Source organism: Glycine max, chromosome 5 (assembly GCF_000004515.6).
Source record: "Glycine max cultivar Williams 82 chromosome 5, Glycine_max_v4.0, whole genome shotgun sequence".
Lineage (NCBI taxonomy): Eukaryota > Viridiplantae > Streptophyta > Magnoliopsida > Fabales > Fabaceae > Glycine > Glycine max.
The window spans coordinates 37,634,562-37,886,578 of record NC_038241.2 but is presented as its reverse complement, the minus strand read 5'-3'; the positions used below and the strand labels follow the sequence as shown (position 1 = coordinate 37,886,578).

Genomic DNA, 252,017 nt, shown 5'->3' with positions numbered 1-252,017 from the left:
ATGCTTTTGGGCCAGAGGGCCAGAGTGGGGACGCAAAGACTGTGATGTTTAGAGCGGAGAGCATACACTGCTCTATTGTGGGATAAGATTGAAAATTTTGAGAAATATGCCATAGATTAATTGAAAATAAGGAAGTGTCTAGTGATGTTCTCTTTAAGAATTCAAGTTACAGTATATGGGTGGAGGATTTAAGAGAACTGAAACAACTGAAAGCAAAGGTGCAAAGGTTTCCTCATCAGTTTACTGGTTTTCTAGATGGGGAAGTAGTTCCTTAGTTTGTAATTTGGAACCAATAAGCTTAACTCATTGTAAGTGTAGTATGCATAAGAACTGCTTCCTTCTGCAAAATATCTCGTTTTGCTTAGTTATGACTTTTTGTCACGTCAGAGTTTCACTTGAATACATATACGAGAGCAGGGCCAAAGTGAATCATTAAAATATTAATAACAATCACATAATATATCAAATTCTCTTACTGTGGTAACACAATGTATATAAGTGAAATTAAAAGAAAGAATATTGTGACTGGACACTAGTGGTGCATTCAAATGAAATAGGTATTTTAATATCAAGAAGTGCTTGAGATAGTCAAGCAAACATCACGTAATTACAACAAGGGATATTAGCAAACACCAGTGTCGTGTCCAAAAGAAGTGCATCAGTGAGTGTGACTCACTATATCAATCATACAAACATCACTATTTCAATCACACAAACAATAGAGTATCACTGAGCAACACATTACCCATCAAACCTACGCCATTGCAATGTTACCTCAAGACGTGCCCTCGCATTATCTAATTGTTGATGGCATCCTCGTTCTTAGCCATATCTACCGTGCGTGCATTACGGAACCCCTGGAATGAATTAATATGGAGGTCCAACTGAAGAACTGCTTCTTGGTGCTTGAGTCCATTATCTTTCAGAATTGGCGTTCCTCCCAATTATACTTCATGCCACGTAGAATTTCATTTTTCATGGTTAGAAGCATTCCATCATTTGAAAATTCATGGATTGCCCGGTCAATCTTAGCCAGAAATTCTACAACGCTATCATCAATTATTCTAAGTATGGTCTTGGTCTGAACAGCATGGATAATCTTTGCAAGATTTATGTATGCAGCTCTTTTTCCTTTAACTGGCAAAGTGTTGAGAACAACCCTGCTCTAAGTGTGTTCCTGACGATATACTCAGCAAGATATGCAATCTAATCTTGAGGTACCTCTATACCTCGCAGCATGTCCTCAACAACAGTGACATTTTGAAATGACGACATTGTCTGCAAATCAAAGAGAAGCCATACATATATAGATTATGAATATATCTGAGTGTGTGCAGAGGTGATCATGAGTTGCTCAAAACTTGAAATAATATAGATTTTAAAACAAACTTCACCTCTAAACACTCAATGTGCTTTTATAGGAGCTCAAGTTTGACCATCACCACATATAAGACTAGATCGCGTTTTGCACTTCACCTTAATTTCTTGAAACCTCCCTCTCCCTCTCTCTCTATCTGCAAGTTATTTTCTTGCAATTCATAGTATGCATTTTATTTCCATTTCATCTACAGAAGATCATAGCAGACTCTGCAAGTCTGCAAAATTAATCCACAAAGGAAGTTGTAACCTTTACATTTGAGATTAACGCAACACACATAGTATCACATAAGGCAACCACCACCAAACTAAATTTTCAACTATTTTTTATTAATCTGTTAATCGAATGCATGAAACAGAATCAATTAATAATACGTAAAAGAATGCACTGAAACAAAAAGAATAGCTTAAATCTTGAAATCACATAGATTAGATTAGAGTAAGCATACATTGATCGGTTAAAAGAAATGTGTATTGAAGAAAGAATCAGTCAGCGTAAATCGATCTAAACTTAGAATCAATCAATCAACCATTGGAACATTAGAACAAGTTTCCTAATCGAATTGGTGCGAGCAACTTTACCACTATAATACGGTTTTGGGTGCAACAGATTACAGTTTTAAGAGGTAATTAGAAGGAAAGAGACGATGAAAGAGATAAATTATTTTTTAGAAATTAAAAAAAATAAAATTAATTTTTATAATTAAGACAAAATGTTATTGAGTATTTGAATCAATTAATATGAAACTCTTCCAGCTAAGTGATTTTAAATTCGAGTTTTAGCGTACAATTATGTTAAATAATTGAAGAAAAATTTGTGATCTATAATAATTTTACCGAGACTTGAAAATAATTCTAATCTATACAAAATAATAAATTAATGAGTGAATAAATATTGGTATACAAATATTTAAATTAAAAAAAGTTGAAATGAGACGACAGTCAAGTCAAAAGGTAATAATTAAGTAAAATCGTTTCGCAACTGCTTGACTTCAAAATTTGAATATCTGACTCTCTATAAGAAAAAAAGTGCTTAAAGTACAGTCACTTCTATCAGAACTTGAAACAAATCACGGTGGGTTAAAAATAAAAATAGTGAATCTACCTAAATTTAATTATAGAAAAATTGTTCTGTAAATAAAATTATAGAAAAATAGAAATCCTTTTTTTGTTAAGAAAAAGGAATGAATTTCTTTCTTTTCCTTCGTAAATGTTTTTTTTTTCAATCGATAATTTAATTTCTTCATTTTTTACATTTAATGTTTTCCAACTTTACAATTTGCATTAGACCACTCAACTTATCTTACGGGTCCAATGATGTGTATAGCAACGCCATAAAGGATCATATATTATACATGATATCATTTCGCTTGCTTGCTTGATTATTTTTTTCCAAAGGAAAGATCAAGGTGGGATATGAAAATCGATGAAAGCAAGCAAAAGATGAGAAAGGAATAATTTACCACAAGTGTTAAATCCAATGGAAGGAAAAGGTTTGTGGGAAAGTGAGTATTAGTAGTTAGTACTTCGTGGACAGGCCATTTGAAGATAAGAAACAACACTATCATGCTCTCTTCACATTCTCCTTTATATATATATATATTTTCATTAGGGAAAATTCATGAATTTTCAATTAAAACTTTTAGTCAAAAGGTTCAATGTATGCATCCGTGTATATATGGAAGTATATTTATTAAAAGTTACCGGAAAAAATATTTATTAAAAGTGATCATCTCCTTAAATAAATCTCAAAATATCAAAAAGTTAATTTTCAATTTTACGTTAAGGATAAAATTATTATATTTGCAAGAATCTCAAACATATTTAAGTTTAATTTTAAATTTTAATTAATTTAAAAAGCGAGGGACATTTTGAATTTGATATTGTGTATTAAAATTCAAAATTTAAATTGATAGTCAGACCGAAATTAAGTAATAGTATTAGAAAGAAAAAGTGGAACCTATGAAGTTTAGTAATTTTCAATAAAGTGTAGTTAATAGGAAAATATGTTTAAAAGAATGTGTTATTAATATTTCTCAAGGCACAAATTCAAGAATCAAAACAAACCAAAATGCTATCACGGTTAAAAAAAATTAAGGAGCGAAAAAATATATTTTGCCTTCATTTGTTATTATGTGAAGGTTTTAGATGGGTGGTGACAAAAAGTGTCTACATGCGACAGTGTCTGGTTATGTGCTATTAAGTTCATGATATGTATCCTGTCTGGTGCACTAGGGCAACTATCATGCAATTGATATCAAATGTAGATTAAACCTTCATTAGGATGATCTTTTATGTATATTAGTTTCTAATATTTGTGTAACAAGCAAGTGCGTATACAACTATAGCAGAGAAGCAAATACTACTTTACTACAAAAAAAAAAGTTCATATTACTTTATATAAGACACGGACTCTCTCCTTCTTTGATCTTAAAAAGGCAGTAACATGAAACCAACAGCAAGAAGTGAATTCTGTGTGACAACCTACAGCAATGCAACTCCAGCAATAAGCAACAGCCGCCAAGAAGTTTATGATCCTCTTGTTAAACTGTTATAATAGGAAATAGGGCACAAAATCCATGCAGTGCCAAACCCAAAAATATACCAATATTGTCTTTACCTGTCAAAAGAAACATCAATCCAGGCTTATAAATTATAATTCCCCATTTGGCAAGTAACTAGCAACTAATGTCAATCTCCCATAGGTATTAATACATACAATTCAAATCTACTACCATTATATATTTCAGAAAGAAAAGCAATGCAACAGGGAATTTTAAAAAGAAAAAAAGTGTATTAAGTAGTCATATCATATCTAAATAAAGGTTACACTATATTTCATAACACTAATTTACAGAACAGTCCATTGGTTTTTCTGGATATATAAACATATTTCCATCTCTTCCAATTTTTAGTATCCTGTTTATCAAGTTTTTCTGCACAGACTCATTTGTTTTTACTTTTTAGGGGATCACAAGAATTTCCATTTCTTTACCAGACACTAATTATAGAAAAGGAGAAGCTTATGTCTATTGCAGTGACCACACAGAATCATGAATAAACTTTGTTTTCTCTTTAGTTCCATAATCATACTAACTCTCAATATATTAACCATAAAAAAGGTTCTGTAACTAGTTTTTTTCTGTTGCCAAATTGGATACTGACACTTATTGGAGAGACAAAACAAGAGTGATTTTATGTAAGTCCTTCAAATAACAAGACCAAAATGTCCCAAATCCAACCTAATAGGAATTATTTGTCACCAGTTCCTACATCATCATAACAAAAACTTGTGTGCAAACTACTTCTTCACAGTCAAATACATTGTTGCTATACTAAAATTGTTGAGAGTAATCATAAAAAACAGGTGTGATATCTATTAAGCTACCTAACACAATAAATATCTCCATCACTATCTTAGTTATTGCAAATCATCAAGCAAGGAGGACATGCCATAATTGAGTGGAAATTTTAAAATATAAAAGATGCTGACATGTCAGGGTTAAGTCAAACCTTGGTGAAGGCAAGCAAGTGGAAGCACCAGGAAAGCCTGTAAATACATTTGAGTAGGACTTGGTCAAATATGAAAAATTGTTGATGGGAGGCAGAGAAGGTACTCTTTCTCCTTTCTTCAAAATATCTTGCAGGTCAAGTCTCTGCAAAGTCAAGACAGCCCTAGTGTCCTTCCAAACAAAGGCAAGGATGCCATTTTGAAATACAAAGAGGGTACCGGGCTTTGATCCAGGGTATCTGAACCCATAACCATTTGAAATACCCTCTCCTGTAAAAGAATGTGTGATATCCACTGAGAAGGAGTCTTTATTGGTGTCCCAGGGAAAGGGATCAGATGAAGGCTGATTGACATCCACTATAAACATTGCTGAACCATTAGGATGCAAGACATAGTGAGTGCCTTCCAATATTTTTGTTGCAATAAGAAGCTTTTGTTCCTGAGACTCCTCATAAGAGAGCAGAAGAAAGAATAGAGCCTTTCCAGGCTTGTCTTCAGAAGGTATTCCAGGAGGCCAACCAAAAGTTCCTCCCCACAAACCCACATAAATTTGATCCGCTGAGGGAACTCGCAAAGGCATCTTGTAAAGTGCAAACCAAGTATCAGGCATATTCGGCCATGCTCGATAAGAAGATAATTTTACAGTTGAGGCCTTTAATGATAGCCCTATTGCATCGCTTGATCTAAGAAAGTCTTCAAGCCGTGCATGCTTTATCTCACGTCTTGCAGTAAGCTTCCTGAAAATTGTATGACTCTCATTAATTGAACTAGATCTTCCAACAATCTGTTTAAAGCTACCCCAGAGATATCCACCAAGACATTTTTTCTTGGTGCATTGTATGTGACCATCCTCCTTGTTCAGAAGATCAGAGATATCCTTCCACCAGTAACAACTCTTTCTTATGTCATCCAGCTCTAATTGCATTGGACCAACTGCCCCTTGAGAAACTTCCTCATTGTCAATCTGACCACTACCAAGGTTGTTCATTTCACAAAAGATTGCTCTTCTTTCCTTCAAGAGCACCAAATCTTTCTGAAAGTTGTCACAATCATCTCTCAACCTAGGAAACAATGGCCCGGCTGCTACACTAGAAACCTCTTGTCGAAGTAGGCCGATAGTGACCTCAAGCAACTTTCTTCTATCACTAAAAGATAACTTGCTGAAGGGAGCCATTGCCTCATCATTTCCACCCATCTTTTGAAACCTAGAAAGCTCACTGTTTGACCTACAAACCTTTCCTGATATCGTCCCACCCGAGTCATCCAAGCTCCTACTCTGCAACAAATTACTACCATTATCTTGTTCCCTAGGTTGAACCTCAAGCAACAGCACGTTGCAAGATTCATCTATATACTTGACAGAGCCACGATAAACATAGTCCATTCCCTCTTCCCTTCCATGGAGAAAAAATGTAGCCGAACCATCAAAATCACCAATAACTTCAAACACAGATGACCATTGGATAGGACCATCTTGAATCCCCAATGGACCAAGCTCCTGAGGAATTATCCGGCAGCCTACAACCGAAACAAAACCAGGCATGACATAGACAAGGTTACCAAGCTCAGGGTTCTGATTAACCCATATCCCAAGCAATGGTTTAACACTCAGAAGGAAACGGCAAAGTGACTTGTAAGATGAGACACCCTCCCTCCACTCAACAAGGTCTTTCTGGGGCACCACTCCCACCATATCACACTGAGTGAACCACACTTTTTCAGAGGATCCAAGAGCATAGAGACTCTTGCAGCATAGACTGAGATTGCAAACATCTCTGGGCAAGAGGAACCGTGACACCAAGCCAAACACATCATCGGGTAGACACAGAAGAAAGCTCAGATCACAGGGTTCAGGTGACAACATAATGGAATGGTGAAGAATTGAATTGAACTAGAACTGTAAGTGTGAGCAACCCACAGAACACATAAATGGTATTGGTGAATCTGCCAAGTGATGTTCAATTATTGAGTCTAAGTCTAAGAAATGTTAAATGACAGAGGCGCATACCTACCTTAAATGAATTGGGTTGTTACGATGTGCGAAATTCTCTTGATTGTAAAACGCGTTTGTGGTGGAAAAGAAAACGCAGAATTCCGTGCGAGAAGGCACAGCACGAACGAAGATAAAATGAAGAGGTAAGTCGACTCAACCCACTTTAACTCAAACTGCTTCCATCTGTTCACTTTCTGTGTCGTGTCATCAGAACAGGAACATATCAAGTTTTTTTTCCTCTCCTTTTTTTGCTTACTTTTTATACTTATTTTTACATTATTTAATCACATCTTGTTTTTTACTTCTTTTTTTAATCTTTACTCTATCCATGGGTTTTGGTTTGATATCCCTTGTCTGATATATTTTCTATATTCTTATTTATAAATCTTGGATTAACTGTTGGCGAGTCATATTTAATAATACTTAAGGCTGCTCATTATTTCGCAAGAGTATATTCTATGAAAATTGAACCTATGTTTTTTTTTTATAAATTTAATATATGTTCTCAATTGAACTATTACTCGTTGGATTCTCAAATTCTTTTTAAGCTATAAGAATCAATTTTAAAAAAATTCATATTAATTAATCTTAAATATATTTTTACTCCTTTAAATTTAAATAATTTTTTCTTAAAAAATATGTTTTTATTAGTCTTTAAAATACAAAAAATTACTTTTGTCCTGTTTACCATTAGAAATATTTTTTAATTTAATTTTTTAAAAATAATTCATTACCATTTAAAACCACCAAAAGTAGAAAATCATCACAAATCCACATTTATGTTTTATTTTTCTTCTTTAAAATCACAAAAATATCTAAGAAATTACCAAACAATACAAGTCAAATACTTTCATGATTTAAAATTGACAAAAATTATTTTTTAAAGTAAATTAAAAAATAAATGTTAGCCAATAAAATCACCACAAATTATAAAACCATGAACAAAGGACTAAAAGTAATTTTTTGAAAAAAAATAAGAGATTAAAAAAAATAATTATTCAAATTTAAATGATTAAAAACATATTTAAATCCATTAATTATTCATTGCATGTAATCTTTTGTTGCTGTCAGTCATTTTAAATTTATAAAAAATAAAAATTATACATACAAAATATTTAAAAACCACAATTAAATTGAGCAAAGTTAGTTAAAAATGTTTAAAATTATACATATTTATTTTGAAATCTATTTTTTTAAAATTACTTAATGTTTGTAATTCATTTAACACATACGTCAATAGATGTTATATTTGAGTACATTCCACTGTTTTCTTCGATCAAAATCTTACTCATTCGCAGTCACCTTACGAAATAAGCTTCGCGGTATTGGTAAGAGTAACACTTTCAAATTGGAAGCATCAACAATTAGGTTCCTTTGAGCAAACCTACGGGGACAATATTTCTGATAATTTTATATTTTCTATGGATAATCTATCTATACATTGAACACCCGTTGAAATTCATCCAAATCAACCACATTTCTTTCTTCCCTCTTCAGTTCAACTCCGCAAGCCGTTTCTTTAGTTTCTCGCCCTTGCCAGGAATTTAGAAGCCCAGGCCTGAAAAGGTTAAACGGATATACTTAAATCAGTTCACTATATATTGATTTCAGTATGAGGAATGCGACACCACTATTCTATTTCTATGGTTGGTTCTTGACTTAATATTCCATTTCCCACTCCATATCTGCCAGACATTGGACGGCATAAAACGTAGTGGTATAGAAGGAGGAATTAAATTAGTATAGCGTGACAAAGAATGATTTTTTTTTTTTATAAACCACAAGTATCCTATGTAAGACATTCTTATTCGAACCGGATAGGGTTATTATTTATAATCACAAAGAATAATATTCAGATACCATTTAAGAGAAAAGCATACCATATTTGAGAGTGTTTGAGAGATACTCTTAATTTTATCCTTGATTTCTGACTCGGTCAATTTACCAGCACTGCTAGGAGAAGAACCTTTTTTGCTTAACCCAACATCCTTAGGATTAAATGCAAACTCCGGGCTGGTTTAAAGCAAAAAAATGGAGAAAAAACATCAATCAGAACCAAAAGCATCCTTTAATTTCTAAAAAGTATTGAAATGAGCATCATACCCATAAGCAACATGCTCATTTGAAGATGATCTCGAAGTTCCAACATATTTCACCCTATGATTCCTGCAACCATTGTATAAATGGTAAACATATAATTAAATAGTAATTAGTTAATTAAAAACTTCCAAACAATAAGAATATTTCAAATTTCAGCATATTTCTCATAAACTAGTGAAGCACATCCCAAACAACAAACTGTATGGAGCTTTTTCATATTTAAAAAAATTCAATAGTTCAGCTTTCAGTTAGAGACATCAAACGCTTCAGGAAAAATTCAGCAATATATTTGGGATAAAACAACAATAACACAAAGGAAACAAAAATGGCAATAATTTACAAATTATTAATAATTAACAATATGGGCATGCAACTAAACAGAGGTAATGGCTTTGATCCACGAGATTGACCCGTAAATGGCCATAAAATTACGGACCTGAGCCTAAAAATAAGTTTCTTTTTGAATTTAGGCATATACGAGTTGATCCATGTAACCCATGAGCACAAGGACTAACCCATTAACCCACAAAAGGTTTAAAAATTAATTTGTAATATTTTCTAATTATTTTAGAGTGAAAAAAAAAAACATGTTAAATAAAATTACAAGTGAAAATTATAAATAAAATGCATACGGGCAGGCCAGTGAACCGACCTATCACCTAAAGTATGACCAGAAAGCATTATTACCTTGTAACTTCATCATCCTCATGATCAGCTCGAACTGGCTCTGCCTTGGAAAAGAGTAAACTGTGGTGACTAACTCCAGCTATGCCCTGACTTTTCAAAAACTTTATATGTGCTTTGAAAGAGTCATCACTGCACAAAATACAAATACTCCTTCAGATAAAATCAGCATATTGAGTTCAATTTATGAGTTAATGTTTGTTTGCCTCAAACTTATTTTAATGAAATAATTACTTTTTACCAGAATCCGTAAAGTTTTATTTAAATATATAAAAAAAATATTTTTCCGAAAAAGAAAAGCAGTTCCTATATACACTATATTACGTCACATTCTTAAAATTTCAATGTATATCACCGTTATATTAATTTAAGTAAACTGAACAAGATAGTACAAAGAACCGATGTAGATCACCCTAAGTAAGAAAAGCTAAAGCACGAGTTAAGGTTAAAAAAGTAAATTACACCAAAACACAATTTCAAAGTTTAGACTCATTACACTGTATGTTGACGATCGTGCTCCTCATTCAATTGCCTTTGGGTAACAGATACATCAAATCCTTCTTTTGGAAGGCTAAAAAGCCCCCTGAGATCCTGCAAAAGATGAATGGAAGATTACACCAAATCACAACTTTTTTGAAGATGTAAGCGTATTTCTCAATCAATAATACATCCCACACCAAACTTGTACCTGCTGGCTAAAGTACCGAATTTGTTCTTTATGTTCAGTAGCAATTTTGAATAATCCTCCCTTGTATACCTATAAAACATGCAATTTGAGTGTTAAAAAAGCCAATCAATGTCTAAAGCGCATATTTTTTGCCCTTGTAGTTCTATCAAAACTATAACATACATACCCACACCACACATACGTACATATGCACTTAGTTACGCGTTTCTGCATATTTGTGTGTGTGTACGTTGCATTGGTGTATGTATGTACAAAACCAATGGAAAAGGAAAAAATTACCTGCTTCCTGTAGATCTTTTCTTCAACAGTTCCGCATGTCATCAGTCTATATACCAGAACATCTTTCTTTTGACCAATTCGATATGCCCGGTCAACACTTTGATTATCCGTACTGGTAGAACAAAAAATTGTAGTGCTTAACAAGTAAACATAAGCAGATACCTCCCTCAATGAATGACTCAAATTGCAAATTATAAGAAAGAAACACAATAGATTTGGGCAATCAACACTAACTTAATCTAGGGCCAGATGCATAATAGCTTAATCTCAATCATATGACTAATATACAAAAGATCAAATGTAAAACAAGAAACAGAATTATCATATCATAGGACATAAAAAGAACAGCAACAGAAGATCTAAAGAGAGGAAGTAAGTTATACTTATAGTATTTAGATTTATATCCACTTTCACTCTCCTGAGGAACAAAATGACATAATTTATAAATTACCATTCAAGAACAATGAACAATATTCGCAAATCTCACTTAAAAAAAGATTAAATAAAAGATCTACTTTCATCATTTTACATTACACTGTTTCAAAACAATCTTGTCAAACATAATAAGACTAGTAAAACTAGAAAAATGGTAAAAAAGAAATGTTTTAGCAACAATTCAGCACCTTGACAGTTAACGATGTATATAGTCAAGGGAAACGAATACTTCAAGATGTACCTTGGGTTCCAAGAAGGATCAACTACAATCACACGATCTGCTCTTGTAAGTGTTAGTCCTAAACCACCAACCTGAGATGTCAAGAGAAATATAGGAGCTCCAAAACCTTCTTGAAAATCCTGAAATCAGAACAGCAGGTGTCATAAGACAGAAAAGCATTCAGAGAATTGCAAAGGCTACTAAGTTAACTGTGCAAAGCACTTACATTAACAATCTTTAGTCTGTCACTGGCTTTTGTTGTGCCATCAATTCGTAAAAAATCATAACCTTCAGATACTAGGCATTCCTATAATCAAGCAGTAGAAAATCCTTAAATCAACTTTCATAGAAAAGCATACGACAAGAAAATGATGAGGCAAGGAATTAAGAGGAAAACTTTAAACATTCCTACAAATACCTAGCAATCATTAAAACTTTTAAAAGTTTATAAAATTACTTTCTATGCATTTCCATTCCAGTTACGACAATGCACTGACATCATGGAACAGTTGAGCAAATGTTTGACTATTCCATGGTTCACATACAAAATAATTGAAAAACATTAAGAAATAGTTTCTGAACCAACCTCAATAAGATTAAGCATCTTGCGAGTCTGAGAAAATATAAGCACACAATGCCCTTCTGGGATCAAATTATCCTACAGCATAGAATATGAACTGTGATATTATGCAAAGAAGTAAAAACCAGTATATAAACTCCATGATCGGCACTTACCAATAATGACATAATGAAGGAAATTTTGCATGACACATCTTGCTTGTCTTTAAACTTATCTTTGCCTGCAACATCTGCTATGTGCATTGCCAATTTTTCTGCAACATTAGCCTCTTCTGGCTTTAGCATTGAGTCTATCCCTTCCAACACACCCTCAGCAGCCCGCTTTGTCAACAGATGTGGATGATCACATATTTTCTTCAAAATCTGATATGTAAAGATTTTCAAAAGATGAAGGCATACGAACCAAGCACGGGAACGAGAACAACCTAGCTTCGAGGGCTAGGAACCTCCATAGAAGAAGGAGAGAGAGAGACTAAGGGAGAACTTGCTTTGATATTTTCTGATATTGGAAGCGCACAATCCATCCACATATATAGTTGCTGTCAAGGGAACAAGGCCCCACAAGCAAAACAGAAAAGATAACAAAATGGAATATCCTAACAATCATATTCCCTTATTCTACTACCTACATATCTTCTAGAAAGCAGGATGCTAGTGTTGTGCACTACCTTCACGTACTATGCCAGCTGCATGGGGTCTCTGTTATTCGTAACATTCTCATGCCCTTCAAAAACACCTTGTCCTCAAGGTGTTTCCAGTCTGCCGAGGTCCTCCAAGATCCCAAGGTCTGTACCGGTGAGGGTCCTTTGGGTCAGCCACCGTCCCTAATGCAAAAGCAGCTGGTTGGCGCTCGCGTGCTGCCAGGGTCGGTCCGTAGGGCGCAATGCTCTTCTCCAACAGTGCCATGTCTCTATGTTCCAAAAGCTTGTCATGCAGAGCCGCCTCAGACCATAATGAACAACAATACGTGAGATGTTGTTGAGGGAAGCCACGGCACGGGTGTGGCCAAGCTGGTTGAAGATGGAGGACAACGCGTGGGTCACTTGGTGCTTGCTGTGGGCGGCAAGGTGAAGAACCGGCATGGAAAATGGAACTGGTAAGGGTGCGGCGTGGTTCGGCCTGAGTGCAGGGGGTGGTGGTGTTGGCTTGAGCGGCGGAGGCAACGGTGGAGGTGGCGGAGGCGGTGGCGGAGTCAGCAGCGGAGGCGGTGGCGGAGTCAGCGGTGGTGGCGCCGGAAATGGCGGAGGCGGCAGCGGAGTCCGCGACAGAGGTGGGGATGGTGCCGGACTTGGTTGTATGGGTGCGGAGCATGGAGACTGCGGAGGGTAGTGGTGGCCGGGTCGTTGAGGCAGTTGAAGGAGAAGGGCGTCCAGTGGGGAGTCGAGGCGGCGTGTAGCGGCATCAAGTTTGGCCAAGACGGCCTCAAGGAGGTCCTCGACAGCCATTGAAGCTTCGTTTGGCGACGAGTAGTGTGGGTGGTGGTAGTGGAAGGTGGGAGCTCGGTACGGCGAGTGGTAGCCATGGAAGCTCTGTATGGCGAGTGGCAGCCATGCAAGCTTCGTTTGGTGGTTGCTGCAATGAAGGAAGGGTTCCCTCGGGATCGAACATGCTTAGCAAACGTTTGGGGGTACTCTCAAAATCAATCCCAAGGGATTGAGCTGGATGTACAAAGGGATGAGGGGTGTGCGGCAACGAAGGTGTGTGGAAATGGGTATGGCAGCCATGGAAGGCGGCCATGAGCTCTCAATGAAAGTACCAAATGTTACGAACCAAGCACGGGAACGAGAACAACCTATCTTCGAGGGCTAGGAACCTCCATAGAAGAAGAGGGAGAGAGAGACTAAGGGAGAACTTGCTTTGATATGTTCTGATATTGGAAGTGCACAATCCATCCACATATATAGTTGCTGTCAAGGGAACAAGGGCCCCACAAGCAAAACAGAAAGACTGTAGCATAAATAACATGGCAAAAATTACCGTAATGGCAGCCAGTGGTGAGCCATCAATTGCTGAGAGAACAATCTTACTATTCAAAAATGCTTCATAAAGATGCCGCTACATGAAATAGAAATAAAACAAAGTTATCAGATTAAAAGTAACCTCATAAAATAAAATGAAAAACAACAAAGAATTGCATATTTAACCTGAACGCTGGTCAGTCGGAGCCACACAATGATCTCCTGTTTCTGAGAAAGTTTTGTAGTTGTTTTCTCATCATCTTGATTGAAAATCTCACTCTTCAAACGTCTCAAAAAGTAAGGATGAATACAATCTCTTAGTTCCTAGTGAAAAAGGAGCAGTTATAACACTTAAGTCAAAGCGAAATTTGCTATTAATTGATGATCAGAATAGAGAGATCACTGCATAGGTACATATTACAACGAAATGCATTATATAATGTTTAATCAAGGAACGGCTTTAAGTGGAAGAATAGAAAGCATATCTAATCACATTCATATACTTTAATTAATTGTATGCATTATTATGTGAGCTCAAGATCAAAACCAATGCTCTTAGCCTTCCAATGCCAAAGGCCAAGTCACACAAACTAGATTTTGGAACACAAAAAATCCTTACCTTTGCTACAGATGAACCAACACGCTTCTCCCTGTAAGAAGCATGTTTGTCATTTCCACGAAGTATGGGATTTTCAAATCTTTCTTTGAACCTGAGAGATAATAATCTTTTAAGTAATGATAACCTTAACTAAATTAAGAATGTAGCCTGAAAATTATTATTACCATTCGTGGTCACCAAGCAACTCTGGGCAACAGAAATTGAACAATGCCCACAACTCCTGTTAGGAAGTTTTAAGAATGAAAACCATTAAACAAGGTACAATAATCTAAATTTCAATTATTATTAAAAAAAAAAGCAAAGCAGAAACACCATGTTAAAAAAACATTAATTGATGATTATAAACAAGACAGTTTACATCAAAAATACCTTCAGATTATTTTGCAAAGGTGTGCCGCTAATGATAATGCAATGAGCACTTGGTATTTCAAGCAAACTTTTAGCCCTTTGTGTGCTAGGGTTCTTTATAAGGTGTCCCTAAAGTTAAGAACATTTTGAAAACAAGAAAAAATTAAAGCCTTTTACAATATATTTAATATAAGTGTTTAAACTCATTGTTATATAATTGAAATTTCAGCACACTACTGAGTGAACAACATCATCAGATACTCTTAAGCAGTCCCATAACTATTCCTACTTGTTAAATATGCAGAAAGAAATTTATAAGGTAATCTTATTACATAAGCATAGCAAATAATACTACACAAGTCAAATTTCACACTGAATTTTTGGACCCCGTTATTAATGACATAGTTTTCTGTATGTCTAGATATTATAAACAATACAGCACATCATGCAGCCTTGTACAAGTACAACATATGTATACATTTGTTGTTTCTGACATAATGATTTCCAAGAAATTTCAACATATAAGAGAGTGTGTGGCTAGCATTTCTCTTCAACCAAGTGTATACACTTTTCTGAAGTAATTTGCTTCATTGATCGTCTGAGAAATACAAGATCCAAAAACTACTAAGGAAAAGGTAAATGGAGTGCAAGTAGTAGACACACCAAGTACCCAATATTAAATAGGTTTTAAATAAAACAAACTGATCCTTACCTCATCAAGTATCATGTAGTCCCATGTTACACCTTCTTCATTATCCTCATCATCAAAATAATTATTCCCCTGTAAGGACTTAGAATTGTTGCGGACAATATCATATGTTGTGAGAAGAACTCCTTTGTCCTAGAAGGAGACATGAGAATAGAGTTGAGGATTGATTGACAGAAACAAAGAACTCAGAAACATCCAAATACCATCAATTCTCCAGCAATCAATTAAACGTCAACTAAAGGACCAAATTTAAAGGAGTATTTTTCAAAATAAATTGAGGCAGCCAGAACCACCACAAAATAGTTTCCCTTCTAGTTCCTAAGCTCAGTTTTGAGTTACATATAAAAACATTAAGATATTTCTTTATCCTGACAGTCATGAAGCATGAGCTTGAATTTAACTTTAAGGTAATTCCAATTTAATTCAAAAATTAAAGAAAGCAAGAAACATCTAGAACCTGAAGTATGTACTGAAGTTCATATTCTCTGAGTTTTGTAGAGGTTCCAAAATATCTGCAGAAAAAGGACAAATTGACTGTTGCTGTTCTTAAAGCAGAAAATTTTAAACTTTGCATGTTATAGATAAACCACTCAGATGAATAAAGTCCGGCAGCCTCACTCTCTTGTCTTCTCGGATAGACCCACAGCTGACAACTCTTTGATCCAATGGGGCAATAAGGTTTTGGGTGCTACAATCAATGCTCTTCTAATTAAACGAGAATGAAACAGTCCAGCTAGAAAGCCACACATCTGCAAGAACCACCCAGCATTGGCAATCATGTACCAGCTATTGCAAAATACAATTTCTCAAGGTTCTATTCATTTATTTCCCTACCTGCATTGTTTTCCCCAAACCCATGTCATCCCCCAAGATTCCACCTTTTCCCAGACAATGCAAAGACCAGAGCCACTTCAACCCCTCCCGCTGATGCGGATACAACATATTCGCAATTCTAGCCTGCAACTTATAAGTCGATCTGGGGCCAGTCAAAGTTATAGAACCATCATTCTCAGGTTCAAAATGATCCAACTCTTGAACAGAATCATCTGCATCATACTCAATACCATCCCCATCACCATTTTTAGTACCCTCTGACAAGCTCTCCTGTTGTGGAGAAAACGAAGAACCTGCACTCCCAAACTCTGAACCATCATCATCACAACTTTTTTTCCCTCCAGCCAGACCCTCAACATGCTTCGGCCTCGGCTTCCTCTCTACCGACAGCAGCTCAAACTTAGAGTTCACCAAACTTGGACTCGTCAACCGCCACACTTCTGCCTGCATCTTCATGCACAACCTTGCAGAGGCGATGCCGCCCCTGTACTTTTTGCCCTGATGATAATAGTAATAATCGAGTGAGGCAGGTTTTAACGACGGTGCTGACTGCAGATTGAAGTGAAGCAGAGAATATATAACACTTACTAGGAGTAAAGTTAAGCGAAAATTGGGGAACATCATCGGATGGAGCTTGTTGTTGCTGTTTCTCGTCCGAGTTTAACTCTAATAAGAAGAAGAAGAAGAATGGATTGTGAAAAGGGAGAATAAGAGTGAGGAGTAAAAAAATTGAGAGAATGAGTTGTAATACTGAATGGAGAATCGAAGTCGGTGATGGCGGAAAAGTGGGGGATGTTTTGGCGTTGTTGTTTTCGGGCGGATTAGAGAAAAATGTAGTAATAGTAAAGACTAAAGAGTGAGGTTACCAAAGTGACTGTCGTTGAGGCTCTTCGGTTTCTTACAAACAAAACATGAAGCTTTTATTCGCTGCGACTCCTCACCTTCCCGCTTGGTTATGATATTTGAATTTCAAGCTTAAGGAGTAAGGACACATGCTCTTGCTGTTTAATGTTAATGGTGCACTCTCAATCTGCCTCTTTTGAATATTTTTATTATTAGTTTATGTTTGTTAAAATTTGTAAGTTTGTGTAAATCTCAATCTTTGGTTAATAAGTTTTAATTATAATTCTTTTAATAGGTAAAAATTATATATTAAATATTTGCATGTGTTGAAAATACACTGAACCACGTTGAAAAAATCATGGTATGCTGGTAGCTTTAAAGCTACTCTTTATGGCATGTTTGGGATGGTGGTGGGTTGCCTACATTCATTTTTTGTTTTTTCGCAGTGTCTTCGAAGTAGCGCCTGCATCCATGTATAGGACATGCATGCATCCCTCGATCGCGTATTCCAACATTGCCTATATATTCTCATGAGGTGCAGATGCATGCATGGTGAGGATTAGAGATTGTTTCAGATCAAGCATTTCGGGTGGTAGAGCCATCATGAACATGATAGATGTATATCATATGGCAACCCAAAAGAGAACATGAACAAAATGCTACATGAAAAGGTAAAGGCCATCAAGACTAAGAACATGAAAATCATGTTGCCATAGATTTTGCAAATGTCATTTCACTTTCGTGTGAAGCAACAGATGATGCCCTATTTAACAGATTGTCACCTTTTGCATGAGATGCAACTGCAACCTCCACGTCTGCATTTGCAGTAGGAACCCAATTTCCTCCACCAACACTAACTCTACATCCAAAAATCCTTGAGAAGATTCTGTATAGGAAAGTGAGCAACCAAAACAGCCATGGTAGGCAAAGCAATCCCACGGTACCCCAATCTCGGGTATCCAAAGATGATGATGTTTCTGATTCAGGAAGCCCCTCCTGCGGCTACAGAGATGAACAAAAGACCAGCTATGATCCATATGAACATTCGCCCAGAACTAGGATCAGACACAGGCATTTGTGTGTAGAAATAATGATGATCAAATATTCGGGATTTCCTCTTTATCTTCCTCTTTATCCATTTTAGTCATCATTATAATAAATTATTTTAAATTAATTATTTTAAAATTTAAATGTTAACATAAGATTAATATTTAAAATGAATAATAAATAAATAATTAATAAGATTGTCTATTTGTTGATTTAATTTTCAAAGTAATAAAATGAGTGAAGGTTTTTATTATCATTTTAGTTCTCTTGGAAATATTTACGTTAACGTATTTTGAATTTTGAACTTAAACGAGGGATAAATTGTTTTTTGAAATTTTTTTTATTATTTTATTATTTTCAAGGAATAAATTGATAATGTTTTTTTTTTTTACGAAATTGATTATTTACTCTAAAAAAATTGTCATTAACAAGTCTACGGACAGACATTGGATCATTTATTACATCACTCCCACTAAAGTATATTCATATAGATGAAAAAAAATCTTTAAGTGTAGTTAGTTTTTTTTTATCAAGGATAACTTTCATACTTGAATCAAAGAGAAGATATTTCAAAATTTTATTGAAGAGTTAGATATTTTAATTATGTTAGTTAAAAAAATAAGATTAATGTTAACATAAGATTAATATTTCAAGCAAAAAATAAGTAAATAATTAATAAATGTAATTTAAAAATATAAAAGATTAAAATTAAACTTTTACAATTTAATTTATTCAAATAAAACAATTAATTACAATGATCAAAAACTCCCACAAGGCATTTCTGTTGAGTGTAGGCATTGATTCTCCATGACCATTCAAACCACGACTTCATTTGCAATGACCATTAACAAGTCTACGGGAAAGACCTTGACGCATGTACAATTGTATTACATCACTCTCACTAAAGCATATTCATATAAATTTATCACTCTTTAGATTAGTACTATTTTATAAAGTAACAATGTCCCGCATGAGATTTTTAAATGTTTACTACTCTTATTTATATATGCAATCAATTCATTCATTTTTGTTCACCATGCAACCTCTCATTCACTATAATAATCAGTTACTAACGATCTACAAATGGATGAGATTAATTTCAAATTCATATTTTATTTAATGTATTTTTTTCTGTCAATATTTAAACATTATTATTATTTAAATAAACAAAATTATTTAAGTATGTATATGTAGTAATAATTTATATTTATGAAATTTCAAATATTAGTATGAGCATGGTACGGACGACTCTCTAGTATACATAATATGACACACTAAATACCAAAATTGATAGAATAGTCGGGCATCAAAGTGACATGGAAGCTTCATCCAGAGCTGACTTTCTCAGTCAAAGAAACTTCAGGCACCTCATCTTGGGAATTTGCTCGAATGGCATTCATCATTTTGTACCTCCTTAGTTCTTGAGCTTTCCTCCGTCTGGCTTCGATCACGATGAGTAGAGCAGTGATATCAGCGGGGCTCACCCCCCCTACTCTGCTTGCCTGACCAATGGTTTGAGGCCTAACCTGAAATCATTGAAATAACATATTTCATAACACCATTATATATATATATATATATATATAAATATATATATATATATATATATATATATATATATATATATATATGTAGATGAACAATCAAATTACCGTAATTTTGAGGATTATTATATTATTTTTATAACTTAATAGACAATGTGATTTTTATTTATTCAACCATTGAATTATATCTATATATATTACTAAGATCATTTATGTTAAATTTTATTAAAATTAAATAACAAAAAAATAATCAAATGATCCATATTCTAATATATTTTGAAGTGTTTATATTACATTGATTTTAGTCTATATAAATGAGGTAACAAATGATTTTGGATTAATATAAAATTTTGTATATATAATTTATGCGAAAGAAACTTTCAATCCAACTATGAGTTTTAAAAAAATATTATAAAATGACATAATAATTGTTAAAGTTACACCTCTATATTTTAACAGGATCAAATTACACTAATATAACTTAAACAATTGTTACATCATTCAATAACTTGATATAAAATGTGATTTTTATTCATCTAACATTTGTATTCTATCTACATATTACCAAAATTGTTTGTGTCAAACCTGATTAAAAATTAAAATTGAATACCAATAAATATGTAATCAAATGATCCATATTTTAGTATATTTAAAAAAAATTATATTATGTCGATTTTAATCTATACAAATAAGATAGCAAGTAATTTTAGATTAATATGAAATTTTATATATATAATTTATGTGAAACGAGTTTTCAATCCAACAATAAATTTTAAAAAATATTATCCAATTAAAAATTATTAAATGATATAATAATTTATCAAAATTATCTTGGTGTAATTTAATCCTCTATATATATATATATATATATATATATATATATAAGTATTAAAATTGAATAAAGTGTACCAAATTTTCTTTTCTTTGATGTAACAAAAGACAAGTTACTCCTTAATCAGTATCCTCATCAGGACATGTTAGCAACACCCTAACTTTAGTTTGACGGTGCAATATTATTGAATCTTATTGGTCACTCTGGCATAGATTCTGTTCTGGTGGAAGACGGGTCATTTTATGAATTCAACATAGTAGTAATATTTTGATTGATAAGAGTTGATTCACACAAATATTTTATTCCCGTAATATCTCATTATCTTTTGCCCATTATTTCTAAATTTGTACATTGAACTTGTGACGAATGTAGTGTACCATCTTAAAATTTTAATATAATTATTATAAGTTTTAATATAAAAATTATTAGTATCAAAATTTTTTTGAATTAAAATAATTAATGATAATATATATATATATATATATATATATATTTAAAATGTTTGTATTATGATATATTAAATTTCATTTAAATAATTTAATTAAAAAAATATGTATGTCTCATAAACAAAGATTGAGAAGAAAAAAAATAAAGAAAATCTTGTTAATCCACTAAATAGAGAACATGAATAATAAACAAATAATACATGAATTATTATGCTTCAAGAGGCAGTAAAAAAACCTTTTTTTAAATCCTCTATGGTATGTTTTTGATAGATATGATTTTTGGGTCTTGGATAAAGAAGAGTTTGTGGTTAGTGAAATTAATTGAACAACTCGTGATTGCTCACATGTACTAAGTGTAATTTCTAGTTGGATGGAATTGTTTGTATATAGGCATTATAATAGGTGTTGCTATTTCATGTATATAATATTGGTTTATGTTAGTAATTGATTTACCTCTATCTAGATGGAAAAGAAATTCTGAATACCTTCATCTATGATAGGTCATCTATGATAGGGAAGATAGTGAAACACCATTACATGAATATAAACTCATTGATTTTTTGAAGAATTTGAAATCCACACCAATTCTAAGAACCAAAAAATTGAACCTAGTGATTATAAGAATCATTGAGTTGTGTATATGATATTCATTTGTTCAAGAATTAAATATAGCGAAATGTTGGTGTTTATTTACTGAAAGTATTTTTTTTGTTGTGTGAATAATTTGTGATTGTTTTATAAGTATGTATACATTATTTTTAATTTCATTATGCGAATACCATGATTGGATTTTTTTGGTTACCACGCTGATTAAGAATAACACTATTTACAAACTCTTTTAGAACTTGATTTATTCACTAGGATTATTATTTGGTTAAAAGTGTTGTTTTCAAAGTTCGAGAAAAAAACTTTTGAAATGAAAGAGAATTAAAGACTTAGTTCATTATTAATTAAACTTTATATATGTCTATATTTGAGAATGAAGTTGTTTATTTATTTAAGGACTCATTTATTATAATATTTGAAGTATTTTGAACCATTAAAATTTATAAATTCTTATTTTACGGATGTTAACCAAATATCTATTTAATAAACTTATAACTTACAAACCTTGGAAAGTTTTTCGCGAGCTTCAAGAGACAATGTTGTCATTGCATAGTAATCTAAGTCTTCAGGAAGTGGTCTATGTTGTTGAGCAACCACCTATAGGTAAATCCATCACAACAATGAGATTTCAAGTTAAATACCAAGCTGAAATTCTAAAATGTGTAAAAATTAAAATGATTTAGGGTTGTGATGTTGACACAGCAAAAAAACATTCACTTTTCCTCATTGACAAGTGTAACAAATACCTGTTGAAGTTGGCTTTGCTGACGCAAGATGAAACCTTCATACTTTATATCAATCTCGACACATTCTTTCTCCATTCTTGATAAGCTTTTGTCGCCGAAACCATGCTTGTCAAGAATTTCATATTGTATGTGTGGTTTCTTAAGAAGACTTTCTAATGTTGAAAAGTCCTTCACTGGCTGACGAGAAAGATTAGTGACTTCAGCAGCCAAATCCCCTCCTGATGAGAAAATTGAGGAGAGTAGCAATAATTGATAATTAGTCAAATAAAATTTCTACATAATCTACAGCAGAATATATATTTGAAGGGAAGAGTACAACGTTTGAAGATCAGTATAAATATAATACTGAACTCCAATATATATATATATATATATATATATATATATATATATATGAAAAAAAAAACATTTTTGCCAAGAGAATGGATAATAGTAATCACAAATAGTTTATAATTTTATTTAACACTAGCGTGAATTATCTACCAGACTATATTAAACAGTAGTTTACATTGTAATCCTTATGTAACATTTTGTGACCATATAAAGTGCAGAAGACTGAAGATTCAAAGCTCCCAATTTTACAACACCCACTATATTATTCTATGATTTCTATCATGGGTATTACTTTAGTGAGCTAAAGATTATAAGGAAAACGAAGGGGGTGGAGGGAAGTGAGGATAAGTTTATATTACAGGCAACCATCCTCATGTCAATTGTTTAAAAATATTTTATAATAATTGAATTTAACAACAAAAGCAAGGGCAACAATTTTATTTGACTTGAGAAGCATCAAATACTTTGTTATTATGTGCAGTTATTGCCATCCTGTTTTCCCCAAAAGGATAAACTTTCTTTCAGTCCTTTTTAAAGAAACAGCTCCCAAGAATAAGTTGCTACACGAGCATAGTAGACAAACAAACCTGAAATCCTGACACTTTTCAATCGCTTCTTTTCCTCAGAAATCCGAGCTTGCTTATCCTGGTACAGTTTCCAGCGCCTATCATCGATCAACCCAATTTCACGACCTAAAGGTGTGAGACGGCTATCAGCATTGTCAGATCTCAAAAGTAACCGATGCTCTGAGCGGCTAACATGAGGAAGACAAATTTCAATTTAAATATCAATAAAGGAAAAAGGAGTGTCAGGATGAAGCAGCATATATGCATCTATGAGCAGAAAGCAGAAATGCTGTTATCTTGGTTAGCTTACCTGGTTAACATGCGGTAAGGCTCTCGCAGGTCCTTAGTTACTAGATCATCAATTAATGTTCCTATATAACTGCTCTCCCTCTCAAGAACAATAACTGGCTTACTGTCTGCATGTCTAGCAGCATTGATACCAGAAATGATACCCTAAAGGAATAGTAAACAGGGGAAGAAAGCTTGCTAGATTAGCAGGAAGCCCAAATAGCCATGAGGAGTCAACTACCCATGATACAACTCACAAGTCACAACACCAAAAAAACAACAAAGTATTAGAATTAATAGTACAGATGAACTTTAAAATAATACCTGTGCTGCAGCTTCTTCATAGCCTGTAGTTCCATTTATCTGACCGGAGAAGAACAATCCTTGTATTTTCTTTGTCATTAGAGACCTACCGCATTGATGAGCAGGTAAATAATCATATTCCACAGCATATGCAGGCCTTAACATTGAACAGTTCTCAAGCCCAGGTAAAGTTCTCAGCAAAGGTAATTGTAGTCTCTCTGGCAAACCTGTTGAGAACCCCTGTAAGATAGAATGCGTTAACCATATGCATTCCAATCTTTTTCTTTTGTAAGGGGAATTTTATGGTTCAGCTCACTACTAACTTTCTGAAACAAATGTATCAGATTGTTAATTTATTTTATGAATCTTCATCAAATCATTGTATTCAAACACCCACAAACCCAACCCCCTCCCCCTTGGCTTGCAAAAGAAATGTCAAGTTTCATTCAGATTACAGAAAAGGGGGGATAAAGAATATATAAGTATATATAACTCACCTGCACATAGAGCTCAGGCACACTTCGACCCTCAGGTTCAAGAAATATTTGATGAGACTCTTTATCTTGGAATCTTACAATCTAAAAAAGTGAACAATATATCACATCAGAAAATAATAAAAACGATTCCAATATAGTTGATCTGATGTTTCAAAACCAAGGTAGCTTTTTTGAAACACACCTTATCTTCTATTGAAGGACAGTATCTAGGTCCTTTGGCTTCAACCCATCCCCCATAAGTGGGAGTCTCATGTAAGTTCTCTCGTATTATCTGATGAGTTGTACTTGTAGTACGAGTTAGGTAGCAGCACATCTGCTCTCTTTCAATATGGACCTCAGGATCAAAACTAAACCAGCCAACCTGCCAATTATGAAGATACACTAGGGAAACACTATCTTTTTGTTAGAGTAAATGCTTTTAATTACAGATTACAACTTACAAGCAGTTAGCAACTCAGCATTATCATTATCATTCAGCACTGGAGGGAAAAGTAAAATTCTATTTTTATTTATGATGTCGTAAATTGTTTGAACTATCAGGACTAAAAGTATTGCATAGCTATCTATGCTAAATATTATTATCGACCAAGCCAATCAGAGAATTAACATAAAAAACATCTTGGACCTGGCCCAACTGATGGCTGGTAGACATAATTCTCCAAGTAGCAAACTACTAAGGCCTTTAAGTTGTATCAAGATTACTAACATAATCAGAAGTGACACTTGGAATGAGTCCAGACAACCATTTGCAAACTACAAACCAAAAGCCTGATTTGAACCAAAATTGAATCTAATGAACCTACTTATAGGTTTAGATGGACAAACCTCTTCATCTCCATGCTGTGGTTCTAATCCTGAGAAATTTACAGTGCGAATGTCCACTCGGGCAGGGGTTCCAGTTTTCAACCGATCAGTTTCAAAACCAAGTCGTTGTAAGTTTTCTGTTAATCCAAGTGAAGCAGACTCGCCAGCTCTTCCTGCAGGCATAGAAGTTCTACCGACCCAAATTTTACCACTCATAAAAGTCCCTGTGGTGAGAATAACAGACGGAGCATAGAATTTCATTCCAAAGAATGTACAAACACCTTCCACGTTATCATTCTTCCCTAGTAAAATATCTGTGACCATAGCCTCTCGAATAGAAAGGTTTGGAGTGCTGCAAAAAATAAAGTTGCAAAAAAAACATGATGGGAAGTAACAAACATGACAAATGCATATAACATGTGAAAAAAGATCACATAGGACCAAAATAGATTTGCAGAGATCAGGGACCTGGAGTTCAAATTGCTACCCTCCCCCACCAGCATTATTACTTGTTACAAACTTTTAAATTAAAAGGTTATCTCTTATATGTTAAGATATTAGGTTATTAGTCCTTTATTTGGGGGCTTGGGCTAGTACCAGTATAGAACCAATCTAAAATATCTCTCGGGCCTATAATTGTGGTGTTTTTGACATTGCTCTTAAAATTATGAGAATTGGCAAGACTACGAGAAATAATATTACTACAAAATAATCATTTGGTTGTCGCGTGCGATGGAGGTGCTTAAGTATAGGAAAAATAGATAATGCAAATAAGAAAAGGAAAAATATTATGTGTGGATATGAACTTGCCTTTCTACTACACTTTTCATTTGAATGGCATAGTCCCTTTTATCGGTCTGAGCACGTAATGCACGAACTGCAGGACCTCTTGAGACATTGAGTACACGCTTCTGTAAGTAACATCTATCAGCAATCTTCCCTATTTGACCACCAAGTGCATCCACTTCATGAACAAGTTGGGACTTTGCGGGCCCACCAACAGCTGGATTGCAAGGCTGCCACGCAATTCGGTCAATGTTGAGAGTAAGAAGAAGAGTCCTTGCTCCCAAACGTGCAGAGGCAAGAGCGGCTTCGCACCCTGCGTGCCCTCCTCCAACTACAATCACATCATACTTCTCATCCACTCCTCCTCCAAAGCCCAATTCATATTCCACTTCTCGGGAGGTGGAGCCGGCGGAGAAGCGCCGGGACAAAGAGATTCGGCGGCGGAACTTGCCTCGGAAAGTGACGTGAGGAGAGCTCCCAAGAGCGGCGGGGGAGGGAGTAAGAAAGAGCGTTTTGCATAAGCTTCGGCCAAGGCAACAGAGATGGAGAGTTAACGGCGCCGTTGCCATTGTGGCATTTGGTTAACGGCTCTGTCTGAGTAAAAGGTGTTGTTTCAATGGCGTTTGATTCTCATCCTCATCCTCATTCAGTGTTTTGCAGCTTCCTTGTGTCTGTCTTCTCTGCCATAGCAATATATCCAATAATTATGTTGTGCCAAGTGAACTGGCTGGCCTGGCCCAACCTCTGAACTTAGCTTAGGGTTGCTATTGGCCCCAATCATTTGCTATTGGCCCCTATCAACATTTAAAATTCCAAAAACATCCTTTCCCATAATGCACAATGAAATTATGATTTTGTTGCACTAGTAAAGATGCAAAAAACATTATGCAATGAAATCCTGATTCCATTGTACATTTTTTCACATCCCGCCAGTGTAGCAGAGGTGTGTTTTTGTTGTGTAACTGGATTTGTGAAAAAAGTGCAAAACGAAATTACAATTTTATTATGCAAGTGGGTGTCAATAAAGAATGTACAATGAAAATGTGATTTTGTTGCACAATGTACAACAAAATCATATGTATGTTGTACATTGTTTTTTAGGAAATAAAATGTAAAACAAAAGTATTCTAGTATCATTAAGTTCAACTCCATATAAAAAGTTGAATTAGTAAAAGAAATATTGGCTTTCATCATCTATATTTCCTCATTTATTTAGCATTGTAATCTCATCATATGTGAAAGTATTTCTATTCATTGGCCTACAATCAATAAAAAAAAACTAATTATTTAAACAAAATTATTTGCTGCATAATTTGCAGTCCAACAAAATCATAATTTCATTTTCTGCGAATTTTCAATACAACGAAATTGTAATTTTGTTGTTTAATAAAAATTACAACTAAATAAAATCATGATTGTGTTGGATTGGTTGAAAACAAACAAAAAAATTGAATTATGATTCTACTGTACAAATTACACAACGAAATAAAACGATTTCGTTGAGCTGCTAGAAGCGGGGAAAAACTGAAAAAAGGGAGGTATTCGTGAGGGAAGAGAGAGAAAGAGGAAAGGAGGGAAGGAAGAAAGGATAAAGTGGAAGATTAGCGGTCAATATTGGAAGAAATGATACAAATGGAATTCTGGTGTGTGCATTGATAATAAGAGTCAAGAGCAATTCCCACTTAGCGTGCATAGGTATGTAAATTTTGCATACTTTCGGACTTTAAGAAAAAATTCAAGTATTATTTTTTCTTTCTTTTTTAATAGTCCTTTACTTCTTCTTTGTTGTATAATAGCGATAACAAAGTTAGATAATTTGATTAGTAACATAATTTATTTAGTGTTAATAGATTTTTACTTTTTAGAACATAACTAATAGGATATTTTAAATAAAATTATAGTTAATGTAGATATTCATGTTTATTATATTATAAATAAATTTATGAATGTGGAATTGGTTATTAACATTTATAATTTTAGATTTTTTTAACATATTAGTAGTTATATATTTTTTATAATAATTGATCCCTCCTATCATCCTCTGATCCCAAAGTGTTTGCTTAAGTATATGAAAAGCACAATGAGAGCCTTCGTTAGCAAAAAAATGGGAAAAAGAAAGATACGGTGAGGGTAAAATGGAAGTTGAAGATTTCAGAGTCGCTAAAGATGATGACAGTGGAGGAAAGGGAAAAAACCAACACACCATCTCTAACAACAACAAATGATGATCGGAGAAGGAAGGGGTGGGATATCTGATTCAGTGATTATTTGAGGAGAGAAAGAAGTGAAGGTACAACGGCAGTGAAAATGTGTCGGCTCAAGGAGGCACACCCGTGGAAGCTGCGGAAAATCCGAAGCGATTTGGGAGATCGACGACCAAATGAACGATCTTATACACATTAAGAACATTATTTTCGTTTTGCACTCTCAAAGTTGTTAGTTGATTGGAATGTGGCCTCGTTTTATGTTTCATGAAATTGGTACTGTTTTATTCTCCCTCGTTTTTTCACTTTCTTTCTTGATTTCGGGCTTTTATGAAAAAAATTAAACGGCGTGAGAGCAGAGGCTACAGAGATTAGAGAAAAGGAAAGGAAGAAAAAATATTTCAAATTTTTACGAGTTGTCTTTGCTTGTTACTTGTTAGTGAAGATGATAGGAATAGTATGGGAATAGAGAGGTTCAATTAGGTAACTAAAAAGACTATCCTTTTAATATTATTTGATTTAATTTTTTAGAAATATTAAATAATATCACTTGTGATTGGTATTTTCTTATATTAGGTTTTCAATTTTTTTAAATTACCTTGAACACCCCAAGAGGGAAGATTGGTGTGACAGTTTTACGCCTAGGAGGGAGAGTCAGTATAACAATTTACTAAAAAAAAATAGTGTAATAAAGATAAACATATCAAAAAAAGATTATAAGTCCATTTGATTTGTTAAAATTATAGCACCGTACATAACAAAATAAAAATACAAGTTATAGGACAATTTTCTTATCTTTTATATCATTTAATAAATAATAAACAACACACATATAATAAATTTACTAAAATACCTAATTAATTATCTTATTAAATTGATATCAAATTTAATGAGTTTATCATAATAAAAAAATACAGAAAGATTAGAATAAAAATTTGATGTTTTTTTTAAATAATTATGTTGGTTAGTTATTATTTTTTTTGTTATTAAAAATATGTGTCTTGTTAATATTTTATAGCTAAAACAAAAAATTGTCCCATAATTTTTTTAATAACAAAAATTAGAGATTTTATTTTATTTTCATATCTTAAAATATATCTAATAACATCATAAGAAATATCTCTACTTTCAATAATATTCTATGACAATGTTACATCTTATTTTTAATCTGAAGAATTGGGAAATTTAACAGGTAGTCATTACATTCCTTCTCAACAGGCAATAACAGCAATATAAACTATAAATCTTAAGTTAGCAGACGAGAAATCCCCAACCCAACTCAAGTGTAAAGTCTCAGGCGAGTTGTAATTTCCTGCCGGCACATAGGGCATGAAGATAATGTCACACCACACTCCTTGCAAGTCTGTATCAAAAACAAAATGCAAATAAACAAGACACATTTTTACATGTTCGTTTTCATCACTAGCACACAAGTAAAACTTTTTCAAACGTGAGAATTATAACTTAAAATTCCATTTAACATAAGCATTAAACATGAATTAAACTTCAAACCTACACATTAACATTGGCATTAGCATAAAGCCATAAAGTAAAGATTTATGATTATCATTCACATAAACAGTTAAATCCCCCTCCGGCACATAAACATAATCATTGAATAAGTTCATTAAACAAACTTACTGTATGACCACATCCAAAAGCCATGTCCTTCGGATTTGTTAAGCAAATAGGGCATACCTAAAGCAAGAGAAAGACATTTATTTAGTAAGCATAATTTGATCTTAAAATGAGCCTAATGCAGGAGAAAGACCTCCGTGTGGGGGTACAGGAGTAACATACTGATTCTACTGCAGCTGGAGCTGATGGCTCAACTGATTCAAAATTTGGCACGTGTGGAACAGCTAGGACTGCATTGTCACGATCTATTACTTCCTTAGGCGGAGGAAGAGGCCTTTTACGTTGATGACTTGTTGGATTTTCACTACATCAGAATAATATTAGATTCAGTTATCCTTGATTATAATTTAGAATTGTCATACCTTTATTTCATTACTTACTTGGCGATTTGTAGATTTTGGGTTATCCGGTACTGAATTGGAATTTCCATAAGGGCAGCAAGTGCAAATGCTGCTTCCTTCTTTGATGCATCTTTGTTCTCAGACGTAATCTTTGTGAAATTCACAAACTGAAGGGGCAAGAAGGAAACATATAGTAGCTAATATATCATTATTATATTATTAATAAGGCTCAAATATATTTTTCATCTCTAATAAATATTAGATTTTTGTATGTATTTTTTAATAAAACAACAATTTTATTATTGGTCCTTAATATTTATTTTTAATCCATAATAAATTAGCAAATTTTGTGTTTACTCTCTTATAAAAAAAATCATTTATTATTAGTTGGAATTAAAATAAAATTTGCTAATTTATTAAGGAACAAATACAAAATTAACTATCAGTGACTAAAACAAAATATCAAATATAAAAATAAAATTATTGTTTTATTAGAGACTTGACCCAAAATAAAAATTTATTAGAAAACAAACACAAAAATCAAAGATTTATTAAAAATCAAAAACATATTTAAACCTACTAATAATAAAACTCATGACATCATAAATGGTTCAGTATTAAAAGGTGGTAATTTAAAATATGAATTCCACAAATATTGTTTCTGAAGCCCATTACACGCCCTCATGTAGTCAAGTATGTTTTTGTGACTTTCTTTGATAGACAAATTTGTTTGTTTTAGCATCATCTTGAGGGGAAGAGTTAGATCATTAACGTATCCCATGTAAAAGAGTATTATTGTTTTTAGGCTGTTACTTCAATGCAACTTTAAAATAAGCTGCTCGAGTGTGTTATGTATTGTCTAATCATATAATATCACATAATTTATTTTATCACATCAGATAATTTAATTTAATTTTTTATTTTTTGCAATTAAAACCTATTGATCTTTTTGTAAATTTGATATTTTTATTCTTTGTACTTTTAATTTATTTTATTTTAAAAAAACACTTTAATCTCTAATTAATTCCTAATCTTCCCTAGGTTCTTAATCTTCCTAATTCTAAAAAACTACTCTAATAGAGCTTGTGATTCGTTGAGGGACAGTCAACACGTACTCGTCACCGCAACGTCTGTTTGAGACAAAATAACTTTTTCAGCGGTGACGATTATGAGTACTTTTTTTTAAAGGCAAAACAATGAATATTATTCAATACCAGTTTCAAGCACAAGCTGTGTAATAACTGATTTTCACAAGAGTACAATATTATGCTGATGATTTCAAGACAACGCAACAATAGGGGAAAAGCCTAATGATTTCAAGCCCCCTAACATTCTCATCCAACATCTAATAACCACGGCTCTGATGATTATGATTACTCCCAGAAAGTTCAACAAACCAAAGGGTGGGAAAGATGGATAGAACGCAGCAAAGGATTGGGTTTAGAATGAGGAAGATTAAGAATTGATTAGGGAATAAAGTATCTTTTTAAAATACATTAAATTAAAAATAAGATAAAAATCAAATTTGCAAAAAGATCCTTAGACTTTAATTGCAAAAAACAAAAAATTAAACTTAATCATCTGATGTAACAAAATAAGCCATGTGATATATGATTGGACAATGCATAACACATATTATGTGTGACTTATTTTAAAGTCAAGTTGAAGTAACAACCTTGTTGTCATTGTGTCAGTACATAGTGTTGTCTGGCAGGGCATTTTTATTAGTTGTATAATTTGTATTTGACCTAGACTATTGGCACAGATAGGGGTATGCGATCAGTGTTATATACAACAGTTATCAAGATTTCAGAGTCTAATTATAACTTATAAGTATTTCTTTTCCCTTTGCCGTCTAATCCCGAACATTTAAACAATACTAAACACTAGTTACAAGCTCACACAAACTTGAACACATACTTGATCATACATCAGTCAAGTACCTGAAAGTTATCAAATAAGCGTTGAGTAATGTTATCATCAAAGTGCTGCATTTCATCCCATGGTCCATCTCCAACTCCAACCAAAATAATTGAGAGGGGATAGTGGCTGATAATCAGAAGAGCTCCACATTAAAGACAGATACCAATAATAGTAGCAAAAGAATACAAAAGAAATTGTTTTACCTTGCAGCAATGATAGAATTAATAGTTGCTTGTTCTTGTGGACTAAACTTTCCATGTGGTGTATCTGAATTTCTAGTGACCTATATATAAAAAAAAAAAAGATATTCCAGAAACACAAGAAAATTAATGAAAGATAATTAAATAATGTCAAGAAAACATAATAATGGAATAGCTTATAACATAAATAGCTAAAACCTGTCCATCAGCAATAATGACAAGAACATGATATTGACCATTACTTCTTTCCACAATGCCAACTGCTGCGTCAATTACAGGGGCAAATGATGTTGGACCTATGGATAAGCAGACAACTGTCATAATTATATTTTCATATCATTGCTTGGATACCCAAGTCATCTCTCTCCTTGGATTTTTTACCTTTTTAGACTAAGGAAGAATTCATTAAGGGAAAAATGGAAATATAATGCAAGATTATCCTTAAAAATGAGATAAAACAGCAAAAAAAAAGGAAAACAAAGTAGATACATCAGCTTAAAAGGGAAATTTAGTACACATTTATGTACAATTTATTTTAGAGAAATAATCAGTTTGTTTTTCAAAAACTCTTTTAGGAAGCTGCAAAAAAGAGCTTTAATGACCGTAAATAGGATTCTCAACAGAAATTCTTCAATTAATGGAAGCAGCATGAATATATCATATCCAATTGTCATACTCTGACTAGAAAGGAAGAAAGGAGCTGCTTTTCATATTTTCTGTCGGTGCCTGTAGATCTTCCACAGAACATGCCTCAATCTCTAGTCCAGCTTACTCCATAAATGGTACGGTAGATGATATTCTCTACATTTTCTACTTTTGGACTGAGGTAATTCTAATTTCGTATCTAAACCTTGGTATATTGATTCTAGAGCTTCAAATCACAAGACCAATGCCATTGTTCCTCACACCAATGTAAAAAGATATGATAGTCATCAGAAAATTCATACACTGGATGAAGATTCTCTGCCTATCAGGGCCATTGGTGATATTTCTAAATTTTTTACTGATATTTTTGTCTCCTAGTCTTTCGACAAATCTTATTTTTGTTACACAATTGTTTGATTAGATTTGTGATGTCAATTTTTCTCGTGATGGTTGTGTTGTGAAGGATCAAGTGTCCAAGTAAATAATAGAGTGGGGGCCTAAAGTGAGACAACTCTTTCTTCTATTCAATTCTACTTCCACAAGTTGTCTATCCTTTGCTTTGCTTTTTCTTGCATGTACTAATGTTAGACATGAAAACGAAGTGGGGCATAACCATTTAGGCCACCCAAACTCACATGTATTTAGCACTTTGCTAAAATCTTGTTTGTTGGGCAATAAAAATTGTGATTCTCTTTATTTCTCTTCTAATTGTACCCCATGTAAACTTGCCCCGTCAAGACTTGTTATTAGGGAGTATAAACTGCATATGAAGCCCTAGGCTTTCACAATTTTTGCAGGTGATTGGATCAGCACATCAATTATCATGTCTTCAACAAGTATTTATTTGTGTTCCAATTATAAGCATTATATAATTTTGCTACAATTGAACCTTGCAATCATCATCATACAAATATTTCTAGACAATCACTACAGTGGGGTTGTCGTAAAAATATATTTCGTATATAAACTTGTAACAAAATTGCAAAACTTAGCCAGCAAGGATGATAATATTAAACCTGCCAATTTTAAGTGTGGCACTATCTCTCGGTAGCGTGCAAGTACTTGCTCAAAACCATGACAATAGCACTCATCAGGATAAAAGCTGAACACATTCTGATCATGTGTAGATGCTACAGAAGTATATGAATGAAATCAATAGAAGAGAAAATAAATAACATTTCTTTGAAAAGTAAATCAGAAACAGCTTCTCACCATCACCAAATCCAAAACATGGTATCAGATTGTCTTCATCAAATGAAGAGAGAGTACGGCCAATTATAGAGATTGCTTGCTCATACGGATTAGGAGTGTTTCCAGTAAAATGAAGGCTTTTGTGGTTGAAGGAGTGCTTGCCTACAAATATCAAAGTGTGACTTTTCTGCATTCTCCATACTTATATGTATGTACAATATTAATTTTATATTCAAAAGAAATAACCTGTCCACTCATTGCTCTTGGTGAAGTCAATGCCAATTATTAAATTTGAAGATTCCAGACCAGCTTCTCTTAAAGCAGAAACAACCTGAAATATAATGTGCTAAAGCTAAGTATTTTTAAGAATCCACACAGAACCGTGAATCCAGTTCAGTAAGGGGAGGTACATTGTTTCTGCTATGAGAAATGTTGGTCCCCATAAACATTTTTCAAAATTAATATAATTGTTTTCAACCCCTAGCTCAACCACTGAGTTCACCAATAGTTAGTTAATTAGTTTTTTTCTTATCAAATTGACCTAAAAGCAATACAATTAGCTTTTATAAGTGTGAACGCAGGCCATGCCAACTTTTTCATATAGAACCGTGTTCCTTCAAAGTTCATATTTCTTCTGAAACTAAAGCAGGTATAAATAAATTTATATTTGTAAGATGTGTAACATATTCAATGACTATTAGTATGGCCATAAATAGATAATCTAGACTTGACTTAAAAAACCTTCAAGAAAATTCCTAATACACAGTGGCGTTGAACTAATCAACAAATATCTTACACAAACTGTAGTGTCATGAAATCATATAATCAAACAAACTTAAATTTTTCTACAGGTCTGATTGAGGAAGTTTTCCTTGTAATGCTAAGATTAATAATGACTATTTTCCCTAAATCAATGAGCAAAAGTAGCAGCAAAAACCTGATCCAATGAACTGAAACTGTCAGCTATATATGTGGGTCGCTGCTTATATTGATGTCTGGTATTCACCGAACTCCCAGCATATGATGAGGGTTGATGATATTGATGGCTAGTATTCGCTGAACTTCCATCATAGGAAGGGGGTTGATGATATTGATGGCTAGTATTCGGTGAACTTCCATCATGGGAACGGGGTTGCCGGAAAAAATCATCATGAGAATCATGTGTTGATTCTTCATTTCCCATACTTAAAGTCTTTCTTTCACCTATATCAAAATTAAAAGTAAATAACAATGTAGAATTGGAGTTAAGGAAGATAATACTGAAATTAATTTGAAATAAAATGAGAACCACAACAGAAGAAGTGATAGCATTCACATTTGTAAAATATCACAGTTCAAGAGAAAATAAGAAGAAACAAATATTCGGTTAAAACCATAAGTGCATTTAGTTCACGGTAACCTAGGATATTCCTTAGTTGAAAACTAATCCCTTGAGGTATTGTAACTGTACTAGGATACTCCTCAGCTTTGATACCGGTTTGTTGTGACAAATTTTCTTTGACGTAGAAATTTAATTATATAAACTATAACGGTAACAAAGAAGAATCTTTACTGCAAAAAAAAAATGTCATGGGGGTAAACAGCAAGAGATCTACACCAATGAGTATACCAATGAGCCGGAAGTGAACCTAACACCACATCTAATCTAAAATCTTAAGACTCAATTTTTTACTTTCTACTAAGTGTGGGAAGTGTGGGACCTCACTTCACCTTGTACTCCAACAATTCCTTCCTTAAGTGTGAGTCTTTTCTACATGATAGCTCGGCTCGAGCAATCCACGAGTATCCAATTTTTCTCAGCTAACAAAACTCTCATAAAGCTAGAACATATAGAGAGGAAAAGCAGAAAAACCATCAAACTTCACAGTAGTCCATACTCCATAAACCGGACACATGCTTTGCTGACAAACATTACTTTCCAAAAAACTAAAAGATGCTCGGTGTCTAAGTCTAACACTAGATTTTTTAACAGCGTAAAAATAAATTTCAATTTGTTAAAGAACCGTAAATAGCATCAGAGAATTGTGCAATCGCATCACATATTCAAAACAGAAACGCCGAATAATTTGCTTGAATCTAGAATCATATATATATATATATATATATATATATATATATATATATATATATATATATATATATATATATATATATATATATATATATATATAGAGAGAGAGAGAGAGAGAGAGAGAGGAGAGGAGAGAGAGAGAGAGAGAATTAAGTGACCTGAAAGAAATAAGAGATTCAAAACGAATCTGAGTTCGAAGTGAATGAAGAGCTTCAGCTGCTGCTTTTTCTATATGCTATTAGTCTATTACCATGTTGACCATTTTATAAAACAGAAACTATTAGTATTAATTAAAAATATTAAGTATTTCTTAAGTTTTTTATTTTATTTAGTTTTAATTTAAGTTAACACGAATTTTTTTAACTTATCCATTAAATAATAATTTTGAAATTCATAAATATAGGTTTAAAATGTTAATTTGTCACCTATTTTGAATCTTATTAGTATTTTTAATTGGACCTATAATCGAAAAAAAGTTCAAAGATTTTTTATTAGAAAAGGATAAAATTTCCGACAAAGCATACTTTAACATTATTAACTTTTTCCTGTATTGGTAGGACTTGGTAACCTTTTTGATGCGTGCACTCGAACTTTTCTCTGTTGTCAAATGTGTTTTCTACTGTTGTTTGAAAACGATCGTCTTGACAAAAGGTGCATTATCTATCTGAATCATAATGGGTAAATTAATTTATTGATCATTTCCTTTATTTTTTAAATTTAATTTAATATTTTAATTTTTAAAATTGATTCATTTTGATCATGTCAATTATATTGAACAAACGATGTTAAAAAATCTCATGCTTAAAACATTCGGTATCGATTTTACACCATCATAAAAACACATATTTAGACAATAACATCAAATATAGATGAGAGTATCACTCAAATTAATGTAAACAACACAACCAAGTTGAACATATTTTAAAAGTTAGAAAATTAAATTAAACTCAAAAAATTAAAAGACTAAATTCAATCAATTTTAAAAATTAGAAAATCAAATTATACCAAAGAAAAATATAAGATCCAATTAAACATTAAAAATAAATTAGAAGAAAATAAACTAAATTAATCCATCATAATTGAATCAAAGCTTTTATGCCCTTTGAATTTGTTTACCTACCTTTCCAGCATTTTCAAACTCAATACTACTAATAATTAACTTTTTTAATTTAAAAATCTTTTTTTATCTTTATTATTCTTTCAAATACTAGTTGAATAGGTAAAAAAATGTGTAAATTGTTGAAGATATCCTATACACGGTTAAAAAAATTAAAAGTAACAAGTAATTATTCCACGCAAACATATTGAACCGAAAACGCACTTCTTCCAGCACCACATGTTCAACAACGAATGAGGTGACCACGACAAGTGCTCACTGACGGACCTATGTCACAGCTAGGGGGTGCAAGTGCACCCCATCATTTTCTAAAATTCACAAATAAAGGTACTTTTAACAAAAAAATTATAAATAAAGTCTTACAATTTTTTTTACTTTTTGAAACTACTGATTTTAATTTTTATTGACTGCCTCCACTGACTCAAGGTCCTGCATATGCTCCATACACACCGACACTTTTCTCACCTTCTATATCAATATTCACACAAGGTGTGGAAGACATGGACAAACGTTATCACAACCATGGAGTTGTTGATGTCAAGAATCAAGTTTATCAAATTCGAAAATTTATATAAATTCGTAAGAATTTTATATACTCGATTCGTAGACTTAACTCGTAAAAATTCACTTTATATAAAAATAATAATAAAATATCTATAAATAACATATCAATTAAACATTTCAATAATATAATAAAATAAAATAATAAATCATAAATTTTACAATACTTAAATAACCAAGTCTAGTAATACATCAATGCTAGCTAATAATTTGAAGATATTATAATACATTATGCCTTACATTTTGGTATTAAAGGTGAGAATTTGATGTTATTAGAGAGTTTGACGTTATTAGATAACAAGGATTTGATGTTATTAAAGATGATAATTTTCTTATTTGAAAATAACACGTTAAATGAAAGTATGTTGAGCACTAAACAAACAAAAAATAACTCAAAATGACTTACATTTTGATATAATTTTTTTAACTTGTTAATTCATTGACTCGGTGGTAAATTCGAATTTACTTAAAATTTATAGAGTCTACTCAAAGTCTACTGAAAAAGAGTTTACACATGAATCAACTCGCATATGCTAAGTGGACTCAAAAACTCGTAAGAGTTAATGAGTTAACTCGAGAATTTAATAACCATGTCATGAATGCCATGAATTGAGAAGGGCAACCTTTGAAGTTGCCATTGCCAACAAGGAAAAATTGGGTAAGAGTGTATATGAACTATGCTATTAAGTTCAATTTCTTCAACTTTATTTCTTTCACAAGCCTAGGCTTAACTTGATCATACAGTCATGTTCAAAGCTTAACACTAGAATCTTGTAAATAATGTAATATGATCATAAAATTACATTATTATTATGTATAATTTCATATTTTCCTAACAAGTTAAGAACTTACTTCATATAGACTTGATTAAATAAATAAATCAAACTTAGGCACCATATTTTTTGAAGGTAAAATTGAGCCTAAAGAACTCGGCTCATTTTGACATATTTACACGGTTACACCCCCTATAAATCTTTGACTAGATCATCAATGAGTTAAAAACAAGATGGAGGAGGTTCAGATTTAGCAATAACCTTTTAAGTCAAGAAAAGCACGAGGGATTTCGTAGTGACATAACAACGATGACAGAACAATCCGTTTATCATATCATCGCTTTAACATATTTAAAACATATTAATTTGATGAGTTGAAGGCATGCACCATTAGGTAAAACGAGAGAGACATGATAGGTAAAACGAGAGAGACATGATATGAGAATCACAGAATTCAAAAGGACCACATTAACAAGCAGAAATCCATGCAAAAAGGTTCAAAAGCACCAATAGGCTCAAAGTTTGTAATTTACTTTTTACAATACATAATAATAAGTTGTTCAGCTTTCATTTCTCTTTCTCTTAACTGCAAAAGCAGAGCATGCATTGTGAATTAGGATTGCTTGAGTTGATGCTTCTAAAGTTTTTGCCACATTTGAAATCATAGTATCCTTAAACAGCATCCTTCGTTTTACCCAATACATCTACCAAAACACGAATCTCTTTTTCGTACTACAATGTAGAGTCATCAAGGATAATCTGAGATACATCAAGTTAACTAAAAGCTCAATTAATTAACAAATACGGTTTAATTAATTTCAAGGTACCTTCTAAGGTGATACTCTTGATACTCATATAAAGTTCAGATACAAAACTACATACAGGACAAAAAAACTCATAGTATTGTGGTCACAACCACAAGAACCATTTTATGAAATTATCCATCTTAAGTAAGGTTCTTGATCCAAAACTAGAAGCAACAGTTAATGAAAGAAATGCAGAAAATAACCGCTCATGGAAAATGACATTTCTTCAAATCAACGAATATCATATATACTTTTTTTTCCCTTAAAGATGTTATTAACAATATGATAACCCATGACAAGGAAAAACAAAAAATTTGCAAGAGATTATGATATTAAATAAAAAGGCCTTATGCCATAATAAGAATCAAAAGGACTATAATAACAATCTAGAAACATACCACTTCAATTTTCGCCAAGAGCATTTTCCAGCTTTCCATTTAGTCTTTGATTTTCACTTGCTAAAGCTTTAATCTGCATATATATGTGAGGCAATAAACAACATTAAAAAAAAAAAGATGAATATCATACCCAAAAACAAAGAGGATAAAGCTTAAAAGATGCATTAGAAAATTAAATTGGAAAAAAACTAAAATAAAACCTTCTTTTGTGAGTCAATATACATGCTCCTAAATGGGGCTTCACAAAAGGCAATATTCTCGTCCACCTGTTATGTGTTCAGCATGTTAATCAAATCAATGAAACAAGCCGAAAATCACAGGAAAAATAGCATCCACACATTGTCTAGAATACAGACTTATAAAATAGCTTGGATTTCAACAATTCTACTGCCTTATTAAGAGCATCTATTCTTTGCAAGGCACAGTTAATTTTTTGTTCCAAACTCTTCTTTTCACCTAAATTATCTGCCAGCTCCGACTCGTGCTCCAGTTGAGTATCTGCTTCATCTTTCTCACCATCGCTGAGAGTTATATACTCAATGACTTCAATGTCACAATTGGTGTTAGGGTGACTAACAACTAAACTTTTACTTTTAATGCGTTCAGATCGCCTCACATTGGAAGGCTGTGGTTTTACAACAGTAGGCTTCAAAAAAAAAAAAAAATCAAAGGGTCAGTGGTGACTGGTGAGCAAATAACATAAGTATAAAATACCATCAAACACTTGTTTTGACACACATGCACCGATGCCCGTCTAGAGAAGCTTAAAGAACACCGTGAAGTTGAAAACAATTCTTCGGAAACACCCTAACAAATTTCATCAATTAAATTATAAAATCAGCTACATGACATGTGAAGATTGACCAGAACCATGAACCCATGGTGATACTAGACCCTAAAATATTTATTCTCGAAAAGGTAAAGAGAAAAAAAAAAGTGCAAAAAAGTGATAAGTTGGCATATCACACCCACAAATGCAATCAAGAGCACTAACAGCAAGCTTTCATTTTTCCTCCTAATCAGATGCAGCCAACACCAAAAGGCAATAAAATAAAAAGATTCCATAACTAGAGGGATAATAGGAAGACGGTGAAAGTGAAACCAAGCAAACAAGCATGATAGATACTTTGGAAACGTTACAGCAAAACGAAAACAGATAATGTATGATGATTAGAGAAAAAACATTAAGCATAAAAGCGTACCAACACTAGAGCCCTGTGGGTGTTTTTGGAAGCACGTTTTCGACCCATTTTGGTAACGCAGAGAGAGTCACTAACTAGTGTTTCAGGTAAAGGGATCATAGGGACCTATTGTGTACTGTTCTGGCTAAGCTCTGAGTAAGAGTAACACACAGAAAGTTTGAATTTGAAGTGTGTTTGTGCCTTTGTGCCTCTTAGCAAAGCAACTAGCCACGAGGACCTGCTTTCTGCTTTCTGCTTTCTGTGTGCACAGCGCCCAGGGAATAATACTACAGCTTGCGATATCTTAAATATAAAAATAAAAAAAAATACTTTTCGTTTAATTAAAATTTACAATGATATTTTTTTATTTTTTACATCAAATGCAGAATAAGTTGAAAAAGAAATTTTTCAAATGAGATTAATGTAATTGAATGTTATTAATTAATTTTATCACTTTTTTTCTTTGAGATCGGAAGGAGTAATTATTATCGTTATAAAATTAGAAATATTTAAATTTTTATTTTATTTTCTTCTTGTAAAATTGAAATGTTTCAAAACAAAATTAGATTTGGTTACATATAAACCTATATTTTACAGTGTGTGGTCATTAGATTTCTAGAGTTTAAAAATCATAAATTAAAAAAAAAAACTCCCACGGATTATAACAAAATCATCACAAATTACAGTTTTTTTCCTTGAAATTTATAGCAAATCTTTTGCAATTTGCGAAAGTTTTATCTTAACTTAGTTCCAAACAAAAAATTAACACATCTTAAGTTTATGATGGCTAAAAATGTATTAGAAATTTTACAGAGAAAAAATTCAAATATTTATAATTTTGAATGATGCGGCAACCAATTGCATTAATTTTTTGTTCTCTTAAAAAAAAGTTAGTCAATTTTAAGCTTGTAGCTAGAAAGATCTACTAGAGTTTTGCAACGCTAGCCTCCGTGAAATTTAATTTTTAGTATTCCCTGGTCTGTCCCTAACGACCGAATCTTAAGGCATTTTTAACTCTCACTCAGAATGTCAACATCAATACTACCTACTATTTTATAAAATTATTGTCAACAAAACTTCAGATTTCCTATGTTCAGCACATTTAATTAAGGCTTTTTTGGAATGGAAATTGTTGTATATAATTTAATTTTATCACAATTATCAATTGTTGATGTTCTAATTCATGATTGCAAATGTAATTTATCTTTTAAAGTTTATTTCTTCCACTCCAGGAACCAAATTCTATGGGGAAGCAACAATACACGTTTTCTAACACAAATTTTATTATTGATTAAAATTTATTAGAAATTATAAAATCATGAAAGAAATTTCTTAGATAGGATTGATTTTGATAAAATTATTTTTTTAGTATGATACGTTAAAAGTAAATTGAGAAAAAAAATTATCTTGTTTAGTTGGCAAAACAAACTTGCTTTAAAATGCACAGATTATATAATTTGTGAGTCTCATTATCTCATATAGAATCATTTTTATCTAAGAGGAAAGTTTTAAAAAAAATTACTTCTCTAAATAATCAATTATAGTAGAATTGACCTTTTGGCCTCAAACAAAGTTTTGCTTTTCCCCATAAACAAACATGGACTTCTGTAAACGACTATGCATCTTATTATAAGTACAAAAATAGTGCGCATAATTTTGTATTGCTAGAATGTATGGATAATAAGCACCATGCAGTCTGCAGAGAAGTTTGTCTTGAGAGAATTGAGGTCTCTCAAATCTTTCAATTTTGCGTCCCTTGAAATGTGTTCAATTGCAATTTAAAATAAATAGCCAAAAAACGAAAGAGGATGAAATGAAAGCAATCATACAAGCAGGTGAAAGGCAGAATATGCTTTATGCCAGCCTCAATGTTTTCAAATATCAAACCTAATTCCACACTTTTATTGTAGTATTTCTATTCTCAATTCTCAATATGTATTTCATTATTTATATGGTTCGATTGATGGAATAAAATGCATAAATTATTATAAATCTTCTTATATTATTTTTTATTTTTACTAATAAAAAATGAACCTTAATTTCTAACATCTTCATTATAAGTAGAAGTACTGGAGTGACTAATGTTTAATTAGTTTATCTTGCACCCTTATCCATTTCTATAATATAAAAAATCTCTCTTTTTTTTCAGACAGCTGTACATATAATCTTTGTTACATGATATCAATCTTATGAATTTTTATTTGTATTAAACCAAAATTTAGGAGTTATAAGATTAACTAATAATTAAAAATAGAAGAAAAAAAATAAGAGGTCACACTTAACAACTAATATTAATCGATAAAAAAAAAAAAAAACCTATTAAACCAATGGATGCCACATGGAACTCATGACCATATTCAGGAAACAATCAGCCAGAGTTTTATTTTCTGTAAGTAGGAGAAATGCAAATAGCCAACAACGAATAGCATAAAGATGATCGGGAGTGTTGAGTCCAAGAAAAAGGGTCGCCCCTACTTTAAAATATTGAATTCTATTAAGGATCAGCTAAATGTGCTGCTTTTTTTAAGAAAAAGTTAAATAAGGAAAAGTTCATAAAAAAAAAATTGACGTGTATACACTGATTTTAAGTAAAAAGTTTAATTATTTGCTTGTCTATTTCTTAATTATAAGTGTTTACTGAAAAAGTTTATTCAAATTGTCTATGAGACATTTATAAATCACTTTAGAACAACATTCTATTATTTAAACTAATAATTTTTTTAAGCATAAAAAGTTCAACATGTTTTTTTTTCTTTCTTCGGTAATATATTTTTAGAGTAAAGCATTTCAAAAGTTTAATTATATAATTAATTGGATTTATAAAATGAATAATTTTATATTTATAAGTTATGAGAACAATAATAAAAAGAAAAATATTAACCAATATTCATAATGAATTACTTAAAGAACTAAAAGAAGAAAATTTTATATTAAGATGCGTAAAATTATAATACTTGTGATTTTTTTATGTTCTTGTATAGTTTTTATAATAAATATTTTTTTCTTTTACTTATTTAATAAATATTATAATACCGCGAGCCCTGGTGTAGCGGTAAAGTTGTGTCTTGGTGACTTGTTGGTCATGGGTTCGAATCCGGAAACAGCCTCTTTGCATATGCAAAGGTAAGGCTGCGTACAATATCCCTCCCCCATACCTTCGCATAGCGAAGAGCATCTGGGAAATGGGGTACGAAGTTTTTATTTAATTAATATTTTTAAAATACTAGTTAGCAAGACCCTCATAAAAAAAAGTATATGGAATATGGATACATGTATATAAAAGAAATCAGGTCATCCATTATTTATATTAGTTTGTGTACGCTAGTCTTATTTATATAAATAATTATGCATATAATTTGATTACCTAGTCTTATTTATACAAATAATTAGGCATATAATTTGATTGAATTTGGGTTGGCCGCTAAGAAAAGAAACACATCTTTCCAAAATTGTCCTAGATAACTCATAACCCTCATGCTCCTTTGCAACAAGCATAATTGATTAGATAATCGATCACTAGAATTGAACATTTTGATCTCGAGATATCTATATAATCAGTCATCTTATCCACATAATCAGCTATGTAAATAACTGAAATTTGTGGATTGTCAATATATTTGATTATGCTTATATCATAATTAATTAGGAGCCAGTTTGTTTAAATCTATTTATTGAAATAAGTGTTTATTTTAATAAAATAAGCAAATTTTTTTTGTTTTTTAGTGTATTTGTCTAAATTATTTTTGTTTAAATAAATCAGTTTTTTTATTTATTTTAAAGTTGTTATTTTTTAAGTTTAAACAAACTCATCTTATATATCGACTGTTAAAAAATTAGATAAAGTTAGTGTCAGGTTTACAACATAATCAATTGTGTTTATAATATAATGATTATGTGACTAGATAAAGTTGCATAATTAATCATAAAATTTTCATAATTGACTATGAGCATAATTCTTAAAAAAAATTATCACATAACAGGTTAGAAAACCTGTGTGGATATTGAGATAAAAGAGACTTTTACTTTATTTTTATTATTTTAACTTTTTCTTTTATTATTTACCTATTATTTTAATTTAAATCTTTATTTATTTTTACACTCTTTTTCATCTCAATCAAATAATTTCACTTTCTATTCTTTTTCATCTCTTTTCATTCATTTTCATTTCTCACACTTTCATTTATTTTTATCTCTATTTACCAAAGAGTACCTAAGACATTAACCAACACACAGTATTGGCAACTCTTGTATAACCCATTCGACAAAGCCTAGGAATAAGATACCCAACCAAACACATCGTACATTAATTATGACTCTTATATTTGAATTTAATTCAAACTCAATCTTACAGTCACGGTATTGTAAGACAAGAGTATAGTCCTTGTATATGAGTTGAATCACACTCTAAGTGATACTTTATTGTTTGTTAAATACAAAATTTGTAAGGTATTTTATAATAAAAAGTAATAAATTTATACTATAAGACAATAAGATAATTTGTGATTTGTGATTTTTGATTAAACGATAATGTAAAAAAAAAAATTGACATTACATGTATTATTTATTTATAATATAATTAAACTTTTGAAATAATTAATTTATCACATGGTACAAAATTAATTTTTGAAATAATTTATTTGTTGAAATAATTTTTGAAATTCATTTTGAATATATGAGAAAAGGTGAAGGAGAGGCAGAAAATCTGAGTTCATAATATTGCAACTAGTACACACTTATGACGTCTACCGTAGATACATTCATGTTAGGAGGAACACATTAGCATAACCCAAAAATGCTTAAATTGTTGTAAGAACGTTAACGATGTATAACTGACTCAGTTATATAACCGTACGTGGAATTATGTCCCCAACAAACCATATATGTAACTGTTGTATCTAAATGATTTACACCAAGAAGAAACAGGAAAATTCTAACCTCAAATTATTATTATGAAAAATGAAACTCTAAACATCACATTATAGTCTTTATACGCATAATTATGATGTATATAGAAAAATTGGTCTTATTCGTACCAGTGCCCCACAGAATCAATCTGGTCTTGCTGTCGTAGCTGACTCTGAATAGAGTTTGGGGAGAAGGTTAGAGAAAACTTCTGATCAGTGGGCACATAAGGAGGCTGAGAAATGAGATTTGATGAGGCATATGCACCATTGAATGGTTGATTATTTTGGTCATGATAATTATTATGGTGTTGTTGTAGCCTTTGTTCAGAACGCATTTGCTTTGGAATGCTAAGTTTTTCTCCTTCTATCTCTTTATATTTCTGGAGGTAAGTTTTCAAGGGTTCCACGTAATCCTCAAAGCCTAGGGTTGTGATGGCCCATATGACATCGTCTCCATTGATGGTCTTTCTCTTTTCCCTTTGGCATTTGTCAGAAGCTTCCCCGGTCACGAAACTAATGAACTCCGAAACGCATTCTTGAACTGTCTCTTTTGCGTCCTTTGAGATTTTGCCGTTGGGGGGAATCACTTTTTTCATGATTCTTCCCACGTTGGCTATAGGGAGAAATCGGTCCTGTTCTTTGTTGTGTTGTGTGGTGGTGGTGCTTGTCTTTAAGAAAGGACTTTCGGGGCTTCCTGTGTTGAATCCATTTGGCAAAGTGTTATTATGGCTCTCATCTTCCATCACAATATTATTTGTTGGAGAGGGAATGATCGAGCATTTAGGATATTTATTAAATTAAACTGAAAGAGAGGCATGAAAATAGGCAAGTAATTAGAAGGGTTAGGACAAGGAACAAAATATGGGTGTGGTGGATTTTCACCAATGAAATCCCCCGGACTCGCTCTAGACGTTAGATAACACTATTTATTGACATTTCACAAATCTCTTATAATATTTTTTTATTAATTCTTTTATTGAATAAAATGAATAACATAAAAAAAAGAATAACTATTTCTATTAAATATATTCATGTTTCGCAATTATAAATAATAGTTCCATTTATTTACTCTCTTTCTCTCACACACATGTACATATATTTGCCTAAAAGGTATAGTACTTACCATAATTTCTTATAGGTTGATAATATACAAGTTTTTACATTAAAATAGCTATTTAGCAATTTTATGTCTTAAGAATTTTTGTACGTATTGAACAAGTTTTTAAAGTGGATCGGTCCATTTTTAAAATAAATATTAATTAAAAAATAAAATTATAATTAAGTGTTTTACTGAAATCACTGATTGTACATAATTTATATATGATGAAATTAATTTTCGTCCACCGATAATATTTACACTGTTAATTACTTAAAAACAATACAAATATAATTTTGAAATAATTATTATAAAATTTAATAAACTTATTATACATATCCATATTTTCTGATTAGATGACATTATAAAAAGAAATTATGTGCATTCTAATTAAATTCTTTTACACAAAAAATTCCGTACTCGTCAGCATTTTCAATAACCGTTACTATTATATTCTTGTATCCTTTTATCAGTTTCTGATGTCTCTGACTCTATAATCTAATGATTTTGAATCATAGTAGCATGAATGTTTTTCGGTTTTGTTAAGGTTTTTATCGTAGCTTTATTTTTGCCAAGGACTAAAAAGCATGCAAACATTGTCCTCTTATAAAGAACTCGTTACAAAGTTACATGTTTAAAAAAAGAGTCCTGATTTTGTTAGACCCACAAATATAAACCCAACCCCTGGTTGACAGAAAATTTAAGGCTGTTATATCGCAGACAATAATAAAATTAGAGGGGGGAAAAGCGTAAGTTGAACAAATTGAGTTTTGTTTTATAAGAAAGAAAAGGATCATATTGTAAATTTTTGTGAACAAATAAAACTGTTGATAATAGAATAAGTAGAAGTTTTTTTTTTTTGGTACCTTAAACTTGAGTTTTTTTAGTCTGACATCTGAGTTTAAGTATCGAAACATATCTAATCTTTCTAGTGATAGTGATTAATGTATGGGATTCGGCAATTTAGTTCAAAGAATAAATGAACCCTTCCCCTCTCTTTTTGTTATAAAAAAAAAACACCAATTCCAAAACGACTTTTTTTTTCTCTCAAATTTGTAAGACACAATTAGTAGAAAGCTAACAACTTCCATTATTTGATAATGTGAATCAATAATATATTGCTCCTGTCCATGTATGCAATGACATAATTACCACCGACTTTTGGTGAACATCTGACCATAACTTTTCCAGAATCTCAACTACTATTAATTACCAAAAGCCTCTACATTTGAAAGAATGTGATCAAATTTCCTTAACTATGGCAGCATGTTACACAAAGACACCAACCCGTAAACAGAGATAAAAAATAATTACCAAAGAAAAAAGACGAACACATAATTACCTAACTACAATTATATATGATAATGGCGGACGTACAGATACAAAGAATTTTGAGCAGCCAAAACCCAAAAAATCACCTATAACAATAATCTTGCTGGCGTCTTAACCAATAGCATACTCGAGTGTCTCCAATTCTTTAGGCCGCCACATGGACTTCTGGACACATAAAAATCCCACCTTATCCTTAGAGTAAGTCATGCGAACCTCCCACTTCATGGACTTCACCATACTTTCAATCTCGCTAATGATTTCAACAGTGTCCCGGACAATAAGCTTTCCCTCAGGCCTAAGAATCCGATCAATCTCAGCCACTACAGCTTTTAAATTACACCTGCACGACCCGTTGACATTAGCGAACCAAGAAATTATACAGATCTTTCTAAAATCTGATAATAAAGATTTTACTTGTGATGAATGAGAAATGAAATAGTTGTTTGCACCTGTTCTTAATATTTGAAAATAGATTATCTGCATGAAGTAGATCATAGGACCTCGGATAGGTACTAAATGATTCACACCAATCATGATACATGCCAAAGAGACCTCGCTCATAAATAATAGGAAGTGTGTCCGCGGAATTTACTGAAACCACATTCATGACCCAAATATTCAAATCCTTCAAGGCAGCAGCAAACCTGTAACCCAAAAAACAAGATGTATGTCAAAATGGCCGGTTAATATAATTCAGAGTAACATGGGAAACAACAAATTTCACTCACCCTCCATAGACTGATCTCATATCCATGACATTCCGCACATTAGACCAATTAATTCCTATCCCATTAAGATAAGATTTGGACACTATACGTTTCCAGTGTTCATAATCAGCAGTAAAATCTTCAGGGGCAGGCTTTCCGTAAACTCCAACTTGAGAATTTGTCAACCAGTAAGGTGTGTTGGTCAGTCTTGCCGGCCACTTCTCTGGCCATTGTGACCCACGTTCTGTTGAACTCACAGGCACTTTGTGCATGCAAGCTTGCAATGGAATGTTCCTGCATGCCATCAGAGAGATTAGACATCAGCCACATATATTACACCTTTTTTGTGTGTATAATGTAAAGCAATAAGAAACAGGTAGTGTGAGAATGCCAGTGTCCTATCCTATAAAATTAATACTACAGGTTTGTTGAAACTTTACATACTTTGGAAAGAAACATTGTTCATTTGTAGCAGAATCCAATTGTTAAAAAAGGACAGTACAAGGTTTGGTTTGTAGTCGTTTATATGTTTCAGACATATGTTCCTTGATGAAAAATTGAATAAAAATATTCTGCCATGTTTTATGACAGTCAAAGATGAATATCAACAACTTTAACTAGTTCAAAACTCCTTTGTTTTTTGTTTTGATTTTTAATTAAAAAATTACTAATGTCTGAATTAACGATGAAATACCATGCTGCATTAGGATCGTCAGAGTCTGGACATATAGGAGGCTGATTCTGAGAACGTTTCTCATAACACTCATTAGAAGTTGGCTTCTTATACACAGCTATACCAACTCCATTAAGTTTATCCTTGCTGATAGACACAACTTCCCAGCACATTGCTTTTGTTAGTGCCTTCATTTCTACAAATTAATTCAGAAAATGTCAGAACTAATGCAGCAACATTAAACTGCTTAATAGAGGCAGACAATAGTATATTATTATCTACCATTCCATATTTCAACATCTTCAGGAAGCTTCTGATAAATTGGAGTAGCAGACCATACAAAGAAACCACCAGGTCGCAAAACTCTATTCAGCTCCAAAAGAAGTTTGCCACCTACACATATACTAGCAGTAAGTCCAAAATAAAATCCAGTTGGATTTATATGAATTTTACATCAAGTACTTACAATCTATATAGTATAAGGAAGTTCGTCTTAAAATCTAAATGCACAAGCAGGGGAAGTACTAAAATGCTACATAAAAATTTCAAGCTTGTATGAACCAGAATTCATCTAATCACCAAAATAAATGTTAGGTCATTGAATACCTTCTATATGCCATGGAACTCTACACCGTGCACAATGGACTACATCAAATACTCTCCCAGGGTAGGGAAGCCTCTTTGTGCCCATCACAGCAGATATAGCAGGAATCCCTCTTTCAAGTGCAAACTGTACCTGAGCTTCATGTTCATCTTTTGGTGCCAATGACATTGTAAGTACATCTCTTTCAAAGAGAAAGCCACCAAAGCTGGCAACACCACATCCAACATCTAAAATCACACGTGAGCGATTGCCCCAAGCAATATCTGGTACAGACTGCAGCATCAAAGTTCCTTATATTAAGTGAAAATTTCAACAACCTGAAGAAAGCATATCACATATCCATATATAGAGCATAAAATTTTCTTACACATTACCATGTCAAACTTCTTTTATTGCTAAAGAAATTTATTTTGTAGAAGTTCAAATAATGCTGATATCTCTATTTGATAGTTGTCTCCTAGTGCAGCATATATACATAGTGCATACCTACCTGATTTTTCCCTAGTTAGACATAACAAAAACGTAGAACCTCAAATCCCATCATAGTAGTACTGCCAGTGCCACTTCTCTATCTCAACTCTCATTTGCTATTTGTTAGTCTACTAACATCATCTTGTCTACAGTTCCTATCTATTAAAAAAACATTACAATCACTTATTTTATGTCAAGATAGTATCAAAACTTTTCTTTGCTCTGGATGTCATTACTGTAAAATGTTGGACAATTTAATCTCATACCAGTTACCCAAGAAATGTCAATGTTAGATCAACAAGAAGCATGCCCACTACAAGATGGAATTGGCATCAAAGTTTTGTTTTTTGGGTTTTGCTATGTGTCTTTAATATAAAATTTTAAATAAAAAGAACAAACATTTAATATCTTGAAAACGTAATACTTTTTGTATCTTAAGGTAAAATAGCACATACAATATGGCTTTACTAAACATGCAGCAAAAGGTGATCCGGATTTGTATATAAAGACTTGACACTACAAGCAACTAATAGTCAACCCTGACAATAATAGAGTATATATTTCACCTGTTGTATGGTGTCAATGTAATGAAGTGCACCGTGTTTGAATTGGGTTCCACCACCTGGAAAAGTAAGGTACTCGCCTGTAACTTTCACCCAATTCTGGTGCCCCTTATATTCAGCAAGCTTAGTGTGTGGAACATTAGAATACCATATCTGCAGGGAAACAGTTTATTAATTTATGAAAGTATAAAATTTTAAACAAGGAATGATAATTGAAAAGCATTTGTGTGGATGCCTACCTTCTCTCTGCTTTTGGGCCATTCAATTGGGCGTTTGTATCCTTCAGGAAGAGGGACAAGGCAGGTAGGAGGTTCTTCAGGACATTGCCTTTCTCTGTGTTCATAGTGTTTGGTACTTGGAAGACTCCTAATTGCTTTCAAGTTGTCGAGGCATGGGATGTAATCAGGGCCAGCAGTGACATTACACAGTTTCCAAATAGTAGATTGCTTGGAGGATACTTGAGACTCCTTTTCATTCTTTGACTCTGCCGCCTGAGTTGTAAAAGAACCATTTTGAGTGGTACTTTCATTCAGAAGCTCTGACTGAGCCACGGAAGGGTAAACCTCATTTGAACCCTGACTGTTGGCATTGTCATCTGTTTTCTTCTCATTGGAGTTTTCATCAGACTCTTGGTTACCACTTTGTTCCACTTTTTCTTCAGTCTTATCTGTTGTTTCACTTGCATCACCAGACTTCTTTTCATTTTCATCTGAATCAGATTTATTCTCCCTTTCATCTGAGTCAAATTGCTTGTTATCATTTGATTCAGAACTCTTTTCAGTCTCATCAGAATCAGATTTCTTCTCACTCTCATCAGAATCAGATTTCTTCTCACTCTCAGCAGAATCAGATTTCTTCTCGCTCTCATCAGAATCAGATTTCTGCTGGCTCTCATCAGAATCAGATTTCTGCTGGCTCTCATCAGAATCAGATCTCTTCTCGCTCACACTTGTATCTTGATTTTCTGTTTTTGTATCTTCAGAAGGTTTTTCTTGAGACTTTTCGTCCGATTTCTCCTCCTGTTTTTCTTTCACGTCAGAGTTTTTATCAGGGGTGACACTACCATCCCCTTTGGTTGCATCCTCGGACAGATCACCCCGATTATCTTCAAACTGCTGAGAATTGTTATTAGAGGGGTCAGTTGCCTGTTCCTTCACCTCACTATTATTCTCCTGAGACACATCTACATTTTGCACGGGTGTAACAGATGACGATGTCATCATCCAAATCCCAAACAAGCAAAGAGCTACAAACACGACAATAGTCACTGTTGAACAGTAACTTGACGGTCGCTTGTTATTGTCTATTCTAGTATATTTGGCTTGAGCCATGTTGTCAGAGGGTGCAGCGGTTCACGGATAGTTTAAACCTGGACATGAACCAAACAACAATTAAACATCATCCCTATTGTTGGACATGGATCAGCAGTGGCAACACTCAATTAACAATATCTATGCAGTTAGATGGCAAAATACATGACATGAACTAACAAGACACGAAAATCAAATACCAATAATTTATAACATTGTCCAATCAGATGAAATTAGGAGGATTTGGCATAAATATAAGACGTTTGAAAATACATGACATTGCCAAGTTATAACATATGAGAGGGGTCAAAAAAATTGATTCCGTTAAAAACAGTCGAAGGCTTGCAAACTTCAAGGTGAAACACACACATTCAAATGTATCTTTCTCTCTCATAACCCGAGAACATCGTTTATTAAGGAAAACGACCAGATCTAACAAATTCAACAAATACGAATGAGCTAGAAAATTAAAATAACCAGAAAAAACGGATCAGAAAGACTCCATTACCAAGAATTGCGGAACAACAACAAATTCTAAAGATTCAGCGGATTGAAAACAGAAGAAAAGACGCGTTCAACGGGAAAACAACGACACTCACATAGATCTACACTGCCAGAAAGTCAGAAACAAAACTGCACCAATCGCAATAAACGTTAAGTAAAGACAACCAACCAAGTTTGCATGCTAAGAGAAAAAGAAAGCGGAAAAGAAAAAGGGAAAAGGAAAACGTTCAATTCATAGAAGCAAAAGAGCAAAAATGTGAAGATTAAACGGAAAAGAGAGCGATTCCGGTGAAGATGTGGTAGATCTGAATAGCTTGAAAAGAAAGGTTAATTGGACAAACCTATGACTACTGGGGAAAAAAAGCGAAGAATCTGAGAAGGAAGAGATTATTCCTGCATTGTGATGCGCATGGCAAAGGTAGAAAGAGAAGAGAAGTATGCGGAAAGAATTGGAATGCAATGAGGAAGTGTTGGACATAGATATAATAGTAATACGGGGGCGTGCGTTTCTCGATTTGGGGGGAAACTGTTGTTTAATTCAGCGGCGTTTGTTATTGTTGGGATTATTTTAATGTTTTTATAGCTTTTATGAAAATTACTTTTTTCTTCCACAATTAAAAAAAAAAAGTCATGTTTTTTAGTTAGTTATCATAAAAATTAATACTTGCTTATTTGTAATTGGATAATATAAAATTTCTCTCTACAAAAAAAATAAAGAAATAATCAGAAAAGAAAGAGGGCAGGATGGGCAAAGGTCAAAGGACGGTAACGAAAAAAGTGAGACTATGAGAAAGTGACGTCCGCATGAAAGCCGTGAAACCGGCGGGGATTAGCATTCAGCATGTTCAGGTTTGGCGTTTGCATTTACATGAAGAATAATGATATATAAATATTTTATTATTTTAAATACTCTTTTAATATTTTTTATTTTTTATCTCTTTCTTATTATTATATTATAATTTTTATTATGTTTGTATTTTTTTCCTTTAGGTGTCAAATAAAATAATATATTAGATGTCCATTTAACATTTTTCATATCTATAATATGTTAACAAAATTAAAAGAAAAGACAAAAAAATTATATATGAACAATATAAAAAAATTTACACAATCATTTAATCACCATTTATTATATATAATAAGTTTATTGATTTTTAAAACAAGTATTTTAAAAATCTTATCAATGATAAATTATGTGATTGTATGATTATATAAAAATTTGACACTAACAATTATCTCATTTGGTATATACATTTTTTACACCGTTTGCTATCTAACTAATATTGAAAACTAGCTCTAAACATGATGGTTATTACATCTTTTAACCATTCTTTATTTTTAATTAAAAACTAAAAAATGAAAATATATTGAACTAGTAATAATAATAACAATAATAATGAGAGAGATAATTGATCAAATTTTCAAAAGAACTTGCTCCATTAATTAAAAAATGACAATATCTAACTTGATAAAAGAAATAGGTACATATTTTATACATATTTATCAAATTTGTTCATGATCATTTGATAACTCTTGTACTAAGTCATAAAAAATAACAATAAATTTCTTAATAATTTAACATTATGTAATAATAAAATATAGAGTATAGATGGATTATATTTTGTTAATTATATTACATATTTTTAATTTTTTAATATATACCTATATCAGGTCAACCGATCAATAAATAATTCATCGATTTGAGATTTAAATTATTAATTTAATTTTTCAATTGGATTGATGACCTTATCCATCTCATAACACTAGTTTGTAATATGTTTTTTTTCAATTTTTTGTCTTTTTCATGTCTCTCTTACTAATAAACACTTACTTCCTTGATGATTTTTAAAAAATTATCAATCCAAGAGAATATTTTCTGGCCTCATGTGCTAAGAAAAATAAAGTGAAACATATGATAATATGTTAAAGTACATTTTCATGAGTATAAACTAACTCAATTGATAAAAAAATGTGTGTCATGCATAAATTATTCTAAATCTTAAGGTATTATCTCTATTTTTATCCTTTTATTTAGTGAAATGATTAAAGAGAAGATTTTCTTTTTCTTAATTTCGTTTTTATTTTCAAAATTTCCTAAAACAAATAACTGATATACTTTTTCTTTCTTTTGTATATTTTTCTTTCTTTTTACAATCCAAACAAAGACTTAATGTTTAAGTTATGCTGGGTAGGAGGCAGGTACTACCCCCATTAAGCATGAAAATTCTATACTTGGATCGCACTCAACTTATGGCCTTCTTAATTGGATCCATAAATGAACAAAATTCATGCATGTAATGGTCCTAATTGTCATCAATGCTACTTATGAGAATAAAAAAAAAATGCTCCTTATGTTATGAGTGCAAGTTGGTGATCCCCAAAATTTCCGAATTAACGGGGATTAGCGAGGACTGCGTGTTACGGAAGTAGTGTATACACAGAGAATCCTTTCTTTGAAGGTTTAAATAATTTTGGTTGATTACAATTTAGCTTGTTTTTTTACTTTTCGATTTTGTAAAGTTTTTATTTTTTAAAATTATATTTATTTTATTTTCAGTCTAAAGTTTCATAAAGGAAAAATAAAACAAACATAGTTTACAAAAATTTAAAAAATTATAATTTTACAAGGATTATAAAAACACTAAATTACAATGACTAAAAAGATATTTAAGTATTTTTTTAAAATTTTAAGATAAGAAAATTTGTAAACTGATAAATAAATATTTTAATTTAAAGTAGATTAAGATGGGAGATTAGTCATTGTTTTGATGACGGTTATTTCATAGAAATATCATAATAAAAAATATTATAAAAACACATTAATCAAATTTAATTATAAAGAAATTATTGTTTTTCTTTTTGTAACAAGGAAACCCAAACTAAAAGGAATTAAAGTTTGTAATTCTAACTTCCTTTGTGTATTTAAATTGTTGTTTTCTTACTTTACAAATTTCCATATTTAAAAAAAATCCTGTTAATGTAAATTTTATGCTTATCAAATAAGGTTTGACAAATGACTGGTTAAAAAATCATTTGATATATCTTATTAAATATTTTTAATTACTTAAAAATAATTAATTTTATACTTTAATCTTCTTACTCTATCCCACAAATAAGGAGAATGTTAGTAATCAGAAATGGAAAAAGTTTTCATTAAAAAATAATTGTTTTATAAAAATTAAAATACTTGCAAAAAATTTCACAAATAGAAAACGAAGACGTTAAATAAATAAATTCAATGATAATATTCATTAAAAAATAGAAAAGTAAATCTCAATTATATAATTATATATGAATATGTAAATTATTTTAAATTTTAACTATTAACGTTAATTTAAACGATGGATATTTATTGAAATAGACTCATCCCCTTAGCTCAAGTATTCATGATACAATTCATGTGTCTTTTTATTAATCGAATTTGTCATACTTAAGCATTGAATGTCTTTTTAACTATTAACTATTAACTTTAATTATGAACATTCCTTGTGGGGTCGACATGTGTCTCCCTCTCGAACCTTCACAAACAAATGCCATCTCTGTTAATAATTGTTGAAAAAGAGGTGTGATATTGGCTAGTTGCCTCCAACTTAAGGGACACTGAGTGAAACGTGCAACCAATAAAGCTTGATCCGAATGCAATGAAAATCTCAACTCTTTTCCAAAATATTTATAGTTTTACCAACTAATGTCCTTATGTCAATTGCATGGTAAGAATAATTAAGAAACTAATATTATTGAGAAGTGAAAAATTATACAATCTATTATCTATTTTGTTCTTGTTTACATAATAAACATTTTTTTATTCTTTAACTAATATTTTAAAAGTACTGGTTAGTAAAATCTATAATCATACAAAAGAACTTATTCTAGGAAAGAAAAACTATTTTATAAGAAAAAAATGCAAATAAAAAACTTAGAGGAAACAAAAAAAAAATAAAAAAGACAATGAAATAAGAAAATTTATAATTAAATAAAAAATAAAAACAGGAGGAAAAAAGTATGTTAAAAAAAATATATGACAATATAAAATTATCATCCACTCATACATATATACTATATAAATATAAATATTATTTAATAAAAAATATATTGAATATATATTTTTGAATCAATAAATTAATATATTTATCATATCTATTAATTTAAGATTGAAAGATAAATTATAAATAAAATTTGTAATTATTAATTAATTTGAATCAAACAAGTATATATATATATATTATATTGAATCAATCAAGTATATATATAGATATATATTATCATATAAATATTAATTAATTTAAAATTAATAGAATGATTAAATTAATTTAATAGAATAAATATAAAATATGTATTAATTAATTGAATTATTTAAAAATAAATAAATATGAGATTCTCACATAATATCATTCTTTAGAATCAAACATTTTTTAAAAATAAATATAAATGTAGTAGATAGATTTTACATGTTTAAGGTAAACAAAATTGTAAACATAATGTTTATTAAAATAAATATTCCTCCTAAAGTGTTTGTATTTGTACATGTGTCCTTGGTTGTTTGCAGATCTAAAACGTGGAACCCACCACCAGTGGAGATGTTTGAGGTCGGTGGATTCTTTTATCTTTAATTTAATTCGTACGCACGTAAAATAAATTTGAAAGGATTCGTAACGTTGCATCTCACGGATGGGTTACTTCAGGACTTAGGAATCTATAAAAATGAGATATTATTTTTGGTAATCACTTTTTTTAAAATCATTTTATTTTTAAAAACACATTTAATAATTTTATCATGATTAAACCAAAATAAAACAAGTCATATACAAATGAGTAATACAAATTTTTTAACAAATTTTGATTTACAAGTTCATTTTCTTATTTTATGCTCTCAACTAAAACTACAACCCTTAATGTTGTAATTACTCACTAACTAAGTTTCATTTATACAAATATATTAATAAATAATATCTAAAATTGAAATCAATTTTTTTTCTAAAATATAATTTTGTTTGTATTGTTTTTTTAAATTTATTTTCGTACTCTTAGATTTATATGTATTAATTACTAATTATTATGCATATTTTAATGGTTGTAATTTTTTTATATTTGTTAAAATTTCTGTTTGACTCATTCTTTATTCTTTATTGTAAACAACTGTTACTTAAATATTATTATTTCATTTTATTTTTTAAATCTCAAACTATCTCACTATTTCTTTTAATTTTATTTTTATTTTAAAAAACTTGAAGTGTGTTTTTTATAAAAGAAATAATAATTATTTTTTCGATAATAAAATAAATATACGATAATATTTATATATTTTAAAAAAATTATATATAATATAATACAATAGAAATATAGACACATAAACTTTTTCTGCTAGTAAGAATAAAAAGTACGCGGAAGGAAAGGGAAATGTAATGAGTAAGAATGGGTTGGAGACAAACTGTCATACGAACGATGTTCAAGATAGTCAGGAGTTGGTTTTCCATATCTTGCAATGCATATGACTAACGAGTGTATCTCGAATGGATTCATCGAGAAAGCATTTGACTTTAAAATACATGATTATTTATTCGGATTTATTTGTTTTTAAAAATTCTGCTATGCTTTTTCGTGGTCGAATCAATGGTTTGTTTTATGCATATTATTATGGGTGCGTGTCGAATTGGATTAACTCGATGATATCTGTAATTCAAACTAAATAAGAGTGACTTAGATGTTTCTTTTAGTACAACTATTTTGATTTTCAATCCACTAATAATATTAGGATAATCGTATCCAAAGTATTCTCCGTGCTCAATTACCCGTTATAACTTTATCCTTACAAAATATCTTACGGAATAGAAGTAAAAAGGTATTTAAACTTGATCTTGACGCTAAACGTTATGAGATTTCTGACATATCATAACAGTTTTAATTGATTTAGTTTTTTTTTTTTTTTTACTTCAAATAACAACTAAATCGATTATAATTGGTTTAGTTATCAGATTTATCTTTTTTTTTTTCTATAACCGAAACCAATTCGATAATTCAATCAACTATTTTGTTTTACCTTTTAAATTAATGTTTTAGTCTTTAGATTTTTTTACTTTTTTTAATTCATTCTAATTTTTTTATATGATCTTATCTAATGTTATCAAGTGTCTTATAAAATAGTAATGTTGAATATGTAACTTTTTATTATTATATTTTGGTTAAGAAAATTAAATGCTACTTAATTTTGCTATACTAGTCATCTTAATAATTTTTTATGATGGGTATCAAAAGGGAATGTTTGTTTCATGAAATGTTCTTATATTTTTAGAATGTTATTATCAGGTATATGGGAATATCATTCCCGAGTATTTGTAAAAAAAAAAATAGTTACATTTTAATAGTTTTAGGAGTAATTTTTAAAATTCAAAAAAATTTAAATAAAAAAGTTACATGTCTATTGGACATTTTTTTTACATTCTCGTGAAAATGTCACTTTTTCACTCCCTCTTCATGGGAATATAGATGCAATAAATTATCGTAAAAAAAAATAAAATTATGACATTTTTAGGAATTAATAATACCCAATATTTATAAAAAAAAATTATAACAAACATGAGAATATATATTTTTGTCTTTGTATTTTTAAGAATCATTCTATAAACAAGCATCTTCTAAAGTGATATAATTAACAAGAAATATTGTTAGCTTAGTGGTAATGATCAATCACTCATTTTAATAACAACGTTGATATAAAATAACGACTTGTGTTCCCTAGTTAAATAATTAAGGGTTCAAATATTTGGATATGAAATAAAATAGTGTTTGAAGGGAAATATATTGAAAAATAAACATTAAATAAAATAAATAATTACTCATTAAAGAATAAGAAATGTTACCTTTCATTAATATAAAATTAAATATTTGAATAAACTAGAAGATAAGTGGAAATAAAAATATCAATAAGGTATGATATGATTCACAAATAATTATGTGTTAACATGATTAAGAGAATTTAATGCTACATTATATGATGCTCTCTTAATTCATTTAAATTTGCAAAAGTAACCTTCTCTCTCTATTTTGACCTATTTATCTTTATATTTTTTAAAGTAATAAAGAAAAGATAGGCTAAACAAAAATTAAACATAAATACAGTACATTGAATATTATTAGTAGTATTAGAGTAGTGGTGATATTTGTTTAGACCATCTACAATAGATGATCTTGAAGATGAATCTTAGGCTGAAAATCTACTCTTTCAAAATTTAGTTACAGGAGATTCTCTTAAAATCTCTATGTTGAAGGTTTGATTCTTGTAAAATAATCATGAAAATCTATATTTTTTATTAATTTTTTTATAGTATTTTTCTCGTAAGTTGTAACTAATTATTGCAGAAAAAAGAAGAAAAATAGATGACACCAACAACAGACCACAATACAATGTAATAACATAGCAATATAATTTTAAAACAAATAATAAAGAGTAAACTAATTACAAAAAAGAACTAAGGGTGGGTGGGGAAGGAAAGAGAGAAAAGAAGAAAGAAAGAAAAAAAAAAAAGAAAGGAAGAAGAACAACTAAAGGCGTGGAAGAGTGTGGGTGAAAAAGGATAGAGAAAAAAAAATAAAAGAAAGAAAGAAAAAATATATAATTATTTTTTTAATTACTTTAAACTAAATTATAAATAAATATTAAAAGATATGTTTTTTTAAATCTAAAAAAATATTTAAGATTAGATTTATTATTAGAATAAAAAATTTAAAATACTTAGGATAATTGGATTAAGATTTCAAAGGATTTTAAAAGACTTTTTTATGATTAAAAAGTCTTGTGGTATTCAATCAAGACTTTTATAAAATATAAACAAATCTTGTGGTATTCAATTAAGACAATAAAGATTTTTTTTTTAGGGCAACAAAATCTGTTGGTATTCAATTGAGATTTCTTACCACTTTTAAAATGTCTTTTGGTATTCAAAAGTAAATAGATTTTGATGGATTCTTTTGTGGAATGGATTTTGAGAGACTTCTTAGTTAGAAATACACATAAAATACTCCTCCAACAATCTCACCCAAACCCTTGAGACTTTTCATAATCTTCCAAAGACTTTTTCTTCTCCTGCCGAACAAGACACAAACCACTACCAGGTTCATTCTCTTACAACTTTTCAATCAATTTTACCTATTTTTTTAATGGCAATCGATAGTCAATATTGTTTATACTATATGTATATTACGCAAATCAAAAGAAAAGAGTGCTGTATATGCTTCAAGATTTCGTATTCATATTGTTTTCAACGTCCAGGCAATGAATATGCATCAAAAGAATGGCAATTGATATGCATCAAGATTTCATATTGCTTTTTTTTTAGTACTGTATATGCAAATCAAAATAAAAAACTCTTTTTTTTTCTGTTTCTTCAACTTGTTTTTTTACAACGTCCATTATTATTATTATTATTTTCTTGTGTTATTATTAAAATGTTAATTATTAATGTGTTATTATTATTTTTTTGACAGCGTGTTATTATTATTATTATTGTGTTAATAATTTTTTAATTGTTATTGTGTTATTATTATTGTTATTTTGTTAATAGTTTTTTTAAAATGATTTTATGATATATGAGTATTATTTTTATGGAAAATGCTAACATGTGCCCTTAAGACACTTGTTAGTGTATTATGTATAGAAATTTTGTATTGAAAGTTGTGCAATTTACTTTTTTAAAAGTCAAAAATTGTTGTTTTTAAGACATAGTTACTATTGGAAATATCCTTAACATGTGCCCTAAGTGCGCATGTTAGCATGACCCTTATTTTATTATTAGGTAGTTTTTTATTGGTTTTTCTATTGAATTGTATATTATTCGGGATATAGTCACTATACTTTTGACAATTAGGAAACAATAACTATTTTTGTCAAATAACTAGTTTCTTATATATATATTAGCGATCAAATGAGGGATTCACAAGAAAATAACAAAGGAAAGAGTAGAGACAAAGATAATTATGTATCTTGGACTATGGAGGATACCAATGAGTTGTTGCACCTCTTGGTGGATGCTATGAATAGGGGATTGCGTGATGCCAATGGGTCACTTAGCAAACAAAATGTAGAACGAATAATACTTCCTCAACTCAATGCAAAAACTAAATTCCCTAAAACTTATAGTCATTATTTGAGTCGGATGAAGTGGTTTCGAAACCAGTATAACATGATGTCAACCCTTATGCGCAACAACTCTGGCTTTGGATGGGACCCAATTGGAAAAACTTTCACTGCTCATGAGGATGTATGGAAAGATTACTTAAAGGTGAGCTAAGTTCATAATCTTTTAAATATATTAATAGTTATAAATTTAGTAAATTATAATATTTGTAGTATATTAACAATGATTTTTTTTTTAGTCCCACCCAAGTCACAGCAAACTTCGAGGAAAAAGTATGGTTGATTATGAGTATTTGAAGATCGTTGTTGGGGGTGGAGTTTCTAGCGGGAATAATTCTATATCAGTCGATCCAGATGATACTGATGCAACAACTTTTGAGCCAGAAAATAGAACTGTTGGGATAGAAGAATTTTCATATGATCCTAATAGTGATACATTCATAACACCAAATAACTATGAACCAACATATCAGCCTCCATCACCAAACCAACCAAGTCCACCATCCCACCCCCCTTTAGATTCAGAGGTTCCCATAGAAAAACAAAACTGTCACAAGCGAAGGAGATCCGAATATGGAGGGAGTTCAAGCGTTGTTGGGATCAACAATCAAGGCAACGTTCTGGAAAATCTTTCTGTTGGCATTGGGACTATTGCTGTGAATTTTGAAAAAATATCCAACATGATGGAGAAAAGAGAAAAAGATAGAGATAGAGATAGAGAGCTCGAGGGTATTATTTGGGATGTTATAAAAGAAATTCCAAATTTGGATGACATAACGCGTTTCAAGACAGCTGAATTGTTAAATACTAAAGCAAAAAAGGATTTTTTCTTGAAGATGTCACCGGAAGAACGCTCATGATTAGGCGAACATGAAGTGAGAATCACTTTGTTATTATTTTTTTAGGCAATAATGACTTTGTTATTAAAAGGTTTAAAATTTCTATCGTTTTTATTTTCTTTATTCAAACATTATAATTTATTTATCATCTTTTTTGTTTAAAAATCCATAAAGTACTTTGAAATCTTAAAAATCTGTGTTAGAAATCCATTAAAATCTTGGGTTAAAAATCCTGATTGTAAAAAGTCTTTTAAAAAAAAATCTTTTAAAATCCCACAAAATCAATACAATCCCACATAAGCTTTTAAAATCTTCAAGATTATTTTTGTCAAAATATTCTCTCAAAATCCTAATCCAATACACCCCCTAATATTGCATATCCATTCAAAATGTAATTAAGATGTCAAAATATTCTTTTTGATTCTTGAACATGCTGCTCCGCGTTTGTGTTCACGCCACCGAATCTCAGGTGAAAACTAATCATCATACGAAATCACGATTCACATAATACCCTCCTTAATTTTCTAAATGACACAAATATCCCTCATCGACCAAACACGGCATCTTTTAATTGGATCCGTGGCGGTGTCGTGAATAATGAATGAGACAGAACCAGTAAAACAATAGCATCATCACCACCACGACCATCTTCTTCTTCTTCTTCAAGTGCAGGGCTAACTTCGTCTTTTCCACCTACAACGCAGTGGATCTGCAATTGTGAAACACCCGACACTTCCCTATCGAGTCGCACGAGCAACTAACACAGGTTCTTATGTCATTGCCTTTATTTTAATTATCATACACTCTGTGCCTCATTTCTATAGCTTCAATTTCGCTTATAAATTAAGAGTAGAACATTTGCATTGGAAGGTCTGTGATGCAATTGTGTGTATATTGGCCTCTCGTTGAGTTGTGATAATTAGAAGGCAGAAACGGCTTATATGGCAATATAGATTGTGTGGATATTTTGGATATGCATACATCAATGGGCATTTATTTTGGATGATTCGAGATCTTGTTGAAAATTGAAATATTGATTGATGGAGTTATTGTTTGATTTTTTTCCCCCCCATGATTTGTGCCTGGCCTCTGTTAATATATCCACACTTTGATTCTGGATTGATGAAAATAAAATCCAGTTTTGGTGTGATTATACAATTATGTTCTAAAGGAAAGCTTGGGCCCACCTCAATGGCAGCTGTTATCGGTTGAGTGTGCATGACAGTGGTGTGTGGCGTTTGATTACGAAGGAAAATATGTGTTAGTGTAATAACGCATTTTTTGTTTTGGGGGGAATGAGGCTGGACTTGGTACCTAGTGGGGATTTTGGTTTGTACTTCACAGTGACATGGTTTTGCATGTAAACATCGTCAAGGAAACATAAAGGGTGTGCTTGATTTATGAAAGGGAAGGAAGTAAAAGGAGTGGAAAGTGAGATAATTTTTTAGGTTTTTTGGTTGGAAAGAAAGATAAAATGAGCAGACATATAGACTTCTTTGCCAGGATACTGGAATGGAGTCCAGCTCCATGCATTTTTATTTTTCATGTCTTTATTTGTCTTTCTGATTCATTCATTCTCACACTTACACAGATAAGCCTCTGAAACAACAAGAATATCTGGAGAAATTGTGAGATGGATATTTCCTGAATGTGTAGACAGAGTCAAAGATCTGTATTTGGAGAAGCGTGTAAGCACAGATGAAAGGGAGAAATAGTTATAGCTTTAGAGGGAGGCATATTTCCTTGGCTCTGGTTACTCTTGTTATTTTTACCACGTTACTGTGGACATGGGAGAGAAATCCGATAATTGCCATGACTTTAAGATCAGCTCATGAATGGTACCGCTTACCTTCAGGTTTGTATTCCAGTCAATAATGACATTGATTAGTTCTGTTTCTCTCTCGTACCTTGGTGCAAACTGCTTTCAAGTTTGAAAACAATTTATGCTGTATTTCAACAAAATCTATAATGGAAGCTGCTTCAAGAGTAGTTAAACTTGTTTGATAGACACGGAAGATCTTTCTAGGAGGAATGTTTATATCTGTATTCTTTTAGCATGTCCAGATATTGATATCAATACCTTAAATCTTGGAATATGATATGGCCATCTTGTCGATGTGCTTCTTGAACTTATTAGACTAATTGATACGGAGCTTGATATCCCCATATGATGAAGCATAACTTACAAAATAATTATTTCTTTTGGCCTTAATAAAATTTCTGTGGTAAAATATAATCACTGTTAATTGCATGTGTATACAACCATATATTAATTTCCCTAATAAAATGGTGAAAAAGTTTGACATTTGCAATTCTTTTACCTCTTATAGGATCTGTTTCTCATTGTTCCATTGACTAATAATTTGCTTACTTGTTGGATTTGTTACCATTTTCTGTTTGTGTTTTGTAATTAGCATGTCCTTAACCAGCTATTTTGTGTTATTAACTGTACACTGAGGATTTTTTCTGTAATACATGTGTAGAATTTCCTGTGGAAGCCCCGACTGAATCAGTGGGAACTCCAACACTGGAAAAGGGTGTGGAAAAATCCATATCCCCCATCAGAGAAAATGGAACAAAACTTCAACTTGATACTCAGGGGGTGGCAGCTGTAGATTCTACACCTGCAGAATCTCTAGAAACTCAATACTATCAAAATGTCACGCCTTCTTCCAGACGTAAAGGAACACCAACACTTGAAAAGGGTGTGGAAAAATCCACAACCCCCATCACAGAAAATGGAACAAAACTTCAACTTGATACTAAGGATGTGGCAGCTGTAGATTCTATACCTGCAGAATCTCCAGAAACTCAATACAATCAAAATGTCATGTCTTCTTCCAGAAGTAAAGGTAGATTCTTTTTGTTCTGTTCTTAAATTCATTAACAATTAATTTTTGCTGCTACTCTATGAAGGCATTCTCTATTATCATCATTGTTATGCTATACCTGTTTTTTATTGGACAATTATCTTTATAAAGTTGTTTTAGAGAATGTGGTTGAACAGCTCATTTGGCCCACAAGTTTCTGCTGCTAGCCTGCTGCACTGTACCCACAAAGAAAAGACAGAATTTTGCTATTTAATGGTTGTTGTTAATAAGACAAAGTGATGGGGCCCCTCATCCACCCTACAGTTAGTAAGCAATTAAGCATGCTAATGGATTCTGGTTCCCCTGCTTTCAAACTGATAAGCACTCAAGCACTTGGGGAGCCCTCCCTTTAAAGCTAGCCATCAAGGGGGGAGATCCAAGCCACTTAAATACTCTACTCAACTGAGCATCCCGTACTACATGGTGTGGGACTTAGACACCCCATAATACCCAAATCTCTATCATACTAGAAGGGTGATCTTGGTTTCTTAGTCTGGGGAGTACCATCGTCTTTGTAGCTACATGTTTATTAGTACAATCTAGACTTACTAACTGGTGACCTTGACATGGACATTGGCCTTATTACTCCAATTAATGCCCCAGAAAATTAACAAATAGTCTGCAGATTATGCCTTTTCCTGGTTCAATATTCTTAAAACTTATATCTTTATTCTTCAACGAAGTTCACTGGTTGGAATTAGTACTGATTGGATTTCTCCTGTGCAGTTTGTAATTATGCCAAGGGTAAGTGGGTTGCAGACAGCAGGAGACCGTTGTATTCTGGATTCAGCTGTAAGCAGTGGTTGTCCACAATGTGGTCATGTAGAATGACACAACGACCAGATTTCTCATTTGAGGGATATCGCTGGCAGCCAGAAAATTGTGATATGCAAGAGTTTGACCGGTCTGCATTCTTGAGAAAGTAGGTATAATCCTTTATTTTCTTTGATCTAGTTGTTAATAACGCATACATCTCTGAATAAGATTATTATCTAGCTGCTATGTTTATTAAATGTTTTGTCTGTGAAGGAGCTTAAAGTTTTCCTATTTTATGTCAAAATAAGTTACTTTGCATCATTTTAATTTGCATGTTTGATTTTTATTCAATTGGTACTTTTGTATTTTGTTAAATCAGAACTTCTAATCTTTTTTGTCTTTATTTCTTCTGTTCTCCTTTTGGTTATATAATATTAACAGAAGTACACAAATTTTAATTTAGATAGTGTTTAGTCAGTGGTGTTTAATACTAATGTGGAATGTAGGATGCAGGACAAAACAATTGCATTCATAGGGGATTCGTTAGGACGGCAACAATTTCAATCTCTGATGTGTATGGCCACTGGTGGAGAAGAGAGCCCAGAGGTTCAAAATGTGGGATGGGAATATGGTCTGGTAAAACCACGTGGAGCTATTCGTCCAGATGGCTGGGCTTACAGATTTCCCAAGACTAATACCACTATCTTATATTATTGGTCGGCTAGCTTATGTGATCTGCAGCCTTTTAACATCACAGACAAACAGACCAATGTTTCCATGCATTTAGATCGCCCCCCGGCTTTCATGAGACGGTTCCTCCATCGCTTTGATGTTTTGGTTCTTAATACAGGACACCACTGGAACCGGGGGAAGCTTAATGCGAACAGGTGGGTAATGCATGTTAATGGAAAGCCAAATGAAGACAAAAAGATTGCAGAAATTGCAAATGCCAAAAATTTGACAATCTACAGTGTAGCCAGATGGCTTGATTTGCAACTTGTGTCACATCCTCGGCTCAAAGCTTTCTTCAGGACTATATCACCTAGACATTTCTTCAATGGGGATTGGAACACTGGTGGAAGCTGTGATAACACTATCCCATTAACCAATGGGAGTGAGATAATGCAGGAAGGATCTAGTGATCCAACTATTGAGGATGCACTAAAGGGTACAAAGATTAAGATACTGGATATAACCGCTCTTTCACAACTGAGGGATGAGGCTCACATGTCACGCTACACTGTCAGAGGCACTCTTAATTCAAGTGACTGTTTACATTGGTGCCTTCCTGGAATTCCAGATACGTGGAACGAACTCCTTGTTGCTCAGATATAGGCTCTGTCATAGTTTAGTCACCTCTTGCTTACAAATGCATTTCAGAAAGCTTTAGTAAGATGTCTAGGGAATCAGAATCTGTCTATTATTTACGGTCTAGGAAGACCAATTATTATTTTCTGTTCAATGTATTTCATTTATTGCTTATTCGCTAAATAGGAAGTGGGAGATCGTAGAGTTCCATTTCACTCAAGAACAAGGTGAAATTTATATATGTTTTGAACAAAGTCGAGGATGAACATAACCATACGAGGCATGAGCTAAATACCATAGGCATGGCCAGAGTTGACATAGCCTTTATTGAACTATTTGAAATGATTTTGTAGTTTGTATCGATGTATTTGTAATATAATTGGTTTCAATAAGAACTGAGTGAAAGATTAATTGTTGAGACTTGGAATACAATGCTTGTATCTGTAAAACAACATTTATCTTCTTTCCCAGTGGAGTAAGTTTTTATGTTTTTTTATCATGGGCTTATCTAACTGGCTACAAGCTAATCTGAATATCGGATGGAACCTGATCTTTGGGATGATGGGATCACTCTTTGGTTCATTTGGAATATCAGTAATGACTTCGTTTTCAACTCAAAGAACCATTCAGTTCTTGAAGTCGTTCATCGTATCGCCAGGCATGCAACATAAACTCTTTTTTCATGCACCAAAAAAAGAAGGTCGATTATGCACGTTGGTTAGAGAAAAGGTTGGATACCAAGCTAAATTTAATAATGTGTGTGTGGATTCTTGCTTGGTACAAAAGGTTATTTTTTTAACTAAATTTTCTTAATTTTTTAGCGTATAATATATATCTTATTTATCAGAAGGTTTTGATAATTATGAACTCAAGGATGCCATTTTTTTAAATAAAAAATCATGTGTTGCCTCCAATCTACTGGGTTATGATGTAATCTCATTTGCACCAAGTAATTGCGTTGGTTCAAAACATATTGTATAAAAAATAATAATTCAAAATACATGTTTTTTTATACGTGAATATAAGAAAATCTTACATCACTCTCTATCTTATAGGTTATTTAAGTATGTCATATTATATAGACATATGACATCTTAAAAAAAAAAGTAAGAACACCAAAGTCATGTGGCAGGCTTGATAAATATCACAATAAATATGAGTTGTTAAATTTAAATTCAAATAGGAGAATAAGAAAAATAGATTGAATTGGTGTTATCAAAATTCTAAGAACTCAATTAAAAATATGCTAAATAAACTATTTGATGTCTTATCTAGTTTTTTAGTTTAATTTAGTCTTTTACCTATTAAAAAGTTTATTTTAGCTATTTATCTCATTTACCTATTAAAATTAATTTCGTTGATCTTTTAAAAGTGATTGTTTTATTATAAATGAAGTGAGGGAAGGGAAAAATACTAAAAACAACGCTATCAATCTTAAATGAACTCAAAGACCAACCAGATTGAATAACAAAATAAGATAAAAATCAAAATAATTTTCTTAAAAGATAAATATTTTTTTCTAAATATTAAAATTACCTATCAAACTCCGTTGTCACCTGATTATTTTTTTCTTAAAAGATAATATTCTGTTGGTCTTATTTTCTAAAGATATATCAAAATGATCTTTTAATTTGATGTTTTATCTTTTTCTGTTGGTCTTATTTTGATTTTTAAGAAAATTACCTATCAAACTCAAAGATAATATTCTGTTGGTCCAATCCAAATATTAAAATTACCTATCAAACTCCGTTGTCACCTCATTATTTTTTTCTAATGTGAACTTATCCCTTCATTAACCAAAACACGTTGTTTCAATTATTCTATTCGCACACTCCCTGAGGAGTGAAGAGAATCTCTCTCCTTTTTATAAACCCATAAATTTAGGGCGCGCTTTTTCCCGGCCTCCCCTCGCCACCGCATCTCCATCCATCTCCGCCACGTCGCCTCCTCTCTCTCTCGCTTTTCGTAGTTATACTTCTTCTCTCGTTCCTAGAAATGAGCTTCTCAACATGCGCAGAGCTGTCGCGTTGTTTCGCCGCAGCATCGGCGAAACCTAATTCCGGTCAGTCAAACGGCACTTCCACAACAAGCCTCAGTTTTCTCACTCCAATCGGTCGTTACGGCGCCGTTTCATCAGTATCGAGGTCGAATAAGACCAACAGAATAGTCGCGGAAGCTACTCAAGGTCTTACTTACAGGGACGCCGGCGTGGACATCGACGCCGGCTCCGAACTCGTGCGCAGGATAGCGAAGATGGCGCCAGGGATTGGAGGCTTCGGTGGTTTATTCCCTCTCGGTACCGTTTGACTTCTTTTTTTTTCCCCTCTTTCTTTTCGGTTACTTATAATTGGAATTTGATTGAACTTGTTTTCTGAGTAGGTGACTCGTACCTCGTTGCTGGTACCGATGGCGTGGGAACGAAGGTGATGCTTGCCTTCGAAACTGGAATCCACGATACTATTGGGATTGACCTGGTAAAAGTTTTGTGGAAAGTGGTTTTTGACTTTGCGTTTGTGTTGGCTTTGGAGTTTTGATTGTTGTTTGTGCTGTTTAGGTTGCGATGAGTGTGAATGACATTGTTACTTCGGGGGCGAAGCCTTTGTTTTTCCTTGATTACTTTGCCACTGGGCACCTTGACGTGGACGTTGCTGAAAAGGTAATGGATGTGTTTGTGTGCCTTCGATTGAACTTTGAGCAAATTGTGAAAGCTTATTCATGTTTCGCTCACAACTCGTTTACTGTTCTCTTTTTCAGGTTATAAAAGGCATTGTTGATGGTTGTAAGCAATCTGATTGTGTTCTTTTAGGAGGAGAGGTAATTGATATGTTTTGTGGTTTGTTTTATCACTGTATCACATTGAATGCGCGTTGGTCTTGCCATGTCATGTTGTCATGAATTCAGGTTTTAAAACTTATTGTGAGTCTCTGATGTTGAGGGTACTTAGGTGACGATTGGATATATACAAGAAAAGATAAGATTGGGAACAAATGTTTGGGGAGAGAAATGTTGGAGCAGCGATTATTGTAGGGTAGCTGGGTATTGTGAGAAGAGTAATAAAATAAAGGCTTCATTGAGAAAAAATTGAAATGTATAGAGGATGACCTAAGGAAATGTTAGGAAGACCTTGTTCTGAATGGTTTTACTGCAAATTTGGCTTGCCTAATAGCAATTATTCTTCAGTTTCTTTGGTTTTGTTGTTTTATTGCATGTCTACAATACTACTGTACTAGTCATCATTTGCTGGTTTAAATGGTGCATGGATTTTTGGATCTTGATTTATTCATATTCAATCTGTTTTAGATTTTTGCGATCTTACATTATTGTCAAGATGATTAAGTACACGAATATATTGCTACCAATCTCTCCGCTGTAATAAATAAATACACTTTCTTACACATGTTCAGCTGCATGCAAATATAGATACGATACAGAATCAGTATGATTTTTTTAAATTTCTCCTTTTGCACTTATAGTTGATTTTATTTGCTTCTCAGACTGCAGAGATGCCTGGTCTCTATAAAGAAGGTGAGTATGATCTTAGTGGCTGTGCAGTTGGCATTGTGAAGAAAGATTCTGTAATCAATGGGTCAAACATTGTTGCTGGTGATGTTATTATTGGTCTTCCATCTAGTGGAGTTCACTCTAATGGTTTCTCTCTTGTAAGAAGGTTGGTTTTCAGTATAGAATGTATAAGATTTTATTAAATTATTAGTTACTCAGTGAGATTTACTAATATATCTTAACAGAGTGCTTGCTCAAAGTGGTCTGTCACTGAAAGATCAACTTCCTGGCAGTGATGTTACAATTGCAGAGGCATTGATGGCCCCAACTGTTATCTATGTTAAACAGGTCATTCGTCATTCTTTATGACATACTTAAAAAAGTCTCTTTTTTTATATTTTAAATTCTTTCCCTTGACATACTCTTGTCTTTTCTAAATAGGTACTTGACTTAGTTAGTAAGGGAGGGGTGAAAGGAATTGCCCACATCACCGGTGGTGGTTTCACAGATAACATACCCCGAGTTTTTCCAGAAGGCCTTGGAGCTGTAATATACGACGGTTCATGGGAAGTGCCTGCAGTGTTTAAGTGGCTTCAGGAGGTAATACATCTTTCTTTAGCGTTCCCTGAATAAATATACTTTAGCAGGAAATAAATTATTTTTAATTTCTTATCAACAATTATATATTTTAATTTGGTCTTCAAAATTTTAATGTGTAAACGGAAGTATATAACACTATATTGATAACCTCTCACGTTAGGCTGGGAAGATAGAAGACTCTGAGATGAGACGGACTTTTAATATGGGCATAGGGATGATCCTGGTAGTTAGTCCGGAGGCAGCTAATAGAATACTCGAGAACAGAGGCGAAACAGAGAAATTCTATCGCATTGGTGAAATTATAAGCGGCAAGGGAGTGACCTTTAGCTAATTTTAATTGAGTTTAATCATGTAGTACCCTTTTAATACTTTCATGGAAAATTTCTGGGAATATGAGATTTGAATGGTCAGTTTATTTGGAGCCTAATAATTTTCCATACATAAATGATGAAATTTGCAACAATTTTGAGGATGCGCATGAGTCAAGTTGCTAGTGAAAATTGTTTACTTTATTTTGATCTTGCTTTTTAGTGAAAATCATTGAGGTTTAGTCATCCTTTTATGTATTTGCAAAGCCATTTATAGGGGCATGAAATTTGATGTAAACCAAAAAAGTGGGGTTTGTTTTACCCTTTGCATTCATGCTCAATTGATATGTTTTTATGAATCACTAAAAGCTTACCTTGTTTTTGTTTTGTTTTATTGTTTTTAAGAATTTGAAACCTCAGTTCCATTTCAATTACTTATTTGTTCCTGATGGAAGCTATGATAATGTATTTCATATTGATATCCGTCATCCGCTTAATTATAAGTTAGGTTTTAGTGATTTGCAGCAAGATTAGTAAAAGCCTAAAAAGATATAATATTTGCTCAAATGATAAATTTCCATTCGAAAAGAAAATATTTGTTATCTGCGAAATGTTAAAAGCAGTAAATTAAAAGTACTTTATATAATCAAATGTTTGTATAGCTCATTAATAAGATACGTTTAATTAATTTAATTATAGATAATTGTGTTTTAATTACCAAAAAGGAATAATGATGTGTCACTTATTTAAAGCTTACTAACACTAGAAAATAATTTCTACCGGGTATATGAAGTAAATATTTGATTCACCACTTGGTCTATTCAGTGTTTTATTTTACATCACCATTAGGCACGTAGAATTTTTAATAGGATTCATTTTGCTTGGCTTAATTGACGGTTGTGAAAAATAGACGAGTTTGAAGATATGATTGTTATTACAACTTCTTGTTTAGTCCGAAATAGAACTCGTACACCTCTGAATAATAGTTATACGATGAGATTGAGAATAATAGCCATCTACCTTTTTTGGGTTACCAGTCATCTACCTTTGAATACATACAACAGAGACTGTATTTGAGTAAATCGCCATAATTATGCTCCCACAGGAGGGGGTTACTATGAGGAACACTTAGAGAAATCTTAATATGGTTAATTATTTCATGTATGGGTTGTCAACTTTTTATTTGGAAGATATTATTATTTTTCTTGACCATAATAATTACGATTGTAATTATTGACTTCGTGATAGAATTTCAAGATATTGTAAATTTTGATCTGTTGGACTAACTATAGGGTTAATTTTCAATGCGAGATTGAATCCCAATTAAAGTTCATCTCTTAAATTTTTTTGAAACGTGTATCTCAAACATTAGCAATTAATGGTTCAATTTTTTTCTCTTATAATTAACTTATTGACTTAATAATGATTTTTTGGTTACAAAATAATGATTAATAAAAAATAAATATTTATATTTTTAATTTTTTGAAGAAATTTAAATTTTTTATTCGTATATTGAGGGGTAATATATTTGTAAAATTTATATTTTGTTCCTCACTATGAAGCATTCACCTTCTTCCTCCTTTATAATATTATCTTTTGACATGAAATAAAATATATTTATTTTCATTTTGATACTCTATTTTAATTATTTGTATAGTAAAATCATACTACAAAATTTGCATTATACAGTATTACTATAATTAGCCTACAATTTATTAATATATTATAAGTCCGATTGAAACATATCATAGTAAAATCTCTGTAATTATATTCTATTTGAAAAAATTATAAATATAAAAATTAAAATTTATCTATAGTACTCAATTAAAACAAAATGAATCATCACATAGAAAATAAATCGACATTTTAAAAAATGTTAAATATTAACTATTTTAATTTGAATATGAAATGTGTTTACATGTGTGAAAATATTATATTTAGCAGGAGAATCTTTGATGAAATTTTTTTATTTTTTTCATTGAGACTATCAAGGAATGAAGACGTTATCCCCTCCCTAAATACATTGAATACGGTTAATTACTTTTGACTTCTGAAAATCGTAATTCCACGAAATTGTGCATCTGCTTGAACATCCACATTCCACGTTCACGTATTTCATTTTAGTATAAGAATAAATATTTAAAAATTTGTTATTAAAATATATATTTGATAAACATGTGCTTAGGAAACAGTCAACACGACTAATTCATTGTATTCCTGTCTCCTTTTGTCACCGTCTCTTGTGTAGTAGTAGTCTATCGAAGTAGCAGCACCTTTTATTGATCGATTCTTAAGCATAATAGTATTTTTTTTAAAAAAAAAAAATTGTGTGATTAGAATAAAGATGTTCAAATATTTTTTTATTATCGATTCGAAACTTGATTTCCACAATGGAAGACATGATTTGTTCTCTCACACCCTAACCTTTGCTCGGTTATTACTTATTAGGCACCTCTTATTGTTAGCATATGTCAAAGGGACATCATATCCTTAATTCTTTCTTCAATGATTATTTTTAATTTTCTATAATGATTGTTATTTCCTTCCCTTTTATTTTGTCTTACTTTCCTTTGAACAACAAAAAAATTATTAAAATAATTGTCATGATCAATGTTTATCTTACTTTATATTTACATAATTTTTTATCAGAATAATAATGATATATCAAACACTTAATTAACACTTATTGTTCTTTTCTATATCTTTTCTCTATCGCATATATCATATTTACATTTCCTACTTTTGTTATATGACCACATTTAGGCTCATTTTTTTTATGTGTATTAGCCGTACGGTGATGTGTATCGGCCTTGGGAGATGCATTTGTAGATGACTTATCAATTTTCATAATAGTCTAACTTTGAACGCACATTAGGGTCAAGATAACAACACAAGTAGTCCTGCTTAAATGAACACTTCTGTAGCAACTATTGCATGTGCTGAAAAATATCTCACCCGACTTGGAATTATTAGCCACTATATATATGCCAATTAGAAACAACATTGTTGATAGTCACAAATTTCTCTGAATAAATATTGTATATAAGAATCTAGGGTGCAGAAAATAGAGAAAATGAAGAACAAAAAGTGTGGTGGCAGATGTCAGGTGAGAAGAGGCCGCATCAAGCGCCAAGTTTTTTCTGATATCATCCAAAAAATTCTCTATTTCTTCACATGTCGCACACCAATAGTCAATGCAAATGCAAATTAATAAGACTAACTTGTGCACCTAGAATAGAAAAATCACTCCAAATATATAGCTATGTTCAGATCTTGCATGCATGCCTTCTTACGTGTCCCAACTCTTTCCATTGCTACTTTATTGTGTAATCACATGCATTTGCATTTATAATAAATAGTGCTTTCTTAACCATTGTAGTTTGCTAGCTGTTTAACTTTCTGATACTTATTTATGGTAATTTCATGTACAACTGTACGTGTGTGTGTATAAATGTATAATATACGTTGTGTACGTGTATATTTCTAGTTTTTAGATACATTCACTACTATAAAACATTTAATTTACGTGTATATTTCTAGTTTTTAGATACATTAATCACTACTATTTTTACACTTTCTAATGTTCAGATGGGAGTGCGTGAATTCTTTTATGGATTTATATGTAATTAGGAACTTATACAAGGTTTTTGTAACAAACAAAAAAACTTATGCAAGTTTTTTTTAATAATAATTCACAACCACACCCGGCCCATAACCTTTAATAACATTTTTTTCCTAACTGTTAAACATTTTGACAACATTTAAAAAAATGTCATTAAATATGAATAAATATTGTTAATATGTTTTTACGATATTTTATCAAATATTATTTATAGCTCATGTTGTTCCTAATAATAATTAGTTATAGATGCACTTTCCCCCCCTTTAATTAGCTCCTTGCTTTCTTGTTTTTGTGTTTGGATTTTGTTTGAACGTGAATATCTTAATATTCTCGGACGTGAGTGATTGTGAGGTTGCGTTTCTTCTTGTTTGTGCTTGTGTTTTTTAATTTTTAAATATTAAAGCGACGGTTAAAAATTGTTTATGATGATATTAAAAAAATATATATTTTGTAATGACTATTAACCGTTAATATTTTAAAATTATTAATAACATTAAATATATATATCAATGAAAAAGTTATTTTGAATTACTTTAGAAACGCGTAGAACTAAATTAAAGTTCTTAAAAAATGAGACACTAAACTATACAAAATAGGTTAAAACTTAAATTACATATTTGGCCTTTTATATTTTAATTTTTGTTCAATTTAATCATTTATATTTTAAAAGCTTCATTTTAGTTTCTAACATTTACAAACAAAATCATTTTAGTCCTTCATTTAACGATTAAGTTGGCCATTAAAAATACATTGAGTTGGCCATTAAAAAAGGACTAAGTTGAAGATTTAAAAAAAATAAAATACTATTTAAAACTTTTTTTGATAAAATATTCTCTTAAATTTTTTTTTAAAAATATGAATGATCATTTTGAATAAAATTAAAAGCATGTTAACTGATCCGTCTGTAGCAACTTTAACTCAATTGATGTGAGGAGCGTGATAATGTCCACATGTTTTTATTTTTTATTTTATTTTTACTCTAATAATAGAATTTTCATTTGTTATTATTTGTTTTAAAAGATAAATAACAATTAATTTTTTTTATCCGAGAACAAATACAAAATATGCTAATTTATCAAAAATTAAAAAAAAATTAAAAAAAATGTCGAAGACCAAAAATTGGCTAATATATAAACTTTAACAATTTTGACAACATTTGAGGGTAACAACTAACAAGAATTATACATTAATCGTGTGGTTATGTGAGTTTAGAATAATTCAGGGAGTAATTAATCAACTAATTGAGTTAGATCTGGTTGATATGTAAATAGAAAAATTGATTTATAAATAATGTTTTTAAAATTCGCATAACACGTGAGAATAGAGAAAAAAAACTGATATATATATATATATATATATATATATATATATATATATATATATATATATATATATATATATATATCAGCAACATTTATCATTATCTAAATTTTAGAGGAAACTATTTTAATTATTTTTTCATTAAGAGTAACACAAGATGAAGAACACCAGATTAACTGTCTTAAGCGTTTTTTCTGTTTAAAATTAATTTTCTTTTATTTTTGAATGAGTAAAAAAGAAGAAAAAATATAAATGAACATGTAATGAGAGTAAAATAAAAGTGAAATAAGTATAAGTTTTATAAATAATGTGATTTGACATATAAAAAGATAAAGAAAAATAAAAAAAATATGGATATCCATGTATGATTCCTAAGAAACAACTTATGGGATAATATCTAAAAGGAAGCTTTCCACGAATGGGAAATTCAATCTTATGAAGCAAGCAAGCCTTGAACGTGACTTAGCATGGAAGAAGAGAAGCAAGCCACCACATGCAATATCAACACATTTTTTTGGGAAAAATTTAAATTATATTAAACCCAAAATGATACAATAATAAACGGAACATACGCCGCAGTTAAAGAGTCAGTACTGCGCTGTAAAGAAGGAAAAAAACCAAATCACGGATGTGACCCCAAACTTGAAGAGATTTCCTGCAAGAAAAGAACAAATGAACATTTTACTCAGTTTCATTTGAACATAAAGGATAAACTTGTTCAAAAAAGCAACTTTATGAAGAGTAAGAAGCCGCTTCCTTTTAACAACTTGTATTCATAGACTTTGCCAACAAACAATTATTTATTGATACGCCAAGATTGAATCTTTTTTTGACCTCTTTCTACTTAGCTCTTTAAAGATGCAATATTAATACATTTAATATAGTGATTCAAATGGCTGCAGCAGCAAAATTATCATGATTTCAGAGGGTTATTTAATATAGTGACTTTTTTGCATCTCCTTTTCTTCTTCATCTTTATCTATGAACCTAAAAGAAATTAAGTTTAAGTACATTTCTCCACCTATGGTGACATTGAAATGGTTAAAAAAGATACGAAAAGAGTCTATTCAAAGATAAAACATTAGATTGAATTGATTATAGAAACAACATTATACACAAAGTAAAGAAAAAAATAAGTCGAACATTATGAGTCTAAAATAAACTGTGGGAAGGTTTGGAGCTTATGGATGATCTTAATTATCATACTAAATAAAATTTTATTTATGCCGTAGACTATCATCCACATTGACATAAAATAAATTATAAAAATTAAAAAATATATACATATTTGAACAAATGTAAAATAGTGTATATATCATAAAAATTCTAAAAATGATCTGATTAAAATATCTTGAAAATTAGAAAACCTAATAGGAACGTTTAGAAATTTAGTACTTAAATAATTTAGAGATAAAAAATCTGGAATGTGGTTTAGGTCATGAGAGGCAGGGAATATTGGATTGGTTCAATCTTGAGTTGGAATGGCGTTTGAAGACTTTGATCCTATCTTCAGTAAACCCAAAGTGAAGTGGGATTCTGAAAGTTGTTCTTCCTCGTGTCCCTTTTTCCTTCATGCCTATGCCCCTGATTCTTCTCACCTTGTAATTCATGTCACCAATATCTACGATGCCTGGGAAACTCGTCTTTCGCTCTCCATGCTTGAGGACATTGTCAGCATTATTATTATTCTCTGTTCAAGAACATTAATTTTATGATTTTTGTTTATAATAATATCTGTTTCCCTTTTTTGCAGAGGGATATTGTTGGTATAGGGGGCTCTTGGTCAGACTTTGCCGATTATTTTCTAACATCCCTCAAGTCACAAGATCTTAAGCTGGTTCTAGAGCCAGATTCAAATTCTGATGGTACTTACTTCTACTCTTTGCTTCCTTCCTTTCAAAATTTTAAAATAGAAAATATCATACGCTATACGCTGGATTACTATAAAGTTTACTGCCTAAGTTGAAATAATTGAGTGACTTGATACAATTTTCTTGGTTTTGATATCTTTTAATCCCGGTATCTCCAGATTCATTTTGTTTTCCTGCTAATGCCGTTGTTTATGAGAGCACAGAGCCCTCAAAGGTGTTTGAGAAGATAGTAACTGATTGATGATGATAGTAGCAGCATGTTGAAATGGGGTTGTTGTCTTTCTATTGCGATTTTTTGTTGTCCTGTTTCAGTAACCAGTTACTATTTTTTAATCTTTCTTTTCCAATTTAGATATTGACAAATATTTAAAGAGTTACATTTTAGTACTTCTAAGATTACATTTATATACTATCTTTTTATGTTTTAATTTAGAAGTTCTCTTATGCACGTAATAAAGAATGCCATGCCATTATTTTTCTTAGGAGTCATTTTAGGGAAGCATACTGATTTGTCAGTGCTCTCTGTTTTCAGGTGTTAGTCATGTGAAATTAGTAGCTCAGAAATCAAAAGGGATGCCTTTGATCACCATTCCTCTCACCAAACTTATGGACTCCGCTGCTATGGAGGTTAAGTTAAATTTTTGTTCGAGCCTCTTTGAGGCATTTGAAATCAAAAGCACAGAGTGTTCTCTTGAAAAAGGTGTGGCCATCCCTTTCATTTTGCATCAATCTTTTGAATCTTGGGTCTTACTTTTGTTTGGTTCTTTCTAATAATGTATATAAATGATAAATAGATTATGCTGAATTTTTGCATTGAAAGTTGTAAAAAAAAATGACATTTTAGTTGCATTAGTTGTCATTCTGAAATTTACTCTTGATCACTGGACCAACTATTGTTGTAATTTGTTAGATGAACACAGGTTATCTTTCCTTGTTTCCTGGTTGTATCATGCAACTTATCCTTGTAATTCATTTTTTTTATTTGGTAAAAAGATTGGATTATTTAGTGGTAATTGGAAGATACAAGTTGCTTTGACTTTTAAAAAAGTAGTCAATGTTTTTAAAAAAGCTTGCCATTGCCCTTAATCTCTGATAAATTAGTAGGACTATGTCACTTCTCCGGTATTGATAATTTGATTGGCCATGCTCATGATGGGAATGGTTTGAATTTTCTGTAGCATGCAAATGCACACACATTCGTCTGTATCATAGCTATCGGCTATCAGATAGTGTAACTCATGTATCTAGATTTGCTTTCCAAAGATGTTGGGAACTTGTATGTAAACTTAGACTGGACCTATATAACCCTTACTCTGGAATTCATTGTTACTTTTGTTGTGCTTTCAGAGCGAGAGCACTCTGCTCGGACAAACATGTTAGCAGCTGAAAAGGTACAATAGTCAAATTGAGTTGAACTAATACCGCATAGGCTATATATTAAAATTTTTCTGGTTGATTTCTCTGATTATGTTTTTTGGTTGGCATTGCTAGGAATTGATTTTGCGTTCCTACTTTATGCAGTGTCAAAGTTATATCAGATACTTCTGAATGTCATTAATAATGGCTGAATATTATAGGGTTTTCATTCTTAGTGGGGGATTCATCAATATATTCTTAAGGTCTTCCAAATTATGCAGTATATTAGTATAATAGGAACTGGTCAAGAGATGAAGAAAAAGAAGAAAATTGATGTCTTTTTTATTGAAATTAAACGAAAGAAAAAAAAAAAGGTATTCAAGAGGCCTGAACTCTCCTCTTCTCAAAATTGCCTACTGCCTAGTCAGCCTTTTAATGCTCTTCCTTCCCTTTTTATGCTCCTTAACTCTACTTCTAATTCTAACTAGCTGTAGTTAGTTAGCAATTGACAACTATTGCAGTTACACAGGGGTCTAATCCTCTGTTTGACTGTTTCTTATTTCTCCTATTATGCACCCTACCCTCCTAGTAGGAGATTGCAGCTCCCTATCACTGCACATGATTCCTTTCTTGTTTTCATAGGCTATCGTGGTTTTTTCCTTGTTCAAAATGCAATTATGCCTGAATGATTTATATGGATAACTTTGGCTATATTTCACCTTCTATTTAACATCAAAAATTGATTATAATTAGATAAATTTGTTATTCTTAGGTGTCCGGGATGAAAGTCTTAACTTCCATCCATTTGCTGCTAGTAATAAGTTAATATAATTAGGTTCTCGCTCTTTATCATTGTAAGCTAATATGAACACTCTTTCTATACCTATCAGGAAAGAAATGAAGCCATACAACTGGAACAGCGACAAAAGTTTCAAAAGATTAGCAACTCAGAGAATGGCGTTTCTACTGATGGATTGCAAAACTCTCCAGGTGTGTTATGTACTCTGTCATTCTGAAGGGTCGGTCTTTTGCTGATAAAGTAGTTCCAAAATTATCTCGGTTGAAGGTTTTACCAACTTCTCTGTGGTACTATGGTATACATGGTGAGCTTGTGAGTAAAATGTCTCAAGGCTGACTAAGTAATTTTTTTGAATTATCAGGTCTGTCCATTTTTCAGTAGTTATTTAACTATTTCTCCTGCTAGGAAAACGGTAACAGTCTTCTTGGATCTATTTTCTTTAAGAGAAGAAATGCAACTTCTAGCCCCACTTTGAATATTCTGGAATATGTTTGGAAGCTTCTGGTTATATTTTACTGTTGCTTGCATTGCAAAGTGCTTTTTGGCTTGTTTTAACTTAAAACAAGACTTTTAACCATCTCTTGGATTTTATTCCTTCAAGCGTTAATGAAATTTTTGTTTTTCACCTTCCTGATGCCATGCAGATAAGCAAGCAGCTCGGGATACAGGTGCTACAAAAGTCAAGAATCGTAAGGTGCCAGCTTATCGCAGGCAAGTTTTCTTACTAGCTTATTAACCTTGGTTCTGGTATTACTGCATACTGTTATCATCATAGTATACTTCATTCACCCTTTTTTCCACAGGACTAGAATAAGAGGGGCCCTCTTACATGATAGTGATGAATGAGTTATGTAATTCAGTTCTCATTCAAACCAGTTGCTCAGTAGAAAGCGAAAGGATAAGTAACGAAAGTAGCATTCCATTGAATTTCAGAAATTTTTGCTGGGCTTGGTAGATGGGGGAAATGTGATGGGAGGAAAAAGACTGGGCCATAGGGATCGTGTCAGTGTATGTTTTCAACTTTTCATGGTGAAAAGTGAAAGACACCATCGAAAGAAGAAAATGCATTTACTTGTGAGAGTGTTCACAGACAAGATAAGATTGTTAGTTATGTGCCACTTGATGATCACGACCACTTAATCTAGACTAATCTTACATTACAGTGGATGTGCTTGTACATATTGCAACTATTAATACATGCATAATCTTTTTGGTTTGTGCTTTTAGATATCTGTCCTGTGAATTTTTTTTTTCTCCTTAAAATTTGGGTAAAGGCCAGAAATTCATGATAAGTAGTCCACCAAACTTGTGGTTTAGAAGTAGTGTACTTTGCTCAGCTTAGCTGCGGAACCTGGAATGAAATCTTCTGATGGTTAAACACGTGATCCATTGTTATTGATAATAGGTCAAAACAGCTTAAGTGCTACTTTACAGAACGGATGCATCTTCTGTATTAGGCATTAGCATTCGTGAATTTTACAAAACAGGAATACTGGGACAAGTGAATAGAGAATATTTCACGCAGTGTTTGCCAGTTGCTTATACGCCATACTGTTGTAAATGGTCAATAATTTAGCATAAAACTCAGTTCATTCATTCCCAATAGAGTGTAATGGAAATTAAGCCTGCTAAGCAACCTTTAATTTTGGCTGAGGGCCTGCTAAGCAAACTTGCCGTGGCTGTTTAGTTATTGCATAATCCCATTTTCATTGTTCTTATTTTAGGACTAAGCCAGTTGCATTGGCCAAGCCATAGATGATATAAAATGTGGGAAGAAGGAATCTAGATGAGAAGAGAAAGACAATGTTGTGAATTAAGTAATCATGTAAAGCAAAAACCAACATAATATCGTGTTAGTACAATTTGTTGGCACTCACCGAACCTATAATTCTTTATGCTATTTTTTGTTGAGAATATCTTCATTGGTTGCTATCAGAAACATCCAAGACACGTGAATCAGAGAGAGAGAGAGAGAGGGAGAGTCACCATAGACATTTAGTTGGTGACAACCCTGCCAAATCCCCTCTGGGAACATCTGTATCTAAGAATAACATAAGAAATGAACCTGTAAACCAAGATGAAGCACACAGTGACCCCAACATTCTTCCATCTATTACTCTCTCCCCCGTACCCTTCTTCTTTAAGCACATCCTCTCCGCTCTTTATACATGCCCCAAACATGTATTCCAAGCACTTCCCCGAGTTGGAGAACTCATTGATCAGGAACCCTTCAAAGGGATACTTAAACAAGGATATATAATGCATGAAAATCCAGTAATTTGGAATTTCCTGTTTTGATATGAAGTATCCAGAGAATAAGAAGAATGACCCTATAACACCAGCAATCACTGAGTTCCCAACAATAAAATTAGGCACCAGAGCACTGAAACACACCACAACTGAATTGGCCGTGTAAAGAATCAGCCATATCAGCAACAGAAAGTGCAAAAAAGCCAAGAAGTTCCGGTTGAGCCCTACAAGCCAGTACAAGGGCATTGAGAACAAAATGGCTAGGATGAGAAGAAATGGCAAGTAAACTAGGCCATTTGCAATAGCATAGGATGACACACGATAGCTTCCACAAGATGTCTCCTTCATTAGAATCTCCCTTTCTTGCAGAAAAATTGGTAGAGCTTCTATGCTGCTTGACAATAAAAACGTTAATATGAAAGCAAATAGACCCACCCTTTCAAAAGCTCCCTCTAGATCATCCTTAAGGTTACAAAAGATGGACCCCACAACCAGCCCAGAAACCAGCATCTGAACTGTCCTGCATGCAAATAGCTCTTTTGTACGGAATATGTTCATGGAGAACCTATGACTGAGAATCATAGTTTCTCTCAATCTAGAATTAGCAAACTCACTAGTGAAATCCATTCCAGCATACATGGTTTGTTCATCAATTACCTTGGATTGCTGAAAGAGCTGTTGCAAAGTGAGCTTACCATTCCTACCCTCACCTGCTTCACCATCACCACCTTTCTTCTGTTGTATTGTCCCTGGCAGTTGCCTTGGAGTTTCTACCTGAACTGGCACACATTTCTGTTGCTGCTGAATGGTATCAATGGACTCAATGGCAAATTCAACTACATTGACATGAAGAGGAAGCTCCAGACCCATCAGCCTTAGATTCACACTAAGCAAATCAGCTGTTCCGTGGTGCAAAACACTTCCATTGGCCAACAGCAACAATGAATTGAACAGCTTCACTATTCTGAACCCGGGTTGGTGAATACTAAGGATTATGGTTCTCCCTCTTGTGTCAGCCATGACCTTAAGCATGTCAATTATTTGCAAAGCTGAAGTACTGTCAAGCCCTGAAGTTGGTTCATCAAGAATCAGCACTTTTGGATCATGAATGACTTCAACACCAATGGAGACTCTGCGCCTCTCACCACCAGATATGCCTCGGACCCTATCATCACCAATTCTAGTGCCAGCAACATTGTCAAGTCCAAGCTCCTGAATCAGTGACTTGACCCTGGAGCAAAGTTGCTCTTGAGAAAGCTTCAGCCTCAGCTTTGCACTAAACATGAGGGTTTCTTCAACTGTAAGTAAAGGAAACAAAGTGTCCTTTTGTGTAACATACCCTGAAAGCTTCCTGAACTGAGCTTTGTCTACAGGCTTGTGGTTCAGAAACACAGTTCCACTTTGAGGGCTGTGTTTACCAGCAAGAATCTCAAGCAGTGATGATTTGCCAGCTCCACTTGGCCCAACAATTGCTAGGATCTCCCATGGCTTGGCTTGGAAACTCACATTCTTCAGCACATGCCTTACTCCACTGCAACTTTGTTCAACTTCTGCTTCCTCTTCTGGCTCTTTACCATCTTGTTCAGTGTCAAGATGTGCAGATTTGTTGCTGAAGATTTTAAAAGGGTGCTCCGATTTGTGTGTGTGGATCGTGTAGTTTATGCCAATGGCATCAACCTCACAGCCTTGCATCATGGTTTGAATAGGTTGGCTATGCCTCCTTTTTCTATGTGTTTCTCTCGGTTGTTTCTACTCTCTTCTCATTCCCAAACCCATTTGTCTCTCTTCCTCTCTGTTCTATATTCTTTTTTAAATCAATGGTTTTGGACTCAGCTACTGACAGTAAAACAATGTGTGGCTCCAAGGGACTTAGCTGCAAAGACACTCAGGTCCTCGAACTTTGTATATAAAGTTCACGTGCACTTCTTGCTATTTCTCCACCAATTTTACATATTTGGACACAGAGATGCTCGTATATAAATTTAATACAACTAATAATTTAGATATAACAACTCAACAATATAAATATAATAGTATATGTCAATCCGTTACAAGTGTTATTGAATATAATATATATTTAATAAGAATTAATATATTCTTTACGAGAAATAATCCCATTTGACTCAGATAAAACTACTTATTAAGTTGGAATAATTTCATATTATATCCCGATTGTCATAAGAATTAATATATTAATACTATGTTGATTATCGCACCAAATTGAGTGTCCTAACGTTTACCTGAGGCTCAGACGTGGAACATTGAATAATTCACGTGAATCATTCCGGTTTATCATTGTTTATTGTTTAATATACAGCTATACACTAAACATAGCTTAACTTCCGTGGCGTTGCCAATTGCCAATAGTAACTGCAAAACGAAGGATGCTAAATCAGCACTGTAAATGGTTTTGGTCATTTGGTGCATAATCGATTCGTTCATCAACGTGCTCGACAGAATATTATTTATGACAATTCAGTTTCTTCTACCGTTTATTACATAATAATACTATTTTACCTGCATCAAGATGTTTGCAAATCATTTTTTTATCTTTTAAATCTACTGTCCCCTACTTATACAAGGATTAAATGATTAATCCAATTCATGCAATAATGGAAACTTGTTATTTGTTAACAGTGATATGTATACACAAAGGTCAATTTCCCTTTTTCCGCGGTTCCATCTACCTCTCTATATTTGTCTTTTCTGTCTTGATCAAATTAAGTTCTTACAAAATTAAGAACGATATTGAGTATAGCAGAGATACGTACGGAAAATATTCGTGTATTTTATGAGGATTGATCACAGTACAGATATTTTTGGAACAAAGACTACGAAGGGCTAATGATGGAATTATTGAAAAAACACTAAGCACACATTTGGAGTTACGTGAAAGGACTCTAGGATTTGGGAATTACCAAAGTGGTGGTCCCTTGGGTTCTCAAGTTTGTGGCTGAAATTTCACAATGGTCCACAACGAATCAAAATCAACATAACTATGTAATTTGATAAGCTCACCGATTTTCATCTTTGTCTTGAAGTTCAAGCAATTGCAAAGAATTAACTACATGCAATTATCTTCTTTGTTGTTGGCTGATTGATAAAAAAATACAATTATCTTCTGCCATGCACAGGTTTCTCGAATTCTATCTTGAGCATACTTATAAAAACCATTCTCACGAAATGTATATGATCATGAGATCATCTTATCTGTCTAATTAATAAATCAAGAAAAAAATATCGTTCTCTATTCAAATTGCTCCAAAACCAACCAATCCCTATGTGAAATTTGATGGGGTCATGTGATTGCTTAAAAAACATAAGAATTTGTTGAATTTAATGTGATTGTATCTCCATTTATTGATAGATAACTAATTCTGTTATTGCTCCACGGAATTGGGTGAAAGCCTAATCTATGACATTGTTACATATTAAGCAAACCAGGACATTATTCCCAACAAATTATAATCAAGCTTGGTTAGCCAATAAATTACTTGTTTGAACATCTTAAGAAAAGGAGTTCATTTTTAGATAAGAATGCAAATCCACACAAAATGTTGAAATAAATTATGAGTACTGATGAAGTTGTGTGGTTGGTTCATCACTAGGCTGCAAGATTTTTTCTTTTTACTCCCGGATTTTTTTAGTGTGTTATAAAAATTCATTTTACTTTATTTGTTTATTCAAGAAACTTGTCTGGACTCAAATATCTAATTCAGTGTCATGGAGGAAGCTGAAGCACCCGTGAACTCTTTCTGTGGTCAATTAGGTACACCCTGTATCTCTCTCTCTCTCGCTTGGCACTTGCTCCACCTACAACAACTCATTACCACATTATCACATTACTACATTAGTAGTGTTTTTACTACGTGGATTAATAATTAATAATGAGAAACAAAGTCAAGTTTAATAAACAAAAGAAATTTAATATAAAAAAATACTCTTTGCTTGCCCGTGAATCTCTTCCCTTTCACTGTTCAATTATTCAAAACCCCACTCTCCTCACCACACAACAAAAAAATCTGCACCACAAACGTCCAATTCATTCCAGTGACTTTATGATATGCATTTTTTTTATATTTTATATTAGTTAAGGAATAAGGATGTTTGCTTATTATAAGCTGATGGATTAAATCACTATATGTCCATTTTTACCTTCTCCTTCACTGATGAGAAGATGCCGTGGCCTCTTCTTTTTGTCTTTGCTGAGAACAGTTTTATGCTTCTATCAATACTTTTCGATGCGACCCTGCATATAATACACTATGATTTAGCTTCGACACAGGATCCGATCTAAATCCCAAGAACAAGAAAATGTTCCAGATTAATGCATGCTGTATTTTGTAGCTTAGTGAAACATATAACTTATGTGAATTAGTATGACTGTAGTTGTACGAAAAAAAGTTGGAAACTATATACACCTTTCATAATCCTTACTTTGGAGGTTAGTTAAATAAATTCTTGGAGGGTAAAATGTATCATTTATTAAATTAAATCAATCCAATATAAAATTGTGGATATGAATAATTAAAGAATCCATCAAAAAAATCACATGACAATTAATATCCCCATTGAGCTCTACTACTTGCAATTGTAGCAATATTTATTATTTACTCTTCTAGTCTAGTTATAAATAATGATTCTGGTAATTTCAATATTAGGAGTACGAATGAACCATTCGATGTGTGAAGAATGTCTCCCAAATCCTCCATTGATGGGATTAGTACCCAACTGAATGCTGGAGGCACTTAAACTAGTTGGTCACATATTTGAGGTCCTCAACACATAAAAAGACAGAGAACAAAGGAGCCTCAAGGGCCAACAAGAGATACAGCATAAGACATAAACCACATGGCAGGCACTCTAAAAACTAAAACTGAACATAAAACTCACTAAGTCAGAAGACAAAAAGCCAGAAGTAGTTGTCTTGACTCTTTGAATGATTGAACAGAGAATTTAGTTAAAGACTAGAGGTGGGGAAATACTCTTCTGTTATAATTATGATATTAGATTGAGTGTATGACAAAGACTTTGTTTGAAGAGATCAAACCTACTTAGGTGATCTCTATGTTTCAGAAGATTAATTTTATAATTTTCGGCTACAGATATATCTTGTTCTCAGGAAAATAAATAAATTATGATACTAGACTAGACATATCTTTCACCATATCAACCCGGACTAAAGTGGCCATTAAATTTGTGAATGATACATAAGTCATTGGTAGAGCACAGCAAATGGCTTATGCTCATAATTAAGTTAACTGGCTTATGATATTGTTTGGAAGATGAAAAAGGTCTAAACTTACTAACATATTGAACCTTATTTATTTATTTTGCAAACTTGGAGTAAAATCTTAAGTATAATTTTACTAGACTTTGATTTTTTTTTTCTAGATATGATAAAAGTTCATAATTAATTAAAATATTACTTTGGTAAATTAAATATCATAACAAGGTCCAACTAATTTGTATATATAGACATGCGTTACTCAATGGTGTTGTTCAGGTTCCTTTTTTTGTCATATGGATGCATGATCTATTATATATGTAAGTGCATTTTATTATTTTTTTAACAAAAAAGACACATACGCCTAATTGATGACTATTCTTGATGACTGTTGTTATGAGGAATATTATTGTGCCCAAGCCAGCTGATAGGGATTTCTTTTGCAAATTAATCAAAACACCAACCATATATATAGTTCATAAACTACTACGTACATGCTCGATGAAAACGGAGTCTAGGTAAAATTAAAATGTAGCCTTTAATAGGACGTGTAAAATTTGTCTAAAAAGTGTAAGCCTTATCAATTAATAATAGATAATTTTATATTAAATAATTATGAAGATTCTTATTTTACATAATTATTTTATATTCAAAATGATAACATGCCTGATGTTGATTGTTTCAATTTTCACAATCCATATAGATCTTATTTACACTAGAATTTCCTCTTCAATGTTCACTTGCGTGTTTTTGGATATTTTGTTGACACTTCCGAATCTTAGTAAATGGAAAATGCTACACGTCCAAACTTTTTAGTTGCCTCTTTTTGGTGGATTACTTTTTGGTTGGTTGCCTTGGAAACACGGAAAACTCTCTAAACCAAAAAAATTAGTCTGTAAATTAAATGTCCCAATTTTATAATTTTTTAAACCTAAAAATTAGTTTGAAATTAATTTTTTTAAGAAAAAGATAATTATGTAAATTTTATACGATCATCCAATAAAATTCATCATTTATTATAGGTATTGAATTTAAAAATAATTATCTTAAAATGATTCAAATAATAATTTTGATTAAATCAGCTAGTAAAATTGTTTCACTATCAATGCATTGAGATCAAACTTACTAATTTTTATCTGTAACTTCCCTGATAATGGGATCTAAAGTAAGGAAGGAAAATGAGACGGAAACAAAAAAAATTCCTAAAACTAATTTTTTTCAAAGTTTTCTTCATTAAAATTATATTTGTCCCACCTTTAATTTTTTTTCTCTTCAAAATTCTATTGGTCCCACCTTTTCAAGGAAATTAAATAAATTGAGCCCAATATTACTTAATTCCAAAATGTGCTCTTTGAAAATGTAGGAGTCCAAAGTTTAATTATTTTTAAATTTGAAGGGAAATGTACTTGAAAATGAGAAAGCAAGGTAATTGAAAATGAAAATTTACTTACTCTATTACAATCACTTCAATTACCTCTGTATATATATTAATTTTTCAATAATTGAAGTGATTGTAAGAGAGTCAGAGGTGTTAATTTTAATGTTAAAATCTTTATCATATGTTTTTTAAATTTTAACCGGTACAATTGGCTTGAAATGAACGGAGAAAAAACTCGAAGAAAGATTTAGTATTATTTTATGCAAACGATTGAGAGTAGAGTTTTATGCCTTCTTGTTTATTAATCTGCGTGTTGTGTCAGTTACTGAGGAGCATGGAGCCTAAAAGATAGTGATAATTGTTTTTGAAATTCTAAATTTTGATCCAAAAACCAACCAGCTATATACAGTAAAAACCTTGTTCTTATTAGCACACGCAATACAAGGTGAGCTTAACCTGTTGTGTGTTGTCACATTCAAAATCAATATAGTCAGATGATTAACTAGTCTTTCAAACAGTATATTCCAGAGCAAAATGATAATGAACACGTGTACCGGACCAAGTTAATTAAGGTGCTTAGGGTGTGTTTGTATTCCTGTTCAACTACGTTAAACGTAATTCAATTTGAGTAGATCAACCACATTTGTTTATACATTTACCTGATCTTTAGAGTTTCTAATTGTTAGTTATGAAATGATATATTTCAACGCAGAAGCCAATTCACGTCCCTCGTCTAAACTTTAGACTGTATTTAGATTCACAGAAAGATATTATCCCGACCCTGTTTGGATTTACGTTTGCTGGCTTCAACTTTAATTAAATTGAAGGAAAAAAAGATTTGTTTTAGCATCGTCTGAGAGTTTTGAACGTAAAAATGTAGGAAAACATGAATCACAAAATCTGATTCAAACACACTAATAATCATTGTATTAAGTTCGAATAGGATAAACTTTTTAGGATAATATTATAAAATAGGATAAATAATCATTTTCTTCCAAAAAAACAATAATAATTAGGATAATATCATGGTTTTGGCCACTGTGATTTTACTTGTACCACTGCTGGTGCTTATGAATTTTATCTTTTTATCTTTAAAAAAAAACAGTAATGGTAATTAGGATCCATATTCTAAAAAAAATAAAAATTAAGATTCATATAAATTTCAACTAACAAAGTAAAGTACGTTATTCTTTGAAATTCTTCTAAATACTCCAGAGAAAGTATTTTTTATACTGTTATTTCATAATCATAGATTTTAATGTTTAGTATTTTGTCTTTTTTAATTTATCCTCTTTTATTTTTATTTCTAACTTAAACTATTTATATATTTTAATATATTATTAATTAAAAATATGATTTATTAAATTCAAAATATTTATTTTTATTGTAAATTTTAATTATTCAAAAATAAATATTTATTCTATTCATTGCACTTTCTTAAAATACTACTGCCTACTGGTGAAGTTAATCTTGCTTCTCCAAATCCCAATCCCAATCCCAATCCCAACCTACAATTAGATAATCCACAAAAATTTTCTATAAAAGAAAAACTGAAAATTTGGCTGTGTGTGCCATTTGTCAAAGTTTGTGATAACTAATAACTGGAGTGTGGAGGTTGTGAGCAACTTTCACTGGTGTCGTCTGGTCTCCATGCACCTTCTCAAATTTCCTCGCTCTCCATCTTCCTTCGGTACTATTCCTCTTTCACTTTAAATTTTAATCTTCCATTCATAAATTGCTTAATTCATAAGAGCATTTTTGCACTCTGCATGTGGGTTTATCAAAATTGAAATTAAAATGTTTCTTAAGCATCATCAGGGAATGCGTTCTTTCTGGTGGGTCATCATGTTTTGGACATAAGAGTGTTCCGTAAGAACCAGAGATGTTTCAGAGCGTCCATATCGTGTTCGGCTGTTAGGAACGGTTCTATTGAGCAACTAAGTGATGCACGGCTTATATACTCCGTCGCTCCATCTATGGGCCACAACCAGGTATACCAAATTATCAATCATTCCAACTAAACTTAGTTTTCAATTTTAAAGTTGGTTCCATAAGTTCTTTTGGCTGTTTTGAATTTCTTAGTTTATACATGTTTATGTTTCAGACTCCTCAAGCTTGCTTGTCGAGGGTGTTCTAGTATAGTAGTATATGCTGCTGTTGTACTCTTATTCTGTTTTCCTTCTTTGGTTAGAAATACCGACAGAGATTATATCTGTTGTCACCACCTGCCACTATGTTTGAACTCGTGACATTGATGTGATTGCAATTTGGATCTACTACTTGTAACAGGAGTCTCATCCAGAATCACATTTTAGAGTTCCCGCGATTGTCAATGCTCTAGAAGAAATGCAGCTCACTTCCAAGGTACTATAAGTGATAGACATTGTGCTTTGGAATTGTTTGCATTTGTCGTCTGTATATGTCTTGGTGATATCTTCTTTTGAAAGATTTGATAATACCCTATCAGAAAATAAACCCAAATGCCTTAAAAGCAAAAAAAAAGAAGTTGTTCTCTATGTCATTGTTTCAGTTTTTGTTTTTTAGTTTTTAAAGACTATTTCATAAATCAGTTTTCAAAAACTAATTTTTGGATAGTAGTAGGGGAAGAAGATAGGGTATTATAAGAAAGAACATGAGTCAGAAAACTGAAAATAAATGTTCTGTTTTTTTTTTTCTTTTTCCAATTCAACAAAAAAGAAATGATATTTTTTTCTTTGTTTTCTTGTTTTTAAAAACAGAAAATAGTTTCTAAGAATAGGAAACAAACAGGCACTAAATGAACTACATTTTCTTCTGTGTACAAAAGCAGGCTACATTTTATTCTCTAGAATATATCACTGTCTTCTTTTGTTAATTTGCAATTTTTCCTATTTTATTGAATGACAAATTAACTTCCCTAGGGCCTAGGCAATCCATGGATATAAGGTTTGTACACATGCCAGCCAGAGAAAGCTTGTCAATTTAAGAAAAATAGACTTAACCAGATGATAAGTGGAATTGTATTGTGATTTGTGATACTGGTATGGTGGTATTAAAGAGTAAATTATTTTCATTTTCACAACTTTATTTTATGTATGATTCAGTTCCGTGGCCCAGAGGTAATTGAACTTCAACATTTTGAGCCTGCTTCAGTTGATGATATTGCAAGTGTGCATGCAAGAGCCTATGTTTCTGGGCTTGAAAAGGTAATTTATTTATTTATTAATTTTCTAATAGAAACCTGATATCTTATTAAGAAGAAATAGGGATAAACTCACAGCTCCACAATCACAAAGGATAGAACACTGAGGAATTTTGAGGGTCTGTGTCTTCCGATGCCAAAAGCCAAAAATGTCAAGATGATGCCTCTCTTAGCCCCCCTTGTTATTTATAGGCAACATGCTTTATTTCTTCAACCAACAAACTTAACTATCTATGTAACTAGCTAATTAATGGGTATCTATCATTTTTGTTGGAAAGTCGCCTTAATTTAGGTCACCCTAAGCCTGCCTTAAGTTTGGCCTCTTTGGGATGCTTTTGTTGCAGCCTCTAGACCTAATATAGTTCGGGCAATCTTCACCTTACAAGATGATTTTGTGGAGTTGAGTTATACCTTAAGCCCAAAGTCTAAGATGGTTAGAGCCTATCTCAGGTCCATTATTGAGCCACCCATATACTTCCACTTTCCAATGTCTAGTCCTGGACATGAGAGGGTGTTGTTATTGGGCCACCCACATTTATCTACGCTCCAGATGTCAAGTCCTGGGTGTGAGGGTGTGTGTTGAGATTTGACATCGATTAGAAATTTAAAAAATGGCCAATGTAGTCCTTATAAGGCTAGAGCAGTCCTTATCTTACAAGCTGATTTTGTGGGGTTAAGTTAGGCTCCAAACCCAACTTCTTAGAATTTTCCTTTGCTTCACTTGTTCTTTCTGTGAGATATTGTATATTTTAAAATTTAAATTATAATGTTTTTAATTTTACAATATACTTTGTGGTCAGGAAATATGTTAATATCTTTTATTTTATTTCCTATGTAGCTATGCTTTCTTTTTTGCCTTGCATTATCTTTCCTAATCTTTCTGTTGTATTTCCATTAAAAATGTTACATCATAAGAATTATTTACTTGTTGAATTTGTTATGTGCTTTGTCATTACTTTTATCAATTACTTCCACTTGATGCATGCTTTACTTCTGGTTCAATGCACTGTGATTATAAAACATGAAATCAAGGATTGCTGCTGCACACTGAACTTTCCACTGGGAATTTGTGCTTACAAAGATGACTTAAATTTGATTAGTCCAATCTCCACTATCCTAGTTTTTAGTTCAAGTTTTCACCATCACTAGCCATTTGCAAGCATTTAATAATTTGAATTTTATCTGATATTTTTACCATGGCATAGGTTATGGATCAAGCTGTGGAGAAAGGCCTTATTTTCCTTGATGGTTCAGGACCAACATATGCCACTGCCACTGTAAGTGCTTTGCTAAGAGCTTTATGATTCTTTCCCAAGCTTGTCAAAGGTCATTCTATGCTTGAAACTTTATATTTTAGTTCATTTTGGTAGTAAATACATTTACCAATGGAAAATATTACGGATATTGTGTTTTTTGCATTCTTATGGTGGTATTCATGATGCAGACCTTCCAGGAGTCAATAGTTGCAGCCGGTGCTGGATTAGCCTTAGTTGACTCAGTGGTGATCTCTTAACCTGGCATGTCCATCTCTTGGTAATAATCTGTGTGTGTGTTTTGGGGAGGGGTAAGTGAGTGGATATGGATATGTACATATCTACTTCTTCTGGTGACTTCATACTGGAAAGGACTATTTGTGTGTGTGTACCTTTTTTGTATCTTTAAGCTTGTGTTTGGTAGAGGGGGTTAAGGAGAGAAATAGAGAAGAAATAGGTGGGTCCCACACCTTCTACACTCTACTTTAATTTAAATATCTCTCTTCTATTTTCATCATCTCAACCAAACACACTATAAATGTTTGGGGGAGGTGGGGAGTCACAGATATAACAAGTTTTGGAACTCAAATGTGTGTTCTTGATTGGCTTTTGTTGTGTCCAATATATTCTAAAGAAAAAATCATTCTTGACTCCCCACTTACTGGCTTAAGCTTTTAGAAAACATGATACCAAAGCCTGCATGACCAAATGGTCAAGATTTTGATCCTTGCCACCCCTATTCTTCATAATTAAGTTGAATTTCTGCACAAGGTGCTCATCATGTCCATTGTCTATGCTTTAAGTTGGCTCTTGCATGAGGGGTTTTTCAGAGATATAAAAATCCGAGTCCTCCAACTAATATAGTTAAGGCTTTTAGAATAGTTGGTTTTGGACATAAATGTTTCAAGAAGTAAAGTGAACTAGGGATATATTTCTGAGTTGGATGTAAATTTCTCCTGTTCAATTTCATATTCAGGTTGCATGTTCAAAGATAAAGGGAGATGCACCCACTGGTTTTGCTCTGATAAGACCACCAGGACATCACGCAGTTCCACAAGGACCTATGGGATTCTGCATTTTTGGAAATGTGGCCATTGCAGCCCGTTATTCTCAGCGTGTTCATGGATTGAAGCGTGTGTTTATAATTGACTTTGATGTTCATCATGGGAATGGAACAAATGATGCTTTCTATGATGATCCAGATGTATTTTTCCTTTCATTTCACCAAGTAAGCTACTAATTTGGTCCCAGCTCTGATTATATTTTCTTGTGCTTCATTGATTCTGAAATGCCACCTGTGTTCAATGATTCTCTTTTCTTTTTGTAATGTTAGCTTATTGATGTGTATATTTTCTTGTGCTTCATTGATTCTGAAATGCCACCTGTGTTCAATGATTCTCTTTTCTTTTTGTTATGTTAGCTTACTGATGTTGTAGAAGCCATGTTAGCAGAGCTATCTTTGGCTCAAATGTGAAGGAGAGAAACATTACGTGAAGATAAGAAATAGGACAAGGCATAAAATGTGCTAAAATGTGAAGAAAAAAATAGAAGCCTTGCTATGCTTAATGACTTTTTGTTGCTCAGGATGGAAGCTATCCCGGTACTGGTAAATTTGATGAAGTTGGAAGTGGAGATGGTGAAGGAACCACATTAAATCTGCCTCTTCCTGGAGGTTCAGGTGATACTGCTATTAGAACTGTGTTCGATGAAGTCATTGTACCATGTGCTCAAAGATTTAAACCAGACATCATTCTTGTTTCTGCTGGGTGAGTCTTTCTCTGAATCATTCTCATCAATGCAAACACGGAATAAACACCTTATCAATTTTACCAAGTTTATTCCATCACACGGGTTGAATTTTAGGTTCTCAAGCAACTTACAATCTTAATTCTGCCATGAAATTTGGATTGGATTTTTAATACAATAAAAGACTGCTTCATATAGATTGTCGCCAATCTCATTTTCACACGTCGAGTTTCATGTTCATTTGTTAGGTATGACGGCCACGTGTTGGATCCACTAGCTAATCTTCAATATACAACTGGAACATATTACATGCTAGCGTCCAGTATCAAACAACTAGCGAAAGATTTATGTGGGGGCCGATGTGTGTTTTTCTTGGAGGGAGGATATAATCTGAAGTCTCTTTCATATTCCGTGGCAGACACATTCCGTGCTCTTCTTGGGGACCGAAGCTTGGCATCTGAGTTTGATAACCCTAACATTTTGTACGAAGAGCCATCTACAAAAGTTAAGCAAGCTATTCAGAAGATAAAACACATTCATTCCCTGTGAGGTCAAAATAGAAACTGACATGACAAGCATCTAAATGTCTAGCATTAATAATTTCCTTTTCTGTGGGTTCAATCTATAAGTACATGTCTTTACACTCTTGGGTGGGCATTCTCCCACTTATCACATAGAAGCAAAACCATTGTACAGGATTGCTTGTGGTCTTTGAACGAGTCTCCAGTTACAGTTTCTATATGCCATGCAGCCATATTGATCATGTGGTCATAGCCATATACATAAAGGAGTAAACCCTAATTTTATATATTTACTTCATTGAGGAACACTAGCAACACAATTTTTAACACACTCTTATTAGCACATTCTCTCTATCAAATGAAACCCATGTAAGTCTCACCAAATGATGCATGCCTCGTAATTTTTTTTAATGGGTTTCACTTTCCATTTCGTGAGTCATATGTAGCTTTTACCCAATAATAAAGAGTTGAATGCATTAATAGGATCTCTAAGAACTACCGAACATGTTACTTGTGGGAGAATTTTTATAATGCCATTCTTTGTAGATTCAATAGTGGCATTTACTGTGTCTGTGTTGTAGGAATCTGCTACTTGAGCCTTGTTAGATAGATCAAAAGCCTCCTCCTATTGGGCTAGGTGGGTGTATCAATTATCATGTATGTTAGCTTCTTTGATTTTTTTTTTTATTATCAGCAAATCAAAATATATTAAATAGATGACCACCTGGCTAATCTCAATCCCCGGCTTCTTTTACTTGCTTTTGCTTTCATATGCACCTGCCTCCCTTGTCATTCCAATAACAAGTAAGAGTTCATAATTTGTAGTAGTAGTTTGTATTTAATTTGGAATATTAAAAAACATTGTTTTATATTTTATTTTCTATTTGGGCTTTCAATAAAAAAAATAGGATAAATAATCATTTTCGTTTTTGAATGTGTATATGACACTAACAAATTCGTTTCCAAAAGATGAAAATTTAAAATTTAGTCCTCAAAAGTAAAAAAAAATGAGACAAATTCATTTATCCGTTAACTTTCGTCTATTGTCGTTAATGAAAGAACATACGTGACACATATTTATCAGCATTTTATACATTCACGAACAAAAATGATTATTTATCTAAAAAAATATTATTATTTCAAGCATCCTTCCCACATCTTCTTTGTGATTCAAAATTTCTGTCAATTAATTTCAATATTATTAATTAAATTAAAGATTATATGAATGTCTATTTATTGTTGTTTGGTCTAAATTATAAGTATCTTCATTGAAACCATTCATATTTTAGTATTTTCATAAAATGAATCTAACATGTTCTACTTGAAACTAATCGTGTGTTTATTTATAAGATTTTGTTAATGAGTATTGTAACTTTTAAAGACGGTTAAAATATAGTTTATTAAACCAATATTATTTTAAAAAATAAATTTTAATGAGTTTTTACATTTTTAATATAGTATAAAATTTTCATTTATACTCTTAAGTATACTTGACATAATAGATCAAAATGTTTGACATTCTTCTTATATATAAATTGGAATAGTTATCAGTGTTTTTAAGAGCTATTATTTAATGAAAGTACTTTTTTAGATTTTTTTCTTAATATCTTATTTAGTTCAATTAATTTTTTCATCTTTATTTTTAAATTTAATTTTCATATTTTTTGAAAAAAATTAACAATAGTTAAAAATAACCTTGTATTTAAATATAAATTAATTATAAAAAATCTAAAATTTAATTTATATAAAATTATTTATTTATTACGAATTTTAATTATAATTTAATTTATATATTTAAAACTATTCATTCCGTATGAACTTTTGTTATAGAAAATAAACGTTTATCTTTTGCATTATACATGTTAAAATATTAGTCTGATATTAATTTTTACGATAAAACTATCCATCTGATTAGCAATTCATTCTTCTTTTATTGATTAATTCGACGTCAAAATTGACGTTGACATGGAATGAAATTACGATTGGACTATTAAAAGTGATTTCTCCATTGAATTTAGTGCCTTTCTTATTCGTAGTAATTATTATTTGTAGTAATTTCATTTAGAAAATGTTACTACTTTATGTAATCCTCATAACCCCACATGCAGACCATTAATGGCAAAAAATTACAAGCCACATCTAAAATGTAACTAATTACAACCTCAAATCTCAAGAGCAAAAGCAAAATAAACAATAATAAATGTACACCGACAAACACATGCAGGACTAATAACATTATTATGACAGAAAAATACTTAAGCTCGTCTGGTTAGTGGCAGGTTTTTGAATATTAGTTTTCACATGCAATTTTCCAAAAACATGTTAGATTAAAATAAATCTGAGATGATTTTTAATTCAGTTTTAAAATAAGTTTAGATTTTTTTAAAAAATATTTGTAAGAATAATTTTTAGTTTGAAAAAATACTTTCACTACATTTTACATCATTATTATTGTAGTTGAGTTGTGACTACTATTATTCACACCACTGTGATTATGACGCTTTTACGTTTGAATTTTAACTTTTAAATATGAAATAAATTGTATTACAAGAAGAATATTTATTTTATATATATCCATAATTTCTGACGAAGTTTAATAATCACTGTTTTTAATCAGAATTATTTCATACTAATATCATAATCAACAAAAAAAATTATCATCATACTTGACATTTTTTTTATCTCTGTTGTCGTCACCAAAATCATTATACAAGCATGCACACTTTTAAATTAATTTAACTAAAAACAAAACTAATTTTTAAAAATTAAAAACGGTTAGTTTTTAATTTTTTTAAAACTTATAACTAAAAATGACGCAAAACATGCCCTTAAATTAATATTTTTCAAAATAAGAAAGGCGTACTAAATATTCAAGGGAGAAATAATTTTTATTAGTCCAATCGTGATTCCATTCCATGCCCTACTATTATACGTGAAACAAGGATTTTCCTGTTTGTTGAAAGGAAAAAAAGGAAAAAGAAAGCATGAAGGAAATATTTTTCTTAATTTTTTTGGCGTGTTTTCTTCTTATCAAACACCATTTAAGAGAATTTATAAATAATAATAAAAATTTTAAAAAGAGAGGAAAATTAAATTAACAAACAACTTTATTTTGGTTTCTAACAATGTATTGTTTTTATTTGAATATTAAAATATTTTTAAAATAAAAATAATCAATTAAGTCAAATGCTACCGAAATAAATATATTGCACCATTTAGCGGTGTTAGAGTTACTATTCCCTTGTAAAAAGGAATAATTGGTGTTTTCTTTTTCTACATCATAAGTATTCTCGTGTGATAAACTAAAATAATTTTGTACGGAATTTTTATATATAATATCTTTTATAATATATTTTTAAACATATTTTGTATTTTAGAAAACATTTTTCAACATTACATTTAATAATTAATACTTAACTTTTTATTTTTGCTATTCCAACTAAGATGTAAAGAGTTTGATTTATTTAAGATTCCATGTTTTGATTATAATTATTTTGAAAAATAATTAATAAATAGGAGATAAGTTTTATTCCGATATTCATATTCCCTTTAATGGATTGCATGCATGCATGCCTGTCTCTCATATTAGTTGAAACTCAATGTAATTTCCACATATGGAAGACCCTCACCTATAAACACTTAACCAGTTATCTTCAAAATGACTAAATTTTTAATACTAAAATTTCAGCGTCAAGGTTTCTTAATTATTGTTTTAAACACACTGTAAACACAGTCGTCAATATTTCGAAAGGATAGATTGACAGATGAAAAAACAAGCCATCTAAGTTACCCAATTGTTGGGTTGGTGATTATAAAATGACAAAGAATGTGTACTTAAAGTCTTTCTTGTGGAAAACAAAGTAAACAACAAAAGCCTTCGATCTCGTCAAAAATAGAAATGGTGATAGAAGGTGAAGAGTAGCTAGAGAAGCTTTTGGTTTTCACATTGCTATGTAGAAATGCCACTGTTCCCCTATAATATTAATTATAGATATATGGTTTCTATTTCTTGGCCATGGTTTACAAGTGGCATGACGATAAAATTAATTAAGCAGAATCAAAACACAGCTTGTTTATGAATCAACATTGTGCCGGCAAAAGGTGCGTGACCTACCAACTAATGCATGACGCAAGATCTCATCAACTTTTATCCTTTAGTGAAGCGTAATGATGGTTAATGAATCAGATACTAAGCCACAAAACCATCCACTATAATGCAACAAAATTATTTGTGTTTGTTATATTTGTCTGATTAAGTATACTAGAATAACGCTAATTTTCATAGGATCATGCTGCTAAAAATAGATGAAGATCGAAGACTAGTAGAAGCTAGGAATCGAAGTTGGTGGAAGGAAGAATACGAGAATGGGACTGATGCTAATATAATTAGTGGGTGCAGCTGGCAGAACTTACGAAAGGTGCTTCTTTTCATAATTAAGAAGCGGAAAATAAGGGGGGGAAAAATGAACAAAGGGACTTTCTTGTTAAATGTGATATATTTCCTATGAATGTGAACAGCAAGAAAAAACAATGCCTCTAATTAAGCATTCAGAATCTTTAATTACCACGTAAATCCTCCTCTATCGGTGCAAATTGCAATAATTAAGATTTCAAATGGGCTGCCTTTAATATTTTAATGATTTTATCTTTAGGGTACAAATATCAACTGCCCGTAACACTGGGTCAATAGCTTCGGTTAAAATGATTCATGCCTGGGCGAAGGTGAGCAAGAACACTTATGACACATGCTATTCAAAGTTCAAACCATGTAAAGAAACCATTTTCTGATGTCAGAGGCCCACCATTGAGCATATACTAGTGGTTAGTAAATAATTAGAATTAAAGGTGCAAATTAATAAGTATATACTACTTATTCACGCCCATGTTTATCCACAACTTAATTATTTATATCAAATATGAGATGTTGCAGATTAAAAATTGTACCCTCTCATATTAACGCTCAATAAATATATAAATAAGTAAAATATTGTCCAAATAGTTTTTTTACGGTTGATGACTTGTCCCGTTTCACAGACTTAGTTTGAATTTAAGAAATTATATTTGGCATATTTTTAGGATGAGTTTGAATTATTCTTTTTAAAAACTAGAATTTTTAAAAAAATTATGTATTAATAGTAAAAAAAAATAACTTAATAAACTATGTTTTGTTTGACATAATATTATATTTATATTGATATCTTTTATTTTAAAATCTGTATTGTAACATATACCTTAATTTTAGTTATATTCTTTTTAATTTTACAATTTAATTATATAATATTAAGATTAATATATTGTGTCTCCAATCTGGATTGATTAGTCTTAATTCAAAAGTTGTCGGATTTTGACCATGTTGAAGTTAGCTAGAGTTCACAAAATTAACCTTTTTAAGATTTTGTGCCCAACAAAGAAAGTTAACTTGTTCTAACCCATCTTAAATTGTACAGTAAATAGCATCTAGTTTTTTATGGAGGTTAAATTTAAAAATTACTTTACCGTGGTTTAAGTAAATCAGTCAAAAAGCGAAGCCGAAATTATATGCACATGACTCCTATTATTGACTCGTCCCACGATTTATTAGAATTTCTTTTATTTTTTCCCCTACTTTGAGACTAATTTAAATTTGGGAACATCTTTCTAGTCATCGATGGAGTGTCCACACTATTGAAGACTGTTCTTTTTAAGTAGTACTACTAGAAAGAAGGCACAAATAGGAAATAATAAAAAAATAGGAGTACAAATATTACAATATATAGATTAATTGACGAGGAAACCTAATCGTCATGCCTTCATGGATTATGCTAGCAGGTGGGAGGGAACTAGAAATTGACAGTTAAAAAAAGGAGGAAACATGAATCATGGAGATAAGGCAGGTCTTAATATTCCCATAGTACTCCCTAACTCAAATAATTATGTACAATAATTTGATGTTAAATTATCATTAACAACGCAATTTCTATTGTTAGCTTCCATGGCCTATTTCCTGGGCCCTACTTAATTTCTTTGGTGGTATTCCACGCAAACGCCGACTTTCTTCTAGCAACTCATTTCTTTTTCTGAATCATAAATCATATTCAGGCCCAAATTTCTCTCTCTCTTACTTTATTTAACTATATAGTATATTCTTTGACAAACTTGACATTATAAGCCAAAGTCCCCCACTCCACAAAAACTAAAATTAACCAAATGATGGCTTGTGGAAGTGTCAACCTTCCTCCTGGCTTTTGCTTCTCTCCAACTGATGAAGAACTCGTCCTTCACTTTCTCTGTTCCAAGGCTTCTCTACCATGCCATCCCAACATCATTCCAGAGCTTGACCTCTCTCTGCTTGATCCATGGGAATTAAATGGTATGTATGTCTCAATGTCATTGCTTAATTAGGTCGCTGTTCAATTTTCAATATATATATATAACTAATCACATAACCATATGCATGCATGGATGGATCCAAAACAAATAAAAGAAATCACACACATGTCTTGTACTTGTATTCATTATATCTTTGTGTTGTACATTTATGCATATTTAGGTAAGGCGTTGTCAAGTGGAAATCAACACTATTTCTTCACCAAAGTGAAGGAGAACAGATCCACAGAAAATGGGTATTGGAAGGAAATAGGAGTCATGGAACCAATAGTATCCTCTTCTGAAAAAGTGGGGATCAAGAAGTACCTTGTGTTCAACCTTGGTGAAGCTCCACAAGGCACTGAAACCAGTTGGGTCATGCAAGAATATCATATTTGCTCATCCGGGTTTAACACTACTACTGCATCTAATTGTGCAAGTACTCGCGGAAGACGAAAAACTGTAAGTGATGACTAATTATTAAAATTTATATTAAGACAATTAATTAATTAATTAATTACATGGCAAATTGAAGAACTATTTGTGCTAATAATTTTCTAATGTACGTTGTGCAATACAGGATCAATGTGGGAGCAAATGGGTATTGTGCAAAGCCTATGAAAAGAAAAGTTGTCAATCCCAACAAGGTGTAAATTGTTACAGCGATGAGGATGACTGCGGAACTGAGCTTTCATGGCTAGACGAATTTTATATGTCGTTAGATGATGATCTTGAAGAAGTTATGAGCCTGCCTAGCTAATTAATTAGACTTAGATTGAATAATATGTATTAGGATATTAATTTGCATGTTAGAATTTTATAATTTACATGTATTTTGAATGGAAGATTAGTGAGTAGTCTCCAGTTAGTTACATGCAGCACAAAGATGTAATGTGTACGTATTTAATTAATTAATCATAGGTAATAGCCTTTTTGTTGTCTCCTTTCAAACGTCCTTATGCATCCAAGAGGATATACTTTGCTTTTGGAATGTAGCTTACATACTTTTGTATCTTTTCCTACTTGAAACTTCTTTTTTATATAATTACTTTTTACTTTTTTCCATTTCTATTTCTATTTGAAATGGCCTTCTCAGTCTCAACTAATAGAGCACACGATTGCACCGAATGGTAGACGATATTTCTCAAAATTCATCTCACCGTTTTATACTTTACCCAACGGAATTAATTTTCAACGAACCACAGAGAATCAGACATGAGTGTGGGTCTCACCACCGGGCACTGGCCACTCTATTATAAATTTATATTTCTTAAATAAGCAAGTTTTGTCTCGTTATACTTTGAATCCATTTTTTATTACTATTTTTTTTTTGTTAGTTTTCCCACGTATATATCTGCTTCTTTGGAGATAATTGTGTTTAAGATAAGGTCAGATATTAAATGTAATCATCTCTCATCGCAAATTCAAACTTTAATTTATCATATTACGAAAAATTAATCGTTTTCGTTAGATCAAACCTCTTTAGTTTTTCATTACCCTTTTCATTATCTCCACAAGGCTTAAAAAGCATAAACTTATTTTGCTTACTAGATGACACTGGCATTTACCTTAAGATTAATTACTCGTTTTGTCCTAATATATATGTACAATTAATCTTTACATTTTAACATTGAAACTAGTCATTAATCTCCGAGCAAAGTTCTAACGAGTACAATTATAATTACTAGAGAGCATCGACGTAAATATTTACACAATATTCTTATTCACTCTTTGATTACTTCAATATTCACTTGAAAAAACATTAGTGATGAAATGATTTATATTTAATCTTTAATAAGTTTGTCGCTAATATTTTGGGATGATAATATTATAGTGAAGAGAAAGTAATTTTTGTTACTAAATTTTGTCACTGATACATTAATATTTTTTGTAGTGACTGCTTTGTGTCTTTTGAATGCAGTGCAATTTCTCTATTTTATAAGGAAATTCAATTATTTATTTATTTGGTCGGACAAGTTATATATGGATCAATTAACGCTAATTTCTCTATTTTATATGCTACAATGAATGTTAACTTAACTTTATATTTAATGCTTCTAAAAAATACCTATCTTATGCTTAATTCTTCAAAAAAAAAAAACTTTATATCTAATGCAATCTTATCTTGTATATAGTATGTTCACGTATTTAATACTGCATTTTCATCTTTGGGACAATGAGTATATTTCCTTGTTGACTATCTAATGCATATGCATTCAAAATCTTTATCTTGTTGACTATTTCACAGAATACTTGAGGCCTTATTCATTTCATGCATCCTAGCTACTTGGTTTACATGTTTTATTTCTCCATTATAGTCAATGCGGGGTTTTGGTCTTCAATTTTTAATTATTGCACAATAAAATTCGGCCACGTTATCTTTTTACAGCAATATTCCTAATACAGTTTTTTTTTAAAAAAAAAAATACAATAACGCATAACAAATTGAGTGGATCTCAATCCCACATGTGCCCCCAATTGCTCATGAAGTTGAGACCTCAACATTGTTCTTAAAATAGAGACCCCAACATAAGCCATGAAAATTAAGTAGAGCTCCCACTTGAGTGCATAACCACCAAAACAAAACGAACGAACGCGTGAGATTTCTCTCTTTCTAGTTTTCATCCAAAAGAAAAAGAGCAAAAGACAACATTTGAGAAAGCAAACATTAGGAAGTGGCGGGGATCGAAGAACAAGGCAGAAGCAGGGATGGTGTTTAGAACTAACGAAACAAAAGAAATAATATGCTATTCAGCAACCATGATAACAACAGAAGGGATATGGAATAATGATGACCCTTTGAAATATTCTCTCCCTCTCTTCATCCTGCAATTAATGTTGATTGTCATTGTCACCCGTTTATTTGTCTTCATACTCAAGCCCCTTCGCCAGCCACGCGTTATCTCTGAAATGTTGGTTAGTGATCCCTTTAATTACCATATATTAATTTTCTCATATTTAATTTATATAGTTAGTTAACAAATCATCTTAATTAATGTTGCATGCATGTGTACGTGTACGTGTACGTGTAGGGAGGCATATTATTGGGTCCTACGTTTCTTGGGAAAAACACAGTATTTTTTGATGCAGTTTTTCCTTCAAGAAGTAGGATGTTGATTGAAACAATGTCAAACGTTGGTATCCTATACTTTATGTTCTTGGTGGGAGTGGGGATGGACGCATCAGCATTAAGAAACATAGGTAGAAAAGCAGTGGCCATAGCAATTCTTGGCATGATCTTGCCTTTCTCATTAGGAGCTTTATTTGCCTCCTTTCTTATCAGACTCAGCGAAGAAGATAGCAGAAGTGGCGCCTACATCATATTCCTTGGTGCTATTCTCTCTGTTGCGTCATTTCCCGTTCTTGCCAGAATCCTCGCCGAGCTCAAATTCATCAACACAGAGTTAGGAAGGGTTGCTCTTTCATCTGCGCTCGTTAATGATATTATTTCTTGGATGCTCTTGATTGCGTCCATTACTATGGTAGAGAATGAGAAGCCTTCTCTGTCTATCTTGATGGTTTTCGGTTCATGTGCAGCGTTTATTGCTTTTAATATTTTTGCTGTGAGACCTCTGATCTTGTTGATAATAAGGAAAACCCCGGAGGGTGAAGCATTCAGTGATTTCTATATTTGCCTGATACTATCAGGTGTCATGATCTCAGGTCTGATCACAGATGCTATTGGGACACATGCTATCTTTGGAGCATATATTTTTGGTTTGACAATCCCAAATGGACCACTCGGACTCACTCTTGTGGAAAGGCTCGAGGACTTCATCTCATTACTTTTGCTCCCTCTATTTTTCGCCACTACTGGCCTCAGGACTGATCTTGGACTCCTCAGAGGGTTCTACTCATGGGCTATTTTGATCAGTCTTATTGCTTTGTCTTGCATTGCCAAAATCGTTGGAACTATGGTCGCTGCAGTCTATTATCAAATGTCAATTCGTGAAGGAGCAGTCCTTGGCTTGCTCATGAACACAAAAGGCGTTATTGAAGTTATTGTGCTTAACATTGGCAAGGATCAGAAGGTATATATCTTGTTCAAGCTAGCTAATAAGCATCTCTTAATTTCACTACAAAAGTAATTCAATCACTAGCTAGAGAAATTATCTCTCTTAGTTTGAATTTATCTATTAGTTGTTACTTGATGTTATTTTTCAATTTGTATTTTAAATAATCATTATCTACTTGATGGTATCATCTTCAATTTATATTTCAAATAGTTGTTACTTAGAATAGGCTGTTACCCAATTCTATTGTACAGCCACTTCTGATGTATTTCACATTACAGATCAATGAAACATATTCATTCAAATTATTTCTCAATATCTGCCATCCTAATGAATTGCTTAATTACAGGTTTTGACTGACGAATCATTTGCATCGATGGTGATTATAACCTTACTAATGACTGGTATAATTGTACCTGGGATATCAGCTATATACAAAACATCAAAGGGGATCATACCTTACAAAAGAAGAAATATTCAAATGTCTCAAACAGACACAGAGTTCAGAGTCCTGGTGTGCATCCACAGCCCTCGAAATGTGCCAACAATGATTAACCTCCTTGACGCCTCTAACCCAACAAAGAACTCTCCAATATGCATTTACGTGCTCCATTTGACCGAACTCGCCGGCCATGCATCTGCATTACTCGTTGTTCACAATCAATACGGGAAGAAATCAGATCAAATTGGCAATGGAGGCTACAACAGAACTCAAGCTCAATCTGACCACATAATCAACGCCTTTGAAAACTATGTGCAACAAGCTTCACACATCTCAGTGCAGCCCATGTCAGTAGTCTCCCCTTACTCCACCATGCATGAGGACATATGCAATGTGGCTCAGGACAAGCGTGTGGCCTTCATAGTCGTCCCTTTCCACAAACAACAAATGGTTGATGGCGGAATGCAGGATATGAACACGTCGTTTCGCACCGTGAACCGAAATGTTCTGACCAAAGCGCCTTGCTCGGTTGGGATCCTTGTGGATAGAGGCTTCAATTTCTGCAACCATTTGGCTCCAGATCAAAAGGCTCACCATGTGGCAGTGTTGTTCTTTGGAGGGCCTGACGATAGAGAATCCTTGAGCTATGGATGGAGGATGTCAGAACATCAATCCATAAACCTCACTGTGATGCGTTTTGTTCATGAAGAAGAAGTGATGCATTGTCATAGTCATAGTGGCGGCGACCGTGATGATGAACCAAGTGTACTAACAGTGAAAACGGATAAGGACACTCAGAAGCAAATTGATGAGAAGTTTATACATTGGTTTATGACAAGTCATGCAGATGATGGTGGTTCAGTTGTTTATGTTGAGAAAAGGGTCAACAATGGGGAGCAGACAGTGGCAGCAATAAGGTCAATGGATGATGTGCATGGCCTTTTCATAGTTGGGAGAAGCTATGGAATTAGTTCACCACTCACAGCAGGATTCACTGATTGGAGTGAGTATCCAGAGTTAGGGGCAATTGGGGACTTGTTAGCTTCATCAGATTTTGCAGCCACTGCTTCAGTGTTGATAGTGCAACAATACGTTGGGGAAGGGATAGAAGGAGATCATGGTGGCTTGGGAACGTCTACAAACGTCATGATGACAAACGAAGAATATGTCACACAAAATAAAGGATATCGTTCAACACCTCCAAGGTGATCACACAATTTGTTCAATGAAGAACAACCTTGGTGATCGAGTAAGCTATGTATATCTATCTTTGTGCCTAGTGATCCAAGTCCTACAATACAAACTTAAAAGAAAAAGGCTTCCACAGACTTTTTTCTTTTAAGTTTGTCTAGTGTGATTAATTACAAAATGCATAAGGAAAGAGATATATAGTATGAAATTGTAGAATACAAAATCTTAGGTTGGTGAGGAAGTAGATACCATGTAAAATTATTTTTTATCTTCACTCTTGAAGGGTCATATGTTTTACTCCTATTGGTAAGCTTTTTTTCATTCTGCATAGCAGAAATAAATAGATCGAGTTTAATAGGAAATATATAGACACTTTCACATTCTGCATATAGCAGACGTTCCTTGGTTGTTTCAACAATTCAAAAACTCGTATCATTAATATTTTTGAGCAAAGATCACAATACAAATTAAGAAAGAACGAAATAAAATAAATAAAAAAATATGGATAAATATAACTTTTCGTTATTCAGTTTTATACATTTAACTGATTTTATATGTTTTGCAAACCAAACCACCGCTTAATTAGAGTGAATCCATGTTCTTCATATGAGACTTCTATAGCAGCTGTTGCAAGTGTCAAGCGATGACAGATAACAAAATGGCAATAGCGAGTCCAATATTAATACTTGGCCACATATTCCCTTGCCTATAGTATGAGTGTGCACCATTCTGTAAATAACAATGAAAAACATGAGATATACATATACTAGTGGTTAATGTATGTAATTGTAATTTAAGTTTAAGTTGTCAAAGGAAATATTACCGCATTGGGACTTGGTGCTGGTGATGGTGTCTCTTCTGAATCGGTTGTAGCAATATCGTCAGCAAGTGGTGCTGGGGGACTTCTCCGAATAATAGTTGTAGGTGCTGGAGCCAGAGAAAGTGCATGGTGTCTCTCGTGCTTGTGCTTGTGCTTGTGTCTTCTTCTCCTGTGCCTGTGGGGAGGGGGGGGTGGCGTGTCATCTTCAGGTGCTGGTGCTGGTGTTGGCGTTTCAATCGCTGGCGTTGGTGCTGGTGTCGGTGTGTTACTTAGTGGTGAGGGAACAGGTGATGATTTTGGTGCTTTCTTTTTGTGTGCAGGTGCTGGTGCTGGTGTTTCTTTGGCTGGTGTTGGTGCTTTGGATGGTGTTGGGGATACTTTTGGAGTAGGCAATGGTGGTGCATCAGCTGGTGGTAATGGCAGTGGAGGGGGTGAAATGGGAGCTTTCTTGGGTGGGATTTTGGGGGATGGGGGTTTTGGACTTAATGCTGGTGTAACCTTGGGGACTGGTGGCTTCACAGGAGCAATTTTTGGAGGCAAAGTTTTGGGAACAGGTGGTTTCACCGGAGCTATTTTTGGAGGTGTAGTTTTGGGAACTGGTGGTTTCAGTGGAGTGGAGGTTGGTGGTAAAGCCTTGGGAACTGGTAATTTAACTGGAGCAGATGATGGTGGTAAAGGCTTGGTATCAGGTAATTTCACAGGAGCAGAAGTTGGAGTTGTAACTTTGGGCACTGGTAATTTAACAGGAGCAGATGTTGTTGGAGATGTAGCTTTTGGAAGTGGTGATTTCACTGGAGCAGATGTTGTTGGAGATGTAGCTTTTGGAAGTGGTGATTTCACTGGAGCAGATGTTGTTGGAGATGTAGCTTTTGGAAGTGGTGATTTCACAGGAGCAGATGTAGTTGGAGACGTAGCTTTTGGAAGTGGTGATTTCACAGGAGCAGATATTGTTGGAGATGTAGCTTTTGGAAGTGGTGATTTCACAGGAGCAGATGTTGTTGGAGATGTAGCTTTTGGAACTGGTGACTTCACAGGAACATATGATGTTGGAGATGTGGTTTTAGGAACTGGTGATTTCACAGGAGCAGATGATGTTGGAGATGTGGCTTTTGGAACTGGTGAATTCACAGGAGCCTGAGTGGTGATTGGTGTTTTGCTAGAAGTGGGGGAAGCTGCAGTTGGCAATTTGGAGGGTGCAGCTGTTGTTGTTGGAGTAGAAGTGGGAGAAGTTGCTGCTGTTGGTGGTTTCTTTGAGGTGGAAGGAGTTGCAGCCACAACGGGTTGTTGTTTGGCTACTGATGGTTTGCTAGAAGAGGGGGAAGTTGCTGTTGGCAATGTTGAGGGTGCAGTTGGATTTGTAGTTGGCAATGTTGAGGGTGCATTTGGAGTTGTGGTTGGCAATGTTGAGGGTGCAACTGGGGTTGTGGAGGGCAATGTAGAGGGTGCATTTGGCGTGGTTGTTGGCAATGTAGATGGTGCATTTGGGGTTGTGGAGGGCAATGTAGATGGTGCATATGTGGTTGTTGTTGGCAATGTAGAAAGTGCATTTGGGGTTGTGGTTGGCAAATTGGAGGGTGCTGAAGGGGTTGAAGGTTGCCAATTGGAGGGTGTACCTGTTGGTGCTTGGGCATTGATTGTGGCTAGCGGGTAGCAGAGGCTAGCTAAAGCCAATACCCATAACACTGCAGCCATTGTTGGAAGTGATTTGGTAGGGAAAGTTAGCTTGTTATTTATAGCATGTGATATATAGTTATGATAGGATTAAAAGGTTGAGACGTAGAAGACATGGTGCATGTAAGAGGAGATGTAGCATTCGTGTGATTGCATCATTTCCACCAATGAGAATGTAAACAATTGAAAAAGCATAGCTTTTCTTGCATCAAGGGGACTACGAAATCAGAACTTTTTCTCTTGGGATTTAACTGCCCACGGTTGCATGTTAATGAGAATACAATTTTACCTATTATGTCTACATACGACCTATATCTTAGTACGGGGTCATCACCTTCTGTTAATATCTGATGAACCAATATACCAGTGTGATTGAGATGTTTTCTCTTTCCCACTGGTTATCTCAGAGTAAGCACCAAGCTTTGCTCCTAAAGAATGAAAAGATACAAAATCAACTTGATGATGCAGGCAGGCACGTTATAGAGGAAGTGGGATCACCAAATTTCATATTCTAGAACAATATATTTAATTATAATCTTAGTGCTTTTATATTGTATATACTTAATTGTTTCAATATTTTATTTTTGTTATATAATAGTAGTTGAGTATTAATGTTTTCTTAATTAATTCACTTTTCAGTTTCTAAACTAATTTCTGTTCTATTTTTCCGCATATAATACTTGTAATCCATCTTATGTTATATTCCCTTGAGTGTCGGAGACTCTTGCCACCTCTATAATACGTACTAGCTAGCAACTTGTCCTTGTTTTTGTTGTTTTATGCTGAGAGTGGTTTTGTCCAAATGAGGAATTTGTCACTCATGTCTAAAACAAGACTAATAACAGTGTCTTGTCAACATACACTACACACATACATAACTCATGATAATATATAACGCATGCATTAACGCCCACTTTAGCTCAAAAGAATGACCCAACTTTAGTTTTGGCTTTGGATCGAGCATAATTAACCTTTCAACCCAACAAAAGAATGACCCAACCTGCTCCTTTGAAGCCCAATGAAAACACAAATAAAAATAAGGCCCATGAACAAATCCTTTGTACTCCCACGAACAAATCTCTTTAGTGTGTACTTATTTAAAAAGGCAAATCAAGTTTGATGTCTCTATTTCATATACCTCTAACTAAAAAATAACACCTTAGTAAAACTAATACTAATAGGGAATGTAATTTTTAGTGCTACGTATTAGTATTCTGTAATTGTAAGGAGAGGAGCGAGATTTCTATCCTACAAAACCAATTTCTAGTTACTTCTTTTTTCTCAATATGCGAGATTTCTATCCTACAAAACCAATTTCCGTTCTCTTCCTGGGGTGTAATACCTTAATTAATTTAATGCTGTAACATCCCTATTAAGAATAAGGGTGTTGTAATTTATAAACTGTTCTTCACTGTCTTAAAAATGTGTTGACAGTGTTAATGCATACTCCTAAGTTATATTACAGTACATTTTCTAGTGAAATTAGTGAGTTATCTATCAGATGCGCGATCCAATTAAGACCACACTAACTCTCCAAAGTGAAGTCATTTTGTTTAGATGAACATAAAGCATGAAGCTCCTTTCCATGGTAGTTGCATTTGCATATATCAAACTTTGTGGAGACAGTATCATAGCCAGAGATTCAGACTACACTATGTAGTTTGTGCATGATTTCAGGCTTTGTGCGATCAATTTGTATATTTATATAGATCTTATATCAAACAAGGTACATCATATAACGAGTTAACATCCACGTAGCTCACGTAAAAACAACTGCATATAACATTGATAAAACTTAACAAAAGTAACTGCTATATATTACTGACTTCATTTTTGAAAGAGTTATCTTCAATATATATATATATATAGTATACTCAATATGCGCCTTGTGCTTCTAAAAAGACGTTAATTTCCTTGTCTCTGGCACGTAACCAGGGATTATGCATTATGGCTTCTGAATTTAAACAACTCAGACGGCAAATCAAAGTAGGAACTGAATGAGTTATCTCCTTCATTTTCATGAATTCTTGCTTTTGAAACCAGGGAACTACGTTCAAATTTTTCCAAAGAATTTGGCTTTGATAACACAGGGACAGGGTTCACGGCAGCATGCATTTGGGTTTCTGCCTTTCTTGCTTTAACTGGCTTTGTTTTGCCAAACCCTGGAAGATGCATGCAAAGTGCACTGCATGTGAATCCCTCTTCCTTAACCCTGTCACTTTTTGGAATAATTTCTTGTAGCTTGTAGTTGAAGGAAATGTTTCTAACCTCACTTGATGATGGTTCAAGGCTCTTGGTTACTTTGTTCATTGACAAAGCTCTAGGCGATGAGGTGGTGGAATTTGTGGCCAAGAATTTGAAAGAAGGTTGAAGTAAGGATAGGGTAGCATTTGAAGGTGTGACAGAAGGTTTTCTCTGTGACAGTGGATGCACAGCAATCTGTTTTTCTTTTTGTAGATTCTTCTTGATCAAGATTTTGGGCTTATCCATCATGGTTACACGGAAGAGAAGTCAAGTCACACCTTATGCATTTTTTTGCAATGCCTGCTTCATCTTCTTTGACCTTAATTTGTCTACTTCCTGGAAATGGTGTTCTGTGAAATATAGGGATCATATATCAGAAGCTTGAAGCATGCACCATATGCAAAATTGCATATTGTGATAACTGCCTAAGTGGCTGATGACTGGATATTTATACATAAAAAGAGGGCTTAGAATGGTCTCTTTCTTTGATCTCTCAATCGTATCATCAATTTAAATTAATATGATCTTGTTTCTTAGAATTAGTTGACTTCTCTTCTCATGCGCCATAAATAATTACTAATAAACCTCTTTGAGATTCTAACTTTTGATCAGTTTTCCTACCGCATTTATATTTCATTTTTTAATTATATTATTAATATGAAATATTTATTAACTTATTGATGATTAATTTTAATAAAAAAACTGATTGATCTAGTGGGATTCTTCTCCTCCCAATCACATGTATCATTAGGACCAATGATTTCTTCATCAGCATTTATATTTCTGAAATGATTAATGTAATATTTGTAATTGTGCTTTTTTTTTTTTTCTGAAATTGTGATCGTGGAATACAACGTGCATGCACGACGTGATAAATATCACAAATTAAACCAACCTGAAACATGACAGCATCAAAAAGGGGGGAAACTATGTCAAATAGAAATTAAGTATAGAATATAAGAATCAAGGTATTAAACTGATCCGTTTGGCCAACCGTCTAAAGCCCCACTCATCTTGGCTTGGTGCTTGAAGAATTGTGAATAAGGATGGAAATAAATTAGGTGGCTTAATTATCAGGATCCTATAGTCTGACCTAAATAAGGCACGACATGTCTGGCCTCTTTTATTAAAAAGTTTGACATAGACTTCTTAAAAAACCTATTAGCGTAAAAAAAAAACTATTAAACATGCATATGATAGGTTGATCTATTTAAAAACATTATAATCTATTATTATTATATTTATATAATATATACTGCATATGACAATATAAAAGTTGTTATTAATTATTAATAGGTCAATAGGCCTATTGAACTTTTATAAAACTTACAAAATAAACTTTTAAATATATTTTTAGGCTAGGTCAAGCCAAGTCAAAAAATTAAAAGAAAAAGGATATTTTATAGTTAAATAAGTTAGACTTAAATTTTATCTTTTTAGAAAAAAAATCAAGATTAATTAGACTTATTAAAGTATGGTTTAACTTGGTCTATTTTTATTCCTAATGAATCATTCGTTATCGTTTGATTTGTTTAGATTGATCTACAATCTGTTTATTCAATAAGTTTTTGTTTGCCCGGTCTCCTTTTATATATCTAGAGCCAAAATGTCTTTATTCAAAGCCTCTTTTTTATTATTATTCGACTATCTTCTAATAATGGAAAGCATACCTTAACAAGATCTTGGAGCATGTTGTTTCGATAATAAAAGGGCAAGCGGTAACCAAGAATGGTGCTCCAAAGAACATCTTTGGTTGAAAGCTCAAAAAAGGGTTGACCACAAGAGAGAGAAATTACTAAAAATATTTTAAAAATACCTACTAAATAATAACAACAATATCTCCGTATTAATTTGCTCCAACAAATTTCTTAAAATTGAATAGACTAACTTGTATCAGAAAGTCTAACCGTGGATTCCCTTGACCTGATAGAAGTTGCACGGTGATCAGATCCATGGGAACGAATCACTAAAACACTAATAACAATAAAGAATTATTGGAGAGTTTGTGATGAAACAACCCACGCAGCTAGATATTTATACATACTTTTTATACATTATTATTTATTAATCACAAGACGAGCTAACCAGCACATAGTGGCTAGCTAGTAGCTTATGGCTTTCTTTCTTCCTTTTTTTTTTTGTCAAAATGGACCTTTTTTCTCTTGGGATTTTCAGTATCTCTTTATGATATATAATTTTTAAATAATTATCATAAATATTTAGGATTAAATATATTTTTCTCTCCGTAAATTAACGTTTTTTGTTCTTTTTTCTGCTTTTAAATATTATTCCATCCCTTCCAAAATAATTGATGTTTAAATTTTTTTACATAGATTAACAAAGCAAGCATTCCAAGAGAATTGGTATTTATTAGGTGATAATTTTATTAAAATGTTCTTATTTTTTTCTCTTAATTTTAATAAATACATTATTATGCCTTTCAAGACAACAATATTTATTAGAGATCAATATTGGAATAGTTGTATGCATATCTCATTGAAAAGTGAGAATATCAATTAATTTGAGATAATTTTTAAAGACAAAAATTTTAGTTATTTTGGGATGCTGGAAGTATTAAATATTACGGCATGAGTGAAAATTATTAAACATTACCTAAATATTACAGGATGTATAAAAATTATTAAAATATTACTTAAATATTATTATTAAAAGAGTCTAACCTAATTGATTGATTGAATAAGATGTATAAATAATTATAAAATTCTCTAATATTATTTTTGATTATGAGAAAAACTCATCCTACCTTATTTTTTGACGAACCAAAATAGGACATGCCAAAATAAATTCTCATGTTAATAGTATTGTTTTGATCCATTTGAAAAAATAGGTTAAACAAGCTGCTCCCACGAATCAAAACCGGTTTAACACCTGTAAATTACTCTACCACCTTAATCAAGATGTTATATAAATTGTATTTATTAAATAATGTTTCATATATAAAAAGTAATTCAAACGATTCAGAAACTGTCAGTCCATGAAAAATTAAAATTTCTTATTGTTGTCAAACTTACCTGTTATCAAGGGAACATTAATATCTTCAAAAACCTTTCAAAAAAAATTTAATATCTTCAAAAAGAAAAGGAGAACATTAATTAATGAAGTTAGTTTTCTTACATTATTCACGTGATAGGTACGTGGATTATAAATTAGTTGCCAGAAAGTGTGGTAAAAAGATAGTAATATTTTTTTTATAAAAAAAAAGAAGCGGTAGTCATATCCTTTTTCTTTGATTTTGTGGTCCCAGCTATCATCGTTAAAAATTATTGATTCAACTAATCTGAAAAGACCAAATAAGGATATAAATTCTTTATATGTATGTGTTTACTTTTTCTTAGTAGTCACACACACATGGAGATCACTGCCGAATATCTACAATGTAAGAAAATTATGAGTGAATGCTTTAAAGATAAATCTCTTAATAAACCTTTATCTTGCCTTCGAATCAAGTATGCTTGAAATAACGTATATTTACTATCATTTTCTGAAGAAAAAAACATTAATAAATTAATGTGTGTTTGAACTTTGAAGCACTAAATATTTGAAAGAAGAAAAAAATCAATGTAAAATATATTAAACCACAAATTCGCAAATACGAGGTTTATAAATCAATGTATAAAAATATTTTTTTTCATGGAAGAAAGTCGGGGAACTTGTAAAAAAAGTTACTAGAAACAAGCAAGATTGATATTCTGCAAAATTCAGTAAGTTGAGAAATTCGTTTTGGTTGGATATCTATAGGTGTACTGCATATATATGGTTGAATTTGTTTTTCCACGGGTATTCTTCATATCTTTATACACTTCTAAATGTACAGAGTGTTAGAGAATTTGAAAGTTTTTCCACGGGTGTACTGCATATTGGACATTAATATGAATGCATGTTTCTGGTTAAGAATTTGAAAGTTGGTTAGTTATTTTAAAGGAAATCAATCTTTTTTAGACTAATCCCATTAGTTAATATTTAAAACCTTATTATTTTAAAGTGAATAATTTGTTTTAGATAAAAAGTAAGATATCTCAATATTGAATGAAAATTTATTAAATTTATTATTTACTGTGTATGTATATATCATGTTAATTGACAATTTTTTATAAAGTAACTTAATGTTAATTTTCCTTTTAAAATAAGAAGTCGATTTTAAAAAATCAGATCTCAAATATTAATACCCACTTATGTAATTTCGTAATTTTTTAGGGATTTTTTTTTTCTAAAAGGGTAAATTATATAAAAGTAACAGTAGTCTATAAAGTGGAATGGATTTGGTCAAAAATGAAATCAGACATTTGCAGAGTCACATAAATCGGAGTTATTGGATGAAAATGGAACATATGATTCAAATTATATTTTGTCTGACTTATAAGAACGAAACCTTAGCCACACGCCTTTGTCTAATGGATCTAATTTGAACGTGTGTAAATGCATAATTTCTTGAGTGTACTGTAGGTAATTGGAATCCGTATGAAGTTGAAAGTTGAAACACTACTATCGGGTTAATGCCGCTACCCTAGGATACCTGGATATTTGGGGTGTTTCTAGAAGTGCAAAACATTTTATATTTATCAAAAAGAAAAAAAAATTATTATTACAAATAGTTTGACATTTTGTCCGTTAATTATCAATTTTAAACTTGATTATAGAGTTGTATCTTGAGAGTTCATTTTTTCAAAATGAATCGATCTAATAAAAAAAAAAGGTTAATTGGGTATCAAATAATAAACTCTAAATATCTCTTAATAAAAAAAAACACATTGATATTTTAAAAATATTTGATATTTATATGATTATTTTCCTTTGATTATATTATCAGTTAGACAATATGCCAAAAAAAAAATGTGAGAATGATCGAGACACACTTCTTTTGCTTTAAGAATAGTAAAAAATGTCAACAAAAATTAATTTAGTTGATATATTTTATCACGTGGGTTTAAATATCATTATTAATGTCATGATCTTGTTGATGAAATAATCAATAAGCTCTTAGTGAGTCTTGATGCATCTTATAACTCTGACGAGTCTTCAAAATTTAACCCATTTAAATTTTTCTTCATAAAAAAAATAAAAATCAAAACTAGATAGGATTAAGTAAATTAATTTAGATAATAGTGTGAATTAGACTCAAATTTTATTAGTCGGTATCTAGAGAAAAAGTATTGATTGTGAGGCAGTAATTACTCGTTTTTTTTTACTGGCAGTAATTACGCGCTAAATGAGTTAAGATTTTAGTATAATTATTATTTTTGGAAAAATTGATAGAAATTATTGAATGAGTTCAAGTATTATTTCATATTAGTGTTATTTACTATATTAATTTTAAAATAAAAGATTAATTTTTTATTGATTTTTTTTTCAAAATTTATATTATATTTACATGCTATAACTTTATGTAGCAACTTTTAAAATTGTAATCATCTTTATCATTTTAATTCCTAATTGTTGGCATACAATATATTCATCTATATAATTGTGTCGTGGAATATCCTTGGTTACCTATCCAAAAACTTCATTTTTAAGTTATTTTTATTTTTTTTTCCTTGATCAAAGAAAACAAGTGTTCACAACTCATTAATCCCGCTATGTCTTTATTCAAGTACTTGTTCAGTACTAAAATCACTCGTGTGAGTATAAAATTTAAAAACAAGAATTAATTTTAAAACTCAAAACTCTATGCACCAAAAAAGCAAGAAAATACAAAGTGATGTTTAGATGGACGTTAACAAAATTGATTTTGAGATAATGTAATTTATGTTTAAATATTTTATCATAAAATTAAGTCAATTTTAAATTTCAGAATTAATCATGGAACCCAAATTAAATACGCATGAAGGCCGCAATTTGCTTCCTTTAGCTTGTAAGTATAAAGGTGGATTATCAATATTTTTGACTGGACAAAAGCAAAGGAGTGTCTTGGGTTGACTGGATTGATAAAGAAGATGCCCGGGGTGGGGCCCACGCTCACTGTTAGTTTTCTTAATTGCTTTCACTAGAAGAAGGTTTATCTATTTTTTGGACCGTTGGTTTCTGTTTTTGCCATGGCTCACTATTGTGGCCAAGAATTACAGACCTACAGAAACTTCCCTTCCTGCCAATGACTGAGTGAGTCTTCAACTTTCTGACTTTTCTTTCTTTCTTTATCCATCACTTCCACAGATGCAATATTTTATGGTCATCATCTCTTTTATAATTGAGCCACCACCACCACTTCCATGCTTCTTCTTGCATCTGCCTCTTTCTCATCCTTCTTCTCTCTCTCAAGGCTTTAGAAGCTAAAAGAGGAAACAAAAAAAGTGTGGCACTTTGATTTCTTCTTTAAAAAATGCATGTCTCCCATTCTAAAGCCTCACAATATTTGCTTCTTTTTGTTCTTGGGAATCTTCAGTTATGAACGAATCTCAAAACGCCATTCCCCATTTATTTAGATGCCCCATCAGTTTAGACTTGTTGGAAGATCCTGTGACTTTATGCACTGGCCAAACCTATGACAGATCAAACATAGAAAAATGGCTTGCTCTGGGTAACCTCACGTGTCCTGTCACAATGCAAAAGCTTCATGATCCATCCATTGTTCCCAACCACACTCTTCGCCACTTGATCGATCAATGGCTTCAACTGTGTCACCAATTCGACCCTGCTAACCCTGAAGCTTCAACTATTGACTCCTTAGCTTCTCTGAAAAGCAACATTGAATCCCATGAAAGCAGCTTAGAAAACAAGTTCCAAGCACTTGGGAAAATCAGTCTCTTATCTGATGAGTATTGTTCCTTTAACAAATCATGCTTCTTCCAATTGGATTTCCTACCACAGCTTTTGGAACTAGTTTTTGGAACTCAAGTGTCACCAGAAATTGACATGAACTTCATAGAGCTAGCACTTTGTTGCATTAAAAAATTGCTGCCACTTGGTAGTTTGGAGCCTCTAAATATGATCAAAGATGGGTCTAAATTAACCACGTTTGTGCTACTATTTGAAAAGGGTACTAACTCGGTTAAGACTAGCTTGTGCCGTGTTATAGAGTCATCATCATCATCCTCTGAGACAGAAGATTTATGTTCTACTCTTGGAAACTCTCACAAACTGGTGCACGAGATTGTTCAAGTTGTTAACCAAAATTACGAGGTTTCTGGGGATGCAATTAAAGCCATGTCAGCACTATGTTCGTTGCAATCCAACAGAGTTTGGTGAGAGGAGGAGCAATAGAAGAAATTATGAGATACATTACATCAGAAAGAAGAAACATGGCACCAGTGGCAATGAGAATAATAGAGAAAGTTATGTGGCTGAAAAGTGCTAAAGAGGCATTGGTAAAACACCCTAATGGTGTTCAAACTATGGTGAATATGGTTTTCAGGGTATCTGATCAAGAATGCAGTGAGAGTGCTGTTGAAGTGCTTTTAACTGTTTGTGGTGAATTTGAGCGTGCAAGAGAAGAAGCCATTGAGAGTGGAGTTTTGACTCGGTTGCTCTTGCTTCTGCAGAGTCAGTGTAGTAACCCAACAAAATCAAAGGCAAGAATGCTGCTTAAATTGCTAAGATCCTAGCCAAAGCAGGGTTAGACTGTCATTTAATATATAATTAATACAAGTGTATGAAACAAAATAACAATAATACAAAGTGGAGTTTAATGACTTTGTGGGTCTCATATTGTTGCTGTGTCACTGACATATTCTCCGTATAGCTGTAATCTTTGAATAATTGAATATCATTACGAGTTTGAAATTCAGCTTTGTCCTCATCGTTGCCCGCACCCATGTACACAAGCAAAACTTAAGACAAATACTAATGAATCTTTAATTTAATACTCATTAGGAATTTAAATTTAAAATTACTCTTTTTCAAATGGAAAACTATTAAATAAAATAACTCTTTTTTAAATTTAAAATTAATTAAATGTGGTAATTTTAAGTATTTTAATTTTATAATTACTCAAGAAGTTTTCTATCATATTCGGTAGAAAAGAAAAATAGAATTGCTAATATCTTAACTGATTATGCATTTTTTTTAATTTCTAGAATAGAGGTGCCCTTTATGGAAAATATTTTAATTTTACAATGTAATTAATACAATTAGCGGCTTTGAAATTTTTTTTATATATATTCGAAAACCTGAGACTTAAAAAAATAAAATCAAACATACATTACTTAAATCAACCATCGACCTGTTGAACTGTGATTTGATTGTTATCTCATATTTGGTGATGAAAGAAAATGCAAAAAAATGATTTCACAAAAAATGCTTTTAACATTGAATTTTTACAATGATTCTTGAAAAATTGATGCAATATGTAAGATGATGATATATTTTTAATATTGGGATAAATATTCTACATCTAAAATTAAAATAAAAAATACTTTCTAAATTAGTTGTACAGAAAACTAATCTAAAAAATACTTTCTAAATCAATTTTTCGGACAATCGGTGTAAAGTATTAATAATTTAAAGGATTAGAGCAATGGTGTGAGACTGTGGTACGTTCACATAGCGGGAAAATTCATATATAATTATCATCGTGTGTAAAAAAAATTTGAACCCACAACAGTTACACACTACGAATAGGATTGATCTATGATCCACTGAGTTATGAAATATCCGTGATCTTTAACCTAGGAAAAAAAATGTAAAATGTTAATAAATGTCTTTTTCTAACTTCTGAAAATTTAATCAATTTTTTTTCTGTACCATTGTACTAAAAAGTCATTTCTATATTGGTTCAAAGTAGAAGCACAGTATAAAAATCATTAATGTTTTAAAATTTTGTGGCAAATTCATATTTCAAACTCTTTCTCTCTGGTTCTAAGACGCCTTAAGGTAAGGACAACCAAACCGATGTATCCCTCAATATTTCTCTTATATAAGTATATATACAACAGTTTATGTTTTCTTATTGTACATCTCTTGTTTTCATTGAATCTTCCTCTTTTGTTTTCCTTTTTGTTCTGTATCAGTGTGTTTGTCTTTCTTTCAAACTCTACCTCATGAAGTATTGTTCTCTTGCTCTTGTAATGTTTTCAAATTATAACCTTATTTTCTCTCTCTCGTAGCTGGCATGTAGGATTAATGTTTGAAAGCTCATGAAGAAATAACAATGTTCAAAGGTGAGTTAAAGTAATGTTTGAACACTGTCCTTAAGGAATTATTTACTTCCACAGACAGAATGAAGACCACATGAACCTTATCCCTTTTGGTTACACTGGCCAGACACAAGAAATTTTCATTATATAAATATTCGCAAGTGGAATTTTTCTACCCTTTTCTATCCTTATCTCATCTGTTCCACATTTTAATCATATAAATATTCCACTCGGGTTATATATTCATTATTCTATTTCAAAACTTTCTTTGAAAACATAGATAGAAGCTTTAATAGAAATGAATGTATATATTTCAATTGAGGGAATGATTTGGCATTGCTATGGTATCAAACAAAAACAATTAAATTTGTCGCATATGGGAGCATGTAACTAGAAAAAAGAAGGTTCATATTATCTCTTTGTTGGTGTCCATGAAAGGAAGCAATCCCCTAAACTAGATGACAATATATATGTTTATAAGTAAGAAGAGGGAATATCGTGCATATATAGATAGGTGAAAGAAATTACTGAAAACAAATAATATTATTGCACGTATGATCCGTTCATCACTATCAATTTAATTATCATTGCTAAAGAGGAAAAAAGAAACATGATATACGTGTAGGCAAATGCAAAATAATTATAGTACATGCACCAGTAGTATCAGATAAAAAATTACATTTAACAATAATGAAGTCACTTTCTTGACTATAATCGTTCATAACGCTTTTATTAAACCGAATATAATATCAGTAATATTCTGAATGCTTAACAAGCAAGCCCACTTGGATACTTTCCCTTTCCTGTAGCCTTTTTCCATTTCTTTGACAATAGAATCAAATTAAGAACCATCTTGGTCACGTAAGCAGTATTATTAATTATGCTATGTAGGATGGTAACACGTCGTAGCCTAATCATTTTTATTGTTTTTCATATGACAAGTATTGCATGATATCATGTAACTAGAATGATTGACGTTTGAAATCAGTTGATAGCTAACGCACGTATTTCTTTCTGCTTTTAGGCACATCCATTCCATGGTCTCTCAACTCTTCTATTTTAGTACGGAATATCTCTCACTCTCACTCAGAATTAAGAACTTATTTTTTAAAATACTGAAATTTATTTAAAAAAATGATCTATTCTAACATATATATTTTTATACGTACAAATCTAAATATCGTATCATGAGTCATGACCATATGCTTAAGCTTCTCTCAACTTTATTGAAGGCAATTTAATTTAGAGATGGCAAATTGGCCCACCCGGTTCATGTCTAATCCGGTCTGGCCCGGGCCCACCAAATCAAAGTGTAAAAGTAAGACTGAATTTCTTAGGGACGGCAGATTTATTGGTCCAGTCTAAAATTAAACATATTTGATGTATAAAATCTTAAGATATGTATATTTTTAAAAAATAAAATTGTAGTTAATAATAATGAGTTAACTAAGATTTATTTTTCGAACCTACACTTTGTAAGTCTAACCTAGCCACATCAAGTCCATTGAACATCGCAAAATTGACTCAATTTTTTCTAAGTCTATATCTTAAAACCACAACTTAATGTTATTTATAAACTGTTTAGAGTTTAGACCAATCCTTCAAACGGACGCCAATTTGGAAAACTGGAGAATATTTAGTTTAATCAATCTCAACTATTCGCACCTTTTTTTTATAATTTAAATTTATCAAATAATAAAATTAAAGGATGGCTGAGATTTCATCCGGTTAGGGCCTTTTCCCCCATCAAAGTGTGCTTAATATGCTTCCTCTATAGTTTAATTATTTGAGTAACAAAATGGAGTCACGTCCTCGTATTAGTTGTAAAGGGTCATCATACGCTGTTTGACTTTAGGTTAAATTGCGGGCATCAACTCAATATTGATTTCAGAAAATAGAAACGGACAAATTACTCTTCTAAAACCTATTTATATTCTTTGTTTTTTCCCTTCTCCAATCAAATTTGCGGTCCTTGGACTATCCCTTTAGTCTGGAGGTTCTTCCTTCTTCGATATATTGGGTAAGACAAAGTTTTACACCACATTAATGTGCCAAATTAATTTACCCACTTGAATAATATTTTTCTTAATTTGGTATTTAATATATTAAGAAATACTTATTATGTTTTATTAAACATTTTAATTAATTAAAAAAGGTTAGTATTGTTTTTTATTGTTAATTTAACAAATAATAGATCAATTATAAAAACTTTAAAAATCTTTTTTTATCTTAACCCTCAAGTTTATTAAGGAAAAAAATCTTAATTAATTCAGAGTTCGATTAAGATTAAATAAAATTTAATCAAAACTTATTTCTATCAAAAATTAAATTTAAGTATTGTCCAAATCATTCAACCTTAATTTTAATATATTGATCATTTCTATCTAATTACTTGGTTAAATACTATTTTGATTTGGTATTATATAATATTTTATGTGACATAAATTTATTGAATGTTAAAACAAGACCACATAAAGAAAATAAGAGTGCATTTATTATTAATTTTAAATAAAATGCTTCAAAACTTCATTGGTTTTGAATATTTTAATTAATAATATTTTTTTAACAACAATGAATATACCTTAATTTACTTTTGAAAAGATTATACTATAACGTGAGTATTACATGCGGAGGTTCTTCTAGCCGTGTCTTATTCTAACACGCAAGCATAATAAACAAGACAATCCAATTGCATCCCCATCCATGGCAACAATAGTCAAATCTTTCAAACGTTGATGTAATAACCTTTTGTCCCTAATAAGAGTATTGTTTCATTATATAACACATAATTACAAATGCTATATCCATTTTATTACACGCATCACTTTCAAAATTAAATACGCACCTTGAAACCCAAAATTATAGATGACCTACTTTAGCTTCCAAAATGTTCACCTTAATCAATAGACATCTGTCAAACTCTGATATTTGTGTGCCTTCCCTGTCTTTTATTAGTTCAGCTGGTTATATTTTGTCTTTTACAAAGTGTTAATTTTTTATTAGTTTAATTATTTAAATTCAACTCTAATGCTTTTGGTTGGATGGAAAAATTTAAAATGAGGAAGAGAAAATTTGGAAATTCAATTTGAAGGAGAAGAAGAAGAAGAAAAATTGAACTTTTCGTTTATAGAAACAAACTTTTCTTCCCTTTTTTTCCTTCCGCTTATTCTTCAACTAACAGAAAGAAAAAAAAAATCCTTATATAAGCTTTTTTTTTATTTCCATTTCACTCAACCAAACATACTACAATATTCTTAAGTTTATAAAAAAAATGATAACACGCAAATTTAATTGAAAATCAAATCGAAGTAAAACAAGATCAAATTAATTTAACACATAAAATAATTTGAATTATCTTCATTTATATAATCCATCAATTATTATATATAATTTGAAACAATCATTCAAAACTATATTTGATATACTATGTATTTTACGTAGCCAAAAACCTATTTTACATTTAACAAGTCTTTGTGTGATAGAACCTTTATCATATCATAGATAAATGAGTGTGAATCCTACATACAATGCCTTGCCCACTCTAGCATTGGATTTTATTTACAACCACTATTGGTTCCTCTGATAGGATGTTCTCAACTTGTAAAATCCCGACTAGGTTGCTGCAACTAATTATTCTCTTTTAGAATCGAAATTCTTTTGTCATGCTAAAATTTTAGGTCGCTTTTATTAGTTTATTTTTTAAAAAACAATTATTTTAAAAATAATTTGCAGAATTTAATAAATTTTGGATGAGAATGTATGGCTTATTGTAGAGTAAACCACAATGACTTTGATAGGTGGTCAATTATAATTTTGAACCGTTGGATTTATTTATTACTATGAGACAGTTTATACTGGATCCGCAACCTTCCCCAACAATCTTACCCGTCACTGTTCGCTGCGGCTTTTTTATTCCTCCCTGACCTCCACCATCTCCTTCTTCCCCAAATCCCAAAACCATAGTTTCAACCGGAAACGCCGTCACCTCTTCAAACCACCGAGAGAGCAGCGACGAGAACAACTGCGATTCAGGGAGCGCCGCACCAGATCTTGCCTCTAGATTTCCCAATCTCAAATCTTTGTTTTTGGTTGTTCTGGATTTCCTCTTCATGGAGGTGACGGGTCAAAGAAGAAGACGAAGTCGCCGGAGGTGGCAAGGAAAGAAGGAAAAATAAAACCGAAACGCCTTTGTCGAAAAATCGCCTTCGACAATGGCGAGCGGTAGTGAGAGGAGATTGGCAAAAATCTAGCGTGGAAGAGCCCACTATTGCAAGATTAATCCTAGGGTTTAAAATCATGCTCCAATATGGACCACATGTTAAAGTGATCCTCGTAGTATTGGCCAGAATTTAACATAAAATTCAAAATTGTATTGGCTAGGAAATATTTTTTAAACCAAAAATGAAAAGGGAATCAAACACACCTTAGTCTTTAACATGTGTGGATGCAAGTGGAAGGAACTCATGTGATCTTGGTCTTCAAAATAAAAAATGTGATCTTGGATTTATTAACATGGAAAAACAATTCAGTGAGGAGGCATCCCCATTTAGCACCTAATTAATTGTATTTTAAGATATTAGTCTTTCTAAGTGAGAGATACTCTGGAAAACAAAAACAAAAAAAATATTGTAATAGGCCTTCTTTTTAATAAACAAATAAAATAAGAATATTGTTTTGATATTAAAATTAACTATAAAAAGAAACCGTGATTTATTATCAATTTTCAAGCATAACAATGTACTTTTACTTATCTACATACTTTAAAAGCTTGAATATATTTAATAGTACTTAACAATACACGGGATACTTTCATACCTATAAGTACGTGGCACTCCCTAGAATTGCCCTAATAGTGAACAATTTGAATTATTTACCTAATATCTTAGGTTCAGATTTCATTACCGTAATATTATAAAAGAAAGTAATAGTGTAGGACTTATTTTTCTTCAACTTATTTATACATATCTTTCTATTTTAATCTCAATTTAATCAAATAGTTTTTTTCTTTCCTTGTAGTATTGTTAGACGTACTTTCTTAAAGGAAAATTAAGTAAAATATTTAAAATAGGTGGTAAAATTTTTCTAAAAAAGACAGATAATTATAGGATTATTACTTGCACTGTAGGCACCAAATCACAATCTATTCTGCTAAAATTAAAGAATCAAATATAATGAACTTGTTAAAATTCTGACAGTTGTGTACTCTCCATTAGCAAAATTTAACAGAGATTACCCTTGTGTGTAAACAAATTTGACATTTCATTTTCTCCTATCTCTCAAGCTGCTATTCTCACTAGAATGATCTTTTCTATTATGCCCCAATCTGACCCTTGGTGTGCGAGGTACACGATGAAATTCTAATATTAGGCCTTTCTCTGCTTGAGAAGGGAAGAGAGCTAAACCCAACAACATGAGAGAAAGACCAACTTAACTAATCAACTTTTTGTTGGGATGAATAATTTATTACGTCAATATCTAGTTCAACATATAAACATTCAAGTCAAAATTATTGGGCGGATTCTACTTTTTGCTTTTATGCCCTTGTCCTACATTATGCAGAGTTAACAATGTTCTATTGGATCTATTTTGATTTAGTATCAAGCCTTTTATATTAAATAAATTTGAAATTTTTTTATAAGCAAATAAATTTGATAAATCAGAATCATTATATCTAACATTTGAAATAATGTCTCTGACTTATCATTAGATGATAATATAAAGAATTTCATGCAGACAATAAACCTAACTATAATTACTAGAACGGGATGATCTGTACCCTTAAGGCAGTTTTCTTAATGTGAGTAGACATTAATTAGGGAAGAAGCCAAGAGGACAAATACCATGGCTTATTCAACATCAGAAAAAGTTATATAACATAAGAAAAAGGTGGAAGGGTTTATCATTGATGTTCATTTCAATCACGTTTCAAGGTCAGTTGGCAGCGAAAAAGGGGGAAAAAAGGAGATGATACCTTATTAACACTCCCTGAATGGCTTAGAATTCATACAAGCACAAAATTTTCGATTGAAAGCTTATTTCAATATTACAACAATTTAGTGTTAGAGTTGAGCAATCTAGCTTCTGAATAGGAAACATTGTCACAAATTTTGAGAGATACCTTCCTGTGCAAAACATTGAAAGACAAAGAGAGAGAATTTATATCGCTGTTAATTTACATTTCATAACCAAAAGAGTTAAAATTGAAAAACTTGAACAAATAAACAAAGTTAAATATTTGAAGTCATAAACTTACGAAGTCGTCATATAGCTAGCACTGCTTAGTATGGGATAAACAAAACGTATAAATATCCTGTGAGGTCTTAAGATAGTGTGATGAAGTGCTGCAGAGAACTGATCAAACTTGGAGGCCAGTGCTTTGTGTCTCTGACATATGAAAGGTCTGTAAAATGGGGATCAAGAAGAGTTGCAATGGCAAACTGGTTTTCAGCAAGCAAAGTGGCGTGCTTATCTGCATATAAGGCTGCTGCAAGAGCTGCATGTATTTCTGCTTGGGTGAAAAAATGTAGAATTAGATAAAAGTGAAAGTTTTCCTTTTGCAGCATGATCATGGAGTGCAAGAATTCTATGAATATACCTGGATACCCTTTTAGAGATATTGAAACGTCTTCCATCTCTGCAATTGCTTCTTCTCTGTCACCAACTTCATATAGGGCCAATGCTCTTCCTACCCTTGCATATTCTGAGAATGCTAAGTCTTTGTAGCTTTCAATAACCTGAAAAGACAGGTAGGCATATGTACCCCATTACAGCATCAGTCAGATGATTAAACCACGGAATATGAGAATAAACTCATTGACAATTGGAATGTGACATTAGTTGCCATGAAATAGCTCAGCTTTTCCCCCCTTATAAGCTGAAATAGCTAAGGTTGAGTTAACAAATATAAATTAGCTGAAGGAAGCTGCAAGGTTGATGAGTGAAAACCATGGAAGCATAATTTGCTCCTCATCCCAACGAACTGCGATACCAATTCGAGGTAATTTTGCAAATTGGTTCCCTCCAGTTCTCTAAAAATCTGTAGACAAGCATGCATTGGGTTCATGTAAAAGTCGGGAGAACCAGAGGCAAAAAAAGGATGGAAACCATTGCTTGCATTTAGTGAACTGTGCATTCATGACGCAGGCATGGAATGAGGACCTCAAGGTCAACCACAAGGTGTTGTTATTGTTAGATGTAATGTAATTGAACATTCACCAGAGGCATTGGGTGTGCGAGCTTGATTTGAATGACAAGCTAGTTGGGTTGGGGTGTTAGGTCTAGGCGTTACACACTCTTGGCTCAGAATGGGGTTGTTAGGCTCTTCAGTTAGAAGGAAGGGGGTGTCTTCACTTTCTTTCTTTTGAACTTCCTACATCTTGTTATATTAGATAGTACTATCTACTATAAAATGACACTGGTACTAGTTACCTCTCCAAGAACTATGTAATTATTAGCAGTGTATCAAAATGTACCCACTATATATACCTCTACTACCAATACCTCAAAAGGTCACACACCGGAAAGTATTGCAGATCTGATAACTTCTGATGGAAACTGAACTCCTATAATGACTTTAAAATTCTCATAGACCTAGCTAAGACAAGGAAAGTGGCTGACCTAACAGTTAATGAGAGTAATATGGTGAAGATTTAAGTCCTGCTCTTGCTTTTGGAATTTTAAGGAATAGGGGTCCAATGTTAGTGGACTGGGCGATTATTTCTCACAGGATGTTTGATAATGAGGTCCTGAACTAAAGACCAATCTGGGGTTGTCATTGAGGTTCTTAACTGAGTTTTAGTAGGTGATGGAAGAAGGCACATCAAACCTCACATTAACTTAGCAATATTACATTTGTTTCAAACTAAAGTTCCCAATTCTTGGCATGAATTTTGCATGATAATCAATCTATTATAACTTATAAGTACGTCACAATATTGAGATTGAATGGAGTGTTACCCTGCTTCCAATCCCGTAATAATCCATTACCAAATTTTAGTAAGCAAAAGTTACATGGAAATTAAAGCTTAAGATCCCTACACTACTCTGAAACTCAAAAGTAACAGCCTAAATGGAGTAATCTCCCAGATTAATAATCAATATTATACTAGTTAGTCATTTTAGTCCTTAAAATTTTAGAAACCCTATATTAGCTCCTATCTTTCAAAAATGTCATTTACATTTTTGAGTGTGTAAAATGATAATGCAAAATAAAGTTTTAAAAAAAGACTAAAATAAATTACTTGTTAAATTAGTGGAGAGTTTTTAAAATCTTGAAAACTAAAAGGCCTAACCCATATAATGTTAAGGCTAGTTTGGAAGTTTACTGAAATATAAGATATCTAAATAAGTGCACATCATCACCTTAGAAAAGTAATCAAGAGCACCACTAAAGTCACCCTGAGTCTGCAATTCCCTCCCTTTCTCCAGCAACTCCACTGCCTGAGACACTCTCTCTGAAACCAAAGCACTTGCTTCTCTTTCAGCCGCACTTACTGGGTCATACATTGTGGCAGCAAATGAAGATGGCCCACTTTGAAGTTTATCAATAATGATTGCATTGTTACCATCACCAAAGCTTGGAACAGGAAGGAGAAGGAAACTAGAGAGAGGCAGAGAGAAGAGGAACAAACGCCTATTTGGAAGTTGAGCTCTTCTGCTGTGAGAATTCTGGATTCTGGTTTTGGGCTTCTGCGGAGGAAGATGGCAAATGGGTGCTCTGCACGCACCCGCCATGGTTGTCAATTAGGAACCAAAATCTGAGGTTCTTTTGTGTTTGAAAGGAATCTCTGCAACCATAACTGAACTAACTGCTGAGGATTTCAGTTCAGAGTTCAGCTACCTCACATTCTCATGTGTTTTGTAAGGGATGTGTTAGATTTAGATGAGATATTTTGGACCTCCTTATCAAATATTCACTGGTTAACAAACAATTGCATTTATTTATAATTGAAATATATCTAAAATCCCACTAACCTTGTAAAATACAACATGCAATTCTTTGTTTTTTTTTATTTCTTCACCAAAAATAGAAACAAATTACATTTAGTATTTTATAAAGTAGTTAAATTAATCAGTATGTCTCTGAACTATTTATATTTTTTATTAGATTCCCAAATTATATATATATATATATAACTACGTCTTTCATCTTGTGATTTTTTTTAATTAAATTGCTCATTTTCTTTAAAAAAATAATCATAAATTATTATTATTATTTTTCCAATTTTAAGTTATTATAAATTAACTGACAAAAACAACTACTGTTATGATCTGTTATTGTTGTTATTACTATTATCAAACTTAATCAATATATTTTCTTTAGTCAATTATTTAATTAATTAAAACTTTAAAAGAGACTTTTTATTGTCTTTAATTATTCCAAATAATACTTATTTTATATTCAATAAATGTTAAGTATCATGAAATATTTGTAAATACAATTTAATGATTTAATTTATTTTCACAAATTTTTAAATGCATTTTTTTTTAAACGAACATGTTTTATTCTAAATTTCTATTGATTATTAGTAAAAAAAATTATTTATAGTTTTTAATATTTATAGATTTATAAAATTTATGCGAGATACTTCTTAATTTTGTTATTTATTATTGTTGTTGTTACTTGGGCAGTTTCTGGTGTAGTACTAAAATGGTCCATTTCCATAAGTATTTCACGGGAGGGCTAAATCCAAGTCAAATAATATATCTAATTGAGATTTATTTGTAAGTATTTTAAAAAATATTAATATTTAAATTACCAAATATTCACCAATCCATTTATTATTAAACTTGCAATTAAAATCAAATTTTACTCGTTTTATTTGAGAAAATTATTAGTGAAAAGCATTTGGAGAATAAATTGCTTGAATTAGTTAATTTTTAAATTCGATCCCTTTAGCAGTCAATTTTTTTTATACCATTATATCAAATGGTATCCAACTATCCACGATTTAAAAAAAAAAAAATGAACGTCTACATACAAAATTAAATGTAACTCGGACAAACAAGAAACCCAAAAGGTAAAAGAAATTAGACAACCAACCATCAACATTATGTTACATGTAATACTCAAGCCAAAACAGGAACCTGAAAATAAAATATAAAATGGCTTTCTCTGATGCTAAACAACCAGCAAAATATTTTCAGGTTCAGAAAATGGATGAAGCTCCCTTCTCTAGGAGATCCAATTCTTAAAATCCAGGTTGTTGAGTGAAATAGCTTTTCTTCAAATCAGCAACAACTACTTGTGGATGCATCAGACTGGGGTGGCCTCTCCTTAAAAATGTTCTTTTTAACACCCTTTGAGCCCTCGGCTATGAGGCTAGGTGTATCCAAAATCTGCACAGACCCAAGGAAAAAAAAAAAAAAAGCAATACCATGGTCATCATCAGCTATTGGTTATCACAATTCAAAAAATGCAATCCATTTCAATGTGCCCCCTAAACTAAATTTTCTCTAGTTCTCAACTTCTGTCTATTATATCTTAAATATCGTCAACCATTTAACTTGTGAAAAAGCTCCTTTCATGTGACTGCAGAGGCTAATTTTCTAAATCAAACATTTTCATGTTTCAAACCACACACACACAAAGAGTATGGAAAAAAAAAATTACCACAGCCTTTTAAATATCACTATGATAGTAACCTTATTACATGCATAATGAATTGTATGCAGCACACCAATTACTGCCCAAGTGTTAGGAAATGGGTATGTGTTGCTTAACATACCTTCAAAACAAGCTCTTCGAAGCATTGCTGAACGTTAACTCGAGTTTTAGCACTGCATTCAATAAATAGGCAACCATATTCCCTGGCAAAGTCTATTCCCTCTTTCTTTGTCACAACTCTATCACCCTCCTGAAAAACAAATATCATCATTATGCATGTCGAAGCCCCAATGGAATGCAAGAAAAAATAATTCAGTAACATGCTACGATATGATGCAGAAGATAGAACAAGAAACAAATGGGACATGTAGCTGACTAGACACTTGGTATTGTTGAAGCTAGAATTGTATAGCTGAGCCACCAAAATGGAGTCCATGAAATTTCGGATCTGTATTTCTGTAAATACCATCTAAAAGCAGGCAATCAAACCTGCCTCCTTATCTTCTTTATGTTAGATTTCAATATTCTTTCCTCTAATGATATCCAATAGTCTTTTTTTTAATCATTAATTTAAGGAAGATAACCAAACATGCTAGAAGAACCAGAAGCAAAAACAGACAAATGAAACAAAAGACAAGTGCCTTAGATCAAAAGAGCTCTCAAATCCCTTTGTAAATCTGCAATAGAAACTTCTCTACAAAGACATGCTGACACCCTAATGGAAGACAAGAAAAAAAAAAACTATGTTCAATAACAGATAGAAGGGAGGAATATTTTGATTAAAACTCAGTATTAACAACCCATCATAAAACACCATGACTCCAATAAACAGAACACAACAGCAAAGGATGTCACCCCAACCCTTGCAGCAAACCTCTAAAATGAAAAAGGAACAAAATTTGGTTCAAAGATATTTTATAGATGAAACATAAATTGGTTAAAAGATATTTTGTAGTATTTTCTGTGTAAAAATTTCCTAAATATTTGAATTGATTAGGAATCCAAGGTCTCAAGAAGGAAGAAACTTATGCTGGAATCATATCGATTTTGAACAACTCAAGCACAGTCATCCTACACTATATAATGGGGAGCATATGATTGTAAACTTCTTAAACAAAGATACCTTGTCTACTTTGTTTCCAACAAGCATCTTGATGCAATCTTGATTAGTTGAATAAAGGTCTATTTCCTTTGCCCATATTTCAGAAAGATTTGTAAATGTATCTCGCCGGGTTACATCATAAACTGCATCAGTTAGAGGAACAAAATTAGCAGTTAATCCAAAGTCAAATTTCACCACTACATTAACTTGGAAGGGCCACCTCCTGGTTTCCAAGGACCATTAAACACAGTGCATCTAATACAGATATTGCAGCCATTTTGTGGTGAATCCAACCAATAAGAGAAAGAAAATTCCAGTTTGGATTACTACAGATCAACTTGATGCAGAGCAATTCACTAACAAACCAACCGAATCCAGGATTACTCACTAATATTCATACCAGCTCTCAAAGCAAAATTTTCCCAAGCAACATCAAAGATATTCAACTCTCACAATAAATCAATAAAAATTGAATTTGATTAGAGTAGATATAGATACAGTATGCTAGGAATCAGAATCATCAGGTCACCACATGTTTCACAGAAGAGGTCAGCGAATTAGTCTAAAAGAACTAAGATAAGATTAAAGTGCAAGTAACCACATGCTTTGATTAAGCAAGGCATTGAAAAAGCTTTAATGATGGATGGAATAAGCATACAATTCCATAACCTAGCATGGGAAAGTTTTTCTGTTAACTCCTCTCAGCAAGGAACCAACTAGCTCAATGCAAATAGCGGAACAAATTAGATTACCCCCGAGTAAGGTAATATGTTTAGTTTTAAAAGAAAGCCAAATGGCTTACATCTGTCCTTAAAAGAAATGCTAAAATCCAAATTTAAGTAAATGAGTATTGATTTCAAGTTTTATTTCAAAGCAAGTAAAAATGCCAAAGAAGGCCATTATGGTGATGCATAAACATATGTTATTTCATAGTGTAGACACTAAAAATCATACTTCTTACTGTTCTTTAACTGAAACAAGGGGGAAAGATTTCAATTTACAGGAATTCATCATAAGCAGTGCCTGCTTAATAAAAATCCGTGAACACTAAATTGTATTATTATATCATTCTAGTCCAGGTTGTCATTCAAGGCATTTCACCTAATCCAATAAATGTACAATTGGGGAAGATGGCAAGTCAAAAAATGGAGAACAGAAACTCGCCCATGATGATTCCTTGTGCCCCTCGGTAATAAGAATTCGTCAGTGTTCTGAACCTCTCCTGGCCAGCTGCATTATCGAAAAAAATAAGCACAATCAATCACATCTAGTATTGGCTGCCACCGCCATAACAATGTAAAAATCCTCCATGACTGCCAGTCATATCTACCATTCAGCAGTATCCATAATAGGCAAAGTTATCAAGCAAGGAATAACAACAAAGTGAATACCAGTATCCCAAATTGCAAGCTTCAGCTTTTTACCCCCCATCGTCACATATTTGACCTTAAAATCAACACCTGCGGGAGGCATGATCAAATCAAATAAGAGACAAAGGTGCATAAATATCTATCTTAATATACAAATCAAAGGAGAAAAGGACCAATAGTGGGGGAGAGATCTTCAAAAGCATCGGAGGTGAAACTGAGAAGAAGACTACTCTTGCCAACCCCAGAGTCTCCAATCATCAACAACTTAAACAAATAATCGAATTCTTGATGCTCCGAACTCGAATCCATCGTAATCGTACGTACTCACCTGAATCAATCACACACGTAAAAAAAAAAAAAACCACAAAATAATAGTAATAATTAGAATCAGAATATAAATTGGTTTCATTTCATTAAGAAAAAAAAATTATTATTAAAATTAAATATAGAGAGATTTGTCATTTGTGTATTACCTAATGAATGAAATCCAAAGGGAAATTGAAGACGAAAGGATAGCAGAAGTGCTGTAACTAAGAACGTGGTAATGTTAACGCGTGCGTGAGCGATGCAGTTTCTTTTTCCGAGTATCTCTTTCTGATTCAGAAAACCACTATTGTGCATTTGCTTCACCAACAAGCATCACTGAAATTAAAATCACACTATTTTCTAAAAACCCAAAAAACAGAAATAAGAAGCAGACATTATCTCTACTACTTTAAACCCCTACCTTACACCGAATTATTTAAAAGTTATATACTTTTGATATTTATATTTTTTTAACTTACCAAAAAAATTTAGTGTTTTTGTAAAATACATATTTTTTTTGGAAGGCTTTGTAAAATACATATACATAGATAAATTATCAATTTTTAAATATTCAGCAGTATATTAAATATAATTATAATAAAATTAAGCAAGATGATTATATATACTTCTAATTAAACCTAACTTCTCTTCAAAATACCTATATTTTTAATTATATTATCAATTACTATCTTTTTAATAATTTTTTATTCATTGATTCTTTCACTAATGTCATTAGTACACTCATTAGCAAGATCCAAAATAATGTTTTTTTTCCTCCTAAAATATTCTTAATGGTAAAGGTTTTATTGAAACCCTCTTTCCTTTCACATACTTTGGTAATTGGATACATCATACTTACATTGAACTGATGGCAGAAGTAACACTAGATAAGCTTAACTATAATAAAATTAAAAAAAATCTAATTATAACATGATCGAAAAAAAAGTTCTATCTCTGACACTTAGTCAACAACTACCGTGATGCAAAAGAGAAAAAAAAAATCCGAGGGATATGACCTTAAGAGGCATGATCAACTTTTCTATTTCGGAGAGATTTTTCATATTAAACCAAATATAATGACATTAGAGAACATTAGTTACATGAAACAAAATCAAGCTCAAAAAGGTTAGTGGAAGTTTTTTTTTTCTCTCAATGTGAGCCAACCCAAGCAACTTCTACCTCAAGTTTCATATGAAAGTGAACCAAACACTTATGACTCCATTATGCAATTTAGCCAATTGTTCACGCTCCTGTACAGTATCTTTCTTTTGGTATACAAAAAATGGTAACGAAATCTTGTACAAACTATTCTAACCCCTCGCTACTAGGCCGGCTCTGATAGATTTCCCTTCCCTATCTAATCTCAAATAGAATTTCTGATTCAAAATGGAAAGAGTGGCTATAAAAATTACTTTTTATTTTTATTTTTTATCCTGCCATGAACTATCATTATACAACATAATTGTTACTACAAACACAGTGAGCACATTGCATTTACAATAATCAAGAAATTGTTACAAGCAGCATGGTCTCCCCAATGCAATGCACCGAGAGCATAGGGCCAGAATCATTTCTTCCGTCATCTGGTTCTCAAGTATAAAGAATGGACCCGCAGAATATTTAGGATAGTTTGTGTTTCAGAGTCCAGATTGAAGTTCAACCACAGACCACGAGGTATGCTGGGGAGACGTGGAAATATTTTAGTTCTATAGCTATTTACAATCTCAACTCAAATGAGTCTCATTCTTGGAGATCCACCAGGTGGTGTATTGGCTCTGTATCGAGATGTTTCATGCCAAGGATCAAGAGCAAACGTGGCATTTGATGTCATTGGATATGATGATATGTCATTCAAAGTGTAACTACTTTGTCCCATTATTGTGTAAGCTGGATGAGGAGGAGAGAAAAAACAGCTCTGATGCGTTGGCCCATACCGTCGCAATGGACTTGAAGAGGGAGATACTGGTAAAGATGTGATCATTCTTGTGTTATCTCTGAACAAGAGAATTACAAAAGGATGTGAGTCCAAATAAGTAATAACATAGATGCAATTCGTTCATGAGACTAACAACAGGAGGATATTTTACCTAGGACTCCTTAATGCTCGTGGTGCTGCAAGAGCTGGCTTTGATGCAAAATCTCCATCAAGAGAAGTTATACTTGTTCGGTTGGAATGGGACTCTAACACAGGCTGCAAACAGATAAAAATGATGAAAAAGTTAACTCCAGCTCAACATTAGCAATAGAAACAACTAATTAGAAAGTTCAACTTTGAAACCACATCATTCAGTGCGAGAAATATGTGCATTAAATGTGTCATCGTTATTTTGTTTTTGTTAGAAACAGGTCTGAGATCTGTTGTTATAGGAAGGCAGGTAGGCTAACATACAAGAAAAAGTGTCCTGGTTGGGATTCGATCCCAGGATCAAGTAGTTCCAAAGGGACTTGGTGTATGTCTAGTATCATGCTTTAAATTTTACAAAAATTGAACAAATTGACACAACAAAGTCAGAAAACACCAAAATGAAACTTAAAAATCATAACTAGTTTATACAGAAAAATCCTTACTCCACATAATTCTGACAACATTAAGCCCTCTATAATATATGCTCCACTACAATGGTATATTCATATTTTTCCCTTTTTACTCAAAACTAGGTTGTGGCTTCCTTCTTTGTTTATTGTCCAACTTTAACTTTTTCTGGCATTTCTGCTATGTGAATTTTAAGTGATACATGTGATATACATTGCAAGTTGCAACAAGCCAACAACAACCAAAAGCAGCTAGAGCATCGAATTCCAAAGGAAATGCATGTAATCTTGTAAGTTATTATAAAGAAACATAACAATGAAGTGGACCACTAGTAGCTCGTAAATCATTTTATATTCACATTTCATAGCCTGGAGGCCATGCCACATCTTGTGTCACAAATCCAGTGCTAACAATTTATATGTTCATTTTCTTTTGCCTTGCAAAAAAAAAATGATGTGGAGCGTGGACGACTAATTATGTGAAGGTTCATAACCGACAACCAATTCATACATGTGACAAACATTCACTGTTTTTTTATTTTCTTCACAGTAACACAGTATTTGTGTGTAACATCTATCTAATCTATAGTTACAACCAAACAAATCACACCAAATTTCCACTAATGGTTCTTGTATACCACCTCACTTTGCAGTTTAATAATAATATATACGAGATGGACTACATAATGCATCTACATAAATAACTGAAAAAACAATTGCATGATTTGGCATTGTTTTTTCTATTCTTCTGCCGTCAATGATATACTGACATTGAATCATAGTGATTTGGCATATAGATCATAACAAAGTCTATTGATATCCAGTGTGTACATCATCTTTGTATGTTATCAAGTACTTTATAACATCTTGAGTCATTCAAACTTCAGGACAATTGCAGCATGTTAGGAACTATCATGTAAGAAGTAACATGACTTTTCAAAAATAAATAAATAAATATATATATATATATATAATATATACCGGTGTCCGGCTTCCATCAAACATGCAAGGAAAAGCATCTCTGGTTATGCTGACATTTGCAGCTTTTGTTGCCGATTGATCTCGAATGAAGGGGTGGTCTAGTAACTTATGGGCTGTCGGGCGAGCTAATGGGTCTCTTTGTAAGCATAGCTTGATGAAATTTTTTGCATCGTTCGAAAGATGCTCGGGGATTTCAGGCATATCTTTGCTGTTCCCAATTTTAAATATGGCAGCTACCTGTTCAATCCAACATAAAAACAATTTTAGTCATTCATATTCACCAAACAGGGTTATGCAAGTAAAAGCTAGTTCTGAAGTATCCAATATCTCACCCCTTCATACTGATTCCATGGAGGTTTTGATGTTGCCATTTCAATAATTGTGCATCCCAAGCTCCATATATCAACTGGAAGACTATAGCCATTTGTATTCATTACAACCTAAAAAAGAGAATATCATTATCCAGTAATTATGGTGAGAAAGAAGTGGAAGAGGAAAGAAAAATATGCTCACTTTTAAAAGAAATTTCAATATTGCAGAAGAAAAGAAAATTTTTTTTACCTCAGGTGCCATCCAGTATGGACTTCCTTTGAATGAAAGCATTGAGGCAGAAGAATTTATCTGGTTCAGAAGCATAAAATGTCAGAGACAATGCATCAGAAACCAATCAAAATACAAAATCATTTTTTTTAGCTCTCTAGGTCGCATTTTCTTTGTAGCAGTAAAATCTAATCAAATTTAAAACACTGAAGAGAGACAGAGATTGTGATTGAATGAGAGGAATGCATCCTGCATGCATGAGAGTCGTACGTGTGATGTGCCGGCTCTCCAGCTCTATGTGACAGACTGGGAATGCACAAAGTATGACAGAGCATCCGCATCCGAGAGGAGGAGATGTCTCTCTGTTACTAGGAATCAGTAGGATTGCTACTTTTAACAATGAGCAAAAGAAATACTTTTAAGTAACAACTATCACCTAATTTTACATCATGTGTGATGTTAACTATTTTTCTAATGAAATAATATATATAGTTTACTTCTGAAGTGAGCTAGGAGCAATTTGTTGTTTACAGGATAAGATGAACATACATGTTTAGCCATTCCAAAGTCTGCCAGTTTGATTTCACCATTAGGATCAACTAGTATGTTCGCCCCTTTAATATCCCTGCCAAAAGAAAACCACGATGACAATATGAAAGAATAAATAAGACTAAATGCCACGTTAAAGATTGCGTAGGAATAATCAAAATACCTGTGTACTGTATTTCTTCCATGCAGATAGGCAAGTCCAGAGACAATCTGTCTGGTATAATTTTGAATAACAGGCTCCTTAAATGAACCATACTCCTGAAGTAATTTATGGATAGAACCACCAGAGACATATTCCAAATATACAGAAAGTGATTCTTCTACCTGAAAACATGGATATATATTAGTTATATACATGATGATGGAAATTCTTCAATTTCTCTTTTGAGTGTGCACAGTTAAAATATGGTTAAAATGGTATTATTCTAGCATACCAGTTCACTCCCATGGTATTGAACAATATTAGGGTGTGAAAGCTGATTTAGCAAATTTATCTCCTGTAATCAAATAGAGAATATGTTATAACATTATGGACTATAAAATCATAATTGGACATATTAAAGCAAACTCCAATGCAACAGCACAAAGAAGAGCTGCAAAAGTACTATGTGTTGGAGCATCATGTATAAATCTTCTTAGGAAATGTCAGAATGACCTGGTTAAGTTGTTTGAGGCACTCTTTTGATGTTTGATCATCAGAGACAACCTTGACCTCTTTTATTGCACACATTTGTCCATTTTCACTGTCAAACATAGGAAGCGGAAAAGAAATGGTTTCAGTAATCTGTCCAGAATATAGACATTGAGGCGAATACACAATCTGAAAGAATAATGATGAAATAACTATGTAAATATTGTTGCTCTTTAATGTCAGATTTGTTATTTCCAATGACAATTACTACTGCAATATTTAGTTCTTAGGATTTGGCTCCTCTAAAGTGAGAAATGCACTTTGCAGGATACAGTGCAGAACTATAACTGTTGATTTGAAAGTCAAAGGAATAGATTTTAACAGCACTTCATAGTTTGTTAGATAATAGTTACCTATTGAATCCCAGATATACATGCCCAAATGTTCCCCGTCCTAGAAGCTTTCCTTTTCTCCACTTGGACACATTGCTAGTAGCATTTTCCAAATGTGCATTTGCTCGTGCGTTGGAAAGCACAGAAGAAGGACTAGTTGGAGAGCCAGGTGGAAGAGGTAATGGATGACACTGACTCCCCGTAGGAGAGTCAAGGCTCAAATTATTCAACCTTTGATGAAGCGGTGAGGTAGGACTGGTAGGTCCTCTTGACCCAGGACCCGGACTTTTTGACCTTACATTGACCCTAACCTCATCATGTCCTCTGCATGTTAAACAAATAACATGGATTAGTTCAGCACCAGATTGGAAAAGCACCCTAAGCACTCCATATTCTTTCTGTTCCTTACACGATCAGCACAAAGAATTACAAATTATAATCTCAACCATGTATCACAGTCACATACCCTAGAATACAATTCCTAAAAAACAAGGTTTCAAAAATGGTCCACAACCATGATTTCATTCGCGAGGTCAAGGAATTTGGCCTCTTCGTGACGACATCAGCCGCATTTGTCTGTAATTTCCTGCAGGATTCCTTGATATTGCAGGAAATTTGTGGATAAATGCGACACACCAAAAACCTTATAGTTGCAACGATCTACCACAATTTTTAAAGCCCTCATAAAAAAACAAAGAAATCTAAAGCAGAAATTAGGCAGAGGAGGAGCTAGGTAGTAACTTGCTATCTATTAACAATTTTTATAATCAAACTAGGAATAAAGTGTAGCTTTTCAGTCACAGACAAGAAAGAACAGAAACAATCCAATGCACAAAGCCGGTGATAGAAAAAAGGGAAAAGAAGGAAAAAGGCAGTGGAGAGAGAAAGGAAAAGGAATGAGTGCAGTTTATGCAGAGAATGATTGGGTAGAACCTGTTGGGGTTGGGGTTGGTGTTGGGAGACGAAATTGGATGATCGTCGAAGGAGGTGGAGGAGCTGACGCTGGAACCCCCCGACACCGAAACAGATCCAAGAGGATCGGCGTGACTATGCGCCGGACGAGGCAAGGGAACACCCTCCACCTTCTCGTCGAAGCTCTTGGGCTTCTTCTTCTTCTTCATCGGCGTCGGCGTCGTGGTCTTACTCTTGCTCTTAGACGATGTAACAGAAACCGGAGATTTCATAAAATTCAAGTGAAAACCGGCACGTGGCTCATCCTCCTCATCCTCCTCCTTGCTCTTGCTCCACTTTCTATTCCACCAAGCCGGCATTCTAATGATGTGAAGAATGGGAGAAAGGGGACACACCCGTTAGACACACAAGACTAATTATTAAGTCAGTGGATCTGTCAAAACACCGTGTTTTTATTTTAAGTATAACCCGTGTTCCTCTTCTCTCTTCTCTCTTCTCTCTTCTCTCTTCTATGGACCCACCCTTCTTCTTCACTTGTTATCTCTACAGCCTACAGGGGCCACTTCACTTCAATTACAATTTCCTATATTTACTTTCTTACGTCATAATATTTTCATTTTTATTTACTACTAGTACATCTTACTCTCTATGCTATTATTTTTACATAAATGTTAATTAAAAAACTAAAAAAATATATATTTTGTTAAAATATGTAAAATTATAAAATTGTGTTACTTATTTTCCTATGTTCTTTTATTATCTCTATCATAGGATTTTTTTTTTTATAATTCCTTGAGTAATGTTCTAAGATTTATTTTTATCTTTTTGAACGTGAATAAAAAACATTTTTCCAAGAGTAGTACTAGTGCATATCCAGAAAGATGAAAATCGACATTGGTGATTGTACGCTGGCTTTACCGTTTCCACGTGCCGGACCTGGAATGGCTTTACAGCAAACATTCATTTTTCTATTTTTATTAATGAAAACTGATAGAACCAGAAAATATCAGATACAGTTTTTGTTTAGTTGTCAGTAAAAACTCGAATTGCAATAAGGTAGTTTTATTTAGTTCTAGTTATTCAATTAGTTGTTCAGTACCAAAAAAAAAAAAAAATGGAATCTCAACTCATATGCATGAGAAAGGTGGGAAGTACAATTTATTTATTTTTTAAATCTTTGTATGAAATCTTGGACTTCCTATTTTAAATAGCAATGGTAAATTGTGTGCTAAAGTAATTTGTAGGATCCATTACTAGTTTTCAATTAGAAAAAGTAGTGTAGTGTAGTGGTACCAAATTGAAAATTTTTTTATTTTATTATTGTTCATAGATTTTACTAGGCTCCTACAAGTATGTAGATCCTAGAGGTAGAAGCAAGGGAAAGGAAGAGCAAGTTGGAGGCGAAAGCGTGTTTATTTTGTTAGTATTTTTCATTGTATGTTTTATTATGAAGGATGAAGTTTCTCTTTTTTGATTCCAATCATGGGTTGTGACTTGTGAGCCGACGTAGAGTACGTCATATTACCCCGTCACCCACCTCCATGTGACGTATGTCTCTCCAGTGTACCAAATATTCTACTCTCTCCCACTTTTAACCTTCATTTTTTCCTATTGTTACAAATCTTGTCTTGACTCCGTTTCATGTAACCAGTACCCTTAATCCGAAAAATCAAACGGTGAAGTCCTTTTTGGATAAGATTTTTATTCGAGAGATTAAAATGGGATCCTCCTCTAAGATACAAACAATAAAGAGGTACCATTTTGTGTCATCCCATGCGAAATTTTTTAAAACTGGAAAAAGAAACAACACTTCATGATGTTGCCCATGGTGCTCCCTGGGACATATGGATAGCGTGATCAAATTCTCGAAGAATCATTAAGTTTAATGTGCTTATACGATAAAAGTATCATATACATTAAGAAAATGGTTGAGGAAATATTAAATGATTTTCAAATTATTTATATATTTGATCTACTTATTGGTTTTATTAAATTAATAGCTAAATTAATGAAATGTAATGTGTGTAAAAAATTATTAAGTGGAGTAAATTAAACAAATTTCATTTCTGCATACGCTACTAAGTTGGAAATCATTCTAGATTTTTTTTTAGAAGTAATTATTACAAAAGTTAAATTTAAACTGTGATAGTAATCCATTGAATAATGGTAAAAACAAATCACACTATCAATTCATTCCAATAAAATTATATATATATATATATATATATATATATATATATATATATATATATATATATATATATATATATATCAATGAGAGATCAAGTTACATTGATATAAATTTGATAATTATTAAATTATTTTTATAACTTGATATGAAATATAATTTTATTAATCAAACCGTTAAATTATGTTTACATATTATTAATATCGTTTGTTTTAAATTTTGTTAAACTTTAATAACAATAAAAAGATAATCAAATAATCCATATTTAGTATATTTTTAAATATTTATATTACATCAATTTGAATCTTATCAATAAAATAACAAATGATTTTGAATTAATATGAAAATTTACATATATAAAAAAAACTTTTAGTTCAGTGATAAATTTTTAAAAAATATTATTCAACGGAAAGTTATAAAATAATTTGTCAAAGTTTGTCTCATATATTTTACATGATTATTGAAATTTTTAGGTGACACTTTTTATTTTCATTTTCAAATTTTCAACATTTAAAAAACATGTATAAAAAAAAGTACTATAAGATTTCACCATATTTTTACTTATTCATATAATACTGAAAATATTGATTTGTTATTTTCAGCAAAATATTTTTATATGAAATATTTTTTAAATTTTAAGCAAACATAATTTTACTCTTATTTTTTATTTTCTTTGAAAATGAAAAAAAAAATACTCAAACCAAATGTTACCTAGTTTTTTAGTATATATTGTTGGTATAATCCAGGTTTTTAATATTCACCCAAAAAAAATTCAGGCTTTTAATGTGCCAATTAATAACCATTTTAATATTGTTTTTGGTATACAATTGTCACATTAAAGTTTGATAAACCTATGACTTCCTGTATTTTATCTCAAAATACAATATATTAGCAATAAAAATGTATTTTTATTAATGCATTTTTTGCAATAAAAATACAATAAATTAATTGATGAATCGATTAAATATGTAGATTTCTGATATTTCAATATGCAAGTTTATTATGGTCCCTAAATAAATGCTTCATATATTAGCGTTTAAAAAACGTAGCTTAAACTTAGAGCATAAAATTCGTGCGTAATGGTAAAAATAGTCTCTGTTTTCTTCCTTCCCGCAAATCAACCGAAGTTTTTAACTAGTCATGTGCAAGTGCCTGGAAAGTTTTTAAACACGTGATGAAACCATTTGTAAGATAACTAGAATATCAAGAAAATTTGAGTTTGAGATTAAAGAGTTTTTTTTAAGGAATTTACATTTCATGTTGAATCCACAATAAATTAATATATATATATATATATATATATATATATATATATATATATATATATATAAAACAACGGGTAAAGAATACTTGATAATTAAAACCAATAATTTATGTATCAACTGTCACGTATTAGCAGGTGGCGTAGGTGAAGAAAAAATAAATGATAATGTGGAGTGGATATTAACCGACTCGCATATTAACACGATTGACATTTATTGCTTGGAATTTTAAAATTTGTCAACTTTGGTGTTGAGTTTCGCCCACAGTATTTCACTTTGATTTGATTCTGAACGCAAGAAAACAAAGGACAAGTGTAGGTCTTGATGAACCCTAACCCACTTGGATCTCTACTGTAATGTGTCTTGGCAAAAGTCCAGGGCACTCAAAGTCAACCCATATCCATTTCAAATATGAATTCTTTGATGCACTTAAATTAATGCCCTTTTACACAACATTTTCAACTCCTGCCAAACTATCTAAGTAGTTATACGTAAATTTTATAATTTGTAGAAATAAATTTGTAGATGTTTCTCATATGTAAATTAATGCCCTTTTACACAACATTTTCAACTCATGCTAACTATTCAATAGTCCCCTTGGATAGTATTGTTTGTAAAAGTAAAAATAAATTTGTAGATGTTTCTCATATGTATTATATCTGGGGGCAGTAAGCTACCCTCAATTTGAGTTTACATTTGTTATCCCTTTTTGATGTACAATCGTGACAATGAAATTTAAATTCAAAATTTTATATAAATTATCTAAACCCTTTATTATAAATTAGATTAATCCTGCTAGATTACCTTTTTTATTCCCTAACAATTATGCTGTCTAAAAACTTTAATTTTGTATTCTAGCTCTTTCTTCAAATCACACATAAACTTGAAATTCCTATTTATGTGTTCATGTTAGTAATTGACTTTGTGAACTAGTTATATTAACCACCAATCTTTGAGAATGATATGGTTTCTTACCGTTTTATTACTTATAATGATCTAATACATTTGTTATAGTTCCTTTCCCACAAGGAATATATAAATCCAATTGAACAACCCTAACTTCAAAACCAATTAGACTAGCCAAAATTATGCTTATACAAATTAAATGGATTAACCTATACAACCCAACCAAGTCAAACTTAATCAAACCCGAATCAAACTAACAAGTAAGCAAGAATAATTAAATAAGAGAGAAAACAAAAGACTCATCCCCACTACTAGGGTCTAAATCTTTTAATAATCAAGCATGGTGTTGGCATATGCTTCAACTTTAACCATTAATATTTAAGGAATCCTAGAAATACCAATGAGTTTACCAGGCTTTGGGGCTTGGAAGACCGAAAGTTCACCCTTCATTATAGAGAAACATGCACCCAATTATTTAGAATGGCCCAAAAATTATATGATTCCTCCTTCTCTAGATTAATTTCTCAATTGTTGTATCATTAAAACTGTGACAAATGTTAATTAGCTTGATATCACAATTATAGAAAGCAAACCGTGCAAGTTGCCATGTGGAATCAGACCTATATATCCAAAACTTGTCGCGCAGTGTGTAATAACTCATATCTGGTCTTGTACAGTTGTACGCACCTAGTTTTATGAGATTTCTGCTAGTTTACTTTGTTTCTGTAGTTGACATTTTCTTAAAAACAGCGTATGAAAAAAAAAGGATAAATCCCGCATAATTAAAGGAATTATATATTTTTATCTTTCTAGTAGTGTATTTGCTTTTCATCACAAGAAAAGGACAAACCCCTACCAATTAATATCCAGCAAGATCATCCATCACGGACCCTATGGTCTTTTAAATATAAAATATGTTTGAATTAGATACACCCCTCTTAACTACCTTTGGATTTGATGAGATATTATTATTGGACCCATGACAAATATACATTCCTGTATATAATTTCTCTCTCTCTCTCTCTATCCATCCATATAAAAGTAATCTTCTTTAAAATTAAATATTGTCAGATATTGAATGTAAACATTCCTCTTCTTTTAATAAGGATTTAAATCTTAAATTCAATGTGTTGTGGAAAACTAATATCTTTCCCTAAATTCAATCCCATTTGAATGCAATGAGAATGACACAATTAATTAGTTTTCTGCTTTTCTACCCAAATCTCACATGTTAAATTTTTTAATACATTTATCATTTTTAATTGAAGTTCACATGTCATTTCTTTAAATTGGAGTTTCTCTTTGAACTTTAACATTCTTTATATATTTTATAGTTTTTATTGTTGTTTATCCATTTTTTAGTTCTCTATTTATAGAAAATTATAATTAAAATAAAGTAACTTTGAGTAATAAATAAATATATTTCTGAAAAAGTTTTAAATGATCATATATAGATTCACAATATATACATAAAATTATTTATTAATAAAAATAAAAATTTAAATTTATCAACATACTTGTGTAAGAATAAGTAACTTTCTATTAATTGTTCTTTCTAATATTAAATTGGAGTACAATCTTTTAAAAGAATATAACATAAAAGTTCTTACATTGATATATTTAATCATAAATTACTTTATATGACGAGAGTTATTATTGAAAGAGAATTTTTTTAAGAATTATTCTGACTTTTATTAGATCATTCATTATATTATTATGACTTTTTTAAAGATAATATTAGTATGACTTAATTACTTATCTGGTCGCACTATTTATTTATTTTGTTGAATTTCATCTCACTTTTAACAAAGGGTTTGATTTGATTCTTTTTGTCTAAATAGAACTAACGACTATGAATAGTGACGATTTGGATCTGAGAATTGAATAACGCCATTTTTGAGCTGCTACTATTTTATCATTAAACAAGTCGGTGACTTGATAATCGTGATCACCGTTATTTGATTGTCAAATTAGTCGTTAAGCCAATTACCAAAATATATAAGTTAGCAACTGAAATTCCGGTTGATCTTTTTTCTTTTTATTTTTTTACGAGAGGATTGATCTTTTCTCTTCATGTGAATACTTAACTATTTTATGACAGTGTATATTAAAACAAATAAAAAAATAGCAACAAATATTAACAAATACTTCCTCTGTCCCAAACTAACTGATATTTGAAGTTTTTTCACAATGACAAAGAAAACAAATATTTCAAGAAAATTAACATTTAATAAGGAATAATTTTACTAAAATATCATTGTTTTCTCTCTTAATTTCAATAAATATATTATTAAGTCTTACAAGATAATATTATTTATTACATAACAAATTAAATTGGAATAGATGTTTTAATATCTCATTCAAAAATGAGAATATTAGTCAATTTGATTTAAAAAAATAAAAATAAAATAACTGCAATCATTCTGGACGGAGAAAGTAAATAAAGTCAAGCCTTTTTTTTTTTACATTTTTATAATCAATTCCTTAAACCAGTGTATCTTAAATAAATCGATAAGAAAATATTAAATCAATGAAAAGTAAAAGAATTTAATTTATTTAAAAATTTAAATTATTCCATACCATTTTAAATAATTGTGATAATTAAAAAAATAATATAGACACCTGATTTGAAGAAGGATATTAAACACAAAGATACTGATAGCTCAATTCACTATATATAGAACGTTAAAGATAAAAAATTACAGCCACCACATTTCAATAGATTGATCAGCTAATTTTTACGTGCCATGAAAATTTTATAATGTAGAGGCACCACATTTCAATAGACTGATTAGTTAATTTTTACGTGCTTTTTTTTTTTAAAAAAAAGGAGGAAACTTACTGGATTTCATTCAAAATAAGAGAAAAGATACAACTTATAATATAATCAAAATTATGGATGCTAGTATAAGATCCTGCAACCCTGGCTAAGGTGTGGACAATATAAATAGCTTGTTTCCTAATGAAATTCACCATTGAGTTATGTAAAATGTGAAAATAAGCTCTACACTTATGATTGGTTTGGTTAGAGAAAAGAGAAAAAAATACAGAAAAATGAAAAAAAATATGAGACCCATATTAAATTTTAAATTTTTTTCTTCCTTTCTCTCCTATTTTTTTTACAACCAAACATACCATTAGACATGATGTTGTGAAAAACAGTGTGCCCCTAACAGGAAGAGTGTTTCATAAATAATTATGTTGAAGCTCGTGTTTGAATTCCATTGAAGATTTTTGAAATGCACCGTTTCATTTATTATATATATATATATATATATATATATATATATATATATATATATATATATATATATATAAAATAATAAAACAACTCTCTCCCCTCATTTTTATAAAACCCGAGACGCCTTCTCCCTTTCCTAATTTCGTTTTCTTTTCAATAACTCACCCTATATTTTTTTTCTTTTCAATTTTTCATCTCTGAACCTTTCACTCATCTTCCTCTATTGTTCTAAAATTTATTAAGTTTATTGCATCCTTGTGTCATTCTCAAGCACAGAAAGATAATTGGAGTAAAAAGAAATACTACTCATTTCCTTAAAATTTCTATTTGATCTCTTTAAGGTAAAATTTATAACCCATTGTATTAGATGAGTATTTTATAGCATAGTTTAGTTATGGATTGTATGAAAAGGGTTAGAAAACTAAGTATTAGGGATTATTGTGGCTTCCTCAAAACCCTAGAGATATTAGACATTGATTGCGTTCTTTTTGAGTGATTAGCTAATCTACTTAGAGATATTTTTTTTATAAATTCTTTTAGGAGAAGCAAGTAAACTTTAAAATATTTTTTTTTGTGATCTTTGAAATTTTAGGAGTACTTGAGAATAAAGTATAATGTTTATTTTTGTTTGATTGGAATTTATTATGAGATTTTCATTAAGGTATTTAAGAATGAATATTGGATTATATTTTATTTAATTTATTGTGAGTTCATGATTGATTTTTATTTGCTACTACGAAAAGATAATGTAGCTTACGAGTCAAACACTCATAGTATTTTTTTTGTGTCAAACATTCATAGTATTTTTTTTGTTTGCTACAATGTGTGTGTGTGTGTGTGTGTGTATTTTTGTTGGCTTGCAGAGAGAATGCATCCTATGGGTTGAATATCCATAGTTCCTAAAGACCTGTTTGCTGCAACGAAGAGATAATTCAGGCTACAAGTTAAGTGTCATAGTTCTATAATTACTGTTCGTCACAATGAAGAGATAATGTAGTCTATATGTCCATAGTGGAATGAAAGTTTATTTATAAAGTTATTATTCTTGAATACAAGTTTATATGTAGTTCTAGAAGTTTTCAAGGGAGTATACAATAGTTTCTAAAAGTAAGTTGTATTTGTTTCGCTTTTACTTAATGTCATTTAAATTATTTTTGGATGTAAAGACTTGTGTTATGTTGTGCTCTCCTTTCTTTCTGTTTTGTATGTTATGCTCTCACTCAGTCTTTGTGACTTACCCCCTTCTTTTATTTTATTTTCTTAGATACATAGATGGTTGAGTAGTTGACTTTCTCAGATTTGTTGACTTTTTTAGGAATTTGTCTATCTTTTGTTAAGCTTCCATTATGTTTGATGAAGAGTATTTTTTGTGACTCCAGTATAATGCAGCTAGAAGGATAAGAGTAGTAATGGATATAGAGAGAATCCCTTTATTTTGAAATTTAGATGATCTTATTTTATAGATATGTTGCTGGTATAATTATGATATTTTGAGACACTTTGATGATTAATATTTATTACCAACATCACTATTAGTTTATATTTTGGATAGAATGTTAAGAGTCTATGATCTAATATGTAGCCTTGATATTTAAGTGCTGGATTTGAATATATATTCATATATATAGATTTTTTTGGATATATGATATGATTTTACATGTTATTCAATATGGGATATGACATGTTTTTAGGAAAAATTCTGCTAAATTTTCGGTAACTCCTTTTGATTGATCTTTTAATTGGAATTGAGTGAGGATTCTAAGACTAATCAGACTAAGAAAATTATAGTTTATACGTTGGTCATGGTCCAAGAGTGAGTCATAACAATTTTTTTTTTACATTTTTTAAGTGCTTTGTAATTAAGTTTTATTAACTTGTTTTTCCTCATAAATTAAAAAATTTAAATACATCTCACATAAGGATTAGCCAAACCATGCACATGTGATAATAATCTTATAATTCAAACCATATAATTAATAATCTAAAATTATTAAAAATGTAATTATTCTTTTTAATATACATATTTTCTATTTCTAAATTATCCCTTAATATATATAATTGTTTATATTACTTTTAAGAATCTTCAAAATGTAACTGTTTTTTCATTTTTATTTTAATATTCATTTAAGTTTGGAAGTAGTATATATACGGTATGTTAATTATTTCTAGTAGTGCAGCATGCAGGATGGATGATGTGTATTATTAGTGCGCGGGACGAGCTTGGTTCCAAAATCCAAATAGTTAGTTGGGGTTGACGAATTGGTCAGTTAGAAATAGACATGAAGAAGAAGAAAACGGACTTCCGTTGAATTGTCTTGCACTGATCTCACTCTCACTCCGGAATCGGTGTTCTTCCACTCGTTCTCGTTCTCACTCTCACGTATACTCCTAATTCCCCTTTCTTTTCTTCAAACCTTCATTTCTGCTTTGCTTCTCTCTTTCTCCTTCACCTCCATCCACAACAATGATTAATGCAGTCTACAGCACCATACTCTCCACCATCATCTGAGATCCAAGGTTTTGAATATTCTTTTATTTCCCGCGTTACCGAACAGGTAGGTACATTAATATTATTATTTCCACACTCTCAATCTCAACCGTACCAAGAAAGTGCATTATCATATATCTTCGGATCGTTTTTGTTGCGAAGAAAATCACAGTTAATTTCTGAATATGTGTGTATAGGCAGGCGGTGGAGAGGAAGAAGAATGTCGAATCCGGATCAGACAGTACTGAATCGGCGGCCATCAAGAAGCGCCGCGACGACGACGTTTTCGCTGGAGGTATTCGACAACGAAGTCGTGCCTTCCGCACTCGCTTCCATTTCTCCCATTCTCAGAGTCGCCAACGAAATTGAAACCGAGCGCCCCAGGGTTGCCTATCTCTGTATGCATGGACATATATATAGTCACTTGTCATTATTAATTAATTAATTCTGCTACTTGCTAATTAATTGCAAAATTAAATATGCATGTGCAGGCAGGTTCTATGCCTTCGAAAAAGCGCACAGGCTAGATCAGAGTTCTAGCGGGCGTGGCGTCAGGCAGTTTAAGACAATGCTGCTACAGCGATTGGAGAGGGTAAGTGCGTGCAAGATTTTTCAAATTGCAACACTATGCACGAGCACAGCGAGTCACAAATCAATATTCTTCATGCAAAGCTTTATACGAGTGATAGAGACAGTTTCACTCTTAATTAGTAATATCATCATAATGCTCAAACCAATTTTCACCATAATTTTGCATATCTAAGGGAGAAGATGAATGCTAAATAAGAAATGGAAGTGTGCAGTATTTTTATTTTTATTTTTACAGAGTATGCATTTAAATAGAAAAATGTAACAGTAAAAATGTCCAATATTATATTATATTTAGAAAAAGAGAGTAAAAATGTCCAATATTATATTTATGATAAGTTCACCTCACAAAATATTAGATGATTTCTAATTGGTTGAGTGAATATATCAAAATTAAACTCTACAAATAAATATATATTGAAGTGTATAAAAAGTTTCATTATATTACTTTTTAAAATTAAGTATGTGCACAGTATTTCCGTATTCCCTTTCCCTAGCAAATTACAATCGATTTGGAAGAAATCAATTGCTCCCTTTTCTATATTAACATCCGCGACTGCTAGAAGTGGTACTGATCACTCAATATACATACATACATACATATATATATATATATATATATATATATATATATATATATATATATATATATATATATATATATCACTAATTCGTCCATCTTACATAATTTCTTGTGCTACACCAGGACAATCCAACTAGTCTTGCCTCTCGGGCTAAGAAGACAGATGCGAGAGAAATTCAATCTTACTATCAGCAATATTATGAACATTATGTCAGAACTCTCGACCAAGCGGATCAAGCAGACAGGTGGATACATGCAATGCGTGAACTTTCACACTTGTTGCCATGAATTCCGTATCTAACCTTGAAATCCAAATTCATTTGCAGAGCCCAGCTTAGCAAAGCTTACCAGACTGCTGGGGTTCTATTCGAAGTGCTTTGTGCCGTTAATAAGACTGAGAAGGTCGAAGAAGTTGCTCCTGAGGTTCGTCTCGGTTCACATTACCCTTTCAGAGTTTAGTTCTGTTCTGTCGTGACAGTAGATATTTCATTCCCCTTTCAATATTCAATTTTTGTGTGCAGATTATCGCGGCAGCTAGAGATGTCCAGGAGAAGACGGAGATTTATACGCCTTACAATATTCTTCCTCTGGATGCTGCTGGTGCTTCTGTGCCCGTTATGCAATTTGAAGAGGTGTTGCTTTTTATTTTAACCAATTGATGTGGAGTCTTAGTGTTTTATTATTTGGCATTGCACTGAGTTCTTTGGCTTTCTTTCTTATTAGATTAAGGCTGCTGTTTCTGCACTTTGGAATACTCGTGGCTTGAACTGGCCTAATTCATTTGAGCAACAGAGGCAGAAAACTGGAGATTTAGACATGCTTGATTGGCTTAGAGCCATGTTTGGCTTTCAGGTAAGTGTTTTGCGCGTGAACAGAACGAGAAGATTTGTGATTGACTAGATTCTTGTTTAGCCTTCTTATATTGTTAATGTGGTTGGTTTGTTTTTGGCACAGAGGGACAGCGTCAGGAATCAGAGAGAGCATCTGATTTTGCTTCTTGCTAACTCTCATATAAGGCTACACCCTAAACCCGAGCCTTTCAACCTGGCATGTATCTGTCTCTCACATTTTCTGTTTCAGGAAAGCGTAATGGACTAAATAAAGATAAAACTGCAATCAAGAGAACTCTTGTCAATATTACATTATCAATTTTTTTTTATCGTAGTTATCAGAGTAGCCTGCTTTGCTTTTGGCCAGAAGTTAAATTGTATGTTCTTTTTTTTTCATTTGTTTTTCTTTTGGTTTTACCAAATCAGCTCGATGATCGTGCTGTTGATTCAGTGATGAAAGATCTCTTCAAGAATTACAAATCATGGTGCAAATTCTTGGGACGAAAACATAGTTTACGGTGAGATATAACAGTATCAGCTTCAGTGATAAAATCCCAAAATTTTTGTTTTAAAAGTGCTTATGGTGTTCTTTCACACAGACTTCCTCAAGGTCAGCAAGAGATACAGCAAAGGAAGTTGCTTTATATGGGCTTGTATCTTCTCATCTGGGGTGAAGCATCCAATGCTCGCTTCATGCCAGAGTGTCTATGCTACATATTTCACAACGTGAGTACACTTTCCATGTGTTATAATGCTTTTGCAAATGCAATGTAGTTGTTTTCTCTTTTTAATATTTTTTAATTTGATACTAATTTTTGCATATGCTAATAATGGCCAAACTATAAATAACCTCAGATGGCATATGAACTCCATGGTTTATTGGCTGGAAATGTCAGCATTGTTACTGGTGAAAATATCAAGCCTTCTTATGGTGGTGATGATGAGGCATTCTTGCGCAAGGTTATAACTCCCCTGTACCGAGTAATTGAAAAGGTAAGATTTTGTCTCTCATGATATCATCATAATACTTCAGGTACCTATGCTCTCTATGGTGATTTGTAAAGTTATTAATCGTGTTAATTAATCTAGGAAGCCAAGAAGAGCAGACATGGAAAAGCTCCGCACTCAGCATGGTGCAACTATGATGATCTAAATGAGTATTTCTGGTTTGTTTTTCTTTAGGATTTTATTATTGAAATTGACTTTGTTGGTTTGCTTACTCATTTATTAATTTGCAGTGTCTATTTTTTTTGCAGGTCATCTGATTGCTTTTCTCTAGGATGGCCCATGCGTGATGATGGCGAATTCTTTAAATCAACAAGTGATTTGACACAGGTAATTACATCCTAAGAAGCAACTAGCATGATTGTGATTTACTTTATTTTCATTCTTTATATAAATTTCATATCAGGGAAGAAATGGTGTGCCAAGAAAATATGGAAAAACTGGCAAATCAAATTTTGTCGAGACACGAACATTCTGGCACATCTTCCGCAGCTTTGACCGTATGTGGACATTTTTTATACTGGGTTTGCAGGTATTTAATTCAACCAAAGAAAATGTTTATGCCTTTATTTTCCCCCTTATTATGGTTATGATAAGGCTTGAGCATTCTTATTACAGGTGATGTTCATTATTGCTTGGGAAGGGATTTCACCGACGGATATATTTCAGAAGGATGTCTTATATAATCTATCTAGTATATTCATCACAGCATCCATTCTGCGCTTGCTTCAAAGTATGATATGTTCCCTTAAGTTTTCTATTGTTAATGTAATCTTTTTTTTTATCGGTTTGTTAATGTAAACTTATCACACTCAATCATCACGGATCACCAGTATCAAGAATTTTATATTGATGGTCTGACTTTCCTATTGTTCAAAAATCTTGGCATCTCATTTGTTCGAAACTACAGAAAATGTCATGAGCAGTAGAATAAGTCATATGAGAAGCAAATAGCACTGAATTATATTTTAGTTTTTGGCAAGACAAGTTCCACCTCTTTAAATAAATAATTCAAATCACGGTTCCTTGCCTCCATTTCGCTGTTAGGCGAGTCAGGTGCATGGGTTGTTCCTAGCACATCCTTCATATAAATTTTCAAGTGTTTTATTTAGAAAAGAAATTCTGTGGTGACAATTTATATAAGATCAATAAGCTACTTCCCTTGAGGATTTAAATGTCCTAAATTATTTGCTGATCATATCCATGCCTAAACGTTTTGTAATGACTCCAATGATCAATCCATACCTTGCAGATTCAATCTGTAAAGTTTACCTCCAATATCTCAGATTGAGTGTAGAAATTGTTTTCTTAAATGTTGATGCTTATTTATTCCATTTTTCCCGGCTAATTCATTTGCTGGATTTGTATCACACGACAACTTATAATGATTCTTTCTGGAAACAAAAGATAAGTTGTTTTTTTCTACATTATTTTTCTTTCATTAGTATTGAAGTACATCCAAGCTTTATAATATCTATTTTTTCCTTTTTGACAGATCTTTTTATCTTTTTCCTTGGTTATAGAAATTTATATCATTTCTGTTCCTCTTATATGATTTAGGTATCTTGGACGTGGTCCTGAACTTTCCAGGCTATCATCGATGGAAATTCACTGAAGTGCTAAGAAATATTCTTAAAGTCTTTGTCAGTCTTTTTTGGGTTATCATTCTTCCACTCTTCTATGTTCATTCCTTCAAGGGTGCACCTGAGGGTCTAAAGCAGTTGCTTTCCTTTTTCAAACAAATAAAAGGCATTCCGGCATTTTACATGCTGGCAGTTGCATTATATTTGCTTCCGAATTTACTAGCAGCTGTTCTGTTTCTTTTCCCAATGTTAAGGCGTTGGATTGAAAACTCAGACTGGCACATAGTTAGATTCTTCTTATGGTGGTCTCAGGTACTCATGTCTTATACATTTACATATTTAACTATTTCATTTCATGGTTGTAAATTAAATGACTCCGTTGGTAAAGGACTTCTTTCGATGTAATTATTGGTCATTCCGAAAGTAATGCAAATTTGATCACGAGCCTAAACATTTGTTTTAGTTAATTTGTTTAAATTGATATGACTGGTATCTATGACTTGATGAGCATATAGCTAATTTCCTAATAAGAACTTTTTCCAGTAGGAGTGATCCCCTTCAGAACCAAATTCTTACGCAAAATATCTACATGCATTTATTTACACAGACAATTCATATCTTGCAGAAATTGATAGTGAAGCACTAATTTGAAGGCTTTTTTGTTTTTACTTTTCTAATATCACAAGATATTTGACTACAACATGCAGTAGCTTCTATACAATTTAATTTTTCTATCCTATAGTTGAATCGTAACAACTAACAATCCGTCATGTCAATCATTTGTGTCATATTTTGAACAAGAATGAAAATAAATAGTTCACATTTTATTTATTTGAAAAATATATATTACATTAATCTTAATGCAAATCAGTGAGTACAAAACAATTTTGGACTTGCATGAGATTTTATGGCTATGATCTACATGTTAGAAACTTTTAGAATTTGGACTTTACAAAACAAACCATTACACTTTTCAAGTTTGATAGTTTACCTTGTCTGATCAAAGATTTTCTTCTACTTGTTTGGGAATCCATTTCAAGGTTCAACTAACTTTTTGTGGCAACAAATATATCTAACGAGTTTCCAAATAGTTATGATACATCTTTCTGTTACAGTTTCTTTTGGTGTCTGGTGAGAATGCTTAATTTAGAACTTCGTACTCTTGGGACAGAATTTTCCCACAGAATTGATTCTTCTATAAATGACCATGATTTTGTACATTCAAAATCCCAACATTTATGGTCTTTAAATATTCCAAAGAATCCGAATTGTAGCACTAATTTTTGTTTTAAGCCATTATTTATCTCTTTACTTTTTGAATGTGTGAATACTATTAATTAGTAACTGGTAGTCTTTAAAAAAATATCTGTTTTCTGAACTTGAATCAATAATTTGGATTCTTTGGGTATCATTTGTCCATTTTTAAAATTTTCATTTCTCCCCATGCAGCCAAGCATCTATGTTGGAAGAGGAATGCATGATAGTCAATTTGCTCTTATGAAGTATGTTTCACACAACACTATGTTACTAAAACAAAATATATTATTGTTCCTTTTTTTATTGTTTGAAAATTGTTCCATCATCTAGATTCTTTCATGAATTTCAGGTACACTATATTCTGGTTGTTGCTTTTGACATGTAAATTTTTATTCAGCTTTTTTGTCCAGGTAAAAAATCTTATATGATAGTTGTTACCTAATAAGCTAGCCTTGTAAATATATTTGGCATCTTTCTAACTGTTGTGTCTATCTTCAGATAAAACCTCTAGTTAGGCCAACAAAGGACATAATGAGCATTCGGCATGTTAATTATGGTTGGCATGCATTTTTTCCCAATGGTAGTTTCTTCTCCTTTTCATGATTACATTGTATATTGCTGTTAATTTTATTGATCTAATATATTCAAATCTATGCAGCTCGAAATAACTATAGCGCAGTAGTTGCACTCTGGGCTCCTGTACTTTTGGTGTGTATGTTATATATCCTGGTTATGTATACATATATTATTCTTTTCTCTAGTACAGTTATCTCAGTGTATCATCTCATTATTTACTTCAATACAGGTTTATTTCATGGACACTCAAATTTGGTATGCAATCTTCTCAACTTTGTACGGTGGTCTTGTTGGAGCCTTTGATCGTCTAGGAGAGGTCATCATAAATTTTATTTTATTTTTATCTTGCCATGTCCAAAGAGAATTTGAGTTCCATTATCTTATTGACTTTCTAATTTATTTGTATAACAAGCTCATATAGAAACCCTAAATCTATTTAATCAAGTTGAGAAATCTATAGGATCCTTTTGGATGTAAAGTACTGGATCATCATTTGATTATGTTTTTATAAGATAGAATTGCTAGCAACACACTTTTCAATAACTCTTTTTAACATATTCTTTATTGTTGGCTGAAATTAATTAAGACTCAAAAATCATGAGTGAATGAGACTCATTAAATAGGGAACTCACATAACTACATAAGTCCCAATAAATTTCAATCAATATTAGTGTCTAAAATAATGTGTTACTAGCATTCCTCTTCTATGAAATTATTAAGTCTTCAATTTGTAACGAAGTCAGATTTTCCTTTTCATTTGAAGGGTGAACTTTGGATTCAATTACTTCTATGGATTCAAAGAGTAAAATAGCTGACCATCTTTTAACAGTCAGTTAATGTTGTTATTAATTTGATTCCACAGATACGCACTCTGAGAATGCTGAGATCACGGTTTCAGTCATTGCCTGGTGCATTCAACACATGCTTGGTTCCTTCTGATAAGAAGCAAAAAGGAAGATTCTCTTTCTCAAAGCAATTTGCTGAGGTTGCTACCACATTTTCATTATCAACTACATTAAAATATATGCATTAGTTTATATTCACTTTAGTTTCCATGTTTGTATAGATTACTGCAAGCAAAAGAAATGAAGCTGCCAAATTTGCACAATTATGGAATGAGATTATTTGCAGTTTTCGCGAGGAAGATCTCATAAGTGATAGGAAAGGACCTCAGAGCCAAACTCTTTAGCTACTTTCCCTTGCTCTCAATCCTAGATTCTGTGCTTTCTCTTCCATGTTTTCATTTTTCTGCCCATCACCTATATAGGACTAAACTAAGTTTGCATGACTCCAGGGAGATGGATCTTTTGCTAGTTCCTTACTCATCGGGTCATAATCTGAAAATAATTCAGTGGCCACCATTTTTGCTTACGAGCAAGGTAGGTTAATGTAATTCAATTTCAATATTCATATGTTTATTACCAGTTTATATGATTGACAATGTCAGACTTTACAGATTACTGTAGCACTGGATATGGCATCTCAGTTTCGAGGGAGGGACTCTGATCTTTGGAAGCGCATATGTGCTGATGAATATATGAAATGTGCTGTGATTGAATGCTATGAATCCTTTAAACATGTTCTACATGATTTAGTGATAGGAGAAACTGAAAAAAGGTATCTGTTGGTATCTTGTGTTGGTGCATTTGAATTTAGTTTACACTTCATGCCAGAAGGGCTATTCAAGATTAATGGATTATATTCTTTTCTATTGGTACAAATTAGACCCAGTTTCATTAATCTTCTATACTTCTCAGATCTGTTTTTGTACAAAGTGTTCAAATATGTTCTTGCGGTCTATCAGTCTTTTTGAATTTCCTGAATAGCAATTACACTAAGACTTTTTATTTTTCCTTTTTTACTTTAGCTAGATTTTAGATCTATTTCTGAGCTACTTGACTACACTAAGTAAATAAATGAGTGAAGGAATGATTAACCGCTAACTTGTGTAATCAATATTAATTTGAGCCACATTAATTCATAATTTCATATTGAAGTACAGAGGATCATTTGATATTTTCTTATCAGCTGTTTGCTATTTTCTTAAGTAGCACATATAATTGAAGCTATGAATATTTAATTCAATTAAATTCTTATTGTGCTTCTTAATCAATTGTGATGAACCAGTATAATTTCCTCTATCATTAAAGAAGTCGAGAGCAACATCTCAAAGAATACACTTCTTACAAATTTCCGTATGGGCTTTCTACCCTCCCTTTGTAAGAAGTTCGTGGAGCTTGTGGAAATCATGGTGAGCCATTCAAAACAAAACTAACTATATATGTTGTTCATATTCTTGAATGGTGTCTTGTCTTTAACCATTATATTTGGAAACTTGTGCACTGATTTCTTGTCACAGAAAAATGGAGATCCATCCAAGCAGGGTACAGTGGTGGTATTGCTGCAAGACATGTTAGAAGTGGTTACTGATATGATGGTGAATGAAATCAGGTTGGTTTACCTAGAAGGCACTGAATTTGGAATACATTATTATGATTGCTCATGGATCCTTCATTGAAAATAATAACGCTTGATTTTTTACTTTTGATGATCATCAGTGAATTGGCAGAACTCAATCAAAGTAGTAAGGATGCCGGACAAGTTTTTGCCGGTACAGAGGCAAAACCTGCTATACTATTCCCTCCTGTGGTTACAGCACAATGGGAGGAACAGGTACTTAGTAGTGTAACTTCAATTTTTATTCTTTATTTTTTTAGTTTATATTATTATTCAAAGATCCAGAGGCTTCTATAACCAATGAATCATTGTGGTTGGTTCAGATTAGGCGCCTTTATCTACTCTTGACTGTGAAGGAATCTGCTGTTGAAGTTCCAACAAACAGCGAAGTACGCAGAAGGGTTTCATTCTTTACCAATTCATTGTTCATGGATATGCCACGTGCTCCTCGAGTACGTAAAATGCTCTCATTCAGGTCTGCTGCAGATTCCTTAATGACATGGCCATGAAGATATGTGCCCATGTTATGTATTATAGAGATTATAAATTGCTGGAACATCATGTTTTTATTGTGCACACTAAACTATGCAAATTAAATGTCAACATCCTAACAAAGCCAATAGAACAAAAGCCATATCCATCAGTGTTAGTGTTGTATGATGTTTTCTTTAGAATGTGTCAATGTCATGACTTCAACTATCGTAGGTTATTATCTTATACAGTTGACAAAAAATATCCTTTTTTAGTTATTATACATTTTTTGTCAAGGAATTTTTTTATGCATAAAATTCAAAAAATGATGCATTCTGAAGCTGCCCTGTTCTTATTTATCGCCGCTCTCTTTTTGTTTCTTCTTTTCAGTGTCCTAACTCCATACTACAGTGAAGAGACTGTATACTCTAAGAATGACATTGAGGTTGAGAATGAAGATGGTGTGTCAATCATATATTACCTTCAAAAGATCTTCCCTGGTTTGTAATAACTCACAATATAACTTAATTGTATATTGCTAATATAGAATGGACTGGCTAAAATTTAGTAATGTTGCCAGAGGAATGGAATAACTTCTTGGAGCGACTTGAGTGTAAGAAAGATAGTGATATATGGGAGAAAGAGGAAAATATATTACAGCTACGTCACTGGGCCTCATTAAGAGGACAAACACTTTGTAGGACAGGTATATGGTGACTCCCTTTCCCCTCCCCTCAGGCTGGATCAGGTCAACTGATTTTTTTCCTCTTCTAATGTAGTTAGGGGAATGATGTACTACCGCCGAGCAATAAAGCTCCAGGCATTTCTTGATATGGCTTCCGAACAAGGTAAGACTAATTTCCTTTTATTCTGAGATATTTAGCTAAATCCAGTAGGTAAAATGGGGGGTTTGTGATTCATAGTAGTTGGCTCAGTCTTTTCGTATGTATACATACCTTCAACTCTTAACAAGCATTTCCTCGTTAATATGCTATCCAGTAAAAATACTTAAGAGTATTTATCTGCTAAGATGATTGCATGCTATTTTGTCTTGTGAGCAGAGATATTTGATGGCTATAAAGCTATTGCTGTTCCATCTGAGGAAGAAAAAAAGAGTCATAGATCCTTATATGCCAATATAGAGGCTATGGCTGACTTGAAATTCACATACGTTGCAACCTGTCAGAACTATGGGAATCAGAAGCGTTGTGGCGACCGTCGTGCAACAGATATCCTGAATTTGATGGTTAAGTATGTTCTCCTTTTGTTAAATAAAATTGAAAATTTTAATTATAATACAAATTTGGCTTTTAGTTTCCCCAGTTGGTAATTTAAGAATCTAATTTTTGGGTCTTCATTTATAGCAATCCCTCACTTCGTGTTGCATATATTGATGAAGTTGAAGAAAGAGAAGCTGGCAAAATACAGAAAGTTTATTATTCTGTATTGATCAAAGCTGTGGACAATCTTGACCAAGTAAATGCATATTGGTCTAAGAAGAGGTAGTTAATTACTAGTGGTTACCTTAGAAATGATTGTTTCTGTGTCTCCTCTGTAGGAAATATATCGAATAAAACTTCCGGGTCCAGCAAAGTTAGGAGAAGGAAAGCCAGAAAACCAAAATCATGCCATCATTTTTACTAGAGGGGAAGCTCTTCAGACTATCGACATGAACCAGGTAAAACATTATAAAATGTGAAGCTTGAACAAGTTGACAATGGGTGTCAGGGTTAAAATTGGTTTATTTGAAAATTTCTTCTAGGATAATTACTTGGAAGAAGCTTTGAAAATGCGTAACCTTCTGGAAGAATTTAATGAGGATCATGGAGTACGTCCACCCACCATACTAGGTGTTCGTGAGCATATTTTCACTGGAAGGTTATGAATATTTTTCTACTTAGAGCTAACACTTTGTCGTGTTTAGACCCTGTATTACTTAATTTTTTTTTATCACTTGTTACAGTGTCTCTTCCTTGGCCTGGTTTATGTCAAATCAAGAAACTAGCTTTGTCACAATTGGCCAAAGAGTTCTTGCTAGACCGCTAAAGTAAGTTTTTGTTTGTTGTGTTTCTTATTATACGGTCGACTTGCCATCAATTAGGAAGAAACACATGTCTAATCAAGGCAGCATTTAAGAGTGTGATGCATGCAAGATATTTAAAACAATTCTTAAAGGTTAACATATTCAAACCATAGTTGTTCCGAGTTTCACTTACTAATGGATTTCCTGCCTTTTCCCTCCCTCATATTTGATTTTCTTGGAGGCAATAATCAATCAACTATTGGATTTTTCTTTTTCGCTGTCTTCAGCCGTTATTGCAAGAGAATTAAAATACATATAAAACAGAATACACATTTTGACTTATGATAGATTTTTTCAATTTTAGGGTTCGATTCCACTATGGTCATCCGGATGTTTTTGATAGAATTTTCCATTTTACCCGTGGAGGAATCAGCAAGGCTTCTTGTGGCATCAATCTGAGCGAGGATATATTTGCTGGTAACATTCTTGATTAAAAGAGTTTGATATTGAGAGAGAGAGAGTTTGAGATTGAAGAGAGAGTATTATTCAACCCAATCATTGAATGATTACCAGCTCTGTTTATATAGAGCCTGACTAACATAACAGAACTAACGAACTACAGTTAAGTTAGTTAATACAGTTGTCTACAGCTGTACTAGAAGAAAAATAAACAATCAGAGTAGGTATACTCTAATATTGGTACATGTTTTGTTAACAGCAATATTTGATATTTCTACCTTTGCATCATATGCCTTTGCCTATACAGGATTTAACTCAACACTAAGACGTGGGAATGTTACTCATCATGAATATATCCAAGTTGGAAAGGGTAGAGATGTAGGGCTCAATCAAATCTCTCTTTTTGAAGCAAAAGTGGCCTGTGGTAATGGAGAGCAGACACTAAGCAGGGATATCTACCGACTGGGGCATCGATTTGACTTTTTCCGCATGCTATCATTTTATTTTACAACCGTTGGATTTTATGTCAGCTCGATGGTAACGCTTAATGCTTTTGGTTCAAGCAATATAATACTGAACATCTTTTATTAAAGCAATAAGGTTTATTCAGGAAATTCTGTTATTAAAATTTACCTAATGGTGTCTTTTGATTAAATAATATGGATATGGAAATTTTCTGATAATTGATCACTTAAACACTAACATCTGGCAATCTCTACACGTGAGCCATATAATTGTCTTCGCTTAGTTAGCTAACCCCACATCTAGCACTAAAGCTTTTTTCTGCTGTTCACAGTTAGTGGCCATCACGGTTTATGCTTTCCTCTATGGCAGATTTTACCTGTCATTGAGTGGATTGGAGGAGGCAATAATTAAGATAGCCAGGAAAAAGGGAGATGATCCATTAAAGGCAGCAATGGCTTCCCAATCCCTTGTTCAAATAGGTCTTCTGATGACTCTTCCCATGGTTATGGAAATTGGACTAGAGAGAGGATTCAGAACTGCACTAAGTGACATCATAATAATGCAGCTGCAGCTAGCTCCCGTTTTCTTCACTTTCTCACTAGGGACTAAGATGCACTATTTTGGGCGCACTCTCCTGCATGGAGGGGCAAAATACAGAGCAACTGGGCGTGGTTTTGTAGTTCGTCATGAGAGGTTTGCGGACAACTACAGGATGTATTCTAGGAGTCACTTTGTAAAAGGGATAGAGATTGCTATACTGCTTATATGTTATGGGCTTTATGGATCAGCAACTTCTGATTCAACATCATATGCCCTTCTGTCATTATCAATGTGGTTTTTGGCATGTTCTTGGTTGTTCAGTCCTTTCCTTTTTAACCCATCAGGATTCGAGTGGCAGAAGATAGTTGAGGATTGGGAAGATTGGGCAAAATGGATTAGTAGTCGAGGTGGTATTGGTGTTCCTTCAAACAAGAGCTGGGAATCATGGTGGGATGAGGAGCAGGAACATCTGCAGCACACTGGCATTTGGGGGAGGATTTGGGAAGTCATTCTTGCCCTGCGTTTCTTTGTCTATCAGTATGGGATTGTATATCATCTTCATGTTGCTAGAGGTGACAAGAGCATCTCGGTAATTTTGCTTGCCAATTTACTTATACTTGCACGTTTTCACATCAAACTTTTGAATCTGCATCCTCAGGGTTTGACTGCACACATCTATCCATACTATATTGTAATATACATTTTAGACAAAGTTCCTTGGTCAGAAGAGAATTTAGTCCATTACCACCCTCCCTGGGTGAACAAAAAAGAAAAAGAAATAAAAATCAGGGGTGTATATAAGAGAAGAATTTTCTAACATGCATTTTCTCTCTCAGGTTTATGGTCTGTCCTGGTTAGTCGTAGTGGCTGTCATAGTCATCTTGAAGGTCAGTATTCCATGATCAGATGGTTCATAATGAGTTAAAGAATTTCTATGCTTGAGCTTAATAGTTATTCTATTAATTAATTGATGCCATTCATGCGTCTGTAACTGCAGATAGTGTCCATGGGGAGCAAGACGTTCAGTGCAGATTTCCAGCTGATGTTTCGTCTCCTCAAATTGTTTCTGTTTATTGGAACCGTTGTCATCCTAACATTGATGTTTGCCCTACTTAGTTTCACAGTTGGTGACATCTTTGCGAGCCTCCTAGCCTTTATGCCCACAGGTTGGGCATTTATACAGGTACTTCTTTAATAACCTCTTGTTTTGATGGGCATTTCTTTCTTTTGATGATATTGAACATACAACTTGACCTTAACTGTATCTCACAGCATTTGATACGAGCAGTACATTATTAGGCCCTTTATCTCATAAATAAAGTTCACTTGTCCAAGCAATGGCTAATTTACTGAAAAGAACAACGTTTCTTTATGTTAGATCTCAATATCTAGTAAATTAATTTTCCTTCTAAGTTCGTTGGTGATATTATTAGACAAGTTTCCCTCATGATTTCTTTTGCTGTTATCTGTAAAAGAAAAATTACTTCTTTCTGATATGCCCCTGATGTTATATATGAGCAGATAGCTCAAGCATGTAGGCCATTGGTGAAGGGAATTGGAATGTGGGGGTCTATCAAAGCGTTATCGAGAGGGTATGAATACGTGATGGGAGTGCTTATCTTTGCACCAGTGGCCATATTGGCTTGGTTCCCATTTGTTTCAGAATTCCAAACTAGACTGTTATACAACCAAGCTTTCAGCCGAGGGCTACAAATCCAGCGCATTCTGGCTGGTGGCAAGAAGAATAAATAAGACAACCAACAACTGAATCCTTTTCAGTTATCTTGTTACAAAGTCCAGACAGGAGATGAGATGAATGTTACTGCATACAAAAATTCAGCAATTATGATGCGTAGCAAACTGCATAGTGAGACTGTATATAGTAGAAGAATTCATTCTTCGACATAGTGTTGGATAAATTCATGAATGCTGAAGAGACGGTGAGTTGAATCCTACCCAGGCAACGAAACAGGTTAAACTCCTCTGGACACATGTTTCGACAGTTCTTGTGACAAATGGCCTGATTTTGTACTCTTTATTTCTATTTTGTTCTTTCTTTTTTTGTAAGAAAATAGTTAACGATAGGAACTCCAAGATTACTGGTGAGTCTTAGAGAAGCAATGACATATTTGGTCCAAGATCACAGGCAGCAGTGCCTACAAGATTATATTCAATGATACCTGTGAAAGGAAGCTAGTCAATTAATCCTTGAGTACCATGAGGATTTCCTTTTTAGAAGAAATTATTATATCATTCGTGATCCCCGACAAATTTTCATGTGACACATTCTTATCTTTCTTTTGGAAATTGAAAAAAATGCAGTTAGGTATCACGTGGAGATTGACCAGGATTATTTAGGCAATAGTGAAGTTGTTACTAGTTAGTACAACCGTCTGTTTAACACTTTTACTAGCTCGATTAAATAAAATTTTTCCTAATAGGAGAAATAAACCTGAAATTTGTACTTAACTGGTGTAGTTACGCACGCACGCACGCATGGTAAGTTCAATAATTTGAAATATAAACGTATAAAATTGTAAATACAAATAAAACAATAATAATAAAATAACAATATTTTTATCAGTAATAATATTTAGAATGAAAGAATTGTAAAAATAATTTTTTTATATTTATTTTACATTTCTTTCTTATTATATTGTGAATTTAACGTAGCTATATACGGCAACTAGAACTTCAACTCAAAAAATCTGGTTAGGTTGAAACAGTCTTACATTAATTGATTCTATGTACATGCATCTTAGTCCACGGTAATTGACATCTTTTTTTTTGTTAGTTTGATCATAATCGATTTTAACCATAAATTAATATTATATTAATTTTTAGGCAAAGAAGTTACATATATAATATCACTTCTAGTACTTTTTATAAGAAAATAAATTATATACAATATAAAACAATTATAACTTGTTTCTTATTGAAAGGACTCAAAAGAAGCAACTAATAAGTACACAAGCCAGCCTGAGCATAATTAATATATATAGATCAAGAGAATTTTTATCCTGTTTGTTAAATACATAATTAGGCCGAAGTAGGCTAAAATGGTTTTATGCCTATTCCCACACTTAGTGGCTACTCTAGCTATACATTATGATCTCTTACCAACTGTTTGTCACGGGGGTACAACTTTTCAACTTTTAATCTATCATGTGAATGTGAATTATTAATTCATCTCTATGCTTTCTTCCAATCTTTGTTGGACACCAGTACGAGGTTCTCCACTGACGATGAATTTACATTACATTATTAGCTTTCGGTTTTCGAAACCTAACTAAATCAAATTCAAGACAAATTAATTATATATTACTCCACTTAAACCAAACCGCCCATTATTTTTTTTATAAAAAAGTATATAATTGAGTTTCAATTATTTTACAAAGACTTGTCGTGTACCAAAACATGCATAATGAGGCAGTTAAACAACCGAACATTATTGGAAAAGCACCCAAAATAGGGGATAACGAATCATGTGAAATATACTTAAGAACCCAAAATTTCAACGTGTATGGCAAACGATATGTACAAACTAACTAATAAGTGGAGTATATTCTACAATTATTGCACAACATCATGAAGAACTCAAGTCAATTGAGTTGTTCAAATTGTTCTAGAAAGGTGCAGATGCTATGTCTCTGAATGCTGCTGCTGGGGCTACTTGTGTTGTTGCGTCTTTGGAGTTCAACACTTCAAGTTCTTCACCCAAATCCATGTCCATTGTTGTGCCGGATCTCATGCAGCAAGCAGCACTAACCACTGGCTGCAACCCCTGCCAATATTTAATTGAGAAAATCCTTAATTATTATTTCAATAATAATACTTAAAAATATTTAATAAAATAGAAAAAAACTATCCATTAACTATGTTTATTAATCACGAATCATCATATCAATCATATATAATAAATTTGTAACTTTTACAATAGTTACGTCATATCAACAATAATTACATTATTAAACTCTATTTAAAACATGACCAGATGTATTCAATTAAAATTTAGAATGAAAATACATTAATATTTTTTTTGATAATTTGTTTTCACTTTTTCTAATTTCTTAATAGACACTTCAAAGAATTCTGTTAGTATCTTTCTGCATGTACCTCCAAAATTTCAAATACAAATTTTTGTGATTTCAACCTATTTATAAAATTGAAAGTGCTGAATGAATTAAAAATCACAACAAAATTGTATTTATAATATTTTCTTTAATTTTTTAGTTTCAAATTCTTGGCCATCTTAAAGAGACTTTTTTTCGTAGAATTAGCAGGAATGTTTTCGATTGCTTATCTAAACTGTTTTTTAATTTTAAGAAATTTGAATGTATTCATAAGTGGATTGTCTTCCTTTAACCAAATTTCTGTATATACAACCACTTGTTTAAAGAACTTCAAAATTTTCACTACTTAGACCCACCATTTGATAACATTTTTTTTCATGTAAATCCAAAATAATACACAATTGACTCATGCGATTTTTCTACTTACATAGCTATTCTTTTTCCGTCCCCTTCAAGTTGCAAATTTGCAATTCTCATAAAATTATATCATGACCAAGAGCCGGAAATCTTCAAGCAAACAAAAATCATATACACAGTATAAAGCATTTAAATTACCAGAAAACCTTCACCTTTAGTATGCATCATGCATGCGTCTTCAAATCATATGTACACATTCATGGTCCAGATTAAGGGCACCTAATTAATTATCGGTACATACAATACAACCCCCCTCCCCAATTATATTACATGATATATTTTCCGTCAATCATATTCCACGGAATACAAACAGCCAAATCGGAAATAAAGGAGAAGAAGTATCTAGATACCTCCGTGAAAATTCTGGACGCTTCTTCTATGGTCTTTGTGTTCAATATATATATTGCTAACTCCTGTAAATTAATTAAATCCACCAAACATTAAACCCTATATATATATATATATATATATATATATATATATATTAAAGTTTGGTTTATATATAGCATCAACCTTAATGGTAGAAGAATTATAATATGAATAGAAGACAGTAGCCAGAGAAAAAGAAAATTGAGAAATGAATAAAGAAAGCATGATGACTTACCCTAGCGGATTGGATTTGGTTGATATTAAGAGTCCTGGGCTCTCTTTCAATTGACGAAGTCCTTTCAAGGGGTAACATAATGGGTGCCTCCATTTTTTCCTTTTCCGCGATATTATATGGTAATATCTCAATGCAAATCCGAAAAACATAAAAAGCTTTGCTCTCACTAATCGTGGAGTAGTAGGTTTAGTTGTTATTATGGAAACAACAATGAGAATTGTATGTATTGACGTTGGGGGAACAAAGAACAACGCTTGATATATGGCGGTCTATTGTGACGGCACGCAACAACACACGTGGCACGCTGGATGATACACATGTCACTCCAAGCTGACATCGTACGGACAGAGAAAATGGTGCGTGCAATCGTGTTTTGTATGAGAACGCACTTACGTGTTCAGAAACGGTGGACGGGCACCGCCATGGGCTTGGGCCACGTCGATCTAAACGTGTACGCATGTCATGGACCCTAAAATGTGGCCCAAGATGCTGCATGCACGTCACTCCTTAGATTTTGGATATTCTATTCTTTTTGGGGTCAATTATTCTATACTATCTCACGTCACTTTCGTATCCCTCTCAAAGTTTCTGCTTCTTTCTTCCTTCCAGCGTTTTCACCACCGATATGATGATATTTACCTCTGTTAGTATTGGCAGTTGCTATATCCATTTCCCTTTTTTGCTTATTCTTTCTCATTTTTAATTTGTTTTCCAAAAAATATACTCCCTTATTTACTTTAAAAAACAAAAGAGTGGATAAATAAAGAAAGAAAGTGAATATAGCAAGTCCCTTATTATTGCAAGAGGTTTAATTGGGAGTTGTGTTGGACGGTAGTGTTGTCTCTATCCAGGCCCAAGCCATGAGCCCATAAGCGGGGGTATGCAGATTGGACTCCTAAACTAGGCATTGTATTGGCTCCTCACTTAATGGACTTGGGTGTTGTTATTTATACCATTTTGCAATTTGAGAACTCTCATTCCCACCCTGTTATTATTATAAAATGGTGTTTGTTTCAAGTTATCTTAATTTATTTATGGGATTATGAGATTAGGAAAATGTATTTCTATGTTTGTTAAGATGTTATAAAATAATTATTTTTTCATATACTTTATTTTGGGAAGTAATATCTCCACGTTTTACACTTTTTTATTCATGAAAAAAATGACAGGAAAAGTGAATTCTCGTGTGATGAGAATGCATCTTTGTTGAGTATCTGTGCAACATCTTAGGAGCAACCGACATAGAAGTAGCTCGATAGAGTCATCATCAAGCAAGTTTCATGACTGTTAGGTATTTATCAGTATGTTTTTCCTTTGTGTGTGCTAATGATTTGTGGTCATTGCTTAAGTGAATAGCTCAAAATATGCAATTTCTGTAATATATATAAGAAGTTACATTATAGAAAGTTAGAAACTAATTTTTCTAATGTAAACTTTACATTAATTATCCATCTTTTTTTAAGAGTTGGAGTACGACTTGTACCCCTAATCCATCGTGTCTTTGCTGATAAAAAAAATGTAAATTTTTATATTGTAGAAACTATTACAAAAATTATTTTCTATAATATTCTAGTAATGCTAGCCGCAAGGTAAGGCTTTTTAAATAAATATTCTGAAAAATAGTTTCTAAAATCAACATTATTAATTTATAGTGATAGTTGAGGAGAGAATGAATATTAGAATTTGGCAAGTAGTTCCTTGCTTGGCGCCGAATAACTATGGCTTTTTGCTGTTGGATGGCTTTGCCATATGCCAGTGGTGCCAGCACATCCACTTCCTAACCTTTTATCATTTTCCCAAAATGATGCTACTGATCATCACTGCTTTACTTGTCACTTTGTATTGTTATCAGTGAAATGCAATCATCGCTATGCCCCTTTCTCTTTTTCTCCTAATCTCCCCAACTACCATTCCTCAGTCTTATATCACACCTTAATCCACATTATAATCCTTGTATGTGTTTTTATTTATTTTTAGTGGATGTTTATTTTTGTATCAAACATTTGAAACCTTATTTAACTAACAGTAAATAAATAATACTAGTGCAACTTGAATAAAATTGTTTTCATAATATATATGAAAAAAAATGTTATTTTCTATGTGTGTTTTTTTACGTACGTACGTACTAAAACAGGGTATATGAGGTCAATGCGATGAAAAAGAAATATATACATTATCTCAAAATAAATACAAATTATTAATGGAACAGCTGGAGGCTGAAAACTTAGAAATGAAGGTGGAAAAAGAAAGAAAAAAGCAGAGACAAGTTGTCCTCATTTTCTTCACCCAAAACAAAGTCGAAAAAATCATCACCATTGTCCAGAAAACAACGCATACATCTTCGATCCTTAGTCCTTATTCTCTCTCATGAACCGGTGGTCCGGCGGTCGGGGTCGTAAGCCTCGGCGGCGAGCATGGTGCTGCTCGTTCGCAATCCCTCCGTCGAGCCCCGAAGTCAACACAATCCCTCACTCCAAATCGCGCCACAAAAACAAAACAGAATCTTTTTCAAAACCCAGCGTCGTTTCGGTCCCAAACTCACCGCAGAGCGCCAAATCCGGGTTTCCCATCGTGGGCCGGATCGACCCGCGCCGGATCTTGTCGCCGGGAAGAGTCTCTCCCATCGACTCCGATCCCGCCCCCGCCGCCTCGCAGCTTCGATCCCACAGCTTCCGCGACTCCTCGCCGCCGCCGCCGGAGAGTGCGGCGGCGCTGGACGTGAAGCTGAAGCTGCGAGGGAGGAGCGGCGGGAGCATGGTGGTGGAGGTGGAGTCAGAGGTTCTGGGAGCGAACTCGGAGGTGTTTGCGGGTTTGATAGCTGATTGCAAGAGAGGTGTGGGTGGAGCCACCATGGAAGTTGAGAACTTGGGAGTGTTCAGAGACACCATTGAGCTTATGTTTGAAGACGACGATCGCATCACCAAGACCCTCATCAACGTTGGTGTTTCTCGCTCCATTGATATTTTGGAGGTTGCTTCCTATTTTTTCACATTTTGCTCTTTCTTACTCTTACCTTCATCACCATGGTTTTAAATTGCTGTTGCATTGAAATGAGTCAGAAAACCTTTATATTATGTGGCTGATGCGGCCGTAATTACAGTTGCGGTGAGTAAAAATGCCTTGACATTGCAGCCGCAACTGCGTGAACAATGCTATTTAAAGCCATGCTCTTCACTGATATGGGTAAAATAAAGTATACAAGGTGAAGTCAACTTTTAGCTCATTAACTAGTTTTTTGAGCAGAAAATCTTTTATGACAAAAGGGGAAATATATGGAACTATAGACCATTATATTTGGAGCTGAGCCTGCCCATGGGTGATTTTAGTACATCTTTGGATCAGTATGTGTAAAACCAATTTTAAATGAAATTGATTTTGGTTAAAACTGATTTTGAAGTGAACCGGAAAAATTTCACCAATAGACCACGAGCACCCCCCACACAAGGAAATTGATACTACACTTTAACTCAAATTGTGGTGGGTCTTTCCTCACTTATATGTTATTCAGTTTTTTCATTCCTATCTAATATGCAATTTTACCTTCACACTTGTACTTGAAAAGTAATTTATGTTTAAATGTTTTCATTTTTATTCTAACAGCAAGTTAGTTGTAAAATTTAGTAACTATTTTTTTATTTAATACAAAAGTTATCTAAAGTTGTTTTTAGCTCAAAATCAATTTTGGATCTGGAATTAATTTCTCAAACACGAAACAAATTATGTGAATATTTATCTAAAATCAGGTTAGTTGATATTTCAATGTGACTTTGGATGATCTAACGTGAATTCAAACATTCACTTTGTCACTGACGAGGTTAACCTGATATATGACTAGGTTTCAGCAGGAATTGTGTTTGCTAAGGGCGTTCGTTGCTGCTTGAAGTACCTTGAGGCGGTTCCTTGGACTGAGGAGGAAGAAGAGAAATTGAGGAGCCTGTTCACAAGATTTGAGTTCGATGATGCAACAACAAGAGACATCTTAGGAAGACTGTACTTGAATGACTCGGTAGATTCCAGGCCAAATGTGGCTCAACAACTTGTTTGGTCTATCAGCACTTGTGAGGATGCAAATGCCAGAAATGAAATGAAGTCACTAGTCAAGGGTCTTCTTTGCAAAAGCTCTGTGTATGAGAAGAACCATCTTGACCTCAGCAAGGAGGATCTATATGCTGTTTGTGACTCGTGTTTGAGTTCACTTATCAGTCTCTTTGAGGAGGCATCTGACACCACCCCTCCTGAAAGGTTGATGAAGAAGGACTCAAACAAGCCTCTGATTGAGCGAATATCAAGACAGGTTGACAACATCAACTGGTTGCTGGAAATTATGCTTGATGGACAAGTGGCAGAGGACTTTGTGGATATATGGGCACATCAGCAACAACTTCTTAAAATGCATGACATTGCATCCCCTATGATCAGATATGAACTCAGTAGAGTGTCAGCAATCTTATTTGTTGCAATGGGTACAAGAAAACTGCAATGCCCTTTGGAAGCTAGATCAGGGCTTCTCCAAGCATGGTTTGGACCTATGCTGTTGGACTTTGGTTGGCTGCAGAGATGCAGAAAAGGGCTTGATATGAGGACCTTGGAAGAGGCTATGGGGCAGACACTTCTTACTCTACCTTTAAAGCAGCAGTATGTGCTGTTCATGGAATGGTTTCGCCATTTCTCAAGGCATGGAACTGAGTGCCCAAATATGAGCAAGGCATTCCAGATTTGGTGGCGCAGATCTTTCTTAAGAGGCTCTGAGACTTATGCTGTTGAATCAAGATAAATGGTACTGTGGTTTCTCATTTCTAGTGTGTGTAGAGTTGGAATAAATTAGACATTTTGAATAACGTAGATAAGTAGGATCATTGTCTTAGCAGCTTCATGACTAACTGGTGTCAAATTTTCTAGATTTTTTCCCCTTCATTATTTGTTTGCTTGCCTGAGCTGAATGAAAAGCTGAAGGCTCCTACTGTATTTTCTATGACTGCTGCCCATGCTTTGCAACTTGATTGGGTACACTTGGGTGTAAATGGAATAATGCTATGTTGTTGGGTACACTTGATTGCTGAGAAGATATTCCTGCTGGAAGAGGGATGTGTATAAAGCAAACAAACCCCAATCTGCATTGAATCAAGAGCTTTGACTAGATTTCATCTGCTAATAACCTATTTATTTTGAAGATTTGTACCTAACCATTTGTTAAGATAAGTTATGAGAAATAGTTATGCAGATGGCCTATACGGCATTTTTCTTTCTTTAGGTTTTAGAAGAGGAAAATTGGAGTTGATTGAACTGCAGAACTTCTTGATGGCAACTTCTGATTATTCAAGAACAGAAATTCTAAAACAGAGAGCGTCGGTTCGTATCTCCATATCTACCATAGGGGTTAAAGTTAATTAAACAAAGGGCAGAGATTTATCTAATTGTCTCTATAAATATTATACTCAATACAAGAATTGTTCGTAATCAACAATATATTGAGTCATTGAGAAAGTGTCCCAACATCCAAGTAGATGAGATGATGGCTATTCCGTTTTAAATTTGGAAATAACAGCTGTTACACAGAATTAAGAATTCTAATAAATTATTCTTCTTTACAATGAATTATTCTTCGAATAATCTTCTATATAGAACTTGCGAAAAATTATAATTTATTTATATTACATTGTTTTTAATATTATCACTAGGGCTCATATAGATAAGGCAGATATTAGTACTTCACACTGCCTTAAAAAGATCGGAAACTAGATTATTTTTAATATATATATATATATATATATATATATATATATATATATCATTTAATATTTGTTTTAATAGAAATTAAAACATTTAATAAAATATCTTAAACACTCGGTAAACAATACCTGGAACTGCAAGCCAGTCGTTAGTAAAACCTGAATAAAATCATTTAATATTTACTTTAATAAAATTTAAAAGCACTTATTAAAATATCTTAAATACCCTTAGACACGAGATGTGTTGGTTATCTTAAATTTCACTTGAAAATTAATTAGGGAAAATGCATACTTAAATAGTTTATTTCTTAATGACAAATGACCCTTAATTGCAACAAGCAAAAAATAGATATTGAAAAAAAAACATTTATTAAAAGTATTTAACCGTATTTTTTATGATCCTTAATCAATATTCTCACCAAGTAGCAAGACGTTGGGTATTTTAGTGAATCTCTTGATATAATGTTTAAGATATTCCCCAAATGAATATGTTGAAATACACAATTTTCTCGTCAAGAGAAGGAAGTTCTAAAATGAAAAAAAAAATAAAAACACATATACACAATCACTCGCGGAACTTGAGTGCCAAAGTTCAAAGCACAGAATAAGATAAACCCATAATTTAAATAGCCCTCTAGCTAGTTGCCAAAGGTCAGTAGTAAGTCATCACCAAAACAGCCCCTTTATTGCGACTCTTCTTAACTTCAAGGTTGTGTGATCGGATAGAACAATGGGGTATCTAGGTCATTCAACTCTATGAAGTCCAAGTTATCAGAGTTCCCAATATCACCTGTATTCTGGCCAGCGGAGAAACCAGCCAGAGCAGCCCAGTAGTCTTTCAAGCCCTCAAAAAATTCATCAGAGTTACCAACATCACCTGTAGTAGCCGCATTCCGTTTGTGTTGAATTCAGTATTCTGGCCAGAGGAGAAACCAGCCAAGTAGTCTTCCAAGCCCTCAAAAAAATCATCTGAAGGTGATGCACCTTCAACAATGTTTTCCTGACCAGGATTATAGACCTCCTGTTATCCCACAAGCATAACAACATATGTCAAGAAATGAGTATACACAAGCATATTACAAGACAATATGCATATATTAAGGCTTAAATTCAGATAAATAAGTCCCTGGAATTAGGCATATCCAACTAACATTAACCCATACATTACAATCAAATGATAAAAATTAAAATGACACTTGAATTATGAGGAGACTACAGATAATAGGCACTGGAACATGCCTCAAACAAGAAGAAATATATAGTGCACCTCAAACCATTTGTCGTCATTAAAAATATCAAGCATTGGTAAAATATCATTATCATTAGCAGCTTGATCATTTGGACCAGTAGGATTTACTGTACCAGGAGAAGGCAGTGATCCTGATAGACATGATATGGATGCTGACACAGTACATCCACTAGCAGGGAGATTGTCATTTGGAACAGAACCATCAGATGTCATAGGCAAGATGGGAACTGGTGCAGTCAAAGCAGCACAAGGTATTCCAATTTCCTCATCGTCCCACTCTTCCTCATTAAATGGTCTCGCACAGTGTGCCCCCTTCCTGGGACCAAGACCTTCCTTTTGGAAGACCTTGCAGACTACATAGGAATCCTGCCACAAAAATACACCAGGAGAACTAATTTAAATACTTTCGCAAGGACAATAAGATGTGAAAAAATCAGCAAATGATACAAAGGTGGTGAGAAGGGCAGCTAATTTTGTCATATACAAACAGCCAACAGGTGTAAGACAAAACATGAAATAACAAATTCCATTTTGATGCCACTAGCAACGCAATAGGTGGCAACATAAAATCCACGCTAAATTTCAACATCAAAATGTATTCATATATTATCTGTTAAACTGTTACTGTGTAATAGATACCAACAGTAGCAAGAATAATACATATCCTTATGTTATGTCATATATGCATTCACAATCAAAGGCACAAATTCACAAACGTCCACATATTCAACAGTTCACAACAAACTGATATATATATGTTTCCTAAGTAAAGCTCTTCCAGAAGAAAAAAAAAATGATTAAATTGATTTTAATCCTTACAAATAGGAAAAGGTTTGCATTTTGTCCCTTAAAAAGTAATCATCTCCTTTTGGTTGTCCTTGTCCTTCATAGAAAATTGTTTTTATTTTAGTCTCTCATCTATAGAAATATATGGATCACACATGAAACATTTACATAATAAGGAGACAATTATTTTAGGAACTAAATAAAAGTGAATCTTGTCCTGTTTATGGAGACAAGAAACATATTTAACCCAAAATTTTAATGATGCATAACAATTGAGAAATGAAAGAATACCTGAGCAATCCCTTTGTCAGCGAGGTCCTTATCTTCAAGCCTATGAATGATCATGCATAACCCAATCAGTTCTTTCCCCACAAGGCGATTTACCCGTGTGAAATATCAGTGTCTTTATCATCCCCACAGTTCGATTATTGTGCTGAACAACTCTATCCTTCCCAGTAGCTTTCCAATACCTAATTTTGGTAGCAAGCTTCATCTTGCTCCCACTGCCATATTTCTTCTCTAGCGGGCAGAAAATGTACCATTCCAATTCTCCAGTTCTCAGACAAGACTTATCTGAAAAGCAAACCACCAAAAAGTAAAACCTCATTAATTTCAAGCAAACAAAAGGACGTTCATAGATTCGGTTTTCAATTAGTACTTACAGAAAATGAACTAAATTTCTTCTGTAACTTAACATTAACTTATGCACCATTTTGGAGAAATTAAATAAAAGAACTTAAAAGAGAAATATAGTTCATAAAATAATTATAGTTTATGACAGAAGCTTAATTTTGTAACTGCTTAAAGAGAAAATTATCCAAAGAGTCACACTATGCTAAATTAGTGTTATGAATGTACCTGGGAGACCCCAAGGAGCATACTTGTATATGTCAAGTTCAGCAATGAAACCATCACAGATTTTTTTTGCCATCACTTTCCTCTTCAGAAAGTACACAACTAATTCAACACCAGTAGGGTGGAACCGAACTCCAACAGCTTTGGCCATGGAATCGAAAATAAAACACAACACAACGCTTGCTTCAGAATCTAGCAGTTTTTTTTTGTTAATTTGAGTGGAAAGGAAACCTCGTGCGATTATTACTATTTCATGTGTGAGAGGAAAAGAAAAAAAGAAAAAAAAAACCCTCAAAAGCGAAAGCGTATCTTAGCGGGACAGCGAAGCCTGGCGCGGTTGGTGAAGCAGGATCGGAAGCCGATGATGGATGAAGAGCCTCCGATTTCGTGGTAAACAGACATCGGCGCGATCAAACCCTCAAAGAAAATCGTACGGATTCGGGAGACGGAACGAGACAGGAGAATTGTTGACACTTGTCAAAGAGAGAGAAGAAGAATGAAGAATTGAAGTTGCGAGAGTGGTGAAGTGAAGTGAACTACGCCTCTCTCTCTCTCTCTTGTTATTGAAAAATGAAAGGAAAGTGTAGTGTAGAGGTCAAGGTCCTGCTGGTCCAGCAAGCTTAAATAAGTTTAGTTCTAAAGTAAGGCTGTTTGATTTGAAATAAGATAAAAAGTAAAGGACAGCCCAGCATAAACTGGCTAGTTACATGTTTGATTAAATAAATGTAGGACAAACCAAAACAAGTATAAATAGAAGGACAGGATAAGTAAGCCACTACCTCATTCAGTTGAACAGTATATTATAAATCTTTGGTATCATATTTGGTTCTAGAGAAATAATTTTACAATGGGTAGAATCCACTTGTACTATTTCTTACTTGTTTTTTCTATTCATCTCTTTTCTCATTTTTTTTCTTTTTGCAACCAAACATTCTTATTTTGAATCCTTAGGGGCATTTGGTAGAACATACTAAATTAAACTAAGTTTTTTATAGGGGGATTGGGAATCTAACTTTTCCGAATAAGGAAAAATTTTAATTATCTAAAATATATTATTTTTTTACAACTACATAATAAATGTTCATTTTAATTTCTAATAAGTGGAATTTTTTAAATTAAATTTTAGCAATCACACAAAATATACTTAAATATATAACTTTATTTAAATCTTATAATTAAATTTTCTAAATCTTATATTTGAAATATAGTTTGAGTTCAAAAAATATTTAATAAAGGATATTTTTTGTACAAAAATCTTGTATGCACAATAAAGTTATATTATAACCAAATATAAAAAAATGGATTTCTTAGAAAATATATTAATACTAATCAAACAAATTTTTATGATTTTTGGAATTTTAGTTTTCTAGAAATGATGATTTTTGGGAATTAAATTTTTTTCTCCCTATTGTAGACGAATAGGATTAAATGTTAGAGTTATTCTCAAAAGGTAATGTAAATTTATGGTTAGGACATCTTTGTATCCAGGTAATGTGTGTGTATATATTATAATAAATATTTATTTTATATAAATTAAAATTGATAGTAAATATTTTAAATATATAAATAATATTTTATACTTACAATAAATAATCTATATTGTTATATAACATTATTTTTAAGTATTGACAAAATATTTGAAAAATTATTGATATTACTAAAATTCAATTTAAAAATAATGATAAGAATTTTATACCAAAAGATATAAACAATCAAAAAATCAAGTATATAAATAATAAAGAAAAAAATTAAAAAAACTTTAATGGTCATGCCCTGAAAAAAGTAAAGTAATTTTATATTATCATTTAATCATAAATTATCATTAATACGACTTTTAAAATAATTATCATAAAAATCAATAAACTTACCATACATAATAGAATATAGTTGAATAATGATGTAAGATTACTTTACACTATCAGGGCATAACTTATCTTCTCAAAGAATTATTTTTTGAATCTAAGATTAAGAATTTTTTTTATCACCATGACATTAATACGAAGTATCCATTAGTTTTATTTGGTGATTAATCTTCGATTGGAGAATTAATTGAGAATATATTTGAAAGGAATTAACAAATTTTAAAATATATAAGATTAGATGAGAACATTTGTAGGAAGTAGAAACTATTATTGAACAAGAGTGTTCTTCAGATTTATTATTGAATGAAAACATTTTAAGAGTTATTTTTACTCATGTTAAGTCACATGTCCTATCTTACTCCTATATCTTGCTATTTAGTTTTTTAAAACCATAGTTAATTATAAATGAATTAAAAAGCATTAATTATTAAAAATTAATTTATAATTAACTTTATAACTCTACTAATTATAATCATTAGTTAACAATCTAACAAATGAACAAAAGGACTAATTTATAAAACTAAAGAATTAAATGTTACAATTAGGAGAATCAAAATTGTGAATTTGAAAAATTAAGAAAACTAAAGTTACCATTTAACCTAAAAAACACTTGGCTTACACTAAACCAGAGAAAAAAAATATTATTTAACTGTATAAATCTCATTTAAAAAAGAAATATTTTTTTAAATACCCTTCCTCAGAATTCGATATTAAAAATAAAAAGAGGTATAGAAATAAAACCTGAATTAAATGAAAAAATATATCATCAAACAAGATAATTTCAGTTAAAATTTATATATATATATTTATTTTAGTTTAACACCCAAGACATTATTTTTCCTTATATTTGACACTAGAAGTAAGATACTCCCTCTCTTATCTTTTATAGGGAAAAAAATCTAAAGTTAAGAAATAAATTGTTTCTTAAATCATCCTTTGTTGGAACTTCATAATGAGCATAAACTCCTATTAAATAAAAAATATTTTAAAGATAATATCATTAAATTAGAAAAAAAAAAGTAATTGATATTTTTTTTTAAAATAAGAAACATTTTTTTATTATGAAAGAGAACGAATGAAGTATAATTTATCATAGTTAATGTCAATTTCAGATCTCACAGGACTGCAGTTCCACATTCCCAACCCAAGTCAAAATGGTTTTGCCTAAATGTGTACACATCCTGACATCCAAGTTGATTATATTAAACCAACAAATTATTAACACATTATCAATTAATAATTGCCACAATTAATTTACTACAATAATTAAATAATATGATTTATTTTTAGAAAATACTAACAGCATCCTAAAATCTCTCTGGTTAGGCCGTTAAGGAAGTAAAAATGAAAAAAAAAATTAACACTGCTACCATGATGTTCAAGTTAACCTCATCTTAATTTTTAATAAAAAAAAATTATTTATTAATTCCTCTTAACCAATATTTTCAAGACCCTTTATTTTTCTCAATGCCACGTTTGACTTTGTTGCAGGCAAAGACAACTTTACAATTCCACAATAAGTAAATTTCAAAAACTGTGATCCAGATACAACGCCACCAAACCTGAAACATTTTATACGATTGATACGAAGGTGAGACAAATTTCACGTGAAATTAACCAGGACGTAATACAATCAAACATCATTTAAGAATCTGGATCACAATTTTCCAGGGTCAAGCAATCCAACTCTGAAAAGACAATCAATAAAAATTACACCAGAGTTGGCTAACACTTAGGCCTGTCCATCATTTCCTTCCAAACACTGAAGTTTGAACACACTCCCAAGACAATCAATCAGTTTACCAAGCAACCATTTCAACGCCCATTTTATATGTGGTCTGTCACGCTCAAATCACTGTACACTCTGCACTATCTCTCTGCATTTAGGAGGCTAAAGCAACTTCTCCAAGCAGCAGAGCTTCATTCGTATGATATGAAACGAGGGAAATGAAATAAAGAAAAAAGACCCAGCTCCAATAAACATAGCCTAGTACACTGTACAAGTTTTAAGGCCAGTTAGGATTTTCCTGGGAGAAAAAGAGGCTGCACGGCCCCACCTATTAATTCTTCCCTCTGTTAAAAACTTTAAAGCCGAACCACAGTGAACCAACCTTCCCTTTTAGTGACTTAAAAATGTAAAATACTAATTGAATTGACGAGCATTCACTGTACAAGGGTTGGCCAAAGTAGAAAAGCAAGTGATCACCATGACAAACTATCTCATAATATTCCATTCAAAACCCTCTGATAATAATCATACTGCCGCGTCCTCCAAGCATCCAGGCTACTGCTAATGAGTGAAAGCACCAAGGAGACACATTGCTGCCAAAAAGAATTATAACACTCTTAACAATCACACCCAGAAACATTTGACAGTTAAATAGGTAACATTATTAATATTGAAACCTCTTCAGTTAAACTGAGATGGAATCGCTTTCGTAGGTTCTGTATCGTCCGAGCACCACCTTTAAAGCATGGGAAACCTGAATCCTGATACCAGCATCACCCAAAAAAAGAGAGAAATTCAGAGGAAATCCAACATGAATAGGAGAGTATTCCCTGATACACATGCAAAAGAAAAGGGGGCTAAGAGGCACACAATAGTGTACATGTACGGTTGAGAATAAAGACTAATCTTATCACTTAAAACAAGTGAAATCTGAGGTCATTTGCTACATGAGGCAGTCTACAAGTTTACAATCAAACATCATCTACAAGTTGGGGAAAAGAAAAAGGTAACCACTCTTTCTTGCCCTTGCCTCTAATCAAACAGGTGAAGCATAAACTTTATGCACAAATTAATGTATCATGAAAAAAGGGGTTGTTCCTGCCTTGTTCAGTTTGGATTCATTGGAACAGCACTTTTCAGACACACAACCTTGGTTTTAAAGCCATGTTCAAGAAAAATCTTTCTCATTTTCCATCAGCAGCCCATTGACTAAAACAAGTACTGTATTTCAGTAGGCCAATGGTATGGTAGATACAGGTCATCCACCATTTCCATACCAAATGACAACAAAACGTTGAAACATGTATCACTTATTCACCAAAAATTTCTTGTTATGATTATTGAGCTCAATGATAAATGTCAACACCAAACAAATACCTACCCTCCTATAACTACAATTTCAATAGAAATTACTAGTAAATTGCTTTGCATTTCATGTACTCCTGAAATGCAAAGTGCAGCACACATCACAAGCTTCCAAAGAATATTCTTGTGACCCTTCTTATTCCCAAAGAAATGAATTTTATATAGTGTCAATTTTGCAGATCTAAGTCGTCCAATGAGTATGAAGAGATTCTTGAGCATTTCATTGTCTCGGTGGTCTCTCATTATGCTCTCCAGTGTTTACCTAACTTAACCATAAATTGTAACACCTTTTAAAAATAAATTAAAAAAGATTTTATTTTAAAATAGAGTTTAAAAAAATAATGTGATCTTTGTAATTAAATAAATAAGGAGAAATATTTTTATTAATTAAAATAATTATTTTAAGGTAAATAAAAAATATATGTTCTTAGAAAATAAAAAAAAATATTTTATTTATTCATTTGATAGGAATTAAAATAGAGTTTATTTTTGTAAAATAATAAAATAAAAAAATAGAATAAATAATAGACTGAAAGTATCCTAACTATAAATAGATACATATTAGGTTAGTTTTTACATTTACGATTCATTTTCCTTCTCCTTCTCCCAAAACCCTCTCTTTTTTCGCATACACCCAAACATGTCTCAGTAAAACAACGATTCCAGACTTGTTAATCGTTGAATCATCGTAAAATTTGATCACCAGGTTAGAAACTCATTTTCGCACATCCCCACCGTTGGGATTTGCAAAATAATGTCTGTAAAGAGAGAAATGTCTCTCGCATGGAGACAGTGAAATAAAAATTCCAATTTTTTCTCCTTCTCTCTAATGCTTACAGACCCTAACAGAATAACCAGAGGAAAAGTTTGAGGAATCTTAGGAAACCGCTAGAGACGCAGCTATCGATGCCAAACTACACGCATGAACCTGCTTAGAGGTAAGTGATGTGTTTATTGCAATTGGGGTTAGAATGAACATGTGTAGAGATCCTTAGATGATCAAATTGAGATTTATTTTGGGATGTTTATTGTATTGTAATTCTTCCTTTACGATTATAATTATGAAATTGTTGTGTTTGATGGACCAATTGATGTCCTGATAAAATTGAGTGCTCTTGGTGTTTTCGTGTTTTTGACTTATGATTTTGATTCCTTTGATATTGATATGATTATGTGAAATTGTTTGAGGGATTTTACTCTCCATGTTGAGAGAAATATTTTTGCATAATTTGTTTGTGTTTTGAACAAGATTTATTAGATTAGCATGATAAATTGTTATATTGAGATCAAGAAATTGTGTGTAGGATAAATTGAATGTGTTAATTTGTGAGATACAAGTAAACATGTGATGGTGAATTGTGACGTGAAATGTTAAAATTGTGGACATGAAATTTGGTTGTGAATAAGTGTGTGATTAATACTTGAGGTGATATTACTTGTGTTGTGAGTTGTGAATTATACAATAATCCGATTGGTATTTACCTTGAGAAAAATGTTTATGCACGAGATGTTAAAAGGAAAGTGTAAGGTCCCAAGTTAGGAACCTGAGATGTTAAATTATAGCGCAATGCGCGAGGTTTTAAAAGAAAAGTGTAGGATTCTAAGTTAGGAACCTGAGGTGTTAAATTGTAGCGCATTGTGTTAAATGTGTTTGAAAATAAGTTTGAGATCGTGGGTATTATATAATTCATGAGCAATGTCTGTATGCAAAAGTTGTTTTAAGGGTTGAACCTGAATCAGGAAGGTGAGACTCTAACGAATTCTTTGAAAATCTTGGGGGTAAATACACTCGGTTCGAGTGTTTCTTTAAATCTATGTTAGAGCATTCTCGCAAAACAGAGTGACCCTCATTGGTCACCTTATGATTTCACTTAGTGAGAGTGACCTGACATACCCATTGTGTGGTGTGTCTTGTTATGTACTCCTAAACGTTCAGGTGTTGTTTTTCACTGACATGGTATCACATTGCATATAGGATTGAATCTTAGTGTATTTGTTGCATAACGCTTGTATAATGATCATTGTGACTTACTACGTGATGGTAGGTAATGAATTGTGTGAGTGTGAGATGTTGTGTTGTACTTGAGATTTGTTGTTCTGAACACATGATTAATGTGAAAGTGTGGTATGCAATTTTGTGATTAAATCATTGGGACAAGTGATGTTACGCAATGAGTGATAAAATGATACAAATTGTGCTAAGTTGAGCTTGTTATACTTTTACTATATATATGTGTCTTCGTTTATCTTTGTCTGTTTAGGAATGTAATAATCCACTCCTTGTGTGTTGTTTGTGTTTGAATCCTGTGATGATCTCGAACCTTGTGTTCGTGAGAATAGATGACTAGGTGGATTGCTTTAAAGAACCTTGTGCTGGAGGACGTCGGGACACAATGCTCTGATAGGATGTGACATTGGGACATGAGTTTCTGTTTTAATTGCATGATGTTCCAAACATGTCACTTTAGTTTATTTTATTCTGTTACTTAACTTGAGTTCTTTTGCGAACTTGAACGACCTTATTTTGAGCTGGAGATATTTTTAATAAGTTTTATTTGCTAATAGTGATTTGAATATGACCCTTTTACTTACGTAAATTTGTTTAAGTGATTTGTATAAAATTGATTTAATTAAATTCTGAATTTTTATGTTTTTCTAAATTATATGTATGTCGGGGTAAATGGTATCACATAAATCAACAAGATTCACAACAGAAATCATGTTAGCTAACAGCTCTTTGCATAGGATGTGAGCATCAAATTGTCTGAAAATACCATAAGCTACAAGCCTACACTGCAGCATGTAAAGTTAAATATAATTTTAGATGGTTATTAGTTATCAATCTGTTAGTAATTAGAGTGTTAGGTTGTTAGTTAATTGCTGGTATCTATTTGTTTGTTGGGCTGAGAAAAAATAATTAAGAAAGATCGCCAATAAATAAGAGGAGAGGCGGAAAGAGAATAATAACTTGTCAATTCTCATTTGTGAGATAATTGGAGCCTTTAGGCATTGGGGTGCAGACCCTAGAAGTTCTGCAAATTAGGCACTATATTCGAGGGAGAAATCCCTTATTCTTTCTAAAACGGTATCAAGTTTCTATCGTATAATGAGATATTTTCCGTCAGTAAAATTTGCAAGGTTGTTTGAGAGAGCACAACGTAAGCTACCTATTGTCCTGTTCTGAGAAACTGGAAGTACAAATCACAACCAGACAGAACACAGGTGGACTCAATATTATATGACCATGGAACCACAGGGAGCTAACATTCATATTACCTGCAACATCTCAACAAGAAGAATGATGCGCTCAGCATGCTTGCGGCAAGTAAGGAAGCCTTGAATGCATAAAACCTGAAATGCAGAGGACAAAGCAACATGTCAAATTAGAGCTATCAATAGCATCTATCATCTGTGATCAGAAAGAGTATTCATCAGCACCTTAAAATAATCAAAGAACTCGCTCGGAACACCCTCAGCATCAGAATCCATAACCTAGCACAATCAGATTGTTGTGAGCTTGTGATCATTGTATAGAGGGAATCTAATATCTAATCAAATGAACATTTGAATATGGGCACTATAACAAAAAGCAAATAATCTAAGTTTTACCTCAAGAAGTTCACGTGTTAATTTGAAAGGTGCACTTTCAAAGTTAACACCACCAGGTGAATTGGAAAGCATGAAGCCAAAATCGATATGAATGATATGACCTTCTTCATCCAATAGGAGGTTTCCATTATGCCTATCCTTCACCTGAATGACAAGAAATGAAAAAGAGAAATGGGAAGAACAAGAAGCATTCAATAAAAATAAACAGTAAAATGTTGTCATTCAAAGCATCATTTAATAAGTTTCACACCTGCAGAAAGTAGCACACCAGGGAATATCCTGCCATACTTTCAACAAAGTTTCTCTGAAACAAAGAAAGTAAAATTATCAAAGTAAAACAGAATAACAGAAATGTTGTCTCCATTTTAAACATAAAAACAAGGTGTTCTTCATCACACAAGTTAAAATTAGTAAAATTATTAAACAAACAGCTTCAAAAATTAATAACCTCTACACAAACTGTGAAACAAATGGCACTAAACAACTATGCCAGATTAAAGGACAAAGACATGGGGAAAGTAAGGAGCAACTAGACTACATTGATCAAAACAAATCAACTCTAGTATGCCCCAGAAAAGGGTGCTGAGAAGTAGAACTTAAAATAAAGGAAAACCTTTGCGTAATAATTTAAATTTACCAGCAACATGATACAAGAACAATAAATCAGAATGCAGAAAATGGCACAGCAATATTCCAAAGTATCAAGACTCAATTGAAGCACGCCAAAAGGTTTGTATGTGTTAAATTTTGGATTGGAAGTATTTAAATTCTTCATATATTATCTAATTTTTTGTTTGTTCAAGCAATATATACTAGTGGAACAAATGCCAATAAGAAGTTCATGCAAATCATAAGATGAACAAGTTCAGTCTACAATAACTCAGTGCATCTGCATCTCTAAATTACCTGGGCAAGTTTAAAACTGGGAGAATTTTCTTGATACTTAGCATTGAAGAATTCACGTAAACTTGAGATGTTGGGATATCTACTTTTGATGGAGTGTAGAGAAGCCTAGAAAGCACCAATATTTTTTAATAGTAAAAGAGAAAAAACTTGGACATTTCAATAGATGTAAAATGTGTTGAGCACAGAATTACCGTATCTGGAATTGTTTCAATAAGAGCTGTGTAAGACGAAGTACACAAAACTTCATATGGGCGGAGCCAAAGGGGTAGACCAGCTTCTTGGAAAATATCTAGCATCAAAATCCGATGATTTTAAGCAACATGTAATGAAACACACAGACAACAGTCTGCATTGTGGTTTAAACTCACATAAGAATTTAGAACATAATAAAAATATGATCCAATATGTTTCCACAACAGCTCTTTGTACTATAATCCAAACTTGCTTATTAGACAAGTTCATCCATGCTTTAGTACACACTACCCCTTACAACTACTGCATTAAAAACTGCAAAGAATAGATTTACCAATTCTCAAAGTGCACATCCACGACTGAACTTATATGAGATCAAGAATAACATAGAATTATTATACAAAGAGAGCCTTACATGACATAGAAAATGAAATGAGAATGAAATTTCTAAGGAATACTGGAATAGTTAATAAAACAAGTTCTGAAATTTAAAGATTAAAAAGGCTTCATTTGGATCCAGGGAAGCAGGTGAAAAGAGAAGAAAACACAATAACTTGAACAAGAATTCTGTTGTTTAAACTCAGCAAATCATATAAAATAATAGCTATATTTATTTAGAGTTAAAAGAACTGGATTAGAAAAGAAACAGTTACAAGAAGGTTGGTCATTTAGGAGTTGGTTTGGTTCAGTTCAGTCTAAACTCTGAAGTTAGTTTGGTTCAGTTCAGTCTAAACTCTGAAGTTAGTTTGGTTCATCAGCTTTTTGCCCATCCCTACTAAAGGCACAAGAATGGTTTTATATCTAATAGATGTAAAACAATTAGAAACTTCCTAATTCTTAACAAAACAACTGTTTCCTGTCATTCAGATCCTACTCAATCTAACTTCAAGCATGCATAGGCAAATTATAAACCAATGTTTATTAAAAGGAAAGGCAGTCTTAATTTTACCTTTTATACTTGTTCCATTTGGACATAGATTTTAATCCTTTTATAGATACATGCTGTCTAAACTTCATCATATAAACAAGAGTTGTGGGGAACAAGTTATAAAAGACAAAACAATTGAGAAAAACTTTTATGCAACATAATGAACATCAATGGAACAACAATGATTAAATTGTGTACATGAAGGGGGGGAAACAAAAGGATCTGAAAGACCACTGACCATAGAAGTGAGAAATAAGTTGAACAGCCAGATGCTCCTGCCTGCAATCATCACCACTCTTTACAATAACCTATGTGAGAAAGGGAAAATTACACCATCATGCTCAAAAGACAAATAACCAATAACTAATACAATACAAAAAGCCAACCACCATACTTATAAATAATAATAATAAAGTACACGATAATGTGCTTTAGACACTGCTTTTGACACAGTGAAAATATTGTTCGCTAAGTACTGTATGTAATTCAATCCTGAATCTATTATGACTTATGAGAACTCTTCCGTGTTATGTACAATTAGGATCTACCCACAAAAAAGCTATCAGCATACAAAGAATTCGATATTCAGAGTCAGCCCTTTTTCTTAAGAGTCTTAAGCCTTCAATTCTAAAATATATGATGCTTTTTCCACCAACCAAGTAGAAAAATTGTTGTTACACTGATATTTTTAAGCACTTTTTGAAGGCACAAATTGAGAAGCCAGTGTGTTTAAACTTATTTGTTGAAATAGGCACTTATTTTAATAAAATAAGCAACTTTCTATTTTTTTTAGTGTGTTTGTCTAAACTATTTCTACTTAAAAAAACAGTTTTCTGCTTATTTTAAGGGTCAATTGGTTTAAACTTATTTGTTAAAATAAGCAGTTTTATGCTTTTTTAGTGTGCTTGTCTAAACTACTTCTGCTTAATTTAAGTAGCAAATCCTATTTGCTTCTTAAAAAGCATTTATTTTAAAGTTGCTTTTTTAAAGTTTAAACAAACTCACCCTAAGAAGCAAGTCTTATCTACTTCTTAAAAAAGTGCTTATTTTAAAGTTGTTTTTTATTTTAAGTTTAAACAAACTCACCCATTATTAAGTTTAATTGTAAAACCCATTTTGAAAATAATTTGACTGTAATATTTCTATGTCAAGGATCCAAAGCACTGAATCCCAAGTTAGAAAAAGTAGGATTTATAGCAGCACAACATTCTTACCCCCCTCCCCCCCCCATATAACAAAGCACATTTATAAAACATGATCTTGACTCTAAATCAATATTTCAAATAAAAAATGGAAAGGAAATAATCTTAATGAAACAAATGGTGAGAATTTCTATTATAGTAAAATAAATTGATCAAGAGATCCTTGGGTTCATTGTTGTTCCAATTATGCATGTTAAAGATATGATTTGATCCCAATAAATAGGGAAATACCTCAGCTGATAATTTGGGGTTATACTCATTATTATGTTTCCTTATATTGTACTTTGATTAATTATAAAACAGAATAACATGTGTGAAACAACACAAAATTACCCAGTAAAACACTGTTATAATGCATATTGCATAAATATTACCACTTCTATAGTTTTATTAATAATTTAATATATCAAGTGCATATCTTCAAGCGTTTCCAAAATAAGAAAATAACTACATATAAAGCAAATTCTTTCACTTAAAACATGCACTTACAGATCGCAAGTCCCAACCATGTAACTTTCCATATATGGAAGCCTTGCATATCCTATCCTTCTTTGCCTCCCAAAGTTCACCAGACAAGGCATCGCTAGCTTTGGGATTAAGTCCATTAACCTGTTGGAGGAATCATGTTATATATGACAACTAAACAATCCTGAGGTTAAGTAAAAGTAAACTTCAATAATTATGGCTTACCCTTGGTTGTGCATCGGAAGAATCTTGACCAGCGCCTTTCAAAGGGAGTCCAAGAGGTGCTTCCCCTTTAGCTGCCGCAGCCTACCAAAAGTTCAAATGTTGACAATAAAAAACAAAATATTCTTCCAATTAAGGAACTCTTTTAATGCATAACATTTGGGCAATCTAAAGCGCGCAGTCCACTTTGACAACCAGCGATAGAAAAACCAATCCTTATTGACCCATTGATTGATGAAAAGTAGAAAATAAAGTAATAAACAGCATTAATTTCTTTCATCATAGGTTGCACAATGCCTGGAGGAACCAGATCATCAGACATATATATGACAAGTAATTTCTTAAGGAGACATGGCTGACTTACTTTACGACTCAAAACAAATCAGAGAAGCTTAGACAAAAGTAATGTCAATAGCAGCATTAATAAAAAAAGCACTCTATCTCACCTTTACTTCCTCTATTGCCACGGTACTTGGAACACGGCGATGTTCCTTCCTCCGAGGTGGTGCTTGATCCTCAATATCTTCCAATCTAGCCCCAGGATCAGCTGACAACACTACCCGTACCCATTCCAAATCACTGCCACGTTCTGCTGCTGCTGCATCATACACACACTCTCTATGAACTGAAGCAGAACGCTGACTGCCACCATGTAGATCGGCCACTTCAATCTCCTCTGGCTGATCATTTAACTGCATTTCCACAGAAAAATTCACACTAACAAATTTGATTTTTGCCTCAGACACATGAGTCATTGCCTGGTCAATTGCATGAGCAGTTGAACTGGACATCCTATCGTTGCTATTGCGGTACACCTCTTGTGCTGTCCGTAATGGATAAGCCCAAGGGGGTGGTTTTTGCAAGAGTGCATCTCCATTTGCCAAAGGAATTCCCCCTTGAGAAAGTTTCTGAGAACTGGATGCCTCCTTGGAATTACTAGAACAAACAATTTGCATGGAATGGAACATATCAAAAATACGCTTTTCACTTTACTATTATTCTTCATAGTGTTGAGGAGTATTATCCATGTAATACCTTGGCATTTCACATCTCAAAACTTCTACACAGATCAGGTAAGGTGCCTTCTCCCTAGAATTCAAGAGAACAGCTTCATCTTCAGGTATATTAAGCACACAATACATGCCCTTTCCCAATGGAAAACAAACTCCTAGAAATATATAACAAGCAAGATTCATATAGAAGCAGGGAGATAAGTGAAATCTACTTAGCATAAGCAACGGAAAATGCAGCAACTTAATCGGCGTTCAGAACACATCTAAAGGATATATCTTTACGGAAACTGCATTCACATTACAGAAATACTTTTCCAAGGATCCTCCTAAAAATGGACTGTCAGCAAAAACCAAAAACATAGAGCCTGTTTGATTACTGTTTTCTAGAACATTTTTTTGTTTTAAGAAAATTAAAATTTTTTTATGTGGGATCTCAACCCACTAAGAGTCAATGTCTCGGTGGCTCCACACTATGACACTTCACCCAGCCTTACTGGTCAACCCCTCTATAGCTAGCCCTTACCAAGATATGACCTAAGGGTGATCACAAATAAGGCAGCTTTCCAGCAGTGTTTTAAGTTTTATGAACACATAAAACCCATAATTTCAACACATAAAATTATAATTTCCTGTATGGCACTAATAAATCAAGCTTGTTTTTTTTTTTCTCACATAAACTTTCAATGGCCATGGGCCATCTCATAGGCGGGACCCACAGAATTTGGCCTATCAGTTTATCAAACAGATATTTTCTTCTCTTACTTTCAAAATTGATTCAAAACAAAACAAGATTATCAAACAGATTTTTTTTCCTTCCTTTTCTTCTAAAAATAGTCTAAGAACACAATCAAATACACCCTTAGTTTCTTAACACTATCTCCTAGAGAAATGAAAAAATAAAATGACAGATTTATGGGAAAATTCACCATTTTTACTTCAAAATCCGCTGATAGCCACCCAAACCCGTTATTTTGTTAAATATTGAAAGGAACAAAGAAAATACACATGTAAAACCTCTCACTCTGAACCAAGAGACCACAGCCACTAAAACAATTCAGACTCCACTCTTTGGAAATAACATTTAACCTCCTCAGTTGAAACACAAAAAAATATACAGGAATATGCTGCCTTAAATGAACATCATTTAAAAAATATAAATAATGGGTAAGAAGTACCTCCAGTGTTCTGAACCTCTGCTACATGTAAATTGATTTCTACAAGCGCCTAGAAATAAAAGAATAACAAAGAATAAGTCAGAAAAGGAAACTATAAACACGTATATAGAATACATACATATTTCTGCAGTTATGTCTTTAACAATGTTAATTAGATGGAAAAAGCATCAACAAATATTTTAAGGAAATAACCTCACGAAGAGCACTTTTGCGATCTTCAATGGGAAATACATCCACTAACCCATATGATGTATCACATAATGACTGCACAAACTCCATTGAATCATGGTAAGCCCCTTTCCGGAACTGCGACAAACTAATTGGTAATGGTGGCTTTGTGCTCAACTTTTCACTTTGCTGCTTTGGGGATCCAGGATGCTTCTGGCAAAATAATATGATAACCCCCAAATGAGGCCATAACAATATGATATATGAGAAATCACCTTTATCTTAAATTAAAAACAAACAAAACATAAAGGAGAAAATGAAAATAAATTTCAGAATGCATTGATACTAGTAGTAGTACTCCTCAGACCTACAACTACAGTCAGAGACATCGCAAATATGGACCATTTCTGATGTCATGCTATCATGCATGCAATGTATCATGTTTATTTAAATTGATTTCTCAAAAAAATGTATGTCTTTTCTCTCAAAGACCGACTCCAATAAAAGCTTATACTTAAATTAGTAGGTAAAAGCTCATCAATGGCTTCACTATATATATATCAAGCCCCCTCAAGAAAAAGTCTTTAAAGGCAAGGCCTAATTTTTACAATATGCTGAATATCAGTTTTTGTTTTGAAGATCGAAGGCAGCAAGGTTGAACTTTCTAACCACCTGGTAATAAAAGATCCAATACCATGTTAAGGGCCAAGTCTCCAAAAAACTTGAGTTATTAGGTAAAAGCTCATGAATGGCTTTATTATATCTCTAAAAACAACCTTTCCCATTTCATAAAAACATATTAGTTGAATCTAGTATGGATAAGTAAGAGGCATTCCTAGCTAGAAAATATATATCAATTCCATAAGTGAAGGGGGGAAAAAACTGTAAGCCTGGGAGCTTTTATTTGATGAGAATGGCCACCTGGGATGACTGCCGAATTATATAGTTAACCACAGGAAAAGAGTTAGTCTTGATGTTAGCTACAAATAGAAAGAGACATGCACTTTGGTTATTTTGCAATCAAACTGATTCTTTCCCATAATAATACCCTGTTGTAATGACACCAGAGTAAATGCTAATGAAAGGTCATATTCACTGCGTGACTAGGTTTTCAAAATCATTCCAATGTTCAAAATAGAGTTCGAAGAAGGACTAGGACTTTAACATTGAGGAGCTAAAATATAAAAACTTAATGGGTTTCAATTCAACAGAATAGTGAAAATTCAGTGACCCATATTATATATTAAGAGTCAACTGAAAAAAAATTATGGAAACTGGGAAATTTTGAATTTTTCAAAGTAGATGGGGTGCCTGCGGGTAGTCAAGCCAATAAAGTGGCTGTTACAAAAATATAAGCAATGTCAGAGTCCAAATGGACATTGTAAAACAGACTTTCTATCAAGAAGTCACAGAGAGCCATTAAGCAACTTTTATGGTTAAAAAAATTAATTAGGAGTCTGTATATATGGGTTTCATTCACACTTTTTTGCTTTATATTCCTGATTACACCGTGGAAATAAACCAAATTATAAACAAATATTCAACAGACCTCTTTCTGTCTTTTTGAACCCAATAGCTCTGAATCTTCAATTGAACGGTCACGGTCTCTGAACAATTTACGGAAAAAATTCTCTGTACCTGGACTACTTTCAAATAAACCACCATTATTGCTGTTTTCATTGACTAGACTACTTTTAGCATCTTCAGGGTGCACACGAAATAGTCTTTTGAACAAGGAAAACTCAGAAGACTCTTCTTCCTCACCATTGGCAGTACCCTCTTCAATTTTATCATTTGTATCTTTCTTGTCCTCAAATTTATCCTTAAATAATTTACGAAAAAAACCTTCTTTTTCATCCTCTTCGGCAGGTTTGGCATATTTCTCTTCAAAATTAGCAACATCTCTGTGATCATTCCTATGACTCCCATCCTTCCTATCTTCAGATTTCTCCCGGAAAAACTTTCGGAAAAATCCCTCTTTATCTTCATCTTCTATTGTTTTAGTATGTGTTCTGTCCTCAGAATCATTCTTGCTATCACGAAACAACCTCTTAAATAATCCCTCTGAACTTGAAGCTATGTCTTCATCTTCGCTTCTACTGTCCCTTAAGAGCCTTCGAAAGAAACCATCCTTTTCCGAGTCATCATCGTCACCTCTACTGTCCCTTAAAAACCTTTTAAAGAAATTATCTTTTTCAGAGTCTTCATCATCTTTCACAGATGACTTCCTAAACAGAAATGAATCACGAATTTTTTGGCCCAGCTCATCATCACCTTTGCTATCTCTCAAGAGCCTCTTAAAAAAACCATCCTTTTCTGAACCATCATCGTCTTTGTCCACTGACTTTCGAAAAAGCAAAGCATCTCTAACCTTCGGGCTAGGCATAAACTTCTTAAATATCTTGTTCTCATCAGGAGAAAGTGGTTTGCCGTCCTCTTGTACATTGTTTCCTGAGGAAGGTGAAAATGATAAAGACTTCTGAGAAGGTGGTGAGGATGTTAGTGACAACAAGCGATTTTTCGACGACAATAACCTATTCAAAACTTGGCTCTTGCCTCCCGGACTCGGGGGTTCAGTTTGGGGCCTTATTAGAGGTGGCCACTCACCCATCAAGGTGGCAGCGATCCGACATTTCTCCTGAATCCTACTAATCCCGTTATTGTCATCAGAGTCCTCAAGCTCTGCCATCAAGAACCAATGCACCTTCAAAGCAATCTTAAGTGACTTCGAGCACACATCTATCACATACTTATCCAAGGATGGACTAGGCTTGTGTATCATCATGTAACATATCTGGAACAAATAACTCTCAACACCTTGCAAAGGAAGAGTATACATTCTATTACAGAGATAATCACGCACCCCGGCATGATCATGCTTGTATAAGTAGCTAACAGCAATCCACTCGCAGAAGAACGCCGAGTCAAAGAACCTAATGAGCCACCCATTTTCACCAGAATCACTGGTCAGGTTCGACCTCGATGCTATTTCCCGGGGTTCTTCAGCATAACCAAGAGTCAACCCTAAAAACCTCACCATCCTCAACCTACCATCATCAAAAGGACACCCTAATTTCAATTGGATCAAATTCAGAACAACTAAAACACATTAATGCTACTGCCACTGGCTACCCTTTCAATATAAACCCTATAAATCCTTTAAACCTTGGTGAAAACCCTAACCCTCCCACAAATCAATATTACCCTCTTTCCAATTGCCCAATTCTGACGACTACTGCAAAAGCAAAACCCGAGCACCGAGACACTGAGCAGAAACCTTTGCAACAGTCATGCGAATAAAATAACAGAGCAACGATTATAAGTTGTAGGAATCCGGAAACTGAAGCTAAAGGTGAAACGATTGAGGATACTGCGACACAATTTTGAATAGGAGGGAATGAAGATAACCGAATTGCGATGATATTTGAACCTGATTCTTCTAGTTGTACGAGGACGTGGAATTCAATCGACTATCGCAGTGGATCTCCGTAGCTTCTTTAAACGACGGCGTTTTGTGGATGATTGTTGCCGTGACAACGGTGCTGCAGTGGAGGTTCGTCGTTACTTTTTCAGAGTGAAAAGACAACAAAGTTGAGGTCCGAGTTCATTAAATTATTAAAACATGAAAATATAAAAAGAAAAAAAAAATCATTCATATCTTTTTAACATCAAGAATAAATAGTAAAATTCATCTCCAACATCAACATGAGATGAGATGTGATGGTAAAATATCCATGAAAATTTACCATTTGATTGTACAAAGTGTAATAAATTAGTATTATTAAATTTATAAGATTATTTTATTATTAAGTTACAATATTAAAAATAATTTATCAATAAATTATATTTTTTAAAAATTAATTTGATATTAAGTTGTAAAGTTTAACAATCATTTTATTATTAAATTATTTATAAGATTAATTTGTCACACTCTATTTATATTATTTATATTCAGTTACTAAATTTAATTTTTTATCATTAATTTATTAGTATTTCATATAAACCTATTTGACTATTTACATTAAGACTAAAATATTATTTCTTTTTTTACTAAAATTATTTGTTTTTGTTTCATTTTAAAAGTTATCTAAGCCTTCAATCTTTCAATGTGAGTCATTATTGTCCTTCTTTTGAGTGACAATTTTCTATTTTGTGTCTTTATTTTGAACATTTTTTCCTGATTTAAGGTAGAAATTTTGCCTCAATGAATTTTTCTATATAAAAATTAAAAATCATCTAATTACAATTTTGTCCATATACTTGTAATAAAATTTAGTGTAATGAAATATTACTATTTCATTACTATTATATTTAAAAAAATTATTTTATTCATTTATTTTCTCAATTGTATTCTTTTTTAATACTAATTAATATTGATAATAGTGTATTAAATAAATATAATTCAACCATAACTAAATTGTCTACTATTATTCCTTACAGATTCTTTAAAATTACTACAAGACAATGCCAACAAATTTAAACAATTCATTGTTGTAGCAGTTTTAAAAATAGTGTAACTATGTTAGGGGATTTGTTACAATGAAAATCAAATTGGTTACAAAAATTGGAATATAGAACTGAAATGAGATGTTTTAAAATATAAGGATTAAAAGAGAAAAATATTATATCAAACCTATAAAATCCAACTAGATTAGAATTTGGATAAGTAATATCCTTCCCATTACGTTCCTCCTAATATTATATTTATTATTAGTTAAATTTTATTTAAGAATATAAAATTATAAACAAGAATCCTTAAAATAAAAAGTAAAATCCATAAAAAAATTTGTGATTTTCAATCAACTTAGTTGATAAAAAATAATATATATAATTAAAAGAGTGTGTTAAAACTATTGAAATTCATCTTTACAACTTCATTCGAAATGTTTTTTTTCTTTACAGACCTCCTTCAGATATATTAGAAGCTGTAAGATCCATCTATATGCTTATATGGATTTAGGTACCCTTCTTTCAAGTTTCTTTCAAGTAATGTCATTGGAAGTGTTATTTTCAGTCTTTTAAGGTATGTTTAAATTGATGATAAAGAATGAAGTTGAGTGAATTGAAACATGATAGAACGAAATGAATAGGACTAAAAATATTATTTGAATGCTTATAATGGAGTGGAATGCAAATTCAATTCCAAAGTTTCATAAAAATAAAATAAGAACAAAATAAGTTACAACTTTTAACCGTTCCTATTTTATTTTTTCATTTCTAAATCCGATATCAGTCATTCACTATTTTAATTTTGTAAAGTATAGAAACCAGCAAGGGGTGCCAGGAAATGTAGATCTCAATCATGGTGTGAAAGCAATGGAAAGTCTCATGAAATATTTGTACATCGAACAAATGATGTTTGGTACTATATTGACAAAATTTAAACTCTAAAGCAGAAGATATTGGGATCCACATCCTCCTGGAGTATACCCTGAGAAGGGAATTTTGGGAGGCCACTAGCAACACATTTAGCCACCTCAAAGTATGATTCGTCCCTTCGCATGTCTTCCTTGGTTAGTGCCTCAAATTTCTCTGTCTTCAATCTCCAGCTGCCATTTATCAAATTGAAACTATACAGAGGAATGAATCGTTGGCCATACACAGCTAAAAACTCTATAGCTCTTAGAATGTACTCAAAATCTTCTTCACTCATGTAGTATGGAAAACTGACTCGAGTCCACCCTGGCTTTACTCCAATATAGCCCTGCGCAATAGTAACAAACAATTTTGGTTTTAAATTCTGACTCGAGTCCACCTTGCTTCACTGATGCAATGACAATGTAAAAAATTCAATTACATTAACTTTTAAAATAATTATCTTAAAGTAATCTAAATGATGATTTGTAATTGGATGACAGTGGAAACTACACTTTCATTGCATAAACATTAAACTCTTGAAAAAAAAATCATGCTTTGAGACTTTGTTTCAAACCAGATCATGTGTTTAAAAATCAATAGTTTTATCCTTGTATTTTCTGAAACATGGTGTATTTTGTCCTTGATTAGTTCAAAATGAAGTATAAAGTGAAGAACAAAAAAAAAAATTGAATATAAATGTGAGTTAAAGTCTCACATCAGATGAGAAGAGAAGGTTTAAAAGTGATGAGAAGACTTATAGATTTGAACCTTAAGATTTTGGATTAAAATATATTGTCAATTCACTTATATGAATTGATCGTTGTCCATTAATAAAAATAGATATTTATCCTCTCAGTTTCACAATAAGGACAAAATCCACCACATTTCAAAAATACAGAATCAGGCCGATTCTCAGATTAATTTTGAATAAATCTTAAGTGATGTAAAACACATTTTACACACTTAAAACATACTAATATTTAAAGTTGATGGGGTCATGTTTTTCACCTCTTGAACTGCTGATCTAATGGCAAGGGATTGAGACTTGTTGATGTGGAGCAATTCGTGGCCATAAGGTCCAGCACAAGCACACCCTCCTCGAGCTTGAATGCCAAAGAGGTCATTGAGCAATGCTGCAACAAAAGGGCCATGAAGTGGTTTACCTCTTTGGTTCCCCGTTTCTGCCCACAAATCAAGCTCCCCTTCATTTTCTTTGTTACCATCACTCCACTCACCAGCTGAGGAAGAGTTGGTGGTGGTAGAGTATATCAGAAAGGACAATATGGCTTGTCTCTTGGCCTTTAAGTTTCCTAGAACCTCAATGTTGGGGTTTGAACCAAACCTCTCGAATGCCTTGTTAATGTACAGTTGTTCCCGTTTTTCAATCTCTTCATAGCTTATGTATTCCTTCACCCAAAATGCCAATGCTGCTGTCACTGTCTGGATTATTGGAGGGGTGCCTCCAGTTTCCCTTTCCTCTATGTTCTCCAAATATAATGTATCCTGCATTAAATGATAACACACAGTTGATGATGATGATTGATGAAGTTTGAAAAGAATATAAGGTGAAGGGGAAGAAGATGTTAAAATGCTTTGCAAAGTGAATATTGAAATGGATTGATGTCTACATATTTAAAGTGGTTTCTGTAATAGGTAGGTTGGCATAAAAAGATAAAATTTAGATGCAGTTTCTTAGGTGTTTTTAGTGTTATTCTTCAATCAGAATTGAAGTTTCACCTAGCTAACCTATGATGTCTTTAATGTAAATCTTTATCATGCAAATTATTGAGGTAAAATTCTAATTCTGATTAAAGAAAATTATCAAAGGAACTGCATTAGTATTGCCAAAGGCCAAGACACAAGATCCTATAGATTTTCCAAAATTTCCAACATGAGATGGTGATTTACCTGTTCATTGAAGCCATTGACATAAGTCACGGTTCCACCTCCACAAGTGGACGGTGGTGAAGATCCTAGCAGGTATAGGGCCTTATTCATGAGGAGCACCCCGGGAGAGTCAGGACCACCAAGAAACTTATGTGGACTCAGGAACACAGCATCATACCCATCACTCTCACCTGACCTCACGTCAATCTCCACGTATGGACCACTAAACAATCAAATAAAACCATTAGTAACTTTCCAAATTTTCCCACAATCACAAACTCATGTACAACGAGAAATTATTGTATGATCTGACACATGTTTATGATCCTCATCGATTTCCACATGACAAGTATGAGTTTTGAGATTTATAAAAAAAAATTAATAAAATTTGATTACATATCATGGAGAGATTAGTCAGATATATACACATATGGACGTCTTAAGACTACATATTAATTCGCCATGTACAACACATGCCCAAAATTCTATAAAATACCTGGCTGCAAAATCAAAGCATGCAAAGGCTTTGTACTTATGAAGAAGCTGGGCAATTGCTCGTGTATCTGAGTAAATTCCAGTGACATTGCTACAAGCAGAGAAAGATCCCAACATGGGTCGGTTGGTATCTCTATAGGCCTCAAGTTGTAGCTTTAGAGCATCAATATCAAGCAACCCTTTTTGATCAAGACCAATCTCTACCACCTCAGCCAAGCTTTGCCTCCAAGAAAGGAGGTTTGAATGGTGCTCATGAGGTCCAACAAAAACCACCCATCTTTCTTCTGTGCCAAGGCTCTTCAAAACCCTTTCCCTCAAAACAGATGGCACAGCGATTCCCATCACTTCTTGCAGCCTCTTGATGGCTGCAGTTGTGCCCGAGCCACATAATATGAGTGCATCATCTTCTCCACCACCTAAACATTTTTTAATGTACTCCCTTGCTTCGTGTACCATTTTTGTTGTCCTGCTTCCCACGTAACTGTCGCACGTGTGAGTGTTACCTATACACAGAAAATAACAGATTCAGAAATGTTCCCACGTTTAAAATTCTAGTGGCTTCTATAACTTTTCTTGAAAAATCTGGAAGACTAAGTCGAGCAACGTAACTTCTATATACATATTTAAAAAAACTACCAACATATTATAAGAAAGACTTCAATTTCTAGGCACAATCAGTTGATCTTGATAATGAATAATTAAAGTCAACAAATTTATCATACATAACAATTTATAAGTAGATGACCGTGTAAGTATAAATACATATACCAGTTACTCTTATAACAATTCAGAGCTTAATATAGTATATATATTACATATATGATAAAGGGTGGCTTGGTGTAATGATGTGAATAACTTACCATAGAAAGGAAGAAGGTGTTTGATGATGAAATTCTCATTGTAGTGAAGGCTGCGGCCTGAAGCAGTGTGATCAGCATAGACAACTTTTCGTTTTCCAAATGGGGAATCGAACTCTGCATCGTTACCAATGATTTGTGACCGCAACCAATGCAGCTTTTCCTCCACTGATTCATTACACGGCAAACCCATCTCCACGAGCTTCTTGAAGGACTCAGAGTGGTTGCAAAAGTCATGAGATGTTTCTGATATGCTTGTTTTGGATAACACTCCAACCTCGTAGTTGGTTTTGTCCACGCTTTGGTCCATGCATGGTTCGGCTAATAAGGGGTGCTCTACTACTTCCATTATAAAGAACAACTGAATAAAATGGCGTATGATGTTGTTTATGTAACGCAGCATATAAGAAAAAGGTGGAAGTAGAAGAAGGCTTTTAAGAGAAGGCAAAATATTTTTGTTGATTTATATTTCGGTAAGAGTTAATAGTTTCAGTGGGATGTATATTATGGGCTGAACAAACTTGTGGAGCCTTTTTACTGTGGATATGTCTACAATTCAGGTAGCTCGCGCCCACTAGACAACAAGTGCAAAACATTGTATTTGAACATTACTTTAAAATGTAACGTTTCTTTACAATTATAATATTATTTTTTTCTTTCTGTTGACCACCAAGTGCATGGTAATGATGGTATCTTACTTTTTCTTGAACCAGGTAATGGTAATGGTGTATTACCTGACCTTAGTTTTTGGAGAAGTTTTCCCCCCTTAAGTAAACTGGAAGGAACGGTAGTTTGGGGAGTTTCATCATAAACAGTAATTATTTTATTTTATTAGAATACATAAGATAAGGTCTTGGTTTTTAAGAAAAGGACGTGTTCCGTATGTTTAATTTATTATAAGAAGTTAAGAACACGTATTTTCAGTTTTTTGAAAATTAATTTTATTTATAAAATTAGTTTTGCATAATTTCTAGGTGATTGTTTAATTTTAAAAAAAATCCAATTTTTTAAAATATTTTTTATTATAAAAAACCACTTATAAAACTTAGAAGAAAATTAATTGTAATTAATTTTCAAAATGGAAGTGGTGCTTACACAAAAATTCTAAAAGATATATAAATCATTTTTTATGTTATTTTAAAATTACCATTTAACAATATAAATGAGAATTCAATGACCTGAATCATAAACTTTAATTTTAGATCAGTTATAAAACTAAAGTTAAAATATATTTTTTATTCCATTCACCCTAAAATCCTCCTTCACCTCATTAATCAGAATGCACTCCCCCAGGCCAGTTTCCTAAAACCCTCCAACACAGAACCAATTCCATTACTCCATTGCAATAGGGAGAGAGAGAGGACTTACTAGAATTTCATTTTCAGTGTTTTGTTTGCGCCAATTACATCCGATTAGATTGCTGGAGTAGTGTGTGTGATTGTGGTAGGCATCCATAGGGAGGCCCGCTGGAGATCTAAATTTTGTAATTTTACTTTTTAACCCCAAAAAATATAATTTTATAATTTAAATTAAAAATCTAAGATTTGGTTATAAAAAAAATTATACATAATTTTATGAGAACCAAAAATGAAAAAAAAAATTATAGAAACTAAATTTAAATTTTACTAATTTTATGAGAACCAAAAACTAATTCTTAATCCAAAACTTAATCATACTTGAAATCCTTCTTGTAAAAGATGTGTTTGTAGGAAAGCACGATGATTCTAATTCTCCAGGCCAGTTTTTCACCAAAAGCTACTTCATTTCCCTAAAATTCAAACTCAGCTTTCTCGTCCTGTGGATGTGGTTCCCACGATAACCTGTTATTGTGGACAAAATATGTTATATTTTAGGTGTTATCTAGCAAGTTGATTGTAATAATTAAACTTAAAATTTATAACTTTTATTTATATATTAACACTTGTTCTGTGTACAAAATAAAATAAAATTTTAATTGCAACTATAAGTAATATTGTATGAAAAGTGATTAATATGACTAAACTCATAAATTTAAATTAAAAAGTAAATAGTTATTTTATTATTTTTTTGGTGGAATTATTATGTTAGTCAGTGAGGGCGAGTTCTGGTGCAGTGGTAAAGTTGTGCCTTAGTGACTTATTGATCATGGGTTCGAATCCGGAAACAGCCTCTTTGCATATGCAAGGTAAGACTGCGTACAACATCTCTCTCCCATACCTTCGCATAGCGAAGAGTCTATGGGCAATGGGGTAAGAAAGTTTTTTTTATTATGTTAGTCCGTATTAACAAATATTTGGACTACATTTAAAAATTAAATTGTTATTATTTAATTGGATAGTACTTACTATTTTTTTAGTTACATAAAATTAAATTCTTATTATGCGCCGTGATTCTTCTTTTAACTGAAATCAAAGTATATATTTTCAAATTGTTCTCAAGTATTGAGTATTAATTGACTGGTCTTTTATAAGTTTTTCTCGTAAAGAAAAAAAAAAGAGAATATATTGTGTATGTATGCTGAGAAGCTGTGCTGTGCCTACCTAATTTACCCACAAGTTTAATTTGACATGGACAACTGGACCCACAGAAACTTTAGTTAATATCGGTTAAAATTTAATTAAATGAATGATCAGTAGCTTCAAGTGGGGACAATCCTCAATCCTTACTTTAAATAGTTACAAGAATCCATGCCTTGGTCACAGTCCAATAAAAGATAAAAGACGAATATACATTTTAATAAAGAGGGGCGTGGGTCTGATTGGTAATTACAAATTTCATTTTATTTTAACTTTGAGATAAAAAAAATGGTTGCATTTTTTTTAAGTAACAATAAATTATCTAGATTACATCTTATGTCATAATAATACTCCAGAATGTGTCATGGAGTTTAACTCAATATTGAAAAAAGTGTAAGAATTATTATAAATATATTATCATTAATTCATATAGATCCAAAAAATACTGCACAAAAGTCACTGATTTCATTTTTTCGTAACTGTTATTTTTCGTATTGGATAAGTAATTCTTATATGCATATAGTTTAATTTAAAGTTACAGAAATATATTTATGAATTCTAATGCAAAATTACGTACACGTTTTAATATATGAACAGAGAAAGAAAAGTTTATTATTTTAGAAGAAAAAATACTTTTAAACTCTTCCAACTTTAATCCAAACATCTACATAGTGGTTCAAAGTTGAAGTATTCTGAATTTTTTTTAAAAGGTGAAGGATTCTGGATTAATAACAAATTATGTTTAGATGTTTTGATACTTTATTAAAAGGAATTAATTGTACGTAGTAGCCTATTAGAATAAGATATGTAGATTAGCAAATGATGCTTGTAATATAGATGAACAAATTATGGTTGTGATTAAACTCTAAAATAGAGGATACTGGGATTTACATCTTCATGGAGTATGTCTTCAGAAGGGAACTTAGGGAGAAGACTAGCTATATATTTTGCTATATCTAAGTATGATTTCCTTAACATACTAACTTGTTTAACTCCAATATTATATTCATTGCCTGTTTTGAGTGCTTTCAAATCATTGTTTGTTTCCTCTGGAGTTTTTTGAAAGTTGCAATTCTTTTCCTTGATCAAAGTCTCAAGTTTTTCTGTCTTCATTCTCCAACTTCCGTTTCTCAAATTGAAGCTATACAGGGGAAGGAACCGTTGGCCATAGATTGCTGCAAACTCTATTGCTGTTAAAATGAACTCAAATTCCTCCTCCTCCATGTAATAAGGAAAACTAACCCTAGTCCATCCGGGTTTTACTCCAACATAACCCTGTTAAAAAATAAACAACCTTGGCTTAAACATGTTCTTTGTGTCTTGCAAATATAATATGATGAATTTTAGTGCTATTCCTTATCATTTTTCTTTTAGTGTTAACAATGTTTTTAACCCGTGAAATATTTACTAAATTTTAATTTCAGTCTCCAATTTTTTAAAAATTGATTTTTAGTCCTTATATATATTGAAATATCTAAATACTAAAATTTAATGATATTTCGAGGACTAAAAATACCATTAAACCATTTTTTGATAATTTTTATTCTCATAAGTTTCTTTTTAAAAAAAGTATATGTCATTTTTTAGTGATCATATAAATACATTTAACTTTCTCATATAATCACTTTAAGATGACAAAGATGTAACATGTCTAGATGCATTTTGCGTCATAAAAAATCAATTTTAAAATTTATAAGAATTAAAATTAATTAAAAATTATAAGGATTAAAACTAAATTTTATCATATGAATTAACTTTTTATATATTAATCAGAAATATTTTGAGTTTTTGACATTAAAATTAAAATTCAAAAGTTAAAAATCACTCGGAGCAAGGACTAAAATATTGAGAAAATATACCTCTTGAATTGCTGATCTAATAGCAAGCGATTGAGATTCATTGATATTGAGCAATTGGTGGCCATAAGGTCCAGCACAAGCACACCCACCACGAGCTTGGATGCCGAAGAGGTCACTTAGAAGTGTTGCCACAAAAGGGCCGTGAAGTAGCTTACCTCTTTTGCTCCCTGTCTCTGCCCATAAATTAAGTTCTCTTTGATTGTCCTGTTTCTTGATACTACTATCATCTAGCCATTTAATGCCCCAACCATCTGATAACGAATTATTGGTGGTGGGATAAATGACAAATGACAATATTGCTTGTCTTTTAGTGCTTAAGTTGCCAAGAATCTCAATGTTTGGGTTCGATTTGAGTCTCTTGAGTGCTTTGTTAATGTACATGTGTTCACGTTTCTCAATCTCTTTGTAGCCGATGTACTCTTTCACCCAAAATGCCAATGCTGCTCTCACTGTCTGGATTATAGGAGGGGTGCCCCCAGTTTCCCTTTCCTCTATGTTCTCCAAGTACAGTGTATCCTGCCATATATATATATGAACACCCACACGCCCACATAAAGTTTCAAAGCTTACAAGAAGCTTATTAGATGAAGGTAAATGTGTTATATGGAAATTGGTTAGGATTACATGATTTCAAACCATGTAATTGTTACAACATGTTTGGTTTTAATTCACGTCCAGCTTAAAAGCTATATCAATTTGTGTTTGGCTGGAAATTGATAAAATTGATTTTGTAAACTTAATTTTGGTTAAATTTGATTTTGAAGTGATATAATTTATGTTTGAATATTTTATTATAAAATTAAATTAAACTTAAAATTCAATATAAAATTTTGAATTTAACGCAAAAACTACTCAAAGTTGTTTGAATCTATAATTAATTTTAAATCCAAAATCAATTTTGAATTATTTTCCAACATAAAACTAAACATATGAAAATGTATCCAAATCAATTTTGGATTTAGAACCAATTCTTCAACACCAAACTAAACATACATATAAGTGTATTTGAAAGGAAGTAGACAAAATTAATTTTGGTTAAAAGATTTTAAAATGATATAATTTATATTTGAATGTTTTATTATAAAATTAATTTATGATATAAAATTTTTGAATCCAACATAAAAGTTACTTAAATTGTTTCATCCCATAAACAATTATAAATTCAAAATTAATTTTAAATTTTTTTCTAACATAAAATCAATTTTACACTCATAATCAACTCCTCCAACATCAAACCAAACATACACTTGATACCTTACGCTTAATGCACAATTGGACGTGAAAAAAAAAAATGGACAGACGCATGTATGTCACTTGCAAGCAAACACCCACTTAATTTTCTCACAAGAACATTTAGAGGAAAGAAATTGAATTTATATATCTTCTTGTTTAATAAAGAAAAATATATAACAAAAAAAGGTGTGAGATTAGATCATTGATATGATGGCGAGAGAAAAAATATTATGGAAAAGCATCAGTAGTATAACTTTTTAAGAAAAATGTGTGGATTAAATATTTAGATGAATTATTTTTCACAATTAAACAGGTTTTTATATGAAAAAAAAATCGAACAATTAATTTGAATAATAATATTCATACAACCGATTTTTATAATATTTTACAATTTATTTTTCTCTCTATCTCTCGTATGCGTCACTTACCTTATTACAAACTTCTTTCTCTTTTTTTTTTTATTATCTCCATGTTAATTACTTTGTAAGAATTGTTGTAAGATAAATGCTATAAGAGTTCATTTATCCAATAATTTTATATGTATAAAAGTTTAAAATTATTAAGATATGAATATATTGTTATAAGTAATTTATTTTTGGTTAAATTAGAAAAACATAGTCCTACACGTGACATTATTTTTCATTTTAGTTCTCATAAAAAACATATTTATGAATTGACATTTGTACATTTTGGTTTCTATACTTAAAATTTTGATTTATAAATAATTTTATCAGGGGCCAAAATATTGAAAATAATCATATAGGAAATAAAATAATAAGGGAAGACTTTTTTTTTCTTTGGTTACGTGGGATGACTAAATTATAATTTGACTTTTATTTTCCTTACATAAAATATTGAAACAGTGGATTTACCTTTTCGTTGAAGCCATTGACGTAATTCACAGTTCCACCTCCACAAGTTGATGGCGGCGAAGATCTTAACTTGTAGAGTGCATTGTTCATGAGGAGCACTCCAGGAGAGTCTGGGCCACCAAGAAACTTATGTGGACTCAGAAATATAGCATCATATCCATCACTCTGCCCCGACCTCATTTTAATCTCCACGTATGGACCGCTAAACATATAAAATAATAAATCCATTATCATCAAATTTTAACGAGTCATGATGTAGTACATATATAAAAACTTTTATATATCATATTCAGGTATTGAGGTGTCTATAAAAAGAGTGTTGAGGTGTCCATGACACTTTTTTAATTTTAATTAATTTTGTTATCATAATATTAGTGATTGGGAATCTTAATTATATATAAGGGGAATATTTTTTCTTTTAATATGATTTATTGATTCATACTCAAACATAAAATCTGAACCCTAACCATTTAGATTAAGTCTCACAACAACAAACCGTTATCATTTTGGCAATCAATAATGATAATTTTAATTAATTCAAGTAGACCGACCAAGTAAGATAAGGGACAACACATGCCCACAATTCTAAATGATGAATACCTGGCTGCAAAATCAAAGCATGCAAAGGCTTTGTACTTATGAAGAAGCTGAGCAATTGCTCGTGTGTCTGAGTAAATTCCAGTGACATTGCTACAAGCAGAGAAAGATCCCAACATGGGTCGGTTGGTATCTCTATAGGCCTCAAGTTGTAGCTTTAGAGCATCAATATCAAGCAACCCTTTTTGATCAAGACCAATCTCTACCACCTCAGCCAAGCTTTGCCTCCAAGAAAGGAGGTTTGAATGGTGCTCATGAGGTCCAACAAAAACCACCCATCTTTCTTCTGTGCCAAGGCTCTTCAAAACCCTTTCCCTCAAAACAGATGGCACAGCGATTCCCATCACTTCTTGCAGCCTCTTGATGGCTGCAGTTGTGCCCGAGCCACATAATATGAGTGCATCATCTTCTCCACCACCTAAACACTTTTTAATGTACTCCCTTGCTTCGTGTACCATTTTTGTTGTCCTGCTTCCCACGTAACTGTCGCACGTGTGAGTGTTACCTATATACACAAAATAACACAGGTTCGCAGAAATGTTCATAGTTAAAAAAAAAAAAAAATCCTCTCGAGAAAGTAATTAAGAAACACCAATTTTATTTGTGAGGTTTGATGTATATCCAAGTCAAGCAATAAAAAGGAACTCAACCCCCTCCTCCTCAAATAATATATATATATATATATATATATATATATATATATATATATATATATATATATATAAAATGTATATTTATCCGCATTAATTTGAGGCACACTTCTGGGCTCAGGCCTTGCTTTGGAATATTTGAGAAACACACCTGTCCAGATTTTTCTAGGGAGAATAAATAAAAATGCAATTATCACACTAGCATATCCATAAATTACTTTCATGTTGAATTTCGTATATCTGTCATTATGTCATATGAAAGTTTTCTACCTCTCTTATTTAATTTCTTAAAAATTAAATAGGATGTCATATTAAAACTTGTGTATATTTAAGAAGAGAGAGAAAGACACATTTTTTAAAAAAATATGGTCATGTAAGATTATTTCTCATAAATAATTACCCCAAACTATTAGAATCTATCGACCATTTGTTTGTTTGGAATTTCGTTAAATGTAAAAAAAAAAAATCTTTATAAATTGTTTCTGGAAGTGTGTTTTAGGGTCAAAACTCCAACCATATTACAGTTACTCTTTCTAAACTCAGTATATATAAAAAGAAGAAAAAACTCATGTATGCTTAACCAAAATAGAAACAAATCTTAACTCATTTTATCATATTTAAAATATTTTTTATCTGATTGAAATTTATTTTCAATGATTTTATTTTTATATGAAGTTCTTAAATTATTTCTTAAATGAAAAAAGTAGAATTAAATAATATTAACTAATTATCTTAATAAGTGTGTATTAGTTTTTTTTATGTTTAAGTCTCGTGGAATTATATATTTCCTCTTTTAGAGCCCGTGCACCAAGTGTTTTCATTTTCTATTTTTACATTTTAATTTCAAAACTGCAAGTTTATTTTTAATCTTTTTGTTTTTAAATATATATATATATATATATAGAAAATATTGAAAATAATTTTTTATGCATTTTTTTGTTTCTTGTACAAATATTTAAAAACATAAAACAGATTAAAAATAAGGTGGCAATTTTTGTTTTTCAGTTTCCTGAACAAGTATTTAAAAACATAAAGTAGGTTGGAAAAAAGTGGTTGTTTTCTAATTAAAATGTAAAAACAGAAAATAAAAAGTAAAAACAGGTTATTAGTAACAATTGAAGAATACAAATAAATTTATAATACTGATATATCTTTAGGTATCTTTTCCGATCAACTGAACTAAAATCTTTTGACACATTTTTTATTCTTATGTTTAAGACAGTAATATTTTTCACACAAGATAGTGATATTTTCTTATAATTGGTATTTAAACTCCATTAATTATCATCATTATTGTTGTATAAAAAAATTATATATACCCAAAAGGAATAAATGCATAAAATGAAATTATGAGAGTAAATCCTCTCTCATTAAAAAATTTCAATGTGAGAATTTTGTGTTTTAATCTTCATATTTATGAATTTGAATTGGGTCCACTATGAAATGAATATTAATACACAAAAATTCTTTAATTATTTTCGATGTGATGATACATAAACTTTGTTAACATCTTGTACTTGTGTATTATTTAAGTCAATTTCATGGGGCTCGGAACTTTAATTAGGTTTGACACAGTATTTTGGTACCCATAACCTTATATTAACATATTATGTATTAATATTTAAAGTTTAATATATTGGTAATTTAAAAAATCTTATCACAAATACTTTGGACCTTAAAATTTTTGGTTTGATACTTTTTCATGAATATTTTTTATGTAATATAAAAAATCCAAGTAAATAAATTTCTATAATAATAATAATAATAAAAGGAAAAATATAATTTAGGTTAATGAAATAATTCAACCTACTATGTACATGAACTGCTCAATTTTGAGGTTAAGTTGAGATAAATCAAATTAAAAATTAGTTTAGTTTTTTAGAGCTCGAGTTATATTACTCAATCAGATATATTTAGATAAAAAAATTTATAAATATTTTTAAATTAAGAAAATAAAATGAAATAATATTTTTAGACTTAAGCTTACATTTTATTATTTAACCTGTTATCAATTTTGTAAATTTTATCATTCAATTTTTTTCATATATTTTATCATCATATTTTTAATTTTTACACATTTTATTACCCAAGCTTTTTTATACATTTTTTTACCATCATGTTATAATAAACAACATCGTTTCATCAAAATTTAGTGACAAAACGACATATTTTTTATAAATTATAATCAACATACGTACATTAAATTTTGAAGAACTAGTATATAAATTGATTTTTTTTAAAAAATTGTTTTTTTAAATATTTATGAAAAAGTTGAGGCTTGAGCCCATTTTACAGCATTTATTCCTCGGAAATTTTATTATGAGAAGATGCATGCTTAAATTAAGTGTAGATGTCACAAGCTGGCATAAAGCACACCAACAAAATCAACCCAATGATAAATAAAGCTTAAAAAAATATTCTTATATATATTTTTTTTATTTTTAAGATAATTATATATATATATATATATATATATATATATATGACATTTTTGTTAAAATATAAGGCTTTTTTTTCTTTTACAAAAACTAATTAATAAAAAATAATTTTTTATTGGTGAACCTAAAATTTTAATTTTTTTTGTAATAAATGTAGTTATTGTTAATATTTTCTTCTCAATCTCTTCTTTTAGAAGGCTAGCTCGAACAAGAAAGAGATAAAAGAATCTTATAGTAAAAAATTCATATAATAGAATCCCATTATGACTATCAAATTAATTATGTTGATGTTGCTGAAAATTAATATACGTACCATAGAAAGGAAGAAGATGATTGGAGATGAAGTTTTCGTTGTAGTTGAGGCTGCGAGCGGAGGCGGTGTGATCAGCATATACAAGTATTCTTCTTCCAAGAGGAGAGTAAAAGTCCAGATGGTTACCAATAATCTGAGACCGCAACCAGCGCAGCTTTTCTTCCACGCATTCATTACACGGCACACCCATCTCCACGAGCTTCTTAAATGACTCGGAATGGATGCAAAAATCATCATGAGATCTTTCTTCTTCTATATCATTGGTCTTGTTCTTGCCCTCATCAGCTACTGCATATTTGGATCTGGGTTTAATAATGTGACGTTGTTTACGTATGCAATATGAAATAAGAGGTGCAGCTTGGATCCTCTCCATCTGCATTCCCTCTGGCCAACATCCAACCCACATATCTAAGCTCGTGTTTGTAAAATTATACAATAATCCAAAGAGGAAAGAAAGAATAATATATGGATGATTGAGATTTTAGATGAAGATAAGTATTGTGAGATGAGAAGAGGAGTTTTGCAACATGAATGCTTTGAGAAATTGTCCTATTCATATTTATATTGTTAGAAACTTTTGCTTTGGCGGTAACGTATAGTATAATATATAATATATATGGTCAAAATTTATACGCAGTTGTTTAATATTTTTTGTGTTGTTTTTTAATTAGAATTTATGTTTAGTTTTTGTATTTTATATATCGTAACTTTTGATGTAATTTTTTTATTATAACAATTATCAAAGTGGGATTTTAATATTAACAAGTTATTAGTTTGATTTAAAATAAGGTTTCAATATGAAAAAAAATGTAATTAAAAAAAATGTTTCTAAAAGTGATTAATTAGGTCTTCAATAAAGATTAATATTTCACATTAATATTAAGATGATAAAAAAGTAATATTTTAATTTAAATTACTAAATAATATTAAAAATATCTATAAAAACTGTATCTAAGTTTTGTATAATAATGTCCTATAGATAATTTGACATTTTTCTTCTTATATCTTTTTTAATATTCTTATAATTTCGTTGTTTCTTTAATTTTTATCCTATCATTCTTTATTTCTCGTATTGTTCTCTTAACTTTTCTTATCTGTCATAAAATCTTTCTGGCATACCAAAAAGAAATAATATGTTATGGATAACAGTCGGTGGCGGTGCCATTCTGCTGTGTAATGTGGATTATATATACCAACTAAGGTATAATACTAGATCTAGCTAGTCTAGAATGCGAGATGCCAAAATCCAAAATTTTCATGGTTGGTTTGATTTATTTATTTTTTACTGTTTTGGGTACAAAGTTTTAAACTTATTAATTACCGTTCGTTTTGATGATGTTGGATTACGAGAGGGTATACATATGTTATGTGATATGTCTTCAGTTATGCAGTGAAATTTTTTACTATAACTGAAAGACAAATGTAATACTAGGACAGCATAATTACCTGCTAACTAGATGGATCCAATAATTGGAAGAAGATGTACATATATGATGTAGGTACTTGGTAGCTCAGGATCAAATTTATTAACATATGCATAATTAATTTTTCATGGCGGATGAGTTAGTCATACGGGCTACGGCTACTTGCCCTTTCTTACTAGAAATCTAGAATCTCCTTATCTTATACATACATACATATATATATATATATATATATATATATATATATATATATATATATTAACGTTTTCAATACACTTTGAATGGTATTGCAGTCACATTCTCATACTATATCGTTGTGATTGAAAGGAACATATAGGATAGTGGGATACCAACTATCCTCTCTGTGGTTAAATTAAGTAGGTGTTACAAATATACATTTCAAAGAGAAAATATTGATTCTTTTCCCAAGTACGAATTTGGAAAAAGAAATAGCGTGAACATCATGAATTAAACATGCAATGAATTCTTGACTTTAACATTATATAGTTAGCACCAACCATTCCCTGTTCCCTACTTAACCATCGTCCACCACAAAAAGGATAAGGATAATAGTAACCCCACCATTAACTACTTCAATTTAATAGTAATAAAAATACATGTCCTACCAAGACAGAATTTGTAATTTATTATACTTTTGCCTAACAGGTAAAGATTTACCTCCGTGAAAAAGATGATTCATTCAGATCGACATGAGAGTCCAACTACATTGCATTGTCAGAACCCATGTTGTATATTTAAAAAAGGTTGACCTCCTTGTTTCTCTCATATTACAATCCTCTTGCCGCTGAGCTCCCTTTCTCCTCGGTTCACAGAGACAAAATGTAAGATAGGTGTCAACCGTTCATCACGAAAGAAAGGCTAGCTGAGCCGAAATCACTAACTAAAACGAATTTAATATTAATCGAAAATACTAATAGAATAAAAATAAAACTGTTTTTTCATATAAATATCTCTTCAACACAACATAGGTCATCGAAAGGATCTCGAAGACCCACCAACGCACGAAAATCAGGATCTTTTAAAAAATAGATTCTTATTCGAAGGGTGCATAACCGCATGGATAAACGATCATTTAACGATCTCACTTTCTCTCATCACATTAATTAAGATGAAAATAATAATAATAATGATATATACTAAGTATAAAAACAATTAAATAAGCTGACAAAAAAACAATTAAGTAAATTAAAATTTAAAATTACAAGTAACAAATAAATAACAATAAAAAATATTGAAAAATAAAAAGATAATGACTCTAATAAAATGTATGGAGTTCATCTTCATTAACGGCGCCTTCAACTTGGTATTGTTGTGCGCCTTCTACTAATTTATTTTATGAAAAGACATCATTTTTATATCAATATTATGATAGAATGGGTAAAAATTAAAGAGTATATAATAAAATGTGCGGAAAAAATTATGATAAAATTACAAATGATGATAGTTGAACGTGTGCAATTAAAAAAAATCCTAACAGTTAAAAAGACAAAAAGTAGTTTTCTCCCATACCATGCTAAGATCTGATTTGTTTCACTTTAACAATTTATAAACGATGCGTATTGATGCCACAATAGGAAAACAGTTATACATCTTTTTCAGAATTTCCACCCCTCACGCTGTTGTCAACGTGGACATTTCACGTTCACGTAATCACGTCCATAGGGTATAATATAATATTATAATGTATCTTCATCGTGAACTTTGGTGTTTATCAACATGGTCGACGAGAGATGTGAGAAAATCCTCTGGCTGCTCTCAAGCATGTTAACGTTGCTGGCAAGACACCCTTATTTATTTTTATTTTGGTACATAGAATAACAGTTGTTAACTGTGACCAAGCAATCTTCTTGGTACCAGTATGTCACTAGCTAAATGCATTCTTTTTTTTGAAGAAAAAATATTTATATAGCTCCTCAATTTGCAAAACGTGACAATGTATTAATTTATCTCTCACTTGGCATTCAAGTTTTTTAAGTTGTCCCAAATTCTCAATTTGCTTTTTTTATATATAAATTTATATTTTTTCTGAATTAATTTTTGTTAGTGGTAGCGAACCAATCTTATATCTCTCACCATTGTTCTATTGTTCTTATATATGTGTGATTTTATTCTTCCGATCACAAGTTCTTTTGTTAATTACGAATTAAAAACAATGTAGAGAAACTAAAATCCTTAAATTAAAGTCTATTACGGAGTATAAAAATAAAGGATTCAATTCTTCGAAAGTGATTAATTCGCCTTAGGAAATAAATTTAGAAGTATTGATTGCTAATGAAAAAATCAATAAATAATGTTACAAATAAAAAAAATGATTTTGTACGAATATTAATAATATTTTTCTCTTCAAAGAATAAGATTACTCATTTTATCTTTATTTACAATAAATAAGAAACTAACTCATCAATGAATAAGAAATTACCCTTAATTTTCCAATAAAATAATAAGAAATTAATTTTCTCATTAATTTCAAACGGTAACAATAAAAAACTATTATACTATATTCTATAATTATATATAAAGAGAATAAAATATTTTGATGTACACATTTTAAATATATTTTATTTCTATAAGTACATCCATAAATTATTATTTTATTTTTATAATTATCTTTATAAATCACCCACTAACTTTTATTATTCTTCTTTTTAAATAAAAAACATTAAAAGGCCGTGAGACACCTAGTGTCTTTTTTTTCCTAGTATATATAAAACAAGTACATTTTTTTTTTTACTTATAACTTGATTGTTAGATAGCTACAATTTGATCCTTTGATTTTTTTTGTTTTTTTTTTGTTGAATTTAATTTTTTAATCTTTAAAATTAATTTAATTTGATCTTTTAATTTTTTTATATTTAATTTAGTCTTTTAATTTTTAAATTCTTTTTTAAAAAATATACATTTTGTAATGATTTAAAATCACTTAAGTGATAATTTTGAACGTAACAAACTATAATTTTTTACAATTTAGAGGGAAAGATCACATTAAATCAATTTAAAAAATTAGAGAATTAAATTAAATAAAAAAATTTAAAAAATCAAATTAAATCTTAAAAAATAAATTTGAGGACTAAAAAATTAATTTGACTTTACTAATAATAATAACAATAATATCATTACTTTATCCTAAAGTAAAAAGAACGTACGTACTCCGTAGTTCTTAGCAGCCCATATAAAGAAACGGGGTTGGAGATAGTTGGCACTTAGCAGCCTTCTCTGATTGGGTCATGCAATTGCGTTACAGGGTTAGTCAGAACTCAGAAACTTTTGAAAGTTAATTCATCGATGTCATTAACACTATTATTTATATATGGATAGGTTGATATAAAATATTATAATTCCAAGAGAAATTTTGATCAACAAACAGATTGCCAACGGGTCCTCTTTTTCGTGCTTACATCTTATTCCAAGAGAAATTTTCATTTTGTTCTATTTTGTAAAAGATGAAAGTTTTATTTTACTTATAGCCACAATCGAACATGTTTGAGAGAAATTAATATTTTTAATAAGTTGTTAATTGGTTAGGAACTAGGGCCATATTGTTACAACAATAATTGTTTTGTTTCAACAAAATGTGGTAGAATGAAAGACCCTTAATACTACCCAGTAGAATACCAATGATGTGTCAACTACAAAGATTCAAACTAAACATTGAATCTCCGGATATTTAATTATTTAATAAAAGGTCAAACTACTGTAACACTCTTATTGTTAGTGGAAGAAAATTTTAAGCATAACTTGAGACATGATTGATCTAAGGGTAAAGTAAAACTTTAGCTTTAAGCCTACTAATAAAAATATATTTGTTATTAATATTTATAAAGGAAAAAAAGATCTTATACATTGATAAAATAATCAGCATATATCAACAAAAAGACTCAACATATTTAAAGTAATTTTTTATAAAAAAATTGCTTATTGCTGAGTAGGTCCCTGGGCCTTGAGATTGATATGTAGGTCATAGTAGTTGATATTTAAACTGTTAATGCAAATATAAACAATAACCTCCCAAGTTAAAGACTTCCAAACATCTAGACGTACATGAAAAGGTTTGATAATAACAAACCCAACACTCAAATCATTCTTAGATATGAAAGACAAAACTAAAAGCTGAAATGATATAGTTTTGAAATCCGATTCAGTCAAATCAGTTAGATCGGTCCAACTGAGACCTGGTAATCTAATCGAATAAGTTTCACTATTGGATCGGTTACGCAATTGACCCAAGATAATCCGATCAAATTTGATTTATTAGATACTAGATCCCGGTTGGATTAGTCTGATCCGTCCGATTTTACATAAAAAAATTAAAAAAATGGATCATCTCTATGACATCATTTTGATGTCTCATTATTATAAATTTGTATTTTGGATTTTATAATATAGATGATTTTTTTTATTCAAATAATGTTAGTTATATGTTTATATATAATATATACATATATAATTTTGAATTTATAATATATACCAGGTTAAACCGAACCAATTACTGATGCACCGGTTGAACCACTGACCCATTACCTCGATTGGATCAATGACCAAACCGGGTTTCATACCTATGCCAAAAGGTGAAAGATTGAAGATACCAAGACACTTAAAGAAACTAGTCTAAGGACTTGGGGTAAATTTGTAAACTTCCTACTCATCTAGAGCTAAGCTACATGAATACATGATACAATTTACGGCTTTAAAAGATTAGGGTGTCTAATTAAGTGTTTAATGAACCCGTATAAGTAACATAGGCTAAAGGACACAAAAATGTGTGATTTTAGGGATAGAGTCATGAAACTCAAGTCTAAGATTGAGGAACTCGAGTTTGATTGTGCAAACATGAGTTTACACGCACGAACGAAACTCGTAAAGATTCAAGTCCCTTGTAAGTCCCACGAGCTGAGAAGCTCAAAACACATGTTTTCTAGACGTTAACCATGAGAACTCTGGATTAATTGTGGTGCAAAAGCTATAATTGACAACAATTCTAAATGAAAAGAAGTAGAGTGATATTGTTGGATTAGACATTAGCTTTGAATCAACTTTTTCTCTCGAACACCTTTCATCATATACTTTTTTCTTATTTATTTATAATGTGACAAGAACTTGAGCCGGAGAAATTATCAAAATTTATCAGCCATGAGTGCCTTACTCAGAAATCAATAAAGCTTTTAAATACATTGCAAAAAATGGAGAGGCTGTGTTGAATCATCCCCATGAATGCATAGACGTCAAATTATTCACTATTGATGTCCGAAAGAAAATATGTATAGGATAAATAGTAAACGTAAAAAAAAGTTCAAGGTTCTCCTTTGAATTTCATTGCGTTTGTATAAAACAAACTAAGGTGTTGATCTGCTGCCGGGTTTTACATATGAATAAAGTATATATTTCATCGCTGAATGGATTTGAATTTTGAAACTTTTATGCAGAAATCTATCAAAAGACTTCTCAAATAAATTAAACTATCTTGCCTGTAATGAGACGATTAATTACTACTCTTATGTTAATATTATTGATGATAAGAATTGGAGAATATTGAACTTGCAATAAGGCAAAATCTTCTGACAAAAAATAGAGCAACTTCAAAGATTTGTAGCCTTTCAAACGTGAGCAAAATCTAGAAGGACCCAGTAATTGGTGGTTGAAGCTTATTGTTCATGTGATGACTGAGAAACATTACAGAACTGGATAGGCATGGGATCTAGAGTCTAGATTGTTGTTGGTTGTGACCCGTGAATTAATTGGGCTCTGGATGTGTGCTAGAAGACTAGCATTGCCTTGTGGGTTATGAGTTGCTTGGTGCCTTCCAAAAAAGGTCTGCATAATCCGTAAATACAACAAGAAAACAACTCATATTTTACAACTAATGCTATGCTAGCCCCGCCCAAAAGATATGTACATCATTGCTTATAATTAACCAACAATAATGTACTACTAGCTAGTACTGGTACAGGATATTCCTAGTTTATCACAAGAACATGGACCAAACCATCAATGCTAGTGTTACATGTCAGGAGTCCTACATAGAACATTGTAAGAATTTGTAGTCTCATTTCAAGCCGAAAATTCAGGCAAATTATTAATTCTTGAAACGCAAGGCAAACCGGACGTAAAAGCACATCCGAACATATATCATTATGCCTTTTGACTTTAATTATTGCCTCGATTTTCATTACAATTTTAACACTATGCAATGGAGAATAAAGAAGTACATAGTATTTTAGGAAAGCAGTACTCGATGGCTTTAAAAACTGAAATCGTTCCACGTCAAAAACAGAAATAGGAAATCTCTAAAAACCTTTTTGAAATACGCAGTCCCCTAAATTATCGGTGTTGGTTATTCTTCTTTTGCTATCTCAATGGCTTCTAAGATCTTCTATCTATCTCTCCTCTTGCTAGCAATATCACTCTTTCAACCACACGCTTTTGTGAAAGGAGATGACAGTTTGATAGAAAAAACCTGCAAGAACACCAAGTACTACAATCTGTGCTTCTCCTCCCTGAAATCCAATCCAAGCAGTGCAAACGCATGGCTGTGGTCATGGTTGGGATTGGAATGGCCAATGGCACCTCCACTTCTCTCTATTTGTCTTCTCAGTTGCTTGGCACTGCCAACAAGGATTCCACCTTCAAAAGGGTGCTGAAGGAGTGTGTAGAAAAGTACAAGTATGCCAGTGATGCCCTCCAAGCTTCTGCACATGATTTGGCTAATGAGGCATGTGACTATGCTTCCATGCACATCACTGCAGCCTCTGATTACCCCAATGTTTGTCACAACTTGTTCAAACTCTACCCGGGTTTGGTTTATCCTACTGAGCTTGCTCCCAGAGAGGATGGTTTGAAGTGTTTATGTGATGTTGCTTTGAGGATTGTCGAGAATCTTAATTGGTAGCTAGTTTGCATTTGCACATATGCCAAAGTTGAACCACTTAATTATCTGGTGGTGTCTATTTTTCTTTTATACAAGTTCTATATTAAATATATACTTTAATCTTCTGAATGTTTGCAACAGCTGCGTGTAAAACAACAGTAAAAGCTTATATAAGAGCTTGTTAACTAATATGTTAATCTAGTATTGCTCCACGTATTTGGCTGAAGCTAATTATCTCGGATTGGCTAGCTGGGCCAAAAACCGACTAAATTTTGTTGACTGAGCAAAGAACTGGCTGGAAAATCAACAAAACCAAACTAGTAAAGCCAGAATACCGTTAGTGAAGTGGTTTGGAACTGACAAACTCTTTTTAAAATTTTTCTTTTAACTCCACCAAATACTAACTTTTTGTGCTAAATGAAAATCAAATGTCTGGTTAAAATAAAAAACTTTTGAGACTTGCTAGCTTATTTATTGTTTATTAATAAAAAAAAAATGAGATAGAAATATTGAACGACAAATTATGACTCTTAACAAGAGCATGTAAGTCAATGGGGTTGGGATGGGTATAGGATTCCCATCCTAGCCTCACTCCCCAAAATTCATCTATCCGTGGATGGGTATGGGATTGAATATACTTATCCTTCACCTATTATTTAAAAACAATGTTTTTTTTTTTTGCAAAAAAACATTTAATTTTAAGATTTTTTAATAAAGTCAAATATATTTTTTTATTCAAGATAAAGGTAAAAATCTTTACTCTAAAATAAGTGTAAAAGTTTAAAGGTAATTAAGTAACATATACAATATAAAATAAAGATAATTTAATTATTATAATGTGACATATGTACATATTCATCCTGTCTATTCAGTTTAAAAATCAAATATTATTTATATTCATTCTCAATTAAAGTAGATATTTCTCATTAAAATTAAGACAAGTTTATGATGGTAACTACATATATGAGTTTATTTGTGATATCTAAATGAGAGTTGTTCTAGTTGAAGATATTAATATTTTATAACTTACTGAATTAGGATTTGAATATCTATGAAGATAGGTGTCTATATTTGGTGACTTATTATCCCTTTGCTTCTAAAAGAGATACACATGGTAAGCTAAATAATTGCACGATTTTAAAAAAAAAAATATTTATTGGAAATGAAATCTCAACTTTTTCCCCACTATATATAATAATAACATATGTCATTGGTTAAAACATTTTTATTTTATTTTTGGTATTTGACCAATTAATTATATATATATATATATATATATATATATATATATATATATATGAAAAATAGTGGCAACATATTTTTAGGTAAAAAAGTTGTTTGCAAAATAATTGTTTAAGACATTAGCTAAAATTTGATAAATTTTTTTTTTAAGAAAATTGTTTTTCAATAATCTATACTTTTTCGAACAACTTTCTTCTCTCGTCAAACGTGTTATCCTCAAATTACTCCCAAATTTACCAACATTTTTTTTCTCTTTCACCTTTATATATATCATTTTCTTAATTTACTATGTAAATCTGATTTTTTTTTACTGTATTCAAAGTTTCAAACGAAGTTATCTTAAACATAGTTATCAAAACAAAAATTATTCAAATTATAATTGATTAAATATATAACTGATTTCTTAAATATATTTTAATTTTTTATTTTTAGAATCAGAAAAGATAGTATTACTCTTTAAAAAAATTAAAAAATCTTATAAAATACTTCTTTTTTAAGACATAACACAGTATAGAAACATTCCTATGTTTTTGGAAGCCATGGTTTGAATTTTGATGGTAGGATCTAGGATGTGTTGAGTTGTGAGGCAAAAAAGAAACAAAATAAATAGAATAGAAGTGTGGTAGGCCCATACAGCATTTCCCGCCAAGAGCAAAGGTGGGGGGCGCGAAAATCCATTTCCCCGTGTCTCTGTGGCTTCTTCTTCAACACTCTAAACCTAAAAACTTCGATACGGAAAAGAATGAAGGGTGGCACGGTTCAGATTAGCTGGCACGAGAGCAAGCCCGTCTTAACCCTCGATTTCCACCCTCTCTCCGCCACTCTCGCCACCGCCGGCGCCGATTTCGACATCAAGGTCTCTCTCTCTCTCTCTCTCTGGCTTCGCATTCGGTTAGACTAGGGTTAATCATTCGCTCGATTTCATTCCTCTTCTCGTGTGTTTGCAGTTTTGGCAAATAAAACCCGCGGGGTCGCCGAAGAAGCTTCCCGTAGTTTCCTATCTTAGTAACCTCTATTACCACAGCTCTGCAGTCAATGTTATTCGCTTCTCTTCTTCCGGTAAGTCCAATTCGCTGCTTCTCTTTCTCCTCCTAGGAAAAGGATACGTCAAAATTTCATTGGATCAACTACGTCTCAAGTTAATTCGCGCGCATATTGATTGACACGGAAATGGAACTCGTTAGTCATTTTTGCTACTGTTAATGACATTTGAATTGTCTTCCCTCACTTATTGTGCTGCAATTTCTATTAGTAACAACTTTTTTTTTTTTTTTTGCAGGGGAATTGCTAGCCTCTGGTGCTGATGGTAAGTCATAGTGTGTTCAGCGATGCTTTGCTTGAGTTAATGCAATTAGGCAATGTTTCATCTAAATCGGTTTTTTTTTTTTCAGGAGGGGACTTGATAATATGGAAGCTACATTCTACTGATGCTGGACAGACGTGGAAGGTTCTCAAGATGTTACGGTACGGCCTTTGCTTTGATTTGTCAATGAGCACTTAGAAGCACTAAAATTTAAAAGTTAAGCATTGTAAAATAACTAAAATGAACTGGCTGTATAGCAGATTTTGCCATATTTTAGCTGCTTGATATCCATTCTATTTGTCAAATTGTACATTCACAAGCTCCACAGTTTTCATAGTTTATTTGGAAAGGGAATGCGGAATTTGTGCTTACCTGTTTTAGTTTAACTAAGTAATGATTTTGCTGGATTTATTTGCAAACATACATGTAAGGAAAGAATGAGTATTGTTAAATTAGAATTACAAACTATGACTACAACCCATTTGTAAAGAACAACAACAACAACAAAGCCTTATCCCACTAGGTAAGGTCAATTACATGGATTACACGTCGCCATTTGGTTTGATTAAAAACCAAATCTTCAGGAACCATTCATATAGACCAATGACATTATTTTTTTTTAATATTCCTTTTAACATTCCTGTTTTACTGCATTGATTTATAAAGGATATTTTTATGCATTAGATCTCATCACAAGGACATTCTGGACCTGCAGTGGTCTACTGATGCCACATATATCATTTCTGGATCAGTTGATAATTGTTGCATTATATGGGATGTTAACAAAGGTAAGAAAGGCGACACATGACTGTCCTCAATACACTTGAACTGTTGCACATGGCAGTTGATAATTTGATATACTGTAATTGCAATGGCAGTTGATGTGCGTGGTTTATGTTCTTATAGTACTTGATCCTTGCGTGTCAGGAACTAACCTTCAGACATTGGATGCCCATGCACACTATGTTCAGGGGGTTGCATGGGACCCTCTAGGGAAATATGTTACTTCTCTTAGTTCTGATAGGACTTGCCGAATATACATGAATAAGCCTCATAAATCAAAGGGCATTGAGAAAATCAATTATGTTTGTCAGCAAGTCATTTCCAAGGCAGATCAGCCATTATTAAAGAATTCCAAGGTTAGCATATTAGAGGTCCATATTTGTCTTTATTTGCATCATTGATGGGTTGTTGCATACTTGAAGATCAGGCTTAATTTTCTTAATGCAGGAGACAAAATTTCATCTCTTCCATGATGAGACATTGCCATCTTTCTTCAGAAGATTAGCATGGTCTCCTGATGGTTCATTTCTACTTGTGCCCGCAGGTATTTGCTTTGAGCAGTAGTAGATCATGATTCAATTAATCTTACTTTTTGCACTAGTTCCATGGATGGGCTTTTGTAATTGCATGCAGATATTCTTTTAGAATCAGGCCAGTGCTTGAATATTTCATAGTTTGTCATCTTTTATCTTACAAAGAAGTGGACAAGTCTCTGGTCAAAGGAGATTGAATTGTTGATTTATGTATTGTTGGTTGTGTTCTGATGTCTGACTGTTTTTTCAATTTTCCCCTGTTTTACCTGACATCCTTATAATTTATTTGCAATTCATTGGTTGAATCATATCTATTGATTTCTTCCTTTCAAGGCCTGAATTCCTGCATAACATTTACCATATGCTTGGTTTCTTACTGATAAGTTTATGTCTCACTTTACCTATTTCAGGCTCTTACAAAATTAGTACTGCATCTGAATCTGTGAATGCGGCTTACATATTTTCTAGAAAAGATCTTTCTAGGTAAAAATTTCAGCTATTTTATGCAAACCCAAAACAGACTTCTAATCTTTTGCTTTCTAGATGAGTAGTTAAATTTCAATGCCACAAACTATACAATTTTCTGGCTTTTATATGCGTAATTATTCATGTGAAGTTAACGAATCAAGTTACAAAAGTATGTGTTTGTGATGTGTGTTACTTTATTATTTGACCTTTTATACAGGCCTGCTATACAGCTTCCCTGTGCAAGCAAAGCTGTTGTAGCTGTCCGATTCTGCCCCATATTTTTTAAACTTCGAGGAACACACTCAGGTATCTGTGTACTTAGTATACTTGTATTTATGAACAGTTATTATATATAAATGGTGCTAGATTGTACTGTTACAATTGAATTGCCTGAGTGGCCTGGGGTTCAGCTTAAATCCAAGCTTTCACTGCCAATTAGTATTGCTTAAAATTTACCTGTCTTGTAGAATTTATTGGTTACAGATGCATAATGCTCATTTTGCTTACTGCAGCTGGGTTATTTAAGCTCCCATATCGCATAATATTTGCTGTGGCCACTTTGAACTCATTGTACATTTATGACACTGAGAGCACCTCTCCGATAGCCGTATTAGCTGGTCTTCACTATGCCGCAATAACAGATATTACCTGGTAAATTTTAGTTGCTAGCAATTCCTTTTTAGGTTTGAGAATGAAGATGAATTTTTAGGGAAAGGTTTAACTCTAACTGGTATTGTTCACAAGGTCATCTGATGCTCATTATTTGGCATTGTCATCACAAGATGGTTTCTGCTCTTTGGTGGAATTTGAAAATGACGAGCTTGGATCACCTTACTCTTTATCAGGTAAGCAGCCTTCCTTTTTCTGCTGTCATATTGTCACCACTCTGAAGTTTTTAATTTCCCTATTATATATTTTCTAGAAGGAAAAGTCTCAAACGAGGATGGTAAGAGCACTGTACAGACAACCAATGACACTGTCACTGTACCAACTGAGGATGTTAGTGCAGTTTTAGCAGAGAGCAAGAAAATGGAATCAGAAGAGAAGGCTGATGACATGGTCATTGAAGCCTCTGGCAATATTGATGCTGTCGTAACAGAAAGCGGGGAAACTATAACACAAGAGAAGGATGAGATGATCAAGTCAACTGGGAATTTAGCAGATTTTAGGAAAAATGAAGCAGCAGAGAAAGCTATTGACATGGCCATTGAGGCAACCGGGAATGTTGAAGGGGTTATAGCAGATAGTAGGAAAAAGGAGGCGGAAGAGAAAACTGATGGCATGGTCATTGAAACAACTGGAAGTATTGGTGCAGCTGAATTAGATAGAAGAAAAGCTGAACAGGAAGATAAGACAGAGAAACAGCCAGCTAATCTAGATTCAGATGGTAAACAAAAGGAAGCAAAGGAGAAGACAGAGATTCTGCAATCAAGTTTAGACGGTATAAAATCAGGGCCACAATTGTTCAGTCCGAAGAGTACACCCATTTCAAATAAGCCAGCCAAGAAGCGTATTACTCCTATCGCCATTGATCCATGATTTTTCAATTCCTGAGAAATTCCTTCCACGCCTGCCTGTATACATCTGTTGTGCGCCATTTTTTGGAAGTCATATATTTCCTCCTCTCTAATGTTTTTCTCATATTTTTCGTTGACAGATTCTGTAATATAGATTTCAATATAATATTTAGTGAAAACAATTTTCATTTTGGAGATTTCTCCGTGGACCTGTTATTCTACTTCTTGTGTCCTATCTAATGCTCGGAGATAAAATAAGAGTGCAGGGGTGACGGATGAAATTAGTAGCGAACAAGGTAGAGGCGAAAGATCATCACCAAAGCTTGGTAAGATACTAAAAAGATAGCATAAAATGTCTTTTTTACATGTATTCATAGCTTTGGCGTGTCTGGTTTTAAGTAAAATTTGCTTAATTTGATGCATGATTGTGATGTGTCACCTTATTTTCAAAAGATATATATATATATATATATATATATTGCTTAATTTGATAAATATACTATTATTGTGCTTGATTATGTCCGGTTATTTTAAAGAAAAAATTCCATAAGTTGAGCTTACAGGGTTCTTTTACCATAAGCTATAAAATGATTATTGGGTAAAATATGTTTGGATTTTTGTAAAATTTAAAAAAATATTAATTTTGTTTTCATTTAACTTTTTTATAAATTTGGTTCTAAAAATAAAATATTTTTATTGATTTTTAGCAATAACTTTGTTAAATGGTTTCTTGACATCATTAACGAATTTAATTAATTTCTCCTTATCTTTTCAAGCAAACTCAAAAGATACAAAACTGACTCAAATGATACAAAACCAATGATTATAATTTTTGGAAGTGTTTAACTATAAAAAATTATTTAATTCATTTTGGTATATTTTAACTATCACAGATTGTTTAATTTACTTATAATCAAATTACAGGAAAAAATGTCACTTTTACTGGAACCAAATTACTATAAAACTGGAACCAAATTACTATAAAAAAAATTATGATAATAAAATTAATATTTTTCAAATTTTCCAAGAATCCAAATATATTTTAGCCATGATTATTTTATTCAATAGTTAATCCAATCCAATAAGCCACGTGTGATTTATTTCATGTTATATATATTACATTTTTGTATTATACATTTTTATTGTGGAATCAGTGTTCCATCCATTTAAAATGGTAATTGGAAAATGGCTAAAACAGACATTACATTGGCAAACATTCTTGTGAGTACTTGACAATAATCCAAAAAAGTTTAATATACATCAATCATGTTAAGAGCACTCAAATGATCGTTTTGGTTGAACAAAGATTCTCGAATTATTCTCAATTTTTTCTCATTATCTTAAAGCCAGTATTTCACCGGAAAGGCAGTTTAGTGGTGATGATAATCTAACACGAACATACCTTGAGGATTATGTTCCATGTGAGATACAAATGAATCTCCCTGAACGTAGATTCAACTGATTATTGTCTACTTATGGAATATGCACATCCACTGTTTTGGACTATACCTAGACTACTTCACCATGTGACTAATATTCTGTAACTTATTTGTTTTCCAGTTATTTTTTATACGCGTCGAGTTATCCACATATTACACTTGAGTAGATCGGTCTCCACTTATCTATTGTTGTTCTTAATGCACTGTATTGTGCATAATATAGGTATAGATATGAACATGAAGTTTCTGAATAGGTGTGATCGATCACATGACTGATCTGACCCTGTCAAATGGTGCATTAACCTTTCACAAGGCCAAAAGAAAAATGGCATCCAAATGAAGCAAAAAATTAAACTCAATTTCATTTAAATAAAGAGAAATATGACACAACCAAAAATAAGACAGGGCAATCAGAAAAATGAAATTGATTGATTCGTACAATCCTCTTTCTCTTTTGCCTTGCAGAACAACAGTATTGTCATGACAATCCAAAAATCATGATATGCATCCCAGACACCCTTTCTGAAATACAAAGAATTGGAAAATTAAAAAATTACTTTCCATTTCATTGGATTTTGACAAATGGTATGTGTATTTTGGCCTTTTACAAAATCTGGTGCAGTTTTGTGTTTTGAAGAAAACCATGGTAGCTGGCAGAGGTCAAAATTGCAGAATGAGATGGCTCCAGATTTATGGTGCTAGAATCCGATCCATACTTAGGAGGCATCTGAATTTTTTGAGGTATGCTTGCAATTACTAAGAATTTTAGTCTCTCTAATCTGCACCCAGAAATAATATGTGAAAAATGTAATTCTTTTCTAAAAATGATGAAGCATTACTTCATAAAAGAAAAGTATTCTCTCTCTCTGATGTGGAACAAGGGCTAAGGGGCTTAGGACTGAAATCATAATAAGTTACAGTGGGGAGTAGAAACATGTAAAGTATCCAACCTAAGAAAAGTTATAACTAAACTCATCGGACTTGAGGGAAAAAAAATGCACGGTATATATGAGAATAACAACATAGCTATTTTAACATGCATAGGTCAAGCTGAGAACGGAAAGCTAAAGTGGCATAAATTATCATACATTAACATGTGAAATAGAAAGGCCATATAGTTTAAGATATATTATATAGTTGCAGATAGATCTACAAATAGAATTGCAATGGCAAGTAGTTATTTTGTGGCTGCACAAAGTTACATTTAAGGGCGGATAGTTCTTGCAATTATACTGCTTTCGTGATTAGGAAAATACATACCCTGACTCCCCCTCCTGTTAGTTCTCTACATATTGACTATAAAAGTAGTATCGTTTGAACAATATATGAGAGACTTAATTATAATTCAATCTAAATAAATAGTAGCTAACATAAAAGTTAGATGAGGGAAATTATGTCCAATTACTAAACATAAGGGGAGTGACTCTGCCCCAATAGAAATCAAAAGAAGTTTTAGTATTTTAGCTAATCATGAATGCGCTTAAATCATACCAAAGGCTCCCAGGCAAAAGTGAAAAAGAGTATTAGTCTATTAGAAGATAACTGAACTTACTGAATGATTCAATTTGCTGAGAAGGGATTTCAGATTCAGCAAAAAGTTGGGACAGGATAATTTCATTCCACATATCAGGTACCCCAGGAAGACACCAATGGCTACAATCTTGAATAGATGGGTTGTCACTCCAGCTACCAACATGTGCATCACTCCGGAACGCAGACATAGAAGTAACATGAAGAGCATTTATAGGAATAGTAACATTCTTTACAACATCTAAAATTGTATCTGAAAACAAGCTTTGGTCCCTTCCATTAGTTCCAAATGTTGGGTACTGGGTCACATTGCAAATCCTACGGGTAAGATCACTGCAGCAATCATGAAGGATGGATCAATAATTGTTGAAGAGAGCATACTTTAACCAGGAAAGATTGAGTTATACATAAGGCATGGCCAGCAAGTGAGATTTCAAAGATTAGAAATTCCTATGCATGAAGTTCCTTAAACCGAGCGAAATTTGCCACTTGCATGATGTAAATATATATTTTGAAAAGGAATAGTTAAGTAGGAATAGTGTTAAGCAATTATAGAGCATACTTCTTACGTCTTGGATTAGGAAGGTTTACCAAGAAAAGGAATAGTTTTAAGCAATTATATGAAGAAAGACAAACATGCTTAAATAGAGAATCATGTTAACAGTTAAGTAGGAATACCTCCAGTGAGAAGGCTCAAAAGTTCTAAAGAAGATGCGTGTTCTATTTTTATTAATCTCTCTGTCAACCCATGATGACCAAGTTTCAAGAGCTATTCTAAAGGCAGAAGGAATTGTCATCCCAAGTTTCAGAGAGCTTCCAACCTGGAAATAGCAGCCCCTGTTGAAAGAAAGAAGAGGACCATTTTACACAGGAACCAAAAAACAAGATATCAAAATATGAAGACACATATTATGCCTAACAAAGATAAATTTAAAAGGCAGTTGAATGAATATTTAACGAATAATGAATCTGTTAGGCCTGATGGGGAAAATCAAGGTTGATTGCTTAATGAATCAGATCAAAGGCCTAGAATCTGATAGGTATAAGCCAGAAGAGACAAAAAAGGGGCAAAATGGGAGAGTCCAGAAGGATTTGCTGATTTGGAAAATAGTTATGCTAATAAACACGTTTCTGCTAATACAACATTTGCTACTGGTAAGTTATAATGTTATTTCAATTTATAGAAAATTATGTCTTGGTGACTTGTTGGTCATGGGTTCGAATCCGAAAACAGCCTCTTTGCATATACAAGGGTAAGGCTGCGTACAACATCCCTCCCCCATACCTTCGCATAGCGAAGAACCTCCGGGCAATGGGGTACGAAGTTATTTATAGAAAATTATGCTTAGAAAAAGTAGCCACATGCAATTCCCATCCAACAAGAAAGCTCACAGAGAGCTTATCCTGACAGTTAGGAACATTCAAAGGGAAGTACTCTTGAATGTAATTATAAATGTAACAGATTGCATAAGAGGATTCAGGAGCAACTACATTAACTACACATATTTAAAATAGATGTCAAGATGGGATATATGCATATCTATGTTCTTTTTGAAAATAGAATATGGACATAATGTGGTACATGTCTCAGTCCAACCTGAAATTACCCTTGGCTCCCACTCTCTGCATTAGAATCAACTGTACTAGGCAGTGGCTTAGCATTAAAACGTGTGAAAGAAGGGAAACTTACATATCAAAAAGCTTAGATGGAACCCACCAATGTCCAGTATTGAAAATCAGAATATCTGAATTAAGCCACTGGTCACTTATATCATCCAATTTGTCCAACAAAAGCGTGGATTGGACCCTTTTTGGCGCATGTCTAGGCACCCGACCCTGCTGCACAAGGAAAACCGAGCGAAAAAACTCAATGGTGAAATTGAAGGCACTGAACCGAACCCCTAAGAACCTGATCCGCTTTGTTATCTGATTCTGGTTCACTTCATAAACACCCCTCTTATCTTCAACCCCAGCCATGAGCATACAAATCAGAGACTCCCACTGCGTCCTACTCATTGAATCACCAACAAAAACAACCCTTTTGCTTCTCAACATTTCCAACACACCACGCACATCAAACCTTGGAATATCACAACTCCTCGGCTTCCACCTCCAACCAAGATAATCCCTGTCACCCCTCCCATTCCCTAAACAATCGAATCCTCGTTCCACAAAAGGACACTCTGTGGCATTGTACAAGGTGTGATCTTTAACCTGCACCCAGCTTCCATCAAAGACATCACATTCTCTCACTGATCCGTTGCTGTTATGTTCAGATAATAAGGGAACTTGGCCATTGAAAAACGCGCGGCTAAGGCTTGGAAGCACGTACATGTAACCACCTACGGCTACAAAGAAGGAAACCACAGAGACAGTGATGATAAGAACCTGAAACCTGAGAGAGACACATCCGAAGCGGTTGTTGTGAATCGCTCTGGGACTTCCAATGCCGAGAGTCCTTCGGTTGAAGGATGAAGTTTTGTTGAAGGAAATAATGGTCCTATTCAGAGCACTCATTGTTGTGACAGAACACAGCCATCACGCTAAGCAACCGCTCAGCAAGTTGAAAAGGCAAATTAATTCAGTGACCCAGATGAGAAAGATTCGATTTTGGAGAGAGAGGAAAGAAACCCAGATGCCAAAAATGGATAAAGTATGGGAAATACAGAAAAATCAAAGTCCGAGGAACGGAGAAAGAGTTGGTGGGTTCATTATGGTGGGGCGAGAACATGTGTCATCACAACTCAGTGGTGTTAGGTAAATTTTAAATTTATTATGGACTAAATTAATTTTCCATTCTTAAACCTTCATTATTAAAAAAATAAAATTTTATAAAATTATATTTAATCTCGTTTTTTAAGAATAATATAACTTTTAACCGACTTTTATTCTAATGTTCGGTTAATAAAATGTTTTTAAGAATATAATTTATTTATTATAAAATACTATTATTTGAAATAAAAATATTAGAGTAAATTACACATTTCTTCATCAAATTTAAAAAAATTACATATATCTCTTTTTTATATAAAACCTACACATGTCACCCCGAGTTTTAAGGAAATTAAACATATCTTCTTTTATTTTTAAAATATACACAAATCTCTTTGATATTGTCTCTAAACATTTGACACTAATGAATTATATGTGTCGACAATTTTGATTAAAAAAATGTTAAAATATATATTTCTCTCATAAATATAAAAATATTCAAAATTCATCATTACAAAATAATTTATCTATTTTTTGTACTCATAAAATTTAAATGTTATTTTTTGGTCTAAAGCTTGGTTTGAGTACATCTGAACTTACATGTATGTTGTAAAAAGTGTTAGGTTATTTTAATTTATTTACATTGTTTATATGTATAATCGTTGTAGAAAAGTTGAAAAACATAAGACACTTTCTATAACAACATATTCGGATGTATCCGAACCTAGCTTCGACCATATAACTCATTTACAAAACTTAAAAACTTTGACACTTTCTATGATAACATACATGTAGGTTTGAATGTATCTGAATCTAACTCCAAACAAAAAATAATATTTAAATTTTACGAGGACGAAAAATAGACAAAAAAATTTACAGGTATGAATTTTGAACATTTTCATATTTAGGAGAACGAAAAACATATTTTAGTATTTTCTAATCAAAATTTTCAACGCACATAACTTGCTATTGTCAAATACTTAGACAACATTTATAATATTTGTGTGGGTTTTGAAAACAAAAATGAAACATATGTAATTTCCTTAAATCTCATGAAAAATATATATAATTTTCTTAAACCTCATGAGAGATATGTATAAGTTTTTTAAAAGAATAATAAACATATGTAATTTTCTTAAACTGCAAGAAAGATATATATAATTTACTCATAATATTATAATGTGTTAGTATGATATATTCTCTAACTTTGTGGACTAGAAACTCAAATGGATGTCTTATTAAAAGATCAATATTAAGTGACAATATTCATGCTAATAATGGTAGAATAGAATGGTAATATCCGTTATAATAATGGTGATAATAATTATAATTGTAGTAATGTTGATGACAATAAAAATAATAATAATAATTAGCATAATAATGCTATTGTTATTGATAATAATAATACTAATAGTAATTGAGATATTAATAATATATTATGAATTATAAATTAAAAATTCATATTTATGGGTTTAAATAAAATAATAATTTTGTAATTATATTTTTTAATTAAAAAATTAGGAGAAGGAAATAATATCCAGGAGTAAGACAGCAAAATAATTTCATAACTATATGATTTGTTTTGTAAGAAAGTTTTATTTTTGAATACTTCATTCTTATTTTCTATCGAGATTAGTTATATGATTTTTTTTTATTTATAAAAGACTAGTTATTTTCGTAATATGTATTCAAGGGTGCTAAGTGTTGTAATGTGAGCTCAAATCATTCTAATGCGTACACAGTAAGTCATGTATTTAAGAGAATTAATCAATTATTGGGTTAATTAAGTTTTTAGTTCTCAAATATGGGGTTTTGAATTTTTGGTCTCTAAATTATTTTTTAAAAAATTTGGTCTCGTTATTAAAAATAGTATCTGCTGTTAATAATTTTTGTTAAGTGTTGAGTTGTTTATTTAAGTAGTCATGTGATTAGTTTTTATTTTCCAATTCAACATCGTACATTTCCTCATATGTAATTGTTGTAAATTCATGGGTACTTGAAGCGTTAGGATTTAATAATGATTATTCTTTTTTTTTATTTTAATAACATAATATTCTAATTATTTATTTAAATATAATAAAACTTACATGATATGTAAATAACATACACAGGACATTTAATATGTCTTATTTCATAATATTTCATCACTTAATAAATAACATATATTAATGGTAGAGATTATATTTTTTAATAATGGCAAAATCTTTAGGAATCAATTTTTTTTTTAAATAGTTTAGGAATAAAAAATTCAAAACCACATCATTTGAGACTTAAAAACTTAATTAACCCTTAATCATTATAGTTGAAGAACTCATAATATTGAAGTGATTACGCGTTAATGAAACTTTTGCATAAATTAATTGTTTAAGGTATTCCTCCGTTTCATTATAATTAAAAATATTTTATCTCAAAATAATTATCATTTTTTGTCTTTCAATATAATATTAATTATCTGATTTTAGTCATAGTTGTTATAATATTAATGATAAATAACAAAATATATTGATGATATGAGATTAGTTTTATAAAATTATTTTTTTATCTATTTATTATTGTTTTTTATTTATGTAAAATAACCTAAGAGAATAGCTATTTTAGGACGGAGAGAGTATTATATTATTTAAAGTGTCACCTAAAAGAAGAACACATAAAATGTAGTGACTCGGAGTGATTTTAGGGTCTATTTTTTTTAGTTATAAAAATAATTTATTTAGTTCACATACGCTTTAATATGAAATTTATAATTAAAATTAATTTAAATATAAATTTTAATTGCTTTCAACTATGTAAAATTAATGCTGTAAAAAAACCTTGTAAAATTAATTTTACTCTCTTTTGAAATAAACCAATGGTAATTTATTTGTTTTCTTGTAAACTGAATTTGTTAGCACGAGTGTAGATGGATTTCCTAGTCCTTAGATTTTTCTTGTTTTGTTTTTGTCTACCAAAACCAAACCAAGTTTTTATATTATTACCATTTATCAGTTTAGATGTCGTCAACAGTGCACACTTGCTAGCCTCCAGGATGGCATGATCTGGTCACCACTATTTTTTCCTTTTTAATAACAATCATCGAACTAATTAATCAGTTGACGCAAAGAAGAAAAAAGAGACAGAGAAAAAAGAAAGAAAATTAGAAGAGAAAATGAATTTTTAATTTTCTTTAATTTAAGAAACAAAACATTGTTTTTCCTCTTATTTATTTCAAACAAAAAACTGTTATAATATGAAATGACGCATTTGTCATTCTTACTAAAAAAAGAGATGAGTTGGCCTAGCAAGAGTAATATTTAGATAAAAAAATTTAGCAACATCTATTTAATAAATTTATATAAGCTTCACTTTTTATTTAATAAATTTTGCTTATAATTTTTTCACTTTTGAATAAATTTTAACTAATAGTTATAAATGTGTTCCTCACAATTTGTCAATTTTCTCAATGCAAGATGACATCTCACCAATGGAAGAATTTTCTTTTTCGTCTCTTTTTTTAATTCCCAACTAATAATGAAAAAATATTTTTCTTTCTCGTTGAGAGGTATATTACTGGTGAAAAAAAATTATAGGCCAGCGTTCTTTTATTATGTAATATAACTTGTGATTAAGTGAAAAATTACAACAACAATGCATTGAAAATTACATATTTATCATGAAATTAGAAAGAGAAATTAAAAATACCAAATAATAGAAAAATTAATCGATACAGTATATAAAAAATTAATAGAAAGCTGAGTATGGATTCCATGCAAGTCTTAGTCTCTCTTCCCTTTGGGCCTGCTCCTCTTTTGCTTGTGGACTATATCGGGGTGGTCTTCTATATTATTAATATAGATAAAAGGGTCTCCTTTTATATTGCTCTCGTTTTTTTTAAATGTTTGATTGACCCTCAATAATGTGTTATCCAATACTCATAGAAAGAGTTAAAAAAAAAATTATAAGTATAATAGAATCCATGATGCGATAGAAAAAAAAAGATAAAAAAAAGAGATATTAATGAAGTGTTTAAAATAAAAGATATTTTTGTATATTATTTTTTTTAAGGGGTTTATATTGCTCTCTGATCATCATGAGGATTGATTCTCATAATGCTCATCGATAGTCGAGGTAGCAATAAACATTTGTAACTTTTTCTTTTAAAAACATTTGCAACTTTTTTTCCTCTAAATAAACATTCGTAACTTATATAGGTTAATTAGCCTCTTAAGCTTAACTTTGGGCGTTTTCTTTATATAATAAAATATCATAGTCCTGGGGGGCGTCTTTAATTTATTTCAATTTCAATACTCAATTACTATGCCATACATGATAATTGTCTTGACAACAAATTTGTCTTTCTCTCTCTCACTCTATGTATACAAAGACACATAAAAAAAGACTTTTTCATCTCAGAAAAGTGATGTCAAATATCAAAATTTAATTTTTGCATAAGTATCACGAGTCTTTAAACTAATTCCGGTGTCTGTTATATGATGAATTTTTTCGTTTTCAAGTAGTATATGTGCTTCAAAAAGTTATAGTGTAGTATAAGACTTTTTGCACTCCATCTTTTCTTGAAACCTTAAAATCTGCGGATTCATTACGTGAATGAATAGGGTTAAACAGGAATGCTTTAACATAGTTTTCAATGTAGTACGAAGCACAAGCACCGCCAGCAGAGAAAAAGCCACTGACATATACCCGCAATGCAAGTTATAATTAACTAACAGCCACTATTTTGTGAGTGTAAGTACTGGCGCGTTTTTATTTATTTATTTATAATCCGTAGAAAATAATGTTTGGAGATTTATAGCAATTCAGCTATGGTGTTTAACTAATTGAACCATACTCCTTCACTGCGAGCGCGTATATTATAAATGTTGTGTGTTTGCAGTCTACTTATCATGTGATTTTCATTCCTTAAAATGATATGATTTGAGTGGCCGCAAAACAATCAATTTTTACTCGCATTCTGTATCGATTAGATGCATATATACGACTAGAGATCAAATTTGAAGGCATTATTGTAAACTTCATGCTTCTTATATCTTTATATATGCTTAGCGGAGATCGAACGATCTGCAAATTAAGCATCCGAGTTTATAACACAGTTTCTACTTTTCTTCACCATGCACGATATTCTTCTTCGGCAATAATTTATTTTGCTCTACTCTTCACAAAATTAGAACCCACACACAGGGCGTATCTAGCTCTTATTATGTCATATTATTGAGTAAAATCCAAGAATTCACAGCTGGTTTTAATTTGAGATTTAAGAACCGTACAATTTTTTTTAGAACACCGACAAAGATCCTAATTAAGGCCATAATTTACATACTACTGTCTACTGCTATATTCATATATAACGTATCATTTAAGGTTTTACATTAAAAGAATATAAGTTTATTTAACTATATTTTCCTTTTATTCAATTTATTCTCTCGATCTTATTCTATTTGGTGTTGGCACAAATCTCTTAGTCTATTTATCGGAAATATTTTAGATAATGTTGAAGTTTTAAAAAGAAATTAGTATGTTTTCTTTCATTTAATAAAAAATATAAATATATTTAAAAAATTGAAGACAGAATTATTTTAAAATAGAAAAATAACATATATAATAAAATAAATATTATGTAATATGTCCTGGCTGGTTGGTACGTTGGTAGTCTTATAATTGGATATAAACAATATTCTTAAAGCATATATTACCGGAAAACGCAATTCATCGATAATTACTTCCTGTTTATAAACCCTACTCCAAATTAAGGCTAGCTAGAATGGATTGAAATCACATACATCTCTTTCATTAAAAAATTAAGGGAGGAACCTATTAAAGGAAAGTATCATTTATTAAAGGGACAAGTGATTTGAGTATCATTCTCTTACTCATAGTTATAAAACCTGGCTTGACTTTAATCAATTTTCTCAGTACAAAACTTGGCTAGGCTTGACCAGTTTGATCAGTATTCAGTAAATTAGTGAACCAATTATTTGAAGAGGTCGCATGTTAATGTTCTCATTATTTAATTTATTATATACTTGAACATTATACTGTTCAATTAGTTCCATCAGTGACTCATTATATATAGTTATGAAACGAATGACCGAGTAACTTAATTGGTATCTTATTGGAATTGAAGATTTGACTAATTAATAACACTCCTCTCATCCACTCACACCCTTCATTGTCTCCTAATATGATACACACAACCATTTTTGTAAATGGTTTTGGGCACCCATTGTACTCAATGATATATAGTTTTACCTTTTGCTGAGTTAAAAATACACACACCTCACTGACAATATATAGTGCAAGATCATACGATTACCTCTTACCATCAGATATACGTGCAAATCCACAATTCTAAATTTTCTTCTACTTCTTTCTGATTTTGCAGGTCGTAACCTTGCTATCTATGACATCTTTGCAACCAACAACATTATAATTTGAGATCTCCACATCAAAATCAAAGATGAAATCAAATTAAGTGTGTTTGTTTCTTACAAAATAGTAAAAACAAGAATTAAGGATGGTTTAACTTTGATTCATGGAATTTTTAAGACTTCCTGGGGATTAATTTCCAAGTGTTCAATATTTGTTTATGAGTAGTTGAGAGAAGTGTGAAATTGGTGTTAATATAGTTAAGAGATAGACTAGTAGTGGGGTTAGGTGTACATGGTTAAGGAAGAGTACTATGTATAAGTGGCTAAGAGGGGAAAGTGGATTAGAGAGCAACATTAATCGTTTCAAGAAGCGATGCATAAAATGAAACATTTCTTTCAATTATACCGTGTGTAATTTTGGTTTCTTAAATCTTTTTAGTTAATTCAGTTCTATGTTTTTAAAATTAGACAAATTTGGTTTCTCTGTCCTTTTTTCTTCCACATAGAATCTTCAAATTTTTTATGTTTTACTTAAAGTTTTCATAAGTTAAATCAATTACTTTGTTTTAAACCTTATAATTATTCTACTCAAAGTTCACTAATAAAATCATTAAATCTCACCCAAAAAAAAATCTCACAATTTTCGTTCTTCAAATCCTAATTTTATGCCGTATAATATCATTTAAACATTACTAAATTCTCACTAAATTTTTTAAATCTAAATTTATAAAACTATTTCATATCCTAAATTCATAATAAAGCCCAAATATTTGCATAAGACAAAGAATTTGAGATGTTTAGGAAAAAAGAAAATCAACAAAACCAAATTTACATGATTTTAAAATAGAAATTATTTGACTCAAACAAAATTAGAAGACCAAAATTGCATATAGTTAAAAGATAAAAAAAATATAATTAACTCTAACACTTTTTTATGTATCATTGCAAGAAGTATGAGCTAAAAAAGATGGAGTCAAGAAACATTTTTTTTAAAGGACAAGAAATATTATTGTGCTTGAGCTAGACGAGTTTTGCCTTCATTATCTGTTTATCTTAGGATTATAGCAAATCATATACATAAATAATAATCCAAGGAAAAATTATTAGTCTGTAATAATTAGCAGTCACTCTCTCAAATAAATTGTTTCAAATAATATTTAGAGAAGAGAAATATTAGTAAGTAAAAGCAAGACTTTTGTATATAATAACGTAAATGTTTGTGGAAACTAGTTAAAACTTTTTATTGAAGAAGTATTTATTATATTAAAATATAAAAAATATTTAATATTCTTTTTAGTAAATGAAATGAAAGTATTTAATATAATGTATTTATTATGTGTTAACTTAGCAAGACCCTTACAATTAAACTTACTATTAGATAACATGTTATTAAAATGCATATGTACCGAAAAATATAATGTTAATTAAAATAAAATAATCATAAGTGAGCTTTTAATGGATTGTGATCTTCAATTCTCATTTTCTAATTTTTTGGTACAAATTCTCATTTTCTAAATTTGGATTTTAAGTACATTTACAAGTATGAGAAATATTAGTACGTAACACACTTTTAGTATATTTTTACTGTTAATTGATGAAATTATGTGTACGTTATTTTTTATTTAATAAACTTTACTTATAATTTCATGAGTTTTAATAAATTTAAATTGTATATTAGAAAAATATATGTTTTCTTACCACTATTTCTTATGGCTCCAACTGAAACACTATACTATTTGAGAATTGAAGCCATGTATTACCACTTGCTGGTGACCAATTGCTAAGTGACTTTGTAATTAAATCTCAAGTAGATGAAGCACTTTGATCTTTTCTTTTAAAAATACTTTTTGACATGTGTTGTGGGCCTATATATGTATCAAAATACTTGAGGGATTTTCTCTCCTATAAGCCTTCATATTTCCTTCACTTTGTTTTATAAATTATTTTTCTCAATATAGAATTCATCTGTAATCAACTATTGATGTATATTTTTTAAACTACTATCTAATAACATTATTAAATTGAAATTTATATCTGTAATATATATATATATATATATATATATATATATATATATATATATATATATATATATATATATATAAGACGTCATTTTCAGTGATATAATGTCTAAAGCAAAGTGAAGATTTCGCAAATAGCTATGCATCTACATTTTCCATATGACACATGCTCCTCAAGTGTGCATACAAAATGAAAATTCACCATGTATACATATGTGTGTTAAAAGACCATCAAAAACTCTAAATCTATTATATATGCGTGTGTACCACGATGAATGATATACCTCCCTCGGCACCTTTCTAAGCTAATGGACAAATTGTATATAGTACACACCTCACTAATTTTTATGTAGTCAATATTATAATATTACATAAATCCAACTATATTATATTATTCAAATCCATTTACGCATTTTTTTTATCAGCAACGCAACTTATTAACTAAACAAAACAATAATTGCATATATTCATAGAATTTGCTATACCGTCAGTGTGTCATAGGTTTACAGGAAATACATAAAATTTAGGCATGACTATATGCATGCAATGCAAGTATTCCATACGCACATAACAGCATCGAGATGTCCTGAATTCTTATTCTCTAAGAAAGAAGGCATACAAAAAAAGCGGATAAAGATGACTCAATGAGGTAAAAATAAAAAGAAACAAAACATAGGGAGAACAAGAAGGTTTCTTTTTCAGTGCAAATGAAAACCGTTAGGTTTTGAAACCCATAACCCGCATTTGTTTAAGTGTTTGATTTTATCGCACAGAAAAGAAAGAGGGGACTAAGATATATAAACAGAAATTTGCTAAGGAGTTGTTTATGAAAAAAGTTATGAATAAAAAATAAATTTAATATTTCAAAAAGTGAAAAACATTTAATACTTTATTGTTTAAATGCTTAAAATAACTTAAAAAGAAAGATATCAATTGTTTTATGACAGAACAGCCTTAAACAATGGATAGCCAGAACACGTAAATACTCCATTGTGTGTCAATCTAGGCACAAGGAAACAACTGAATATATATCTAGGTGATAATTTCCATTATTAAATATATATCCAAAATTATTCCAGTTCTTCACAAAGTCATCTGCAAACTAAAACTTTACAACACAGGTATCAACTGAGTTTTAATTCCTCTTTGAGCCCTTTAGGAATCACATATAATTATCAGAGACAAAAAACATGAGCCAAGTTAACTTGATTCTCACATTATATATATTGTCTTGTTGGAGTAGAAATCACTCGAGTGCTGGTGTATGTGTATCTGCTGGCACACACGCCAATAAGCATGTATATGTGTAATTATGCAGAGAGAGAGAGAGAAAGAAAAAAGGGCACTGAAAGTAATAGAAGAAGTCTTGAGAGAGAGAGAGGGATATATGACCACAAATCAATAATATTGTTCATTATTCAATACTAGGTTATAACGTCACAGTGGAAGTTATTCCAGGAAGAGACTCGACCAAACAAACTTTCCGGCCAACACCGAAACTGGCATACACATTATTCTATATGGCTGTGTACGTAACCAAGCCAACCGTTATGATTATTCTACAGAAGCCTTTAGTCAACAATATCCTAACAAACCTTTCTCCCCTCCCCTAAATTATTACTCTATTCTTTTTTCCTTGATTTTCCCCAAGCTCAAAACAGTCATCAACACACACATACACATACACTAATACTAACCAAGCACTCCTCAATTCCATATACATACACATACAAAGCAATACAATTAATTATAACCTATAACCACTAATTATTCACTGATTACCTCATGATGGTTAAAGCTGGAGGAGCCATCACAAGCATGAGCATGGCCGACGTCGAATCCCAGTCCGGCCGACATGTCCATTGAGGCGGTGGCGGCGGTGGAACTGGGAAGAACATTTGGTGCAAAAGGCCAATCACAGGAAGGGGCTAACAACAAGGTACTAGCATGATGAGAAGTAGTAGCAACACCAATGCATTGTGGTGGATTTGAAGATTGAGGAATAGATTGAAGCAACCTTATTTGTCTCTTCAAGAACTTAACATAGCGAATGGCTTCATCAAGCATTGAAGCGGTGTCCATTTTGGTTCCCCCGGGAACGAGTCTCTGGAGGATGCGGATTTTCTCGCTGATCCTCTCTCTCCTGTGGCGTGCAGCCACACTCTGAGGGTCATCACTGATGCGAACATTTCTTCTCTTTGGTTTTCGAATCGTGGCGGGGTCGATGTCCACGGGTTGCATAGCAGCGATCTTGTACATCATCTCCTTCATGGCACCTAGCTCTTCTTCTGGCTCTTCATCTTCTTCTAGGTTGTGAACACCCAGTATGTCTCCAAGGAACCCTGATGAGGAGGGTGGTGGTGCTATGATGGATAAGGTTGTTGTGTTGGGTGTTTGATGCATTTGAAGAAGGTTGTGGTAGTTGTTGCTGGGCCAAATCCCAGAACCCATAGGGTCTTGGACTTGGAGAATAATATTATGTTCATCATTTTGTTGTTCATTTGTTTCCATCTTTTCAAGATTCCAAGTGCTGTTCACATTTGTGAATGCACTAGTGTTGGTCTCCATGACCAAATTGACAAATATGAAATATAAGATGGGATGGGGCTAGCTAGCTGCTTCAGATCGATCGGTGTTTTTTAAGGATTAATTGGCTTGAAAAGAAAGAAAAAGAAACGCAATTAGAGAGAGGTATAGCATCAAGGAATAACAATAAACAAGGTTTAATTTTGGGTATGATCATATCACTGGAAATGAAACACACCACTTATAAATATATAATCTAAGTAGTACTACGTATAAGAGGATGACAGCTGTGTGGTACGTAGAATTGGTGTGACGAAGGGAAAATTGAAAGAGTTTAATTATCCTTAGCAAGATTGAAGCTTTTATCGTTCTCTCTGAATTAACTTGGTTTGATTGAGGGTTGTAAAGGTGGCTAGACCCTAGAGGGGGCCCGAGGGAGAGAAAGAGGGAGGGCAAGTAAGTATTAGTGAACGGGTTTTTACTGAAAGGGGAGTGACTGCAAAAAGCATGTACATGAATGAATAAAAAGAAAAGGTGGTAAAGCAAATTAAAGGGGATTCAATGCGCGGTTCTACGAAATATCAACCATTCTTGTATCGAGTATTACGGAAATTATAAGTAATGTTGCCCCTTCCATCCCAATACCTAGCTAGCTAGCAGTTCATTTGCAGTGCACGGATTTAAGTTCTATGGATTAAATTTGTTTTCTGGTTGGTATTAAGTATTTTAATTTTTTTTGGTGAATTAAGCATTTTAATTAAGTGTGTTTGGGGTTTTATTTTTATTTTCCATATGTATCTTCTTTTGGGTGAAATTCGATTCAAGACACGGTAGAATGTTAAATGTAAGCACATCTTCTAGTAGAGACTTAAACATTGGTTTACCATATTTGAATCAATGTTTATAAACTTAAATTTTATATTTCTTGATTTTTATAAAATAATTAATTATAATTAAAATTAAATGTTTATTATCTTGAGAATTGATTTATAGTAAAATTTTATATAAATTCAAAACCAAAAAAAGTTGTGTAAGAATTTCTTTTACTATAATTAGGTTTAGAAATATATTTTATTTAAAATATTGATTTTTTTTATTTTATGCAAACATATATTTAAGAAGTTCAAATGCTACAAAAATCCAATTATTTTAACAAGTGACAATAATTAACACATTTTAATTTAATTTAACACATTTTACTTTGCATATTAATACATTTTTATATTGGTATAATTTAATTTGTTTTATAAAATATATTACAGAATATTTAGTTTTTTACTTTTAAATTCAATTTTAAAAATTATAAAATTGATACCCCAATTTGATAAATAAAAAAGTCAAACATCCAATTATTACTTGAGACATGATAAGACCTTTCCACAAAATTGACACGACCAAATTATCGTATCAAGTTTAGATTAGGTTAAACTAGTATGAGCAATTGCATGACTCGTAGTAGAAAGCTAGCGGTGAAAAGAGTTGCACCTATGGAAGACTAGCTGGTGTTTCTCTCTCCAATTTGATTTTTGTGTTGGGGCACTGAAATCCTAGGGCTGCTTCTCCTTTATTACCATTTTAATAATGCCCCTTGCCCTTTGGTATATTCCAGTCTCCTTCCATTTGCTCAATTTCGGGATTGATGAACACTTCGATGGCGTCCTCAAAGTCACACACCTTAATTACAGCCTTACACAACGAAAAATCTAAGACAATGGTTAATTCTTGAATCCATTTAATTCTTAAATAAATGGTTATATATATATATATGCTCAAAGAATTTCTTTTAACTAATTCATATCTTAAAAAAAATTATTAATCTAATTATTAACATTAAATTTGTTAGCAGATTATATTATTCTTAAAATTATTAAGATTCATCATTTTTATCTTTCAACTTAATTACTTTCTACTTAATTAATTTATATTTAATTATATATGAAATATTTAAAATATTAAATTTTATATTTTTGTGAATTCACAATTTTATAATTATTGAATTGATTTTTATAAAGATATTAGCAACCGAAGGATATAGTCAAATTGTTTTATAATAAATTTAGCAATCGATAGTGTCTGTCGCAAAGCAGGACAAACTATTCTTGCTTTAGCTAATCATTTTTACAATGAGCCACCAACTATTTCAGTGGTCAAATATTAAATAACATTAGCAACCACGTAACACGGTAGCAAAGTTTTATATATATTTGTATTTAATAAAAAATATTTGTTACTTTATTAGCATGTAAAGTAGGAAAATAAATTGAATATATATCTATTCAATTTCTTTTTTTAAATTATTTTTCACATTTGAATTGAAAAATTTAATTAGATAGTTATATGAGTTGAATAAAATAGCTTCTTTTGAATACAATCAAGGTGTAATTTGTTACGTTTGCAACTAAATAATCAGTCGCTAATGCTGTTGCTGAATATCAAAATTTCTTGTTATATTAAAAGAGAAGTGGTCTTTGGATCAGTCTCTATTTGCGACCAATACAGTCAGTCACAAAATTCCGGTCACTAAATCATATTCTTTTGTAGTATCCTTATAAGAGACATCTATCTTTTAATTTAAGGATATTTTAGTTCAAAAATAATCAATATAAAAGACAGCAAGAATAATCTAAAAAAGAACAATTTTGAAAAAAAGGACAAAGGTAGTAATAAAAATATAAATAAAAAGAAATTGACCTTGCATCTAAAATCATAGTACATCCTCCGGAATCAAATGCTCTTATAAGTAAAAATAATAAATTTCATACTATTAAAAAAATTAGTTAATATCATTTAATTTTATTAATCTTAATTAATTTTTTTTATAAAATGTCGTCTTTCATTCAAATGTGATACTATACATAAAGAAGGGTCATTGAAAATATTACCACAATTAAATAATGATGTTTTAATAATTATTTTATTAAATAAGATAAATTTAATTAAATTTGTGTATATTTAAGTCTACTTGGCAATTGTACTATGAAAGTGACAAAAAAATTATCTTACTTATTCGTAATGTGACATTCTCAAGAATAACTTTTTATACCCATATAAGATATATATTGTTATTCTTTTCTATCCAATATGAAAAACTTTTATTGTATTCCTGTGCCACAAATGTTAAAACATTCTTTATACCAAACACCACCTTAGAAAAATGGTTAAAAATTAATATATGGAATTTTTTTATATTAAAAGTCATTGTAGAAATGTATTAATAACACTAAATGTTATATTTTTCAATACAAACTTTATATTTTTTTAACTATTGCCCTAATTATAAGAATAATTTACTAAACCGTAATGCTTATAATAGATTTTACGGTAATCCTTAAATTTTAAGAAATTAATTATTTACAAATATTTATTCAATATTGTGTTGTATATTCGAACAACATAAATTAGGAATAATAAAAGAAAATATTTCGATTTGGTGAAACATTTTTAAAGCATTTCTGAATTTATATTTACAGAACAAGAAAAAATTAGACAAATTAACTTGACCACAAAATACAATGACGTTGATTTCATAGGTGAACCAATTAAATGAGATATGAAAACTATATGCAAAGGTCTAAAGCTTTTTCCGACATTCAACAATGATTGGTCATATTTAAAATAAATTGTGATTCTGGACGAACTATATTTATACCGTTTCAAGTTTGAATATATCCAAGAAATGCTACTTAGAAAAAGGTTAGTTCCAATGACTAAGTTTAGATGTAGATATAGTTTCTTAGGAATCATTTTATATGCGTGTGGATAATAAATTTTCGCTATATAGTTATTTTTTTAAAAAAATACATATATTTTAAAAAAAGTCACATAAGATGTTTGTTTCAATCTTAACTTCATAATAAATTTAATGATTAATAATATGTTTCTTTACTTTTACATAAAATGTCTTCTTATTTGATACATGTGTATAACTCTAATTTTTTTTGTCAAAAATATACTATCTGATCCTTTTGTCAAGAACATTTTAAAGTTTGTGTTGATACTTTTTATAATAAGGTTCCCTCTAAATTATCTATGTATTTTTTTTTTTATAAAAAAAACCCTTTAAGTACAGATACAATACTAATTAAATGGGTACTCATAAAAAATACTAATTAGTTTGGTAAGAATAAATTATAAATAAATAAGTTTTACTATAGTTATATGGATCATTCTAAAAAAAATATTAGCTTGTTAAAAAATAATATTACTAGCTAAATTAATTGAAATCATTAACTTTTTTAAAGTGATTGGAAGGATGTTATTATATTATAGGTATATATTTTTTTATAAAACTAGATATCATCACACAGGAGGTAAATCACACCGGAGGTAATTTTGTTTTAATCAAATAAAATTATTATAGGTGATGATTTTTTTAAAAATATAATTATATAGTTAAGACTTAAATTCAAAATTATTAATTAAATTTAAATAACTTTATATCAATTAATTTTCACGTTCGATAGTTATAGATATGCTTCAAGATATTTTATTTTAGGGTTGCAACTTGCAAGTAATGGGTTGGAGTACCCAACCGAAGGCTTAATTTGGTTGGGTATAAGAAGACAATTCCGAAGTTATAATTAATGCATATTGATGCAGATTCAGAATACAATTCCAAAGTTATAATTAATTTTGACATCACCTGCATGTGTCGTATGTAATCATAAGATTAATGCTATTGGTCATTAACGTCAAGAAACAATAAGATGATTAAAATATCAATATCATCCATGAACAGTATATTTAATGAGAAATTAGCCTACCACCAAATAATTAAGGTCGTATCGTGTTCTTGAAGCCAACTAATCTTTGAAAAAGGAAGCTGATGCTGTATTTTCCAAAAGTGGAACCATTTCCCTAACAAAGAACATTATCCATCATATGGAAATTAAAAATTGAAAAACCATATACTGATATACACAACCCAATTTAATATCTAGCATTGACGCACCTTGAGGTCCTTGAATGTTGATGTCATTTAGTTTAATAAAAGAAAACCGTTCTGCCGAACAAATTCAATGCAAGATACTGCTTCAATAACCGATCAAAGTGATTTTTTTTAACAAAACGATTCAAAGTCTGCTAAGGTCTCTAGATATAAATAAAGTAGCCTTGATTGGTCATCGAAATTAAAGAAGCTTAAGACGTGAATTAATTGAAGGCATTATCTACTTCGAAATATACAGTAGTATATAGCTAGATATATTCAAAGCTAATTAATGAAGCAATAATGGATTCAATTAAGATCAGAGATGATGGCGTCTGCAAATAATTCCAGGTTTTGAAGCAGAGAAGATTTTCTGTTTCTGAGCAGGAAATATAGTTACGTTTCACTTTATATGTAGATGAATTCAATTCTCAATTATTTCTCATATATACGGGTCACAAAGTTCTGAACACATGAAGGAAAGTGGAAAGAGAGAGAGAGAGAGAAAACGGACTTGAAATTTAATAGAAGCAAGGAAAGTGAAAAGGGAGTTATGTTGCTATCTTTCTGATATATGATTCACACAGAAGCAGGTTTTTGTGTGTGTGTGATCATACACAGAACAAAAAAAGTGTAACAAGTTATATGTAATGAATACTTAGAAGATACAATGAGAACTGAGAAGCAACAAACTATATAATATATGCCAAACCAAATTACATCAGCCAGCCTCAGGCTGATGATATATGATCAGAGGGTGGGGAACACTGCTTGTGATGCCTTGTGTGATCATTTCTTCTTCTGTTTTTTTTTTTTCTTAATCATTTTTCAAAGTTCTCAAGTGCATCACACATACACACACATTCCTGCGCATGACTTTCACTGTATCTATCTATCTATATATATATTATAATTCTATGTTGTTCTATGCGCATGCACAAAGCAATCATTTTGTGATGGCTACGGTTTCCTTCCTCTATATATCTCACTTATTTGGCTTTCGGTACAAAAAACAAATCTATCGCAGGTTTGGCTCCCTGGCTTTTTTCTTTTCTCTGTCAGCTACTCAGTCTCAACATATCTATTACTAATAGTAATCTAGGATCATAAGCAAATATTAATCACCACCATTATATTATTATTGATATTGTCATTAAGAAAATTTACACTTTCTCAAATTATATTATTCCCACAACTTTTTTGTCACTAAACTCCCCAAAATTTGGATTTAAATAAAAAAATGTGAAATTTCATTAACTATGCTTAATTAACTATGGTCTCGGACTTGTGGTTATAATTAACATGTTTCACTTTAATGCAAATTATAAGGAAATTTAGTGGCATTGAGGAGGTAATTAAGTTGGGTTTTTTTTTTTTACATTGGAGGTAAGTTGAGGAAATGTGAAACATGAAAAGAATAATTAAAATAATTTAGTGACATTATTGTTCTTATTATTAATTGTTGGATAGGTGCACACAGTAGTTAGCTGCGTACATTAATGTTACTTAGTAAAGAAAATTTTCCTCAAGATTAATGATAAGGTCAGCAAGTAGGCGCCGGTGGAAGAATGAAGAACCAAAAGAGTTTGCACTTAGAAAAAATAATGTAAGATATACAAACCCTAACTTCCTTTGCAGGTGGGTTAACGTACGAACTCCATATTGAGAGACCAATACAAACTAATCAATATTGGATCTTTCTTTTCGAACAGTGATATTTCCTCCCCATCGTACTGGTTTTCTATTTTTATTTTTCTCAGTCCTGAAACAAAACCTGTAAACTGGTTACAATTAATTAATTTTCTTGGTGTTTAATTTAAATTGATTTTCTTTTCCTTGTTTTGGTTGTTTGGAAATTATTGCACTATCGATTACATTTATCGTACCATCCATGTGAATGTACGTGCAGTGTTTGTATCTTGTGATGAAATTTATTGACATACAAGACCATTCATTAATAATCATGTTGACAAGTATAACAAAAGAAATTTTTGTGTAATCTGACAATAGTACATTAAATCAATAAAAATACAACACATGTGTCGCAAAAGAATAGTTCTGTATTGTAAGATTAATTTATAATTCGTTAATATGATCAAATTTCAGTATATCACTATCAAAATATGAGTGTACGTGTCTCAGAGTAAAGGGCTCATGATCAGGGGATCCTCCCCCTTTTTTTTTTCGGAGGGGAAGGGTGGAGTAATGCCAATTAAATTAGCATTTACGGTCTTACACATACTTTTTGAAAGTTTGTATTGAAACCTGAAAAGTAATAATCAAGGGTGGACCTACCACACACGTTAAAACAATTTGATTGATTCCATTCACGCACAATAAGCATTTAGTCATATAGAGAACAGCTAGCGTTGTTTAGATAGTAGACTTTTAGGAGAAAGGATCAATATTAAAACGAAGTCCATGTAAATGTGGTAGTAAAACTGAAAGTTAGTAATATATAAAGAAGATAAGATAAGCACTACTCTAATTAAAGTAAAGTTGTGCTATGCTAACTAGTTTGCCGTTCAAATTTTATGCTTATTTATCGAAGGAAACTTACATTGAATAGTAAAACACTAAGAAAATATTTGTTTAAGGGATTATTTATTTATTTCAGGAATATAGGATTGGAAAAATTTATTATTACTTTTGTTATGAGATAATAAAATAATTATTTATAAGATATATCACACATTTTTTAAAATACTTGAGAATAATAATATTCTCATGCCATATTATTAAGAAAAAATATTCAAGAATTAAAGAAATAGTCCGTGAAGACTTTAAGAATTATTATTATTATTTCTCGAAATATGATATATATATATATATATATATATATATATATATATATATATATATATATATATATATATATATTGAAGGAAGGGAACTTAGTTGAATTCCACAAGAGAAGCAGTCAGAAAGAAGGGAGGGATTTAATGTAAGAGCATAAAAAAGGGTGGGGAAATGCCCTTAGAGAAGGATACTAACTTTTAAGCATAGTTATGTATAAATGGAAGAACATAGATCTTTACGAGGAGGATTGGGTCAGATCTGACACC

At 31.9% G+C, this 252,017-nt stretch overlaps 31 protein-coding genes, 1 non-coding gene and 3 pseudogenes across 54 annotated transcripts in view; 14 read left to right on the top strand and 21 right to left on the bottom strand.

Annotated features, from left to right (window-relative positions):
- LOC100782269 (lipase-like PAD4) overlaps positions 1 to 348 on the top strand; it is a 6,939-nt gene extending 6,591 nt beyond the window's left edge. Inside the window, exon 4 of the mRNA XM_006580816.4 lies at positions 1 to 348. This exon is cut by the window's left edge and continues 542 nt beyond it. Within this exon, the coding sequence (XP_006580879.2) occupies positions 1 to 52 (52 nt within the window). The 3' untranslated portion in view covers positions 53 to 348.
- Positions 349 to 3,652: 3,304 nt separating this feature from the next.
- LOC100781734 (F-box protein At5g39450) lies at positions 3,653 to 7,243 on the bottom strand. 3 transcript variants are annotated; one of them, XM_006580282.4, is made up of 3 exons: positions 6,901 to 7,243; positions 4,891 to 6,785; positions 3,653 to 3,997 (listed from the first exon to the last, which is right to left on the bottom strand). In XM_006580282.4, the coding sequence occupies exons 2-3, from the start codon at positions 6,750 to 6,752 to the stop codon at positions 3,994 to 3,996; spliced, it is 1,866 nt and encodes a 621-aa protein (XP_006580345.1). In that variant the 5' UTR covers positions 6,753 to 6,785; positions 6,901 to 7,243; the 3' UTR covers positions 3,653 to 3,993. The 3 variants fall into 3 exon arrangements, with proteins under 3 accessions (XP_006580345.1, XP_006580344.1, XP_003524312.1); XM_006580281.4 differs by having other exon boundaries at positions 4,891 to 6,832; positions 6,901 to 7,242; XM_003524264.5 differs by having other exon boundaries at positions 4,891 to 7,241.
- A 1,016-nt stretch (positions 7,244 to 8,259) lies between these two features.
- Positions 8,260 to 19,022, bottom strand: LOC100781188 (protein CHROMATIN REMODELING 24). Its single transcript, XM_006580815.4, has 22 exons — positions 18,978 to 19,022; positions 17,889 to 18,179; positions 16,335 to 16,883; positions 16,119 to 16,249; positions 15,958 to 16,012; positions 15,504 to 15,632; positions 14,813 to 14,920; positions 14,608 to 14,663; positions 14,444 to 14,534; positions 14,011 to 14,148; positions 13,844 to 13,921; positions 12,023 to 12,229; positions 11,874 to 11,945; positions 11,514 to 11,594; positions 11,309 to 11,427; positions 10,633 to 10,744; positions 10,354 to 10,422; positions 10,162 to 10,256; positions 9,669 to 9,797; positions 8,985 to 9,047; positions 8,762 to 8,894; positions 8,260 to 8,439 (listed from the first exon to the last, which is right to left on the bottom strand). The coding sequence occupies exons 1-22, from the start codon at positions 19,020 to 19,022 to the stop codon at positions 8,401 to 8,403; spliced, it is 2,790 nt and encodes a 929-aa protein (XP_006580878.2). The 3' UTR covers positions 8,260 to 8,400.
- On the bottom strand, positions 12,340 to 13,729 carry LOC106798745 (uncharacterized). Its single transcript, XM_014775790.3, has one exon. It carries the CDS (start codon positions 13,175 to 13,177, stop codon positions 12,593 to 12,595), a length of 585 nt encoding a protein of 194 aa, XP_014631276.1. The 5' UTR covers positions 13,178 to 13,729; the 3' UTR covers positions 12,340 to 12,592.
- Positions 19,023 to 19,413: 391 nt separating the features above from the next.
- Positions 19,414 to 26,924, bottom strand: LOC100791841 (tRNA uridine 5-carboxymethylaminomethyl modification enzyme MnmG). Its single transcript, XM_006580280.4, has 10 exons — positions 26,000 to 26,924; positions 25,211 to 25,541; positions 24,567 to 24,746; positions 24,386 to 24,466; positions 23,910 to 24,128; positions 23,608 to 23,750; positions 23,319 to 23,485; positions 22,399 to 22,616; positions 22,157 to 22,249; positions 19,414 to 19,750 (listed from the first exon to the last, which is right to left on the bottom strand). Exons 1-10 carry the CDS (start codon positions 26,542 to 26,544, stop codon positions 19,550 to 19,552), a joined length of 2,178 nt encoding a protein of 725 aa, XP_006580343.1. The 5' UTR covers positions 26,545 to 26,924; the 3' UTR covers positions 19,414 to 19,549.
- Positions 26,925 to 29,221: 2,297 nt separating this feature from the next.
- Positions 29,222 to 36,464, bottom strand: LOC100791316 (E3 ubiquitin-protein ligase RGLG3). Of its 3 annotated transcripts, none has more exons than XM_003525082.5 (12): positions 36,347 to 36,464; positions 35,055 to 35,320; positions 34,364 to 34,448; positions 34,139 to 34,279; positions 33,943 to 34,056; positions 32,480 to 32,577; positions 32,285 to 32,364; positions 32,102 to 32,207; positions 30,198 to 30,325; positions 29,980 to 30,121; positions 29,821 to 29,877; positions 29,222 to 29,542 (listed from the first exon to the last, which is right to left on the bottom strand). In XM_003525082.5, exons 2-12 carry the CDS (start codon positions 35,298 to 35,300, stop codon positions 29,459 to 29,461), a joined length of 1,281 nt encoding a protein of 426 aa, XP_003525130.1. In that variant the 5' UTR covers positions 35,301 to 35,320; positions 36,347 to 36,464; the 3' UTR covers positions 29,222 to 29,458. The 3 variants fall into 3 exon arrangements, with proteins under 3 accessions (XP_003525130.1, XP_006580341.1, XP_040871533.1); XM_006580278.4 differs by lacking the exon at positions 36,347 to 36,464 and adding an exon at positions 35,828 to 36,190; XM_041015599.1 differs by lacking the exon at positions 36,347 to 36,464 and adding an exon at positions 35,818 to 36,181.
- A 2,614-nt stretch (positions 36,465 to 39,078) lies between these two features.
- LOC100527531 (uncharacterized) lies at positions 39,079 to 41,300 on the bottom strand. Of its 7 annotated transcripts, none has more exons than XR_005891589.1 (6): positions 41,046 to 41,294; positions 40,582 to 40,650; positions 40,200 to 40,489; positions 40,044 to 40,109; positions 39,844 to 39,916; positions 39,079 to 39,398 (listed from the first exon to the last, which is right to left on the bottom strand). XR_005891589.1 is itself a non-coding variant. In XM_041015610.1 (5 exons), the coding sequence occupies exons 1-5, from the start codon at positions 41,142 to 41,144 to the stop codon at positions 39,904 to 39,906; spliced, it is 537 nt and encodes a 178-aa protein (XP_040871544.1). In that variant the 5' UTR covers positions 41,145 to 41,294; the 3' UTR covers positions 39,079 to 39,903. The 7 variants fall into 7 exon arrangements, 3 of the variants coding, with proteins under 3 accessions (XP_040871544.1, XP_014630793.1, XP_040871545.1); XR_005891590.1 differs by having other exon boundaries at positions 39,079 to 39,371; XR_005891591.1 differs by having other exon boundaries at positions 39,079 to 39,225.
- Positions 41,301 to 45,990: 4,690 nt separating this feature from the next.
- Positions 45,991 to 46,671, bottom strand: LOC100780647 (nuclear transcription factor Y subunit B-7). The gene has a single exon (XM_003524262.4). It carries the CDS (start codon positions 46,669 to 46,671, stop codon positions 46,048 to 46,050), a length of 624 nt encoding a protein of 207 aa, XP_003524310.1. The 3' UTR covers positions 45,991 to 46,047.
- Positions 46,672 to 48,251: 1,580 nt separating this feature from the next.
- Positions 48,252 to 53,714, bottom strand: LOC100790783 (probable methyltransferase PMT26). Of its 2 annotated transcripts, XM_006580276.4 has the most exons (10): positions 53,530 to 53,714; positions 53,193 to 53,317; positions 51,614 to 52,743; positions 51,378 to 51,527; positions 50,343 to 50,613; positions 50,019 to 50,129; positions 49,758 to 49,932; positions 49,085 to 49,357; positions 48,806 to 49,000; positions 48,252 to 48,696 (listed from the first exon to the last, which is right to left on the bottom strand). In XM_006580276.4, exons 3-10 carry the CDS (start codon positions 52,703 to 52,705, stop codon positions 48,468 to 48,470), a joined length of 2,496 nt encoding a protein of 831 aa, XP_006580339.1. In that variant the 5' UTR covers positions 52,706 to 52,743; positions 53,193 to 53,317; positions 53,530 to 53,714; the 3' UTR covers positions 48,252 to 48,467. The 2 variants fall into 2 exon arrangements, with proteins under 2 accessions (XP_006580339.1, XP_006580338.1); XM_006580275.4 differs by lacking the exon at positions 53,193 to 53,317.
- Positions 53,715 to 62,116: 8,402 nt separating this feature from the next.
- Positions 62,117 to 64,760, top strand: LOC102668423 (uncharacterized protein At2g29880). Its single transcript, XM_026128580.2, has 3 exons — positions 62,117 to 62,463; positions 62,558 to 62,974; positions 64,749 to 64,760. Exons 1-3 carry the CDS (start codon positions 62,173 to 62,175, stop codon positions 64,758 to 64,760), a joined length of 720 nt encoding a protein of 239 aa, XP_025984365.2. The 5' UTR covers positions 62,117 to 62,172.
- On the top strand, positions 63,644 to 68,483 carry LOC100780117 (protein trichome birefringence-like 14). Its single transcript, XM_006580274.4, has 5 exons — positions 63,644 to 63,923; positions 64,749 to 65,012; positions 65,641 to 66,009; positions 66,754 to 66,949; positions 67,290 to 68,483. The coding sequence occupies exons 2-5, from the start codon at positions 64,856 to 64,858 to the stop codon at positions 68,116 to 68,118; spliced, it is 1,551 nt and encodes a 516-aa protein (XP_006580337.1). The 5' UTR covers positions 63,644 to 63,923; positions 64,749 to 64,855; the 3' UTR covers positions 68,119 to 68,483.
- A 1,364-nt stretch (positions 68,484 to 69,847) lies between these two features.
- Positions 69,848 to 72,619, top strand: LOC100790263 (phosphoribosylformylglycinamidine cyclo-ligase, chloroplastic/mitochondrial). The gene is made up of 8 exons (XM_003525080.5): positions 69,848 to 70,387; positions 70,471 to 70,565; positions 70,646 to 70,747; positions 70,846 to 70,905; positions 71,586 to 71,758; positions 71,838 to 71,940; positions 72,034 to 72,192; positions 72,353 to 72,619. The coding sequence occupies exons 1-8, from the start codon at positions 70,087 to 70,089 to the stop codon at positions 72,521 to 72,523; spliced, it is 1,164 nt and encodes a 387-aa protein (XP_003525128.1). The 5' UTR covers positions 69,848 to 70,086; the 3' UTR covers positions 72,524 to 72,619.
- A 6,220-nt stretch (positions 72,620 to 78,839) lies between these two features.
- Positions 78,840 to 82,696, top strand: LOC100305573 (uncharacterized). 2 transcript variants are annotated; one of them, NM_001349673.1, is made up of 7 exons: positions 78,840 to 79,112; positions 79,196 to 79,307; positions 79,846 to 80,013; positions 80,655 to 80,704; positions 81,560 to 81,659; positions 82,113 to 82,179; positions 82,272 to 82,696. In NM_001349673.1, the coding sequence occupies exons 1-7, from the start codon at positions 78,924 to 78,926 to the stop codon at positions 82,312 to 82,314; spliced, it is 729 nt and encodes a 242-aa protein (NP_001336602.1). In that variant the 5' UTR covers positions 78,840 to 78,923; the 3' UTR covers positions 82,315 to 82,696. The 2 variants fall into 2 exon arrangements, with proteins under 2 accessions (NP_001336602.1, NP_001237293.2); NM_001250364.2 differs by having other exon boundaries at positions 78,842 to 79,112; positions 80,661 to 80,704.
- Positions 82,697 to 83,277: 581 nt separating this feature from the next.
- On the bottom strand, positions 83,278 to 85,592 carry LOC100789722 (ABC transporter G family member 5). The gene has a single exon (XM_003525079.5). The coding sequence runs from the start codon at positions 85,411 to 85,413 to the stop codon at positions 83,464 to 83,466; it is 1,950 nt and encodes a 649-aa protein (XP_003525127.1). The 5' UTR covers positions 85,414 to 85,592; the 3' UTR covers positions 83,278 to 83,463.
- A 6,260-nt stretch (positions 85,593 to 91,852) lies between these two features.
- On the top strand, positions 91,853 to 97,893 carry HDA8 (histone deacetylase). Of its 4 annotated transcripts, none has more exons than XM_041015601.1 (9): positions 91,853 to 92,013; positions 92,142 to 92,314; positions 92,613 to 92,687; positions 93,407 to 93,508; positions 94,710 to 94,781; positions 94,949 to 95,002; positions 95,734 to 95,985; positions 96,342 to 96,523; positions 96,752 to 97,893. In XM_041015601.1, exons 1-9 carry the CDS (start codon positions 91,974 to 91,976, stop codon positions 97,050 to 97,052), a joined length of 1,251 nt encoding a protein of 416 aa, XP_040871535.1. In that variant the 5' UTR covers positions 91,853 to 91,973; the 3' UTR covers positions 97,053 to 97,893. The 4 variants fall into 4 exon arrangements, with proteins under 4 accessions (XP_040871535.1, XP_003525125.1, XP_040871534.1 ...); XM_003525077.4 differs by having other exon boundaries at positions 94,949 to 95,005; XM_041015600.1 differs by having other exon boundaries at positions 91,856 to 92,013; positions 92,133 to 92,314.
- Positions 97,894 to 103,161: 5,268 nt separating this feature from the next.
- LOC100779578 (NAC domain-containing protein 104) lies at positions 103,162 to 104,312 on the top strand. The gene is made up of 3 exons (XM_003524260.5): positions 103,162 to 103,373; positions 103,554 to 103,831; positions 103,950 to 104,312. The coding sequence occupies exons 1-3, from the start codon at positions 103,211 to 103,213 to the stop codon at positions 104,127 to 104,129; spliced, it is 621 nt and encodes a 206-aa protein (XP_003524308.2). The 5' UTR covers positions 103,162 to 103,210; the 3' UTR covers positions 104,130 to 104,312.
- A 1,766-nt stretch (positions 104,313 to 106,078) lies between these two features.
- On the top strand, positions 106,079 to 109,033 carry LOC100779048 (cation/H(+) antiporter 15). The gene is made up of 3 exons (XM_003524259.3): positions 106,079 to 106,285; positions 106,402 to 107,400; positions 107,732 to 109,033. Exons 1-3 carry the CDS (start codon positions 106,079 to 106,081, stop codon positions 109,031 to 109,033), a joined length of 2,508 nt encoding a protein of 835 aa, XP_003524307.1.
- A 384-nt stretch (positions 109,034 to 109,417) lies between these two features.
- Positions 109,418 to 111,542, bottom strand: LOC100778517 (proline-rich extensin-like protein EPR1). Its single transcript, XM_003524258.5, has 2 exons — positions 109,839 to 111,542; positions 109,418 to 109,744 (listed from the first exon to the last, which is right to left on the bottom strand). The coding sequence occupies exons 1-2, from the start codon at positions 111,525 to 111,527 to the stop codon at positions 109,652 to 109,654; spliced, it is 1,782 nt and encodes a 593-aa protein (XP_003524306.1). The 5' UTR covers positions 111,528 to 111,542; the 3' UTR covers positions 109,418 to 109,651.
- A 1,902-nt stretch (positions 111,543 to 113,444) lies between these two features.
- LOC102668153 (uncharacterized) lies at positions 113,445 to 113,999 on the bottom strand. Its single transcript, XM_006580812.1, has one exon. It carries the CDS (start codon positions 113,997 to 113,999, stop codon positions 113,445 to 113,447), a length of 555 nt encoding a protein of 184 aa, XP_006580875.1.
- A 5,702-nt stretch (positions 114,000 to 119,701) lies between these two features.
- On the top strand, positions 119,702 to 121,429 carry LOC100788133 (U-box domain-containing protein 25-like; annotated as a pseudogene).
- Positions 121,430 to 128,707: 7,278 nt separating this feature from the next.
- On the bottom strand, positions 128,708 to 131,750 carry LOC100500132 (uncharacterized). Of its 2 annotated transcripts, XR_414142.3 has the most exons (4): positions 131,198 to 131,745; positions 129,432 to 129,570; positions 129,090 to 129,341; positions 128,708 to 128,958 (listed from the first exon to the last, which is right to left on the bottom strand). XR_414142.3 is itself a non-coding variant. In NM_001250345.2 (3 exons), the coding sequence occupies exons 1-3, from the start codon at positions 131,567 to 131,569 to the stop codon at positions 129,157 to 129,159; spliced, it is 696 nt and encodes a 231-aa protein (NP_001237274.1). In that variant the 5' UTR covers positions 131,570 to 131,750; the 3' UTR covers positions 128,962 to 129,156. The 2 variants fall into 2 exon arrangements, 1 of the variants encoding a protein (NP_001237274.1); NM_001250345.2 differs by lacking the exon at positions 128,708 to 128,958 and having other exon boundaries at positions 128,962 to 129,341; positions 131,198 to 131,750.
- A 1,039-nt stretch (positions 131,751 to 132,789) lies between these two features.
- LOC100787603 (ras-related protein RABC1-like) lies at positions 132,790 to 136,575 on the bottom strand. Its single transcript, NM_001255552.2, is given in 7 exon segments — positions 132,790 to 133,174; positions 133,564 to 133,692; positions 134,566 to 134,687; positions 135,709 to 135,774; positions 135,936 to 136,004; positions 136,088 to 136,242; positions 136,388 to 136,575. Coding segments are annotated over 6 exon segments (630 nt in total). The 5' UTR covers positions 136,224 to 136,242; positions 136,388 to 136,575; the 3' UTR covers positions 132,790 to 133,066.
- Positions 136,576 to 137,616: 1,041 nt separating this feature from the next.
- Positions 137,617 to 143,245, bottom strand: LOC100787064 (mitogen-activated protein kinase kinase kinase 3). Of its 2 annotated transcripts, XM_003525075.5 has the most exons (11): positions 142,779 to 143,245; positions 141,867 to 142,169; positions 141,478 to 141,565; positions 141,257 to 141,319; positions 140,986 to 141,146; positions 140,823 to 140,898; positions 140,295 to 140,354; positions 140,066 to 140,173; positions 139,734 to 139,970; positions 138,308 to 138,411; positions 137,617 to 138,214 (listed from the first exon to the last, which is right to left on the bottom strand). In XM_003525075.5, the coding sequence occupies exons 1-11, from the start codon at positions 143,114 to 143,116 to the stop codon at positions 137,950 to 137,952; spliced, it is 1,803 nt and encodes a 600-aa protein (XP_003525123.1). In that variant the 5' UTR covers positions 143,117 to 143,245; the 3' UTR covers positions 137,617 to 137,949. The 2 variants fall into 2 exon arrangements, with proteins under 2 accessions (XP_003525123.1, XP_040871522.1); XM_041015588.1 differs by having other exon boundaries at positions 140,823 to 141,146; positions 142,779 to 143,238.
- Positions 143,246 to 153,062: 9,817 nt separating this feature from the next.
- Positions 153,063 to 167,884, top strand: LOC100777985 (callose synthase 5). The gene is made up of 42 exons (XM_026128504.2): positions 153,063 to 153,240; positions 153,334 to 153,434; positions 154,137 to 154,258; positions 154,340 to 154,436; positions 154,535 to 154,645; positions 154,737 to 154,865; positions 154,968 to 155,060; positions 155,270 to 155,361; positions 155,443 to 155,569; positions 155,699 to 155,836; positions 155,933 to 156,009; positions 156,100 to 156,178; positions 156,255 to 156,380; positions 156,467 to 156,581; positions 157,409 to 157,743; positions 158,881 to 158,933; positions 159,038 to 159,098; positions 159,187 to 159,268; positions 159,347 to 159,396; positions 159,494 to 159,580; positions 160,127 to 160,249; positions 160,331 to 160,425; positions 160,559 to 160,643; positions 160,721 to 160,881; positions 161,392 to 161,515; positions 161,624 to 161,715; positions 161,823 to 161,937; positions 162,045 to 162,196; positions 162,583 to 162,692; positions 162,773 to 162,898; positions 162,972 to 163,040; positions 163,254 to 163,443; positions 163,557 to 163,668; positions 163,751 to 163,870; positions 163,955 to 164,070; positions 164,156 to 164,239; positions 164,580 to 164,692; positions 164,982 to 165,211; positions 165,471 to 166,268; positions 166,516 to 166,566; positions 166,677 to 166,862; positions 167,201 to 167,884. The coding sequence occupies exons 1-42, from the start codon at positions 153,063 to 153,065 to the stop codon at positions 167,429 to 167,431; spliced, it is 5,736 nt and encodes a 1,911-aa protein (XP_025984289.1). The 3' UTR covers positions 167,432 to 167,884.
- On the top strand, positions 162,969 to 163,049 carry LOC113001743 (small nucleolar RNA J33). The gene has a single exon (XR_003267230.1). It is a non-coding gene; the product is annotated as a small nucleolar RNA J33 (small nucleolar RNA).
- Positions 167,885 to 169,174: 1,290 nt separating the features above from the next.
- On the bottom strand, positions 169,175 to 171,333 carry LOC102660360 (uncharacterized). 2 transcript variants are annotated; one of them, XR_005891595.1, is made up of 3 exons: positions 170,774 to 171,333; positions 170,520 to 170,616; positions 169,175 to 169,463 (listed from the first exon to the last, which is right to left on the bottom strand). XR_005891595.1 is itself a non-coding variant. In XM_006580272.3 (3 exons), exons 1-3 carry the CDS (start codon positions 170,864 to 170,866, stop codon positions 169,305 to 169,307), a joined length of 315 nt encoding a protein of 104 aa, XP_006580335.1. In that variant the 5' UTR covers positions 170,867 to 171,333; the 3' UTR covers positions 169,175 to 169,304. The 2 variants fall into 2 exon arrangements, 1 of the variants encoding a protein (XP_006580335.1); XM_006580272.3 differs by having other exon boundaries at positions 170,520 to 170,582.
- Positions 171,334 to 172,470: 1,137 nt separating this feature from the next.
- Positions 172,471 to 175,993, top strand: LOC100786004 (BTB/POZ domain-containing protein At2g13690). Its single transcript, XM_003525073.5, has 2 exons — positions 172,471 to 173,743; positions 174,609 to 175,993. The coding sequence occupies exons 1-2, from the start codon at positions 173,141 to 173,143 to the stop codon at positions 175,545 to 175,547; spliced, it is 1,542 nt and encodes a 513-aa protein (XP_003525121.1). The 5' UTR covers positions 172,471 to 173,140; the 3' UTR covers positions 175,548 to 175,993.
- Positions 175,994 to 176,942: 949 nt separating this feature from the next.
- On the bottom strand, positions 176,943 to 180,016 carry LOC100786521 (NAC domain-containing protein 82-like; annotated as a pseudogene). Its single transcript, XR_414463.4, has 4 exons — positions 179,396 to 180,016; positions 178,829 to 179,110; positions 177,865 to 178,117; positions 176,943 to 177,523 (listed from the first exon to the last, which is right to left on the bottom strand). The product of XR_414463.4 is annotated as an NAC domain-containing protein 82-like (transcript).
- Positions 180,017 to 182,813: 2,797 nt separating this feature from the next.
- On the bottom strand, positions 182,814 to 197,843 carry LOC100784942 (phosphatidylinositol 4-kinase beta 1). 2 transcript variants are annotated; one of them, XM_006580271.3, is made up of 16 exons: positions 195,778 to 197,843; positions 194,253 to 194,441; positions 194,061 to 194,109; positions 192,908 to 193,040; positions 192,319 to 192,808; positions 191,876 to 191,956; positions 191,675 to 191,794; positions 190,222 to 190,291; positions 189,055 to 189,152; positions 188,864 to 188,968; positions 188,208 to 188,261; positions 187,958 to 188,101; positions 187,787 to 187,840; positions 187,625 to 187,699; positions 183,661 to 183,744; positions 182,814 to 183,576 (listed from the first exon to the last, which is right to left on the bottom strand). In XM_006580271.3, the coding sequence occupies exons 1-16, from the start codon at positions 197,266 to 197,268 to the stop codon at positions 183,475 to 183,477; spliced, it is 3,339 nt and encodes a 1,112-aa protein (XP_006580334.1). In that variant the 5' UTR covers positions 197,269 to 197,843; the 3' UTR covers positions 182,814 to 183,474. The 2 variants fall into 2 exon arrangements, with proteins under 2 accessions (XP_006580334.1, XP_014631272.1); XM_014775786.2 differs by lacking the exon at positions 182,814 to 183,576 and having other exon boundaries at positions 183,692 to 183,813.
- Positions 197,844 to 199,572: 1,729 nt separating this feature from the next.
- On the bottom strand, positions 199,573 to 203,215 carry LOC100777453 (probable cysteine desulfurase). Its single transcript, XM_003524256.5, has 5 exons — positions 202,829 to 203,215; positions 201,970 to 202,471; positions 201,495 to 201,696; positions 200,595 to 201,089; positions 199,573 to 199,932 (listed from the first exon to the last, which is right to left on the bottom strand). Exons 1-5 carry the CDS (start codon positions 203,172 to 203,174, stop codon positions 199,609 to 199,611), a joined length of 1,869 nt encoding a protein of 622 aa, XP_003524304.4. The 5' UTR covers positions 203,175 to 203,215; the 3' UTR covers positions 199,573 to 199,608.
- Positions 203,216 to 206,132: 2,917 nt separating this feature from the next.
- LOC100776921 (uncharacterized) lies at positions 206,133 to 213,823 on the bottom strand. The gene is made up of 5 exons (XM_006580270.4): positions 213,283 to 213,823; positions 209,885 to 210,386; positions 209,285 to 209,486; positions 207,180 to 207,695; positions 206,133 to 206,595 (listed from the first exon to the last, which is right to left on the bottom strand). The coding sequence occupies exons 1-5, from the start codon at positions 213,686 to 213,688 to the stop codon at positions 206,179 to 206,181; spliced, it is 2,043 nt and encodes a 680-aa protein (XP_006580333.1). The 5' UTR covers positions 213,689 to 213,823; the 3' UTR covers positions 206,133 to 206,178.
- Positions 213,824 to 221,011: 7,188 nt separating this feature from the next.
- On the top strand, positions 221,012 to 221,729 carry LOC100776383 (cell wall / vacuolar inhibitor of fructosidase 2-like; annotated as a pseudogene).
- Positions 221,730 to 223,464: 1,735 nt separating this feature from the next.
- On the top strand, positions 223,465 to 227,614 carry LOC100784411 (chromatin assembly factor 1 subunit FAS2). The gene is made up of 12 exons (XM_003525070.5): positions 223,465 to 223,687; positions 223,779 to 223,890; positions 224,111 to 224,137; positions 224,223 to 224,295; positions 224,819 to 224,922; positions 225,062 to 225,273; positions 225,365 to 225,461; positions 225,861 to 225,933; positions 226,136 to 226,224; positions 226,431 to 226,569; positions 226,663 to 226,763; positions 226,841 to 227,614. Exons 1-12 carry the CDS (start codon positions 223,574 to 223,576, stop codon positions 227,455 to 227,457), a joined length of 1,758 nt encoding a protein of 585 aa, XP_003525118.1. The 5' UTR covers positions 223,465 to 223,573; the 3' UTR covers positions 227,458 to 227,614.
- A 1,597-nt stretch (positions 227,615 to 229,211) lies between these two features.
- Positions 229,212 to 233,150, bottom strand: LOC100775841 (protein trichome berefringence-like 7). Of its 3 annotated transcripts, none has more exons than XM_006580268.3 (4): positions 232,095 to 233,145; positions 231,083 to 231,241; positions 230,427 to 230,737; positions 229,212 to 229,653 (listed from the first exon to the last, which is right to left on the bottom strand). In XM_006580268.3, exons 1-4 carry the CDS (start codon positions 232,919 to 232,921, stop codon positions 229,649 to 229,651), a joined length of 1,302 nt encoding a protein of 433 aa, XP_006580331.1. In that variant the 5' UTR covers positions 232,922 to 233,145; the 3' UTR covers positions 229,212 to 229,648. The 3 variants fall into 3 exon arrangements, with proteins under 3 accessions (XP_006580331.1, XP_040871532.1, XP_003524302.1); XM_041015598.1 differs by having other exon boundaries at positions 229,212 to 229,396; positions 232,095 to 233,134; XM_003524254.5 differs by lacking the exon at positions 229,212 to 229,653 and having other exon boundaries at positions 229,664 to 230,737; positions 232,095 to 233,150.
- Positions 233,151 to 242,890: 9,740 nt separating this feature from the next.
- LOC100775296 (transcription factor HEC3) lies at positions 242,891 to 244,442 on the bottom strand. Its single transcript, XM_003524253.5, has one exon. It carries the CDS (start codon positions 244,065 to 244,067, stop codon positions 243,267 to 243,269), a length of 801 nt encoding a protein of 266 aa, XP_003524301.1. The 5' UTR covers positions 244,068 to 244,442; the 3' UTR covers positions 242,891 to 243,266.
- Positions 244,443 to 252,017: the final 7,575 nt, after the last annotated feature.

Excerpts from the sequence above, each read along its gene's own strand:
- LOC100779578 (XM_003524260.5), top strand. The coding sequence starts at position 103,211 with ATGATGGCTTGTGGAAGTGTCAACCTTCCTCCTGGCTTTTGCTTCTCT. Across the intron at positions 103,374-103,553 it reads TGATCCATGGGAATTAAATG|GTAAGGCGTTGTCAAGTGGA; the intron begins GTATGTATGTCT and ends ATGCATATTTAG. Across the intron at positions 103,832-103,949 it reads CTCGCGGAAGACGAAAAACT|GATCAATGTGGGAGCAAATG; the intron begins GTAAGTGATGAC and ends TGTGCAATACAG.
- LOC100305573 (NM_001349673.1), top strand. The coding sequence starts at position 78,924 with ATGGCGTTTGAAGACTTTGATCCTATCTTCAGTAAACCCAAAGTGAAG. Across the intron at positions 81,660-82,112 it reads TGGATTGCAAAACTCTCCAG|ATAAGCAAGCAGCTCGGGAT; the intron begins GTGTGTTATGTA and ends GATGCCATGCAG. Across the intron at positions 82,180-82,271 it reads AAGGTGCCAGCTTATCGCAG|GACTAGAATAAGAGGGGCCC; the intron begins GCAAGTTTTCTT and ends TTTTTTCCACAG.
- LOC100781734 (XM_006580282.4), bottom strand. The coding sequence starts at position 6,752 with ATGTTGTCACCTGAACCCTGTGATCTGAGCTTTCTTCTGTGTCTACCC.
- LOC100777453 (XM_003524256.5), bottom strand. The coding sequence starts at position 203,174 with ATGGAAGTAGTAGAGCACCCCTTATTAGCCGAACCATGCATGGACCAA. Across the intron at positions 201,697-201,969 it reads TGCTTTGATTTTGCAGCCAG|TGGTCCATACGTGGAGATTG; the intron begins GTATTTTATAGA and ends TTGATTGTTTAG. Across the intron at positions 201,090-201,494 it reads TCAATGGCTTCAATGAACAG|GATACATTATATTTGGAGAA; the intron begins GTAAATCACCAT and ends CATTTAATGCAG.
- LOC100784942 (XM_006580271.3), bottom strand. The coding sequence starts at position 197,268 with ATGGTGAGGTTTTTAGGGTTGACTCTTGGTTATGCTGAAGAACCCCGG. Across the intron at positions 194,110-194,252 it reads GCAAAAGTGCTCTTCGTGAG|GCGCTTGTAGAAATCAATTT; the intron begins GTTATTTCCTTA and ends TTTTATTTCTAG. Across the intron at positions 190,292-191,674 it reads ATGGTTGGGACTTGCGATCT|GTTATTGTAAAGAGTGGTGA; the intron begins GTAAGTGCATGT and ends TTTCTCACATAG.
- LOC100789722 (XM_003525079.5), bottom strand. The coding sequence starts at position 85,413 with ATGATGCAAGGCTGTGAGGTTGATGCCATTGGCATAAACTACACGATC.
- LOC100500132 (NM_001250345.2), bottom strand. The coding sequence starts at position 131,569 with ATGGCGGGTGCGTGCAGAGCACCCATTTGCCATCTTCCTCCGCAGAAG. Across the intron at positions 129,571-131,197 it reads CTCTTGATTACTTTTCTAAG|GTTATTGAAAGCTACAAAGA; the intron begins GTGATGATGTGC and ends CTGTCTTTTCAG. Across the intron at positions 129,342-129,431 it reads ATCTCTAAAAGGGTATCCAG|AAATACATGCAGCTCTTGCA; the intron begins GTATATTCATAG and ends TCACCCAAGCAG.
- LOC100775296 (XM_003524253.5), bottom strand. The coding sequence starts at position 244,067 with ATGGAGACCAACACTAGTGCATTCACAAATGTGAACAGCACTTGGAAT.
- LOC100778517 (XM_003524258.5), bottom strand. The coding sequence starts at position 111,527 with ATGGCTGCAGTGTTATGGGTATTGGCTTTAGCTAGCCTCTGCTACCCG. Across the intron at positions 109,745-109,838 it reads CAGCACCAAGTCCCAATGCG|AATGGTGCACACTCATACTA; the intron begins GTAATATTTCCT and ends TGTTATTTACAG.
- LOC102668423 (XM_026128580.2), top strand. The coding sequence starts at position 62,173 with ATGGAGGATACCAATGAGTTGTTGCACCTCTTGGTGGATGCTATGAAT. Across the intron at positions 62,464-62,557 it reads TATGGAAAGATTACTTAAAG|TCCCACCCAAGTCACAGCAA; the intron begins GTGAGCTAAGTT and ends TTTTTTTTTTAG.
- LOC102668153 (XM_006580812.1), bottom strand. The coding sequence starts at position 113,999 with ATGATGGATAAGCCCAAAATCTTGATCAAGAAGAATCTACAAAAAGAA.
- LOC100780647 (XM_003524262.4), bottom strand. The coding sequence starts at position 46,671 with ATGGAAGATGAGAGCCATAATAACACTTTGCCAAATGGATTCAACACA.
- LOC100786004 (XM_003525073.5), top strand. The coding sequence starts at position 173,141 with ATGAACCGGTGGTCCGGCGGTCGGGGTCGTAAGCCTCGGCGGCGAGCA. Across the intron at positions 173,744-174,608 it reads GCTCCATTGATATTTTGGAG|GTTTCAGCAGGAATTGTGTT; the intron begins GTTGCTTCCTAT and ends ATATATGACTAG.
- LOC100777985 (XM_026128504.2), top strand. The coding sequence starts at position 153,063 with ATGTCGAATCCGGATCAGACAGTACTGAATCGGCGGCCATCAAGAAGC. Across the intron at positions 163,444-163,556 it reads ATCCTGAATTTGATGGTTAA|CAATCCCTCACTTCGTGTTG; the intron begins GTATGTTCTCCT and ends CTTCATTTATAG. Across the intron at positions 166,567-166,676 it reads CTGTCATAGTCATCTTGAAG|ATAGTGTCCATGGGGAGCAA; the intron begins GTCAGTATTCCA and ends CTGTAACTGCAG.
- LOC100790263 (XM_003525080.5), top strand. The coding sequence starts at position 70,087 with ATGAGCTTCTCAACATGCGCAGAGCTGTCGCGTTGTTTCGCCGCAGCA. Across the intron at positions 71,941-72,033 it reads CTGTTATCTATGTTAAACAG|GTACTTGACTTAGTTAGTAA; the intron begins GTCATTCGTCAT and ends TTTTCTAAATAG. Across the intron at positions 72,193-72,352 it reads TGTTTAAGTGGCTTCAGGAG|GCTGGGAAGATAGAAGACTC; the intron begins GTAATACATCTT and ends CTCTCACGTTAG.
- LOC100790783 (XM_006580276.4), bottom strand. The coding sequence starts at position 52,705 with ATGGCTCAAGCCAAATATACTAGAATAGACAATAACAAGCGACCGTCA. Across the intron at positions 49,001-49,084 it reads ATGAGATCAGTCTATGGAGG|GTTTGCTGCTGCCTTGAAGG; the intron begins GTGAGTGAAATT and ends TTTGGGTTACAG. Across the intron at positions 48,697-48,805 it reads TTTTCAAATATTAAGAACAG|GTGTAATTTAAAAGCTGTAG; the intron begins GTGCAAACAACT and ends CGGGTCGTGCAG.
- HDA8 (XM_014775789.2), top strand. The coding sequence starts at position 91,974 with ATGCACCTTCTCAAATTTCCTCGCTCTCCATCTTCCTTCG. Across the intron at positions 92,315-92,612 it reads CATCTATGGGCCACAACCAG|GAGTCTCATCCAGAATCACA; the intron begins GTATACCAAATT and ends TACTTGTAACAG. Across the intron at positions 94,782-94,948 it reads CAACATATGCCACTGCCACT|ACCTTCCAGGAGTCAATAGT; the intron begins GTAAGTGCTTTG and ends TTCATGATGCAG.
- LOC100779048 (XM_003524259.3), top strand. The coding sequence starts at position 106,079 with ATGGTGTTTAGAACTAACGAAACAAAAGAAATAATATGCTATTCAGCA. Across the intron at positions 106,286-106,401 it reads GCGTTATCTCTGAAATGTTG|GGAGGCATATTATTGGGTCC; the intron begins GTTAGTGATCCC and ends GTGTACGTGTAG. Across the intron at positions 107,401-107,731 it reads ACATTGGCAAGGATCAGAAG|GTTTTGACTGACGAATCATT; the intron begins GTATATATCTTG and ends GCTTAATTACAG.
- LOC100791841 (XM_006580280.4), bottom strand. The coding sequence starts at position 26,544 with ATGGCAACGGCGCCGTTAACTCTCCATCTCTGTTGCCTTGGCCGAAGC. Across the intron at positions 25,542-25,999 it reads ATGAAAAGTGTAGTAGAAAG|CACTCCAAACCTTTCTATTC; the intron begins GCAAGTTCATAT and ends TATTTTTTGCAG. Across the intron at positions 22,617-23,318 it reads GAAAAGTGTCAGGATTTCAG|GAGGGGATTTGGCTGCTGAA; the intron begins GTTTGTTTGTCT and ends TTTTCTCATCAG.
- LOC100776921 (XM_006580270.4), bottom strand. The coding sequence starts at position 213,688 with ATGTGGGTTGGATGTTGGCCAGAGGGAATGCAGATGGAGAGGATCCAA. Across the intron at positions 207,696-209,284 it reads TCAATGGCTTCAACGAAAAG|GATACACTGTACTTGGAGAA; the intron begins GTAAATCCACTG and ends TATATATGGCAG. Across the intron at positions 206,596-207,179 it reads TTAGATCAGCAATTCAAGAG|GGTTATGTTGGAGTAAAACC; the intron begins GTATATTTTCTC and ends ATTTTTTAACAG.
- LOC100781188 (XM_006580815.4), bottom strand. The coding sequence starts at position 19,022 with ATGCCTACACTCAACAGAAATGCCTTGTGGGAGTTTTTGATCATT. Across the intron at positions 13,922-14,010 it reads TCCGACTGACCAGCGTTCAG|CGGCATCTTTATGAAGCATT; the intron begins GTTAAATATGCA and ends TATTTCATGTAG. Across the intron at positions 11,946-12,022 it reads CCTTCATTATGTCATTATTG|GATAATTTGATCCCAGAAGG; the intron begins GTAAGTGCCGAT and ends TCTATGCTGTAG.
- LOC100775841 (XM_041015598.1), bottom strand. The coding sequence starts at position 232,921 with ATGAGTGCTCTGAATAGGACCATTATTTCCTTCAACAAAACTTCATCC. Across the intron at positions 231,242-232,094 it reads CCATCTAAGCTTTTTGATAT|GGGCTGCTATTTCCAGGTTG; the intron begins GTAAGTTTCCCT and ends TTCTTTCAACAG. Across the intron at positions 230,738-231,082 it reads TTTGAGCCTTCTCACTGGAG|TGATCTTACCCGTAGGATTT; the intron begins GTATTCCTACTT and ends TGATTGCTGCAG.
- LOC100780117 (XM_006580274.4), top strand. The coding sequence starts at position 64,856 with ATGAAAGGGAGAAATAGTTATAGCTTTAGAGGGAGGCATATTTCCTTG. Across the intron at positions 66,010-66,753 it reads GTCTTCTTCCAGAAGTAAAG|TTTGTAATTATGCCAAGGGT; the intron begins GTAGATTCTTTT and ends TCTCCTGTGCAG. Across the intron at positions 66,950-67,289 it reads CGGTCTGCATTCTTGAGAAA|GATGCAGGACAAAACAATTG; the intron begins GTAGGTATAATC and ends TGTGGAATGTAG.
- LOC100787064 (XM_041015588.1), bottom strand. The coding sequence starts at position 143,116 with ATGCCGGCTTGGTGGAATAGAAAGTGGAGCAAGAGCAAGGAGGAGGAT. Across the intron at positions 141,566-141,866 it reads GTATATCTGGGATTCAATAG|TGAAAATGGACAAATGTGTG; the intron begins GTAACTATTATC and ends TATGTTTGACAG. Across the intron at positions 138,412-139,733 it reads TTGATGGAAGCCGGACACCG|CCTGTGTTAGAGTCCCATTC; the intron begins GTATATATTATA and ends ATCTGTTTGCAG.
- LOC100527531 (XM_041015610.1), bottom strand. The coding sequence starts at position 41,144 with ATGATCCCTTTACCTGAAACACTAGTTAGTGACTCTCTCTGCGTTACC. Across the intron at positions 40,651-41,045 it reads CCCACAGGGCTCTAGTGTTG|GGTGTTTCCGAAGAATTGTT; the intron begins GTACGCTTTTAT and ends GAAATTTGTTAG. Across the intron at positions 40,490-40,581 it reads CTAGACGGGCATCGGTGCAT|CCTACTGTTGTAAAACCACA; the intron begins GTGTGTCAAAAC and ends TTTTTTTTGAAG.
- LOC102660360 (XM_006580272.3), bottom strand. The coding sequence starts at position 170,866 with ATGGAGGCACCCATTATGTTACCCCTTGAAAGGACTTCGTCAATTGAA. Across the intron at positions 170,583-170,773 it reads ACCAAATCCAATCCGCTAGG|GAGTTAGCAATATATATATT; the intron begins GTAAGTCATCAT and ends ATTAATTTACAG. Across the intron at positions 169,464-170,519 it reads CGTCCAGAATTTTCACGGAG|GGGTTGCAGCCAGTGGTTAG; the intron begins GTATCTAGATAC and ends AAATATTGGCAG.
- LOC100784411 (XM_003525070.5), top strand. The coding sequence starts at position 223,574 with ATGAAGGGTGGCACGGTTCAGATTAGCTGGCACGAGAGCAAGCCCGTC. Across the intron at positions 224,923-225,061 it reads TATATGGGATGTTAACAAAG|GAACTAACCTTCAGACATTG; the intron begins GTAAGAAAGGCG and ends CTTGCGTGTCAG. Across the intron at positions 225,934-226,135 it reads TCTAGAAAAGATCTTTCTAG|GCCTGCTATACAGCTTCCCT; the intron begins GTAAAAATTTCA and ends CCTTTTATACAG.
- LOC100791316 (XM_003525082.5), bottom strand. The coding sequence starts at position 35,300 with ATGGGAAATGAAGAATCAACACATGATTCTCATGATGATTTTTTCCGG. Across the intron at positions 34,449-35,054 it reads GTTTCAGTTCATTGGATCAG|GTTGTTTCTGCTTTAAGAGA; the intron begins GTTTTTGCTGCT and ends ATTATATTTCAG. Across the intron at positions 30,326-32,101 it reads GCTTATTTGATAACTTTCAG|TTTGTGAATTTCACAAAGAT; the intron begins GTACTTGACTGA and ends TTGCCCCTTCAG.
- LOC106798745 (XM_014775790.3), bottom strand. The coding sequence starts at position 13,177 with ATGCTCCGCACCCATACAACCAAGTCCGGCACCATCCCCACCTCTGTC.